This window comes from Stigmatopora nigra, chromosome 7 (assembly GCF_051989575.1).
Source record: "Stigmatopora nigra isolate UIUO_SnigA chromosome 7, RoL_Snig_1.1, whole genome shotgun sequence".
Lineage (NCBI taxonomy): Eukaryota > Metazoa > Chordata > Actinopteri > Syngnathiformes > Syngnathidae > Stigmatopora > Stigmatopora nigra.
In genome coordinates, this window is record NC_135514.1 from 6078884 (window position 1) to 6308029 (window position 229146).

Here is a 229146-nt window from a genome sequence, read left to right on the forward strand (position 1 = left end):
TTAAACAAGCACCGATAAGACTGTTGCTTTAACCAATCAGATTAATTGGTTTTCTTTCTACGACAACGCACTAGTAAACGGAAAAAACTAATATAAACTACCTTGGATTAATATATACAGACACACTCAAACATACGTGTAACTTTACACAAAACTGAATTCTAATTTTGTTTTAAGCTTTTTTTTTTTCACTTTCGTTCTTGCCGGGTTAGTTGTTTGCCACGCCTCCAAGTCTTCAAGTTCGCTACCGGTGGGCTGTTTGCTGCTGTACTACGTATTCCCTTCAAAACATTCCGAAAATGATGCACACAAATGTCCTCACAATAGGCTAACGCACGTCCACTTGCCATCGAGAAGTAGTCTTAAAGTATTAGCGATCGCTCCAATGCTCATTAGAACAACAGTTCTAACCTACCCCAGTGCTCGCAAGTTGCGATCATAAATATTAAAAACAGGGAATTTGTGAGCCAGTACACCGCTTATGTTCTTATGAGCAGCGAACGAGGAGTAAAATAATACTCCTCGTATTAGATTATAATAACAGGAAATGCAACAGCTGAGCTTACCCACGTTTTGATTGTGAGTAATGAAGTTTTATTCTGAGAAAGAGTGCAATTGCCTTTCGGCGTTATGTGCACGAGTATACTTCATTACCCAGAAAGCCCTCTTTTTGCCCGCGCATGCGTGTTGTGCGCTTCTTGATCGAAACTCGTCTGAATAAATCGTGCTCGTAGATATTGTTATACACGAAAGAGATGTGGCAAAATAGACAGTGCACTACAATGATAAATAGCCTCATGTCATGGCCTCCTGGCTTGGTCGCAACACAAAATTTTGATCGTATCTCAGGCGAATTATTTGATCGAGATATCCGTCGTAAGACAAGAATGTTTTATGACGAGCGGTCGTATGACGAGGTACAACTGTATTCATAAATAATATTTCAATTGTATGAGGTTATTATTGATGATTTTTTTGTGGCACAACTGTAGCTGCAGTAGAGGATTTATACCCATAAAATAGTTTTTGAGGGTTGAATTGATTCAGGCAGCTGAAGGTGTCGGTGGGAAATTCACAGACCGCCGCTGGAAGAACAAGATAGGTTTTACCAAAAGTGTAATTTTAAAAAATCCCGTAATTTTCTACCAATTATTTATTGCTGACCCCTACTTATAATATTTGTTTGCTCCCCTTCTTTGCTCCGAATTACTACGTAGTAGTATATAGTATACGTACTTGGGTGATCAGCATCAAAACCTCATGTTTGCACTCCAATTCAATTGGGGCAGTAATACGTGGTCAAATTGGCTTACTTGCCGCTATTTCACACCAACGAAGAAGTACAACCGAGACGGCTAAACTTCCGGGGTAGTCGAGGGGCAAGAGACGCTCTCTTTCTAAGAATGATGACAAATAAACAAAAGTGAGCTAATGTAATATGAGATCAAGCAGATGTTTCCGGGCGTCCGTCGCTTATAACCCGAAGCCATCACGACAGATAGCCAAATATTATGTAAGTTAACTCGCTCATTACGTTAGCAACTAGGCTAAAACGACACTTATTTCCTTCTATATTTCAAGCTCTTCTCATATCAACATCACACCCAGAAAGCTGCCGTAGTTGTGACAAAGTGACCATTCTATTAGGAAACTGGAAATGGCACAATGTCAATTTATTCAAACTCTGTTACACAGTCAAATGTAGCCTTATTTGTCTGTTTTCCATATCTCCCCCCACCAACACATGTGAATCAAATCATCGGGATGTGTATCAAGCTTCTGAACAGCTTGCTGATGAGAGTTCATCATTTGATGGTGTTATAGAGGAGCGAGATATGGAAAACAGACTGGATAGCGGCTCTCGAGGACCAGAGTTGGCCATCCCTGACGCAGTGAGTGCACAAATAAAACAACAAACAGACAAATAAATAATCCGTAAATAAAAATTAGTAGTCCAATTGAGATCAGCAGAGTGGAGCAGTCTTGTTCCATCTGAAATCCAGGATGAGTTCCATGGTTTTGAAGACATTCAGCGCCAAATAGTTGAGAGGGCACCAGTCGCTGAGTCAATGGACTCAACAACAAATAAACAAACACATTGATAATCAATACATAGTAATTATAAATAAAGAATCAATAAATAGTAATAACTATTTATGTGCCTTACACGTTTTAAGGTTCCAAAATTCATTGGACAAACTAAAATTATCATAAATCACATTTAACTTATTTTTCCACTTTTTTTTGTCCAGGACATGTAAATCTATTTACTTATCATTTTGTCTACCAACTTGAATTTGTATGACAGTTACCTTGGATGGACAATGCTCAACCATCATTTTAATTAAACAACTAAGTCATCAAACAAATTCCAGAAATTGCTATGTTTTTTCTTCTTTTCAGCATGTGGTAAGCAGAACAGGAGCAGAAAGGTGGTGTGCGACCAGCAGCAGTTTTTTTTTTTTTTTAGCATAGATGAAGCATGAATAGCCCAGTGCACAGATGCAGGGACACGGAGCAAAACCGTGGGCAAACATGGCCAGGAAGCAGTTACTTAATGGCAGAACATCGCATCCCGATCTCCAAGGACGTCATCACCTCAACATCTGCCTCTGCCATGTGGTTCATCAAGGACGCTTGTGGCATCATTTGTGCTATTATCACATGGCTGCTAGTTTTTTATGCTGAGTTTGTGGTGCTGTTTGTAATGCTGCTGCCCTCCAAAAACCTGACATACAGCATTGTCAACGGGTCTCTCTTCAACATTCTGGCCTTTCTGGCCCTTGCCTCACACATCCGAGCCATGTGCACAGATCCAGTAAGTGATTTGCTCAGATGCTTGATTTGTGTGCTTTAAAAATGTAATTTCCTCACACAGTGGCCCCAGCCACAAATAATTGTAGCTGACAAGCCTCAAGATCATTACCGGGTGAACCTCACAATGGTTTATTGATGCTTGCAGCATCAAACTCTCCCAGCTTCTTTATTCTTTTCATGTTTTAGTGTGTCTTTTTGCAAGTTGTTTGTCAATACCAGACCTTGAAATTAATTTCAGCCAGTTGCATTTATTAAAGATCGGTCTCCGCCATGTAACTATGGTTTATAACGACTTCCATGGTGCGCAAAAAATATACCGGAAGAAATAACAAAATCGACAGGACCACCCTGGATTCTTGTCAGAGCTGATTAGCCAAAACGTCGGAAGTGTAAGCGAGGTTCCAGAGTGTTTCAATTAACTAAACTCAGAAAGTTAACACCATGAGTCAGATTAGACGAACGAACATTGATGTCGGCCATCCTCATGTAGATCAAGGCCAGCTTTACCATGAAGGTTTACGCCAACCCTGATTTATGCTTATATGGGAGGAAGAGTAAGGGGTTGATGGTCCATCTTTTGCAACAGTTAAAAGGTTCGGCAGTTTAATTCAAAAGGTTTAGAAAGAAGATGACCTGAGGTCTGGCTGGTAAGACACAACTATCATTAAATAAAACATTGAATGCCTGTACAAAATAGTGATGGATGATATTACCTCACTTATGATTAAGAAAAGTTTTAGCCATCTTTCAAACTGATTAAAATATCCCTGTTTGGATATTGTTATCAAAGTTTTGTCACACACTTTTTGTAGACTGATCTTTAAAGTATCGGCAATGGTTCTTACAGGGTGCAGTACCGAAAGGCAATGCTACCAAGGAATACATTGAAAGTCTTCAGCTAAAACCAGGACAGGTGGTCTACAAATGCCCCAAGTGCTGTAGTATCAAGCCTGACCGAGCACATCATTGCAGGTAAGAGAAAATATTTTCATTGGGTCAATGAGTCCATGAGAGAATACAACTCAAATAGTATGATAGTTTATTTTGAAAAAGATGGAAATTATTTTAGTTTTCTACTCGGTGTTCAATTGATTTTAATTTAAAAAACAACAACAGATTTGTAGCTTCTTGAAATAATTATTAGTAGCAACTTTTTTCTGAAGACACTCCAGTATCTACCATGATTTTTATGAACTTGTAAACACGTCACTTGTCCTGTATGTGAATTGAGCACTGTTAAAAACGTATTCTCACATTTCTGTCTGACTTTCCAAGTGTTTGCAAACGCTGCATACGGAAGATGGACCACCACTGCCCCTGGGTCAACAACTGTGTTGGGGAGAACAATCAAAAGTACTTTGTGCTCTTTACGGTATGTTTTTAATGCTGTTTTGTAAGTTGCTGCTTTTCTTCAGAAAGGATTGATGTATGTGTATTCTAAGGTATATGAGAAATTTTGTGTCTCTTCAATCTTGTTTTCAGATGTACATTGCTCTTGTCTCTCTCCACACTCTATTCTTGGTGGTTTTCCATTTTCTCTACTGTTTTGAAGATGATTGGACAAGTAAGTATGTGTTTTCTCTCTTGTTAATATTTACACTAGTTGTGTTTTTACATTCATATGGATCATTACATTTGGATCCTAAAGTTAATGTAGAAACTTTTTAAAATGGTGATTCTGATTCTTGGAACAGCTTAAAAATGTTTACTGTTGTCCAAACTCATTGTGGCTGTAATTTAAAAATGCCTCAATTCATTGTTCAAAATAGTTTTTGGGCTCCTGAATTTTGAATTATCTCTATTTAATAAGTTCATGATTTCATCCATAACAATGTCTTCGGTTCTGTTAAAAATCAAATTGAAGTCACTTGCTAATTTAAAATAAAAAGAAGCTTACATTGTTGAAGGGGGAAACACTATATTTTTCTAACTAATAGCCACTATGTTGTTTCTGTCCATTTGTACTGTGTGGCTTTTATATTGGAAAACTTATGGATTTTTATTATATTATTATTATTTTTTTTTTTACAAACAAGATTCATTATATTTCTATTAAAAATAAAAAGAATTATATCTGCATTTCTCTCTTCAGCCTTGCACATCACAATGGTATTTTCACTTATGGTGTGTTTAAAGTCTCTTGGGTTTTTAGTTTAATACCCCCAGGAGAAGACCATTCATGCCATTACAAAAGAACAATTGAAGTCTAATCACAAATGATTAGACATTTTAAAGGAATCGATATTAAAATGTTATTATTAAGTTGCTTTCAGCTTCTACCCTAGCACAGACAAAGCTTGTCAGAAGCTTTGTCAGACTTCATCAAAAACTCTGAGGACTTTATAAATAAATATTAAAATTTTAAAAGGAGGAATATCTTCTGTTTGCCACAACAAGAAGATGCTAGGCCCAATTATCCCTTTTCAACCAGCATTTAGGACTTTATTGCACAGGAAGGCTCATCCAATGCTTGATCCCATAACAGAGCAACAGTTTAAGGCTAGCTGGATTGTTTTACTTTGTTATGATAAAAAGAGGATGTGTCCTACAACTAAGCTGCTATACAAGGCATGGCGCTGATAGCCTTTGACCCTGAGTAAAGTTTTTTAAAAGGACTTTGTCCGTTTCAAGCTTAGAAGGTAAGGCAAAGTTGTTGTTTTTTTGTCTTTGTAAATGTTGTGAACTGTTTTTATTTTCCTTCCTCTGGCTTTCGGGCTACCCCAATGGCTTCACTCACCTAAGAGGATGTCTTTATCCAAAAAGAGGACTTCCATCGTGTATTTAATAGTCCATACTTCTCATTAGCTTTAGTCTGGAAAATAATCGACACTTGGTCTGTTTATGGCAATGTCCGGCCAGAGATTGTAGTTCCGTTGTCAAGCCTACCAGAATGGCGGCAAGCTCGGAGTTCATATGCCTGATTTTACGGACGTCTACATTTTCACTATATAAGTCTAACATGTCAGCAAAATAATGCACCCAGACAATCAAGTGACCAGGGTCATAAAATGACATCTACAGAATCTTGAATTTAATTCATACAAAAGACGCACCAACTGATTAGGAGCCCGACCACTTTGGGGAAAATTTTAGACTTAAGTGCACTCTGTATGTGTGAAAATACGGTACAGTGTTATCGTTGTATTCCTGTTGTACTGATTAGTGTTTTCATAACATTGCTGACTGTGGATTGTTTTTAACATCTATCAGTATAGAAATGATCCCCTAAGAAATAGATCATCTTAGTGTGTAGTAGAACTTCATATTAGCCTCTTCTTTGTCCTTGTCCTTTTCCTCCTTTATGTCCTCATTACCCAGAGTGCAGTTCCTTCTCTCCACCAGCAACCGTCATCCTCCTCATACTCCTGTGCTTTGAGGGTCTCCTTTTCCTCATCTTTACCTCTGTGATGTTTGGTACCCAAGTCCATTCCATCTGTACTGATGAAACTGTAAGTAACCCTTTTAGTTATCGTAATCCTTCTTCCTTTGTTCCTCTGCTACATTTGGCCTGATGATAAGCATTTCTCTTTGCAGCTTGATATTTTACCCTTTTATCACAAAAACAAACCTCAACCCTAACACACTGATTATTTTTTCACTCATCAAAATCAACTTCAGGCATTCAGCCAAAATGAGCTTTGTGACATGATTTAACATTAAAATGTATGTAAGTTGTTGATGAATTAAAAAGGCCTGCAAAAGGCAAACTGCTCAGAAAATGTATACATCGAAATTCAGTGACAGTTTGATGTTTAGGGAAACAAAATTCAAGTATTTGCTCCGTTCTTGCTGGATACAAACACCTTGAAGCAAACAAGTCCAATATGGTGGCCATGGCACATTTGTTAGCTCAAGTTGGTATTTGATTCCAGGCTGACTGCTCATTATCGAAGTTAGCTTTTCTAGATGTTCCTGCAACAGTGGCACTTGGACATTCTTTGCAACTGTAAAGAAAATCATCACATTTGAATGAACTACATTGTGAAATTACTCACCAGACCATAGAGAATATGAACTGAAGTATCGTTATTTTTTGTTTTTAGGGCATAGAGCAGTTGAAAAAGGAAGAGAGAAGATGGGCTAAAAAAAATAAGTGGATGAACTTGAGGGCAGTTTTCGGACACCCTTTCTCCTTACTTTGGTTTAGCCCGTTCTCCACTCCTGACCATGGAAAGGCTGAGACATATCAATATGTGGTGTAAACAAAAGGGAAGATCAGGCCAATGTGACTCCGTTAAGCACTAGGGATTTCGGAAACCACCACATCTGCTCTCTGTGATTACTTCTTGCTTTTATTCAAACACTGTTAATTTATGAATGCTATTTGCAAACAGTAATGAATCCGTGAATTTCCAAGAAGTTATTTATTTTAAAAAGCATCCTGATTATTGTTCGTTACGTCAAAACCACAAATCAACGTTTTGGTACCTTGCACAGTTATGTAATTGATAAACAACAATTATTACGTAACATTTGCTCAGCAAATCTGCCATTTTTAGGTTAAAAGTGGATTCAATTAACTGTTATGCTGGAACAGAATTTTCCTAGTTCTTTGAACTGTGACAGTTGTGCTTTTCTCTTATGTTCAGAAAAGACGTCATACCTTCAGTTAGCAGAATCTGGAAGACAAAAGCTAATTTCTAAAAAGATTGACGCACATGCCAAGTCAGGCTCAATTTATCCACTAATCCCATGTATGTGCATGTTAGAAATACAACTGCTCTGCTTTTAAACTGCAGGAGGGAGGGAAATATGGCGGGAGACTTGACGGCAGCACGCTCGTAACATAATAAACTTTAATTTTAACTTAAATGAATTTAGATTACTGGACACACTTAAAAATCAGTTTTACTCTTACATTACACTGGCATCTGATCAGGATGCCCCCTCGGAGGTGTTCCGGGCACGTCCCACCGGGAGGAGGCCACGGGGCCGACCCGGGACATGCTGGGGAGAATGTGTCCCCCGGCTGGCCCGGGAATGCCTTGGGATACTCCCGGAAGAGCTGGATGTAGTGGCTTGGGAGAGGGAAGTTAGGGCTTCCCTGCTGAAGCTGCTTCCCCCGCGACCCGACTTTGGATAAGCGGAAGAAGATGAGATGAGGTGTTTTTCCTTGATGGATAAAAGGGGTCATTTCAGTCGCATTGGAACTCTGTGACGACAAATGTGGTCAAAAGACAGTTGTCAGGCTCTGATAAAAATCCATCAGAGTGTCAAGCAGGACAATTTCAAAATACAATAACCGATACAGGAATTCTATTTGTGTTTTGCTGCATTTTATATCCTGGATCTTGTTTCTATATATTGGAATGGCCATTTGGATTGGATTGGAACTTTGTTTAATCCCGTATTCGGGAAATTTCGTTGGTTGCAGTAGCAAGCACAGACCAAGCCACGCGACTGGGTAGAGTCGACATATTCCTTTGACTTTCCAGGAATGTTAAACTAAATGTTTCAAGTCCTCATCTGATTAGTAAAATGTCAAAAAATCAAAAGCTTCTTTTGTAGGTTCTAAAGTTATGGTATTATCTGGGTTTCATCATTCTAATATTGAACTTGTTGTTTAGTTGAATTTATATGAAACGGTAACAGTTTTGTGTAATTTAATCTTTTGTTTTTGGATATTTTCTTTAAACTTTTATTTTTAAATGCTTAAGCATTTGCCTTGATTGTTAAATGAAGCTCTGAAGCAGATATCTTTATATGTCAGAGGTAAGATGGTGTGTTTCACATGCGTACATCTTAAATAGCATGTTCTTAATACAACATTAAAACTGTCAGAGATGTCTTCATTTCTGTCATCATTGTTTCCTTTCTCTGTGCACAATGAACATTTCTGTGAATCTTGGGCATGTTTTGAAAAACGGAAGGGCATCTTAATTAATCCAATAATTCTTAATACAATACTCACAACAATGTTTGAAAGGTCATCCCTCCCATTGCTTAAATAAGCAATTATCAAACATTTTTATGCGCCACCAAGAAGCTAATAACTGTGCAGTTTTGTTTAAAAATACATTTATAATTTCTAACATATAAAGTCTGAGCTATTATATTGGAATTATGTCAATATGTGTAAGATTGAATATTGGTATTAATATAAACGGCCTGTAAGTGTGAGTATTATATTAATCATCAATATTTGGTAAATCTGCTTTTCATCCCCATAACCCTGAAGAGCATGATGTGTCACACACTTAAGTGTCATCTGTGTAATATTTAATAGTCTTTATAAATGTGTAAATGACAAACCTTTGGTGAGGCCCATAGCACTGTCTTCTGCAGGGCATCGAACGCTTGAAAGGAGAGACGAGTAAGTGGGAGAAGGTGCCATGCTGGGAAGCCATGAAGACGGCTTTCGGTGGACCATTTTCCCTGACTTGGTGCAGCCCCTTCTCAGAGATGACATGCAAGAAGACCCCCATGGAGCTTGTTGCCAATGTGCAGGGGGAAATTATTGAAGAGGACGTCATAGAGATCCCACACAACTAAAACTGTTTACGGACAGCTAGACGTGGAGGTACCAGCTTTTTATGTTGACACATTAATGAAAATCCAATTCAATATGTACTTACATTTGATACTTGGACTAAGTGTTTTGAAAAGGTTTTGGCACTCTTTTTGTTTAAAATGTTCTGGGGTATATTTATTATCTGAAAAAGACAGTTTCTACAATACAAATAGATTTAATTATGTACATTGAAGGATTTTCAAGGTGATTAGTAGTCATTTGTGATCTAGTAGCTTGGTTACCAAAAACTAAATATAGTTATAAGTATGTGTATATATGTTCAGTTGTGGTCAAAAGTTTACATACACTTGTGAAGAACATAATGTCACGGCTCTCTTGAGTTCCCAGTTATGTCTACAACTCTTATTTTTCTCTGATAGAGTGATTGGAAGATATTTCTATCACAAATAAACATTCAAGAAGTTTGGTTCTTTTATGAATTTATTATGGGTGAACAGTAAAAAGTGATAAAATCTGCTGGGTCAAAAATATACATACAGCAGCATGAATTAGCAATTTTGGTGACTTAGAAAGTTGTGTCAGTGTAATGAGCTTCATAGCATGACCTCGTAACTTCTTGTGAGTGATTGAGTGACTACAGCTGGTGACTTCTCTGAGGCCATTTAAATAGGGCTCATTGGATGCAAACACCCACAAATGCTACAATGGGAAAGTCAAAGGCGCTCAGCCTAGATCTGAAAATGCAAATCCTTGACTTGAACAAGTCAAGAAAGTCACTTGGAGCCATTTCAAAGCAGCTGCAGGTCCCAAGAGCAACATTGCATGGCACTGTTTTGTCACTGCCACGATCAGGAAGAAAACACACACTATCACCTCAGAGTTGTAGAAATAACTGGAAACTAGAGAGTCATGACATTATGTTCTTCACAAGTGGATGGAAACTTATGACCACAAGTGTACGTACATATGAACATATATATCTCCTCTCATTTTCTGAACCGATTTATCCTCATTAGGGGTGTGGGGGGTGCTGGAGCCAATCCCAGCTGTCTTCGGGCCAGAGTCGGGGACACCCTCAATCGGTGGCCAGCCAATCGCAGGGCACAAGGGGACGGACAACCATGCACACTCATGCCCATACCTAGAGGCAATTTAGAGTGGTTGATGTCCTGTGCCTGACCCTACCCTGCATGTTTTTTGGAATGTGGGAAGAAACCGGAGTACCCGGAGGAAACCCATGCAGCCCCGGGCAGAACTTGTAAATTCCGCACAGATGGACATGACCTGGATTTGAACCCAGGACCCCAGAGCTGTGAGGCCGACACTTCTAATTGTCCTGGTGATTTATTTTAAAATAATATTTTTAAACTCATTTTCTATTGTCAAGCAACTAATCCTCGAAATTCTATTTGCACTTTCATAGTCTATACTTGATACATTCCCAATTTATATGAATTGTTTGCTGTGTCATGCCAATAAACTGTTTAATTTTTTGCTTGATTTTATTTATTTTTGGGGTGGATTTGGTTGTTTTACTTGATTTTGGCTTATACTTAACGCTTTAAAGCCCAAAACACTTAAGAATTGCCAGAAAAATTAAAATCTTTAAAAGACGACAACCTTTGAAATATAATTTGTCATGATCTGTTGTATTTATATGATACATTCGTTTTTAGAGACGGAAAAAAATATAACAATGCTCAAAATGAATGTATCATAGTAATATGAAAACTAACCTTTGTCCATTGTCAAATGTTTAATAACCTTGGATTGTGTACTATATCTAATAGTTTGATTATATTTCCCCAACCAAAATACAGGTGTATATACTCCATCATCTTGGATTTTGAATGATGACAACATTTTAAAGTTAAAACACAATGGTGCCTTACCTTAAAAGGCTGTGTCGTGCAGATGCAGAGTAACTTTGGAGTTGAATCTTGATGCATTTGAGCCATTATTATTCCTCATGAAGGTCTGCTGTTAACGAGGTTAAAAATTAACATTACAACACTGTACGGGAAAAAGGCTGAGAATAGCAAACAACTAACTTTTTAGGAGAGACTGCTTGCTGCCCACGGTGAGCTTGGGGCTGAATTACTGCAGGGGAGAGGGAGAAGATGCTTCAACTGCAGCAGAGCTGACGGCTTGTTTGTGTGATTAAAGAGACAGCAATGGAGACAGTTTGAAAGAAAATAACAGGGCACATCTTTGAGAAAAGCTCTAGTATACTCACAATTCTGATGACATTGCGAAGCTGGACTTGCATGTAAAAGTCTTTGAAGACAAGGAAACATGGGATCATACATAGTCAGTTAAAATGAAAACCCTCTTTCCAAAGCGGTGCAAAACTGAAACAAAAGGCCACAAGGACATCAGAGCCTGTCTACTCAAACTGACACCAGAGGTTCGCAGCGTAGCCCTTGAATCAAATCTTGCAGCTCATTTTTACTGGTGACATTAAGCCCTCTTTGATAGTGATTTAGTTCACTTGAAAAGGTCAATGTTGGAGAGCTTCTTTTATTCCTGACATGTGCAAGAGTACTTAAGGGGAAGGCCTTCTCTACTGGCCTAAAACATATTTGAATTACAGACTGATGTTAATTGTATTTTGACTATGAATACTTAAATCATTCCAAATTGTCTATCTGCTAGCTTCCTTCTATTGCCTGGTTGTGCTGGTTCCATCTGTATGTTTTCATATTTAAGCATATAACCAATCACATTTCATCCATTATTTGGAGCCAGGGTCAGAAATCTCCTTGGTGTCAATCAGATTTCGAGTTAACGACACCAGTAAGTAAAATATGGCTATATTCCTAAATAATATTTTAATTGTATGAGGTTATTATTGATGATGTGTCACAGCTGTAGCTGCAGTTGAGGTTTTATAGCCATAAAATAGTTTTTGAGGGTTGGATTAATTCCGACAGCTGAAGGCGTCACTAGGAAATTCAGGGACGGCCACTGATAAAATTGTTGCAGAACATCATTCATTTATGTTCATTAGTACAATAAAGGCCACTCAAGGTCATCTAACATTACAGCAGGGCTCTGAGGCATCCCAGATTACAGAGTGATGAAGACACATTGGCGTTTTCCCTGTGAATATACGATTACTATTATGGGCATAATGATCCCAGATAATTAATCAACCAGATGCAACACTGGCACAGAGCAAAGGAGGCAGCATTTGTGGCCTGTCTGCCCTTTTCAGAAAACAGAAAAATGGGGGAGCTACCACAGGAGAATCACTATCAATTATTACCTGACCCGTGACTGCAAGATCAATGTTTAGTCCAAATCAAAATACACAAAAGAGTCACAAGGCCCGTTAAAATGCAGTGATGTTGTTTTGTTAGTACCAAGACTGATTTGATGTCTATTAATTTATAGGATTGGTTCATTTAATACATTCATAGTGTACTGATCGAGTAGAATAAATATTAGTATTTAAGGGATGATGCTACAAGGCTGAATGCCTTAAGCAGCATTGTGTTATTACTCCTTGTAGTGCTAATGACTTTTTTCTTCACAGAATATATCTGTCTTTTACTCTACCTCGAAGGGAAAAACAATATTCAAAGCTACCAGGCCCTTTGTAAAGAAAATAACTGCATTTCCCACTCCTATTAACCTGTTGGGTTCTATAACTGGCAATGAATCTTATACACCTTTGTGAAGAGTTTTTGTTGACTGAATTTTCTTGCAGAATGACATTAAATCAGCAACACAAGAGGATTTTCAAGCAGGATGAGTCAACCAATAGCATTTCAATCAGATTCTAGACTGAATATTTCAGAGGAAAATCATGTTTGCTTCCCCTAGTCATTCAGAAGTGGTAAAAAGAGCTCTCTCAAATGTCATCTCGAAGTAATCTAGGCTGTTTATTGTTTTTTTAACAGAAGCTTTAGTATACATGGTCTATTTTTTATGTGATAAAAAATAGCCTTACTATACACAGTCTTTTTTAAAAGGAAAAAAGGGTGAGTCGAGATAGATTACATTAGAGCAGTACGATCAAATGGGCACAAACATTGTTCCTTTGTATATGTTGTATATAAAGATTGGAGAACTACTATGCCATGTCATCTCGACCCTGAAAGAGACGGGTGGTACGAAAAAGAATGTGAATGCCTTACAAGAACTATTTTTTAGTGCGAATGCAGTGAAAGTGAGAAACTGAGGTTACGCGTTGCTTTAGTGGTTGGCTGTGTGCCACTAATATTCAAGCTTAGGACGATGTGGAGGTCTCACTGCATAGTAAGTCCTTGAATGGCTAACAATATCCAAACATTCCCGTATAATACAGAGGATGTTGTAAACAGCAAATAAAGCCGGGTATCAAAAGAAAGAGAAAAAAACTGCATTCAGTTGAAGTTGACTTGAAGTATTATTCACAACGGAACCTGCATTTTCATTTCTGGCAATTAATGCTCTGACTGCTTGACTTTTTTTCTTCATTTTCATTTCGCTGATGTAACAATATGAGAGCTGTAGGCCTTTGACATGTTTAAACAATGGGAATGAATGTTTTTAATGGCTTGGTAAGTGCCGTGTGAACTTGATCTACTGCATCAATTTTTTAAGTGAATCATTGTGAGTTTTAGAATAAAGCAGAAGAGGAAGGCCACGTTCAATTGAGTTGCTATTTCTTTGACAGAGGCACAAAAATCATTGTATTAAATAATAACTGAGGACAGAGCATCATGCACAAGGGAGCTGAATGCAATTTATGAAAAGAAATTACAATTGTAGAGTTTGACCATATCCATGATGCAACGCAAAGCTCGCTCACCACTACAAGCAAGTGTCTTGGGAGGGAGAAATTCTTGTTTGTGTTCTACCAACTTGCCACCAATTATTTCTCTCAAAATGTTTCTGAAGCAATATCCCTGAAGTTTTGTCTAATGGTATAGCATGAGAAAATTTAAGGGGGGGAAAAACATTAATTATATGAGTAAAAGCTTTACATACAGGTTTCCTTTCACGCTGTACTAAACAAAATGTTAGGGTAATACCTGGAAAGTTTGACATCAGAAATAGGTAAGTATTGAATGTCATTCAAACATTGTGGGTTTTTTATGCTCGTTTTAGGAAACTTCCAATAAGAGGACACTCTCAAACATTAATAAAGGGATTACATCCACTTTTACAGTGAGGTAGTATCACCAAAGACACAGTGAATGTTGAGAATATATGAAGCAATGTAGGTCAACACAGTCTTAGTGCTTCTCCGTGGAGAATTCTGACTGAAGGGAATATGGTGTTTTATAGCATCAAGACCACACAACTCACTACTATTCTTCGTCATCTTCTAAACATAGACGGGTTGGGAAGACAAAGCGCCTCTAAGGAGCGCGGCAAGCAACTCCCCATCCTCTACTTTCAATATGGGCGTGGTTACGCCCATATTGCCCACGGAGCGGAGTTAATTAAGTGCATGCGCAGTAACATTTCCTTTTGGAACGCATTTTTCACCACGCTTATGGTGGACGTGCACGCCAACGCCAACGAGGTAAGGACTCAAGCAATTCACTGGCCTAAATGCGTTTTTATCACGCGATCGGGAGATTTTTCAGCAATTAGTTAGCCCAAAACGCCAACAAATCTCTTAGTTTAATGCCAGGTTTAACACACCGTCGACACAGGTTTAACACACCGTCCACAATTGAACTACTATGAGCTTCTTTTCTCGACCGGCTTTGTGCATTCAGTCAACATTAGTGTTAGCGTCACGATTTGACTTAAAAAGCATGTTCTCCGTTTTCTCTCCATTGATGAGTCGTGTAGCAAGACTTTAAATTTAATCAAACAATGCAAGAAATCAACCGACAGTTTCCTGGGTAAGTGTTCACTCTAGAATGACGTCCAGGGGCACGACTTAGTTCCTTTTGTTTTGTATGTAATCGTTTTCATTCTGAATGCTAAACACCCGTTCCCGATTTGTAATTGTTCTGTTTTTACAAACGAATCACGTATACAAAATTTAAGCCAACTTTCTTCTAGCTCACTGGTGTCAAAGCAGCGGCCCGGGGGCCAAATCTGGCCCACCGTGTCATTTTTTGCGGCCCGAGCAAGTAAATCATGAGTGCTGACTTTCTGTTAGGATCAAATTTAAATGAAGATTATACATGTATGTTATATTACCTCATCTTCCCCTTTTTAAATCAATAATTGAATTTTTAATCATTTTTTACTTGTGTTTTTAAGTTTAAAAAAAGCATATTGTAAAATTTAAAAATTGTTTTCCACACTAATATTGAACATTTTCCCCCAAAATATTTTGTTTCCTTTTGAAATGAAAAACAAATTATTACAAATTTTCCCTCATGAGGAAAAAAAAGCTCAAACATTTGTTTTAGTTCTATAAAAAACGGAATATTTAGGGCTTTCGATGCATTTTTTTCAATCCAATTCAAATAGAAAAGATGTCTAAATATTTCAAAAATAGTACAGCTCACGTGAAATCAAGTTGACCTTATCGTGTCCCGCGAACCAACCAGAGTTTGACATCCTTGTCCTAGCTGTTAACCTCAGTCTGTATATTTAATCGCCTTGTCTGGAAAAGGGGAAATAGCACTTGCTAACTTATTTTCATTCTTTATCTTGATGGTTTATTAAAATTCTTGTAATATTTCTTTATGCTGTAATTGGTTGGCAACCCCCAAATGCCTTGGTAAAATCAAGTTTTCACTGTTTAGCATCAAGATAAAACTACTTCCCATTAAAAAAATTAAAAAAACTAAGCCTACCTGTTGAATCTCCAGGCTGTATATATGTTAACTTGTGCTTTTTTTGTGTGCAACTTTTCTCTGTTTAGCACCAAGATGCAGCTTTCTGTGTGCCTAGATAACTCTTGGGGTTACAGAAGGGGAGACTGGGACTGATCAAGGTAAAACTACAAAAAAGTTTAATCTCCAGTTTCTATATATTGTAACTTTTGCTATTTTTCCTTGCAGGTTGCCCACTTGAAGATGTCTCTCTTGCATCATATGGTGTCTCTGTATTTCTGAAAATCCAAATTCAATAAAAACCTTAATCACGATGACATTTCACTGGCCATTCATTTCCACAGCTTTTTGACTAGATCTTGAAGGTAAGAAGGTTGTCATTTAATTTTGGAGCAAGAACTCTTAAGTTTTTTTTTTCTTCTAATTATATTAGTGTTAATCCCCCCCAGTTTCTTTTCTTCTAAATTTTATTTTCCAGGTGTTTATCCCCACCCAGTTTTCTCAAAGATTTATTTTCTAAGTGTTCATCCCCCTGCTTTTTTCAAAGATGTATTTATCCCCCCCTTTTTTCAAATTTTATCTTCATCTTTCTAGGTGGCCCCCCCCACTTTTTTCAAATTTTATCTTCTAAGTGTTTATCCCCCCCTGCTTTTTGTCAAAAAAAATTCCTAAGTGTTTATCCCCCCCTGCTTTTTGTCAAAAAAAATTCCTAAGTGTTTATCCCCCCTGCTTTTTGTCAAAAAAAAAAAATTCTAAGTGCTTATCCCCCCTGCTTTTTGTCAAGTTTTTTTCCTAAGTGCTTATCCCCCCTGCTTTTTGTCAAAATTTTTTCCTAAGTGTTTATCCCCCCTGCTTTTTGTCAAAAATTTTTCCTAAGTGTTTATCCCCCCTGCTTTTTTGAAATTTTTTTTCTAAGTGTTTATCCCCCCTGCTTTTTTGAAATTTGTTTTCTAAGTGTTTATCCCCCCTGCTTTGTCAAAAAAAAATTAAGTGTTTATCCCCCCTGCTTTGTCAAAAAAAAAAAATTCTAAGTGTTTATCCCCCCTGCTTTTTTGAATTTTTTTCTAAGTGTTTAAGATGTTTACTTGTAAATAAATTTTTTTAAACTTTGATTGTGACTTGCATTTTTTGTTAAAGACAAAACACATGCATACATTTAAAAGCTTTTATTTTGAAAAACACAAGTAAAAACAAGTAATTCCTCCAGTCACCAGCAGGAAATCCAGGAAATAAAAGCTCCAGCTTTTATTTTGAAAAAGTTTGTAGATAGGTTCCCGCTGGTGTTACAGCATCGTAAAAAATTGAATCTTCTCCACCCCCTGGTGGAATTCAGGAAAACTGAAAAAAAGGGGGGGTTAGTACAGTTAGTTAAAAAAGCAATGAGAAGGGCTCACCTTTTATTTTGAAAAAGTTTGTAGATAGGTTCCCGCTGGTGTTACAGCATCGTAAAAAATCGAATCTTCTCCACCCCCTGGTGGAATTCTGGAAAACAAAAAAAAAGGGGGGTCAGTACCCAGAGTTAAATAAAAAAGAAATGAGAAGGGCTCACCTTTTATTTTGAAAAACTTCATAGATTGGTTGGTGCTCCAGCATCATAAAAATGGGTGTCTCTGAGCCTATCTGTTCATAGGCAGAAACCAGGTCCCCTTGTGGAATTCTGGAAAACAGAAAAAAGTGGGTCAGTACACAGAGTTCAATAAAAAAAACAATGAGAAAGGCTTACCTTTTATTTTGAAAAACTTGAATAAGATGAAGTAATTCCTCTTGTCACCAGGTGGAAATCTGGAAAATAAAAGCTTCAGCTTTTATTTTGAAAAGGTTCTCCTGAGGCTATCTGTTCATAAGCAGACCCCTGGTCCCCCTTGGGTGGAATTCTGAAAAATAAAAAAACATTCACAAAGTCTTACCTTTTATTTTGAAAAAAACTCATAGATATGCTCAGGCAGAGCAAATCTACAAGTTTTTTTCAAAATAAAAGGTAAGACCTTGGAATCGTTTTTCAGTATTCCTGCCTATGTCAAGATAGGCTCAGGCAGGAAACCTGGTCCCCCTTGGGTAGAATTCTGAAAAATGAAAAAAAACATTCACAAAGTCTTACCTTTTATTTTGAAAAAAACTCATATGCTCAGGCAGAACAAATCTACAAGTTTTTTTTATTTAACTCTATGTATTGACCCCCTTTTTTGTTTTTCAGGTTTCCTGCCTATGTCAAGATGGCAGAACCAATCTCGACATAGGTAGGAAACCAGCTCCCCCTTGGGTGGATTTTGGAAAACAAAAAAAGGGGGTCAATACACAAAGTTAAAGGAAAAAAAAACTTATTGGTTCTGCCCTGTCCCTGAGCCAATTCGTACCTAGGCAGGAAAACACAATAGATTAAAGTACAGACTAGCACCATATGTCAAAATTTGACAAAACTACCTCCTACATTTAGCTTTTTTCTTTAAAACAGTCTGCTGTAGAGACTGAAAATATATCAGGATCTTGATCATGTGGTGGGAAATTTGAAAACACTGGACAGGGGCCTACAAAGGTAAAATAAATCCTACTTCTTTCTTAAGTTTTCAGTCAATTATTTCAAATCCATTCCTTCTTAAAAAAATAAATATACAAAGAGCTTCTGTTTTTCTCATTATGTTTAAATGAGTCAGAAATGACACCTGCACTATAGTTAAATAAATCTGTTTTGAAATGAAAAATTTTGGGCGGAAATTTTATCATTTATTTATGTTCAGTTCCACTACATGGCAGATTTGTTTTTTAGTAAGTTCCAAATAATGCGAAAAGCCACATAGAAACTCACAAGCGGGAGCTACTCCTTCACTTGCCACTACAGTATTTTTTTTATTTACTTAAATAGGGATGAGCCTACTTTACAGTTTATCACAGCCATGTCTGGTCTACATTAACCGCGATAATCGAGGGATTACTTACACATCCACTAATGACATTTGTGTGGGTGACTTATCCACAGTTTTGTTTAAAAACAATTTGAATGTATCATGATGAAAATCGAGCCAATTGCGCAAAGCCCTGAACACTGAACGCTGGCGTTTAAATATTACATGAAGAGAGAGAAAATCGCAACTAGTTAAAAATGACTCACTTTGTTATGGCGTCGACAAGCTGCTCCTTTCTGGTCGTTTTGGCCGCAGTCTGGGCTCGTCGAGGATCTGAAAAACACAATAGAATGATTTCTTTTTAAACAAGGAGCGATCGGTAACGCAATGTAGCCAATTTGTTTGCAAACATTTTGCTGTCTGCATACACATGGGGCTACATCGCGTCAATAATCACTCTTGAGACGAGAGCTGGGGGTTAGAAATACCCAAATGACAACGTACCAAATGTGCAGCATCGTTCTGTGAGAAGTTTGGCAGGACTTCGTCGGCAAATCGTCACTTTTGAGCTGCACTGCAGTGCACGCACGCACGCCCGTCTTCCTTCCGGGCTCATCAGGGATTTCAGGGTTTGACGTCGGCTATTTGAACTCTGGCTTCCGCCACGCCTATTAAAAAAGGACACAAAAAATATATTTATTTTTTTCATAATAACGTGCATTAGTCAGTATATGTTTGTGTGGAGGGGCTGAAAATGCTTTTAGGTTGGACTTTAATACTTAAAAGAAAAATACATTGTTTTCATAATAACATGCATTGGTCAATGGGCGGGGCTGTAAATACGTGCTGATTTGGCTTTTATACTTGAAAAAATACATTGTATTCATCGTAACGTCTGTGGGGGAAGCTGTAAATACTTTTTGGTTGGGCTTTAATCCTTTAAAATACAGTAGTATTGCACATTATGAACATTGTGATGACATGCACTTTGGTGTTTGTTTTCTACTTCTAGACATTTAAATGATACTAAATGGGAACCGTAAATGAGAATTCAGTCCACCAAGAGACTTTAAAAAAAGATGATGCATTCAGATGTACACATCTGCTTCTTAAATATGTATGTTAACACTAGAATTGTGCAAGTCTTTAACTATTTAATGTGTACGACAAGCATCCTAATATTAAAGGGCCATCTCGCAGAGGACAAAAATGACAGTGAAGCTTCACGCTAGGTTCCTGTTTAAAATCTCATCCCAAATGCATTAAATTGGTTGCCATTGAAGGGGATTTATTTATAATCATTTTAAATCAGACTAAGGCAGGTGACAGGCTGCATAATATTTAAGTGTTGCATCAAGGGCAACCAGAACTACATTACTACACCTTGGTTGATTAAAAACACAAGGTCAGTGTTGTCCCCCAACTTTTATGTTCCCATAGAAAAGATTTTACCAGGGGGAAAAAAAAATTCACTGCACACTATACAAATATATCCAAAAAAGTATGTATATTGAAATTATGATGACCTATGTTAGACGTAAGGTTTTAGCAACTGATTCCAATTTCTTAACCTTGTCTTATCTCGTCTTACAACAGAGCGTGTTCAGCATCGGAGGAGACAGACCAGGCCAGAGCGAATGGATCCACAGATGGTTTATTCCTATCAAATTGATCTATACAGAGCTCCGGGTTTGCCTCCCTTCTTAGTCTGGACTTTCGCATCTCCGTTGGCCTTGGAGATCGGCACCGGCCGTCTCCTTGCCAGCTTGGACCCGGAGATTTACACCGTTTGCATCCCTTCTTAGTCTGGACTTTCTTGGAGCCTCATGTTAATCAACCCCACAAGGATTTTGGAAAAAGGGCCCGTTCTTTGTAAAGGCACAAGGAATTATTTGGGCTGAGGGCCTCTGTTCTTTGTCAAGACTTCATCTTAGGGGAACCTTGACAGTCTGTGTGATACTAACTTAAAACGAGTGCTCAATAATACAACAGTAACATACAAAATGAATCAGCTATACTAAAATGAATAAACTAAATATATCTTCATTTTCTAATCGTACTACAGCAATATAGAACTGATGCAGCTATAATAAAATGAATGAGTTAAAGACATCATGGTCTTCATTAGATTATATAGTTAAAATATGTCATATTCTTCACCTCAATTTTTTTTTACTTCAACTTGTGTAAAATCTGTGAATCTGAACACAAAGCTAACATAATAATGTTTGAATACACGGATTAACTTGATGCCTGCCCCCAATTATACTCATTTGTTTTTCTTTGAGTTGCTCTAACTGCAGAATGGTAGATACACACGCAGTACATCTTTCCAACGTTAGATGGCAGTAGACCCCTTTGTTATTTGTACTAATTGCAGTGATTTGATGGTAATGTGCTCAGTTCCATTCTACAGCCACAACATACATGACTAACAAACAGAAATCCAAGCTTTAAACCGTTTAGTCAAATATTGACAGTTTCTTCACATACATGTCTCACAGCATGAGGCTTATTCACAAGGAATGTTGCTCATTCTAAAAGGAAACTGTCTTGTTTCTACTTTAGATCCACAATTACAGTGAGCCAAACGGCCGAGGGGGCAGACAGTTAAACAGATTCCCACTCTGCGCCCTGCTGATTGGTGTGTCTGTCAACACAGGCTAGATTTGCTCTGTCTGCTCAAATCTGATGAGATTGCTTTCACCTATTCAAGAGATCTCAGTTGGAATTGAAGCGGCAGGCATAACAAACACAGTCCCATTTGTGCAAGCCATTGAAAGCCAGCCTGTGTTGACAAACCAATCAGCGTGGAGCCCAGTTTTTGTGTGGCATTCAACACACAGTTGACCGCCTCAATGCTATTCAAATATACAAGTAGAAGTGCCAGATGAGGCCAAGCCATGTGTCACCTTATGTGTGCGGCCTATCTTACACAACTCAAGGAATAACAGGAGGGTTTGAGGTGAATCTTGTCTACACAAAAGATAATGTCAAATGCCCGAGAGGGATTATATGGCAACAACTTCATCCTAGAGTCATCAAACATGAAAGCAGCAACGCAAAGATTGCAAAACCTTCAGGAGCGATATCTGTGAGGAGTAGGAAGTTTTTAGGGCGTTTATTCATTGAAAGTAGACTCATCTCCACACAATGCCTTAAAGGGCTTTTTATAAATGCCAGCAACATCGGCACTTATCCACAGGTCAAGACTTTACAAAAAAAAAAGGCTGCGGAAAGCAAAACATAATGACTCAGTATTGATTTCACAGTCTTTTTGTGGTTTTTGACGATTTAGAAATAACTCGGTTCGGTGGACTGAGACGTTGGTAGGCCGCATCACAATCAAAATCCTTTAAATTTCTTCCCCTTTCCTTTATTTTTTTCCCCAAATCTATTTATTATTTTTACAGCTGTTGCTTTTCATGCACTATTTATTAGTTGATCATTTGATTAGGTTCGAAACAAAGATTTTGATTGGCTCCCATTGACAGCAGTAGACGCCCAAAGACTTAAATCCATTTTAGCTGGCAGAGTGGGATTTTGCCATTTAAAATTCAGCTTTAATAGAGAAAACTGAGCTTTCCCAGTTAAAATTGAACTGACCTACTATATAGCTATCAATGGAAGCCACTACATTTATTCTACGATTTACTATTCATAATTAAATGGAAGGATTTTTGTCATATACAAATCCACATATTTACAAACAAGTCCCCCACATGCTCACGTTTAGATATTTGGATACAAAGAGGTACTGCTGCTGTTGTTGTTGTTGTTGGGGCAGGTAGGCCACCCAGGCGTCTATGGGTTACTCTCAGCCGCGCTAGAGCTGCCACTGGAACGCGGATTAGTTCATCTGGGGGGTAGCAGGAGGTGTGGGGCAGTCAAATATCTCCGGCAGGATGAAAAACGTAGGGTGCCACGTTCCTGGTTGGCAGCTCTAGGTGGTATTTGTTGGATTCGAAGGCCGCGTCAAGGTTCCAACTTTGTCTCCCCACTGCTGCTGCATGCTGTGTTAATAATAGTAATTACTAGTTCCTTGGCAAAAAATAAATCAAGTAAGATTACCAAAATTTACCCCTTTGGCGTTTTTTTTTATAATATACCATTGAAGTTAAAAGACATTCAAGTGTCTTTGTCTTTCCTTGGTATCACAATACGTGATAAGGTAGCTTACCTGTGTTACATTTGATTATTTTCTCCATTTTTTTCTTATTCTCTCCAGTTTATACTAAGATTAAAATGTGTATATGTGACATGACTTTGTTGTTACGACTTACTAGTAATATCTAGCAACATCTGATTTGGCTTAGAATGTTGAGAATATCAAATCCATCTGTTGTCTTGGCACATATTGGCAATTCATGCAGTTCATGCACATATTCCCATTAACAAATGCTACCATCACTAATCCTGCAAAGGGTTAAAATGATGCACAATGATTGACATGTAGGCAGATGGCTTCCTTATCTTACTGAAGACACATTGTGACATATATTTTGTCATACCAGTTATAATGTTCTAGGGCCTCCGGAAAGGACACCTCACCTGCTGTTATAGTGTTGCTGGAGAAAGAAAAAAATATCTGCATTTGTGTGCATGTGTGTGTGATTCTCACCATACACCAGTGATATCTGGTGCCTGGCTGTTGTGACCATGAGGGGATTCATCCTGTGAATCAGATCAGTGTTGCCTGAGACAGCACGAGTATAGAAAAACTAAAAATAAATACAATAATGTACATTATGTTGTATACCAACTTCTTTCTCTGTTGTAGCATTTAATGAAATAATAAAAGAACCTTTTTTTCCAGCAAAAAATAAAAAAATAAAATTATATATATATATATATATATATATATATATATATATATATATATATATATATATATATATATATATATATATATATATATATATATATATATATATATATATATATATATATATATATATATATATATATATATATATATATATATATATATATATATATATATATATATATATATATATATATATATATATATATATATATATATATATATATATATATATATATATATATATATATATATATATATATATATATATATATATATATATATATATATATATATATATATATATATATATATATATATATATATACATATATACATACATACATACATACATACATACATACATACACACACACACACACATATTCATTACATTACCTCGGTTACAGTTAAATGGAGTCAACGGGAAAATAAACAAATAGCTGTTATCAAAGGATGATTAAATACATTGCATCTGTAGCAGCAAGCATGTGTATTTATCTTTATTAGAGTTTAAGCTTCATTAAAAAAAGTCTACAATGAGCACTCAGTCGCTGAATTATAAATGGCTACATGAAACTCCTGGCTGCATATATTTAATTAGAAGGCTTTTTTTTTTTTTAAATGTGTCCTAATTTTGCTTCATATGATTGTGTTGGCAGAAATTAAATGGTCCTTACTGGCACTGCTACGGGTAAAATGTTTGTATTAATTATTTCACAACAGAAAATTAATAGGCTATGGAAATATGATTAAAAAATATTACTTATACTAACACTTAAGATGGTATTTTAAAAGAAAATACTTATAAATGTTGTTATTTAGGTATTATATATATATATATGTGTTTATATTAATGTGAGCTTCCTGACAGACAATTCAAAACAAAGCACAGTAATGCCTTTGAGTGTTCTAAGATGATAAGTAAAACAAGTTGACCTATTTTCATATCACCTCAAAATGCCTAAACGAAATTGTTCCAAGACCAAATGTACCATTTGAGCACTTCTTTTTTTCTTTTTTAACATATTTTTTTAAATACTGCATTTTTGTGATGTTCGTGGTATTTCAGAAAATAGATGCATAAAGTCACAAAGCATTGAGGGAATGTTACTTAAACACTACATCAGCGTGCGACAGGCTAGAATCAGGCTGCCAGGTTGGATATGGGAGTGAGTGCCTTGAAATCCCTTTGGGACAAAAAGAAAAGTTTGCCCATTTTCTTGGGAATTTCTGCAGAAGACATTGCTAAGAACATTGACATTTACATAATATGGGAGAAATATGGGAGAAATATGAGAGATTAACCAAGATTAACTCAAACTAATCTATCCCTGACATTAGCTAGTGGCCCATCTATTGGCACATTTCACAAATATATACATATATATGTATATATGTATATATGTATATATGTAAATGTAAATATATATATAATTTGGATTTAACTTATATATAAAATGCATTTATTGTGTGCCTGTTGGAATGAAATGTTGTTGATGCTATTGTATCGGTTTTAAAAAGTGAATGGATCTTGAAAGGAGAATTTAAAAATACAGGGTATAAAATAAATGCATTGTAAATTTTTGTGTGAGGAAATCAAGGGGATCGAGGAAGACCACTTGCAGTCAAGTGACAAATGGAAGTCTTGGACTGCCCAAAGGAGTCACATGGGCCCTGTCAAAAAATAGCCCCAAAAGATTTGATTTGGGGACTTTCCTTTCCTGACAGAATGTATTCAAACAGAGGAAATGGATTTCACATAAGCCCTGACAATAGAGAACAAGAAACGACAGTGGCATTTGACTGCTTGTATGGTCTGACAAGACGGAGCCCCTGCTGCAACCATTCAACGGTCAAATGTCAGCGTTCCTTCCCAACTTTAACACAAAACCCTAAAGAATGCCATCATGAGTGGTGATTTGTCATGAAATAAAATGTGACAGCCTGTCAGTAATATTCATTTTGAAAAGTCAGGCACCTGCGTGTTAACCTCGACGTTTCAGGGCTAGATTTTAGAAAAATTAACGTATTTTTGTACATTAAGTCACATTAGCACAACGAAAGGGAAAAAACATATATAAGTTGCACTGGAGTATAAATGGTGATGGGAAAATAGGAAACCAGAATCAAAATATGCATCAGTTAATGTAACATATGAACAGCTTTTTAGATAAGTATAGCCTAAAAAACAGCATAACAAGCTGTTGGCGGTCAGAGTTAAAAAAAAAAAAATAGACCTAAAATGCACTTGAGTATTCATGGGCCCAGACAAACTCTTACTATTACTTTTAGTCTGGAAAATACGGTACTTTGTGTGGGGTAGTTGGAGGCAATTTGAATGTCGCCCCCTTGGGGAGATTATTTCTAAAAGTGGGTCTGGGTTTGATTTTGCATTATTATATCCAAGAGTACCTTTCCAAGAAACCAAATCAGCCATGTATGATATGGTCAGATTCTATTTTGAACCCTTCATACTTCTTTTTGTTCCATTTGACTAAAACCTTCTTTGAAATCGGTAGGACCCCTTACAATGTGTCTGTTCCTTCTGTTTTCCATTACTGACGGTTGAAATCTTCTCTACTATGACTTGAAGGATTTGGATTACAGTGAGTTTGTGTTCTAGTGGATATGAATAGAAGGTTTTTTTGTGCCCATATATTACAGACAAAGGTTTCATGTGATGTGTTTGCAAAGCCTTTTTTTTTGCTGGCATTACATTCATTCATACATTATTTGTTTGTTGGGTGTTATATCGTGCAAAGTGTGAAATACAAGTCAGGTATTTTTAGTTTGGTTTGTGCTATAGAATGAGTCTTCTTGTAGCAACGATGGGGGGTGTATATATTCTGCAAGATGGAATTCAATAACATGGTTTCATAGCTAACAACTATCAAGTTCATGGGTTATGTATAATGTGCGGTATTGTCAAATATTGGCAAAGGCAGGCCTACGTGTGCAAGTTTGTGGTTGGCGGATTAGATGCTGTGCTGACAATTGACACTACTGGATCGTCATAAATTATTGCTTCGCCTGTGTACCGGACCAGACATTAGTACATGCGACAGCAATTTCAGTTTCCCTTTCTAGTTTCTTAAACCGATGATCCTGATTCCACTGGTGGGATTCCACATAAGCCTTTCATGATATGTTTTTGTCGACCAATAGCAGCATACTCAGCTTTTCCTTGTAGACTGTCATGTCAAGGATGTCAGTAAACCATCTCTTGTCAGCTGGTGGAATCATATCATTTATTTATTCATTTTCTGAACGACTTATTCTCACAAGGGTTGCGGGGGGTGGTGGAGCCTAGCCTAGATAACTACAGGCACCTGATGGGGGAAATTTTTGGGGATGTGGGATGAAACTGGAGTATCCAATTTCTGCACAGTGAGGACCGACCTGGGATTGAACCCTTGAGCCCAGAACTGTGAGGCCGATATGCGAACCACTCGGCTGCCCTGGTGGAATCAAATCATTCTTTTTTTTTTTTTGGAGATGTCATTGCGTCCTTTTTGAGTGGGTTCAATTTTTCCTGTTTCCAATTCAGTGAAGTAATACTAAAAAACATCCCCCTATTGTTTTATATAAAAAAGCAGCAAATCTGAAGAGGAGACAAGTGTGTACAAGTAGGTGAATCATATACCCAATCAGTGATGTGGTAAAATGAGACCTTATCCAGCGCTACTGAAAAAGCCTCCTAGGGACCTTTAGAATCTCAATGTTTTTATAAAAGATATTTATCCCTCCATCAAGGTCAATTTTAATAACATGTCTGTAAATGGGAGGTATTAACTCATTTTTATGATAAAAAGCGTTATGCAATGGGATGAACATTAGTGTGTTTACTTGAAGTAGGAAAAGTAACCATTCCTTTAAAGCTAAAGTGAGAGTAATGAAGAACATTATTATGCTTAGCGGATTATTTATCGGTTACGTAGTTACTTTATGGGCCCCTAAAAAAAGAACAAATCAGGACAAAATGGAGAATTGAGAAAATATTTCCTATTAATATAACATATTACGCTTTTTGTTGTTATTGTTGATAACTTTAGTATAAGAAACACCACCTAAAGTACGTACACTAATTGACCTGCAATTAATACAATAGATTTGACCTTCATCCCTCTGGAGAAAAACATTGCAAACATTTATTTTCTATTGGTGCCAAATCATCTGACAAGCCAAAACAGCCCAAGTTTTCTGCAGTTGTCTCTTGTGTCCTTGACTAAGAAACTACATGGTACTTGAAACACAAGGATGCAATGATTTTTCAAATCTTCCTCTCCTGCATCCCTTAACAGTTCCTCACACGCTGCTTATCTTAGATGTTTAACCACTGAGCTAAATAACCAAAAGTACTTAAAAGTCCAAAATATATTAAGTATATCAATAAAGCTGTGTGTGTGTGTGTGTGTGTGCACCAGTTTGCTGACAAATCCCTGCCATGCCGAACTAGGAGTTCTCTCGGGATGCCACGCAGAGGACAAGTTAAACCGCCCTCCTTCAGAAGGCGCTATACACTTGCGTCAGCAGACGACCTGTTAGTATTCCTCACAGGACAAATGCGCTCAATCATATACTTAGATAGCATCATCTATTCTATACACTTCTATACAACCCCCCCCCCCCCCCTCCCTTTCTGTTTTATGCGGAAAGGACTTCCCGCAGAGCATGCATGATAACAAATTCCAAATGTCAACAGTGTGATTTATAAGAAGGTCCTTAACTGAAAGCTTGTGTGTCAGCCCTGAACATTTTGCTGACGAGCTTAAATGTCACGTATTTAATTCCAGCTCATAACAGCCCCAGTTCTACTCCCAGTATGTTTCTATAAAATATCTATGGATCAATATTCTGATCAGCATTACATGAGCATAGATGACATCTCCCGTGGTGGAAAATGTATAGAAATAAAGTAATGGTTTTCCTTCATTGGTTGGAATATTTATCAGTATGATGTCGGAATGGAATTATTCTATGTGATTTCCAGTCAAACTTTGAATCGTTAATTGTCTTAAAGAATTTAACACATTGAAGTGTTTCTACATTTTGTTGCTGTTTCAATATTTATTGTTTGTCCTTATTTGAACTTCCCAAACAACTGCAATACAGAAGCTGGATGGATGGATGCCTGAAAACGTTCAAGCCCGGATACATATTGGCACCAGGTCCTTAAATGTAAATCTGCATTAGAACAATGTATGAACTAGTTTACTCTTCAAATTAAATGTTCAATTTTTGCTGAAAAAAAGGACAATGGAAGTCAGCAAAGGCCACAAACTCGTGGAGTTTTTGCAAACAGGGCTCAAAGTTTCTGATTGCTCTAGGTAAGAAAGAAAAAATAAGCCTTGAGCATGGCAGTGAAACATAAAACATTCTCAAATGGGCAAGCATTTGGAAAGAAAAAAACTCAAGACTATAAATTTGTGCTGAATAGCAATCTTTAAAATAAAAACCAAAACAATAATATTGTTTTAAGTCAATTTGCTTCGATGGATGACTAAATTATTTTTGCAATTTTTTTGGAAAGGTATACCAACTTAATACACAGGTGGTGCAAGCATTGTGCTTGCACAAAAATAAAGATGTGACCATTTTTCAGGTTAGATAGGGCGACACCGATAATAAAGCTCACTCACTGTATTCAACTTTGTTGTTGAAACTGAATGAAAAATGAGTTTTCACTCATTGAAGATCTCAACAAGTTAGGCTAGCATAAATAATTGCCAAATATGTATATTTGAAATGTGTATCTGAACACAGTGATTTAAAAATCTACTTTCCTTATGTTGGGTTTTTTAGATGTTTGAGTCATTTCAGAAAACGGAGAAAAATATCATCCTTGTTCGTTTAGTGTGTTCACCTTCACTCTCTAAAATTTCATTTGATGCATAGCTTGTGATGTCCAATTACTCGGTCAATGCTGATCAAAAGCAGCCGGCTTTGTTCTCTTGTGGACATCCTGTTTCTCTTAAGGGGAAATAGAAGGCATGTAAGGAGACTGCAGTGATTGAGGTTTAGAACGCTGATGAAATGGCGGAAATTGCAATGTTAACATTTTCTATTCATTATAGTAACTGCTTTCATATTCTTTTGAAAGCTTATTGTTCCTTACCAGCTTGATATGGTCCATATTGCCATTGCACGGAAAGTCAAATTTCTTTTGGTAAAGAAAATTTGTGATTGTGTGGTTGGCTGTTGAAATCACATTTTTTTATTATTTTTTTTGCATTGCACTGTGCATCTGGGAGCTCCAGCTAACCTACTCTAACAAGGCCCTGAACAAGCAGAAATGTTCCCCAATTAATAGCTAAGGACAAACCATTTGCGCCTGGGCTCTCTCTCTGAATATTTCCATTTACACAGTCATAAGGAAACTTTCCTAATAGGCCTTCCTGCAAACTTATAACTGTCAGTCATACAAAGAGTGGTTGGAGAATGACAGCAAATAGATCACTGCTTCTATGTATTAATCTTATTCCAGTATGCAATTGTCCATTCCATGGGTTAAACTGTCTTTTTATGTGATATACCAAGTTATGAAAATCATATATGACCATTTACACCTGATAGGATTTATAACCAACACATGATACAACATACATCGTTTTTGGTTGTTGTAATTAATATTAAATGGGAATACAGGCAAAATATTTGCTAAAGACTTTGCTAATACCTCCTCCTGCCTATGCAAAACTGTGAGTCAGCAAAGAGTGGGTGGAGAACAACAGCGAGGAAAGCAATGCTTCTACATGCAGTATTACTGTTATTAAAGTATACAGAAATCCAATTTGGTAAAATAATGTGATTGGATCTTTGTGTGATGTCCCAAGTTGAAGGAATTATTTTAGAAAATCAGGTACAACACTGTAGTGTTATATAAAAAGCCAGTCAAATATATATTGTATTAGTATAAATGGAATTCTGAACACAAAAGTAACGCATTAATCTTTTGTCTATGTTGTTGAGCAATTGTCTGTAGACAGATTTTAAGATAGAAATGACAAAGTTCAAAAAGGGTTGTTAAAGTTTGAAGATGGTGAATTGACTTTCATTTGTCCCAGACAAATCATCAGGAGTATCTGGGCATGTAGGGATTTTATGATCAAATGTCTTTTTGCCTATTATATATATTTATTTCTTATCTGGCTAGGAGTTTATCCGAGCTAACAAAAGGTGCAAGATAAGGTATACTCACAGAACTGAAAGCCTAGAACTGGCCAAGCAACAGCCTACACATACTACTAACAAAGTATGATGGCATTACTTAATTCAACACTTGTGTTTACAACATAAATAAAATATTTTTTTCAATCACATGGGCACATTATGCTCACTCTCAGGCCGTTTAATTTATGAACAATACTTAACGTGAAATGAAACCCGACTACAGACTACGCGGCCAAGATTAACGAGACTGCACACAATTCAATTTGTTTTACTCTCGACTGTTTTTTGACCACAGATTAACATCTTTCAGATCAGATCCATCACAGACCGTGTGATCCATTGGAGGCAATTTCCCAGTGATTTAAAAGTAGGTTAAATATTCATTTTTACTGAAGTGGTAATGGAGGAATTTACATTATTCATTGGCTTAAAGATTAAAAAGAGCATATTAAAACATATAACTCTCCCATGTTCTGCTCTGGGAGACTACTTCTTGGCATAGAGAATAACATCGCATTCAATCTTCCTGGACAGAACTTTTACGCGAGTTTCATTGCTATCCTGACGCAGAACAACATCAGTATGATCACAAATATCAAGCAGTATATGGGTAGAATTAGCAATATACTGTACTATTGATTTCGGTAGTGAGGCAATTAAGACACAAGGTGCAAATAACTTTGCTACCTGCCTTTGCGTCTAGGTGTGACTGTGTGTGTCAATAATTGCTATTTCCTTGGGGCTTTCATTCCTTGACATGTCATCCCATCCAATAAATAGAAGTCCAGCACCCTAAGGACATGACCAATCAGTATATGTCTGGAGAAAAAAAAGCTCATTAGTAAGAGACTGAAATATGCAGTGGGGATGCTTGTTAGTCAACTGTCAGTTGAGTACTACATAGAAAACCACAGGTCGGTGCTCTCTGAAAACCCATTAAAAATGAGTCCAATAAAATGAAGCTTTACCTTTTTGTGATTAAAAGTGATGTTATCAACAAAATATCTTGTTTCCTTTTGCATCTGTCATACCATATGTCAATATTTTTGTCTGCAAGTGTTTTTTTTGGGGGGAAGGAGTAGATTTCATGGAACACATACAGCAACTCGATGAAACAAAATGCCACAAGGTGTTTTATCATTGAAGTCAACCAGAAGTATACTGTCATAGTCATCCCATCATGCACCACTGCAAATTGATTTTCTCCCATAGACACGTGCACATTCCGCATGGTAACAGATAAGTGAGGAGGATAGTAGAAATTGGCATGCAGTGCTAACCTGTTCTTTCACTCTCAAATTGGACATGCTGAGCTCCACAGCATCGCTTCCTTCTCTTCCTCTGGAAAACACACCGTCTGCATTTTGTTTGCCAACAAAACAGGATAAAGTGGTTATATTTAGAAGGTATTATTAGTGCATTACACCATACAGCCAAGACAATAACAAAATCCTGATCTATAAATATTTTCCATAATATCATCACATTTTAGCTAAAATCTGCTTGATGAGGCTTCGACATAACAGACTTCATAGAAAAACCTTGCTGGCAAATATTTCAAATCCATACATAAATCCCAAGCTTAGACTTAAAGTACATACTTAGCCTGAGTAGAAAATCCGCCCAGCTCCTGCCATTCAACTGCCGACTATTTGATTTTTTTTTTTTAAGACTTATTCTTATTTGTGTTAAGAGGCGTATGTCATACTTCTTTGCTGATGATTTCTAAAGCTAGGAAGGCTGAGGCAGTGGACAGCAATTGAGATTTACTGTAAGGCCTTACTGAGTAGTCCAGAAAATCACTACATGCTCTGAATACATCCCCCCCAAAAAAGGGGAAGCCATTGCCGATGCAATTTCAAACATTGATCAATAATTGTAATCAGTTTCTTTAAGGGAAAAATCTTGCACACTTACAGAAAGTAAAATACGTCTAGCATCACCATTTTTAGAAGCTTAAACTTTCAATAGTTAATATTGCCCCTTGGGCACACTAAAAATATGCACCGTGGGTATGAAAATCATGTTACCATCCAGTGCTTTAATGGGTGGCAAATATGTGCTGAGCACCAGCGCTATTGTTAACAAGAATCATTGGTACATAATGTCGTTCCAGACAACTGTATGTGGAGGGTGCCTTGGATAGTGATAACATCAGTGCTGAACTGAGCAACGGTCAGCAAATGGAAAAGTCATAAAAGAAAAGAAAAACGGGCAACGGTAGCTGAAGAATAAAACACTTAGTTCTCTTGCAGTGCTTGCATTGCAATAAGTAGAACAAAGTGGAGAGTTGCATTGATCACAAAGACATGCCTGTAATGAGAAAAAGAAAGCATCAAGACTGGACTTCATTTTCTATTTTATATTTAAATTAACGGTTTATACATTGCTCTTAAAGAAAAAATATACAAAAGATTCTGTAATCTTACATGACATATACATGTGAATTTTACACAACATTTTCAATAACTTACAAATGTTTTATTTGAATAAAAATAGATCTCTTTACAAAATTTTGGCATATGTACATATTCATATATACCATTTCTCAAGAGTACGATAATGTTTGAAGGTTATCACTGATCGGAACTTATCTGCTTTTTTTTAACCAGATGCATCTTTTTAAATGACCATCCATTAGAAATATGCGCAAAATATATTACACATTGATAACACAAGACATCTCACCAAAGAATCCCATCTACTATCAAAACTGTATAAATGTACAAAGTGTAACAGCAATGATAGAGGTCCAAAGTTCAATAGTGGATCATCTCTGAGCTGGCATGCACAGGTGAGAAAAATGAAACTACGTATGACCACACGCACTCGCAAGCGGGCTTCCTTTCGGCGTTTTTTTTTAAATCTTCCTACACATAATACAGTGTATGATTTCTAATGCAGTCAGTGTTATGCCTCCTTTAACAACATATGCCCATACAGTATTCAAGGCACTGCTATGATGGATTGTAGAAGGAATCAGACAGGTGGAAAATCTAATATTGATGGCAGCTCATGTTTGTGCAATTATTCTTTGTTCATGTTTATTGTACATTTATTGGCAGCAGCAGATGACTCTGTGTCAGTGGGCATTAATGAATTAGTTCAAGGCCTTGCACTTGTCAAGCTTTTGAAATGATGTCTATGAAGATCGCAAAGTCACAGAAATAATTGAGCGCTTAATTGGTGAGGTAACGTGATGAGTGGGGCGGGAAATTTGAAAACAAAAAGGACTAAAATGTATGATGTGTTTGATAGAGGAAGGTTCAACAAATGTGGAGGGTTGTGTGAATTTTGTAGGGTACAATGTGTGTGCAGTAGAAGTCCCTGTCTGGAAAAAAACAAAGATTTCCCATTTACTTCCACCCCACCAAGACGTGGAAGTAAGAAAAATAAAAGATGAAATACCAATTCGACTTAAACCTTGAATGTTTTGACATTTTGCATCCTTGCCTTTCATCATGGATGAAATCCCATAACCTGGTTGTCATTGCTGCACTAATTATTAAACGTGACACTTAATAAACCCTGTAAAAATTATGCAAAGATTTTCTATTTTGAGAATATTGATCTGTGCCTATTTTCAAAAGGATTTCATTTACTTACAATAGGGTTATTGGTAACAAAATGGAACCAGATAGCTTATGGTCCACATAGAACATGAAAAGAAATGACTTTGGAATATTTAAGTATCGATATTATGGCCCCATATGACCATTGCACAAAAAAGACAGAACTCATACATGTATGTGAACACTCGCATCAAAAAAATCTGAGTTTAAACAAATTAATGGCACACAAGGGAGGTATTATAAAAAAAGTTCTGTGAAAACTGTACAGTAAAAGCTTTCCCATTGGAATTGGAAAGATAGGACTGCGCCTCAGTAATTAAACAGAATAATTTGTTGTTTGAGGATACTGTACAGTAAAAGCTTTCCCATTGGAACTGGAAAGATGGCACTGCACTTCAATAATTAAATCCAGGCCAAATAGTTTGTCAGTTGATACAGTGACCAATTAAATTGGTGCACTGGTCGTATAAACTTAGTACTAAGTTAACTCAATGTATTAGGAAAGAACAAGCTTCTTTTTTTGTTTGTTTGTTTTAAATCAATTAATCAATGCAGTGCTGAGTTTGCAAACTAAAGCAAGCAGTTGAAACTCACATGAAATTTGTCTCAATGTGAACATGAGAATCAAAATGAAACATTTCTCATTGGCATTGTGAGATAATAACCCGAAAGAGCATAGCACTATTGGACCAAATGCTATTAAAACAACACTCACAGAGTGCAGAAAGCCCCATTTCTTATTTGATTTAGTTTTTTTTTTTACTTCACCAACCAATAAGAAGGCAACGAGGCACCTTTTCATCCTCATTTCAATTTCTTACCTTTTGTGTTTACACTGCAAATGGCAAGGGATCTCAGTGTTGGTGACCGTGTGCTTTGTGTTTCTGAGCAGCTCTCTTGACTTTGTTTGGCATCGCCTGGAAAAGGTCTAAATATGTCAATATATATTCATTTTCAGCAAACAAAGTAGTAGTCTTTCTGCGGGAAGCTGCAGGCATCAAACCATGGTACAGATGGTGTTGAGATTGGGGTCAAAGCGGACGACTTTACCCTCGGCAGCTTTTGTATTGGTGTTGTACATGGGGTTCTCAAATGTGGCTTGTCCGTTGTTGTTTTCGTGAACAGAACATCCTGTGTACTGCGCTTTGTCCGTTTTTCTGTGGACAAAAGAAAGGCTTGCCAATTAGTTGAAAAGAGAGCATCCCAATTATCCTGCCTTCTTCCGAACCAATAAACATGTGTCCATTAGGTTTCCATGGAGAACTGAAGTACATTAGCCTCACTGGTAATTCTTGCTTAAAAGAGCAGTGCCCCATTCACTTCTAACTAACGTCATGACCGGAAAAGAAGGCTACATAAAACAAAAAATAGCATACGTGAATTTTTTTCCTCACTGCATACAGAGTCTAAAATATTCAAAAGTTTTCAATACTGCTCTGCGATCGGCTGGCCACCGATTCAGGGTGTCCCCCCCGCCTCGGGCCCGAAGTCAGCTGGGATAGGCTCCAGCACCCCCCAAGACCCTAATGAGGATAAAGCGGTTCAGAAAATGAGATGAAATGAGTTTTAAATATACTTAGCTCTTATGCGTTTAGCATGTCATTAAAATGGATGTGATTTATACCTCTGTTTGTAGACGTAAAAACCGAGACCGGCCAAGATGAGCGCAAAGAAAGGCACCAGGATTGCGACAGCAACAGAGCTTCTGTTGGTAGACGTGTTGGTCTCAGGGTCAGGAAGAGTGATATTCTCTCTTAAATTCAAACCTGAAAAAAAGACAAGCAAAAAACTTTGAAAAAAATGTTGCATGCTGCAAAGAAATATCATGGCAATAATAAAAAGAAAATATAATTCTGAAAACATAGTTGAGGCAGTCTCACGAGGGTCGCAGGGATGCTGGAGCTCATCCTAGTTAACTGTAGGCACGGGAAATCTTTGAATTGGTTGCCAGCCAATTGTAGAGCACAAGAAAACATAAAGATTCATGCACTCAACTTACTCATTCCTAGATTTGAACCCTACAGCTAAGAACTGTAAGGCGGGCGTGCTAAACACTTGCCCGCCATGCCACCGTTGTTCTTTTTCATTTGGTCAAAAATATTTCTGTTGTAATTAAACCTTATTAATGAAAATATGGGTCACATAACACAGAAATAGCAATGAAAGTGAAAAAAAAATACTTTCAGTCCGCTGGCAGTGACGATGGAGATGACGATGAACAGCATGCAGCTGATAAAGATGAAAACTGTAATGAGCGTACAGATAATGATCAGTGTGACTGTGATAATCGTCCAGAACACAATCATGAGATGATGAAAACAGCAAATGCACCGCATGAAGAAATGAAGGACAATGACATGGAGGAAGATAATGTCCTTTTAGCTCACTGATTAGGAAGGGAAAGACAGGATGGAAAGAGATTATGATATTTAAATGAATAATGAGGGATAAAATGTTTTTATACACTCATCAGACACTTCATTAAGTCCACCTGCACAGTCTAATTAGGTCCAATATGAGAGCCGTCTCCGCTCCCCACAAAACTGAATTTAAGTTTTGCTTTGTTTTAACTGACAACGTATGACAAATGCCTGTCATTGTGATTTTATTTAGTAGTGATTCAGAACTCCATTCAGCAGAGTTTCAGGTTTTTTATAACCTTACATTTAAAGAAACTACAATAGATGGTGATCACAATCTTAGTAAAAATCTAAGCAATATGCCATGGAGTCTTATACCATATTGTTTAATTATTCTGTCAATCAAGATTCAAGCTTTTATGACACACGGAAAATTAAAACTATCAACGTGCGAAAACACATTCATCAGACTAATGTACGAGAAGGGGAAGCCGACAGTTTTAATTCCTTTCTTAAGGTCAATGCAAACTCTGATTCCATCTCCCTATATTGTCACTATTTGTCAGATGAATGTTCATCCATTCATCTTCCTTGCCACTTCTCACGGGGGTTGCAAGGGTGCTGGAGCCTATCCGAGCTGCGTTACTATGAGGAGTAAGCAGGACACATCTTGAATCTGTTGCCAGTCAATCGCCAGACAGATTCAGATATTCCTTCGTACACACTCGCACACCAATTTGGTGCCTTCAATCAGCCTAACCCTTTCCTTTGGGGGACTTGAATGCCTAAGGGAAAACTCTCTTCAGGCACAGAAAGAACATGCAAACGGTTCTCAGAACTGAGAAGTGTATGTGCTAACCACTCATTCACCTTTCACGCTGAAGTGGATTTGCAAAAATGAAAAGCAGCTATTGTGGTATGTGTGAGACAGTAATTCTCCCACATATTTGTTTAAGCATACCAAGTCTCTGTAGTCCAAACTGTCCATAGTCTTTACCCTGTATAAAGCCTTGGTACACAAAGCTGCTGCCCTCAGGCTCAGCTGAGACCTAGAGAAGGGAAAAAAAAAACAGAACTTGTTTTAACTGCATGTGTAAAATTGGGATTTTTCTTGGCAGCTTAGACAATGTTACTTCTGCAGAACCCAACACATCAAACACTAAATGTCCTGTATTTAGTACAGTTAACACATCCTTTTATAAAGCATTCAAAGTAACACCTATTTTTGGAGTGCTTGGGGCCAAACTCCAGTCTATAAATACATGTAATGTTTGCTTTAACTTATTTTAAAGTAAAACTTCAGCAAAACTGTTAAGTAGAAATAAGGGACACATTTCCTTAGTGATGGATTGAGCTCAGTCAGTAAATTGTCAGTAGGGAGAGAAAGTAAATGTATGCAAATAATTAAAAAAAGACAATTGAGGAAAGGATTCACTACTTTGTGGTCATTGTTTCTACGCAAGCAGCTGTTCTTCTGTTTCTGTAAACAGGATTAGAAAAATATAGACATCGGCAAGTGTAAATCCGGCCACATTTGTCCAAAATAATAGTCTTGCTAGAACAAAAGAAATGAGGAGGAATGTAATAGTTATGAACATCCTCCTTGCCATTTTTCGCAAATAACTCCAAAATTCTGACAGCTGCATTCTCACAGTAGACATGATTTTCGAGGCAAAGAGAGGTAGATGGTACATTTCCAGCACACATAGTTAGGTGCCTTGCTCAAAGGTGCCTCAGGGCTGTGCTCTTCGTTCAGCCTCTTTGTCCATAATCCAGAGATGTATTTAATAGTCAGCATCCCTGGCTATTTTTAGAATAAACTGGTGAGCAATTCCCAGTTTGTGCTTAGACTTACAAATCCATCCATTGACCACGTCTCCTCCGTAATCCGACTCAAGGAGCTGTGGGCCAACACTCTCATGTGGTATAGCAGAAGTGTCAACCTCACCTCCTGGTGCTTGTACACCCCTGGCAAAGAAAAAAAACCCATGTGAGAAGATCAATGTAAATTAGAAATTGCATTTATACAATTTTACATGTAAGCTGTTGGCATCTTGTAATGAGCATGATAAATTCAGAGCCGCCAAGGCGAAGAAAAATTAGTAGCGAGGTAAATATGACACTCTACATATACCGTAAAATCAAACCACTTCAACCGTGAGCTCAAAAAGAAATTCATCCTAAGGGGTTCCTCGTGGCCACATGCCAAACGAATGGCCAATATAAAAGCTTTAATGCTACTGGCTAGAGAGACATTTGCATGCCTCTGTGAACAAGGCATGAAAAGGCAAGGAAAAATCAGAAAACAGTCGAGAAGAGGAGGAGATGGGTGAACACTTGAGTGAGCAGTTTGTCAGTCATTCCATGCGAACTAATACATCCGTCTTTAAAGTCAATAAGTAATTTCCACTCTCATGCATGAGCTCATTTGGTGATTGACTGATTGACACCAGGGACCCCCAAAATAAATGGAAGTGACACATAAATGTAGTGAGGGAAGGATAGAGGAGGACAGCAATAAAAGATGATTTATAGATGGCTCACCCGAGAGCAGAAACTCCATGTTACTGTCGTTTAAAGTTACATTCACTTTGCCCGTTGTGGTATTAAAGGTTGAGACTGTCATCGTCATTGGACGTTTCTGTCCCTTGTAATCATAGGAGCCTTTCCAAAGAAAATCTGGAGCAAAGACATCCTCGGGAACTTATGGAAAAGAGACAAATTCATTTTGACAGAAACCACCAAAGAAAACATCAACACTATTGACATTACAATGCATTTATCTGTGAAAATGTTTGCATTAACTTGTCCAATTTACTGTGTATTTATAATGAGAACAATGACAAATACTGATTTCATATATTCATCTTTCCTTGATCAGTTTGTTTAGTTTAATTTAACATAAATTCATTGAGAATACATTTTTACTTAAAATATAGAATATTGAAAAAACTTGATAACTTTGGTTAAGGGTCAGTAATCATTTTCTTAAAAAAAATAAAATAAAATCAGTGTGTAAACTTCATAAATTAAGACCAAAAATAAACATCCTTGAGATCCTGTGAACGTGAAAACACCTTGCACACAACTATGTTCAAACAGTAGGCCAAGAGCTTAAAAGGCTACTGGGTGGGCTACAGGCTGAATGCAGAGAGTGTAAATAAACACTCAATTTTCTCAAGTGTCTCTGTTATGCAGGACCACCCACAGCACACTGAGTGAAGCAGTGATGAATTGGACCACCCTGCGGCTGGTCCGCTGGCTTGTTAGTTAGGTAGCTTTTTGCTTTGCAAGCATAGCAAACCATTCATGGTTCTTAAAGTGTCTCTGTTGTGTGTTGTGCGCAACGAACTGAGCAAAGCTGTTGGCTCTTAGACCAGTGGTCTTTTTTTTTGTCAAATGCTCAGTGCACTGCGGGTGGGTCCACGCAACATAAGGCTGTTTTATTTTGTTTTGGACCAAATATTTCCAAGACCAAGACTTAGTTAAGAACAGAACTCACTGACACTAATACAAAAAATATAGCATTTTGTGAATTAATCTATTTAGCCCTGAAAATCTAAAATTAGTCTCAAAATTGACGCATATACACTATAGAATGTACCTCACAAATAATGCACGAGTAGTAATTTTAATCAGTGTCCTCACCAAGAAGAAAAACAAAACTGAGCAAGAACTTGAAAGCTTCCTTTAGCAAGTCTAAAAATATGGATACAAGCGTACTTTCCCCTCACCACTGCGTTATAGATGTAGAGTAGTCAGTAGGATTAAACACAAAGTCTATTTTGTTTGACAAGTAGGAATGCTCTGTTCCCTTTTTTGAGGAGTTGTGTACACTTTTCTTGCCACAAAAAGTTTACATTTGGCTCTTGGCACAAAAATATGTGATGTCATTTTCCTCAAAAGTTTATTTGCAAAGTATTTTCTGATTTCTTAGCTTACCAACCATTGGCATTCCTATTCATCAAATTGTCAGTATAGCATTCATAAAGATAGTTTTTTTTTTGTTGGCTCAAAAGTAGAATGACTGAAATGGTGTGTACACCACAAAATTGCATTAAGAATTCATGGGTTTTCTAACTGTGTTATTCCAAATACTAGGGATTGATTATCCCCTACCTACTATTTGGAATGCAAGTACAATATTTGAAAAAATATCTACTTATACTTTAATATCTAAATATGTAAAACGACGCCTACGTCTTAAAACATTCCCTAGATCGTGAGGTTTTATGAAGATGAGGTACTTAATGACCTTTAACTGTCAGTTTTGTCTAGTCCGGGGGTATCACCGCCTTAGAAATACCGTAATCCTATTTTCCTCCGGCCTTCAATGACTGAACATTCTTGGAAGGGACAGGGGTTTTAATACAGAGGCCATAGATACTGGGCTCGACATAGCACTCATGCTCATACAGTATTTATATTCATTCAAAAGCGACAAAAGCTCAGGTCTACTTTTAACCCAGCTTGTTCAAAAAGTTTTTTTTTTTCTCGATGTCACCATCCAGGATCTTAAAAATAAGCGGAAATTTGACTCTAGCTATTCCCTGGAACCTCTTAGATCCGCAATTGCGCTTCCATATTCATTTTGGACAAATAAGATGCTTCTTTGTATTGTAGTCAAAGCATTGATGGGCTTGGAATGCTATAATTAAGAAACATACATGTAAGCCAAAGATTGCAAAAAGACAGAAAATGAATGTATGTGGCTCACAGTCAAAAACATTCTGTCCATATTCAATCATTATTTACTTTTGTACACTATAAGAAATGCCATTCCATATCTGCTTTTCCCAGGAAAAACTAAAGTAAGTTCAATTCACACTTTTTCTAATTCGTGATTTTGGGGGAGATAAAATTGTGCAAATATTTGAAGTTAGAAATTACAAATGTATTTCTTTTTGTATCATCTCTAATGGTTTTATATGGTTAATTTAAAACCAATTAATTAGGAGTTACCGCTTAAAAAATATTATTAGAATGTTGTATCAACTACTCAATTTCAACGGTACTGAAATTGAATGAAATCTACAACCACCTTTAATAAGGCCACATGCAAACAGCTAAAGCATGAGTGAATATCCACCAATGTGAGTAAAGGCCAGTAGGTGAAAAGGTATGGAGGCTTAATACCCAAGTAGCAGGAAAACGTCTTTGCAAAGCTTATTGTTGCCTTTTCATTTCATTTGTAAAAAGTTCTTTTCATTTGTAAAATGCAGGTGTATAGCACTCCTACACTTGGAATTCTAATTAATTGCTTATATCCTCCCATAATTACTAAACCACTGTGTAGTGGATTCCTGAGTATAATCATTTTATGAGTTCCTATGAGAATTCAGCAGGATTAGTGATGTAGAGCAATTAGCAGAAAACGGTTTTGAAGAAAAGTAAAATATATATAAATAATTTATTAAAAACGTTGGCTGAGTGCTAATTTGAGATAAGTGCAACATCTGAAGATTAGCATTTTCATGGTTAATGGAGGAAGTATACTCCATATATTCTTATTTGCACATGCATAATGGAACTGATGCAGGGGCAGCGACACTCGCAGTGCTCCAAACTCATTTCAGTTTTGTTTGCCGCTAATGTATTATGGGCATAGAAATGATTTTCTTCTTTAAGAGACACTTGTGATTTTGATATTATGAAAATGAATCATACAAAATTCCTACATACGCCCACAATACAAAAGAGTGTGCACCAAAGATAAGCAAAAAATATGCCTGACATAATCCGAACGTTTACAATGGGGTTGTCGTTTTGTCTGCAGGACACAAAAATTAAACAGGGACTAAATATAAAGTTGTAGGAGAAAGACATTTAAAAAAAGTGGTATAATTTAGAACTTACTGTGTATTTTAGGTCTTGGTGTCCCTGGTATTAATTTGACAGTTTTTTCCTGTGATTTGGATCCAGCTGTAGAAGAACACAAATATATTACAAAGATGTAGTGATTCATTGCAACAAGGCATCACAGATTGAAAGGGGGAAGCACAAGTAAAGCTATTTACCCAAAACATTCCTCTTTTTGACTTGGCTCTGCTATGACACAATATTATTAATCAAGACTATTTACAGGGAATCCACATTTTGAATTTGTATACCCATAACTAAGGGTCTTTCACACCTGTGGCCTCACAGGGGGTGCTGAAGCCTATCCCAGCCAACTGTGGGCATCAGGCGTGTGACACCCAGAATTAGTGGCCAGTCAATCGCAAGGGACACTGACACCAACAAGTATTCACACTCACACTCGCACCTAGGGACCTTTTAGAGTGTTCAACCAGCCAAAGCTGCATGTTTTTTGGATGTGTGAGGAAACTGGAGTACCCGGAGAATGCCCACATGGACCAGGGAAGCAATTGCAAACTCCACAGAGGAAGGTCCAAAACTGGGATTGAACCCAACAGCTCGGAACTTTGAGGCCAATGTCAATTGAACACTAGATCTTTACAACTGTAAGGCCAATGCAGTAACCATTCGACCACCGGGCTGCCTTGTCTTAAACAATTGGAAATATTCAGAATATTTCTGGCAGTAACAATACTATCAGGAAAGTATGAGTAGTGAATGTATATACTTTCTCTGTTTCATGTTCTTCATTTGCTGTTGCACTCTACTACAGCTATTTACCTCTGCACACAGGCACCTTGCCAGTCCAGCTGCCATCAGAACGGCAGAGGCGATGCTCTGAACCTCCGGAAAGGAAGAATCCTGGCTGACAGGTGTACACGAGGGTGTAACCGTAGGAGGCCAGGTCTAGACCTGTCACATCAGAGTTGGCTGGACTGCGTGGCTGCTTGCACGAATGAGCTGGAGAGCAAGAAGAGGGCAATGAACACACACACACAAACCTTGTGATACATTAAAACAAATGGGGAAGCATACACACAATAAGTGGTGAATAATTAGGAGCTACGCAGTACTCAAAGAGAAGTAGTTGGGGGAAGCTAATGTAAAACTTGCAAGAAATGGAAGCACAAACATTTCTGTATTTAATCAAGCCCTTGAAGCTATTGATAAAATTGCATATTGATAAGTGAAAATGTTTCATTTCTTCCCGGATACCAATTTAGTCTTCCATAAGCACTGGTTAATAATGAACTCCAGACTACAGATTGAACTCGAATGCAGCTGAATTTTGACTTTATCAGTAGAATTTAGTTTTACTTTGTAATCTGTCTGGGGATGTAAGCATACCTGGAAATTCAGCCATTAACAAACAGATGCAAATGCTTGCAGTATATGTGTTACTAGAGTATCAACAGGAACTAGTGTGATACTTGAATAACATTGTCATTTTATTAATGGACAAAAATATTGTGAATTAAACCTCAGAGTCATGAAATATTTGGTAAAAATTGGTACATATCTTTGAAATCATGATAAAAATACTACAGTATATCTGCCAGCGGCCAAATGAGAAACAGCTGCAAGAGAGTCACATTGGCAAATTGGTGCTTGATGGTGCCCTAATGAGAATAAAGCTGTGGATGGCTGCAGAATTGAACACTCCTAGGAAGACCAATGACTATGAGGATGAAATGAAGAGTACCCTTTGACAATACTCACTGGGAATTAGTAGCAAAACTAAATCACCTAATATATTCTATAGATTGTTAGAAGCTACGAGCAATAAGGATTTAAAAACAATGCGCACAATATTGCTGATTTTAATCTGTCAAAACTTAAGTGGACCTTAGTCGAAGCAAACAGAGCATTTTTCTTTTACAACCTGTCCTTTTCAGCAATTTGAACACAGCGAATGGAAATCTGAGTGTCTCAACTCAAAATGCCCCTTCGCCTGTGGCCATAGCCAACCTGAGCATTGTCTGCATCCCATAACCTAAGGCAGTCAACACATCCCATCCGAGTCACCCCCAACCAGCTGGTGGGTACATGTCATAAAAAAGAAGTATTAGTCTTACATCAGGCATGCAGACATGCTAGGATGAAAGGTAGGATAGATGTAAATAATTCAGTAACTGCTCCCCACCTCTTGACTGTCTGAGTAAAGCATTACAATGACAAACGGTTGGGACCTGTCCAAGGTACTTAAAGAGTTCCTAGAACATCAACTGTGATGACACACTCACAAAACTCTAGTAAAAACTGTCATCTGGAGCCAAGTTCATCTTTGCAGCGGATACATTGTAACTTTCTGAAGTTAAAGACTTTTAAAGACAATTACTCTTTTTCTGTATGTACACACACACACCCACACACATACATACACACACACACACCTCTATCCCTCAAGAAAAATCATGATGAAGCTTGTTTTAAGTTTGTGAAACAGAATCTTGACTAGCCTGTAGAATACTGAGAGACCAATATTGAACTTTTCTGATATCGTACTGCACACCATGTTTGGAGGACAAATGATACTCCAGATCACTCAACAAATAGACGGAAGGGGGAAGCTTCGGGGCAGGGGATTGTTTCTCAGCTTGTGATATTGGCAAACTTCATGTAATTGAAGGAACCAGGAATAGAGAAATGTATCGGAAAATATCAACTTGTGTCCTTCTGCCAGGATAGAGATGAGACATGGCTGGACTTTTCAGATTTTCTATTAAGCAATGAATGAGTGTTTAAATTTATTGGACATAATTCAACATAATCATTATTTATGGACTCTAACATTATTGTTATTTCGTGTGAAGATTATTTGAGTTAATACCAATGTCTGTTAGAAATTTAATTTGAAATGAATCATTGGAAATAACTAATGAGAAAACAGTTGAGGCATTCAATACTTGTTTTACCCATTGGAGATTACTCACTCCAAACAACATGATCAGTTAATTGATGTTAGACTAGCCTTGACTCCTTTGCTTTAGTCAAAATTATTGATAAAACATTTTCCCTCTAGGCCAGTGTAACTATTGAATCCATTTAAATGACTCCATGGACAAAACGGTTTTAATCAAACAGAAAGGTAATCTAGCGGATTTATGATGGTGTGGGATCAATGTAATGGGGCAAAACCATTAAAAATGTTTTAAGTACATATGTTATCATTATTAAAACTGTCTGCTCATCTTTAAATAATCGGGAAGAAAAAAAAACCGGATGCGGCATCTACAGTTTAGGTTTATGAGCAAAAAGAAGGTCATGGATGGCAAGCAGAAATTCTGGCCTGCCAGATTACCTGCGATTTGGTCATGAAGTGTTCAACATGGCAAATTGACATTCGTTGGACTAGTCAGGCTACTACATGAGGCGTCGTGATTCCCCCCACCCACCACCTCCAAATATCTGCTTCAACAGTCTACAATGCTCCACGGTGAGTCTGTCGGACTAAAATAGGGCTGAAATGGTGTCGTCTGAGTCGAGTATTAGGGTCATCAATCTGACTTCCGTTTATGGCACCCAAGAGGAATACAGCAGCCCAGGTAACACAAACAACAAAAGGATCAACCACTTGGAATAATCCCTTCTAATATTAGTGTGGCTAATTGCCAAATATCATATTTTTACTAAAACCCAATAAATCAAGACACTAAAAAGAAAAGGTGAAATATTCTTGAACATTGTTTTACATAACGTAAGCTAAAGGTACTTTGACAATAGGGAAGGCCTTTGTTTAAATTGTATATATTTTGAATGCACCGTATGTACTGTGTACAGCTATAACAAATAGCTACATTGACCCTTTCTATACTACTCATCCTTTCTATTCTTCATTTAGGCTTGTAACAAAGACAGGATGAGGGCAGATGAAAATCAATATTTATTTTTCCAAGACACTACAGGTGATGGATGAGAGCCGGAAAGCTGCTCCTGCTGAACTTCTGCTGTAGCAGATAAAGACAAACCTGGCAAAGAAAGTGTAGCTTCTCAACACGGGAAGTGAGAAAATTGAAACGCCTTTCAAAAGGCTTTTGATTCTGAATGTGGATCGCTTGTCAGACAATTTCAGGAGGTACCAATACAATGGCACTATAACGTGTAAAAGGATTTAAGCATATGCCATTACAGCCATGAAGAAGGGTACAATACTAATGATCTGTAAAATATTATATATTGGTAGTATTCTCTGAAAATGTTAATATGCATATTATTAGGGCAAAGCCCCAAGGACTGCTTCTTGCCATTAAAGGCATTATCGCCAGTCTCATTTTTCAAAATCCAAGTCAACACTGCAGACCTAAAGACATAAGTTGTAGCTTATGAATGTTTACCCAAATGCGTGCACACATATTTAATTGTATAAATAGATCTTTTATTTACGAGCACTGTTATGACCAGCCTTCGACAGCGTTGGATGTGGCCATGGTTAGAATAAAGTTTGCAAATGCAACGCAGTCAGTACCAGACATGTTGACAGTTATTTCTTCCACAAGAATGATTTCTTTTCATGTTTTCTAGCACTCTGGAGCCACTGTGGCAACATGCTGCCACCAATAAATGAAGCAAAAATATGATAATGCAGCTCTGAACTCTTGAGCATGTGAAGTTGTACATCAAGAAGAATGGGGAATAATTCCACCAAGAAATGTATTGAATGCGGTTAAAAAAAGGTGATGTAGCACAGTAGGTAAAATGAGATTGGAAACATCAAATGGGAGAATGAATTGAAGAAAACTACTCATCAAGATAACCCCTAAATGCCAAACAGCTTTAATTGCATGTGCATAATCAAAAACTGAGTGTGGTAAAACCATTTTGATCACAAAGTCCCTGGCTAAACTGGATGCCTAAGCAATAAATGAATTACATCACATAATCGATAAGTGGTCGGCCTAGCTGAGCCTGTCAGGGTAGTGATCAGAATTCAGAAAATTGTTCAAGCAGAACCATTGCAATTGCATTTCTCACTCTGTGAGAAGGGCACAAGATTGAGGCTGTAATCTTCATGGCAACAAGTTAATGAGTGACAGTACTTAAATAAAATGGTAAAATGACTTGCACCAATGCAATTCATTTGCAGACCGAATGCTGCGGGATGACAATTTTCTAGAACGAAACAAAAAAAATCCCACATAAAGTTCCCTTTTTCCCCCCAATAGTCACTAGACGAATTTGAAACAAAGCAAGAAATTCATTCAGTTGGCAGTAGTGAGTAGCTGTTTGCGTTGCCACATGCCCTTGCACTACCCCTAGTAGTCATGGAAACAAAAGACGTACTACGACCCCAGCTTTAATCCAAAGTGATGGAACATTGTCAGGCCATTTTCGGACATGTTATAAAATGTGCAAACATTAGCTTTGAGGAGCATGAAGCACAAATACAATTACTTACGGATGCAGGTAGGCTGAGTGCCTGTCCAGGTGAGATCTGGTAAACACAGTCGAGTGGTAGAGCCCTGCAGTATGTGTCCTTGTTGACACTGGAAGTCCACTCTGCTGCCCACCTGGAAGCAAATACACAGAAAACTAAGTGATCTCCTGGAAACAAACAGAGAATACTAGATGATCACCTGGAAACAAACACACAGAAAACTAAATGATCCCAAACAGTTCGTTTTTTCTTTAATGACTATGTGTCGTGGGTCTCGCAGGTCGTTATACCACTTTGGAATGGCTTTTTTCATTTTTTGTTCTCAACAAAGCTAAGCTACTGGTGGTTTCAGTACAAGATCTGTGTCTTATCAGATTTTCTGCTGCACGCTGGAAAGAAAAGAAACCATTTTCACTTATCTTTAAAGTGACATTGAAAAGCAACAAGAATGAAATTGAATTGAAATGCACTGACTGAAAAGATGCCACGACGAGCGATAAGCCAATGGCAGGGTCATGATACTATTATATTCTTTGTGGGACTATGCACGATCATTATATTTTTAAATACACACAAAAGTGTAGCAAAGTAAAGCCAATTGCTTCTTTTAGATCACTGAATATTTTATCCAGAACATAAAGACAAACTAGATTGCAATAGAATAAATTCCCAAATTGAAAAAAAACAACATTTACTGAATTGAACAATATTTAAAACTCAAGAAGTACTTGCTGCAGAATGATTTTTAAAATTAGAATGTAGTCATTTACCTTGAAGCCAGTGGTATAATTCATGAACCCATGTCCAGGCACTCCTGGATTTTCACATGTGGTTCTTGTGGGCTCTGAAAAATTAAAAAAAAAACATTATTGTAAGGATAATGTAAATTGGCAAAGTCATGCTGTCAGCGACTTGTACAGAATCTTGAATGTAATGCATACAAAAGGCGCACCGACTGATTGGGCACCCCATCCACTGTGGGCAAAATTTAATTTAGACTTTGAAGTGCGCCCTATACAAGTATAAATATGTGCCACATTGTGTTTGTATGCAATCATTAACAAGGGGATCAATTGGCCAAGGTTGGTAGGAATGATAATATATAATATAATATCTAATCTACATGCTTGGAGCAGTGTTTAATACCTATACATCGGGGCTGAAATCCACTCCAGGTGCCGTCCTCCTGGCAATTGCGTGTTGTCGATCCGACCAGCACGAAGGGGGTGCTGCAGCTAAATGTCACCTCAGACTTAAAAATAAAGCTCCGCCCTTCACGGTGTCCTTTGGCAGGTACCCCAGGATCTCCACAGAACTTGGCTGCAAAGGCACACATAAGAAAGAAAAAAAACTGCTGAAATGATGATCTGAGGGCAAACGTCTAATGCAGTTGATGCATTTCCGTTGGCAAGTGTGGAGCAAAGTTTTGTTGTTTGTACTTGAACAGTCAAACCGGGTGACACTTGTTCATTCCTTCATCTTGGAGAAAAACTGTATTAAATTTGGAGGCATCGAATACCAAACTGAGCAGAGAAGGCAAAGAAAAATGGAATCAATTTGAAGCAGCCGTTTTAATAGATTGGCAGAAGCCGATGATAATTCTTCCAATTTTGTATTCTCTTATGTATATTTGATAAACTTGACAAACATGAGTTTGATTACTAGGGGGACATTAGTGTTTACATGTATACATCTCTCATTTCATTGTTTTTGTTTATAAATCTTTTAATCTATTTATAAAAAAACAGACACCACTATAGCAGTGTTAGAGAAAAAAAAAAGCCTAGAGCAAGAGTCACAGCAGTCAGGTGGATTGGTAGTGAAAATACTGTGTTATGAAGTCAATAATGAGGCAGGCAGCTGTGTCAGGCTTTACATGCTCTGCCGCAAGGAAGGATTGGAAAACAAGGTAAGTTCTTGCTGATGCTCATCCTCAAAGCCAAATTGCAACAGGGATGTCACGCAGCAAATACTTTGACAGATGCATTCTCAGAAATGAAATAGAGTTCAGTCATGAATAGCTACAGAAAATGGTAAAATCCCAGAAACCACTTGCTGATGTTATTATCTGAATTATTAGTATTATTTCTATTCTGCACTCCATTCTAAATACAACATTATACTGTATACATGGGGAAAAATATCCCCAGGTAAAATCAAGGAGCATATTTAGTATGCTTTTGTGTCAGTGTGCAAAGGGTGCGGTGGAAGGAGCATCAGAGTAGAAAAAAAACAAAGTGAGCATCTAGTGAAACTTATTTCCCCTAGCTTTCTTTGCCCACTGCCTCATTTAACCTCTTACCTTACTTGATGAAATATCAATGCCTCTGAAGTAATCAATATGCAGCGGCCAGATTCAAAGTTGACATTCTTCCAGACGTACAAAACCTCAGAAGCAGTTATTCTCCTGCTTTCTGTGTGTTAAGTTAGTACATCTAGCAGTGGACTTAAATTAAGATTTGCTACTTGCTTTTCTTAATTTTAAATGCAACTAATTGCATCATTTGAATGATTTCAGAATTTCAATGCAGCAAAAAGGGCAAGAGTAAATCTATAAAATTACATTATGCTTTTGTGTGTAGTTATCATACTATATAAATTAGATATATAGTTAAGTAGGTTTTTTGTATTAACTATGCAAAATAGTATATTTCAAGCTTACGATATGTCAGATAATTACAAAATCCCTACTTGTACTTGTGAGGTACAACATGTCACTGGTTCTTTGATGCAATGCATGCAATAGCGCTAGATATGAAAGTGATTGTTCTTCAAATACTGTACAGGTACAGGAACTGAGGCGGATTTAATTCTCAACAATGGCCTCGCAATTTATGAGGACCAGTACCAAAGACTGTTGTACATAATTCCGTGTTGACATTTTAATGCATAGATAATAGCTTTTCTAAACCCAAGATCAGCTCTTTTTTCTTAATTTCCATTTATTTGCCTTCGTAAAACTTTGTAATTTATCACCAAGCTGCGTCTTCTTTAGAATACTGCAGCAGGAGGCTGGCTTAACTACACCTTTACAAGAATCAGGTTCTTTACCGGAGCTGCTTATTGATCGTAATTGTAAGCAACGGGAGTTTTACGTAGAAAACAACAATGTGATCAGACACAATGAACAAAATTGTACTTTTATAGAACATAAAGGTTTGATGTGTATTGTTGTTTGTAATGGTTCTATGGTAATATAAAATGTGTGTTTTGTGTTTGCTTTTTTTGTTTTCCTTCTATATTGTACTATATATTTTTGGAACAACTCATTTGTTTTTCTTTGAGTGAAAACCTTTTGAGTTGAGGGAGAAGCTATGTTACACCATGATTATGGAGTAGATTGTAACATTGTCAACACTATCTACTTGAATATTTTATGTCAATAATGGTATCTTTGAGGGTATTTCTTCCCCAGTTCCTCATGTCTTCAGGATATTTCGAATGATTCTGGCGGATATTGTGATGTTTTATACATTAACATTACTTTCTATCGATTGTCACCTCTGTGGTTTTCATGTTGGTCACACCTCCAACTTATTATGCACAGGCACAATCCAAATCCAAATCTGAAATTCAATGATATTCCTTTTTCAAACCAGATACAAGAGAAACCACGAGACACCTGCCAGTCGCTGATTGCAATACTTTGTCTTACATAAACAGGCGCTATTCTCTGAGTTGTTCAAATGTGTGGATTTCCAAGCTTAAATATTTATCTCGTTGCTCCTAATTTCTTTTCAGCAATTAATAAATACATAGATGAAATTACCTTACTATTCTGATACTTTAAGAGAGTACATTACAAAGTAATTAGAACAAGAATTTTGACAAATTTCTCAATATCTTAAACAAGGCATGGGAGGGGCTGAGACATTAAATGTAGTGCAACCCTGCTGACCCAAGTAAAGAGAAAAAAAGATCCATTCAACCAGTCATCTATATTCGGTCCTGTTCAAGGTCATGAGGAGTTAAGTGGTGCACCCATAAAGTAACACATGTCTAACATTGTAGATTCAGGCACTGCTGATGTAGTAGTTCATTTGCCTGACTTTGGTGCGGACAGCATGGATCACTCAGTTGGTGTGATTGTGAGTGTGAATGGTTGCCCATCTCTGTGTGTTCCCGACGCCTGATGGATGGCTAGTTTAGGGGGTATTCCCCCTTGAGCCAGATGTCACCGGGGATAGGCTCCGGGACCCTAACCATGACAAGTAGAAGCGTAGTTGTAGATTATGGCTCTCAACTCGGTCTCAATCCCTACCAGAATGCGCTAATGTTGTACCAATAACACACTTTGTCTGCCAAAGGTGTGCTGTTAAATATAGTTAGCATTAAATGTGCAAAGTGATTGTACACATGCTTTTACGAGACATTATGGTTCTGAGACATGGTGCAAACCATTCGATTTTATAACCATTTTACAACCGCTCACCTTGAGTCAGCATTCTATAGTCTTGTTATTGTATGCACAATTAATTGCACTAAGTTGTGCAGTAAAGCAGCCATTACCTTATATATATATGATTGCATGACCTGAGCCTGAGTGCAGGGACTGAAATGCTACAGCCATAACAAAAATGACAAGGTACACTCAATATATTAAATTAAATTACTTCCAAAACATTTATGTATTATGTGTACACTTATCATGAGGAGAGGGGTGAGGGTGACAGGGCCTATGCTTGCTATAACTACGAACATGAAGCAGGGGACACCTTGAGCTGCCTGCCAGCAATTTGCTGGGCACAGGACACAAACAAATTATTCAAACTCGCATTCATTCACACCAGTAGACAATTTGGAGTGTTTCATCAACTGACAATAATTATACCCTTGATAACAGAACTACAATTTTGTTAGACCGTTACCTATTGTGCCACAAATTTTAAGAACATGAGACCCCAAAAATTCTGACAGTAATAAACAGAACTTGGATATTGTATGTACAAACTCTGTGATTTAAGATCTTTTTGATTAGGCTACAAAAGAATCTATCGTGTGAAATCTAACGTTCCAGTTTTTGCTCTGTCACTGAATAAGTTCCTGAATTAAAACAAACAGTTACCATTCAACTGCCTTATTGTGGTTATTGTCTTTAGTTGGACAATAATTTATTGCTCCTGCAAAGAGCCTCATGTTAAAACCTCATTAGTAATTCATGACTTGCACTGATTGCATTAAGTTGGAAAACCTCCAAAAGGGTAAACAGGAATGCAATACTGGAGTGTCACTTCAGACTAGACAAAAGAACCGAACCGTAAATTAAGTTATACAAGAAATATATTTTTTTGACTTTCCATTGAACCTTGAAATAATTTGGCAAATCAGTTTTAACTCCAAATACAGTGAATAGAAGTAGAAAAAAGATGCCATATTTATATATATATATTTTTTCCCCTTTTTTTAAAACTACCATATGCTTTTTCTGTGCTGCAACAATCCCATGCAACTCTTATACATATGGTAGGTTGAACGACATTGCAAGTACTCTAATGGCAACATTCTTATTGATAAAAAAAAAAAAACAAAGCTGACAATTGGCTGCCCAGGTATGTGAAGTGGGGTATTCTCTTAATAGAGGTGCATCAACACCATCTGTGTTTTCTCTAAGTATTCGGTTCTTCTGCTTGCCCTGTTTACAAAAAGTGGTGAGGCGTAACAACAGCGTAACATTTTTCTCCTCCAACCTCCCCTGGGGACCTCTACACACATCATGTGATAATGATTGGGTTATTACTCACGTAAGCACTGAGGCAGGTCTCCACTCCACGTCCCATTCCCTGCGCATGTAAGCACAGCGGGGAAGGACAGCTCGTAGCCCGACAGACAGCTGTAGCTCACGCTGGTGCCCCATTCCCACACAGAGCCCTCCAGAAGGCCATTTGGGATGGATGGAGGCGTTGAACATGTCACCACTGGAGGAAATCGAAAGGCACAGTCTTATTTACTTCTCAAAGTGTTTCTATTTAAAGACACAGACAATGTTTTCATCGGGTCCAAATTCAGTTCTAAGAAATTCCTGATTTGCATATTTAGCTTCTATGAGCGTGAATGCCTTTTATTCCAAGTCTTGTCTGTCCTTTTAAGAGCACTCTCTCAAAGATGGGGAAAAGTAACAAAGCATATCAAATAGGGAAAGGTTTCATCTCAAAAAGTCAAACTAGAACAGCAGTATGTTAATAGCTAAATGAAGTCAACAGGATGAGATAAGATTATTTCTTAACTCTGCACTGTGTGAATACTTTTTAGATGCTAATAATAAGTCATAAAAATAAAAATAACTATACAGCTTTTGGTACAAGTACAAAGGTCATTAAAGGGTTTTATGCATATGTGGTCAAATACTACTCTCAACAAAGATATTTTTATGGCTTTGATCTCATTAAAATTATACCAATGAATATAAAGAAACAATACACAGTTAGTTCATTCATTTCTTAAAAGAAGAGTACTTAAGCCAACACAGTGGATGTTGCAACATTTGGTGAATAGTACGTATACATTATTTTTATGGCCCTAAACTGTATGCCTTATAAATTTTTATATTCCTAGTGACAGTTTTTTTGCTGGGATTTCGAAGCACTTCTGTATCCTGGTTACATCTTACAATGCTACATATGTAAGGCACAGCAAGATTAAAGCAACATTTGTGTTGTATGAATCATAACATCATTAAAATGGATGTTTTAAATTGTGGCAATACCATAAACCAAACAATGAAGCGGGTTGAGGTTATTGAAACATTTCCTAAAGGGATCTAAGGGCCATTATCTCTCTTTCAATCACTCTTTAGAATGTGTACTTTGAGTTGAATATGTAATATTTTGCCTCAAGAAAATGGACTTCTTGGAAAGCTCCCCTGTCCAAACAAATACTTAAATTAGAAATAAGGGGCCACTATAGTCAGCATGTTGGTATATGTAGCCATAATTCCTCAGTGCCTCTCTCTCTCTCTCTCTCTCTCTCTCTCTCTCTCTCTCTCTCTTAGTCATATTCATATATAGAAAAGCATCCACACCAATTGTGTTTTTTACCTCATCATGTAATCTTTTGGATAAGTGCAACAAAAATAGAGTAAGTTTTTAACACAGCTCCATAGAATTGCAATGCAATATAATATTTCATATTTTGGTATATGTATACTCGTGATAGCAAAACACCAGTACTGCAATTGTACATGTCTGGCAATGGTACTCTGTATATTATTTGAATTAAATTACTATGTAAGTCTACCACAAGTTATGCATTCAAATCTTAATTGAGAGAAAAAAAGGAATGGTATTTTGTTTGTATTATATAGGACATGAAGATAGACATTTTTCCAGTTTCAGGATATTTTTAACATTTTAGCCTCAACAGAAACTACTAGCAGTAAATGTGGAATGCGCCGCTGGTGAGTTTTCAGGCATTCATGCCAAATGTGATTTAAATCTTTTATTTTAGTTTGACAGCGCATGAGAAACATTATATCTTTTAAATTCTTGATATAAAATCAACACAAGATAAAAGTTTACAGATGTTGCTGCAGTATTTTTTTGTGAAGCCATTTCCCTCATTTTTTTTGTAGTCAAAACAATTATACCTTCAATTGTTACTCTTTCATGCTAATGAGTAAGAAAACGCTCTTGAAATTGTGATTTGCAAGAGCTTGCTTCATCGAGGCAGAAGTACTTCAATTTGGATTGCCTCTCTAAAATGCCCAGCTGGAAGCTGTAAAGTCAAGCATTGATCCGGATGCGAAATATGTATGTCAATATCAACTGTGCTGCTTATGTAAAGGATTGTATGAGACAGACGGAAGGGATGTAGAAACACATGGTTGCTGGGAAAAAACAAACCAAGCGTGGATTAAGGATTCTAATTAAATTGACTTTTCAGCGTTGTGCAGAATGTCTTTTACACAGGCAGTCAAGGTGTCACTTCTGTATGAACGTTTTCCGATTTAAAAAAAAACAACACATTTTCAGTTCCTCTGGAATAAAAAATAACATTCTTCAACAGGGGAAAAGCACCAAATAAAATGTGGCAAACGGGTGTGAGGCCCATAGAATTCATTATTACCTCTGACAGATGCTGCTATCAATGATTTTACAAAAAACAAAACTCACATTGGCAATGGGTAACCAAGTAAACAATGCCATGATGGCACATACATTGTGATTATAGGTTCTAGTGACTATTTAAGTTACAATTAGGTGCAACAAATATGGGATTCAGACTACTGCCTACTATTCCCTAACAAAAACGTGCACAAGTAACATCTTTATCCATTTCAGTTTTCCATCCTTCTAATCTCATCTGGCCCATCCTAAAAAAAATCTGTCCCTGAACCAAACAGCATAGCATAAAGAAAACGACATGTTTTCAAATATTATGTCAAAGCAAAAGGCTGGCTCCCTCTAAACTTTGTGATAAATCAAACAAGAAATGACAGCTGCATAAAAAGACATAAGGCAGTAGTGCCTGGGGCGCAATTTCTTCACATTCAATAAGGAATCAAATCTCGTTTTTGTCCTCAGAAACCTTCTGAGATAGGCCAAGGGAATGGAGGAAGTGGGAGATGGCAAGGTAAAAAATGAGTGTGCGTCAATTCCTAATGACCCGTGAATGGGAGAAATGTCTAAATTAATATAAAGAACCCATTTAGTAATCAGAGTCCTCTCTTTAGTCACTCTTTTATTCATTTGCCTCTTGAGAGAAATAAGTGCTGCTGCAGAAGCGAAAGCAGTGGAGTGAGTCAGAGGGATCCTCTGGCTGGCTGACTAATGCATACAGGTCAGAAGGAGCTGACAGCGCTCTGGCAGGCGCCGCGGTCCAAGCAGACGCGAAGGTGTGTTCACTTCAGTGTCTGCCTGTGCTCGAGGGAGACAGCTGGGCAATTAAACGCTCCCATGTGGGTGAATGTGTGCGTGGTGTGCAAGCATCTGTGCAATGAAGAAGGCTAAACTCTTAGGCTGCGCTTCCATGGCGAAACGTTATTAACTTCCTGCTGCAAAATGCATGAGGAATAAGTTCAGTGCAGCTTAAAGTTGACGAAAAAAAAACAATTTAAAAAGAATCAAAGTTTTTTCGAGTGGATAATACAAACAAATTCAATCGGAGACGATATATTTTATAAAGTTGCATTGGTGGGCCAATGCTGGAGGGGAGCACTATCTCCCGGAAAGACCATCCTTTATTTGGTGTTGTTTAAGGGTGGGTAGAAATGAAAAATGGCATTGGGAGTGCATATACTAGAAAAGTAAAGCAACTTTTTTAAGTCCAAGGGAATTTGTTTTCATGAACACATTTTGTCAGAAAAATTACAGGACTAGTTGGTATATTTCCAATACTTTCTATTCAAAGTCTCTCCTAAAGTCTAAGACTTTTTCTTTTATATTTTCATGCGCTACTGGACTTTGCTCCTGGATTCTTGCAGCTCCATAGCCAGTCTTCCTGATATTTATTAAATTGCTCTAACAGAGTCATTTTCTTCTTAGTCAGTAACTGTTGCATGCTCACAGAATTGTTGATAGTGAGTGAACCACATATTGTCTTGTCCCATTTTGTTCCTCTCTGAACAGTAAACAGCTAAACACCGAAGGAATTCTTTGAGACATGCTAGTTGACAGTCTGGCCCACAATTACTTAATTAGCTTTGGCAAAACCACGACTGGATCCTATCAGAAATACAGCTGGGTTCAAAATGATACCCACTGCTATCATGCATAAAATTAAAAACTTTTTAGTTTATATTGTAAAAGCAACTATTCTTGTGTTGTCAGTGTTAGGTTTGTGAACATCCTGGAGAATATTTTATTATCGTTTTATGACATATAGTTAAGGTTTATTATATTCAGCCACCTGGGATCAATTTGAAAAATCTGAGAGCTTAAATATGCGGTTATTGCATCGCAAACATTTTCGTCACAGCAATTTTACACATTGCAACAGGGGCAAACTTTGTTTACAGCCTGTAAATTGTTAGCACCCAAAGAAGCAACAAATTGGGTTGGAATCACTATACACTTTCCCTAGACAGGATGGAAAATGTGCTTGCTTGGAAAAAGAAACATCTAAATTATTTTGGGGCTGTCTATTTCAACAGCTTTGGGACCAGGTGCCCAATCATCAGTGCAACCAACAGCTTTTACAAACCCGAAAACCAGACACATGAATAATTTACCACTATCATCCACTATTTCACGTAAGTGTCAATTTCCAAGATCCACAAGGAAGAAATAAAAAATAAAAAAACGTTTATCCTTAAACAAAAGCTCCTTGTTTCATAATTTTTCAAATGACTAAATGCAAACTTGACTATTTTTCATCTTTGAATTACCTATATTCCACGCAATGAAGATATACCAAAACTACCTCATTGAATAAAATGATGTTACATTTTCATTGGTAGTCAGAACAATCCTAAAAATAACCATAGTGTTTTTCTTTTAGAGTTCATAAGATTGTGAAAGTTTGCCTAAGGAATACGCCCACACACTTAATTCCTCTTCATGAGCACACTTAAAACTTTATAGTTTGATAAAGCCGGAATAAAAACTGACAATGGTAATATTATGTAGACAGAATAACGAACCTGAAAATGCCTGTGGCAAGGCCAAACATTAAAACATTTTAAAAACAATGACAGACACCCAGAATTGTTGGACAGCCAATCGCAAGCTTGCCTGTTTTGGGCATGTGGGAGGAAACTGGAGTGCCCAGAGAACCACCTGAGATCAAACCTATAACCCCGGAACCTTGACGCCAACGTGCTAACTACTGATGCACCATTGCATTTATCTTTCTATAATCTCAGGAGGCAAAAACAACATTTGCTTTGTTCTGTAAAACTGAGGCAGCAACTCGGGACACATTGCCACAATGAGTCTGCCATCTGCCCGGCAGACCTTTTTCTTTACGATTGAGGCTTCCATACTGTTTGCTAATTTTTTATGCAAATACTTACTACTTCTATGTTGCGACAACAGGCACACTAATCTGTGGATCATAAATCATGGTATGATATATTACTACTCATGGACCAACAGAAACTAGCACGCCTGGTAGATATGCATCCTAATACTTTGATGTGGATTGTAGCAATAAGCAGAGAGCAAGGTTTTTTTTTGTTTTTTGGATGTAACTTTTAGAGAGTAATTACGGTGATTCTGGTTGTAATAAAGGTGACTGTTTGGCCATCCATCATTAAGAGCCATAGGTACTTTAAGCTTTGGCTTTGTGCCACACAAATCCACATGGACCTCTTGATGAACTGTGTTATAGTCAACAATTGCAGTACAACCTTTATTTAGTACTGTAAATTTGGTATGCTTTGTTTTACTGAGAATCAGATTTGTTCCCAAGAAATGTAAGCTGTGCTAGTGATTATGCAAATACTTGTATTCTTCTGAGGGAAAAGAATCATATATATAAGGTATGTGCATAAATAGGCCTTGATTAGTGTGCAACTCTCTTTACAGACGCATGGCCTTGAGTTGCTTGCATGCCTACCCACTTAAGAGTAATACATGTGTGCCTACATACTTCAGAGTCACCTTGCTCACTAATGTCATAACAGCCCAGTATGTAAGTGCACACTTTATTTTTTAATTGTACGTGGCAAATGGACGCTTGCCATATTTGTAACAACACAATATACACATTATCAAGGTAAGCTGCACATTGCAGTCTCTCTCTCTCTTAAAAGATGGTATAATTGTTTTCCGTTTGGAATATTTCCCCCAATGAGTCTTATTTTCTCCCGTGCTTCATTTACTTTCCTGCGTAAAACACTCTCATATCATTACTCCCTTTATCCTGAACAATATTGCCTGCTTTGTTGCTCTTTAGTTCTCACTTGTTATGCTCAAATTCTTGCAATTACTACCTCCTCAGTCTGATATTACACAATACACTTTGAGTTTAGTTCTTTGTCTATTTTAGTAGCTGATCCTTAAAGTGTTGAACCCATGGATTGCAGGTATTTGCTCATCTTGAACCCCTTGTTAGTTTGTTCCTGAAAGTTTTAGTTGACTTGGTTTTCTCTTACTTCAAACTACTGTATATCATACATTTAACCGTGATGTAATGTTGAGTGAAACTTACCTTTGCATGTTGGAATAGTGCCGCACCACGTGCCATTTTTGGTGCAGGTCCTGGTGACATTGTGTTCCCCTCCAATAATGACAAAGCCCGGCTGGCACATAAAGGTTACATTGTGGCCCACAGTGGTATCATCCCCGAATCTAAGTCCATTTGCTGGGGTTCCGGGGTCGCCACAGGTTATGACTGTTATGGGGGATAAAAGATGGAAAAAATGAGCAATGTGAAATAAAAATAATAATTGAGATAATCATAACAGCCGATCATTGTTGGTAACAATTCCATTTGTCGGATGCCTTCTGAAACAAATAGCGTTTGGCATTCACTTATATTCTTTCAGTTGGACTTCACAGAGCAATCTGAAGTTGTAAAAACAAGCGAGGGCAACTTTTCCCCACCAATTTATCGTTAGTCTCCCAATCTCACTGTCTCTTTGTCCCACATAAAAGAATAATAGTCTCACATGCACTTTTATTTAGAAAGTTTGTGGGGTTCAACGATCCACTAGTGTGCCATAAAGAAGCTGTTATAGACACAGGTATACACACATATACACACGCACACACACACACGTATACATCCAGACAAACATCTGAGCTTCAGGATTGTGGTTTTGATGAAAGAATATACAGCATAAGATTTGATATAAATGGGAAATTTCAACACCTGCCTATGTAAAAGCTACTTGCGAGGATAATAAAACACAAGCACAGAACTGTGTTATCCATTGCAATGCCAAGGACCGACCTCATTCGATCTGAGGGTTATGAAAGATGCTAACATATGTTAAATTAGATTTAACAGCACCTATTTCACCTTTCAGCCTTCATCTGTACTCATTTATTAAAGCTCTTGTCTGGCTTTTTCACCCTGAGGTTTGATGCATATGGTTGTCCTTGTAGAAACCTCTGACACAATATTAATTAATGTTTGAAAAAAGAACTTTTCATAATAAATTATTTATCATAAGTTCCCCATCTATGTTGGATGAGATGTAATTCAATTTAATTCTGTCTGCCTTTGAACATCAGTACATCTTTCATACAGCAGTAAACATATATGCTTTTTAAATTAAAGAACAAGACACAGATATAATGGAAAAAAAATAGGCAAAATGTAAATTGAATTAAAAAAATGAACTCTGTATGGAGGATGTTTTGATCATGAAGGTTCTCCGACTTCTTGCTATTTATCAACTAGAATATTACAATGAAATCAAAGCCTTCCATATACACTTTGTTAAGATTGAAACCTACATTTTTTACTAAAAGAATAGATAATGTAAAATGAGTGAATGTTGTGTCAGTAGATAGAAAATTAATTAATGAAGTCAGCATCTAATCTCATCCTTTAACCTCAAACAGAAAATAAACCTAAATGACTGCAAAGAGACGAAAATCAACACAACTCTTAACTAGACAGGCTAGTGTAATAATTAGGCATTTACTATTTATTTTGAAAAACACTTCATGACATAACTTCACAGTTCACTGAGCTTGTCTCTTTTCTAGCACACTCCAGCTAATTCACTAATTCCTTAATATGCTATGCAAATTTAATTTGTCAGCCACCAACAGTTTAAAACAACATTTACTAACCAGAAGCTAAAACCTACCACTTTTTACAACTCCTCCTCAAAGCGAAAGTTGTAAACTGAATTAGAGTTGCGAGCGAGGTGATCTGAGCTGACTTTGGTAAAAGATGAGTTTTATCGTTTGGGCAGTTTCAGACAAACAAACATTTGTACTCACATCCATGTCTGTGAAAAATGCAGTTTCGAAATGTTCCACCTTAAAGGCATGCAAAGCGATTTGACACATCACTGGGAATTTGAACTAACAAAACTCTACATCCGAGCCACGTCACCCATACATTTAAAACCGAAAAATTCATTTTGAAAGGGGTAAAAGGGTCTCAAATAAAAAAGTGGTAGGAAAGCAAACAAACTGCGAACAGGGAGGACATTTGAACCCAGACGATTTAGACTGTGAGACAGGCTTAGTGCATTACTGCCAAATATAACCCAATGGGGAGGACTGAGAATCCCAGAAAATCTCATGTAGAAAGAATCTCTTGATGAATTGGCAGATTGTAATGGATATGTTGGTGAAGGAAACAAAAAATAAATTTGTAAGATTAGGGGAGATGCAGGGGTAAGAGTGAGGCGATGTGGAGAAGAAATACTGTGTGTGGAACACTTTAAATACAGTGAGGCAACATATTTAGTTATGGCCAGCGTGGCAAAGATTCGACGAAAGTTGCATTGTGTGCAGGGAAGCCTCCAATTTGTTATGTAATAGGGTTTCTGCGGATAGGAACAGAATGATTTATAAAACAAAAGGAGACGACGGGAAGCTGAACTGGAGATTGCGGAAATGAAAATGTTAGGGATTTCTCTAGGAGTGATTAGTCAGGGTGAGAATCATGGCAAAATGTTTTGGGAAAAGACATGTCCAGTGGTTGCATAAACAGGACATTGCAAGATGGATGGTGGGGAATAAGTGAAGAAGATCTTAACACACGCCAATATAATAAGTTTGTGGGGGTATTAGGGAAGTCTGTGTAACAGGAGAAGGGAGAAGATAGGAAGATAGCCATGAAGGAGAAAATATAAAGCTCTGTGAGAAGCTAGTAGCAAGTACCATATTGGATCATTTTACAAAGTTTTCATAAAAAAGTGTATAGTATATGTTGAGTATATGTTTATATATATGTATGCATATGTATGTATGTAAGCATATATGTATTGCCTATCTATTTATGTCTAAAATGCATTTCCTATACATGCATTCCTACCCTCTTGCTACTGTGACAACGAAATGTCCCGAATAGGGATGAATAAAGTTATCCAATCTAATCCAATCCAAAAAATAATGACTCCTTAAACAAGTCCAAGAAACAATTCCGGTACCTGAATTGCTGTTGTAACTGCAGTGACCACTGAACTAATATGTGAATGCTGGTAAGAATAATTCTTAGCAGTATGAGGATAAGTAGGAATTTCTGCATGCTTGAACACTAATAATCAATATAATTGGTTATACTACTTGTGTGAATTACTAACAAAAGACAAAATAAGGAAAGAATATTTTGGATTTCTGAAGGCATTCGCTGCAAAATGTATTTGATACTATTGTATTGTATTTGATGATATATTGAATTTGCCTTACTGGCATATTATTGCAAAGGCTCATTTGCAGAGATATAAACAAGAAAAAGCAGCTTGACAGTTCATGGAAGATTTAATAGATTTATGTGCTACTTTAAATCTTAGGTGCCCATTGTAATTCCCATCCACTTTTCAAAACTAATCTTGTAGAGACAGTATTATGACTGACTGAGGTAATTGTGCAGAACTGACAGTCAGAACTAGGACAATCAGTGTGTGTTTGTGTGTTTCTGTTTGCTGGAGCCATGCAACTGTCAGAAATGTATTCAAGGAACTCAGCTGTGTTTTGGCAAAGAAAGTATGATATATTGAGCAATTGTAAGCATGCATATAAAAAAATGAGTGACGAGGAGATGAGTTGATGCACGGTTCATTAACTTAACCCGAGCACATTTCAGCAGCCAGTCATGGGCATTTATATATTCTAAAACTATCAACAGCAGAATGGGGTTTTACATGTCACAGTTCCTTCTATGCTCAATATTGTGCTAAAGCTTTGGAAACATTTAATATGAATTAAACAACAGGAGGTGTGGAAAATACTCACTTGTGCAGTTTGGAGCAATTCCAGACCATGTGCCATTGGCCAGACATTGACGTGTGGGCAAGCCGGAGATGAAATAGGCTTCCATACAAGAATAAACAATGTAATGGGAGAAGGTTGTACCATCCACACGGGAAATACGGCCATGAGCAGGTGTTCCTGGGTTTCCACACTGCACAGCTGCATTAAACATGGAGCAAAAGACGCAGTGAGATCAGAGGTGAACAATCATAGTTGAATTCATAATTTCCCATATCTTGAATTCACAACCTGATGTTTGGGAACCTCCTGAGTGTCTGGGAAATAAATTGTGGTGGTCTCCAGGTGTTTGAGGAGCTTTGAGAAAAATCGCTTTTACATTACATCAATATCAACATTTATTTATGAGATGATTGATCTCTTGTTCGTACCCAGTGGAGTGTTCTTTTTAAAGTCTTATCTGTGCTCACTTAGAAAAAGTTGGAAAAGAGCAACTTGAGCTCATTGGCTTGTTGGCCCATTATGGCCATTTGCCTCAAATAAGCGGATGCAGGAAAGCCTTGTTTTTCTTTTAAGAGGCTGTGAACCAGGAAGGAACCTTTAATCCATCGTGTCACAGCTTTATTTGGGAATACTAATGAGCAGATCAGGAGCACTGCTGAGCATATACTCATCACTCCAAAGATCGGGCTTCACAGCACATGAGAAAAACATTTTTTTTTAAAACAAATATATTTTAATAGTTGTAGTGCTAAGCATTTTTTTTCTATTTTAAATATATTTTAAAACCCCATTGCATTGAAAAGTTGATCTTGGAACAAAAACGTTTGTGCATCCCTGATCTTAGTGCTATTTCATGGTCAGGCAAACATTTCAAATAATCTAAAGTCACTTAAACACTTGGAGATGACAGTCGTTAATAAAACTAAATTCTCACCAAATCATCAGCAAAAACCCAGTGAATACATGGATAATGACAGTGTAGTTCTGCCTAGATACCAAATTACCAAGATATAATGCCAAACCAGCCGAGAATCGAATTGGACTTTTTTCCAAAGTTCAACAGTTAAAACTAATAACAAAATCCATTCAACTTTCCAACTTAAGGTGCAGCTCGGACAGCCTTTTAAAGGAAAGATAAAAATCATGCTCAATCAACTAGTAGAATGCTGGTAACATATTAGCATTTTAAAACAGTGCCTGGGAGACATTGATTGCTTCCCCCTCCTTTAGATAAAGTCTAATTATAAAACTGATTTGCCTTCTCAATCAGCTAATTGCTTGGAAAATGTGAAATAGTGATTTATAGAGGAAACAAACATGTTGTGTCGTCTGTGGAGATTTGACAATTAGCACATATGCTCAAGCACACGCTCATGAATGTGCCAATACATCACTCACATGCCACCAGGTGCTAAAATGCTCATTAGAAACACACACACTTACACGCGTGAGGACAATTTTGGAATACAGCTAAGAGCCGGGTAGAGAGGAAACAAAAGACATGATACAAGAGGCAGCCAGACAATAAGATTAAGGAAGAAGGATATCTAAGAAAAAGTGGGCAAAAAGGCTGACTGGAGGAAATGAGCGATGGAGCGAGACAGAGAAAATAGAGAGATTGAATCAAAAACAGACATCTCGAAAGGAGTTCAGAGGGTCTGGTGCATTGGCCTGTCATATTAGAAATGACACTGGTGCTATGCCGAGTTGGACAACAGTAGGGGAGAGGAGAGAAAAGGACTTAAGAATGTGCCTCAATTTTCAGTCGAAGCCCTGGAGGTTACTTGGCAAGATCAAAAAGTGGGATTCTACCAACTAAAGTCTTCACAGCATGCAAGTCATGTACATTTTTGCCTGCAGGAAGCACATAAATTGCATAAAGTGCTAACTAGAGCTTGATATTTTGGGGAATTTTAGTAACTCCAGGCCCTTTTTTTATTTATTTTTTTTTTTTATAAATGCACACATCTTTTTATCCCACAAACTGTATTTACCATTTGGGGCCCTATTATATGCTTTGGCACAAATTGGGACATCAGTGAATGCTCTTTCCAGTGCAGCCCATGTTGGAAGTGTTTTGGAATTTGGTAGCCTGGCTTGCACTAACATAGGCATGTAGGCAGTTTCATTATGAAATATATGTGAACAGCATTAATTGAAACCTCCAAATTATTAAATTGATCAATTCATTTATCTCATAATTCATATTTCCATTTAAATATATATTTGTTTAAATCATTCCCCAGACCAGGGTACATTTGGTAGAGGAGGCGGCGGTGATAGGAGTGCTGATTTAACAGTTCAATTCTCCTTTGGCCAATTTCAAATCCTAACCAGATAATTAGTTCTCATTAAAAAGTGTGCATCATTTTGACCATCCCTGAACAAACCATTTTCAGCCCATCAGAAACTGGGCAACTAATGCACCACTGTTGGAAAGAATATAAAGAAACCAGCTTACTGGTGCGAGAGTTGGCAGTATTCACGAGCATTAAAAACATAAAAACATCCATTCACTTTAAACAGATTTGAAATGGCTGACATTTAGATGGTGTAAGAAAACAGGGCCCATAAGTGTAATGCACCATTCCCTGAGCGGGTGGAAATGTGTAAACTGTATAGCATTTTTCCTCCTAGGCTCTTTCACAAACAGCCTATTGCAAACATAACACGAGAGAGTTATTGTGAGAGTTCCCTTACCTTTGCAGAATGGCTGTCTGCCTGACCACGTCCCGTTGGGGAAGCATATCCTCTCTGCTGAGCCGTACAGCGTATGTCCCACTGCGCAGGTGAATCGCACCTTGCTTCGCACTTTGAAGTTCCCTGCTTCCCTGCTGGCGTGTGCAGGCGTGCCAGGATCCCCACAGGTGCCCACAGTGTTGCCTGCAGTGAAAGATAACCACACAGAGCGTCATAAAAGCGAAAATCACAAATTGATGTCTCTTCAAATGGGTAAACGCTCCCACAGATGGACTCTTTTGCTCTGTACCACTGTCAATACAGTGTTGCTGTCTGTTGAGCAGCACAGGAACAGAGAATGAAAAAGACTGTGAGATTATACATCTTGTGAGCTGTCCAGAAGGCTGCAATAAAACACAACACACTCCAATGAGCACTTGTCACCAAGCCAAAAACCTGTACTACTAATACATTTTAGTGCCTCAGTACTGGTGGCTCTTGGTCTATAAAGACGGCTGGACAGATATAAGTGGCAACCAAATGCGGTTGTAATGAATATGCATTATTTCCCCATCCCTCTTTGATCTCGAAAGCCTGGTTAAGGGTACAGTTACAAATGATCCCTCTCATCACTGTCAGGATGAAACATACAATATTGTTAGTAAAGGATAAGTGAAGTTGACAAGATGAAAGGAAATAATACAAACAGGTAAAATTAGCTACTGGACAATAAAAAATAATATAAAATAAAAAACGAGAAATTCAGGGGCTGTGTTTAAGATAGGCATATTCAAACTGCCGAATAACCCAAGGCCAAATTCAGCCAATTAAGAGGGAATTTTCTTGATTTCATAGCTTGTTTAAGAAAACTAGAAACTGGGAAGGTTTGCGAGAAAAATGTATATACAGAGGTCATTTACACTTTAAAACAACGAAGACCCAACGCACAATCCGGCAGCAACATCTCATTAGTTTCACCAGTGAAAGCTGAACATTTTGAAATACATAGTAGTATTAGGTGAAAAGTATGACCTCTAAGGTGTGTTTTGCAAAACACAATAAAAAAATGTTTTTACAATGCTAATTATATTTCCAGTTTTGTTTCTATTAGTGCTTTGTCCAATTGTTAAATGTAAAGGTCAAATGTATGTCTTTTTTCAGCCATATAAATGCTAATGTCATTGCTCTTCATTGTGCTGGAGAAAGAACATGAAACCTGAAGAATAGGTTGTTTTTTTTTCCTGAAATGAATTCAAGGGTTAAACTGTGTCATAGTAGTATGCTGTCTCTGAATGGCTTGTATAAAAGAAATAAGACTTGGTCTTTGAATGCACCATACCTTGGTACAAGGGCATATGACAGTCTAAAAAGGAATACAAACTATATGACCTGAATGACTAATTTATGATAGGTCAGTTATACAAATATCTTAAACAATTTTTATAAATAATGGTGGAAGTACGGCAACTCTGCTATTGGTCTTGTTTTAAACATGACTGAATAATGAAGCTAACAATAAGTACCGATTTTGCCGGTGCGGAGAAACATGGAATTAAAAATCATACAAAAGAGACAAGCAAATGCGGAATATCTGACTGAGCAGTGAAAAAAAAAACAGAGCAGATGAAGGGAGAAAAATGGATAAGATGTTCAAATACTATATGCACAATAAGATTTACTTGGCATACAGAGTGGGAATCAGAATGCCGAGTTCAGTGTGGCTCGGTACATGAGGGATGTGCTACTTATTGGCTTTGGAATTCTGTTCCATAAGGCTGTGCATCATTTCGTCTCGTGCCGACTGCTTGCTCTATGACTACAGAGCAGCAAGCAGCTGTGCTAATAGTCACCGTGTTGACAAAGTTTAACTACGCAAAGCCCATATCTTCTATGCACATCACGAAGCTCCAAAGCACGCAAGTGGATTTGTCACGTCAGCTCGAGATGATAAGCTTGTGTTTTGCTAGGGTGAGCTTCGATCATGAGCTAACATGTGTTTCCTTTATTCTGCAACAGAAAATGTCTGTACAGAGTGCTCTTGAGTTCTTTCTCCATTTCAGCGTACATTGCAAAGACAGGCATACGCCAAAGTGCGTGCCCCCAGTCAAGCAGCATGTGAGCCGTGCATAGTCATTTGCGTGTTTGTGTGTGACCTAAAGCATCTGCCAGGACTTAATGAGACTCCTTCATTTAGGTGAGGCAGACCGGCAACACATGCACTGTGACAGCTATAATCTTACTAATTGGGGAGGATTTACTTTGCATTCGACGTCTTGTCCATTCAACCTCTGTAAGGAAATTATAGGCCTGAAAATTAAGCCATGCAACAGATGAGTGCAAGAGGCGAATAGCTTCGCAAGCCATATTTAACCCCCTGTACAAGAAAAATGTGAGGAGTTCAACCAAGGATATCTGGATAGACAGACAGACAAAGAGACAGATCAATAGATATAGATCAATGGAGACGAGTAGAGGAACTGGGAAGTAAACGGAAATGCTGAGAAAACAGCTAATGTTGCTCCTGGTGATATGTGATGTAATGTTTTCATCTAGAATGGATAAAGCCATATATAATGCATTCCTGCAGTGCAAAGATTCTACAGTTTTGTAAAATTAAAGTGAAAAATATTGACAGCGAACTATTTTTTTGTGTTCAGGAATGATCAATGGGATACAATGCACAATATAAGCATTACAAGAGGGAAGGGATTAAACAGTTTGAACTAGGTTTATTGTTCCAGAAAATGCATTTTCCCCTCACCACTATGTCACTTTGAGTTTGTTACTATTCATCTTTTCCTATCAAGTGCTACTGTGGAATTCAGTTTTTGTTTTTCTTCATATGTCACATGTTTAGGATTGAGTTTTGCATTGATTCAATGGACATCTCTTTTCGTTAACTTGTAGCTACAATTTCTGCTTTTATGTTTAATGAAACCTGTAAATTGATCTGTTAGTTTGCTTTGGGCTCCAATTATATGTATTTTGTGGCTGCCCAACAAAATGTGAATTCTTTGTTGAACAGTTCACAATCAGCCTATTTAACATAAAATAGATCAGAAATGCTCACCATTTCCACACATTCATATAATTGTTAATGAGGACTATTAGTGAACATTTGTTAATTAAGAAAAAAATAAGTGGGAACTACACTGATATGCATTTTTGAAAATCTACATAATACAATGTAATGTTTAATGCAGAACTGCAATTGTTTTGGGGATGGGTTAAAAGGCAACTAATGACTCCTGCAGATAGGGATCAGAAAGTACAACAGATGTGAAAAAAAATAATCGATGTATAATCAGCATGCATTTAAAACCACCCCAAAAAAAATCTTAAATGAACCCTGTTAATGGAGAGGCATACACATTATTGTCCACCCAAAATGAGCAAATATATATAAAAACTAAAACAAAAAAGTGAGGTGTAAATCCTCAATGCTTTGACTAATTAAATGACAATAAAAATGTCAAAGTTGAAAAAAAAAGTGTTGCCTCACAAATTTGGTCCAAATGATGTTGACATTGAAAAACACTTTGTAAATAATATTTACCACAATACAAATATTTTCCTATGCTCAGTGAATGATTAATAATTAATTATGATAAAATCCTCCAGATATTAACTCAAGTAAAACTAGTATCCATGAAATCCAAAACAACCTTTTCCTCTTAGTAATAAAGTGGCTTTTAAAATATTAATTTAAAAAAAAGATACAATTATCTTACTTTCATGTGATTAAATATTAGAGGCGTCAAAGTTAATGTACTGAATCTAATGTGGTAATTTTTTGCTGCTGTTGTCCAAGCTGGCGACACGCCATAATGAAAGCAGGAAATGAAGCGAAAAGAAATTATACAAACTTGTACCACTTCCTAGGAGGTTAATTTGTCATGACAACAGGGTGCTAATCAAATAATAAAAATAACATACTGTATCATCTAATTGGCTTCTATGACTTAGGGATTAGGAAACATTTATAATTAGCACACAAAAACAAACAATCATGCACAGAAACAAATAAGAGATGATGACTAATTAAACATTTCTTGGTCTATTCGCCAAGATAATGACAAGTAGATTCATGCATTTCCTATTACCGGCATTACTCACTAACTTCTCCTATGTCAAGACACTGAGTCACAAAACAATAATGTCAAGGGTGGAATTCACACTGTCACATGAAGAAAAAACACTGGCAAGTGAGTTAGCGTGTACAAACATTAATCCTGGATTGGTGAGCAGAACAAAATAAGTAAGCATTTGAAGGAAGGAGAAACATTTTCAATGCTAAGAAGAGAAGAGTGATGGGGGAGGGTGGTTTCTGACAGTCTAATTTATTTATTTTATTTATATATATTTTATTTTATTTTTTTTAATGGTCTTCTATCAGATAGATTAGGAGATAATCTCCTTTTGTGTTATTATTTGGTGCAGGAATCAACATTTGCTTTTCCATGTTGGGGTCATCAAAGCAACACATGCGCAACCCGCTCCCAATTTTTGTTTTCTGCAAACACATCAAATAGTAAATAGTCTACGAGAGCTAAAGTGGGAAATGCGGTTACGTTTTAGGTCCATTGGGACCCTGTGGACAGCAATGAGCCAATTTTTTTTCACAATGGCGCTAAAAAAATCTGTAAAAAATATCAACAGGGGAATAGTTTGGGCTGATAAATGTGCTCAGTCAGCTGTTTGCAATTCTAGACCTTGATTTATCTGAACTTTACACTTTGCATCGTCCAAATGTTTTTTGGGGTAATAAATGGCTTACAACTTTGCGATAGGCCATTATACATTTTAACCTTTTTCAGTCACGACCCAAGCTAACGGCTTATGTTAGATAGTACTACATGTAAAACTTCGAGTTGGTGTACCAACCTAAAATGTTGAATGTTATTTACATTATGCTTTAGACTGGAGGGAATAATTATGTATTGGTCAAATTATTTTGTAGGTGTGCTTACTTAACAGTTTTCACGTGTAGTCTTTTTAAATTAATTATAACAGTGAACACAATTTACATAAAAATACCCAAAAGATAAAATACCAATGTTATACAATGTTGTGAATCACATTGAGTGAAACAACACTAGAATTATAGCTCCTACAAATAGTTGTGTTCTCATGAGCTCAACTTGGATTGTGGGAAAAAAAGTACACGGTGGAGGAATCGATTTTAAGGCCCAACTTCATTTAACCAGTAAACATTTAAATGGCTAAAAAATAAGGGAAGGGAGAGAGAGAGTTGTTGTCATATAAATACAAAGTTAAGCCAGTCGGCAACAACTCGAAATGGAGTAAATAAAAGAAAAAAACTGACTAATATTATTTTCACTCAAGGAGGGGCAAAAGGAGCAATTATCGGGAAAATAAAGAAAAGCCATGCTCATCCTTTCCAAACCAATGTGAAATGCAACGTAACAAAATCTTAGGTCGTACAGCACCGCCAACAACAAAAACCCGACAGTATCACCAGTCTCTCCAAGCATAAATATCCCTTCGAAAAATCATCTGCTCTAACAACTTCAACAAAAATGTACAACATGCTGGCTTCCTGGTGATAGTTGACATAACATTTTTGTCACTGTCATAGGAAGACATAAAGGGACACAAAGACTGTCCAGTCTTATTAATGTGTGCAAATATGCTTGTTTAGGCAGTACAATGAGATATGGAGATGTGTGTGTTTGTATGTGTACCTGAGCAGTGGGGTATTGGTCCACTCCAATGGCCATTAAGCTGACAGGTGAGTGATGAGTCTCCCATGAGCTGGCGCTCTCCAGAGCAGGAATATTGCACGGTGGAGCCAAAGGTGAACTTCTCTCCAATCATTACTCCGTGTGGAGGACTACCTGGGTGGCCACATTCCACCTCTGGATTACAGAAAGGTGGGTAATCAAAAATAGGAATATCAATGAAAGATCACATACAGGGAGGAATTGGTTTTACATGGCTCGCTAACCTTAATAAATAAGAATCAACAAAACTGCTTATGTTGGTATTTTACGGTTGTTAAATGCCTACCAGATTGTTACTGAATAAAAACTTTACTCTGTTCCTTTATCTGGTGCCACAAGTGTGCTCTGGGTTTAATAGGCACTGGTAAGATTGTTTTTGGGGGTGGGGGGCTTTCCAGATTTAACAAAAATAATTTTTAAAATGTTTATGTTTTGATAAAACTAAATAGGCCAACAAAAGTCTTTCTTCATTAAAAAAACATTTTTTAAAGCTACTCCACATGGTTATCGAGTTACACATTTGATGTCATTCATATTAAAATGCAGGGTAACATACATGATGTCGGATTTTCAGATAGTCTTTTTGCCATTATATATTGTAGTTATTCTTGGGTTTTGTGATTTATCCACAAATCCAAATAAATGGTTGCTTCCCAAGAAACCAATAATAATCTATCACCGTCAAGAAAAGTAGCTCCCGTGCCAAAAACCTCCTGCATTGTCATTTCATAAAATGATTGATGTATCTCCCAAGTGTAATTCCTGTAAACACTGTGTGCTGTGTATCTCAAAGTAACATTACAAACTCAAACTCATAACATTTCTTTTTAAATAAGTCTTCTCATTCTGTGAATAAATTCCTATATTTAACTCTTAAAAAAAGGTACCTATGCATTCTGGTAGAGGTTTGTCCCAGTGACCAGCTGGTTGGCAGGTGAGCACGGAGGAACCAAACAGGTAATACCCAGGATTGCAGTCGTAAAACACCACACTGCCAAATGTAAAGTTGCCGTGCTCAATCTTGCTTTCACGGATAGAATTGGCAGGAATACCAGGGTCTGTGCAGTTCACCACTGTATGGAACATTGAAAGAAAATGTTTTACATTATATTTATCTTTATTTTATTGAGGAAAATCAATGAACACCCAGACACCCTTTTTTTCTGCCTAATTATAATAGTCCCGCATAAAACCACAGTCTATCATTAAAATAAAAATGACATGACTCGAGACTGACAACTGGGTCTGAGCTATATTAAGCATAGACAAGTAATGGGCAAAGCAGACACTAGTTACTGAAAACAAAAGAACTGAACACTTCAATTGGCAAAAAAATTACAAGCGCACCTTTTCATAGAAACTAAATCTTCAAAACAATACTGCTGACAAAAAATGTTCAGATCCCCAAAAGACAACCAGGGTGAATTTAAGTTCAGCTCAACATCACATTGCATCAATAATGCAAATGCTTTGCATCATTGACTGAGCATGAGTAAATATTACTTCTTCAAGGCATATTTTGACAAAGTAAGGCCAAATGAATGTCAGGTAATTTTATGGTTCACCATGTTTTTCTTGATTGACTTATTTACACTCATAACTTTTATATTTTCTTACATCTGGCAGCCAAGTTGACTAAAATTTAAATAGTTTTGAGTGACGGTACAGAAAAAAAGCCGTTCTCAGCTCCATTTGGAAAAAAAGGAGGATGACATCATAGCGAGAACGGACGAGATAGAGAAAACAACTTAGTGTGTAATATAATTCATTGAATTCCCACATATACCAAAATAACTGCACTTGCACTTACATAGTTTTATGGAAATTGTCATGCACTACCACTTGATGAGAACAATATTCCAACTGAGCAAATTTAGGTGGTGAGTAGCCATTGCTTCTACTATTCAGTATCCAAAGAAAATACGCAACATTTTGTATTAATAATTTGTATGAACATACACAGTGTTCAACTGTATCAGTGGTTTACTTAAACAAGATCTTATTTATATGTGCTGATGCTCACCTCTGCATGTGGCAGGCTGCTGGCTCCACTGACGGTTAGCCTGACACTGGGCAGAGGAAGGACCCACTAGGTTGTAGCCTTTGTTGCAGGAGAATCGCACTAGATCGTTGTAATTGTAGCCGTCGCCGCTGGTGCGCCCATAAATGGGACTGCCGGGATGGCCACAAGTGACAGCTGACGTTGACAAATATCATCCAGACAGAGCAAAGTAAATGGAGGAATAAAGAGGGTAAGAAGACGTGGGGTGATGGAGACAATTGGCAGAAAAATTCTCTCATGTTTTTGTTTTACACTACAAATCTATTTTCAAGTCATACACATTGATTGTTGAAGGAATATTATTATATTATATTTATTTTTATTATTTGATGCTATGGAAAATTTGCATATAACAAAACAATGGACCTCACGGCCTCAAAAAATAAAGTCGTTTCAAGACTATCAAAATGAATGCAGATAATACTTACAGATACACACTGGTAGTTGTCCAGACCAGTTATGATCCTGCTGGCAGATCCGGACTGATGAGCCAATAAGCCTAAATCCAGAGTTGCATTGGTAAACCACAGTGTCTCGGTAACCAAAGTTCTCTCCGATCACCTGTCCATTCACTATTAGCTCAGGAATGCCACAATGACCAGCTGAAGCACAAAGATGAGAAGAAAAGAAAAATGTGTATAAAATGACTCAGACAGGACTGGGAGAAAAATAACAAATCCTGCATTATCTGTCACCTTCAAATAAAAAAAAATAAGGCACAGCTTAAATATACTGAAAGTAAAAGCATAGGATGAAAAGGAAATGCTATTGTCAAGGTCTCTAAGGATGCACACAGATGAAGGACATGTTCCTTTGCTTTAGAACTGTGCTCAATTAAATGATGTTGATTTGCCACTTGCTGTCCAGAACTAGAGCAAAGTGGACATATTGCTAAATCATTTGCAACCATCAGCCACAAGCATTTGGCAAGTGAACTAATAAACACTCATCCACTGGTTCCCCAGCTGTTTCTATCTCATTTTGGCTGACTATTAAGCCCCAGCTGCTTTTGGCCCAAAATTTAACTTTGGTTTTGAAGTTTGTCAGAACAATTGCCTGGAATAGACTACAAGACAAATTCTGTCACACATGATGGTGCTATGTAAGACTACTACTCCCCCAATTTGGTCTCAGTCAGAAGACTGGCCAACAAAGGACAACATTTGACCTTATCACTGCTTTACCCATAGTTGCTATAATCAAGCATACAAGGAATGCGAGACTAGAAAGTGTCAACGCTTGACAACAAAACAATGACTGCACATTTGCACTGTGGCAGTATTATGTGTTGGCAATAAAATAATATAAAACACCTTTGGTGTTGGTACCAGGTTTTCCTGAAATGGTGGTTGGGATAACCATTTTCCGACAAGAGGTTGATGCAATACTTCCTTAACTTTACTTACTAGCACTCAATCAACACAATCACGTGGCTAGCTACTGAGATACCAAAAAATGCCGTTAAGGGCTTTTATAAGTCCAACTGCTTTTAAAAAAAAAAGTTGTTCCACTCATCCGACTTTCTATTATAAGCATGAATAACTTTTCCAGTGGAAAAAAGATAGGCAAGGTTAATCAGGAATTGATTACGGTCAGATTAGAGTTTTTGGGTGAAAAGACAGGCCACACAGAAAATAAATAAATATTTGTGCACACTCTAGAAAATCATTTGTTATAGTAAATAAGGTCAGGGGCGAGTATCGTACCAAGGCACCGGGTCTCTGTACCACTCCAAAGTCCAGATAGGAGACACTCTCTAACAGTTGATCCAGTTAAAACATAACCAAGATTGCAGCTGAAAATGGCTGATGCGCCAAAGGTAGTCTGAGTCCCAATTTTCTTTCCATTAGGCGGAATGGGCAGGTCGCCACATGAAACAACTGTAAAAGATAAAATGGGAGAGAGAATGGACATGGGAGGATTAAATACCAAAATGATGCAAGCTTGTGTTTTACATAGACAACACTAGTGTTGACATGGCTTAATTTCACATGAAAACAATATGAATAAGGTTCTTGATAGGCCTGACCGATGTCTCGTTTGAATCCCAACAATGCGACATGTGTATGCAGAATACTTGCATCACAAGACGTGCGATGTTTTATTATTAAAAGTCATTGTTCGCGAGACACACACGTCCTTTTAATGAGAGAATTGGCTCTACCTTTCACTCTTTCTTTCACTCTCTCCCACTCTCTCCCGCTCTCTCCCTCTCTTTCTCTGGCTTTAACAACTTCTTATGGCTTCCTTGCATGACAAAAACAAGTAGACACTTCATGTGCTGAAATTACATGCTTTAGTTCGGCACCCATTAGTGGAACGGGACCTGTCTCAGCTGTCTCCCTCCCAACTTGGTGATAAAAACATCACCTTGAATAGGAATTCAATAATATAATAGTACAATCGGGAAATCTAGAAAAGGGCTTTTTTTTAATAATTCAGATAGTCTTTTGCAGTTTGGAAGATTACATACAAAGAGCCTATCGATACTATTACGTCTACATTATGTATGTTGGAATATGTCCCCTTCAAAACATTGCCATTTAACAAATTAAAAAAAACATTTAATTAGATGCTGCTTCACTGTAAAATACAAAGAATGGTGGAAGGGGTGAGGTCTGGTCTGTGCTTCTGTATTTTGAAATGGAGCCACAATTGGGTTATTTTGAGCTATTGTAATTTATGCAAACAGTAAGAGACAAAAGAAAAGGAAAATTGATGTTTCTTTCCATTTACAGATCCCAAGAGTACAAAGAATTTATAGTCATTTTACCAGCTGTCATTCAAGACCTGCCTATCTAGTATTCCAGGCAGAGTATAGTGATTGTATTTTACAACAACAACAACAAACAAACAAACAAAACCAGATTTTCTTTCTGATTTTCTTTAATGAAAAAAAAAGATATTGATGCAAGCCTTTGGCTCTGTTTTGAAGACCACAAAAGTGAGTCGCTGAATGGTTGATCCAGTAGAATAACACATTGATTCTCGAAGGCTAATAAAGAAAAAGATAAAAAAGAAACAGAACTCAAGCGAGACGCTTGAAGTAGGGAGGATAATAATTTAATATCCCATTCATTCATTTACACAAACATTCAGCATTCAGTGTGGGAGCCTTTCAATTGAATGGTTTTCGAAAGAAATTGTAAAGTTCTTTATCCCTTCTAATTATATTATGAAGTATATTTTCTGCAAAACAAGGAATAAATAAAAGGAAAAAGTTACTCACTTTTGCACCGAGGCCTTTCATTTCTCCAACTCCAAATCCCATTTGCCAGACACTGCATGTGAGCAGGACCAGCACGGTAGTATCCCGGGTTGCAGGTAAAGATAATCTTAGAGCCATATTCATAGGAAGACCCATTGACAATGCTCCATTTCCCATGGTCAAGCGTAAATGAGCTGAGACTCGGACACATCATGACTGTCCCAAACCAACCAAAACAGAAAAAAAGACATTTTCAATACTCATACCATTTATACAATTTCCTGTGTCCTTTCTAAAATTCAAATTTCATTGGTGAACATGATTTTGTGAGATACATATCCCAAAGAGATTTCAAAGATTAACCTTCTCCTCCCAAGTGAACTTGAAATCATTGTTACCCATTCTTGGAATCTCCCTCCCTGCCTCTTCCTCCAGCTGTGTTTATACTCACGGATGCATCCGGGTATCTTGTTATGGTTGCTCCAGGTACCGTCTGGCTGGCAGACTGTTGTTGTTAGCTCTTTGGAGGAAAGCCGGTAACCACTGTTGCAAAAGTAGGTCACCCGTGTGCCCACGGAATAATCAGCAGCAAGAACACCTCCATTGACTGGCGCACTGGGCACGCCACATGAAACAGCTGCAGGAAGGAAGCAAGGCGACATTCTTTGAAAGGTGTCTATTATGCAGACACTCAAATGAGATGGATTCTGCAGGGAGGAAACTGCCTGGAATGTATCTCGGTATATAGTATTGTATCTTTTTGGACTAAAGGTCGCACTTTGTTTCACAGTTTGGCTGCGCCTGCGACTAATACTCAAGTTCAAAATATAGTTCAAAATATAGTTCAAAATATAGTTCAAAATATAGTTCAAAATATAGTTAAAAAAAAACGGCTAATAAAATGGAGCAGTGGTTCTGCATACTGAGTGACGTCAAAAGGTAAATCTGCTAATATGGCCTACAGCCACAATTTTGCCCTTCACGACTCCGAAGAGAATCAATGAAGATCCATTTCACTTCTGCTTGCTCACAATTCAACACATACTGATTATAAGGCTGAAAAGTGTCCGTCATGCCAATTTGGGAATAGGGTTTGTAATTCCGCCAAATTAAATTCTGTTCCAAGATCAAAGGACATGAAATATTATGGGCTACTGAGTCTTCTAGACAAGAGAAAAAATGAATAAAAAAAGACGAGCAAATTAAAATTTGAGAAATATAATTACTTTGTTATATATATATATATGAATATATATACATACATACATACATACATACATATATATATATATATATATATATATATATATATATATATATATATATATATATATATATATATATATATATATATATATATATATATATATATATATATATATATATATATATAAAGTAATTCGATTTTTTTATTTTTTTTATTTTTTATTATTCATTAATTCAATGCGACTATAATTTGATCACTCACATCCAGAGGAAAGCAGATGGACAATATCGGCATGAATACATCTGCATCATTTGCTGCTGTTTGAGTTCATGTGTTTTGGACAAGCAGTGTGCAATTATTATGCTTTTGGAAAACATCCCAGGTGTGAAGTGTTTTTCACTGAAAAACAAAGTCTAACACATGCATGCTCAACAATGACTGTAGCAATGCTGTCACAGTACTGGACTGACACTAGTCTCAGCGATTCCACAAAAACGGTTCCATTCAAACTACGATACTGGTATCACAGCAGATAAGTAATCTGTACTATCTGGGGATTCAATTCACTTTCATCCATTATTCATTGCATATTTTCTTCAGTATTCATGTTCTGTCAAAAGATCAGTTGCTGGGAAAACTAATGTTTTTTCGCAGGGGGTAACTATCTAATTCATTGGGTGATGGTTGTACCCTATCTGCAGTGTTTATTGGAAGAGTTTGCTTCTCTACTTCAGCATGAAATCATGCAAATATAAACACAGGCATTTTCGTGTGAGCATCCAAGGATCCAATTAGTCTAGTCGACAAAAAAACAAAAAAAAACGGAGGTGGACTCTGCATACTAATGGGAAGTTAGGCAAAGTAATATAAAGAGGTGGTGAGTATCATAAAATGAGTGGATTGATTCCTGTTTCCTCTCTGGCTAACAGTCAAATAAACCCAAATGGCAATGCAATTTTTCAGTGCGAGTGTTGTAGAGAGTAAAAAAAAATGTGTGTGGAGTTGCCTGTGTTCGATAAGCTCACCTTGACAGGCAGGAACTGGCGTGTCCCAGGTGTAGTAGCCATAGGTGGTCTTCTTGCACACCGCTGTGCCCTTTCCGATAAGCTTGTACCCCCTGTCACAGGCCCATCGCACTGTGCTGTTAACATGACCCCCAGTTTGGCTGACCACAAAACCGTGCTGTGGAGAGTCAGGGGTACTGCAGTACATTGCTATAAAAGAAAATGGAAAAATCCAATGAGATTGTATTGGGGAAGAAAAAGGCAACGAAGGACGAATGAAAGTGAGAAAGTAAGAGGAGTAGGGGAAAAATAGAAAGACAAACAAGAAAACCAATCCTAAATATTACTTTGCTTTAAAATAGACTTAAACCTGCATTTTAATACTGGTTTGTGCAACAGTTTAGGGAAATAAAGTCAATGATGAGTTTAAAAAAAAAAAATCTAAACAAATTTACCATACTGGCTTGACTTTTATTGTAACACCCAAGTATTAAATATAATGGAGCACACATGAAAAATGAATCTTTTGTGATGCATCTCAAATGAATGATTCCCACATTGCCGTGCACCACCTGCGTTATTAAACTGAGAATTACAAATTTAAAGCGTTTTGAAATGGAGTACAAAACAACATGCAAGCCTGCCCCAGACAATCTTATTTTTCTTCATTGTTTAAAATGTAACAATAATGGCTAGGGTTCACATTACTTTCTCTGAAATGACTATTTGAATAATAACTAGTAACATACTACTAGTAAGTTATATCTCCAAACCACAAGGCAATGTGACAAATGATATCAGACATCATTGTCATTAAATGTGTGGAATATTGCAATATTCAAACTCCAATCCGAGTGAAGTTGGAACACATGCCAACACAATACAAATACGCAATGATTTGGATATGTTTTTGACTTTTGCTCAACACACATAAAAAATAAAATAATAAAAATATGTAATATGCAACCTGATTAAATAGTGTTATGACTATATTGCAAAAAATGACTAATTTTAATGCCAACAATGTACTCCAAAGGATCTGGAATAGTGGTACAATTACCACTGTAGTACATGCGTTTTTCTATTAATAACACTCAATAAGTGCATTTGTTGAAGCTTGTATTATAAGATTCGACCCACTTCTCCCTGATGTATGCTCTACAATTAAATTTTCAAGACATTATGCTGCTAAAAAAATGCGGTTTAAACCCAATGAAAATAAATATAGGGAGTTTTCATTTGATTTCTTACAGTTTGGAGACATACTACACTATGCATGACCTGGATCTAAAATAAAGAGAAAATAATCATAAATTGGATACATACTTTGATACTCACCCACATATCTGATGTGGAAGCCACGTCGGTTGGTACCATGGTCAGACGACCAACGTAGCAGTAGCTGATGGCCAGTGGTGGTAAGATTGAATGGTGTCTCAATGTCACCACTCAGAGATGCAAGGCTCTGGCTATATATGTTCGGACCTGGACAAACAGACCGGAACAGGCACAAAGATATGTTCTGAGATTCTGTATCTGGGTGAAATTGAAATCCAGTACACAGAAAAAAGAATAGTTTTAAAAATTTGGACTGCAAACTCACCATCAAATATTTCCAAAATATCAAACTCCTTTTCTGTCTGAAAGAGTTCAAAGTTCAGTGAAATGTTGTAACCCTTTTCCACATTTATTAACCAGGAGCACATCTGGAGGTTGGGGTAGTTTTCCGGGTAACCAGGGCTCAAGATTACCCCTGTTGAGTCAAAACGGACTTCGTGTGCAGGACATTGAACTGAAAAACAGATAAGATTTAGAAGCAAAAAAATGTTCTTTAAGTTCTTGTTTACTAGAGGCCATTATGTAACAGAAAAACAAAAAAATTCAATAGTCATAGGTACTTGACTGAACAAGTTTACCCAAACTGTATTAATTCTGCACAGTAAAATTCAAACAAACCACAAAAGTAAATACAACATTTTTTTAATAACTAGGATATCAAATGAAACATTTTTGACTTCAATGTTTCTATAAACAACAATGATTTAATCAGGAAAGCCTAACTTAGAACTTCAAAAAATGAGTTTCTGAATCTGTTTTTATGAGCAACACAGTGAACCATGTTTAACATGGCAACCTTTCTGTTGACAGATTGAATTTGGTAGGTATGAGTTGATGTGCATTGATGATGGCAGGCTTGCGTTCATGGTGAATACATATCGGATGTGTTTGTACACAATTTGTAGTGTTAGGTTGGTATGTGTCTCCCGGAATTATCCTAAAACTCAAGACATGTTTGAGGGTAAAGTAAGGTAGCAATACATGCACTATTTAGTGTCAATCTGTAAGCATAAAATGACACTAATTTGAAGTGTTAACTGAAAACAAAAGTTAGAACACAGGAGAATGATATGTTTGTTCCTGCCCTATCAGCAAGAACCCTAAAGGCAATAGGGCCTTTACAACATTTCTACAGGATTCTTGTGGATGTGAATAGCAGGTCAACTCATAAAGTTCAACTTTACATGTCCCAACGAAAGCAATTAGTTTTGTCTAAGAGGTTGCATGGGGCCAGAACATATCCAATAAAACGAAAAGTAATGAATTCTTGATGACAGTAATGAGATGATCCATGAAAATGTCAAGGAACAAACACCTTTTAAAATAGGCTTTACTATTCTAATATGAGTCTCAAGAAAGGTAAGTGGACCCACATCACAATTCAGAATATGTACTGCTATCTATTACTTTTGCATAGTAGATAGTGCATGTATTTAATTGGAACTTTTTCTTGTCAGAAAAAACAATGTTTTATCATAGCCGACGAACTTAGCTGTTCAATTTGGGTGAATTTGGATTGGAGGACCTTGAAGAAATTTCCATATGCATCACTCACATAGGTTAATAAGAGGATCACCTTTGTATTGTCCCATAGACTAAAATCGAAGCACCTAATTAGGCTTATGGACCTTGCCTTTCTTCAGTCTTAAAAATCCTTGAGCAGGTAGCCACGGATTGCTGTTTAATTCATAATGAAGTACCGCCTTGCCAACCTCAAGTTTCTAATTATTTCATTGCAATGTGATTACCATTGTGATGGGGTAGATCTGGTAGAATAGAATGTCGTAGCAACCTTCTATTATCTTCTTGTTGTTTTAAAGACACAGCTATTCTGTTTTGAACAAACACGGTGTCATGAACTTGTATTGTGTCTTGAAATAGATGGCGGGAAGAAGACAATAATTCCTCCAAACATGACATGCGATCACATAATTTGTCAACACATTTGCTCACACTGCTAGACGTAATGTCCGGATCTTTATCGTCAATTCCACTATTTCGCTGTTGCTGTTTATATTATGAATTACGTGACATACAGTGTAGGGATTGTCTCCAAGATCTCAAATGCATGCTTGCTGCCGCAGGTGTCACAATGTTGTGGAAAAATAAATAAGACTGAGAATGCTTGCTCTTTCCCCCTTTTATTTATTACAATAAATAAATAAATAAATATTTAATGTTTTTCATTTTTAATTAAAACCTAAAAGTTTTTTAGAGGCTCAAAAGAAGATTTTTCTTAACATATTTTTTATATTTAATAAACCCACTAGCAGCCCATAACAAAAATATGTTTGTCAGCCCTAATATAGAAGCATTTGGGCAAAGAAATCTGACTTGAATAAAAATTGTGAAACCAGCAAAAAGGATCACACATGCAGCAACTTATACGTATGAGTGATAAAGCAACATTAAAATCAAATGGAAAATAAAATTGTCACATTCTAAAAAGGGCCTTTATGTATTGCCTTTGCCATGTTTACAGTCGACCCTAGAGAGCATGAGGAGGAGTTGGTGAAGGAGGTATACGCCTGTTTAGAATCATAATAATCTTCTCCTTATTCCAAACTGCAACACAGCCTGGTGATGGATCATTTTGATAATTTAATTTTATACCACCTATTAAACATTTTTTAACAGTAACTGGCCTTTTCATCACTTGAAAAGATGAGGCAGAATGGTAATGATGGCAAAATAGACTGAAATCTCCTCTAGTAGCTAATCAGACAATTCAATCAGATTCATATTGCCCAATTGATTGACATATCTTTCTCACAGTTGAGAAGCCTTGGGTTAAAATTACAGTTATGAATCATTTAAACAAGGCTGATCTGATAAGTACATCTAATGTGCTTAGAAATTGAAGGTTTTGAGCATCAGCAAATTCCTTCATTCATTTTCTGAGTCGCCATTCCTCGCCAAAGGTCGTGGAGATTGCTGGAGCCTATCCCAGCTAACTACGGGCACCAGGTGGGTGGCACCAGGAATTGGTGGCCAATTTTTGGCAGTCCAAGAAGTCCAAATCTCAAACATGAAATGAAGTTCCCTTAATGAACATTTTAGTTCAAATGTCAAATCATAAAACTTTTTACAGTGTACATACATTCATATACCAGTGAGTAATTGAGATGTGAATGAAATTGAAGGATCAAATCCGTAAACTTGTCAAGACTGGGAATTCTGGTTGACAAAAAAAGGGATCGTCTGCCTCAGTGTGCCTTACAACTGGCGACCCGTCAAAACTGTAGTTCGCATTTCGCCCAAAGTCAGCTGGGATAAGCTCCAGCACCCCCTGACAAAGATGAGCAGTGTCCAAAATGAAAAAATAAAATAATTATAACAATACTATAATAAATCAAGCCAAAACAGTACATCCCTGAAAAATAATAGTGTCTTTCCATTATTTATTCTATGTAATTCCATACTATTTGATAAAAGCTGCTAATCCTGAATGTTTGACTATAGGGGAAAAGCAAGTTTATGATCCTGGGTCACTGATGTCTATATCTATGTCAATGAATTAATAGAGCTGCTGATGCCACACCTTGCTAAAAGAGACCCTAGAGGTTGTCTGTTAAATGATGCATCAGCAGAGGTGCTGCAGACTGCACTCAACCTTGGCAGGCAGGTGTCAAGAGTGTGAACACACAGACACTCATGAATACGCACACGCACGCAACAGAACTGTGAACTGTACAACCAGGCACATTGAAATTTGTATCTATGTGCAGAAATTTGACTCAACATTATACTAATGAAATCAATAATGACCAGTGATAACATACAATTAAGATCGTATACTTAATAAAAGTACCGACCTTGACAGACTGGCGGGGGTTTATCCATCTGTAGGCGCTCTCCAAGTCGACAGGTTAGAATGTCACTGCCTACCAAGGTGAAGCCCGGCAGGCATGTGTACCGAATGATGTCCCCTGTGAGGTCATTTAAAGCGAGAAATGTAGACGCACAAAGCACGTAGAGGTTAGAATTGTGCATGGGGGGCTTGTAATAAAAACAACATTCACGCCTCACACACACTATGACGCACATGCCTTCCTCACTATAGTGATCACAAACACATTTTACATGTAATGAAGATTGACATCCATTCCTCAGGCACGTCATACAAAATGACAAGCAGTTTTGATTTCCACGTCACTACTCTCACAACGGTTCAAAAAAAAAAAGTGACGGATGACTTGCTAGCAAAAATGTTGTTGACACAAAACTTCAGAAATGCAGAAAAAACAAGGACGACATCCCACAATAAGACAAACCTATTTCAAAGAGGTCATCATCAGTTAAAACTGTAGCGTTGGCAACAGGAGGCGGTGGTTGACAGGTTCGCAGTTGGTATGCTGCAGAGGAAATGAATGTCATCATAAGTGAATCTTGATAACAACATAAATTGCTATCTTTCACTCTCTATGACCATCAAAATCCAATCTCTAATTTAGTTGAGATACGGGACATTTTCGTTTTAATTGAGTGATGTTCAAAATGGGTGCTTTATTAGCTGCCAAAAATATGCATCAAGGCATTTGAAAATGAAGTAGGCCAAATAATAAAAATGTATCTCTCTAACTTCATTAAGCCGGGGCATTTTTAGAGTGCCAAAGTTTTGACTTATTACTTATTTACTTCATCTTTATAGAGTGTCTAAACTCCGATATGAAAGAGAAAACTACCATAATAATTCAGCACAAAGAAGCCACTGGTACTGAAGTCGCTGTGAAACTTGATGAGGATTTGATTTGCAGTGGTGGAAATGCCTTCTTGCACCGAAGTACCGCTGAATTGACCAATCTGAGGTGAGGTCTGATCTGGTCCATCCCTACAAAGTAAGCAGGAATGTGATTAGATTAGATTAGATAACTTTATTCATCCCATATTTGGGAAATTTCATTGTCACAGTAGCAAAAAGGTGAGAATACAGACACAGGAAAGTGGGTATGGGTATGGTATGGAAAAGTGTCTCTTGATCGGGCATGATGAGGAGGATAAGTGTGGGTTACATTACCATTTTAAAGGGAAAAGGATCCAATAAGAAAGAAGACGTGTGGGATTAATTTGCGAAGGTTTTGAGCAAAAAACATAAAAAATGTTTGCTCAAACACTTGAATATGGAACTGCTAGCAAAACATACCTGTGATCTTTCTGCCAAACCAGGGATATTTCTAAACAGCATCCAACATTCTCAGTGAAGTATATGCATGTAGATTATTTTAGCATGATTCATTAATCTTGAGAGATATGATAGTGTACAGATTTTGCAAATCTTAGTCTTTGTAGATACTATAAAAGATGTACACCAGCAATTGGTGTGACTGACTTAAAGAATTTGATGTCGCCGTAAATGGGCCAGTGACAATTTTCAATCATTCATCTGGGAAATGAAAGGATTCTAACCAGAAGGTTCCGGATTCCTCAAAACAGTGCAATAGATTCAATTTAACTTGACAAAAGGTAAATGTATCCAAACAAAACAAAAAATATTATTTCAGTGGAAGACTATCAAACTCTTAATGTTTCAGAAACTGAGATTATAGGGCAGTACTAGACACTTCAATAGTTGGACACAATCCTTAGTGTGGTTCAGTTTCCATAAAAAGCAAGTTTGTGAATGTTGTCGGGCTGTCTGGTATAACGTGTCTTCTGGACAGCATCTAGGTTTGACATTTGGTGTTGACGCCAAATTACAGGATTTTTTTTTCTTTTCGGTCCACTGACTGACAGTTGAAGGGAGTGTGAAAATGACTTGTGGCACAGTTCTGAAATGTCAGCTGAGTGTCACAATGAAGGCGATTCAAAGATACAAGCAGGTGAGATGAGGTGCTTGTGGTGGTTGGGGGTCAAAGTGGAGGAAGACATTTGAGCAAATTTCAGAGTGCTTTTTCTGCAGCATCAGTGCTTCTTCTCAGGGTGACAGTTGAGATAGCACAGACTTCAACTGTAATTGCTAGACTGTTTCTGAAATACTTCTCTTTTGTAGATAGTGTACATCTAGACCTGGGGGTTCATGGCTATAACAAGAATACTGTTAAACATTTATGATCCGCTCGTGGACCACATGATCCCCAGGTAGAGTTTGAGGAAATTAAAAGGGGCCAGTACAGATATAGATGATTTGCAATAAAGGAAGATACTTACAGACACTAATCATGTGTGATAAAATGGAAAATACTGGTGCGTTTTGAAAAATACAAACTTGGAAAATTAACTTTTTAATAAAGCCTAAAAAAAAAAAGTACTTCTGGAACAGATGCCAGATTGGATTTTTTTTTCTCTTAAAAGCTTTGACTTCTCATCAGAGCAGGCTACATGAGTTCATGAGCACAGATCAGTTAGGTTAACACTGGCAGGGCTTTTTGGTGAGCCAAAGCTAAAAAAAGAAGGAAAAAAATCATTTCAGCACTGGACAGCAACCCACACAATTTTCTATTGTACAATGCTCCTATGAGAAAATCCTTTCAGCTATCATTTAAAAATTTAATGGAAGAAAACTGACATTCCACAGACAAAACCAAATCATTTTTTTAGCTACTTATCCATTCTGTCGCTCAGAAAAATACAAGGGTGGCTACTTTTTTCAAAGGACAAATGTGAAATGTATCGTTGTATGATATATTAAGACTATTTCTTTGCAAGACAATTGCATTTCATTACATTACGTTCACATTGCTGTCATGCTCACCTGATTGATGTATTTTAAATGCATTTCAGCATGTGTGTGTGTGTGTGTGTGTGTATGTGTGTGTGTGTGTGTGCGTGCGCTCTTAAAATCTCATGTAATAAAAAGTCAAACTGCATTTCAGTTTCAGAGTAATCAGCAAAATGGCAGACAACCATAAGGGAAAAGAAATGAAATGTGGCCGTTAGGGGAGATTGTTTTTTTTAAATAGACATAAATAAATAAATATAGTTATTCATTTGAAACTGTGCTTTCTAAGTCTTTCCTCGTCCCATACATTGACTTTTAAACTTATGAAAGGTTGGAAGCATATCTGTTGTCTATCTAACATGTAGGCATTTCATGGTTGTCTAAAGCTCACTAAACCACAGAGAGACAAAAAGGAAGGTCAAGACAAAGAATGACAGCTACTAGAGGGATGGCCTTTTTTTGTTCTTGGTCTGTCTGCCAAGATCAAAACTAACTTGGATCTTTTTTGTATCTCAACTCATTCACTTGAATATTAAAAAAAAATCCAAACTTGAGAATTTCGTAAATAGAGGTATGACTGTATTTTATCCAATAACCATCATGTTAGAACCGCTAAGAATTTGGTTGAAGACAATCATCTGATATCTTCAGAGCAGTGTTTTATCTACGTACTGTTTTTATCTACATGTAGCACCACCAATTTTGTTGTGTGCAGCTGTGTACGATGACAATAAAGGCTTTTGATTTGATTTGATTGATTTGATTTTAATCCAGTGAACAAATACAATTTAAAACAAAAAATAATTTGACCTCTTGGCATTTGACTTGGGAATATTTATACATGTTCAACCAATCATGTTTGTAACATTATATGTCAAAGGTCATCTAGTGCAGAATTTATCATTCAAAAAGGTTAATTCATATGCCATGCTTAAAACACAAAACTTTTTTGTTAATTTTTATTAGTTACTAGTTCAATGGTTTTAATAGTTTTCATATTGTATATTCTTTTGTTGCTGTTTTTAGTCATAATAAAAATAATTCCATAAGTAGAAAGTGAGGAAAGAAGCATGGAAGTGAAGGAAATGATAAGGACGAAAAACAAGAAAGAATACTTACCACACAGAGATGTAGTCATAGATAGGCTCAGTATTTATGGTAGAAAATTGGATGTAGATGCCATAACCAGGAGGTACTCTGACAGTCCACAAGCAATCCTGGAAGTGGGGGTATTCAGCTGGATGTCCGGGAGAGTAAATTGTGCCATTCATTGATGTTATGTTACCACCACAGAGAGCTGGAATTACAAAAAGCAAATTTCATTTTTTGTAGTCTATTTGCCATCAAAATTGTTCAAGTAAATATAGCACCAAGATATTGAGCTATCAAAGAGGAAATAAAAAATAATAATAATTCAGTAGACAGAAAACAACTTCAGGGTATGGATGCCGCTGTTTGCCATGAGTGAGATGACACAGAGTGATTTTGACACTATTTTCTGTCAAAGTTCTATTGAGAGAACTTGTTAAATTTTTAAATTGAACTTGGAGTAGAAGCCAAAGAACTGCCCTGAAGACATGTTTCTTTCCCTATTAAATTATTTTCTTGGCGAATTGATTCATCAAAAGCCAAAAAGTACAATTGGAATTTAGTTGTTACTTTTAGACAAAACTCACTAAAAAGAGACATTTCTCAGTTTGCACGGTACATTGGGATAACAAGATGTGTGGAAATGTCAGAGGAACCACTACAGATACAAAAGTAGTAGTGAGCCTCACCTGTAGATGCTAGACTAATTCCACACACTAGGGAAGTTCTGACTATCATGTTTTGTGGGTTGATTTTAAGTCTACCATTATGCATAAGTATCTTAAACATAGAACAATGGTATGACTTTTTAATAGGTTCTGTGTAAGGGAGTAATGTGAGGCTATACAACGCAAGAAAAAAAACTGTTTACCCCAACCCCTTTAAAACTCCCAACTATGTTGTAAACCTTCAAAGCACTTGTGTATTTCATGGGATCACTTAAGAAGATTAGGGTAAGTCATAATATATCAACCCTGAGCAACATATGAGGATTCACCTTGAAAATTTACTAGAGATGGGCTTGATTGGCCTTGCAATAAAAGACTTGCAAATGACTCATAAATCATTATAATGGACTGTATCCGTTTATAGTGCAATAAACTTGCTATGTGGGTGGTAAAAGTGTATAAGATGCCCTCGTGTGCACAGGAGAAAAAAAGACTAGAGACAATTTGTAGTTGCAGTTGGTAAAGACAACCAAAGGGTGTTTATGGACATGCTTGCCACTCACCTTCACAGCGAGGTATGGGGTAATTCCAATTTCTGCTGACTCCATGCAGACAAGTAAGTGAAGGCTCTCCAAGCAATGTATAACCAGGGAGGCACTCAAAAGTTATGGTCATCCCCACACTGTAGTCTTGGCCAATTACGATACCATTACGAAATGGTCGTGGATCTGGGCACCTTTGGAGCTCATAAGCTGTAAGAGATCATGTTGAAATTCAGTCATGGAAGGAAATGAGGACCTAAATTGAATTCAGTCTTATTTAACATCATTTTCAGTTATTCATTGTCAAGCATAGAAAGTAGAAGACTAAACTACAAAACAATGATTGACAATTTTATTGAGCTCAAAATAAAATTAAGGAATACATTTTGACTATATTTTGGCAAACAAAATTTCAGTTAGACAAAATTATTAGTCCCCCAAAAATATTTTTAAGATTAATTTACATAGGAACAATGAGAACATGCATATTAATCATTGTGTAATCATATGCTTTAAGTCAAATATTTGGTTTGAAATGTCATCTGTGTTTGAAACGCTCTATGAATTTTCTTCACCAAGCTGCACACTACATTTCTGCCACATGCCTAATTATGGAATCTCATTCTGCGCCCATGACAATGTAAACCGGTAGTAAAAGAAGTCATAATGATTATTACAACTATTACATTTATTAATTAGCAGACCCTCAGTCAACTGTTCAATGTACTATTATGTGTTGCTTAATGTTCTGTTTAACGTAGCTTTTTATTTTTACAACAATGAAATCATTCTGCCCTTTTTTTTTATTTCCTTGACGTTACCTTGATAGACAATGTTGAATCCAGGCTTGTTTTGGGAGTAGTCAGTGTGAAAAAAGACTGTAGTCTCGTGGGTGGTGCTGAACAGAGAGTTGGGTACCAGAGAGCCACTGAACCGATCAATGACAGTTCCAGTTTCTAAGCTTCCACTGCGCACTTCAAGGTAGTCATGAACTGGCTCTGTGGAGAAGTTCAAAAACTGCAGATGGATTCCTGAAATAGTACAAACAAGAGTTAATGAGGGGAAATAAACAAAGAAAATTGAATCAAGTCACAAATTGCAACTGCAAAGCAATATCCACAAAAATCAATGTGAATGGTAACATTTTACATCTGTCTAGGGGTTCAACAAATCTCTTATCAATGAAAAATATTGATGAGAAGCATCAACTGAATCTTCTAACCCCATTGGATTCGCAAACTGTTCCCACAATCTTAAATTAAGAAAGCAATGGTTAAGGATATACATTGAGTGGGCAACTCCATTTCACTTAAACTGAAGTAAATAGACCAGTAAAATGTCTTCAATTCCAAGTTCTTAAAAGGTAACCCTTAAGAACTTAGTGTATATGTCCAAACTTAGGACTTATATGTATGATATTAAGATCTTAAATAAAGGTATAAGCTTCATATCTGACACAGGCGGTCACAATAGGCAAGAGACATTTCTAGAGAGGTGAGCGTGGAGACAGATAATGTACGTATATCAATATATCAGACCGAAGCCAATAGGAAGGCGAACTCTCCAGCTACAGTCCAGACTGCTTTGGTAATTCCCTGGAAAGCCTGGGCTGAGGATGACACCACTGAAATCTGTCATGGAGCCGCCACACTGAGCTGAGGAAGAACAACCAAAGGGAGAGAACATGTCACGTCTTTGCAGAACAGTTTCACCAAGGGAGGGGTGTATTCCTGCCACGCAACGATTGTCGACAATGCCCCGAAGACAAACAAAAACATTGTTTCGTGCTGGATTGGAATAACAATGACAAAAAGGTTTGAATGGGCATGAGAGAAGCACAGCTTGTTAAGCAGTGTTTGTCCCCCACATGCACACATCTCATGTGTTTATTTTTTTCTTCACCCACCATCCTCCTATACACACAGGTGAGGAGTGATTGCATCCCTAGGAGGAATCAATGTAAAGTTGGAAGTACAGTAAATCATCCCTCTTTCCCTTTCCCAATACCAGAACAGGCTCATTTATATGTTAAATGGCTAGAAACATTGGGGCATTTGGAGACCAGGTCTTAAGGGACTATTAGCAAAGAGCAGAAATGCAGTACATAAGAAAAGATTATCGTGGGACTTGACAAATATGTGGGTAGTGGATGCCTGCTTGACCTCTTTGTTTGAAAATCAAGAGCAGACAAGAGGTACTTAAATGATGACTTGCACTTTGTGTAGGCATACAGCCCAGCCCTTTCAAGTGAGTTTATCGGCAACACAGTATAGCGTTGGATTCAATGTGAACAGATCAAGCAAACGAGCGCACACACAAGCCAACGAAGGATCCGTGTGTCAACTAATGCAAGGATTTATGTCTTCAGTGGACTATAAACACCACAGGGGAAGACCGTTTACATGGTGTGTGCAGTATTTGCGTGCGTTTGTGTGTTCATGCGTGTAAGTGAACAATGGTAATTGAAGGGAATTATGACAACGAGATATCGGAAGAATGAATAAAGTGGTCCTCTCAAGTCTATAAATGTGTAAATGACATCTGAGGAAATATATGGAAACATTGTGGATGCTCATCATTGCTATCAGAAATCAAACAATACAATATGATTGGGAAACAGCCTTATTGATTTGCAGGAGAAAAGAGAATTCATAATATTCAACCTGCATGCCCACACAGCCAAAATATCTTTCCCGAGCTTGAGTGCATTGTGATGTTATTGCTTTCCCTAACACAATTACAAGTCTTCTGGGAGGTAGTACTTCGATTGTAGTGGACAAATATAAAATATGGACGAGAAACAGTAAACATGGTGTTTGGTGCAATCTTTGCTGCCGTGAAAATCAAGTGGGCAAAATACATTACCTAGACATAAAGGCACAGGGTAATTCCACCTTCTGACAGGACCAGGCATGCATGTAATATATGCATTACCCTGTTTAAGGGAAAAACAAACCAAAAAAACAACATGTAAGATAAAGGAAACATCTCATACACAAATGCAGTAAGCGTTTTTAAATGTAGTTATTTTTGAATGACAAATATTTTGGGTTTTCTTCTTTTTACATATAGCATATAGGAACCTCACAGTCTTTCTCCATCTGTAGCTCCTCTAGCTTTCATTTTTCCACAGCGTAAAAATCTTGAGATTGAAGTCTCAGCCAGTCGCTCACAACATTTTTTACTTCATCGTCACTTTCAAACTTCATGTCTCTCGAGAAAACTTTAAAGGGATCCAACAGGCAAAAGTCTGAAGGGGCAAGCTCTGGGCTGTAAAGAAAATGAGGGCGCAGTTTCCAGCCCAGCTTGTTGATGGTCTGCACCGTATGGGTTACTGTGTGAGGCCATGCGTTGTCATGATGTAAGATTACTCCTCCTGACTGATGACCCCTGCGTTTTGCTTTATGTGTATCTTGACCTACTTCAGTAGTTCACAGTAGTTGGCACAAAGTTTGAAAGTAACAATGAAGTCAAAAGTGTTGTGAAAATCTAGCGGAGACATCAATCCTAGTATTTTTATGCTGCGGGAATACAGATCACAGAAGGAAACAGTGTTTGCCAATGCTGTGAAACTACGCTGGAAAAAAGTAAGTGTCTATCTGTATTTGAAGTCCTTATACTAAAGAATTCACCATATTTTTGAATGGCCTTCGCAGAATGAAATGAAAATGATCGTGTGTGGAAATTATTTATAACAACTGAGTGTAGTACAACTATAATTTCTTGAACCTGCCCTTATCCTTTACTTAGCTCTTAATACAGGTCAGCTATTGTCATTGATGCTGTTCTCAAAAGCAACTAAAACTGAAATGAAGTGCAAGCATTGATCAGGTTTGTTTTCCTTAGATGTTCTATTTCAAGTGATCAGGAAAAGTTTTTTTTTCATATGCATTTTATCATTAAAAATGTGGAAATATGAAACTGATCAATTTTCAGTATCGCCATGTTCTCAAGCACAGATAGATGCATACACACAATCAAAAGGATTTGGCACATATAGTATGCATACATGTATTTGATTATGCATTGACCTCTAGTCTGTGTGTGGCCTTTCTATACTCAGCCTAATGATGTTGCTCGCTATCTGGTTGGTTGACCGAAGGGAAAACAAAAAGACCAGCAAAATACCCTGACAAGAAGCTGCAGAAAAAATGCTGCAGGATTAGCAAGGTCATTCAATGCATTGCCCATGGCCTTAGAAGGTTATAGAGCTAACTAGTCAACCGTCTCCCATCTAATAATCACGTGACGGTTTGAATTTTAAATGATTCGCAAGCCTTCACACAAAATAGCCTGCAGTTGAATATTCACAATTAAAAATTCACACTGGCATACAAGAGCATTTTCAGAAACATCTGTATTGTGTACAGACAGTATCCATATTTGATTCAACCCTTTTTACGATCCCTGTTCTCTGCTAAATCTTCCCTCCCAAGTGACACCCTCTCCTTCGCCACACACACAGGGAAAATATTTGTAGTATTGTGGACTTAAAGCAGAATAGCTCCAGGTTATTTCATGAAATCGTCACTCTATACAGATAGATACAATACCCTTATCATAGACAGCTGAGTTGAACTGCTTTACTGGCACAGAATATTTTCACCTACCTGGAGCGAGAAGCCTTGATCACACTGGAAGGAAATCATGTCGCCAACAGTGTAACGGTCTCCCACTTTGTAGCCATTCGTGGGGGGCTGCGGTTCGGGGCACGAATCCAAACCTATTGCTTAGAAAAGAGTCACAACACACGCGTGTAGACAGCAATTATTCTTCTGCATGGTTTAGTACACAACACCTGCTTAGCACACTTGGAAAATATTAGGTTTAGAAATCCAATTCCTGGCAAGGAATTCAATTTTAAAAAACTAATGTTTTAATGTGTAACTACACAGTGCTTTACCTAAATGTTTTTTTAATTACATAATTTAGTGTAATCGTCGCCCTCATCATATTGTTGAAAAAAGTTGGTCAACTAGTGGATCTAATTGCAACAATTTTCCAACTGTGGTGTAAAGCTATCAGAGTGAAATTATAAAACAATCTCGGAAGGATTACTTGGCACACGTATGGAGCTCCACTGGAATAAAGTGATTACATAATTACTTGCCAGAAGAGCCCTGCTACTCAGCGTAAATGGATTAAAAGTGATGGGGGATCCCAAGTTCACACAAATGCAGCCTGTTTTACATTTCATGTTTCAGAGAAAATAAGAGGGTATATGTTTGATTCGGGAAATAAATGACATTAAATTTGACGTTTGCTCTATTAAATACAAAAACAAAAAAATTGTACACCAAGAACACAAAACTCATAATACTGTTATGAGCATACAGCAACAGTTTGGCACTACAGTAATGTGTACATCCTTTAATAACTTTCACACTTGGCACCCTGCATGTGCGGTTTGTAAAGTGAACTTCTGTGGCAATGTAGCTACAACACCTGCCCATCCGTAAAAAAAAAAAAAAAACTCCACATAAACCAGCAGTATACTAAAATATAAGCTCACGTTCAATTTAGTTTTCCAAAAGTTGTCTTTAAAACACTATGGAGATGAGGTGATTACTGTAATTATAGGAGCTATTGTGACCTCTTCAGAGAATGTTTATTCGCAGGAGTGGTGTCCCTAACGAGGATACACAAGCATCCACTGGTAGCTTGAGAGACTATGTAGAAGGCTAAAGTTTTGGGAGATGGTCAACCCGCACTTGTGTCCAAGGTTATATATGTAGTACTCTGGCAATGGCATTTGGCCTACAAAAATATTAATTAAAACATTTTTTAAACTAAATAAGGTAATGAATTTAGTATAGACATATACATACATAGGTACATATGTATGTATATCTATGTATGTATATATATATATATATATATATATATATATATATATATATATATATATATATATATATATATATATATATATATATATATATATATATATATATATATATATATATATATATATATATATATATATATATATATATATATATATATATATATATATATATATATATATATATATATATATATATATATATATATATATATATATATATATATGCATATATATATAAACATATGCATATTAAAGGCCGCGCAAGTTTGACCTCAAAAGACATGAACATTTAACAACCTCGGTGCCAAAAGGAAGAAGAGTTTCTAGACAATTTGGGATTAAATGATGAAATATTTAGAAGCTGTATTAATAATGAAACAAAGGCAACCCAAAAAATACCTGTTTTCTACTCTCTAACTCTCTCTACTCTCTAACAACAACTAAGCATTCAAACGCATATAAATTGGGTTTGCAAAAAGTGTGAAAAGTGGGCTTAGTAAACTTTCCACATTCGAGAGCCAGAGGCCATGTAGTAACCCTAAAGTTACAGATGTACAGCATTACATTTTGGCCCAATCCAATCCGTGAAGTGAAACCTCTAAGAATGGTGAGGTGGACATGTTAACCACTCCACTGTGCCGCTGGGAAAGAGTTTATTTGGGAACAAAACAGCATGCTTTAGGAAGCACAAAATTGTGTTGCCAATGATGGTGGCCAAAGTGAGGTGGGATGGGCTTCAGCACCCCAGGCCACCCTTGTGTGGATAGCAGTAGTGAAAATGAATGAAAGAATGATGGGAAAAATGAAACAGGTAACAGGTGAGCAGTAACAGAATCACTGGGTTCTGTTCATAGACCCAATTGAAGCAATGAATTGCACATTTTGTTTATAAGTGGCATCTGCACATTAAGCAGATAAGAACATTAAACAGTTTGCTGTGAGGGGTTTTGGACACCATTACATATAAATACTGTGTTGGTTTTGATCAAATGTGGCATGACAAAACTCAAAAAGAATAAATGAGATCAAATGAAAGCATTTTCATAGCGGCAATGCTTATAAGGAAAAAAAAGTCATATTTTTAATTGTAAAGTTTAAAAATTGTATTAAAAAATAAAGGACTGTGTGAAATAGTACTAAAAAAACTCAGGGATTTGTGTGGGCTTTTGTGAGTGTGAAAATGATTTGGTAATGTATCATCATGTCAGAGTCACAAGTCCTGCTTCTTGTGGAAAGGGCTGACAATACGCGCCAGCCTTAGAAGCAAAACTGCTGTGTATACTTTGTGCAAAGAGAAGGTCTGAGTAAGCAACAAAGCCATTGAAATTTAATGAGCAAATGCAAGAAAATATGTGCGCTACCTCATATAATGAATTCAACTTTTTAGCATAGCTTGACTATTCTTGTATTTTTTATTTTCAAACCACTACTACTACCATCAATTTTACAACTACTATTACTACTACTGCATCTCCTACTTTTATTTTGAATGCTTGTACCAGTAATAACTCAAAGTGCCAATTATCAGTCAAAACTGGCGACATTCTGTATTTGTGCTGAGTGGCCAGTAGCTGGTGAGCTGTAAGTAATGCAGTACAGTATTATAAATGGGTCTGTCTCTAATGTTACATAGCATCATCTCATAAATCATTTTTAACTAAAATGTGGATAGGGACAAACACTGCAGGATGAATCAAGCTGAAAAAATACTCTTGTTTTTTCCTACATCATATACTCTGTAGAGAAACAAACATCCCATATGGAGTATTTGATGTTTTGTTAGTGAAGGTTGTTCTGTTGCCCCTTTGGTTCGGTGAGCCATCTGTGGATCCCAGCTTGCTCTGTTTTATAGACATTTCTGTCATTGTTTCTATAGGTGGGTTTTACAGGGGGTGCCGGCCAGAAAGCATTGACAGTAAACCAGAGTGTTCTGTATAGTGAATGGTCTACCGACACCAGTTTGCCGAGGGCTTGTTGAAGAGTCATCTAAATGTACTATATGCCTACAAAAGTCTCCTGTTCCATACATTTCCGGTCAAACTTTCATGGATGTGGAAAAATTAGACACTGCGGTCCCAGCCAGCCAAAAAAGAGAGGGCAAAAATGAAGGTGACATTAGGGAAAAGAAAAGAACACAGGCACCAGATCTGCAGCTTGTCGGGGCACTGGGACTAAACCGTGGAGTATGACAGTTCTATATTGAAACGTCCAAGATAGAAAAGAAAGAAAGAACTCTCTACAGCCTTTCATTTCGCCTCACAGCCTAAAACTGATAAGTCCACAGCCTTCCGCCTGATTTCGACATCCTGGCTGGGAACCCATACATTACCTCTAGATAAAAAGTGCTTCGGTATAACTGACATGGCATTCATTCTAAAATGGCAGCGAATATAACCTGCCCGTTCCTGTGCTTAAACATTATTTTCTTTATTATAGTTCAACCATTTTTAACCATGAGATCATGTACAAAATTCATGAATAATTATATATTGATGATTCTTACAGAATTAACCTAAAAAATAATACATAGAATTATGTACTAAAAGGAAAAATAAAAAGAAACTATTTACAAAGGTGTTTTATACTGCTATACAGTATAAATAGCCACAATTTGCTTGGATCGTTTTTTGACATACTCTTGATGAGTTTCATTTTAGAGTAATATTATTTTCAGGGTTTAATGTTGGAATTTCCTTTTAATTTCAATCTTTTGTGCTGCATTAAACAAGGTGTGGCTGCTATTTTGGCCTGTACTGTGTTTCAAAGCGTTCAGACTCCTGAATATGTCTGGGGTGTAGTACAAATATCTAACTAACTGTGTGTCTTGGGTCATCCAATAACAACAGTAGTGATAATAATAATATCAAAGTGAAAGCAGCAGATGGAAGCATTTCATAAATCATGCAGAGAGTAAAATAATTTTAGAAAGATTATTCAAGGCCCCTTGCAAATAAAGTCTGCTGCCAAAATAGTGTATGACTTTAGATGTCGTGCTGGCATTCCCGCAGTGTGACATGTAGCACAACAGAGTCTATGTCAAGCATGGCACTGTCTTCTTTGCTGCTGTCCCTCCCTACACACTCATTTGGCACTATGATTCCACGTTTGCTGCCAACTTCAGAGTGAAACCTTTGATGTGAACATGTGAGCTTTTTCCTTTTTCCACAAACGTGAGATAACCATTGCGTGAAATAAAGTACCTGGATTGAGAATATAATTGTCTAAGTGGTGGCTAATGATAGTGGAGGCGGTGAGTGCAAAATAAGAAATAACCAGGGACCATTTCAAATGTTTTACATAAGTGGAGGGCATTGTGGAATTGAAGCACAGTGTGACTGTGGAGAAGTGAAATTATTGTTAGCAGTGAGAACAAGATTCCAGGCAGCTAGCCAGACGGCACGGAAATATACTGTGACAAGATTGATTTTATGTATTTGAGGCAATTGATTGTTTGTTACACTTGTGTCTTGTTCTATTTTGTTATGGTTAAGATCTAATTATTTTCTGTCCATCTTAAATCATGCTCCTTTTAAACAAACACAATATAATGTTGCTTGTGGTATGTAGTGTTTTTATTTTTTTCCATTGGAAAGTTGTGAGTGTGCCCCAAGACATGTCTTTACCATTCATAGCGCATACATTTTTTTTCCACAGAATAATCTATTTTATTACAGGTGAGTATTTGTGGTAGCTGTCGTCATGCTTTGACTTGACCCAAGTCTAAGAAATAAGCGGGTGGAGTTGTAAAGATGAACCAAGTTAGGTCAGTTCTGGGAAGAATTTGATCAGTTAAAATCCTCTATAAGTGGTGCTATGTGCTGTGCTTTGATACAATTTTACTGCTTCAGCAACTTAACGCCATATAATCTGACAATTCGGTGGCCCTATTGAGGCAGGGAGGTGTGTAAGCAGAAGAAAAGGCTTCAACCTACTCATGGATTAATATCTGTAAGGTCTCTCTAAATCAAACGTTATTCATTTGACTTGCAGAACCAAACTACAATTCTTGCATGAAAACAAACTAAATTGCATAACTGGAAATTAGTGAATCACCAACAGTTGAAAATTTAAGTAGTACAGCACAAGGACTTTGAACATTAGTTTACATCAGTAATCCGGCATGAAATAAATCAAGAGCACTATTCATCTAAAATTAAAGGTTTGGAATTCAGACCTAGACAAAAAGTAGTGATTGACAAAGGACATTTTTGAAGTCTATAATTTGGTACATTCTCAGCAAATTGGAATAGTACTGCAAGCAGAAATGTGTTTTCAGACCACAGTTCCATAATAAAATAAAGGATCTGAAAGCTGTAACCTGAAAATTTACCAATGAGAGGAGGTAGTTCATCACATAAAGAAAAATGCCTACACTTGCCACCTCAAATCTTCGAAAGCTTAGCCAAGAGTTTAATTTACACAGTGCCTACTGACGTTTATTGAGCTGAATAATGTGAACCCTCTGTGCGGAACCAATGCCGCCCTTCCAGATGTGCTCTGATGCATACACTGAATGAAGCCATGTTTACTTTAGACTGCCAAATTCTACCCCTACTCCCCAGGCAATTACGAGCCAATTGTTTTATCAGTAGTAGATGCAATATTTCTTCACCAGTGCACCAATATAAATTTAGACTGGTCAATGAATGTAACATGTTGTCTAACATCACCATATAGATACCCATCCCCAACATTGGTAACTTAACCACACTCTATTAAGGCACTATTATCCTAAGATAATTCTGACACCATTGTGAACAGACATGCAACGACTATAGCACCATTGTGTCAGAAGCAAAATAGTATTAGACAATGGATTTTGGACTGCTTAATTAGAGTCAGAAGAGCAGATGAACTAACTGCTTCCGCTTGCGGGTTTCAGGGTACAATTTTAGATTTATATGAACTTAAAAATAAATAATAAATAAATAAATCCCCACAATAAAACCCTGTGATGTAGTGAAGCTGCGAAAGTTGAAGCGCGAAATGGCGAGGTATTACTGTATAGCAGTAGACAAACAATACAACAGACTACACACAGATAAGCCATTTCTCCTCATACCTGTGAACTCCAAATGGAAGCCAGCAGAGGACACACTGATGTCAGATTGAAAGGTCAGGTAGAGGTTGTTTGAAGTGCTGTTCAGTAGTTGGGGAATTGTCGTGCCTGTAGAATAGAGGTTGAAGTACATAATCACAAGATCTGTATTGTCTTTCAATATTTAATATTTCCACCAACACTATTGCACCATTGCAACTCGAACAATTTCAAATGATTAATATGTCCATTTCAATGACATCAGCACCAAGAGTGGACGTTTGTCAGTAGAAAAATGTGTGGAAAATGTGTTTCATAATAGGCACATTTAAAAGTTGTTCCCGTGCGGTTGGATGAACATGTACTTTCAGGGCAAAATGTGACAATTTCTGTTTAACTTTGTCCCTCTCTCTCTGTAATATTCTTATGTCCTCTGTTTCTCTCTGGGGCCTCGTTGCATGCAGTCACGACCACATTCAGGAAATTAAGGCAGGAATGGGGCATACTAAACCTTATTTTGCAAATATGACAGGTCATCGTCAAATTCTAAGCCGGCCTCAATGCTGGATGTTGCGAGTTAGCAACATCTGCAAATATACGGTTTTAACTGGGTTCGAAAATGGGTGGTATGATTCTGCCTTCCCACACCATGAAACGAGATTAATCCCCTAAGTATTGTAATTTTGTTTCCCATATACATGTGATATATCCTTAGTTCAAATCCTTCACAATTATGAATAATTACTAAATTACATTTATACTGCTTGATGAAATTCTTTGATAATTTCTAAATTTCATTTTGCATTTACAATTCTGACAGGTTTACTTCAGACTGTGGTCTATGATCTGTTGATATAATGTGAGGATAGAGCACCAAAGGCATTAGTTGGAGCTCTGGGCTTTGCACACAGGGGAGGATTTTGTAGGGGTGATGTGTATAATCTATATCTAGTCTTACACCATGCTCTAATACAGCATATCAAATGTCATTTGATCCATCACCGCATTTGTGCTGCTCCCATGAACTTGTGATCTCTGACTTGCCATTCCAGATGCCATATGACATTCACTTGAATTAGTTTTACCTGAGTAGCTTCCAAGTCTCGGAGCATTTCCATCAACTCCGTCAAAAAAATCCAGTGAATCCCAATTGTGTTCTGTTGCAAAGGTCACAACTTGAATCTAATAAAAAGGCAAAACGTACACAGGTTTGCGATACACTCAATAGAAACATGAATTCTACACAAAGTCTAGTTAATTGAAACATGAATATGAAATAGGGCAATGGTAGTTTACTTGGATGCCAGCTCCCTCTGGAACAACTATTTTCCAGGCACAGTTCAGATAGTTTGCATATGGATCTGGGTATCCAGGAGAAAGTATAGTGCCTTTGCGGCCCGTCAGCACACCTCCACAGGGAACTGAAAATATTGATACAGAAAGTGATAGACTCATTTGAGGGAGGAGGGAAATTAATTATAAATATGACTACAAATTGTGTCAAAAGCACGGCTCTAGGGCCACAATAGCTTGTGAATGGGTCTGATCCATTATTTGGCCGCCTTAGTTAATTCTTAAATAAAAGTTTTAGATTGTAAATTCAAGATACAAACTACTCTAAGGGCTTGTATTTGACTGTCTATTTGTAGAAGGTTAAAACATTGCATGTTTCAGGGGCAAGGCAAGCTGACTTCAGATAAAACACTGCTGTGTCACCTTTACCCTGTGAAAATGATTACCTCCTGTGGCTGAACACAGGAGATTGCAAAAACAAGTCAACAGTTTTAGTTCAAACACTTTTGTAATATACAGCACTTTCTTGGTGAAAGTTCGGACTTGTTTCTATGGAGTGATAATAATACCGAGGTAGTCAAATTGTGGCTATGTACAGTATTCATCTCTCCATTCTGCTTATCCTCACAAGGGTCACAAGGGTGCTGGAGCCTATCCCGGGCAACGATGGGCGACGAGGACAAGGAGAGGAACAACCATTGACACTCACACTCATACCTAGGGACAATTTATTGTGTTCAACCAGCCTACCAGGCATTTTTTTGGGAAGTGGGAGGACAACGGCGACCCCAAACAATATGCACGTGGACACGGGGAGGATCTTGGAAATGTGAGGCGGATCACCGTACCCAATGAAAAAAGATGATCAGTTTCAGTATTTATATGAAATGAATATTGTACTTGTGTATATGTGTTGTGGCTGTTATTTATAGCTTATTAGAGCACATATCTACTCGTTTCAAATGAAAGAGTTTGACACATCTGCTAAAAACCAACACTTATTGACTTAATGATCATCCGTAAAATGTATCCATTTAATACCAGATGATAAAGACTCAACAGACAATAAACTAGCTAGAGCTGAGGAAATCTGTCTTTCATTTTGGAGAGTTTGAGAGTAGAATTTTACACCCGTTCCCACATAATTTAATACCAAGAAGGGTTTATATGGCACCACAAAACTGTGTCTTGCAGCATGCATAAACAGTTCAGCTTTAAGTGAAATGTTATCCCCTGCTGGGAGCATAAATCAACGCTGAATATGTCTTCACAGCACAGTGTTTCTCCTAGTGCGTCAAATAAAATAATTACGAACCGTTTTAAATATTCTACTGGTTTTCATGATCATGCTTTTTACTATTAAGTCATTATGCTTGCTGGATTGTCAAATTTGGCCCAATAAGACCAATTACATAAGTGCCTCCAGTATCTATTAGGTATTACAAGATGAGACAACTATTAATTGTAGATAAAATTAACACTCAGCCATTTTTTTCTTCGGCGTCTGAACATACTTAAATGTGTTACATATTATTTTCCATTACCCCCAATAGCTATAGGTTGAATATATGTAAGGATACATATATGGTATGTATTTTGGGTCTGTACCTAGAGTACTGTTTAGGAACAGGTAAAATGTATGTTTCAAGATTTCGAAAACGCATCTAACCTGAGTCCAAAATCTTACCAGGAAACTGCAGATGTATCCCAAAGAAAGACTTGCAATTTCACTTTGATTTAACTGCTCCTTTGAGGCCCCTGAGCTGTCACTTCACATAATTTGTAACGCAAGATTAGAAATCATGAGACTCATAAAAGTATGAGAGCTCCCTACCCATCTCAATCTGTGACAAACTCATAATTCAGAGTTACTGCACGTAGACTAGCATAGAGGCTTCATATGATGAAACATTGTTTGAACTGTCTTAGGTGTTTTCAAAGTGAATTTTAATTATTTCAATCAAAAAAGGATATTTAGATTCGTCTGCTGCGAATTAATGAATGATTTAAGTTCCCTTTGGTTTATTTATTATTGCAAAAATAGAAAATGTATGCCACCTTCTATAACTACATTGTAGAATGAGTGTGGCTGGATATGTAAGCAATCAAAGTACGTAATACCTAAATTATCATACATTGTATATTTCTGAGAATGCAAATTCCTACACTTATTTTAGTTGCACTATCTCAAGGCTCTAAATTTTCATCATTAAAAGGACAATTTCCCCTTCATAATCTCAGAGGCAATGTAACAATTCAATAAAAATACTTAAATGTGAAAAAGGAATAATGTATGGAAAAAGAAACATGAGGAATGTTGCCTTCATTTTTGGATAAATGTGCATACAAACATTTTTTAAATAGCCTTCACTATTCAAATTAGAGCAACAAAACAAAATGTTAAGATGCACCAGTTGGGACTGCTAAATTGTTTACGCAAGTGTCACTGTGAATTCCATGGTGCTGGCTTGCTGAAAATGAATCAGAGCATGCTGCACATTTATGCATGTCTTAGCACCCACAATATAAATGATTTATTATTTGTTTATGCTCTGCTACCTAAGCATTTAAGATGAGCCAAGAATTTAAAAAAACTAAAGTTTTATTTAGTAAAAATATCCTTGTTAATTTCAAGTAACTGAGAACTGAGATAAGCAGTTAGTACTTAGAATGATTCCGAATTAATTCCCGAGTAGTGTAGTAAATGCAATAGTTTAAAGAGTCTGGTGAAGATATTTTGCAATGCTTTAAAAGTTAAAATGTGGACTGTAGAATTTCTTAAGTGTTTCGCTACAATAGAATAGTCTAATGTTCACAATAAAATCAACAGTACAAAAATGGAAGTGTTCAATCCCTGGTGGTTCCAACCTTTCCGAGTGGAGTTTGTACGATCTCTTTGCGCCTCCACGGATTTTCTCCAGGTACTCTGGTTTCCTCCCACATCCCAAAAACATGCATCGTTGGCTGCTCGAACATTCTAAATTGTCCTTAGGTGTGAGAGGGAATGGTTTGTTGTCTCATTGTACCCTGCAATTGGCCAGAAACCAATTCAAGATGTCCCCCGCCTTCTATCCAAAGTTGGCTGAGATAAGCAGAATGGAAAATGAATGACTAAACAATGGAAGTGTGTGTGCTTTTCAAACCAGCACATTTTTTTTTGTTGTTGTTTTTGTTCAAAAAAACAAACAATTTTCAAGCGATGAATTAAGTATTAAATGACAACAACACATTAAACTACTATAATGTCAATTCACTAGACTAGTGTTTCCTAACCTTTTTTGAGCTGCGCCACACTTTTTGCATTGAAAAAATGTCAATCTCCCTCAAAGTTTTATAAGCAGGAATGACATACATCTCCAAAATGATTCTAAAATCAAATTTTCAACACTGACCAAATGTCACCAAAAGTTAACGTCTGCGGACCCTGAACAGCTCCCGGTTCAATTGATGCAAAAATAAGTAATGCAATGTTTTTACAAGCATAATTTTAAATTCTGGGTTTCATCACATGTATCACAACAATCAGTATAAAAAAAAAATTAAAATGTTTTTGAGCAGTTCCAAAGTTCTAGACTATGCGATATTGTCCCATGAGATATATAACCTGTGATATTCTCATAATGATAATGATCCAAATGTGAAACAATTTATTGAAAGTTTGACCTTCAGCTAATTATGGAAACATTAAGAATGGATCTGCTTATTGCACTGCTTCTCTTATGTAGCTGTGAAATCTGAAAATCCCTGGCTCAAGGTCTACCTCGCTCAATTAGGAAATTTCATAGGCTGACACGCAGTGACTTTTCATCCACGTGTTCACCATTAAGTTTCAGTGTCCTTGTCAAACAGAGTGTAAGTCCTGCTGAATATCCTATGTTTTGTTAAAACAAAGGATATGCTGAGACAGCTTGTATATGCATGGTATGACTAGGTCATGCCAAAAAGTGAAGATTCCTTTGTGAGTTTTGGTAAAGATAAGAAAATAATAATAATAAAAAATGAAATCATGAATATTAAAATTAAGCAATCCTTAGATAAAATAAACATTCACATACACAAGTTATAGATAGATTGCCAATCAAATTATGCTATAAAAGCCACAAGTCACTTTATTATATTAATCTACATATACTGTATAAATTAGTAAAAAATACTCAAATTAGGTTAAGGGTGACCTCACTTTTCATTTTTTAAATGTACTTGTGCTTTAAAATATAACCCATACTATTTCCAGCCCCAAAAAAACAATCAATGTTTTGATACAGGTGAAAGGCCTTTTATATGCTGTGTGACTGTGGAGACAAAATACAGAGTGGAAGAAGAGCCGACTTACCAACACATGTGGGCACAGTGCCGTTCCACTGGGCCAGTGCATTGGGCACAGCCTCACACTTGATGGCACTGGCGCCATGTAGCGTATACCCTGGATTGCATTCAAAGAGGACAACCATACTCGTGCCAAAGTCGTTCCCTAAACGCTTCCCAAAACGTGGCTCCGGGACCGAGCTACACTGAGAGGCGCTTGTCCTGGGGACGGCTAGGAAGGAGATGAAAGCAGGAGTAGACAAATATAGCAATTGGAGAGGAGGGGGTAGGCATGATTGACACAGAGACAATGGGGGATGAGTCAGAAAGACAAAGAAGGCAGAGGGGAATGGTTAGAACATCACGAGATGCCACGCGTGTTATGCATTATTGTTTTCTGGTGTGCCTGGATAAGTAATTTGATAGCATGGGATTTATCTTATGTTTTCTGCCCATTCAGAAAAGGTGCCAAGTTAAAGTAAACTTTACAAAAAAATATATCTAGCAATATTATTTATTGCACTGTGAGGGTCAAGTAGGACACATTAACATTTTAAAAACAGTTATTGAGAAGAAGCCATACCTTGGTAAACAAAATGAAATCCTTTTGCTGTGTCGGTTCCATTTGCGGTAAACTTAAGTGTTACCTTGTTTCCTGAGCTCAAAGGGAGTGTTTCCCCTGTAATTAGGAAGCATATAAGACATTGCAAAAACTATGAAGCAGTGAAATATACAACTGCTCAAGAACACCATATGGCATTGTGTATTTGTACCTGAATGGGATCCATAGATCGATGAGAGAAGTGAAGCATCCGTGGAAGAACCATCATAGATATCCACATTATCACTGGGCAATGTATGAAACACCACAAACTGGCCAAATAACACTGAAAGCAAAGGGAATGAAGAATATATTCAATTAAAAAATACACTGAAAATGTGTTGTCCAACCTCTGCACGGGAAACATTGATTTACTATATGTCACATGGAATTATTTGAATTGCATGCCAAAGAAAACTAAGCGTATAGTCATAAAGGTAGTGAGTGCTCTGGCTACCTTTGAATACATGCTCTGACATTCGTCCAAGATATATGCCCACTAGGGGTTGAAAAACCTTCTCCTCCAAAGCCCCGTAACGTACGTACAGAAAAATCAAAGGAGGCATGGGTTAAGCCTGACATTCTAACATTTTATTAAATCAAACCAACAAAAAGGAACCCATGAAGCAAATATTCTCTTGATAATTCATGGCCAAGTCGTTCAGACCGATGATTTTAGTAAGATCACAAATTCAAAAAATGTTGCTGCGTCTCGATTTTCATAAAGAATTCATCTTTGCTTTTCATCTTAGTGCATCAGCTAACCTTTTTTATACCACAAACGTTACCAGACTTGCGCCATTCACGGAAATAGAGAACATGACTCAAAAGTAGACCAGTTAGTTAGTACATACAGTAGACAGAGAGCAGAAAATGAAGAAACGTGATTTATTTTCTTCTGGCTTGAATTGTCATCATTTATCAGGATGTTATTAATAGGTGCCGTATTTAACACTTTTTAAGTTATTATGAATTAATAGAAGGCAGTCGTTATCTAGGGCACACCCACACAACCTTTTCAACCCCGAAAGTTTTCATGCTGTGCAACCCAAATATTTTTAGACAATTAACAGTAGGCTGTAGGGGGAAAATGTGCTAAAGGGGGCTTTAGAAGTAGTTGCAACACCTCTGATATATGTCACTAAAACTACATATGAACAACCACAGGTACTCCAAAGTTAAATCAAACACAAATATCCACATGGACGGATGATATATACCGGACATAGTACATTAACCTAGAGCAGCTCAACTCAACCCTATTTCTATATCTGATAGGAGTGGGAGTGCCGAGGGCTTGGCCAGAATCTGAATAGAAGATAGATTTACCCAGAGGGATGGCTCAGCGCAGAGGCATTAGCATACGGTACAATCTTGAACACACTCCCTACCATTCACAGCTACTACACACTCTCAGAAGAGCAATGTCGCTCATATCTACAGCTAATCTAAAGCCAGCCATGCGTGTCTCCAATCTGCTCCTCTGCCGTAATCACGTCCACATATTAAGTCAATAAATCATTGTAAATTTGTTGCCTAATTTATGCAGGGCTGTGACAAATCTTTTGTCCTCTGGGCCTCGTCATGGTTATAGAGTGCAATGCAGTTGGAAAATGAAAAACATTTCCACGCTTGCATCTTCACTTGGATTTATCCCAAAGCAGTTAAGTCTCTCCAATTGCATTTACACACCTAGCTGGGTGTCAAATCTTGATATTTATGCATCGCTGAAACTCTCACCGATATCCCATCAGAGTTTGGATTTGGCAATCATGTGGAATTTTAGGTTGACCTTATTCTTATAATCAATCTGTCTTGAGAGTAATCATTTTTAAAAATAGGAAGAAAAAAATTGATTGCAACTCAATTAGTGTTTGTTTCTGAAAACATTCTGGACCACGTAGGAGTGAGGAATGTTTCACTTATATTATTAAAGAAAGACAGAAGCTAGTGCAGAAATGCAAAACTGCCAATTATATAATGACATAAGGAAAATAATCTATCACTCCTTGCTCTCACAAAGGTCATGGGGGTGCTGGAGTCTATCCAGCCAACTGTCTATCCAAACTGCGGGCAGTAGGCGGGGACACTCAGAATTGGTTGTCGGGCAATCGCAGGGCAAACTGAGACAAACAATACTAATACCTAGGAATAAACTTTAATTGTTATACTATATTAGAAAGTGTTATCATTAAAACCATATTTAAAAATACTTATTCCGACTCATAACAACATTTATTGGACATAGTATTAGATTCAGGTATGTAGTATAAATGTAATGTATGTTCTATAGGTTCCACATATATATTAGTAGTTTGTGAAGTGTTTCTTATTGTAAGCATGTTTCATAAGCATGAACAAAATATATTATACATGAAGGGCAAAAGTAGAACAAAATGGGTGCTGTGGAAATGTGTGCATTCTGCATCTGATTTTCTAAGCAATTCATTATGCATTCATTTCTTGGACTGCACCTGGTTTCTTTCAACACTCAGTCTGTGAAAAGCTACTATTTCATATTCCCTAAAAAAATGTAACTCAAGAAATGACAAAATGTTTTTAATTTAAAATATTCCAATATGTTGTGGATTTACCTGTCGTTTCATGTCATCATTCATGTCTCTAAGTGACTGCCTAAATATAGGAATGGTGCATAGGTGGGGTTTATCCCTAAAATAAATGCTGGTGCAAGAATACTGAATATTATAATTACTATATGCCTTCATGTTCATGTGATAAACACCAATGCATCTGCTGAGAAAACACAATTCATGTGTAGAGTACACATCCCTGAAAATTACATCATCTTCAAATCTTTAAGCAGCTCTGTCAGGTTTGCATCTCATAGTATTAGATATGGTGGAAAGTTAAAGAGCAACCTTTCACATACAATGCTACAAAAAAAGTAAACAATAGTTTAAAAAGTAGAAGAAATTACTTTAGTTCTACCTTTAGTGCAATTCAACAGAGAGCCATTGAGGTGAAATAAAGACCAGGAAGGAAAAGGAAATCAACGTTTAAGATTGATTCTATTTCAGTGCTATAAACATTCACTGCACTTTCAGATTTTATTTTAATTACTCTATTACAATACCAATTAAGGGGGAAAAAAGAGGGATGTCCTTACAAACAACAAAAGCGTATATTGCAGATGGGCTGATCAAAGTACGACAGGAAAGAGAAATGTCATCGTGTTATAAAAGCTCTTTCCATTTCTATTCTTGTTCTCACATCCATTTGATCGTCTTCCTAAAGAGCAGGGGAAAATCATCCCCTAGATCACACGTGTTTTCTGAATTTTCATTCGCTTTAGGGCATTGTTGATGGATTAACTGAAAGCTTGTGTATACCACTGAGGCGGAAAATTACGTAAATGCTAATCATACAGCTTGTGAACAGCCTGTAAGAGTGAACATCTCAGCCCAAGTAAATTTGAAAGACGAAGAATGTGTTTTGTTCTGCCCTAGAAAGTAAACTTCTATATAGCTCCTGAAGCGCAGCCAATTTGAACTGATGTGACCTGTTCATAAAGTTTAAATCGGATAAAAAGTGTCCATCAAAGAATTTACTGTGCAATTTTTATTTTCAGCAAAGCATAATGTGGCTTGTGCTTAAATATACCACTTTTTGTAATACATTTATTTTAATAAATTACGATAAACGATTGGCTGACCACCAATTAAGGGTGTCACTGGCCCGCAGTCAGCTAAGATAGGCTCCAGCACCCCCCGCAACCCTAATTATGATGAAACGGTTCAGAAAATGAGATGAGATGAGAACTTAAGAGGCACGAAGAAACTGAACTTAAAAGGTTCCTGCACACAAGAATGTCAAGGGAATTAAGCACACAATTCTAGAGGTAGGTGCTGGTAAATGGTTAAAATGACTTGCTGTAAAGAGATGACATCTTGAGAATACTAATATTCATTTGGTATTTGTCAACCTAAGCTGCAAATTATTCAAAAAAATGCAGAATAAAAGAATGTGCAATCAATAAGGTTGACTCACACACCTAAGGTATAACAAGCATTGATTCGTCCCATGATTCAGTGGGGTTGAGTTAGTTTTTTCCCCCAACGACACAGGTCTTACATTAAAGAGGCTGGAAAAGCTTGTAAGAATCAATCAAAATGCAGCTTTAATATTTTTCATGGCAAACTATGGTACCGAATACCTGATGCAATAGTGGTATGCATCTCAAAACAGAAGGGAAAAAAGGCAGCTTTAATATTTCTCATGGCAAACTATGATACCGCATATCTGATGCAATAGTGGTATGTATCTCAAAACAGAGAAAATGATGTGGCAGCACAAGTAAGGCATTAAATAGCAAGACAGAAACGAAGCTAAATGTTTTTTTTTTTTTTTTTAAAGAAGAGGCAGCACATGTTAGCCCTTCTTGCAATGAAGTTCAGAAAGATGCACCTGTCATCTTTTCTGTATGGCATCATAAGCCTTCCGTGATTATGGACTCTGACATGAAACAGAGGCTCATTTGCCAAAACCAAAGCAAGCAGAGAGGCATATAATTTTAATGGCCCATTATCACAGCAAACTTCCATCAGTATATTTGACAGAGGGTTAGTGGCTTCACCTTGGCACACACTGCACAATCCCCATTTGGCTTCAGTTTTGAGCAAAGTTCACCCCTCCTTCCACTGCGAAGATAACTGCCAACTACTGTCTTTTTTTTCCCCACTATATATATTAAAAAGTCCTTAATGTTTGCAACTGTACATACATATATCCGCCCCATATATATTTATACATGAACAAAATGGAGATGTGCTAAAGGGAATTTCATACAATGATTTACCAATATGGATCCATATATAAGGCGCATTAGATTATAAGGCCAACTCCTCACTTTTGGGAAAATGTAAGTCTTTTAGTTGCGCCTTATAGTGCAGAAAATATGTATACATACTATAATACTAATCATATCACACATACTTCTACTCTACTTTAGGATTTTCACACTTCATGTGCTATTATGATTATGACCTTGACAGAACATACGTAAGCCAACACTGATAAGAAACAATTATGCTTGGTCTAATCAGTCAATTTTACGCATCAATTATGATGCGTCAGCAATCTTTGTTGAAGATGTTGACTATAATCACATGATGTCCAAAAAAAATGTACCACTGAAGAAGCTCAGTAGTTGAATGCAATCTTATTTTTTTGGTGTTAATCATAATCATTGTTTAAGGGGACTTTTTAGTCAATCATTCTTTAACAAAACTTTTTGGGTGTTATTCACATTCATTGTGTCATGCAACTTTTTTCCCCCGTATAGATTTAGCCGCAGTATTATTACAAGCTACAGGAATAGTGATACCCCCAAAAAATGGAATAGTTCAGATGGCAGTGCAAAGACGTATATAATTAGGTTGAACATTCGTTCAAACAGCCATTGTCAGTGTGGGTGTGTGAATGTGTGCATCTGTATGCTTGGGCGTGAGTCATGACTCTTGTACTGTATGCCTCTCTACTAAAGTGACTGATGTGAATGTAATTGCAAGCATCCTTGATCACATAAAGGGCATTGGGAAGTTTGCAGTTTTCAGAAGAAGTGAATTTGCTTTTGTGTTGTAGTATATGTAGGAAGGGATACATATGTATGTATTCCCCTTTGTATGAATAATAACAAAAAAAAAAAACGGATGGAAAAAAATATTTCCTATAATTAAGTCCTAAAATGTCTCATATATATTGCTCTAAGTGCCTGGCACAGCTGAATGCATGGATTTCATATAAGATCACACAAGAGTCATACTTGAGATGAAAGCTTTTATGATAGTTCTCAGAAGTGCTTTTTTTTTCTATTTCAGTTTGCTTCATTATAAGCCACTGACTCATTATGCCTCACCATCTTGCTTATTATCATTGCGGCTGTCTCTCTCCTGCAGTTACACAATTTGCCTCACACAAGCTCACTCAGTCTTTCTGTGCCAATCTAGTTGCAGCTCATGTTTATTAGTAAAATCTGTCAGTTCTTAGTGACATCACAGGGCAATTAATTATGCATATGCTACTATATAAATTTTGTACATATACTTAAAGATGAATACAAGTTCGTTTATGTTCTGGGACTGCCTAGATTTGAACCCAGGACCCAGAACTGTGAGCCTGACACGCTCTAATGCCCCTTATCAGCAAATAAATACATTTTTAAAGTATATATTTAACAACTTTGATAACTCATTTTAAAAATTCACGTCCCTAATATTAGTTCAATCTCCGAATATTGGATTTAGCCATATTATATTAATACAATTTGGTCATGGCGAGTTTCTCAAAATCTTCCCAAACACAGCTTTTCAAATAAATTGGTGAAAAGTCTTACATTTTTATTAGCGCAATCGGTACAATTTGAAGATTTAAGAAAAAAAACTGCCCAGAAACAACTCCCTAAGCGACAAATAAAATGAAACGTGCTTCTTTGGGCTTTTGGATGAATCTTTTACATGACGAAGAGTTTGTCTTTATTTGTTGTTGTTTGGTGGCAACATTGGTGATGTGCAAACATCATACATTATTGGATGTATGCTAGCACAAAAGATGAAACACTGAAAGCTGAACTAGTGAATTTCTTTTGACCAGTGAACGTGTATGCACGTATGTTTACAAGCAGTGCCCTAGGCAAAGATTGAGTGCCATGAATAATTCAGCATTTCAAAAAAGAAGGAGCAGTATTGTTTGAAATGTGACTGCACGTATTATTTCAGACATTAATTAAAAATTAAAGGGCAAAACAGATGCACATTGTACCTTAATGGCTTTGGAATGGTGGAAAGCACCAAACAGCCATGAGTGCTGAGTATCAAAGAATGATGGCGCACTTGTGACTTTCCTAACCTGATTCTGTGTTTTTAATTACAGTCTGGGTTTCCTCCGTCATAATTAGGCTGAAGAGGTGGGACAGATTGCATGAATATCTTTAAAAACTAAAAGAAGAGCATAATTATTTGGGGAATAAGAAGGAAATGACTTTCGAAGTTCAAACTCAGTTGCCGGCATGATTTTTAAAGCCTCTCTTTTTCATGCAACCTTTATTTTATCACGTGTATGACTTTTTTTTAGCTATGTGAAGGCCCATTTTGAAAAGAAGGCACACAACTGAAATATACCGACTGTACAAATGGGTTATAGACATTGAGTAAGTACTTTCCAAACTCAACTTATTTGAAAATGTTTTAAAAGGCTTACCAAAGTCCCCTGGAACAAAGATGTCATACACACAGCTCTGGCCTCTGGTGTAATTATGTGGATAGTTGGGGGAAAGCACAGTGCCCTCTGAACCAGTAAAGTGACCACCACAGGGAGCTTTGGTGACAGGAATGGAACAAAGAGCGATACAGTTAACAAATGTAAAAAATCAACTTCCAATACCTGGGGAAATAAAGTGATATTGTGCTATCAGCAAGTGCACACGTAAGCATTTATATCACAAAATGAGATGAGAAGTCACCATTGGATTTTTTTACTTGCTGACATATATACAGCATAGTATTGGGATGCCAAAATAATTTGTCATTTGAGAGACACGTCTGGGACTTTTTCAAAAGCCACTGTGTGCTCTAAATAGACAAGGAGGGCTGATTTATGTTTACATGTTTAAAACCCAAAGGGGAATAAAGGCAGCCTGGAAAGTGTTTTCAGTCCCCAAATACATCAAAATGTCATCCATCAACAAGCAGGAAATAATGCTTACAAATATGTATGCGGCATGGCTGCAAGACTCAATATGAAAATGGTCAAAAATGCCTTTACTTAAAAAAAATGGGGGGCTCTACTAAAGCTAAGACTAAAGTATTGAAACCAATTCTTGGAGATTGGTGATGGTATTGTCTGGAAAAAATATATAAATCAGTGTCTACTTGTCTCCAAGGATGAAATTCAAAAACCTTACAAGGACATAGTGATTGAACAGGTCTTTGAGTCAAGACCTACTAAACACAGACAGATCCCTTTTAAAACACTTGCAGTGTGAGGTGTTTTACACTTGCAAGAGCCTTACAGCTCTATAGATCATAGAACAGAGTGCGAGTATGTCAGTAAAATTCGGTAACCTGTTTGTGATGGAGTGACAAACACACATTGCTGGAACAGACAAGACAGACCTAAACAAAACACATCTGGACTTTGGAAACACATGAACATATGTTGGGCAGTAAATTTTAATCGATATGGTCAATTTACATTCTGCATACAAACAAAGATGACATCCTTGTGATGCAATTGTTTGGCATTGGGTTCAATTGACCGCGGTAACATTATTTGTCAGTGTGCTGAATAGTGACTATAGTACACGTGTTCCCCCTTAATTCACAACATAAAAAGTGTGTGTGGGGTTATCCCATCCCTGCATGTAACTGCACATTTATTTTTCAATTTATTGGAAAATTATTTAATTACTTGCCAAATTATGCAGATGGACATCTAAAAGCCGTACATTGATTGGGCAGCTGAGGCCATTAGACTTCAACTTGGAAATGTCAGTTAAAATTTAGCTTCAAGGTGAAACTACTAAATTGAATGTCGGTTATAGTTATAAACAGAGCATGGTTCAGAGAATGAAAAAGTCATGAATAGCTTGTTCGTGCCTTCCATGCAGAGCAAAATCCCTTCCTATGCAGTGCAGAAGATGAAGGAATTTTAATATAAATAAAAAATAAATAAATATATTATATATATTCAATCTATTTTACACACCTACAACATTTTGTTCCAGCTCAAGTACGATTTAGTTATAATTTCAAAATGATCAATTGCGTCTGTTGTGTAATCTATTCCAAACAAATGAAAACACTGAACACTAACCCTGTAGCTTTTTCTCTCACCTTGACAACTTGGCTTGCTTCGGTCCCATTCTGGTCTCTTACTGTTGCCCATGACGCATGTCAGCGTAGAATAGCCTTGCAGTAAGTATCCAGACTCACAATTAAATGTAACCATTGATCCAAGTTTATAGTCAGTGCCCATTTTTGTGCCATTCATCACATTCCCTGGATCAAAACAGGCCTCGCGCAGTTTGGCTGCCAATTGAAAAAGCAAATATTTAGAGGGGGAAGATGGCTACACTTTAAAGAAGGTATAAACATGCAAAAAATAAAAATATTGGTTAGCATCACAAGGGACTATTTCATTAAACTAAACTGTGATGGAAGCATACATCAAAACTTGTAAATGCGGATGATAAAAGAGAACTGCAATCAGGAAGCAATATCCAACTCACAACCTCAAAGGGGCACTGAATCTCATGCATCTTTATGCATGCAACTAAATACGACTAAATAGAGCATGTACAAAGAAATCCAACATTTTTGCTGTACCTTTGTACTCTAAATGAAAGCCAGTGTAGCTCACGGAGCCATCACTACGAAATGCCAAGTACATGAAGTTAGAAGAACTTTCAATCTTTTCAGGAAGTTTACTATCCTGGAAACTGCCAATCAGATGAGTGCTGCTGTCTGGTCCATCATAGATGTACAAGAAATCATAGTTGGGCTCAATACTGAAGCTGCAAGAAAATCAGACAAAATCAGATAAAATGTGTCAGATTTGAAAAGTTGGAATGCCAATAGCACACATGAAATGAAATACATGAGAAAAATATTTCTTGCTGTCTTAGGGGCAATATTTTTAAAAATGAAATGCAAAAAGAATGACTCCTAGGTGGTGAAAGATTAAATTGTTGCGACAACGTGATGGCAGGAAATCCTCCCAGATGGCAGTGGAAATGTAGAGTAAAAAGATCATCCTATAATGTTGCTTTGCATTTTAAATATCTTCTCTTACAGTGAGACAGATATCATACTTTAGGGGAAAAGTGAAAATAGCTAAGAAATTGCTTTTCAGTTGAATGGGCAACTACTACCCAAAATGAGACATTTACTCTTTCAACTGACAATCCAAGGTCAAGCGTGCCAAAGTTGATGTTTATTTGTATAGACGAAAAAGAATAGAAATAAAACATTTCATTACCACATTGAGCCCTTCATAAAAAATGACTGAACAGCAGAGAGTAGGACTACCCTCAGGCATATCCTGCCAGACTTGCAGCTAGATGCCTAAAATGTAATTAATAATGTAAAGCTTCTCAGTATCATGCAGCACCGTAAATGAGTTTCACTCATCTCGCACCTCTTCCTGCAATATAGAGTGCCTAAAATATTATTTCAGAAAAGTGACTGCAATCTCTACTTACTAAAATGCTGTTTATTCTCCATCTACCAGCAGACTTAGACTCAAACCTATGTGCATGACTCCAGAGACAGGGCTAACTCTGCCCAGTGATACAACTGGTTCCGTCACAGAGAACATGCAATTGTAAGAGGCAACTTGTGCTATGGTGCATTCACTGTGAACTGCATTTGGTCTCGGGTTAGAAAACACACTGCGCCGTTTGATTAAGTTCTGCTATGTGAGATGCTGAGCCATGTATGAATATAAAAAGAAATAACAACAAGCTATCTATTTCGCCCTTTCTCCCCAGGTACTAAAAAGACCATGATTTTAAAGGCGTCTAGACCAAAATCATCCTTGATAACTGCTAATTAAATCCTGAACTTTAATATGTAAAGCAGCTCTGAATTAATCCATGTTTTAGGTTCTATGCTTTCATTTGGGAATGAGTTGTTTTTGGTAATTAAGTGGAAAGAAGTTTAGATGAATATACCTGATAAATGCCAATGAGATGACATAGTCCGAGTGTACAGCAATAAGCCAATCACAGTCTTTACTGTGAGGATAGGGATGTGGGAAGTTGGGTGAAAGGATAAATCCTGAAGATCCAGTCACATTTCCACCACATGGAGCTTTAACATAAGAACAAAAAAAAACAATAACCAACAATGGCATAAAAAGAACTGTTCTTTTAATATTGCAGTAAATATGTTCCAAACACAGTTATATATTGTTTGCAGGACAAGCATTTGGCTTGGAAAATATTCTTCCTTGAGTAATAACACAAGTGTTCTTGCATTTATGTACAAATACATGAGTAAAATAAAAAAAGCGCGAGGGAGCCCAAAGACCTGTAGCTCTCACAGAAGACTAGTTGGCTGGGATTCAAGAACATTTATTTCTTTAGACCTACTTAGTGTAATTATTTCTAATTGCATTGTCGAGTACCAGTACTTAACAGCTAAGCCCTAGTAAGACAATGGGTAGAGGTGTGTAGTGTCCTAAAATGAATGTGTCCACCTAAGAGCTAATTACAGTTCCGAGATAGAATAATATATTTGTCTAAGGTATGAGCACATGATAGATGCCGTGCTAACCTGCTAAAATCGAAATCTCCCTTTGCTGTTTTCACATTGATCCTTTTTCACTTCTGCCTCCCCCTCTCTTACTTTTATACCACATATCACTCCATCAATTTCACTCATCCGTTTTCTCTCTGACTCAAGCAATTGCACCCCTCCCGTGTTTCTCACCAATGCAGCTTGGAGGGCTGGGTTGCCAGTAGTATCTATTTTCCACTTGGATGCAGGTGATTTTGCTCTCCCCCTGCAATTCATATCCCGGATCACAAGAGAAGGTCACAGAGTCACTGGGCTCCCGGCCTTCCCCATTGCGACTGCCATTCATGGGAATACCTGGATCCCTGCAGGCAGTGGCAAGGGAACCTATGGGAGGTGAAAACACACACAATAATTTCTGTATCACACAGATTGTGAATATTGTTTCATAATTATTACTTTTTCCATTTAGTGTATAAGAACTGTATCAGATTATTATAATGTGCTAATGAACTTTAACACTGTATGTAGAGTAGGTTGGAGAAAATGATCTTTCAGCCTCGGTTTGCTGCTCCTTCCTATCATGTCGATTCAGGAGATGGGATGGTAAAGAGTGAACCAACAGGATGGAATGTTGGATTGGAACACATTTGTAAGGTGTGAAGAATGGAGTTGGGAAGGACTTTAAAAATGAGAATTGACTGTGGAGGATGAGTTAAAGAGTAGCTAAAATGGTCAAGTGTTAATGGAACTACTGTATTGATCAGGAGTTCAGGAGCATGGGAAAGCGATGACCAGGTCAGTGTTTTATTTTCTTCTAAGCATTTAAAAGTATAGTCAATAGGCAGGTTTTAATATAGATGTGTGAAGAAGTAGCAAATGTGTGGTTGCTGGTTAAGGAAATATGTGGGCGCTTCCAATTGAAAAGAAAAGATAAAATAAATAAAATACTCCATGCGCCTTAAATGTGTTGCCCCAGGACAAATAACAAAATAACAATACTTGATGTTATGAATGTTGCAAAGTATTAAGATGCATTGCGGGGATCAATGCTTGCTTTCAAACAATAGAGCAAAACCTAAATTACAATAAAAAATCAACTATATGAAACCAATAAAATGTGATTTTATTGTAAATGTAATGTCTGAGTGTTTATGTGGGCTTTTAAAGTGAAATAAAGAGAGAAAAGTGTATGCTACTTCGAAAAATAAGAGACAATAGTCTAGGATTTGTCTCTTTGCATGATATCACACAGCAATTGAGCTCTCTAAGAAAGTCATTCCAGGCACCATTATGACACATTGTATTTCTAACAATTCTAACTTCACATTACGTAATATCAGACGCATCGCAATTCTGACAAAGCCAACATCATAATAAGTGATTGGTTGAGACAGATTGTGTTCGAGTCTGAAGTAAATACTCACTTGAGAAGTCAATAGCAAATCCAGACTTTGTTATATAAAAGTCAGTTTCAAACTGAATGGTGACCACATTGAGAGTTGAGTGAATTCCCTCAGGCAGCAGGGAGCCGCTAACCTCCTTCAGAGACATTTCATTTTCAGGAGGTCCATCCCATACCTTCAGAATATCATGGGATGCCTCAGTGTCAAAAGCAAGAAACTGGAGGCTAAAAGAAGCAGGAAAATGATACTGTTATAGTTGCTCTAGTTATTTCTACTATGGAAAGAACATTTTTCATGACTAAATAATAAGATTGGTATCAGTTATATCTGGTTGGACTATTATTATCAGTGCCTTTAGAAGGCAAAGAGTACCGCATCGAAAGAAAAAAACAACTTGCACAAATCCTAACCGGAGAAACTGATGTTGAATTGGACTTGGCAAGAAAAGAATCGGGTCAAATGAGAAATCAATGTTTAGAACATTCATACACTTTTGGGCTTTCCTGTTCTGATTTGGTGCAATTGTTCTATATCTGCTTGATTTAAAAATGGAACAACAGATCCTTTGAATCAGCAGTTTCCCCCTGACATATCAGGAAAGGTTTTGTTTAAATAATGCAAGAATCCATGTATGTTTATTCACCAAACCCACTAATGTAGTCTAAGTTTGATCAAATATTCAGAATTTTCAGTTGATCCACCAGTTTATACATAACGGTATGTGTAATTTCTTATAGTCACACAGCTGCATTGCTTCTTTAGTTATATTAGCATATAAAGACTTTGAAATTCCAACATTTCTGCAAAATTATGATTAATGGTGATTTCTGCAAAATTACCATTAAGGTGATTGTTTTCCCACAACAAAAGTGAGAGTTAACCATTTCAAATATTACACGAAATATGACGTATGCTCAATTACTGCATTGGCAAGAGAAGTTACCTGACAATGTTTCCAGAATTGACCTCAATGGTCCAAGTGCACCTCAGGTTGTTGTCATAGGGAAAGGGATAACCAGGTGAGAGGATGCGCCCTGAAGATTTCCCTTTGAAACTGCCACCACACTCCGCTGAATACACGTATAACCAACAAAATAAATGGAATGAGATATGTTTCCTTATATTGAAGGACAACTGTGCTTAACACAACCGAACCTGTTATATTTTCATGCTTCAAGGTGAATAGGAGCAGTAGGTACACAGAACTAGCCCTTTATGTATACACAACCTTTTATTGGGCTGTCATTGTTATCATTATCATTAAGAAAGTACATATATTGATCAAGAGAATGCCAGGCTGGGTTTGCAATATACAAAAGAAGAGTCAGTAAGCTTACCAATACATGATGGTAGGTTGCTATCCCAGGCTCTTCTCTCTCCTGTCATGCATTTGAGTATGCCACTTCCATGCAGAGTGTAACCTTGGTCACAACCATAGGATATCGCACTCCCAGGAAAGTGACCCCGATCACTGACTTTGAACCCAAATTGTGGCACGCCTGGTTCATCACAATGGGATAGCTCAAAGCCTGGAGGACATGATAGGAAGATTGATAATTTCTTATTTGGTCAAAATGCATATTTACAGAAAGTCCACATAGTTCTACTTTGGAGCACCATTCTTTGTCAATGTTAATGGACACTGATTGTTGTTTGACAATTAATTAGCCATTATTATAAATTGTAGTAAATAATCCCCACAGGACAAATCTGAATTAAAAGGGATTATTTAATAGTATACCAATATGCACTTAAAAAGGCTAAACTTGAAGGTCACCAATTCACCCAGCCATTCATTCATCCTTCCAACATCCATCTTCTTGACAGCGCATTTACATTTACGCTTGCTTACTAAAATGTAGAAACTTAGATGGATCTTAACCCTGGTAAGACCAACAAACACACACTGAAATCATACTTAAGGAGCCTTCAACTACGCAAACATGGATGCTTTTGGATTGTGGAAGGAAGGAAGTCAAGCAATTTAAATTCAACACGGAGCTAAGTTCATACTTTTGAGTATAAAATGTGACAAAGAAACTTTAAACACTGTGAGCCATGTTTATAGACATCATAGAAAGTGTTGAATAGAGCCAAAGCCAAAAGCCAACCCACATAATGTCGCAGCAAGTCTTTGAACTTGACTCAGGCCTCGATATGCATTGCCTATCTTGAGGTACTAAACTTAAGTGTTCAGCCACGTGGCAACAGCGGCCTCATATAAACCCAGCACTGATTTATACCCTCGCCTCGCCATGAGGTCTTTGCCCATGCCAGATGTTATGGTAGAATTACAAGCGTCATGCCGAGTATAAATCTTGAGCACTTATGGCTCATATTCAGAAAATGTCGCCTGAACTTTTGGTCTAAGAGTCAGCAAAATATGTACCCAGATTTCATACTGAGAGGAAGATATAAACTTGCCATGTTACCACCTTTTTCATAGATCACTCAACCCTCTCTGAGAGGAATAGGACCATTTATATTGCTTGAAAAGACTGGACTTGAAAAGGTAGAGGTTAACATTTTCACTTTGCTATTGAACTCTATGACAGTCTAAATATCTGACTTAAAACATGTAAAAATAAATAAATGGATAAAGAAATATTCCTTTAGGAACCTTCTGTAAAATCAGCACAAAAATCAAGACAACTAATCACAGTAACAAAATAATCTTTTCGTTAATTTACTGGACTGCCATATCAGGTCTTGGAATTACAATACATATAACAATGAAATGGCCATGCCAAATTAGTAATTAGCAAAAGCAACATATACCATTTGTTACCAAACCACAATTTGCTTCGGCCCATTAAATTAGGAACAAGTCACTATAGGACTACCCGCATGTTATACTATTCACAACACTACTCCCACCAAAAAGTATTGTTCTAAAGAAAATGGAATGAGTTTAATTTCCCTAATAATGAGCAAAAGATAATAAATTCTTAATTGGCTGTTCAAAAGAACTTTTCTCTGAAAACTGATTAACTGCCATAGGGTCAATTAAAAAGGGACAATCAAGTTATTTTGATGATAAAATTTCTAAATACATAAAATATTTTTAGACAAAGCAGTTGAAAATGTGCACAGGTTGAGGAAAAATATCACATCTAAATCTCAGAATTATAGCAAGTAGCACTTTTCATTGTTTTTTAGCCCACCCCTACTGTTCTCATTTACTTCATTGTCAAGCTGTCCCACCATATTACAGCCCCTCACACCCCTAAATACTACTAATAACATGGAAAATATATTAATTAATGAATTTGTGCTATATACACAAGAACTTACTATAGTATTTGAGGTGAAAACCAGCTGCTGTGCTATCCTGGTCCGAGTAAAATTCCAGCCACATGTAGTTTGATGTACTGGTCAAAGACAGACCTTGCATGGTTGTACCGGTGTATGTGCTGAGGATTGGAGCTGCACCATCTTTACCATCATACACCTGCCCAGAAATAAACAGCAACTCAACTGTGGATGCAATATAGCTTAAAATAGATTAACCACTGAAAATTGGAATGGTTATATAAAAAAAGAAAAGACGGCAATTTGGAGAACAGCAAATACTGTGGTTCGTGTAGCACTTTTTTTCTGACTGTGATGTAACAAATAGATTGGATTAATGGGCCCAACTTCTTTTATCTGATACAACTAATCAGTGAAGTTGACTTAACTAGATTTTATAATTTATAACATCGACTGAACCATATCAATTAGATGTTTCATGCATTGAATCATGTTTTGAAACAGTTTATGTAATATTTCTGCTTATGTGAATGACTTCATTTTATGATTTTTATTTTTCATTTTGCAGGAATTCATGTGTTTCCCCGCAGTAATCTTGAAGAAAATAAAAAGAACTATTTTTATGTAGCCTTAAAAATTAATAAATACATTTTAAGCGAATAAAAAAAGTATTATCATCGACACCAGTGCATGAAGAGTGACAAAGAGAGTGGGATGACATGCGCTACTGGTTACACCATTAGACATATGCACTACAAAGACCGAGCTCCAGCTGAGATAGAGGGTTATTTGCGTTAGCTATTTGATCCATCTAGTAATGCTACGATTTCTAAGACGTATTTCTGTCAGGTACCTTTCACTTCGCAAAAAAAAATAAAAAAGTATTCTCCCCGTTTGTCATAAAATAAAAAAAAAATCTGCTTCATTCCATTTGAAAATGATAAGCTGATTCAGTAAGGTTCCTGGTTTATGCTTTTGTAGTTAGATAGAAGCATTATGAGCGTTTTTACCTTGAGGATGTCACCTTGTGCAAGTTGAAAAGAGTTGGCTGTGATGTTGATGCCTTTTCCTCTTTGAACGTGAATGCTGTATACACATTCGTGGCTGTTATCATAGGGCAATGGATAGTTTGGCGACAAAAGCACACCCTCATTTTTGGACACAGTTGATCCACATTCGGCTAGAGAAAAAAACATGCATAATTTCATTAAAAATAAGTCATAAGCTTATGAAATAATACTGTCATGAGTAATTAAAGAGTGTGCTAAAGGTCACAATTTCTTTGGGCTTTTATGTAACAACACATTAATTCATGATGTATTCTTTAGGTAAATAGGATATCCCAAAAATTATTTTCAAAACGGGTTTCACTGTGGTGCAGTGTAGTTGTATACCCCTGTTACAATATTTAACAATGATTACTCATCGCAGACATGTTTAAATGTATAAGTACATTGAACTTGGAGCAGTTAACTGGTGAGCCAGAATTCAGATTTTGAAATCGTATTTCACGCAAAATAATTCAGAGCGTGTTGAGACAGCAAATGACAAACTGTCGGTGTGAAGAAATGTTAGCACAGTATTTTGAGAGTCAGCTATCAGTGCGTGCTTGGGTGTCCATGTGATGGGTGGGTGTGTTTGTGTGTGGGAGTTGGGGTCCTTCGTGGACTCTCGCATTTAGAACCATCATAGTATTTTTTTTATAAATAACCAAAAGAGTGACCATGAAGTCTATGAACATCTGGAAATTCAGCAAGATGCTGCACACAAACAGGAAGAAAAGACAGAATGAAAGCAACGTACCCACACACCTTGGCAGAGGGGCACTCCACATACGGCGGCCACCTCCCAGGCACACTATCTCCTTTGCCCCCTGCAGCCGATAGCCAGTGTTGCAATGGAACAACAGGGTGTCACCAATACCAAACTTTGAGCCCGCATGCCAGCCAAATTGGGGTTTTCCAGGATCCTGACAGGGCTCAAGGTCATACTCTGGAAACCATGAAATAAATCAATTCGCAACATTGTAATTCCTCACAATATCCGTCACAGTTTATACTTGCCCACTTTGTAAGTTATAAATTACAGTCATATATAAATATATATACTACATGCCTGATCTTCTTCAAGGAAATAAAAAAGTGCACTTCCATTACTTACGTCTCTAACATTATTTCATTTGTATGAAAAACAGAAAGAGTGCTTTAGATTCAATTTATTGCTGAATGCGATTTGCGTAACGTCGCCACTTGTTTTGATGCTGCTTTATAGTCCCTCACATTCTAAACAGGGTGAAAACTATGCTGGTTTATTGATTTTATTCCAACAGATTAAAACGTACCACTCGTGGGATGTTGCCTGACAATGTGCCATATTTTCAAAGGTCGTAAAAGGTTATGCGTGATTTCTAATAAGGGAATCTATACATGCTAATTGGAGAGCATGTAAGGACAAATGCATGCACACAGGCAGAAAGACCACAAAGCCATTCTCACACAGAACATTTCATGCATATTAATACCCGCATAAGTTATTCTTCATTTCAGTGCACAGCAGGAAAACATTTTGCCAAAATGGCTGAGAAACATACCCCCCTCCCCTTTGCCCTTCTTCTTCTCTATATCCTGTTGTTTCCTTTTCCTCCACATTCTCTCCCTCATTCCTCCTCACTCTGGTCATCACCATCTGCCTCCTTTTCCTGCCTCTCCGTTTCACTCATGCACCTCCATATCTCTGTACTTACCCACTTCTTGGTCTCAGCAAGGGGAGGGTGGCATTAATACTTATCTCCCCACTACATCCCTTAAGCTCTTCAGTCCTAAGGATAGTGACCCACATGGTATCAATTGATGATCATTCTCATCACAGCAGGACAGTGCCCACCTGTGTAACCTTGTCCTCTCTTAATTAAACCACTATGATTGACGTCGCCTGAAGCACCGTGTATTTAAATATCAGTAAGGCCTCACGTTACTTTTTACTAGACATGCGTTAGAGGGACTTAGCAGTTGGATTCTATTATTGATCTGACCATCTTTTAACTTTTATACCAGCCTTAACTGCACCAATGTTTAACACAATGCACTTGTGTCTTGCGCCTTTCCTTTTTAAAATGCCAACCAAATGATTCTCCATCTATCTCTACTTCATGCAGACAGAAGACTTATGTGCTACTTTACCTGAGAAGGAGATGTTGAATCCCTGAAGAGATATGGAGAAGTCCGAAATGAAGCGGAGCTGTGCTTTGAAGTTGCCATACAGGCCAGCGTTAAGCGCAGCCAGCTTCTCCGTACCAGTCAGTCGAGCCAGTGGCTGAGCGAAGCTGCCATTTTCAGTTATAAGCAGATAGTCATGGTGATCCTCCAGGTGGAAGGAGTGGAAAGTGAATCGCACGCCTTGAAGAAGGAAAGAAGTCCTGTTAGTGATCTCAAAATGTCAATCAAATCATAGATAGATAATAGATAGAGTATATGTTTTAACTCAGAAATTTTCACTGATAAATTTATTTTCCAGCCATTATCTTAATGCAATGGAACAATGTGTAATGGCATGAATAAAACCTGAATTCTTTATTACATAGTAAACACCTTCATAAAAGATCTTTACGTTCTTTACTGGTCTGTCTAGTATTTTTATCCCAGGGGATTGCCACAAATGGAATCTTATCATTTGACAAGAAACTACTTAATACCCAAGCGGGGGTGCTGGAGCCTATCCCAGCTAATTATTGGCACAAGGCACCCTGAATTGGTGACCAATTGGTTTTTGGGATGGAGGAAAACTCATGTCAAATTGATTTATGAGATGTGTTTATATGTTCAAATTGTTCTATGTGTCATGGTAGATAGAAACTATTCTATGTTGTCTGAAAATATTTTTTGTGATATAATCGTTAGTATATTTATATCTGAGGCTCTTTTGTACTAATTACAAACACATAAAATACAAAGATTTTAATGGCGCTGCTGATAAAAAATAAAAAGAAAGGTCGATCAAGTTGTCAATATAATAGTTTCAGCACTGAAATACATACTTCCTAAATTCCCTGATTTAGCAGTTTAAACAAAAGGCCCATTATGTGTTTTATGAAAGAGAAGTGTGCCCTTGAATGGCAAGTGTGTGTATGTGCACATAACGTAGACGTGCACGCAGGAGAATCAATATATGTGTGGTTTACAACAAACCTTTTCCGTGGCTGACTTCCACAGTCCATGTACAGTTCAGAGAGTTTGGATACAACTCAGGGTAACCAGGCGAGAGGATGACACCAACAGGCCCTTTGATATCTCCGCCGCAAGATGCTGAAAGGAAAGGAAAGATAATGAATGATAAATGCTGATGGGGAAAAAGAAACCTGTAAATGAAGCAATAAATCCCTCACGTGAAGAAGAAAGGAGCAATTTGCATGAATAATGTATTTGAGACACATCACATCCTATCATACTATTTTATGAGCACCTGTAATTCTGCCAGCACAATATTTTTTTCTCTACCTTGTTTCAAAGCAACTCTCTCTCTCTCTCTCTACCTAGACAATAAATCATTCATTGATCGCGCAGCCCGCCATATAGTCACCTTTCATAAATTATTTTAAAACTAAAATCTGGTTAGAAAACAGCATTTACTGACAATTAACTGACACAAGTAGACTTGGAGAATTAAATCAGGTTCATTGCAGTCATTACTTTAAAGAGATTCTGAATTATTTCCACCCAAATGGGATTAGCACAATGCGGCATTCTATTTAAATCAGTTTGAAAAGATTAACAAGTCGAAAAGACCCCGTAGTGTTTTACTATGAAGGAATAGAATAAGACATATGTCACCTTGCTGACATGATTCTCATGTAATATGATTATATAATTTAATACCACCAACGCCACTAATTTGGTAAAAGTGATAAGATAATTCTCTAAACTCATCGGCTGCTATGAATCTAGAAGATCATGCTACCTCTCTCTGAAAATTATAATTGGTAGAACTGGATATTGTTCCAATTAGTAGCTTTTTATGCAGAGAACTAATGCAGTCTATCTGTAAGTTCAAATCACATAAAAGTTTTTGTTATTGTTTAGAGTAAAACATGAACACAGCCGATCCCGTGATTTGTTGTTGTTTTTTTTGGTTTCTCACTTCATTCTGGAGTTTAGTGTGCACTTGTACCTATATTTTCTTTGATCCAAATATCTTGAAGATGACGTCACTATCAAATGTCTATGAGCCTCTTTAAATTTTAGAAGTATACGTCTCTTGTGAATGTACGTATATTCAAAGTTATGAATGTCAGACGATGTTTTGGAAGATCACTGTAATGCCTAAGGCCTCACAGCTGTGAGCACACATACAGCCCCTCTTTTCCTCACTCATTCCCCCTTGGGCCCTCCAGTAAACACACCACATCAAGGCCTGAATCCTTATCCACCAACAAAATTATATCAAATAATTTATTAATGAGCCAAAATTACATAAAGTCATTAAAAGTGAATGAGTACACTTGGCAAGGTGTTTATTTAGAGGGTCCATAAACAGAAGGCTGCAGCCTTTGGCACCAGTCTATCTTAAAGCTAAGCAGGAAAAGGCTCTTGGTTATAAAGGCAAGGCAAAGGCTTTTGCTAACTCAGCACTATTTCATCGCCAATATATTACACAAAGCCAACTCTTGCACTTTGTTTTGTTATACTTTATGTTCTACCGACAAATGAGTCATCCATGGCGTCAATATCAGTCAAATTGTAGGAGAAAATCACCACAATCTCTTTTCTATTTCTAAAATGTTCAAATACACAGGTTTCAGAGAGATTATGTAGGACAACACAGCTACAGGGAACCGATGAAGCTGTTCCTTTGAAGTTGGGATAAATCGCTTTTTTTTCCTCATTTACATGATTCACAAGAACCCCCATCCAAGTTTTTCGCAGGAAGACATGGTCAATCTATTGAGGAAAAGCAGCTTGACAAGCAAACAAGTTTAGAGCCTTTGCCAAAAGCGAAGATGTACAAGGTCCTATTTACGAAAATTTCAAATAGCAGCTAAATGATATGTTTACTCTTACAGGCTTGGGCCCGATGTTGCTGGGCATGTTCTGCATTTTTTATTGATATTTTCATCTTTTACTGACAGAGATAAGTATATTCAAAAGAAAGATATAAACATGTTGTAAACTCAATTCGAAGATTTTCTTCGAAATACAGGAGAATCTCTTTAAATATGGGCACAAGCTGAGAATAAATGAGTGCTCAATATAGGCGGTAATTCTTTTGGTCTGATTTTTTTTTTAGTTTCTCGTTTTAGGTGAGGTATAAAAATCCAGTTCTTTCTGTCAAGACTTGAAGCCCAGTGATGTCAAAGCTTTCTGGTCCACCCCCAACACTGTCACTAGATTTTCCATTTCAGCAAGGAACAATACTGCAATCCCTTTGAATTTTTTTTCAAATTTTGTGGATCCCACAGAACAACATGGCGACGTTATTAGGCGATAAAAAGACTATCAAGAGCCGTACAAATGGAGAGCTATTTTACAGGATCTATCCTCACTTATTAGAACTGAACGTATGCTCCATTTGTGTGATACGCTGCTGTCATAAGCTATGACCCGCTTAAAAAAAATGGTTACTGGGACAGTATCACTCTTCTCTCTCGCGATTACACCATCTCGGATATGCTGCATCATCATGACTCAGCTCCCGCCAGTCATAACATTTTAATTCCAATGGGTGTAAGTGGACATTTGTTCCTTTCTAGAAATATTTAGTCATCAATTCATTGTTATTTTTTTCTTATATCATTGCCACTAATGCGTATAGATCACGTTAACTGGAAAAAATAAAATATTCAACTATTCTTCTGAAGAAAAGGAATCAGAAACATTGCTTCACCTTCAGAATTGTATACTGGCTGGGCCTACTGAATCCAAGGATAAACAGGTCGAAGGTTTTAAAAAGAATAGTGTAATTATATATTATAATTCATTTATTTAATGCATCAATTTGTCAGAGTTTTAAATAACAGTCTTTACTTTCGCCCAATCCAACAATTTATTCATTTTTACAGTGAGGTTACAGCAGCTTTAACCTCTGGATAGCTGTAATAGTTTTCATGAAGGGTGAAATGAAAATTCAAGGTTCTCGGCTATTTTGCCTTTTGTTTAACGTGGGCCAACACACATCACCTGCGTGAGGAGAATAGAAGTCGAAAGCTAAATTAGACCCTTTGGAAATCCAATAGCCCACCCCTCATTTAACTCCTGAGAAGACATACCATCACAAGTGGGGAGAGGGTTGCTCCAGAAGTGATTTTTTTCACAAACCAGTGGTTCTTCTAGGCTTAGTCTGTATCCCGGATCACATTGGAAGGATATTGATGAGCCGATGGATAGGTCACTGCTTAGCCGCACGCCATTGACTGGGATACCAGGATCCATACAAGAGTATGTGTCCACTGTGACAACTATAAAAAAAAAGTGTTTGTTAATTATGCTGTCACAGAATAGTAGTAGTTGTTTGAGTGAATTACAGCATGATCGTTAAAAACTAAAGAACCTAGCCTGAATCATGCAAGGAATATATAACACATACCATAAGACCTAAATTCCAATGAAAGAAACAAATGTGATTTGAGTGGTATTGCTTTGTAGCACCATAATCACAAAAGAGTGATTCACCCACAAATAACAAAAACATAATAAGACAAAGATACTTGTGGTCTGGTTTAAGTGAATAGTGCCTTCATGACATACTGTTTGTGAATCACCAATGGTATATTGCAAGCAATATTGAATTTGAGCATCCTTGTCCAGACATTGTTATTTCATTCAAGTACACTGGTACCATTACTTACAAAATTGTGTTTCACATTTGGTTTGCAACTTTTTTCGTAAGGAGAAACGCATATTATTTGGAAAAAGTTTAATTCATTCCAACTTTTAAGAAAATAAAATCCTAACAATTTAAAATGAAATGTGTGAAACTAAAAAGATGAAAATATTTGAGCATTATTTATGAAGCTAATAAAATTAATAAGATGAGAAAATACATTTTCAAAGTCATTCGTCATCAAGCTTGGCGCAAGCAAGACTTTTGTTTCCCTTCGTACCATAACTCTCGTGGGTGAAAATGATAATTGGCAAAGAATAAATATGCATTGAGCACACTATGAAAAATGTAAAAAAAATGTCAGAACTCTGTGTCGAACGAGGTAGAAGGCACACAAATCAAGAACTCACTGCCGCAGCGGTTACGCCATGGTGCTAGAAAAAGATGACGTGCCCCGAGGAGGCTTTTGGTCAGATGGTTGTGCACATACTCTGGTGGTGGTCGCCTAGAGCGCGCCCTTTTCTGATCGGTCTTCATGGAGACACAGCCTTTCAGAGCCAATGAGAGGCCAGCACAGATGGCGAATGGGAGAGTAACTCTATCATGTCATTTTCAAAACAGAATACAGAACACTATGCTTAGCGGATATTAGAATTTTCTAATTTCACATTTTGTAACTCTGAATTTCTATCTGGAAACAAAATTTTCCAGCTGAAGCCTTTTGTATTTAGTATTTTTTTAAACAAGTAGACAATTTTGATTCAAAAAATGAAAACAGATTGGACTTATACATTTTTTCCTGGCAACTCAAAAGACCATGGAACAGGTCACATTAAGCAAAGTGAAAAGACACTTGAATCTGAACAAGAACTACAGGTATTAAATAAATGAATGACAGGTATAGATGATTGTCTGAAAAATTAGACTTGCATTTGCTCACTGATCAGTGCACAAAATATGGTATCTGATTATATTTACCTTCATAAAAGATTTTGAAGCCACTGTTGGATCTACTATTGTCTGTTGTGAACAGCAAATATAGGAAGTTGCTGGTACTAAAAAGAAACTGAGGAACCTGGGTTCCATTGAATGAACCAATCAATGGTGAAAGCAGGTTTGGGCCATCATGTACTTCCAGAAAGTCATAGCTGAGTTCAGTTTGAAACCTTAAAGAAAAATGAAGATTAGACGGTAAGTGTATAGACCGAAAGAGAAATTTGCACTCTCAACGACATGCAATTTCCATATTTGATTTTTTTTAATATGAAACACTATCATTCTTCAATTAAATTTAACCACCAGAAATTATAATACAAATGGAATTGTTGTGAAAACCAATTGTTACACTCCAACGCATGCTTAAACAGGTGTGATACTGTATTAAGTGAACATACCTGTCAAAGCTGATTTTGATGGAATGACCTGATTCAGCTTCTATGACCCACTCACAACTAAGTGAGTCTTTATAATAGCCAGGCCATCCTGGAGACAGAATGACCCCAGATTGGCCGGAGTAGTGACCACCACAGGGAGCTGTTTGGATTTAAAAATGAAATTATTGAAAGGAATTTAGTTTTTATGTGTGCGTGTGGAAGTGGAAACACAGAAACATTGTTTTATTCTTCTTGTGTACCTTCGCATTTAGGGATGAGGCCGCTCCACATCACCTTCCCTTCCTCTAAATGGCATGTGATGGTGTCGGCACCCTGCGTCTTGATAAAGCCCTCTTCACAGACCACAGAAATGGAGCTGCCCAGTTGGAAACTGTCCCCGAAGCGTCTGGCATTCAGCGGTATGCCAGGGTCAGGGCACTCATTACGCCCAAAAGCTTGTAATGAGGAGAGAGATAGCACAATCTGATGACAAGCACTCTTGTTTTCATGAAAAATGGCTTCTTTAAGGGGTGTGAAGATAAGGTAAATAAATGTAGCTGTCTTAAAGACAGCAAGAAACCTGAAACAGCATGTTCGCTGTTCACCTAATGTTGATAATGGGCTTTGCCAAGAAAGAAGACACTTTTTACTACCTACAGTGTTAATAAGGCATAAAAACTAAGCACAGCATGCTGCTTTATGCTAGTTTTTCCTCAATCCTTATATCGTAAAGAGTACTCAGAGGGGTATTTTCTAAAAATTGTCTCATTTCTTTTTTTCAGTGTGACATTCTGAGACAACCCATATATTCGGCTGACTACTACAACTTCTAATTTCATGGAAAGCATTTGATCATACCAAAGGCACACATCGATTTGCATTTTAATACGACTATACTTTTATAATTACCCCACCTGGAAGTAATAAAAGAAAGTAAGTGTATACGTAATCATGTATGAACATTACTGTTTTGAACAAACGGTGCAAATGGCTACTCACTGCTATAGGTGATGTTGAAACCCCGCCCTGACATGGAGTGATCAGCTTGAAACTCTAGCTGCAGGATGTTACTATTGGACGTCAGGTGGGAGGGCACTTCGGCCCCAGAGAAACGTCCTAAAATAGCGGATCCTGACTGATCACCATCTTTGACAGTGAGGAAGTCATAGGGTGGTTCAAGGTCAAAGTCATTAAATGCCAGGTGTATTCTGGAGCCAGGCTCTGAGATGATCAACCATACACAGTTGAGGTTGTTGCCATAGCCTTCTGGATAGTCAGGAGATAGCACAGTCCCCAATGGAGCCGTGAAGTTGGAAAAACAAGGAACTGAATGACAAAGGCAAGAAATAGATTAATAACTCATACAAATATAATGTATCCCAAGCGAGGCAATTTGTTTTAACAGCAGCAACATGACTGTCCATTCTCTCCCACCAAGATGAAAACTGAACTTTGTATGAGCTATATGACTAGTTGGAGGAGAAAGTACTGGGCCCATGAGTCCTGATGCATTGGAAAAACATGAAGCCTAGTTTTCAAAAAATGTCGTATCAAAACTTCATGCACAGAGGATTATAAACTGCTGAGTAGAGTATGGTAAAAAAAAATATTTCTCCCCCTTTGTTTACCGTAGCACCACTTTGCCCTTTGACATTCTGTGAGTTGCTGTTTACAAGCAAAGTATTTTGCAGCATTAATTAATCTTTCAAAAGCTTTGTGTCATTGTAAACTTTCAAAGCACATCATTATTTCATTTGTCCTCATCAAATGGAATGCACTTAAAACTTACACCCGTGACCCTTGTGAGACTAGTCAGTACGGAAAATAAATGAATGAATAAAACTTACATATGCAGATGGGAATATTTGCCGACCACTGATTGTTGTTCTGGCAGGTAATCATCCTCTCCCCAATGAGCTCAAATCCAAACTGGCACTCAAATCGTAGAACATTTCCATTTAAAAAGCCACTTCCCTCTTGGTAGCCATAGAGTGGTGTACCAGGGTCACCACAACTCTCTTTATCAATTTCTGTGTGTAAGGGTAGAGCAGGCGGATGCAGAAATGGAATTAGACGAGATAAGCAATAAAGAACAGAGTAAAGCCAAGTACAGTAGCTCGAAGTATTGTATGTCCAATATCTCCTTTTTACAATATCAGTAAATCCAGGTAAGCCCCGTGGGTGTCAAATAGCCAAAAAGAGTGACAGAGGGGAATGTCGGACTGCTTTACTAATGGAGTCTCCCATTGATCACAGCTATGCATCAAGACAGTGGTGTCAACACTAAACCCATTGTACCTTTATAGTTGATCTTGAAGCCAATGGAGCCTACACTTTCGTCAGATTGCAGATGAAGCCACATCTGATGGGACATGCTGACAATCAGGTCAGGTACAAAGCTCCCAGTTAGCCTTTAGGGGGGAAAAGAGGCTATTAAAACAATTGTTGAAACATATTTCACAATTAGACGGTATAAAATGCAGAAATCCAAAAATAGTGTAATCCGATAAGCAAGTTTACTAAATGGTGTACAAAAATATTAAAGATAAGTAGATAAATACGCCATTTGTTCAAGAGTATTTGCAATACAAGAGAAACTTCACTACTTACACTTGTATTATTGTTTTCGAATCCCCTACTTCTGCTCCATCTCCAATTGTAAGTGAATCATACCCTATCTCCAGGTCAAATTCTTCAAAGTTGATTTGGATAACCTGCAAAAAGGACATACTGTAAGTATTTTTTCAGTCTTTAAAAACCCACACATACATAAAATATTTTCAGAAGCTGATACATATTTGTACAGAGTGATTTTACCCATTGTCAATATCCTCATTATGCATCATTAAGCTAAACGTAGAAATAGGATCTATAATGGTAGACTAATGATTCAAACATTACATTTTTCTCAAATTAGAACACAGTGCTAAATTGACAATGTTTTGAATTTTCTGATACACCCGTTTTAGCAAACACAAGATATTCCTTGACATATGATTCATACCGGTGAGGTGATTTTCATTGCAAAGTAGCAGCAAGCTTGCACCTCCCCAACAACCAGTTTAATTCTAATTGGCAATTGGATTTAAATGTCCCCAAGTTATAATCCCAAGAGAGCGTCTACAGTCCCTATAGGAGGTGATTGAAGGAAGGATGAATTAAACTGGTCAATTTAAGTGAGCAAACATAACCACCAAGTGGGTATCTCGCCAACGCACACCATTGAAACTAATAATACACAGCGGGGCATATAACACACAAATACATGATGAATTAGAGGAGCACAATGCATTTTTAAAACTAATCATAAAAGCACTACACTCAAAATGATTAACATGTTTTATTCACTACCAAAGACCAAATATATATAAATTCATTCCAGACTTTGTTGCATCCATATATTGCCTACAGAACAAAAGCTTCTAAAACCAGCTTTACTGTGCCTAAGAGAGGCTTGACAAGAAAAAGCTAATGACTGTAAATAACATATTTAATCTTAAAATGCTTTGAAACTAAAATCTTCTCACTTCTCTGCGGCACAGAAGAAGCTCTCCTCCTGTAACATTCTTTGACAATAGCAGCAATATCCCTTGGAAATGGAATGACATCAAATCTTTTGCGTTCTATTCACATAACCCTTTAACAAACAGTGCATGCCTGCAGACCAGAAAAAAAACATAACTCTCTGTAGCACACACACACCCACACAATATGCACACAAACAACCACGCAATATATACACACACACCGCTTCAAAAAAAGACAAATATCCTTCAATGCACGACAGAACATGGCATTCAAAATCGCTTCACATTACTTTCGAGCAAAAATGAATTACTTCATGGCAAAAATAATTTGGTCCATAATGAGTATTTGTCTATCAAAATGCATAATTAACTTTCCACCTCCCTTGTTGTTGGTGATTTTCTCAATAATCAAACATACATATGCTCCACTGTGGAGAGCATTTCAATCATCTAAAAGCTTCATTATCACAGCACAAATTCATATAAGAGTCATTATCTCAATTCAATCTCTTTACATTGGTTTGAAATGAAAGCATGTTGTAATAAAAATAAATGTTGCATCTGTTGATGACAGACATACGACTCAATTCTCCAGCTATCGGAACGAAACATTCTTTACTGTATCCATTTATAACACAATGCAAGCATTAGCATAATTACCATAATAACACTAATGGATCAACTTTCCTCTGCCAAGACATGAGCTTAGTTTACTTAGGGGAAGCATGGTGGCACATTGGTTCAGTGCTTGCCAGTCCTAGCGAGTTTTGAATGGCCATTAGTCCTCTCGTGCTTATAAACGATAATGAAGCAAAATGACAAATCCTTGCTCACATGAAAAACTAGACAGAATACCAATTGTGAGACTGATCTGAAGTAGGAGAACAGCAATGATGATTAGGAAAACAGCTTTGGCCTCTTCACTTTGGGGACAAGCGAGTCTCGTTCAATCATTATTCATCTCAATTTGTGTTACCTCCGACAACTGGGCAGAATTGTTTCACTGCCAATAGCCATGAACAAAATGACACTCCAAACAAAGCAATGCACTACAGCTATGTATATAAATTGACAGTTGAGAGTGAAGGCAAACAATAAACATATTCATCGTAACCTTTTACCACCTCGAGGCATCCTGGGAAAACAGATGCACACAGAAATGAATTTCGTTAAGGAGTATTTTTAGGGAACGATGCTGAGTTTTTACTTAACATAGGACCCAAGATTATCAACACAGTTCCAAAAAACATTGGATTCAACTGCAAACAAAGTGAAACACAGTGATTTGTCAATATCCTGACAAGGTATAACTAATAAATGATTGAGAAGTGTGTATCTGCTATAAAAGTACAGTGTGTACAAATACCACATGGACAATGCTATCTATAATAGATCATTCAGTTTTGGGTTTGAATGGTTCTAGGCCCCCAACCTTCGTGGCCATATCTTGACTCAAGTTTGGAGCACACTAAGATTGTTATTTATTCATGATTCATAAATCTATGTATTAGTAATTCGTCCAAAAGACAGACTGTTCATACCAGGGGAAAAATATCATATGTTGTCCAAAATATATGGTAGTTTAAAAGAATAATTATCCACAATGCAACCCCAATTTGCAAACAGTTAATTCTGTTAACTCTTTTGGGGGTGCTTTTGTGTTTTTATAAAAAGGCCTGCCTGCTGTGTCATTGTTGTCGTTTCATTAAATGCAATAAAAACAAGCCATGCACATTAAACGATGCCTAAAAAAACGGTTAATACATATTATGTCTTGGTTTTACCTTGTTTGGATCACTGGCAGTGATGATCCACACACACTGGGAGTTACTCTCATACTGGATAGGGAAGTTAGGTGATGTAAATGTTCCTGAAGGTCCCAGTAGGTTTGACCCACAAGTTTTTACTGTGACAAAATAAAAAGAGAACCGTAGAAAATGTTAAGAAAGTTATGAGTGAATTGAGAAATGTTTTTTTTCTTACTATTCAACAAGAATATTAAGAAAGAAAAAGAAAACATTAACAAAATGATAATAAAGTAAGATAATAATATTTCTTACTAGGCAGGGCGACAAGAAAATAATCTAATGTGTACCCAAAGTGGGTTGATTAGTGACAGAACTATTAATAACTTTGAGAGGTACTCAACATCAATGTAAAATTTGAAACGTAACAGTAGTTGCTAAGTTTCAGATCATAATTAATGGTAATTGTCCTTTGTTCCTATATGTATAGAGCTTGTATTCATCAGCAGTGCATCAATCAAAGCAATGTATTCATTCTTAAGATGCCTCTCTCACCCTTGCAGACGGGCCTGTGGTCACTCCAAGCTGCAAAGACTTCGGCAACACGCTGGCAGGTAATCGTTTTGGAACCCTGCAGCACATGGTCTTCATCGCAGATGAATTGAACAGTTGCTCCAATGCTAAGAAGATAAACATCATTAACGCCTTAAAAAAAAAAATCAATTCCCCAAAAACTGACTCCTGATAAAATGTCAAATTCATTATTTATTTCCATGCTAGGGATTCTAACTGAAAATCAATCATTATATCTTTGTAGATAAATAGGGTACCATTTCATTATTAGCATTTTCTGATTAATTAAAGGATGTCGCCAAGCCACCATCTGTTTTGCATGTGTAAAAAAAAAATCACCATTACTCACATGACGGTATAAAAACAATATTTATGGCTTGAGCAGAGCAAGGGAAGAGAAAGGTAGTAGTAGTACATTGTGTTCTTAAGCATAGAGAAGAAGAGAAGAGAGAGGTAGCGGTACATTGTGTTCTTGACCACAGAGCGCAAGTATATCAATGGTTCCATCATTTGTAAACTAGAATGTTTAAAGCCTTCTTTAAAAAAAAAGTATTTTAAGTGTCTCAGAGTTGAGGGAATTATAATGTTTCAGAATTGAAGAGAAATGTATGAATAGTACATCATGGAGGTAGGAAACAGCTCCAGCCCTTGATCTACATGTACCAGTATGCTTTTAAATTTATAAAGCATATAGAGTCCTGATTAAAATATTAGTGATGGTGGGGGTTATCATACAAATGTAAATACAGAGATGAACCAGTCAGACCACCTCGGTACATATATAGAGTACTTCCAAATGTTGATGCCAAAATGTTTGTTGAAATAATAACTGGTGAGCTTATATCATCTTGTTAATGACTCAGTGTGATGAGCAAAATTGTAGTCCTTGACAAACTCAAACCCATGTCTGCATACGAGTTTTAAAACATTTTATATATTTTTTGATTTGAGTAGTTTCAAAGTTATAGATAATGGCATTGTACTTGGTTTAAAAAAAATGGAACACACTGATCCGATCACATTTGAACAATTAATCTGTCAAAGTTTGAAAAAATCTTAAACTCAAGGAGTCCCCTGTTACCTTAAATCGGAGCCAATCATTTTGCCATTTTCTGGTTCTCCTGGGTCAGGACAGTAATTCGACAACTGCTTGACTCCTCCTTCATTCACTGAAAACCAGCAAAAGGGTAGACATTTAAATTGGCTTTCTTCTCCCATACACATCATCACAAGTAGTGATAGAACGGTAATATTAGTATTTCTTTTCTGTGTGAGGCTAAGGAGCCTTTAAAAAATTGGCTCCATCCTTCAGATTCACATTTTCAAAAGGTCATGTATTTGTCAGCAATGTGAAAAGACATTTCACGGTAGAGCGTCAAAGGTAAATAAGACTCTCTTGCCTTTTCTATACAAAGTAACAGGATAACATGAACTTTTAAAAATTAATCACCAAGAGCGACCATAACATGAAACTTGCTAGGTTTGGTAGCGTTACTTGACTGTTATCAAGTTAATTATTAAATGTTTTATCTGTGGGCTTCTATACAATCCAAAATCAAGCATTGTTACTGTATTTTTTCCATTGAAAATATTACTGTCTCTCTTATTGAGGTCTTAGTGTGATGTTAAATATATTGTGTAATGTTGTGTAGTCATATGTATTAAATGTGTTGGAAAAACTTATCGTTTTCTAAATGTATGATAATCAAGATACTAGATTTGCAACATTGGCAAATGGAACACCTGGAGGTGGTGAGATAAGTGAGTCAAAATGAAAATGAAAAGGAACTGAAGGAATCAGTGTAAAATCAAGTCAATTATGTGGCAAAACTAAAAAAAATAGGGAAAAAAACAGCAAACAGCTAGAACCAGAGTTAAAATAAATACTTACTTAAAGACAGTTTGTTAGTGTTGTCCTTCTCTGGTAATAATTTTACTCCCCTTGATTTCAGATCTCCAGAGCTTTTCACTAGTCAAAAATAACACAGACAACTTATATGATGATATAAGTTAGAGTCTTAGATGTAAGCATGTGCATTATACTAGTATGTATTTCCTTAGATACGCATGTCTAATGGTTAAATAAATATAAATATCTGAGTCAATTAAGTACACGATTATGCCAAATTTCTCTTATCACGTTTTACACTGTAACTCAATTTAAAACTAAAAGAATGATCTTGGCATCTAATACCGATTGATGGGCTTTTATGTAGATCAAAGGGACAAATTACATATAAATATAAAATCCAAGCTGTGCCCCAGGACTATATTGCAACAATTAATCAAATGCAGTAGAGACATGATTGCATATAAAAGCCAGGTGATGCAATCTTCTGTCATCATGTTGACGAATATGAACAATAACCTTCAGCAGTGAATATAATGTCTGAAGCAAAATATGGCTTCCGGAATGCAAAAACAGTGCATGCATGTGTACTACTGTGTAGGTCAGTTACCTGGGACAGTACCTTGACTGTGTTATAATTTAAATGTAGTTGCAAAAACTATTTTTTCCCCAAATTTATTTCTTTTAATCATTAAACTTCTGGGCTTAAAGCCCATGCTTGCTTTAAAGCTGATGTTAAAATACAGTCCAAAAATATATGAATGCAGTGCAGGACAAGTTCCTGAGCTTAACAAAAGAATGTTAAATTACAAAGGCCCCTTGATGTCAACACTAGAAATAAATAGCAAATGCGACAGAAGGGCTATTAATAAAACTGCTTAACATCTTGCTAAGAAAGATCAAAAACACTCTTTGGTAAATATTTTTTTCTTAAATTATGCTAGGCCATCGTTTTCGTGTAGAGCTTCTCATTTTAGTGCTGTGCGAATTGAGCAATTGTTTCTCACCTTGATACTGCGCCCTAAAGCCTTTGTGGCGATGGTTACTCTCAGTCACAAAATGCAGCCGCAGCCAGTTTTTGTTGCTGATGATGGGTGCAGGGATATTCATCCCGGTGAGCCTAAAGATATACACAATGGGAAAAGATTCAGGTTAATGACATATTGTGTAATTTAAAAACCAAAAGAGTGCATAGACAAATTGGCATGGGTACCAAAACCTGGTATCATTTTTAGTAATGTTTCCACAGCAACCGGTGGTAACAGAACAAATAAAATTAACATTTCAGTACTTTATCCCGGTGCCTGAGCATACATGTCATCTGATTGTTTGCCTATGGAGTGGTGTATTGTCCTCTGGTGAAGTTTTTGTGTAGCTCATCCCAGTTCTGTAGAACTGTATATAATTAACATAATGTGATGAGTTTAGTGTATGCAAGAAAACAATAAAGATCATTAAATTATTTGAAATTACTCATAGTAAAGTGTTTATCAACACCAGTGGATTACAAAAAAATAATAAAGACATTATATTACATGAAATCAAGTTGGACTTATTTTAAACATCCAAATGTTCAGAGATAAACAATGCAACGTAAATTATTTTAATGTAATCCATTAGAGCAATTCTAATACCCATGTTGTAAAATTTCTGCAGGTTCAAATAGTATTTAGTCCAATTTCTACAGTCATTACAAGGTTGATTGCATTGATGAATGTTTGCATGTGTTTTCAGGGGTAAAAAAAACTATATTCTTTTTATGGACTGATGAGACAAAGAATAACTCCCAACAAAGTAATTAAAATCATAAAATATGTATAAGGAAAACATCTCATGATCCCAAAAATAAAAAAATAAAAAGAATGCAGCCTCATCTTTGAAGCACGCTAGAGAGATAATGTCTTAGCTTGGTCTTGCATACTAATTCAGTTTACATCACTCCAGTTAACAAAAAAAAAAAAGCAAATGGTAGTAGAAGCATAAATCCATTCCATTACTATTTCACTTACGATCTCCAAAATCCTACAATTGGCTGGAAACCATATGACATTGGTCAGCCAGTTTAAGCAACAGCTCACAGCTGACCCAGGGTGCCAAAAGAATGGGGCATTAAAAATAAAATGCCAGCCAACTTCTTTTAAAATGCAATCAATTTAGAGCGCATGTATCATTTACGAAAATATAAACGAAAAATCCTTCTGCCAGATATTAGTACCACTGAGTTTGGCAGGGTAAAAAAAGTAAAAGGTCTTGAACTGGCAAACCAACCAAAACCCTATTAAAGATACTTTTTATAGAAGAGTCCACTGGATAGAGAAATCCCATAGAAATGAAATGAAAGTTTGGTCAATGCCTGGAAAAGCATCACAAAAATCCATGCGAGCTTGCTGATGACCATTTCTTGATGCTTATTTGTTCCATTACTATAGCTCAGCTAACAACGGATCTTTTGGAACAAATGCAATCTATGTTGCCTATCAGAGACTGCATGCAAGTAACTGGAAATCATTGTCAGTGTTCTCTTTTCTACTCTACCATACCTGTCAACTGGTACGTTCTCGCCGTAATTGGTACAACTGAAAGCCCATTTTTATATTGGTACGCTGTACACATGAAAATGGTACGCTAAACGGTGATTTTGAGAAAAAAAAATAAATTAAGGCACTTTCTAGCCATTTTTCACCATCCGCCATTGTTTCTTCCCGGAAACGCATGTCTGCCAAGTGATATATGTACCGGCGCCTCTGATTGGCTAAAAAAAAAAGATCATGATAAACATTTCGTTTTGTAACACTTTCACCATGTGATTTCCGTTTCCTGTTCCCTTGTTTATGTTTACTTTCATTTGATCAGCTGTTTCTGGCATTTTCTACTTGTTGTTCGTGATTTTTTACAAAAAAGTAAAGTGGTAAGATTTTCCATGTATTTATACATATATGTAAGGGCGAAAACAAAATTTGGTAAGATCACAAATGGTTCGAGGTTGACAGGTATGCTCTACCTTCCTGGTTCTGACGGCGTTCTAGATAAATCATTTTATTTAGCGTGCTGGCTTCAGCATCACGAATGTTCTGGTAGAGATTTAATACTGCCAGGGGGCTTTTCATTTTTTCTGGCGAACCATCTCCGAATTTGTTCTGTCTCGCCATCCCTGCACTGTCTATCAACAAACACACACAACTATTCACAAATACACAAATGCTGGTTGTTTAATAGGGGCTTGGGACTGTTGGAGCACGGTGCAGTGTCTAAAAACAACAAGATAACTTCTTGGTTCATTTAATGTGTATGCACAGACACGGTCACTGTCATTGTGTGAGCAAGTCAGATGTTTGTTTATCCATAGTCTGTAATTTATTTGGCATTTACTGCTGAATGACCTCTGGACTAAACATTTAAAAGAAAAGCCGAAGAAGATGGGAAAGAGACTGCTCTTTCCACTTTATGGTCTCCAGCAAAATGACAAACAAATCACTCATCAGGCCAGTTCATTTAATAACTATGTTTTAGCACTAATACACAACTTCCAGTGAATTAATAATGTGAATATTTTCATAAATCAATACCCCATATCGTTCTTTGTTTTCACCTAGTTAGCAACCATGTGTCCTTTTCATAGCAAATACACCTCTCTGATAATTTGTAAAACCTGAAAAAGCAACGTCTAAAAGTAACTGTTCAGAAAAATTTGTGATTGTATTCAAACAAACTTTATAGTTCAAAATGTCCAGTGTTTAACCCCACACTGCCCGTACCAAAGTCGGGCAGAATAACTCGGTGCTGTTGTTTTTTTTTCTGTTCTATTATTTGCAGTTGTGGAATATTCATTCATTTACTACACTGTGATGTGTTGAGTCAGAGCTACTTAAATGCCATTAAAGAAAAGAAAAAATACAAATAAAATAATGTGGTGCTCAAAGCAGGCAAATTGCAACCATTTACCAGGACTTGAAGAAGAGGAAAGTATTGCTTCCTCTGTGAGAAATACTCAGTGAATTGGATGCATTAAATGGTCAGTTTCTAAAAACAATGCATTACAGTACATTGCTCAAAATTTCAAAAGAGAAACTATTGGCTGAAAAAAAGAAGAAAAGGCTTCCTCACTAAACAACGTGTGCCACTCGCCACTGTAGCTGTCATGAAAAGAAATAAATTACTTGGGATATAAAAGGGCCCAGTTTCCTGAAAAAGATAAGAAAAAGTGTGTGTATTTCCTTTAGGGCATATTGAGTGACTGAAGATGAAAAGTTCAATTGGGGAAAAAAAGGCTATTTGCTGCCATTCCATCACTGACTCGTGCAGTCTGGCTGTTGATTTTGTTCCTATACAAACATAAAATATAGCTTTGCTTTTATAATTTCTGGGCATAAATATATAGTGCTTTTTGATTGGTTTAACCAATGATGGATTACAGTTCAAAAACGTTATTTGCCATGTCATCTTAACTATATTAAACACTAACAGGAAAATGTAGGGCCTAAAAAAGGTGGCTGTGTAAATAAAATGGATAAATAAGTAAATAAATTTGATTAAATGATGGCTGGACGGGAGCATAGTGAGCTGAATAAATTACAAATCTACATAGGCCTTTAGGGCAAAAGTGTCAAATGATAAAAAAAGATGGCTAATCAAACTCATAATAATCAATGGGGAAAATCCTACACTGGAGTCAGGAGCAAAATTCGATGTATAACAGTAACAATAATTAATATTGATAAGAATATTGGGTAAAGGCAAAAAAAGATTTTACTTTTTGTCTGCAAATATACACTTTTGTCCACAATCACAGTATCAATTAAATGTATCACTGAGAAGCAATCCACAGCTTGTTCTCTTTGCCCTTTGTGATCAGAGCTCTGCAATCATATTAAAAGGTCACAAGAAAAACAAAGAGGTCTTTTTTTGGCCCTGACACACACATGTCAGAGTCAGGAGAAACTGATTTTTTTCCTGTTTTACCTTGACTGAAACATAGCCTCTCGCCAACCTTGTGAAGACCATAAAATCAATAAACTAGTTTGTCTTTAATCAGGGAATGTGAAATTTGCATCCAGTCCTCCTTTCAAGAAATCGACGACTATCAATTTTATAAATGGATAATTCTTCCGTTTTTGAGTATGGGTATGAGCAAAACGAAAAATGAAGACAATACTAAATAAAACATACTTGAGAACAAAATCAAATTAGCTTTTGAAGGGTTTATGGGGTGCGTACAATACAAGAGTGTTGTTTCATTCAATTTTCTCACCACTAATCCTCATAATGAATGCAAGTGTGCTGGAACCTAACCAAGGCAACTATGGGTAGTAGATGGGGCAACATAAATTAATCCTTAATGGGTTTCCAGCCAATCACTGGGAATATAGCCTAGGATGAATGTAGAAGAATTTGTTCCCACTCAATTTCAAGAAAATGTTCTTACCTGCAATTGATTAGATGTTGTGTTAATAATGAAATGGGTTAACAGATCTGGTAATTGAATGATTTTTGAATTAAGTCAAATGTAATCAATAGTCTAATCATGTTGTAAAATGGCAGAATTGGTTTTGGAATATTTTGTTGTCTCTTTCCTTAAAATTCATGCTCGTTTGTCTTTAAAAAAAATAACAACAAAAAATCCTAGCTGGTGTGCAGGCCAACTTTTAGGTTTCCAGGCTGTTGATGACCAGCAAGTGTGTGTGCAAAGATATCTGAACGTCTATTTAGCTGATGGCCAGTCAGAGAGAAATAAAAAGTGGGAGTAAGGACAATTAATTTTATGGGCAGAGGACAATTGCTCAGTGTGATTACTTGGTTGTCTTTTTTTTGTGCCTAACAATTTGAACTTATTCCTACAAATTGGTTCAATTTTAAAGATACTAATCGTACTATTTTCCTGTGATTTGTATTCTGAAACGCAGTTATAGTAGGCAAAACACACCCTGAAATTCAAACATAATGTCTCCAAAGGCTTCAAAAGAAAAAGTGGCCTCTAATGCCGAATAAAATGTATAGTTAAAGAAAAAAAATGGTTAAAATTGTGAATGTAAACATTGGTAAGGGAAAACTGAGAAACATTAAAAACGAAAGTAAAAATTGCTCTTAAGAGTTAGACTCTTATTCCTTAAGATAAATAAACATATGCACAAATAATAAAATTCATCACATTTTCACATCAGAAAATTGGCACACATTATTGAAGTGACACTGTCCAAATGTTGGGTTTGGTAACTAAAAGTGACCAATTATGCTGAATCCCATCACAATACAAGCCTTGAATCAATCCCAATTTGTTTACCCTTTATTATCCTTTTTTTCTCCAGACATGGTGGACTGTCCCTTATAGTCCCACTATCATGGATTTTACTCACTACTTAAATGAAAGGGATCATGTCATGTAAATAATCCAAAGACTTTAACATGTTTGGTTAATCCTTGTAATTTGCATTACATTTTTTGGAATTAAAACTAATCTTTTTTAGTGTGGTGTCAAATGTGGTATTAACATATTATCATCCTAATCCTGATCCAGCTGTTAAATACATATCTGTGATGTACTCAGAGTTAAATAAAAGTCAAATCCCTACTCACCAGATTGTTGGTGATTCTGATCCTTCTACTTCAAGGTAATCAGACTTCTCTTCCATTTGGAATTCTGTAAACACCAACGAAATGGTATCTCCTGGGTCAGCTAGGATGGTCCATTTACACTCTCCACTACTGCCTAGTCCTCCAGCACCAGGAGAGCCCCCACTGGGGAAATCAAAGCTGGATATAAAGCCACTGGAGCCCCTCAGGGTTCCGCCACATGTGTCTTCCGCTATAAGGTTTCAAAGAGAAAAGAAAAACGAGGGTTAAAAAAAATGTACATGTCATCAAGGTTTAATTTAAAAAATATATAATGTGTCTCGGCTTTGAGATACAAAATGTTAAAATAGCAGGAAACCTTGTGTGAATTCTGGCAATGACAATATTTTTAATTTAAAATCTTCAGCTTCTATCAATGGAAGTCAGATGTATCTTTAATGGGAATGAACCGAGACAGATTTTCCAGTTAATGTGGATTTATCTTTAATTGTTCGCAATGGCAGCAAACAAGTAAATTTTCTTTGCGGTCAGGTTGGTCCACCTGTGTGGAGTTTGCATGTTCACCCCGCACCTGCTTGGGTTTCCTCCGGGTACTCCGGTTTCCTCCCACATTCCAAAAACATGGCTGATTGGAAACTCTAAATTGTCCCTAGGTATGAATTTGAGCATAAATGGTTGCCCGTCACCAAGTGAGCTGGCCACCGATTCAGGGTCTTCACCACCACTGGCCCGGAATCAGCTGGGATAGGCCCCAGCATCCCCCGTGACCCTAATGAGGATAAAGCGGTTTAGAAAATGAGATGAGATAAAACAGTTGGATTGAATAGTCACTATTGTTCTGTCATCTGTGGTCAAATCATTTTTCTGCAGCAGATTATGTGAAAGGGCAGAAAATTTCCACTTTTATGGAACGTTTTATTAGCGCCATTTGGAGTAGACTCCCACGTTGCAGGAAACAAGCAAATGGTGATTAAGAGGCCTTTAAAATTCCGTGTAATTGTACATTTTTTTCCAATTTGAAGAAAACGGCACATCGGTTGAATTTTAATGCATTCTTATATAGTAGCGGCTGACTTTCACTCTGCATATCTTTTCACAATTTACTCATTTCTTTTTCCTCTCTTTTCCATGTTCCTCATATCCTCTATATTTTTCAGAACCTCCTGCTCTATCCCTTTATCAGTTATTATTCTCTTAAGAATTCTAATGATGACAGGGGTTTCCCAGTTTTCATCAAATTCAACTCTTAACTGTCATGCTGTGGCGGCAGGAGTCTTTGAAGGATCAATAGTGGATGTCAAAGTACCCAGCCTTGAATCATTTTGTATACTTTGTTCCATAGCTGGACAAGGAACGAGGAATATGATGGAGAGAGATAGACAAAAAAAATGGCTGGTGCAAGAGTTGTAGTTAGCTATATCCCTGCAGAATCATAGCATTTGATCAAAGTCTCTATAACGAGGTTAGAGATGGTGAATGAGACAAGCTGCTTTGACATTCACTCCATGACTCCAATAGAACCTCCGCCAAAGGCACTTTCATTTATTCATTGTAGTTGGCCTTTCAAAAAAAACAATAAAAGAAATCATGGCACAGAGCTATAAGTCAGAAGTATATAATACACCTCGAATATTTCTGAAAGTGATTTCAAAATTCAACCAGAAATTAACATTGGCATTTATCCTAGGGCCAAGTGATATTAAAATAATTGGTGTGCAGCAGTCACATTTAGTATACAACCTGTTAATGACACCTAGCAGGAGGAAATTCTCTTAACATGACCTATACATTTAAGCAAGGTCTCAACTTTTTCTTTTGAACAATTTATTCAATTATCTTTTTTAAAAACTTGATTTATCTCTCCATAATCACAATTATTCTAACTAAATAGAAATCTATTCTACTCTAATCAAGTGTAGTATTCAACCAGATAAAAATATTCTGCAACAAAAGAATAAGAAAATAATTAGATTATATTATTCATTAATTTTCTTAGTGAAAGGAGGTAGTGTCTTATCTTAATTGCACAACAGTAGAAAAAATACTTTTTAAAATCATCATCATTTTATATTCTCTTTTCTTATTAAGTAATCTTAAGTAGTTACTTTCATAGTTGAATAAAAAGGAAATACATTTATTAAAGTATTCACAAAAGTTTGAAGTTTCAAATTTGAAAAATAAGATGTAATAATTAACTAATTGTTTTTTATCATGATAATTTTTTTTTCATATCACCCAGGCCTACAAAAGATAAGAATAAATTCCCCAAAGACACACACATTGCCAACAATTAAAAATTTGGAAATCAAGACACGTTTTATGAAAAGTTGAATGAATCAGTCAGTCTATCATCAAATGAACTGTAAAGCAAAAAAGAATCTCTCTACCACCACAATTACCAGTACTGAGAAAGGAAGACTCATGAATAAAATGTATCTGGAGTTGAAGATTAGTCAAATTGGGCAAGGGTATTAGATCCTTGGAAGTAATTGCCTGACTAGCGTAGCAAGGCAGGTTTCTTAGAGTTTCTGTGAGAGTAAGCCACGCTTCTGTTAATCATGAGCCAGTAGCCCTTTCCAGCAGCACAAAAATCTTTCAAAGAGTTGTAAATGGGTTCTTCACTACAATACTGCCTTGCAGGTTTTGTATATTCATATTTAGATACCCTAAAGTATTCACAAGGTTGCTAGGCACTATATAGGAGTACTGAAGGAAGTGCAAATATCCTACAAAGTTCAGCAAGAATAAAATTGCCGCTGAAGGACGTGACATGTATTCATGAGAAAACCATTAGAGCATAATGTGGTTTTAAATAAAAAAAAAAAAGGAAATGTCTCATAAAAAAATCTGTGTAGTGGAGAGTAAAAGATGATGAGGATTAGAACTGCTTTAGCTGAGCTCATTTGCATCTCCGCCATCAGTAATCTAATGCTACTTGAGGACGGATTAAACCTGTCTTCAATTGACTTTGATAAGATATATAACACTTGTCTTCCTACACAGACTTATTCACCCCGATAGTAGAGAGGAATTGGGGATTAATATTTTATAACACCAAAGGTGTTTTTTCTTTTGTAATAATCCCTATGTCTAAATTAAATCCTCCTTTACCAGACCGTTAGACCTTTAAATGTTGGAAAGACTGGAAAAGTGATTTGTGAAATGAAAATAACTAAGAATCTACATCTACATCTACACATACATCATACATATATGTATATGTATACATATACACACACCTACACACACAAAAGCCAACTCAACTATTTATGAAATCATTGTGAGACTTTGTAACATATGTACATGGAAATAAACTTTAAAAATTAGTGAGTGGAAAAAATTAACAGTGTAAAACGACAAAAAAAATACTCCAATATGATGTTTTAATCTGCTGATATGAGCTTCACCGAAATTAACATTGTATCAATAGACTACATTGTTACAGACACACTGTGCGCCACACAGCCCCAATTTTCTGTCCCACTGCCAAGTTTAATGAATGTCCACAGACAATTTAGATGAAGGAAATGGAATGGTCCAAAGGGTTGCAGCATTTCATTATTAGAATAATTAATTTCCCGTTACATAGCTGCTCCCTTTAGAGTTTCTGTAGCCTGTTGTATAACAAGCTTTCTTTCTACAACCCTTCTAGACCGCTTCAATATTACTTCGCTCAAGGATGTATCTTTACTTTCTTGTTGAAATGGAATTCAGTAGTGATAGATTACTATGTATCTGTCAGGTCTGCCGTTCGACATCCTCAAAAATATGCATAAGGAAAGAGGTAAGACAACCTTCTGGATTTTCACTTTCAAGGCGGACGGATGTTGAGGTGCGCTTGTGGTAAAGAAAACGATTTATTGTGTCCTTGTTTTCATTCATTCATTTTCTGAACCGCTTATTCTCCAAAGGGGCATGGGGTGCTGTAGCCTTTCCCAGCCAACTATGTTCAACAGGCAGGGGCAACCTGAATTGGTGGCCAGCTAATCAGGGCAGTGTCTTGTTCATGTATAAAAATAATAATAATAATCTACTTCATTAGCAGTGGAAATTGTTCAACTCTAGTATTATGGATTCTTTTAATCTATCAGAAAAAAAATATTATATATATGGAAATACCAAGTCGAAAAAAATAAATACAAATTGAGATCTGGCAATATGAAAAAAAGGGATTTTTTTAGCTACCCTTGTAGGCAAAATGAACAATTATCAAAAGCAAGTGGTCACCCACTGTAGAGATAACTGACAGACGTATGCAGAAAAAAATCTTCAGCTAATTGCCCTTTTCTTTTTTGGAGTGCATCTCGTGCACTAAAACTGAGCGTGAAGACAAGGTGTCTGCAACAAGACAGTCACATGAATTGTTTTGAGCAGTTTTTGTGCTGCACCATTACTTATAAAAAATAATAATAATAACATTCATATACAGACAATGGATCGGTAATGGACTCTGACAATGGGTTTAGCCTTTGAAACAAGTGGATCAACTGTCTCATGGTTATGAATAATCAATTACAGACAAGTCCGGGAAGCAAACAGCAGAGCATGTCATAGATATTGCAGTTGACCAAAAATAGAATGGGTGAAATGTTCCCAGCAGCTGGTACCCACAAACTCACTCGAGTTGTGGAAAAGCAGCCACAGCTCCGGGAAGATTGAAAGGCTGATAGTTAATATTTCAGCTGTACATGTTCCAAGGCCAAATGAATAATGTGTCAAATCTTAGGAAGGCCTTTTCTCTCTGCTATGTAAATAAGTCCAAGATGCCATTCATCTGAAGGATTTGGGTGTGCAATATATCTATAAACATAATGAAAATGGTACTTGGACGATTCGCCGAAAAACGTTTCGCCGACTGACGGTATAATACATCTCCTCCAAAACATGATTTGGTCAACCATTTTTCAATGATCACATCACAGTTCAAAAGGACGGGACAGGACAGGGCGGTCTTACTTACCTCTGCAGATTGGCACAGGGAAGTCCCACACTGACACACCAGCTGCATTAGTGACACAGGTGAGCAGTGAGTGCCCATCTAGGACATAACCAGAGATACACCTGTAACGGATCTTTGCCCCCACAGTGAACTGGGTCCCATTCAATAGGCCTTTAGGTGGAATACCCGGATTTCCACATGAGCTGCTTCGGAGCTCTAAAAATAAGGAACAAAGGAAAAAGAGAGAAAAAAAGTTCAAAGAGAGCTCAAAACTAGTCATCTTTCATAAATGGATATTTCATCCATCTATTTTCAACAATGCTTATCATTGTCCGGCTTGATTTTGCAGATTTTTCAACACTGGAATTTTGAGGAGAAAGCCATTTTACATGTACAAAATGAAGAATATAATGTACATATACAAAAATATACAAATGATAATTTGAATAGTAGGTATCTTTAACTGGTCTGAATAAGTAACGTATTAGATTATTTGTCACAAAACAAAAGTGTTTATAGAAGTCATGTGGATGTGCCATTACTTTTCATGTTGACCAACCACATCCAATTTCATCCCACTTAAAGATAGAGGTCACTGCTTATTTGCAAACAGCTATTTCTTCTGTTGGAATTCACTTGTTTGGTCTTCATTGTCAGATTGGCAAGTGAAGTGTTATCCGCAACAAGAAACAAGACATATTGGCAATTTTGCAGTTTATTCAGGAACCTAGTAGAATGTGGAACAACAACAACAACTCCAATCCGTGCTTACACAACTACTGCAGGGATGGCTTTACACTGCTCAGTGCATCATCAGTTCAGGAGTCATTGCAAGTCAGCCAACGTGCTTGTGTTCCCACAAATTGTTCAATTGGGTTGACTGCCAGCAGGCAGGCTGCAGAATCTAACCTCAGCATCTTTCTGCATTGAGGTACCTTTAATAATTGCAATCCTTGTTTTTTTTCTGGTAATGAAAATATTACCACACACCCCCACATAGCCTCCACCAAAAGATGTACCTATATTCATTATTAAAAGGCACAGACTTCAGAAACTAAGAAAACTGGGACTTTGAACTATAAACAGAGTTTTCCTGGATAAACACATCAAAAATGCTTACAGCAAAATACCCTAGGCACAAAGCCACACATATATAAACTCTGTATGCCATCTTCAAAACTGTAAAGACATTGTAGAGGTTACAAAATAATCAAAATCATCATTTGACAGAGAGGGAGAAAATCAGCAGGGAAGAGTGGAAGAAAATTATTTGTGTGCATTAAATTATTTATTAAATGGGCCTAATATTTCACTACTCATTAAAGAGAACATATTTTGAAAATATTTGAGATTATCTATACAAGGCATACAAGGTCAAAAAGAGGATAATTCATATTTCAACAGGTCCCCACTTTGTTCAGCTCGGCTTCATCATATATTCCTCGGTTAATTCATTAGTTTAACTAATTCTCTTTGCCATCTGCCAAGCAATCCTGGATACACCTCTGGAGTGACACAACAAATTGAAGATTTCAGAGGGATGAATGCTAATATAATATGCTTAATATGAGATTAACTTAGTTAATTAAAATCTGTGATATTTTGAAGCCACCTAGGAATTCAAGTAGAAGAAGAGCAATCATATTACAGACAACCCGGTGTACTGTACAGCTTCAAAATCAGTCCTTGTTCCCTTGTTTCTGTCTACTCATGGGGCCACTGCTTATGCAGGGAGCCCTGATTTAACTTTTAACAGCCACTTCATCCAATTTTCAGTCATTCAGTCTTCACAGCATGTCTTCCTCCTTATGGGACATACCCAGAATATTTCACCTCTCATCCTAACCAGATGCCTGAGACAATTCATCTGGCTCCATCTATGAGCATGGAATCTATTCAAACCCCCTTTCGAATGACCGTGTTTCTCCTCCTAGGGCTCGAACACCTATGATGTTGGGATCATGGCCTGTGATCAAAAGTCACATTGGAAACTTCTAATGTCGACTTCAACCTTTCGTTTCTTTTTTTTAATTTTTAATTATTGATGCAAACACACAAAGGGCACATTCCCATCCACTATGCAGAGTTCTGTCAGGGACTTGTAAGCACCAAGATAAACTACATATAACAAGTGACAACGAGTGAACCTCTACACCACGCGGCGGCTGGTCCTAACATTATCTTCCAAGTTCGCTGCCTTCAGTCCCTCCCTACCTTACCCCTTGCCCATCTTTGAGGTACTGAAATGATAAGCCATATTGTCTTTCTGGGATGCACGTCCCAGGTGTAGGCCATTAAGCTCTCCAGACCTGACTCTAGAGATTGACTCCAGTGACCAAGATTAAAAACATAAGATAGATTAGTACTCATCATATAGAGTTCAGAGACATGCTGTGTCTGTTCCCTCACCTAGGGTGCATTTACCCTGAGCTCTGGACAACTTACAATAGGTTCTTGATCATTGGCAAACACACAATATGGTGGTCATTCTCATTTGGTTTATGTAATGTTCAAATGCTTTGATCAGTTGAAGACAGGTATAATGTTCTTACCTTCATAGGATGCTTTGAATCCATGAGCACTTACTGCAAAGTCACTAGTAAGCCTTAGTGAAAATATTGAGCCTGAACTGGTAACAGGTGTAGGGATGTTAAATCCTGTTAACCTACGGACAAAAGACAAAGACTCAATTACATGTTCAATGATCAAAAACAAAATTATGGGGGAATAAAGTCTGTATTTTCAACAATGGCACAAAAGCAATCAAATAATTTGCACATAAAGAAAAAGCTATGCATTTCCAGTATGTGATGTGAAAAGTAACCAATGATTTAGAATTTGGCTAGGTCTGTGTGTCTAAGGTTTGCTTTCTGTATGCAGTGCTATAATTGCTTCAAATAAAAAGGTGAACACCTAACACCACAAGTCAGTACCCATTATGTATCTAATTAAATACAGCATTCGATGATATGCGTGCAATTTGTCCACCTGCGATATAATGGTCATTAGACAATTCAAACGCATGCAAGAACCCATCCTATTGCAGACTGGTGTGAAGAGGCCGGCCACTGTATTGTAACAGACTGCTTCATTACTGCATTTCAAATTAGGTGCAGGTCCAAACAAATCCATTTGGTTTCACGACATCGTAAACAAGATGTGTAGCAGGCCATTCCTCAGCATCACTTGCTGACGTTATATCGACCTTCCACTACTCTAAGTCAGCGTGTGTAGCATGAGCAGAACTTGAGCATAAAACAAAATGTATCCTTTGCTATTGTTATCCCTTTCAGTAATGTGGTTTTCTCTTGCTTTGTAGGTGCAACCAAAACTTTACTAGAATTGCAGCTGGAACTATAGCTACCATTTCACCCAAAAATGGATGTAATGGAAGTAAAGTGTTTTTTGATAAAAGTACTTTTACATGGTTAGGTTTTCAAGTTTGTGTAGCAATGCCAAAATATCATTTGATTAGATTGCTTGGTATGTCAGTCCTCTAGCTGATGAATTTGTTTTCCTGATTCGTCCATTATGTAAGTCATTTATTCACCCAGGAAATGGCATCAGTTAAAAAGCTATCTTACATAAAGCACTATCAACACATATCCCACTTTCAAAAATAAACATGCAGGATATACTCCAATCCAATTAGTGAGAGGCATTTCAACAGGAACTAATATATGAGGAAAAAAAAATAAAAAGCTGGGTGGACAGAACAAACAGTGATTGCAGTCTGCACGTCTCGTATCACCCACCCGGATAAGTGTTTATGTGTAATGCACTAAAACATGAGACTAAAAAGCACTGACCTGCAATGTAATAACATTGACAAATTATTTAGTTTGAATTATTTAGTACATTAATCCCAAAAATATACAAAGTTATTATAATGTGTTGCAGGGGAAATTACCATGACAACACAAAAAATAAGGTTATGATGTGCTTCTGGCAGCAAACTATGCAGAAAGAGTGCGGGAAACAGATGCTGAGTTACAGTATTGTGTGGACTGCCATGATGAATTGGCCTTGATGAGCTAGAGACTTTGCACTTAAAGTCTCTTTACAGCTGTCAAACGTTTATTGATGGCCAAAAGAACCGACAGACAGAAACAGAAGGGAGGAAAAAAAGCTTAGCCCCGACAATCCAGTACATTTTTTCCTAGATTGCAATGTTGTCTGCCATCAAACATCTAGAGAATAAGAATTTTATCATGCTAATGCAGCTAAATACATCTATGTTTTTCAAAATGTAGCGAGATAATCGATAAAAATCCAGACAGATGAAAAATTTAATTTCCCATTTATGATGCAGTAGTCCTTCAATTTCTCATGGAAGAAAACTACATTAGTTAGAGATTGATTCCTAAAAAAATAATTTAACAAGATATATTTTATTTTATTTTTTTGTGGTAAAGGTAGATCTTCTAAACCTCTTTCCAGACAAACGTAATCTGGATTTATACAAAATGCATGCGCGCTCATCAAAATATATCAATCAAATGTTTCCCCACCCACTCTTGCAAACTGCGGTAAAAGTAAAATAGTGAACACCAGACTCACCATTTTAAATAGTTTAGCTTCAGTCAAAGAAAAGGTTGTAATTTGTGTTCCTTCATTGAGATGTTTCTGTTATTTAAAACCATTATTGTGCTAAAAAAATGCCAAAGTTGTTAACATTCCAATTTTGAAAACACTTATTGAAAAAAAAATGTTTTTCATGTATTTGTTCACTGATAAAAATCAAATCAATGATAAACACAGTACTGTAAGAAAAATGCAGCAAAAATATCTCCACATGGATTAAATTGTCACACATCAAGGAGAGCCGTTAACTTTGTCTTAATGCTAGTAATTTTTGAGAGAGTTTCACATTATGCATATCAACCGCTGGTAAGATGGTAGTTGTTAAATATTTCAATAAGAGAGACATAAAGCAGGAAACTGCTCTACCTCAGTCAGACAATCACAGAAGAAACCCGATTCTGATGACATATTAATGACGATGGAATCTTTACTCCTTTGCATAGTTTGAACAATTCTGTATATTTATGTTCTAATACTTGGGCAGCATATTGAACATACTGATGTATGCTTTTTGAAGCTGTATTATAATGTGGCAATGCCATTTACAGTGTTTTACATTGTCTTCCTATTTAAAATAATGCAGTTTTCCCTTTATGGAACTGTGTGCCTGTGTCAATCACGCTGTCTTTTTTTTTTAATCATGTCCTGTTTAGCTGATTCGAAATGCAGAAAGGTAATACTTTTCACTTTTTTTGCATACATGCAACATACATTTGGATGCATATTTAATACAAAATTGATATCTTTGATCATTTTAATGGGTTTATGATGTAGTATTGAAGACAGTAGAACAAATTATGATAAAGTATGCTTCTACTCATTAAAACATTCAAGTTATGAAACCATTTCTGGTATGAATTAAATTTGTAAGTAGATGTAGCACTGTCCTTCTTTAACAAAAGTATCAGGCTTTACAAAATAATTTAAAATCTATGGTGATACATAGGTTGCTATAATACTTTGTCAAGTCTAAAGTGACAGCCAAATGGCTGTGTCTGGAAAGAATCCCACATGATTGCCTGGACAGCAGTGGTGCTTCCTTCCAACTGACCACACTACATCAGCCCTAAAGGTAGTTGTCACACATTCCTACCATCCGATTAGTGAGGCTTGGTAGCAGCATGACACCAAGAAGGATTAAATGGAAAAAAGCAACAATGATAGTATTATAAATCCCTTTTTTTCATGCATCTTCCCTTGTTGCTATTGTTCTTTTGGCCACTCAAACTCTCTCAGTTTATTTGCTTCTCCTAGAAAGAGGTTGCTCTAATTTACTCTTCCTATTTGTATATTTATTTACTTTTTTTATCAAGGAATATACTCAAACAAACTGCCCTGATTGCAGATACTGGCAATGTGAGACTACAATACCCTTAACCTGCTTTTTTCAAGAGGGAAGCTAAATTAGGTAGATCAAATGTCTTTAATTTACAGTAAGCACCGATTAAATTGAAGCATTTCTGTTTAGTTTATTGTCAAGTGTCGGTAGCTAAATAAGACTCATAAATCATGTGAATAATGGCTTTACCACTAGTCAATTCTTCAGAGGAAAAAAAAACAGCACGACATGATTTAAAGACTCGTCCTTCCACTTTCCAATGGCCGCATGGCATTTTACTTTCAAAATCACTTAAATAAATGTCGGCACAGCCAAATTACTGCTATTGTTCAGACTATAAAAGTAATTTTCCATACTCTATAGAGACTATAGTGTTTAGTTTTTCATGATTGTTCTGGTTTAAAAAGAAAATTAGGTAGGAGAATCCAATTAATTGGGAGTTGTACTTTTGAATTACAGGTTGAAAGTTTAAGTCCAGCTGTGTATGTAAAAGCGAAACAACAACAAAACAGGTCCCTTCATTTCCCACTCCCTGTGAATAATATGGCAAGGAAAGGCAGCCAACTACCAGAGAAAATTGTAATTCCTATCGATTTTAGGGGCACAACAAACTGTCATACACCCACTACAAATGGTGTGTTCTGTCATAGCAGAGGCAAAAATGACAGCTACACATCCAGTAGATCACCTCAGTAAGCTTTGGTGTTTGCAATCATCACTCATGTCTTTTTCCTTTTACCTCAAAAACTCAACAGACCGCAAACTCCAAATTAACATTCTTGACCATTAAGGAAGTACAAACATAACATCACAGGCCAAAGAGTAACATTAAATGAGGGAGAAACCAAACTAATCAATATCAATGTGGAGTTTACTTCATTTTTCAAGTTAAAAATCAATTGTGGCATGTTTGTTCTCTCTCACTTTCTATTTACAATTGGCCAGAATGTGCAAAGGCGTAGCAGAAAGATCCGTGTTCACATTCAATTCATGAGTTGACATGTATGGATTTACAGCATGAAAAGTATTTGAAAGAAATACTTCATAGAACATGACATTTACAAAAGACACAAAACACTATTTTGTGTCTTCTTTTATAGAAAATAAAACTGAATTCTCATATATTGAACCACAACGATAAATTGTTATTACTACAGGCTCAAGGTCTGTTAAGTTGCCACTCAAGTAGTACTTGTTGTTCTCCTGGTGGACACTAACTTTAGTTTATAAGTCCTATTCCTCTGATATTTCTCAACTGATTTTCTTTCTGTATTGATCCTCGGGCAGTATTTTTATTTATTTTGGTCACTGCTGCTCCCTTAATTGCAGACTTATTAGTGCCTGTGTTTCCTGTGTTTTTGGATACTAGCCTGTGCGCACAACCTTCAGCCTGTTGTGTGCTGTAGCACACTTGTGCCTGTTGCCCTAGGTGAGAAATAAATTTAAAAAATTCGTTGAGAGCAACAAGTCAATGTTGCCGACATTTGTTTTGCCTCAATTAAAACAAAACGTCAATTCATCCATTACTTCAAATTATTTATTCAAATTCAACACAACAGGGTCACAGGGTGCTGGAGTCGATCCCATTAAAAAACTGATCGAAATTAATGTTATCTCGGATTATTTGTTTTAGTGTTATCAGTGTGAGCTGCATAAATGGTCACTTATTGTTTAGCAATATATCTTTGCTTTCCATTTCTTTATCTTTCTATATTCTGCCAGGACATGTATACAAGGGCTATATTAATAACAAAATAAAATAGTCTGTCCGTTTCTATTTTCTTTGTGTCGCATTTCAACCTAGGTTAACTTTTTTTTCATTGTTTAATGATTCTGTACATAAGAAACCAATACATTTGTGGACAAGGAAGACTGAACAATAGCAACAGCCATTGTGGAGTATCCATGCAGAGCAAATGCTTGGAAGAGTAGTTTCTAGACGTGTGGGGAAAAAAACGACTGCCAGACAAACATATTTGGCATTAATATTTCCACGATGCGGTCAAGCCCTAATAAATAGACACACAATCATTTTCTCAACTGTTAGGAATTGCAAATCATCCTCACTTCCAGGCAACATTTCTACCTTACAGGTAGACAAATCATTTGTGAGCACATAAATACAATTAAATTAAATATGACCATACACAAATAAAGATCGATGGGGTGCCGATTGAGCTGCTAATTGTGTATGGTACAATCATCCGCCTTTGTTGCTGGCAGCGTGCGTTCAGTTCACACCGAGTGATGGGATGAATCTCAATGTAAATTGTTGTTTCCTTTCTATGTGACTGCTCCTGACTGGGAACTGAGTCAGGGTGTAGTCTGAATGAATAAAGCAGATGGAGGGTTTTTTTTCCTTTTGCTTTTGACAAACAAACAATGGGTACGGAAAGTATTCAGACACCTTGAAACCATTCACTTTCTGGGGCATTGTGACCATTGGCTAAATAAATAAAAAAATAGATTTTTATTTGAAAAACCACAAATGTACACATTTTTAATAATATTCAACATTGCTTTGGTTATTGTAGTATTTAAATGTTTTTTTATTATCTAGATTTTGCTATACGTGACTGAAATAAAAACCCTATTTGTTCATAGACAAAAGTAAAATAAGGTTTGGCATGAAAAGGCAAAACGGCAGGGAGCTGTAAATTGTAGGGTGAGGAGGTGAGCTTTTATGTTGGCCTTGAATGCCCCCGCAAAATGTTGACACAAGACCAAATAATTCTTTGCTTCACTACACAAACAATCAAAATGTTTTTCTTCCATTCCAAGTAACTTGATTTTGACAAAACCAAAGTGTTCCGATCAAGTAAAGACAAAATAATATGTAAAAGAATATCAAATGATCTCCATTCTTATTGTTTTGTATGTAGATTGCCAAGATAATATTGCTAGATTGCACAATAATAGGATTTCAGTGGAATTTCACTTTCTTTCTCTACCATTTCCATACATATTGATAGGTATTCAACATACTTAACTGCTGAGCTTTGTTAGCAGTCTAAAAAAATCGATTGTGATTGTTGATTGAGGTTGACTCCCTGAAAAGTGAATCTTGGAGGAACACCCCTGCAATGAAGTTTCTCAACAGGTTGTTTGATATATATAGGTGGTAGTAGTAGGTTCAAGCCACGGTTTATATCTTATCAGTGGTGCAGCAAAGTGTAATTGGAACAGATACTTTACTTCAGGGTCTCCACAATGGTGCTCAATGTGGAGTTTTTTTTGTTTGTTTGTTTTTTTCCCACAAGCGATTCAATAAAGACAGTTTAACCAATGACGTTTTGTTAAAACAAGCAACACCTGAATGCATAACAACTGTTTTTACTTAATGATTTCAAATATTGCCAGGACTTACCTTGTTCTGAAGTTTGTTGGATGTGGGTGTCCATCATACAAAGATAAAAAGTCATATTCTTCCTCCACAGCAAAAGACTGAAAAACTATATGAATCCTGTTGCCATCTCCTGCAACAATCACCCAGGTACAGTTTGCTCCATTGGGGTAACCATATGGAAAGCCAGGGCTTTCTATTGTCCCGTTTCTCCCCTTTAAAGTGCCTCCACAAGTATGGATAAAACCTGCAAAGAAAGGAAGAACACATTCAATTGATATAGTCAAACTGCATGGCTGAATAGTTACTGAATAAACAAAGAGTCAGTCACAGTAAGATATTGGAAATGTACCTATTTGTATCATGAATGATATACAGAGCTAAAATTCGGTTCTATTTCGTCACTTATTTATAATTATATCTTATTGCTCATAATTATTTGCTATAGTTAAGACAGTTTTGTTTACATTATTACACTGGCTGACCTTTACTGCTGAGGAAGTCTTTATCGCATATTTTTCTACATGAGTCCGAGTCATCGGATCTTGAGATCTGCCGATAAGGATCTCAATCCGATAAATTAGTAATGTATTAGAAATAATCTTTGGGTTTAAAATTCTAGCTGGATAATTACAGTATAAACGTTCTGAATACATTTTTACAAATTCAAAATAAACAGGTATGGCAATTTATAATATGTACAATTGCAATAGCTGGTTGCCAAGTGGAAAGCCCAGCCAAAAAGTAGCAACTATAACATTAAATTGATAACATCAAAAGTATCGATTCATTAACCCTGAGAGAAAGCTGTCACGTCCCGTCCCAGGAGCACGAGTGCACTCTAGTGTTGACACATGGACAGAAAAGATAGATTTTAACCATCAAATTAAAACAATTAAATCTCGGTTTGCGTTATTGGTGCCAAATAAGAACTGTTAAACTGGTCTCCAATCTGCACTTTGAGTAGTATGTTGACAGCAGCGGTATATGTGCAAAGACATTTTTTTTAAGGTGCTTGAAAGATGGCTGATGATTGATCACACCATTGCAGTCATTGGGGCTCAGACTAGTAGAATGTATTCTTTCTGGGCACATGAGATAAAGGACTGCATTGCGTGCTGTTTTGTATGAATTAAAATTGCTTATACTTTATTGTAACATGTGCCTAAACAATTGCAACTCATGTATTGGACATCCCTGATATACGGGATTGAATACTGCACTGATATCCAATACGACCAAACTATTGTTACTGTTGCCGAGTAAAAGTTCATCCTTGTAGAATTTAGTACTGTAATAACAGCTAATTTGTACTACTACGAACCATGTTTTTTTCCAATCCAAAAGATTCCTTCAAAGTAAAGAATGAAAAGTCAGAAAAATTTGACTTTGTGGCCACTACTTTCAGAGGCTTGGAAATTTTCAGAACTAAATTCAACAATACCCCATTTGCAGCAAATCAATATGCACTGACTTGGAAATAGTTTTTTAAAAGTAACTCAACACAACTTTTCATAAAGCATGTTCAGCAGATGAATACCAAGTATGAGACATCAATATCAAATCAAGACATATAAAAGAAACAAATCGAGAAAGATAAAAACGCTAAGACAATATAACACAAGGTACATTGAGCAAAAACAAATAGGTAAATGAAAAAAGAAACAAATAAAACAGACAATAAAATATGAGGCTAGTCCCATACTGTGCTGAATACTAAGGAATAAACTAGAATTTAAGACAGGTTTTAAAAGTTGACAGTGACTGATCTGCTGAACTGAAGCACCAAGCAAGAGGGGTTGAGAGAGTAGAGTCCAAATGAATTCTAAAAATCAAGGACAACTAGTAGAGGGGGATAAAATGGGAGTTGCATGCTCAGATTTACAAGCTCCAATTAAAAAACAAGCAGCTGCATTTTGGACCATCTTGAGACGTGCAAGGGAGGCCAAAATTAAGTGTGTTACTGTAATCCAGCACGGATGTGAGTAAAGCATGGATTACTGCCCCAAAGTTCTTATTGGAGAGAAACTTTGATTTTTGTCAGTTGCATAAAATAAAAAATAAAAACTCTGGACTTTGGTTTTGCACCATTTTCCAGTCCAGTTGAAAATCCATGTCCAATTTAAACCCCAATTTCGAAAATGTTTGGTTAAAATAAATGTATCAATAGGGCCAGGTCTAGTGTTCAAGATGAGGTAATTTGACCAGGAATTATTCAAATTTAAAAAGTTGGTAGCCATCTCGTTTTTTCTGGTTTTGAGGAACGAACCCTTGACTCAGAACAGTGAGGCTAATGCACTGACCACTTGTCCACTGGGCCATTATATCAAATATTGATTGTGGTACTAGGTATTGGATCATTTGTGCTGATTAAAAGGCTATTCTGACCAAAATTGTACCATCCATTTTTCTCGGCCAAACTTACTCTAATCACCTGAAACACAATAGCAGATAGTCTCAATCTATCAAGACACAATTTGATCCCGCAATTTAGTCCATCTTGTTGCTGCTCGGCTGATCACCTCGTAATTCGTAACAGCATTTCCAGAAAGCTAAATTAGTTTTCCCCATGCTGTCCTTTTCTCCACAATGGACTAAAATCGGGCTTCCTTTGGAAATAACTGTGGCGGTTATAAGGAAACCAATGGTACTCTAAGAGTGAGGAAGTTACATGGACACTCTGGTAGGTTGTTATATTGATCAATAGATCGTTTTGCCTAATTTCTTGTTCATTCTCTCCTTAGGTCATAAAGTCAGAGTGACACTGCCTGATTCAAGGGCCTTCAATGCTGCTGCACATCTTAAGCACTTTCTTTTATGGACAGTGACAAATGAATTGAAACAAGCTAAATAAATGACACTATCGTTTTGGTAAATTAAGGTATAGTGCCATAAACATGAAGTGAATTTAAGGGATGTTCTTAGATCATAACCAAGTTTAAAATAATTTTAACAAATTAGGCAGTGCCAGTAGTATAACTTTGCATATAATTTACCATTCAAAATAGTGTTGAAACCCAGATTTCTAAGATGAGTAAATTGATCCTCCTTCTAACTATCAAAACACTGTCATTTGTTATGTTTTTGATCTGCTCTCTCACATTTGTTCCTTGCCTGGCTACATCCCTCTCAACAATACATTTTCTCTTTTTCTGAGCTCTGTTTGCATCTATTCTTCGTTTCTCTCTTTTTTTCCCAGCTGCACCATCTTTCATGAATCAAAATCAATGAATTGTCACACAACACACAGGCTTGTAATATATTAAGCACTGCCAGCTGCAGGAACACATGAGCTATGAAAAGAACATATTATGCACGCATGTTATTACCTAAAAGGACAAACAGTACATGTGCATGAAACAGGTTGTACCTTAAATGCATTCATTGCTTAAACCCAAACCATATCTACTCAGAGCTCCACTGTCAGGGCTCAGTTGTCTTCCGACCCCCTTCCTTTGTTTGCTTTGCTGTCTGCTAAGAGGAGCTTTCTGCAATCTGCATGTGCGTGCTACATCCAACATACAGTTTGATGAAAAAACAAATTAACTACATGCTGCGAATGCACAGTGCGGAAAAGGTGATTCAGTTGTATGAATCAGTATCATGTACACATAATCCAGATTCACACACGGGAGTCTCAGCAGGTAGCCTGACTGCCTAAATAGTCACAGCTGTTGCACAGATACTTCTCAGTTCCACATTCAGTTTTTAGAAATTACTGTTTGTTTAGATACAAATAGAAAATATAATAATATTATTACCATACTTGGTGATTGTAATATGTTGACTGAACACTCCAAATTATCCATAGGTGTGAATGGTGAATTTTTACATTGTGACTGGTGGGCTGTTAGTTTATGGTGTCCCCTGCCTATGACTCGTATTTGTCTGGGCTCTAGCACCCCATGTCACCTCTGTCAGGATAAGCGAATGAAAAATCAATGAATGACTTACAAGGTCTATTCCTTTACTGTGGGTGTAATCTACAACTGCATTGTTTGAAATTTTTGCCCACATAACATGCTGTCTGAATATGTGTCAGTAGGAAAATTAGCAATAGTGTAATTCCTTTTGAATGACCTTATATTTTACAGGTGATCACACTGCATCCTGGGAGAAGGCATTCATTTGTGTGTATTGTTGCCCTTGCACCTTGTAGAGCCGCTCACTAATGCATAAAGCAAAACAGAGCCTCCGATTAGTTTCTCTCTGACTAGAATACAAATTTGGAGTTGATAATGACTCTCAGCATTTCATGTTGAAGAGGATGGATAGTCCAAACAGCTTGGTAACAAATGCCTTACCCATTTTAGGGAAATTAAAAAAAAAATTCAATGCAATCGTCACTGGTTCATTATTTCAGCAAACGTAACAGCATTTAAGTTTATAAGTTGTGTGTTAAAGTGTGGGTGTACGCATGTATAATCAGCTGCAAAAGATTTGCCTCCTCATCCTACCCCAATGGAAAATGTCTTTCCATGCCTTACTCATTTTAATGGCTTATTAATCAAATTTCTCATCTTTTATTCTCTTTCTCGGTTGGAACGAATTAAAGCTTTTGCATGTAAAATGTGGCTCTACTTCCAGTCTAAGTTCCAAAACCACTTCTGGGGAGGAAAACTTGTAAATATATGTTCCATTGTACACTAATCAGAAAAAAAGGCAATGACACGGGACAGTAAGAGGGTTGGCTCAACAAATTCACAAGTTTCTGTCAAAATTGAGTATATTTAAAATCAAATCAATTTAGAAAAATAAAATTATGATCAAATTCACATGTATTTAGATATTTCTTAAATTTTGAAACATTTTTTACACTGCTGAAGCTGAAATTTTCGATTTAAGCTGCTTTAACTATATTAGTGAGATGAATCTAGAGCATTATTACAAAAGATTATGTTTCTGTAATATAAAAGAATTGATACCTCTAGAAATATTAAATGTATTTGATGGAAGCTTTCAACCACAGTGAAAGACGTACCGCAAATAGAAATACTTGAGGAGGAACTTGGGATTCCAAGCCAAGGACATTTTAAAGCTAGGGCATTTTGAATTTCAACTCAAGAGCCAGTAACTGAAGCATCAACCCTCCACGGACATCATTACAGCCAATGTGTCAATGTTGGAGTCAAAAGGGGCAAATGATGGAAGAGAGACAAAAGATGAAATACAGATATTTGGTCTGTACAGTTTGGGTATTTTTTCAGGACTCACAGCATGTTAGTATCAAACCATTTCATTGCAAAATTCATGAAGAAAAACAATCTATCAATAAATTCTTTCATTGCTGCAATTGGTTGGCAACCACTTCAGAGCATACACTTTCTCCTGCCGATAGTCAGTAGGCATAGGCTCCAGAAGTTGAATAAAACGGAAGATATTCTTTTATTATTTGTTCAAATTAAACTGTACTAAACATCGCTGTGAATCAATCTGTTCTCATTTTATAAGTCTGAAGTAGTTTGGATTCGATCCTTCATTGAAATTCGTGACCGAAACATAAAGTAGGGAAAAAAAAGAAGAATTATTTATGAAGCCATTAAAATGAATAAGACATGTAAAGGCATTTTCCATTGAGATGGAAGGGCAAGTGCATAGCAAGGAAACCTTGGTGCTGGGTGAGGGCGGAAGCAAGCGTTTGGCAAGGGAAATGTCATTCAACTGGGTGATCGCACGATTTGTGAAATACTGAGAGGTACGTTTCCCAACCAGAATGTTTTTGTATATACAGGCATTCAGAAGTATTTGCCATACTAAACTGATAGGTAGGTTTTTGTAGGACACTTTAGTGTACCACTGGCAACAGCAGATTGATTGCACATTTTTGTTATGATGCATAATGAATGCTGTTTTGTTATACCAAGGCATTGAACATTAACGGCATGTGACCGACCCCCACTATAGTTTGTAAAGTAAAGTTAATACTAGCAGGACCAAGGGAGGATAAGTTAGCATAAAATATCACACATTTGAAAAAAAAATTAAATTAGTCTGTAAGGAATAGAGGTTTGCTTTAAGTACCACAAAGGCCACTGTTTGATCCATAGTGTTTTGCCCTCACCCTCATACATCACAGCGTGTCTCTTCAAAGACGGTTGGAGCCCACCATCCAACAGCGTACTGAACCATGCACTTTCAAGCTCCTCAACTTGACATATTTTTCCACACGTTTTATCCTTACAATTGCAACATTATATATAATAAAATACAAGGTGCTCATGCTTAAACATGGTTTACATTGTTTGCAGCATTTTGCACCTGGCCATACATGAAAGGAAACCAACACACGCCATTATCCATCAGTTAGGCTTAGATAGCACATGGAGGAAAGATAAAGGAAGCAAAAAAATGTCAATAAATTATATCCTTTGCTGCAACACTCACCTCTAACAAATACCCTCAACCAACTCAATCCTTTACAAAAGAAAAAAAAAAGACTTTTGTCATACTGCTTATCTTGACAAAGGGTCGTAAAAATGAGAAATAATGTACCGGAAAGTCAGTGGCCCAAACTTTCCGGCTGATACCTGACTGGCCAATACCTGACAAAGAAAATAAAAGTGGTTTTGGTCTCAAATTATTATTAGTTTTTGATCAAAATGATACAATTGAAATCAAAAAGATGATTTATACGAGCTCAGTAGAATACACTGCACTTGCTACTAGGAGGTTGACAAGTGTGTGGTAGTATTAGAATTTCCCACTGATTGTGGACCCGACCCGTGACATGCACTGAACACCAAAAGATCTTCTCTTTTACTCCCTTTGAGCAGCTAAAAATGAGACAATCTGGTTTTCTTTCCAGCATTGGAAATTGTATTTGGCTCTTGCTCTTATGTGTGGGCAACCACAACCTACTTCTTGTATCAAATAAATATTTTGTTCTAATTCAAACCATTAATTATCCATATTACAAAAACATTTTAAAAACATTTGAATAATAGCTCACTTCACTATATATGTATATATAGAAGAAAAAAATATATATAAATTTATTGGATTTTAATGCCTGTTTTCTCATGTTTTTTTGGTTTCATAAATTTTGTTTAATCCCTAAGAAATGGCGCTTATGTATATGTAAACATCACTAGGTAGTTAGGCACACCTGCAAATGGTAGTGTTTCTATTCAACCAAAAAACCTTCATTTTTGATTGATAATGAATAATAAGTAATTTAAAAATGGGATGGCTTGTATTGAGATTAGTTGGCAACCAGGGTATAACCTAGTCTACTGCTCATAGCTAGCTGGGATAGTCTCAATGAACCTAATACTGATGAGCAACACAGAAGATGAATGAAGTCCCATTCAGGCTGGCACTGAATTATCATGATTTCAGGGTCAATGCCATTGATAGAAGTCCTAATTAGCTGGCCTAGGAGGGCTATTCTGCGAACTAAGGGTTGAGGGTTTGTTGCACGACAGTATGTCGATACTTCCCAAAAAACCCAAAACAGGGATTTTCCCCATTCCTGATGTGTTATTTGGCCACATGCTCAAATGCGCATCAGACTATGTGTGTGACCAGTTCCGAGTGGTGATCTTTGCGCTGTCAAGGGAGGAATTAAAGAAGAGGCAACAAAGGCAAGCGAGCAAGCTGCAGCGACTCTGAGGGCAGTACTGTCGGCTACCATATTGCCAAAAAAACGGATGAATTTCAATCGAGGGGTAATGTCAGCCTGGACTTAACCGAGCTGTCACAGACGAACTCTCTGTGGCTTGTAAGGGCACATGCATGCTTGCGTCATGAGGGCTGCTAAGTTGAGTGACAACTAAAGTTTGACCTCGAATAACATGCATATTCCTGCTGGTGGAATCATTGCTCAAATGTGTATTAGTACTTTTGAGCCCTACTTTAGATACCTGGCGGGTATAGTATTCATTCAAACGTGGGATTCTCATTAACACTTTTCTTCTGTGTCCAATTTACAACCATGCGTTATATTTTTTTTTGGGGAGGGGGGGGGGGTGGCTAGGTGTCTTTCAATTCTATTTATTTATTCATTCATTTATTTATTCATTGTTTCATTCATTTATTCATTCCTTTGTTTATTCATTTATTCATTTATTTATTCATTTTTTACACCCTTTTTTAAAAATTAGAGCAAGAATAGTCTTTCTGTTTTTAAAGTGAGTTCAGGACGGTAGAACTAAACAGACAGATCTAGACCAAAGTATATTACAAATATGTTTTGAATCAGTTGGTAAATAAAAATTCCACTCTATAATTAATGTTTATAAATGATTAAAGAATGCAGTGATTGATGTTCACGGACTGGAGTATTGTAAACAGTGAAAGAACTTCAATAAACACGACAAATTCTGAATCAAAAATATAAATTTAAATAAATCAGAGGTCATGTTTCCCTTTGAAGCCTATGAACGACCACGACATTCTTTCTAATTCAGAAAAGATTGTTTAGAAATTAAAATATATTTCTCCAATTGATGGTGAGCTGCACTTTGTGCCTAAGATCAAATGGGGAGAAATGAGAAATAATTCCCTCATAAGCATAACCAGCAATGCATGCAAACATTGGCCATGACCGAGCCCTGAAATGTATGCCCCCATCACACAGTTTGTCATTGTGGCTTGGCTACACCTTCACTAATTATACAAATAAATGTGTATAACCACAGTTGTGCATTATGCGTGGCTGCATGCTTAATGAAAAAGAAACTAAGCAACTGAACCTGAAAGAATGCTCTTTAAAGAATGACTATAACCTCCACAGTGTGCCACTCAAATGCAAAAACTAGCATTGGAATATTGGATTCAGTAGTTTTAAATTGCCCACCACTGGGATGAAAAATGCTCCAATCAAATACAGTGACACACTTATACCAGCTGGCATGTGCACAAATATCCACTCCATTGCACAAGGAAATAGCAAGTGGCCAAGGATAATAATCTTTGAAAGCCTAGGTACTCGTTTAGCTGCTTTCTTGCCATGTTCAATTTGCGGTGTAAAAAAATAAAAATACCCACAAAAGTACTCCTGTGCCATTTTGCACCTTGCAGCTGATGCCAGGCCACTGTGGAAGCTACACTTTTACACACAAAACACCGTGCCAACATCTCATCCAATATTACCCCAACCCTTTTCCCCCCAATGTTACAAAACAATAACATCACAATTTCTTTTTTTTCCCCCAAAAAGGGAAAACGGCCGCAGAGCAACGACATCATTTTTTTTCAAGTAGCTAAAACAACATCCCTTATTTATTTTTTGAGTAAATTCCTGCTAATGCCTGCTTCATATTTGTCATGTTGGGACTCCTCCAGGGGGAGGAGTAGTTTCACATTTTTGATGAAATCATAAGCCACCTTATGGAGATCATATTCAGTGCCAAATCTACATCACCCATCAACCTCTTCTATATTCATTCATTTTCTCTATCACATAACAAGTCCTTTTGCAACTGTCTGCATGACATGACCCCAAAGGAAATCTAAATTTAGCTCCAACCTTTCTGTGTAGAGTTTGCATGATATCCATGTGTCTGCATGGGCTCTCTCCCATTATAATCCAGTTTTCTTGCACATCGACCAAAACATGCATTGTAGGCTGGTTTAACACTAAATTATCCCTCGGTATGAGTGTGAGTGTAAATGGTTGTCTGTCTCCTTGTCCCCTTGGATTGGAGGCAACCATTCCAGGGTTCATAGGCTCCAACACCCCCCGCAAACCTTGTGAGGATAAGCGGTAGGGAAAGAGAATTAATAAATATAATGCATTTTTTCAAGGATCTTTTAGAACCTTGATCTACAGGGTCTAATTCCCTTAATGTTTTCAAGGGCATAAGATGGGTTGAACTAAAAATTGTAGCAATATGCAAAAGACAAAGAGTTGTGTAAGAAAAATCCCATTACATTTGTAGTTTTCTGTACAAAAGTCTAGCACTGCAGCTCTGACCTTGAGATGCTAATACTTTCAGTGCCATTAGATGCTTCCTGTTGGAGTGTAACTACAGATCTAAACTGCTGATGCAGCTATTTGAAGACATTGAGGCGGGCAAGGCTGTGTCATATAGCTAAAATAGTTCAAAGTCAAAATTAGACAGAGTGAGGGAAGAAAAAAGAGCTGAATGAATATCCACAAAAACTCATTAATAAAAAGAAAAAAGAAATTCATCAAGACTAAAAAGGTCACTGCATAAATCATTGGTTACCAATAAATTAAAATACACATCAGTAAATGTCATAAAAGTTACACATTAGACACCTACACAGACATATTGAAATTATTTTTGAATGGAGATTTTACCTTAACGTATTTTATATGATAAATGATACATTATGTTAACCTACTAAAACCCAGACTCTTGCAAGGCATGCATTTTTACAAGCAAAAATGTTATGTCCACACATGTAGAGGCCAGGTCATAGGGGTTTAAGACAGGTAAAATAAACTGTAGAATTTATCAAACTGACCTTAAAATGTAGTTTAACAAAAACCTGCAATCCGTGCCTACGCTCCATCTTTAAACTTAAAGTAGTGCCAAGGGTCTGAGTTAAGGATAAAACTATCAAATATTTTGAAAATGATAATTCTCTTAATCATACTACTAATTAAAAGAATAATCTCAAAAGGATTTTGTTGAAATTACATTTTTTTTATGGAATCATTTTTTCCAAAAGGACTGTTCATTAATGAAATATTGTTTTCATTTGATACTAGTTATTTACTGATTAAATGCAACCAAATGAATGGCAAACAACCTCACTTGAGACGGAGTTATAAATATACTAACGTTTTTTAGCTATTTCTTGGAAATGATAAACATTCGAAGGCTTATAAATTCGATAAACACTTCTGAGACATTTTCAGGTTCGAAATCATTAAATATGAATTGCAGGTTATTCATACTAAGGCTACACATGTTTCATAATCTAGCAAGTTATGTTTTTTTCATCAATTGAGGATGATTCAGGTAATGGCTTGATCGATAGCTTGTCAGAAAAAAAGAAGATGAAAACGTTGATCATAGTTGTCCAAAGCAAAAACAGATGTTTGTAAATGTCTTACATTGATTCTTTACAAATATAATTCATCTGGTTAGATTAAAGTCATAAATTTGAGGATTTGGGAAATTTAAAAATTATCCAATTGTTCTAAATGACTAATAATTTATAGAAATAGTGGCAGATTCATTGTATGAGCAATTAGTTGTCATTTAATCTATTAGTTTTGGCAGTCCTAATCTGCATTAGATTATCATCACAACCACTTTGATTTCAGGAGATTTCAGGTAGACCGAGCCGCAAAAGAGCAGAAGGAGAATGGGAATTTACAAAGTTTTCTTATTTGACTATCAATGAATCAATGTTATGTCAATTATTTTTATTTTCAACAATATTTTTCAGAACTTGAGATTTCCTATTTTTTTTTACTCATCCTTTTCCAGTGCCACTGAACAGAATAAAGCTTTTGAGGCCTGCTTTACATTCCACATAATAGCCAAGATACAACAAATTCAGAGAGAATTAAAAATGTTTCTCCTGGGTGGAGCCAAGTTTTGCACTCTATTTTGCCTGAGCTTGTTAAGGAGGCACTGCTTCATGCATAAGATAAGTTTAAATGAGAGCAAGCGCTGGTTGAAGTGTGTTATCTGCAAAGTTGTTTTTTTTGTTGTTGTTGTTTTGGGGTTTTTTTTCAGCGCATTTTCAAATGAATTCGTTCTGCAAACAGCAGGTTTTGAAATTGGTCTCCAGCCTTGACGCAACATGCGAGTGTTTTGGCGTCAAATGAGTGAATGTTTTATTGGAGTAGAATAAAAGGAATATTTTTGGAGCAAGGAAAGCATCACAAAAGCTTGCCTCCCAACTGAAATACACCTTGGATGCGCTCACGCAACCCCACTGAAGTAGAATGTCAAGTGAGTGAATATTTTATTTTTGTATAATTGAAAAAGAGCCAAGCTTTGTGTCATTGAACAATTGTGTGCCATTTCCAGGACATCCAGAACGGAAAGATAGTCTGTAGCCCAATCGCACCATGAAACCTACCCAGTTCAATAAAAACCAGCCCAATTTTAAGCTTCTAATTAAAGATTTTCTTTATTAAAGCCTATTTTCATACTGACTATGAGCACCAGGCAGGGGACATCCTGATTTGGTGGCCAGCCAATCGCAGAGCACAAGGAGACGGACAATCATGCATGCTCACACTCATGCCTTGAGGCAATTTTAAGTGTCTGATGAATTTTAATCGTACGTTTTTTTAATTAGTTTGTTGAATATCAGGATAGGCGGTAGAGAATGATTGAATGAACAACTATACGTATGAACCAGACATTACTGCAGTCCACAGCTCACATTTTATGTGGTGCTGAAAGGACAGTTCCATAGTTTCAAAACGTCATTTGAGTCAATGTGCTGTTACAAGAAGGCGACAAAACTAAACTTCAAAGTGTAGACCTACAAGTGTGATTGTTCAAATTCTCATTTTGATCAAAAGTAGCCCAGATTTTAATCACTCCACCCAAAGCAATTGTCTCCCTACATTGATCCTTTGAAAATAGCTCAATTGACCCCACCCAATCCGGCGACACAGTCTCTCTCTGCAATGTGATGTATCTACCAAACACATTGCCAAAGCCCACGAGCAACACAACCACTTTACTGAAAGCCAATCAGAAAAAAAGGATATGAAATATCTATTATACAAATTGAATTTCAGTCAGCTGCATTTTAATAAGCATTCTACTCTTGCAGAAACTCATGACCCAAGCAAAGAGAACTAAATAGTTTGGAAAATAAGATTCTACACAATTCTGAACAGAACTAAAATTGTCTAGAAAACTTTGTTACCCTAGGTTATAAAATATAATGTAAAATAAATAGGATAAAACTTTAGCATCTCTTAAAGCAAGAACGAAAAACTCCTGGTGACACCACACATGAAATAGAATTCTTAATGACTAACTAATGAATTCCTCTTAGAACCTCCTTCAGTGATCTTGCTAGAGATTAGGTAAGTAAAAGAAACAGATTTTAAAAAATAAAATATGCAATTAATTCCTTGTCTTTTAAATGATCTATTGTAATCGTGCCTCATACAAGGTGAGCTACCTGCCAATCTTGTATACACCATTTTGTATCAAAACCATTAACTACAACAAGAGATCTGTACAAAGTGTCCACAATAAAATGTTTCAAAAAAGCTAAATACTACAGAGACAATTTTCAATTCATTGTAAATCATTGAAATGGTCCAAATCTAAGTGCTAATTCCCTCATTTCATTTGCGTTGCATGCACTTCAAGGAATGGCATTGCATTACATATAACCCAGTCAAGGTTTGTAACAAATGGATGCATATGTTGTTATCAGCAGAAATAAACACTTATCTCCACTGTAAAATGGACAGTCCATCTAGAATCTCTGGCCTTGACTCTAGAAGGCACGTCCGTGTAATCTATTACAATTCATCTCCACCAAGGATGAGCCATTTTCTTACCCAGGACAAGTTTTTGACAGCCTCTTGTTTAAAGAGAACTGCTTACATTATCACTGATACTGAAGAAAATCGGATTAAATCAAAGCCAACAATGAACTGAAAATCTGAAAGATTTGCAAAACTTAAACTAGGGAGATGTCAATTCTAACCAATGGATCAACAATTTTAGCACATTATGTAATGATGGCATTAATTTTCTTTCCTATTTCAATGGAACTGTAAGGATTCTTTAAAACACCGCCTACTTAAGACATATTTTTAATTCTTAGGAGATCAAAGATTCCAGTGGGATGATTCCCAACATCCAGTTAGCCCATAATTACACAGACAAAATGTAATCCTGATCAGACCCCGCATCCTTTGCAATCTGTTTACATAATCACATTGCAACAAAGTTGTCAATGAATAAAATGGAAATGTGACCACACCGCAATTGGAGGCTGTGTAGTGAATACTTAAAATAAAAATGAATCTTATAACATTGTGCGACCACAGCAATCTAAAATATAGTTTTCAGTGTATAGTGCTGGAAAAAACATATCTATGCTTTTTCTTCAACCTCTCAACAATTGATGTCCAGGCTCAGTGTACTCAAGAGAATCTAAATGGAAACGATTGAAAAGCGAGCACATTACATCATATTCAATCTCAACTATTTTTTAGCAACACGATGAGAACTAGGTCTTTAAAAGCTCCACTGAACTGCCCTTGGTGAAAGAAAAGGGGCGGGGGGGAAATTCAACTGGATGTCTGCGCCACGAAATCAGGTCATGAACCTTATGTAGTTTAGTACCGTATGAAGTGCTGTTTTTATGGCATACTGGCTCATTAAACGATAATCAACATTTACAATTGACCCTTGTTTCAAAGTGTTTTGGTGTTTAACTTATTAGTTCAACTAACCTATTGCCTGTTATTTTCATAACAGTCATGAAATATGAGGTTGATGGCTTGAAATTCCCAAGCTTTGTGGTGCAAGGAGCCATACAATGTAAAATTTGGATTATGAGCGATTACACCCCCCAAACCCTGTATGAAACCTGTGTTTTGTAATCCATTGCTGCTAATTTATGGAATGTGCCATGGTATAATGTGGATGGACACCAGTGGGTTATAGTCCTATGTGTTTTGTGTACTTAAGTTTTTTTAATATGTATAGTATTTGCTAAATTCAGTGCATTTTATCTGTTAGAAATTATTTAAAAAGTTATTTCAAACTTCGTAACAAGGCATTTGTTAGACAGAAAATCTATCATAAAATGTGAGTATGCAGTATTTTTAAGATACTATTCTTCCACTGTCTTAGTTTCTAGTTGTCTTAATTTGGCAGAATCGGTCATTTGTTTTTGACATCACATGGCTTCACGCCAAGCCAAGCGTGTACGAAAAGTACAATGCGGACAACTGACTGATTGGAGAAAATCCGCAAGGCATGGTTTTGTCATTTCTTGGTCACTACTGCGACAGTGTCAAGCCTCTGTGTCAATGACAATCTTTCTCTTCACTACGACTTGATTACAGACAGCAAAGTCATGCCATAGTCAATTAACAAGATGTAAATCTGATTTACAATGGGCCCTGGCTGCTTAGAGCATCCTGAAATGAGAACTGTGAGCTGTTGTGTCAGTTAAATGGCAGTTTTATGTGTTGTCACCATGACAACAAGTTACATTGCGGAGTGTTCTGTGTAGTGGAAAATCAAGTAGACCCAGAAGAAAGAATATCTGGTTATCTACTGCCAATTTGATGATCATCAACAGATTGGTTGATACATGCATTAGGATGGCTCATGCTGTCAACTTGAAATAAATTGAATTCCCCAAGTTTTCCCTTTGCAAAAGTGTGTTTCTGTTAATCAATTGTATTTTGTCCCCACAGGTCGATACCCTCTGATGACAGGTGAGAAATGCAGCCAAACAACCAAGTATCATTAACTTTGACTCCAAGTGACTCACTTTGCCATAATTCCATTATTCATAATTGGTGGAGTGACAAGAATGAATTAGTTAGCTCACTGGAGCGGAACAACTGTGCATCACTCACAGGAAATAGATAACAATACAACAAAAGGGAAAAACTTTCATTCTAAAACACTCTGGAAAGGAGATCAGAACATGAGTCATAAGTCATACCTAGTTTACATTCAATTATGTATACAACATGATAACCGGCCAGCATCAAGAGAAAACCACTGTTCAATCAGCTTTTCCCTCCTGACTTCCTCCACTTTACCACCCAAGCTTCATCATCGCCCTTTACCTAACTCCCACCCTTCTCAGTTCCTGGCTGCCTGACTCCTTAATGAGTAACAGAACGAGGAGGATTGGCAGTGGCCCCGAGGTTTGACATTGCCACATTGTGGGTGGTGATAAAACAGCACTGTGGCCGACTCTGCTCATACTTGGGTGGCGCTTCTACTCTACATGCAGCACATTCCACCCACCCCCAACAGACAGACATGAGAATTACTCAGAGAGCAAACAATCTGCATGGAAATTGAAATCCGTGGGGACACACATACAAACTCTAAACAGATAAACATTGCACACTCGCATAAGGTGTTAAAATACATATTTGGGGAGAGGATGCAGGAAAAACTGAAATGGCATTTAAGGCTTTAACCATTTAACCTTGCAATTATGTTCAATATTAAAGAATATTTCAGACATTGTGCTCATCCAAAACAGCGTATTAACCATTGTCATTAATTGGCATGTTTATTTCAACTAACCGTTTATATGGGGAATTTAACTCATTGGTTGCAATTGACAGCAATAGACGTCCAATCTATTTTAACAGTCAAAGTGGAGCCTAGCACCTTCAATGGAGCATTTGCAGCCAGTCCTCCCAGTGCAAATGAATTGGACGTTGATTGTGTTCAATGGCAGGTCATGATTTAAATGTGATTTTTTATTCAAAATCTATTTTTGAATTATCACTTAGCTTTTACTTATAGACAGACATTCATTAAAATATCAAATGTTTTAGAACCTACAATAAAGTTAAAGGGCAGTTTTTAATTTCAGGCATATCATTAAAAAGAAACAAAAAGGTGGACAGAAAGTCTTAAAATGTTTCCCAACAATTTGACATTGGTGTCAGGGTGAAAACATAAGTGCAATTTTAAGGAAGAGCTTTAGTCACTTTAGTCAATCATTCCTCAAATAGGCAATTCCAAAACCATGACAAGATGAATACTAACTAGACCACCTTGCACCTGTATACTGTAACTGGTCCTAAACCAGGCAATAAACCGCTTCCACGTGACTATTTACCAGAAGCCCCCTCAGAATAACACCTGCTAAGGGAGCCAATGTAGAAACCCCCTTCAAAAAATATCCAACATCTAAACCTTGACATAGAAACAGTGAATTTGCGCGACTTAAGCCAAATTAAAAAAAAAAAAAGCGCAGGTCATTGCGCCTGAACAAATTAGTACTTCGCCCTCTAATCAAAGCAGCTCACGTAGGCTATTAGGAGACGCTGCTGGAAGAATATTTATTCCGAGCTCGCTCAAAGACTGCATTGAGCGAGCAAAACCGCTGAAATGCGTCTCTTCAACTCCATCGGCTGAGCAAAGACGTGCTAAATTTTTTTTCTTCCTTTTTTGGGGTCGGGGACGCGCAAACACTACATGCGCATGATGGCGAGTTCCTGCAACGCGCCTTACCTTTGACACAGGTGAACATGAGAGAAAAAAAGAGATTCCAAAAAATAATCCCCGTCCTAATCCCCATCGTGGTGGTGCTGGCTTGAGCTCGGCCACATTTAACGCAAACGTCCCTCACTTCCACAGATCCCTCGTAGCATTCTTCCCGGTAAATCCGCGTCATTGTCAGAAGTCGGACGATATAATCCCTAACCTATTTTCTTCTTTTTATCTCTGTTTTTTTTTTTGTTTTCTTTTCCTCTTCCGGGGAGATTCCCTCTTCTCGGGAGATAAGGCACCCCGTGCTGTAGGTACGCCGAAGGCAGAAAAAGTGAGCGAGAGTCCAATTTAGGAGAGAACCCAAGCAACCTGGACGAGGGCTCGAGCATTTCTGCCGAGAGGGGCGACAAGTGTGCGCGTCTCCGGCTTTGCTTTTGCGCGACCCCCGGTGCTGCACATGGTTGCCTCCATGGACGCACACGCGCACGTCCCGTTCAGACTATATGAACGGTGCCGTTATTGATCTGCAATAGTGATGTCTGCCTAGAGCAAGAGAGGAGGAGGCGAGAAAGAGCGAGAGGGGGAGAGAGAGGGAGAGAGAGAGGAGAGAGGTGGGAGGCAGGGGGGACGTCCTATAGAACTACAGTGTGATGTGTGCCGCGCAACAAATCATGAAGTGGACGTGGGTGGCAAAAGGAGGAGGAGGAGGAGAGGGGGAGGGGGATGAGGAGAGGATGAGGATGAGGAGGAGGATGAGGAGTTTGAGCACGAGGAGGATGAGGATGCAGACGAGGATGCAGATGAGGAGGAGGATGCAAGTCTTCATCCAGTGTGAAGGGAACCGTTAATGAGGTGTGCGTGTCGGGATAGAAATAAGGTGGCGATTCCTAGGGCATCGTCCCGTCTGGAATATCAAGGAACCTCTCGCACTTCATTTTAAACTTAATTTGAAAGAGAGAGGGGCTTGGGTCCAGAATGTAGTCAGAATTAGCGTTTGGGACATTTGCATTGCAAAGATGAGAGAAGCGTGCCCAAAACCAAAACCTCGAGCGGGTTGCAGTGGGGTTCTTCTGCCATCTAGCTTTCAAATGATTGGGAAGCAGAGTAGGAATGCAGCATCCAGTGTATTGATTAACCCTTTATAGGGAAAGTGACTATTTCGGGTAATTAAAAAACTAAGTAAAATGATTTTATATTACTTTATCCCATAAAGACCTGGAATCGACATACGTGGACATCACAGGTTGCATACAATATCACAAATGTGGCATAAGTAAAATGGGATTTGGATTCATTCATTATATTTTTTCATAAATAAATACGTTTTCGAAATGTATATATTATTAAAAATATAATTCATGAATTTAAAATGACTAAAAAGTGAAATATTTGGCCCTTCTAACTGACATTTAGGTCCATTTTAAAAGAAAGATCATTGCCTTTAACTCATTGCCTGGAATTGCCAATGACAGACCTCCAAATCGTTAAAATTTGGGAGGACTTGCCGTGATTGCTAATATTTCAGCGCCATTTATGTGCCAGACATCCATTTCCTTTTTACTGGGTGCCTGCTAGAGATCATTTTTTTTCCAGACTCTCCCAGACTAAATAGATTGGACGCCTGGCCCTGTCAATGGAAGCCATTTCAGTGCCCTGAAATGGGTTCAGCCCTCATACTGACTGAGTCATTTCAGATATTGTACAGTACAATAATCTCACAAGATTATGCCACACAGCATTTTCACATGTTTACACTGAGGAATAATGAAAATTAATGTATAATTTACAGACATGGTCTCTATTAAAAGGGATTTCAAATGTGGACATGGGTTAATTTGTACCTTCCGCCATCTGATGAAATAATTTTAAATAACTCATCCTGGTGCGGATAACCCACATAGATAGTACAGTATATCAGATAAGTGGATAACTGTGCTCATCCATTCAATGAATGGTCTGACATTTTAAAAAAAATCTCTATTAATGATGACATGTATGAAATTACCTCTGTAGAGATCAATATCTCCCAGTGCAGCATTAGAAGGCATGAAGTCAGCTGGGTCAGTTCATGAGGACACCTGTGAACAATTCACAAACAACCTAAATTTAACTCGGTACACAGCAAAATTAGACACATATACATTACAAATAAAGCTTGATTAAAAATCAGACAGGCCTAAACATAAACATTTATTGCATATCTGAGATAAAATTGCTGGAATACAAGTTCTGCTGATAAAATGGCAAGCTGTGGGAATGAATTATGGAATTATCTTCTTCAATGTCCCCAATGTACTGTAAAAACTCAATTAAGAAAAAGAAAACACAAAATACTTACTATATATATTTATATTTGTGTATATTTTGCAATGGCCAGGTTTTGTAAACTCTTATCCTGCATCAAATACTTGTGGCTGGAAATAGTTTGATGAAGTCTAAATTGCATGTATATGGGAAATATGGTGATTACACATCTTTAGGTAGATATTTAGAAAATCTAATGAAAATCTGGAGGCTAAATATGTCTCAATATTATAACTTTAATTATAGTCCTAGGGTATTTATTTGAAATTTTGCGATGCAAATAACTGCAGTGTTTCATTAGCTGTGTATTTTGTGTATTTTGTGAGCTACTTCCTATTGTGATATCTTGTAAAAATATTTAATTCATTACAAAAATGTGCAAACTGTAATGCACTTGAATTACCATCTCACTGCTATAAAATGATGTTAAATAGGAGAGTATTTTTCCCATTTGTTGAGTGTTACGCTGGAGGTTGTAACCTCAGGCAAAGTGACTCTCATTTTGCAATATGAACATTCCCTTTTTAATGTATTACGTTTAACATCATTCAAATCAAATGAAGGTTCCCATATATTATGCTATTTGCGATCAATGTCCAAATATTTACGAAAATCTAATGAACTCATGGTAGACTATTACTAAATATTACAGTTGTGATAAGATTTGAGGTTTTTCACAGTGTTTAGTGGCAAAACTGACTATTTTTTATAAACTTTACAACTAAGCGTAGTCATTTTTTGTTTTTACATTTGGGAGAACAGCAAATATTAAACACATTCACCTCATTCTAACTGAATTGCTGAGAGTGATGTGTGCGTGTGTTTGTTTTTCTTCTCAGTGGGCCTGTTCATCTCCATGGTTTATGCAGCAGAGGAAAACTATTGTGTATCTGCAGTGTGAAGTGGAAGGTCCCTTATTCCCCCTCGGCATCAGGATTCTTAGTGTGTCTCCGGGCCTGCTGGAGGCTACTGAGAATGTATTGAGACAGCGGGCAGCTTGTCTTTACCACTGTAATCGACAGGTGGGCCCAGGAGAGCGGGTTTGGGTCATATTGATGCCTGCCGCCCGTCTTCACTGGATACTTGATGAGCAATCACAGTGGCTCATGCCCTTTCCTCCTGTTCATTTGATGTAGTGCAACTACAGTTTGTGTGTTTAAGGGTGTGTATGTTGAACTTGACAGATGTACTCAATTGGGCATGTGACCCGCTCAGGAGGGGCTGCCAATAACTTTTGCAGAAGAATTTAATGAAAATGTTAAAAGTTAATATTTTGCCACTCAAGTGAGATTAAATGGAAAGGAATAGCTAACATATGACGCAAAACCTGCAATGGACTAGCAACTAGTTCGGAGTGCCGCCCGCTGACTGCTCACAGTTGGCTAGGAAAGCCTCTAGCACCCCGCAATTACTGCGAGTGAGGATAAGCGGTCTGGAAAATGAATGAGTGATGCAATACATAACACCGGTACTTCACTGTACTTAGTGGAAGGTTTAGGCAGAAGCCATAGACATATTCCCTTTGTTGAAATAGAATGTTTTACAGTTGTTTACTGAACTCCTCTGTCAAGCTGGGAAACTCAAGGTTCATGTCAAAGGATGTTTCCGGATTATTGTAGTGGTACATTGTAAAGCCCAGTAAAGAAGTTTGCAAACATGTCTGCTCTCCCGAAAGGGCAAGCAAGATAATTTCAATGAAAAATTCTTTCAAGACGCAAATCACTAAAAACCTGTTTTCTGCAAACTCCCCTGTCAAGGTTCATGTCAAACAATGTTTCCATATTATTATGCTGGTTCATTGTAAACACGAGCAAAGGAGTTTACAAACAAGTCTGCTCTCCTGAAAGGGCAATCAAGATAATTTTAATGAAAAAATGGGTTTGAGACACAATCACTCAAAACTTTTTCTGAAAAAATATTCAATATAAAGCTGTTTTATGTACTTTTTAAGTCTATATAATCTATTGTGGTTTAGAAATACATAGAAATAGTAGTGAAATTGGGAAAAATGAATGTGAAAGTACAATTATTTTAGGTATAAAACCCTAAATATGGACCTAACAAATTATTTCTATTTCAAAATTTGTTGCAGCAGGAGTTGCTGAATTTTGTCTTTGCAGAAGCTTTCATGAAGCTTGTAAAAACTGCACCTGTGACCCTATGATGAGCTTAATGAACCCAAAATTAAATACCTAGGCTTCAATCTCCCCTAGTTTTACCCCACTTGTATTGTGTTGTTTTTCTCAACTTTACAGCAGTTATTTTTAAAAAGTCAAATAAAAAAACAGCACAAACACTGCGGGCATGAGTATGCATAACAAAAAAAATGCACAATAGATTTTCTTGAAACATTACAGAGCGCTCAAACCCCTTCAGGGAAAAAAAAGCTAAATAAAAATTGCCTTTTGGCAGTAAATAGCATGAAATACCAGCCCAGTTATTTTCATAGATTTAAGTGGGAATACGTAGGGACATTCACACGATTTTCATTGACGCTTGATTATACATATTTCTGACTGTAGGCAATGGTATTACTGCACAGTAAACTATAACTCTTAGTTTTATCTGCAAGAAAGTCTCTGATTTTATCTCAGTAAACATTTTCTCTTGGTATTTTCCCAATGACAAAGTAAAAGCAGTCCATGCCATCAGCGTTAAAATAATAATCAAAAAGTTTTTCCTTCCCTTTCTCTCATATTTCGGCATTTTATCACATAAAGAACAGACAATAAGTTAATATTCAAGTAATTCGCTGAGCTTGTTAAATGTTCATACACATGTTTGATGTACTGTACCCAAGTGAATGGGAATAAAGAACAAAAGCAGCGAGCCAAAGCAGCCATCAATATAATATATTCTTGAGTTTGTACGTTAGGTATGTGTCCACCGAGGGCACAAGATTAGCTGCTGCTATGAAAACTGCATTGACTGGTGTCCCCTTCTGGGACTGACGCTGTTGTGGATGTGAATCCAGGCAATATTTATTTGGTGATTATAGTCGTAGCCACGTAAGAGATGAGTGGCAATGCCTGGGAACATTTTCATGTTACGAATGGAAAGTTATCCTGGCTATTTTGGAGCCCTGTGAATGTGCATTCAAGTGATTCATATGTATGAAGTATTTGTATTCTATGCAAGAGTGCCTGCACGTGTAAAAGAAAAAAATAATAATGCTGGGGTGTATTTAGCTGCTGGGGTGTGTTTACTTGCACATTGCCTGTGTTCCCTGCCAGGGGGGCTGCATAATGCTGTGCACATCAGATGATATGATTTGAAATCTTCACAGCTGAGTGAGATTTTATTTGTGAATGTGTCTTTTTATGTGCGGAGGCAACATGCAGCTGGTCGAGGGCTGATAAAGTAAGTGCTAGGGTCAGATTAGCTCACTGGACTACCCCAGAGGAATGTGTCTGGTTCTGGTTCCTCACACACTAATGTTAATCTTCTGATGTGTTCTATTGCTGCTATGCGTGATATTGTTATTTACAGAACCTCAGGATGCTGGAAAGTTGTCTGCAGGTGAATGTGTTAAAGTGGTGGTGGGTGTAAAAGATGGAGATCTTCTACATAGTTTGAGAAAGATGTTGAAAAGCAGAGAGCTAAGTACTGCATAGTACTATATATATATTCCATTTTAACATTAAATATTCCACAATATCAATCTTATAATGAATCCCTGTGCATGGGGGTGCTGGAGTCAATCCCAGCTGACTTCAAGCACAGGGTAGCATACAATCTGAACTGTTTACTAACCAATCACAGAATATTTCAGAACATGCAAACTACATACAGGAAGACCGACTTGGATTTGAACCGAGGACCCCAGAACTGTAGGTCATCACACTAAACACTCACTAACGGGCCGCCTTACAGAATATTTGTTAGTATATAAATAAAAATAGCATGACTATTTACTGTCTCAAATCAATGTACTGCATATAATTTCATTGTAGGTTTACATGTTTACAGTAGGAGCATGAAATAAATCTCACTGTATCAGTTTGTTGTTCTCGCTAGCCATCTAGCTCATGTAATTCGACTTAATCAACAGTTGCTGAGTTGCTGTGTAAAGCTCGTTCACAAATTTATAGCCGTAATTAAATGAAGCTGAAATTTAATCAAATAAAGACGTTCTATGAGCGGAGGTTCCCTCTTCGGGGTTTTAGATGATGCTACAGCAGATGCGTGATTTCATCAGGGATGAACATTGCTGCTGATGGAGCAGGTTATGATTACATTTGTACTTATAATTTATTTTTAAGGCAAAGAATCACAAGCAGAAATACTAGCCAGAAATCCTATGGACGGATTTTTGAAACTCTATTCGAACATAGAAGTTCTGTCTCTGAATCTTAACAGGTGGTAGGTAGTTCAACATGTAGTTGTGAGATAGCCAAGAGAATAAAAAATGCTGTTCTGTGATTCTTTTTTCCAAAATCATGATATATAATCACTAATATTTTCCATTATAAAGAGTGTGGAACCAATGCGTAAATCTAGGTCATTTCAAATGACTTGACTGTGTGTTATATCAGTACTATTATGCACTTTTAAACTGCAGGCAATATGTGCAATAAAAAAAAAACACAGTTCAGAGACCCACTGAATCCTTAGATTTAAAGCCATACATTTACATTTTAATAATCTACTCTTTAAGCATTTTTCATTCTAGACTGCGAAATATAAAATAAAGCAAAGCAGCTAATTTTTCAAACACTTTTGGATGATCTCACAAATTGTATTTCTTTGATCTCAGGAGAGACGTAATCACGAAATGATCATAATGATGATTGTAATGGAGGAAAAACAAAAAAAACATCAGTAGGTAGGAGGGGATGTGCAGTCGTTAAGATTGTGTTCAGAGATTGTCTTCATTCCTCATCTTATTAAACTGCAAGCGTCAAGACAACTATGGTGCAATACTATACAACAAGTGTCAACATTGATTGTGGGAGTGTGAGGGGAATTTCATTATAAACCAATTTAATACTGGCTGCTCTGAAAGGAGGATTTTTATTTTGCCTTTCCCTAATTAGAAATACATAGCAGTAATCAAGAGCAGTTATCTCACTCCCACTGTGATTACCTTTTACAAGGCCAATATGACTTAATGTTCCAGGAATACCTCAGTGATGTGAACTTATATACTTTTCATGTTTGTTTGCTGAGATACAAATGAAAAATAGGACCAGTATCTAACAATAACATGAGGGGGGAAAAAACTGTTTTTTTTATGTAAACTATTGTTCCAGCCCAATTAATTTGGCCACATTTGTCATATCTGAAATATTTCAATGTGGTTGATGCAACCTGTTTCATTACCTTTTGTTTTTGTTGAATTCCAACACCACTTATCCTGGTCAGGGTGGTGAGATATTTTGTTTTAAGTCTTAAATCAAATAAATCATGCAAGTTTCTGCTAGACAGGAACATTGGTAATCTAAAACATTGTGAGACCCTGTACATGCTGTACTGAGTCAAGTCTAAGGGAAATATAAATGGGACAATATATTTTCCATATCGTTTTTCTGAACATGGCACCATTTCTCCTCCTACTCAAATCAAATAGCCACTTCATTTTAACATCTCACAGCTTCTTCTTGATTAAGAAATCACAAATTGCATGCAGAATAACACATGCACAGAAAATCCAACATCAACTTGAAATTAGTTTGGTGGTTTACTATTAATTTGTATCAGTTTAATTTAAAAAAATAATAGATTGCAATAATAACAGGACAAAGCATTGGCCTATAACTGATGTTTGAATGATCCTCTTGATTGCAGTTTTGCATTCAAAGGACCTGTTTGCAAAGATTTGTTCAAGGAAAACTTAACATGTGGTAACAGATTCAAAAGGAGGTCTTGGTGCTGCTAAGAGAGCGCAAATGGTCATGTTGGAATAATGTATGATTAGCGTTAGAGCCTAGTGGCAACCTCAGAAAAAGGGTGAAGCTTGAGTGGGTTTTACAAATGGCCTTGCCTTTACATGTCTAATTACTTTGACACTGTGATATATAATGCAAGAGTGGTCGCATGAAATCTTAAATGAGCAGGGCTGTGGCATGTTTTATTTATTTATTTATCTTAACCATTCAGTCAGGTTTAAGTTAGTAATCGTGGAAGATAGATATAGTGACCTGGTTCAATTCATGTTTTCATATTATTATCTATTTATATATAAATCAATAGAAAATACAACATGAGATCTAGAGACTTATCTTTTTGATGGTATGTGGGAGAAGTCAATAGGAGAAACCGTTGCTCCCAAATTTAGTTTTGGTCTTATAAAAACATTATTTTAAATATATTTGGAGGATTTATAATGATGGTAAAAAATAAATTTGAATGTTATTTGATTATCCAACAAGTTTGACAGTGTAATGACATCCTTTACTCACATTGACTGTTAATGAAAATATCCAATATACTACTTCGATAAATGAAATCCTTTTACATCATTAAACCAATAGATTTTGAATATAGAATGTATTCATGAATGTAAAAACAATCTTATTGAATAATATAACTAAAGTAAAAATACTTGACCAATGCTAGATTGCTATCACATGAAATTCTCTTGAGAATATTTAGATGAGTAGAAATCCTGAAAAGCTTTAGGGTGGGTTGGCGGTATGTAGTATTTAAAATTATAGGGTTGACCTAAACATCCCCCCGTACACACACACAGACACAGACACACACACACACACACACACACACACACACACACACGTACACTAAAATAGTGTTCTTTTGCCTTCCCGTCTCCTCCAGAGCTCTTCGACAGACGCTGGTTTATTGAATGGAGGTCTAGGTTGGGAACATATTCCATCATTTCAAAATGAAACAAGTCTCATTTTTCTCTTTCCGTCTCTTGTCGCCCTTCCTCTCTCCTTTTCAGCCACACTCAGTCTCTATTTGTTTGTTCATATGTTTTCAATGACTTTGTTCTTTTTGTTTCCGCCTATACATACTTGACTTACTTTTCCTCAATTTTATTCATTCCCCATGTATTCATTCACCCGTAGGAAAACGAGATGACCCGCTGTCTCCTAATTACCTTAGCACTCTTCTATTCTTCTACCACTATTCTATTAAAATCTTCAATATAATCACCAGGATGGAAATTGGATCTAATAGCTTGGAGTATAATTACTACCACTGCTCTAATTTTACTGAAATTTTCAGACTATAAACACTCATTTGAAGAGAACTAGGACACCGTGTTTTGGATCGTTTGTCAACCAGAAAATTTATCCAGAAGACATCTTGTTGTACCTCCAGACTAATGACCTTATGGTTTGTAGGTTACGGCATCAGATAAAACTTCCCTGAAGGTTCTATTTTAGTTTTGTTCGCCACCATTTTGTTAGAATTTACCCAAATACCAAACAAACACATTTTACACCTGTAACTTCCTGTCTTAATAACTACATGCTAACTAAACCAATGTATATTGTTTACATATTGTTGACATTTAAAATGTAATTTTATTGTTACCATTTTTAGCAAGTGATTTTAAATGAAAATACATACATACAGTACATAACTGCATAACTGTAAGACTGACTTGAGTGCTGTTGAATGTCAATGTGTTGGTAGTCTTAAGGGATTAAGTGATTATATGAGGAAAATGAAACGTCAAAATCATGAGATTTCAGTAAGGCAAACGCTTCATTTTTTTTTTGAAATGGCATGGGTCACATGAAGGCTAAATTCCTCTCTTATTGTTATGTTCATCTCAAATAAAGCCGTGCAGCTCTAATACATGCAGAATCTAGGTAACGTAATACGAGGACAAGCAGGAGCGCCCCTGAGGAATATGTCATCAGGGTGGCAGCATATGTTGTTACAAAACCTTTCAGCATTAATGGTGCCATCACAGATGTGCAAGTTACATACAATGCCATAGGCACTTACACCTCCTCCCCATACCATTACAGATGCTCATTTTTCCAACTTCACACTGGTAACAATCTGGATGGTGCTTTTCCTCTTTAGCCCAGAGGGCAGCACCTCACGAAACAATGTGAACTCATCAAAAGACAACCATTTGTTTTCTTACTTCTTCTCCTGAAACCTAGCTAATATACAGTTGGAATCAGGAGTTCAGACACACTGCAAAATAAAAAACATGTTTCCCATGGCCTGGCATTTGACAAGAGAAAACAGTTTGAGACCTAACAATGTCAACAAAGTATACAATAACTGTACTGAGAAATGCTGTTGGTTTCCTCTGAAATCCTTAAAATGGTATGTAACCATAGCAACCATCATGAGTAATCTCATAGCAGCAACTGAGGAAATAGGCATGACGCTATATATGTATGAAGGTTGGAAATCAGCGGCAAGAGAGAAGGATTGGAGTTGTAGAAGATAATCACACACCAACGCACTCACACTCTACCAAAATATACAATCAAATAATTTCAACAAATATGAAATAGAATTTTAAAATGTGCAAATCCATGAATGTCCCTTGCGCTCATACCATTGATGTTTCGGGAATATTAACTTCATGTGAGTTTTTTCATAATTAAAAAAAATAGTTCTTGCCAAAAAAATAGGGCAAGCAGAATTATTAATGTCTGAGTAGAACTATCATTCGGTCAATTATAGTTTTGTAGCTGTTATTTTCCGACCATTACAAAGCAGACCACCAACTGCCCGCTATAATTGAAGGGACATGGTCGAGCACCTGTGCTGTGTGTCCTACATGTTAGCATTATAATTGTAAGGGCTTTTTGTCTGAATGGTTTACCACAGTGGGTTACAGTTCCAGGGCCAGAAATAATCTTATTTTAGACCTCATTATGCCATATAACAGCATGTACTTCAACATTTTCTGATTTTTCATTTCTCCTCAGTCCTTAATGCACAGACAGGCATCTCAAAGAAGGTCTTACAGCACAATATTATATAGAAATTGACTTGCACTCAAAGATAAGAATGGGGCAAGTCTAGCATTAAGCCTTTTTCTCCTTAACTTTGATGTCTCAAGAGTTTTTAGTTGGATTTCATAACAAAACAATGGAAAAACCTGACTTTCAACATCATCATGTTCATAGTTCTTTTTGTAGTACCACTTAGCATTTAGATACCTCGTTCCGGGTCAAACAAATTTAGATCTGGATGCAATCGGAAACTATTATTTTTATTCTATTTCCAACAGTTCATTCATTGTTATTGTACATGTGTTATAAGGTCACATGGTTGTAATCTTGTTTTAGCATGGGGGCTAGTGCCAAAGACTAAAACATATAGTTTTAGTAATAGACAAATTTCTTATGGTTTACTACGACAATATTAAAAGGTTTCTCCTATTACATCAGAAATGTCAAATTTAGAATGCTATGCGTGTGCACTCTTAACAACAAATAGCAAAACAATAATGCTTTGACAGTGGCAACAAAATTTACTTTTGATTCTTTGTGAGACACTAGTCATTTATTTTATTTATTTTTATTTTCTGTCTCTTGGTATTTATGTTTTCCCCTTGTGTGTCAGACTCCCTCACAAACAAAATGTCATAGATCAAGAGCTATGTACCACATAAATAATTTTCAATTATTTCAATGATTGAAGTTAAAAAAGTAGTTAAAAGATATTTTAAATCAATTAGAAATGAAGGAGGAAAAGAACTAAAGCAGCAGATAGAGTTTGAAGGCAGAGGAAGGTCATAAAAGAAGGCCTGGGGAAAAGAAGCAACTGCAGAATTTTAACTCTCTCGCACCATTATTGCTGCACCTTGACCTCTACTGGTCCTTGGTGGAAATCTCAAAAGACCTGACAGACACTGCTCAAGGCTGTAGTAATTCACTTAGGCGCTGGGAGATGAAGTGGTAAAGTCAATGGCAAATTCATCTCACTGTATTTTTATATTATTTGCAGTCACAGTGGAGTAAATGGAAAAAAAAACTTGTGTCCACAGTTGACAAAGAAAAATTGACAGCATAGCATAGAATCCAAAGCCAGTTCTCTGGAAGCACTGTCAGACAAGCAGGGGTATAGTTAGGGGGTGGAAATGACAGCACTGCAACCCCCAATGTCCCTATCAGACCCCCTACGCTTTTAATCCATGACTGTGAAGCTCACGGAACTGCACTATGAAGTTGAAACTTGCCGTAAGTGTAAAACATTGCAAATGTTCTTGTTCATACAATGAGTTCTGCACCAAGCATAAGTTTTACTAATTACCGATCAATCTCAATTTTTATGATACCGCGTGCCTAATATTTCAATCAATCTTGTTTTGTTCTAAAATATTCATCATTAGCTGTGAAGCAAGAGTATTTTTAAACTGCTCATGCAATATTTAGTTCCTTTCCCAACTAAAACAAAAATACACTAACTTAATTTACCCAATATTGAAAGCAGCAGTGATTTAGGTTTTAGGAAAATCACAAGGTTTGAGAAAATGAATACATTGATTTTCTGAAAATTTGTTATATCTTATGAGATTTCTAACCCCCAAAACTTAGGTAGTCCAACTGTGTCGTTACGTCCTTACTCTGTTGTCTGACCCACTATAAATTTCTTATTTCAAATCGTTGCAACATAAACACAACAAGTATGCAACTCATTTTCCATGGAGCCAAATGCACTTTGCCTATCCTCCTGTTACAGCATCAGCTTTTAAGAACAGTGACCCAGAACAATAAATTGTCTATATTTAGGGACAATTTCAATTGTTACGGATTTGTGTGAATGAATCTAAAGTTCATTTTTGAATAGTCCTTGACAATACTTGATCATTTACTCTGTAAAATCTGTAATGGTGGGACTTTAATGCTTGAACAGTTTGAACATGAGCCAAATATGTCACCTGAGTAAATAGGTAATATCTAATTGAATCTCTGTGACCAGTAGTTCGGAAAATGGATGTTTGAATTCTCTCACAAAAGAGAGAGAGTAATGAGGCCATCTAGTGCTCCCTAAAACAATTACCACAAGGTAACTAGTCAATGGAAAGTCAAGTGATATTGCAGTTTACACAATATAGCAAATAGTGGCATATGTTTTAATTGTCATTGTGTTGGGCTTGGAAAGTAAGAAACTACCCTACCAGTGCGCATGTATGCTCATATTTACTACCTTTAATGTCTGTGAATAAATAGCAGTGGACTAATTTGGATCTGAAGGAGTCGATCTCTAGTTGATCTCGCAAAAGCATAAGTGCCATTGTACAAAGAGAATCTATTAAGTAATTAGCAGCTGTCAATAGCTACTAAACTCTCCATGACTTGAGTGTTAGTGTCAAAAGAGGGAACAGCAACCGTTATATTATCAGCCCCACATTGGCCATTGGGATGAGCATATTCAATGTTTTTCCACTATGCTTCAGATTAAATTCTTTAACATCACCGAACAAAGCAGTGATTTGATTTTCTTTTTTTTTCAGCCTTGTTTTGATACATTTGTTGCTCTTGCTTTGTCGGATATCAAAGCTGACTGGTGAGTTAACAATGGTTGGAAGAGCCAATTTAAAAAAATACAATAACCAAGGGAAAACCATTCTACATTGCTTTAATGTCTTTAATTTTAACATGCATAAACTAAACATGGGATGTCTAATGTTGTTATCTTCCTTGATCACTATTAAAAATAATAATAATACAAGATAGCGGAATCCCATGACAATGTTCACTTAGCTGGTGTCAAATGCTGGCAAAGCACATAGTTAGGTAGACTAGAAAACCAGGCTTCTCACCCAGCAGGTGTAAACAGAAAACATGGCAGTTGCCTTTCATTTACTACTTCACGCTGTGTGTGTGATAGTGGGTTCTGAGGCACTTTTGTTTGGCAGTCATGAAGAAATGCTATGTTTCAAACTTACACTGTTTCTTCTCTTATCCTGCCACAATAATTCAATTTTTGGCACCATCACAGCAGTGAAGTTGCTCCAAGCTCATAACAAAAGCAATCCAGTTATCACCACGTAATATTTTGACCAGCCACCTTTTCTCGTGTAATAAAAACAAATGAGTTCCAAATCCAGATAGAGATTGATGAACTTTATGCAACTCTGAAATATAATATTGTTATATAACCTGATAATGCAAGCCAAGTGTATGCACTAAAATCTAATAATTCTTAATAATGTTTGGTATTTTGGAGTCATTTGGCAAAGCAATTAGATTTTTCAACAAAATGTTTTTAAAGTGCTTCATTTACACGTTAGTGAGATTCAAGATTCCAATAAGAACTGAGTGGTCAGGCTAAGGGAAGACGTGGAAAATGGTGGTAGTGAATCGCTCTTCAACTGTATATGCCACTTTAGGCTATAGATGATGAACTCTACCATTATTTTAGACGAGGGCATACAGAGGGAGAACACAAGTACATTAAGGAGAACACTTCTGGGGAAATTAGGCAGCTTGTGTTATTATTGGTTTGATCATTCATCCAGTCAGCCACATGTAAAAATGAATATGAACAGAATTGTACAGAACAGGCTGCCAGAAGACAGATGTGTGATGGTCTACTGCTCCATTGATGCTCTTAAAATGACAATGAAAGGAAGTGTAGATGCTCATGTGGGAGTGTTTTGCTATCATGATAACCTCAGCGTGCGTTCTTGTTAAGTATAATTGGAGTGAAGTGGACAGAGGAGGGTTGTAAAAAAGGTTACGACAATCTAATGTGTCATTTACATGAGAGGTTGAGAGTAAACTGGCTATCACTGAGGTGAATGTTGAGGTTTCATATTCATAAATCAAAATCCCTCTTTGTGATCAGCATCAAGTCAAAGACATCTGCATTAAGATGCAGCAGTTTTACAAACTCATACAAGAAAATATTTTTCTCATGACCCTTAGAGACATATTTGAAGAAATCAATGGCCCCTTCCACACAAAATACGTAATGGAAATGGGCTCACCTTGTGCAAAAAGAGTGTACTTAAATAAAAGTTGATAATTTGCAAAGTGTAGATCAAAACCCAGATCCTGAAATAATAATTCCTTCTTTTATTATTATTTTTTTATGTTTACAGACTACCACAAAAATGACTCAAACTATGAAGGAACATTTCCAAATGCAGTAAAACTCCATAAAGCAAGTGCAGGTTAAATAGTATTTTCATAAGAGCACACAATGGAACAAGTGTAATAACAATCATGATAATAATAATCTTACAATTAGCATCAACGTAAATGTCAACCAAGAGAGGAAAAAAAAATGTGGTTTGCCATGAGTCCAAAGCAATATTTGAAATGTTTACAAAATTAAATCTGGAGTATGACAACACATTACTGAGGAAAATACTGTCGCAGCTAAAGGAGAGAAAAGCTGTGTAGTGTAGTATATTTTATTTTGTGACAAATTGGGTTGTTGTCGACAATGCAGCGACCTTTTGTGAGATAATGTAAGGACCGTGCTCTGTTTGTGCTCAGCTTGCATGTGAACAATGTGGGAGGGAGGTCAGCATAAGATTTAAAAGCAAGATGTATGTAAAAATCAATTCTCTGTTTTATAGAGAGCCACTGGAGATCACTTAATTGGAGTTTAAATGGTTTAGTTAGTTAATAGTCAGTCTGTAGAATATTGAATGAGCTGCTGAGATAGCCCCATCATAAATAACATTTATTTTTTTGCCATTTGCAATCAGAAAAGAGGGCATTTATTTTTAGCCTCTTTAAAAATTCCCTTTCCTGCCGTCTTTTTGATTCTTTCTAATCGGAGAATTATGGTTTCTTTTGCAATTTCTAAATAAAATCCAAGAGTATCAAGTTGGTTTGATGGGAAAATGATTTTTTTTCATTTGATATTATGTCAATGAAAACAGAATATGACCAATGATGAATTATTGAGGCTATTCAGAAAGAAGGAAAAATAACAGAATATGTTCATCAACATAACAGCTAATTGATATTTCTATAAATTTGAAAATGTCTTTTTTTGTCATTGCAAAGAAACACAATACATTTTTGTGGAGGGAAAATGTTCTTGCAGAAAACAAGCTGGCAAATCAAATGCTGTCACTCACCAAGCTCATTACCCTCCCTGATAAAGCTGCAATTAGTTCCCTTAAGAAGTATATCATCAACTCCTGTCTCAGGATTGACTGACAGCCATCCAATTTACACCATTACCAGCAATATATACTTGAATAGGTACACACAATTACCTACTTCCATCTATTGGGTCATACTTGCATACATCTACAACTCCCAATAGCGTAACAACTATATTAAAAAAATACAACAATTATATGGTTCTTTAGAGTTTAACATATTCTTTAAAAGCTACTCTTCAGACAATTGTAATAGTTCTTGTACATCGAACCCAAGCTGAACAAGCATTGGTGAAAAGATGTCAGAGTGTCTGGGGGGCTTGCTTACTGAAGCATGGACCCATCTGTGAGACAGCACCATTCATGACAACCCAACTCCATCTTCCAAATAAGGAGCAATCAACCCCTCTCTCAGTCCTGCCCGATTGCCTGTGGACACTCATCAAATTGTCAATGGCCTGTGTGGCTCCCACATGATTACAGGTATGACCTCTGTCATCTCTGTCCATTCCTACTGGTATTGGGCAGCTATCGACCTGCCAAATGTACGTCAGAGTGGTATGATTCAGCAGTCCTCTCGAGTTCAAAAACACCAAGTAGAGAGTCGATGAATACCATTGTTTCCCAATCTCTATTGAGTCCCGGCACCAAATATACATTGAAACGATTTACGGTAGCACAATAAACAAAAAAATATGTAGGAAAGGGTATTTAAGTTAAAGTAGGATATCACCATTTAGTCACATTAACTCGGGGAAATATGCACCCTGTTTAATTGACCACAAAGTGGATGTACTCATAGAAAGCCATGCCTTTTTATGTTCTACAAATGGCAACAGATGGATGCGCAGGTTTTTATTTACAGCCAACAAACGGAAAATGATTGGAATGTTCATGCCATTAAAAGTCTCCCCCTCCATCCACACCATTTTAATTATAACAGGTCAAAAAGCCTCTGTGTCACAGTACAAGTTTGAAGTCTATGCGGTCAGTTGATTGATTGCAAATCAAGTGTGTGTGATTTTTAAATTGTTGTGATGTCAAAGAAGAAAATGCATTTCATAATGCATATGAATAGTCAACTCAAGAAAAATAGACAAGAAGATGTCTGCACAGCTAATAAAACTTTTCACCACCTGCCAACTTTGGTAGGAGTTGAATGCTTGGCTCCAATTCATTTTTGGAGAAGTTCCAATGTATATCAAAACAAGAATTCTGCCATGTTTGGATACTTAGTGTGGAGGGTTACTTCTGGAATGTAAGTATTCATACACTGTGAAATTACACCACAGGGTTTAAGTGAGAAAAATAAACTGCTATCACCAAGCAGTACAAATACAGTCATTTCTCTGCGCCTATATTGTGTTTTGCAACAATAATTAAGTATTCATAATAAACAATGTTGTCGTTTTGCAGTCCATTAATTTTCCTTCAATATAACATGGTACTGTGTACCCTCAAAATCACATGCAGGCTCAACATAAGAGATGATGAAAATTGTTAAAAAAGAAATCTGGAATATTACTTTTCAACTTTGATCAACTGTAAACACATTTCTGAGCATCAAATCATTTCAAGTGACATAGGTGAGAAGAAAACCTGAAGTGGCTGTCCAGGTATTTTCTCATCCACTTATTAGGATTGTTTACAGTCAAGGAGAGTTGAAGCCTATTCAAAGTGACTTTGAGCAAAAGGCAGACTACACACCGGATTTGTCACCACTCAATCAGAGGGCACATAATGAGACAGACAACCTTTGACACTGACGTTTCCATCACTGAGTGGCAAGTGAAGCCGTGGTACAGGACTGACAAAAGGTTCCATTTGGGATTTCAACAAAAATGTGTCCAGAGGTTTTACTACTAATTACAATTTTAAAAAGGGGGAACCACCACCCCGGTCTGCCAATCCAAAGGCACTGTCCCCGATGTTACAGAGGCGTCTCAACCATGAAAACCCCACAACATCCAGACCCTTTAGAACAGGGGTGACCAACTCCAGTTGTTTTTCCATGCATTATGCCACCAAAATATGAACCTGATTAATTCACATTTGAGCCAAAAAAGAAAAAAAATCACTTCACATTTACAAAAACCAAATGAAGCGTGAAGGTTAATTTTGGCCAGTTGGCCCTATCAACGGGTGATCCTTGTTTTTTTTCCAGGAAGTTGGCAACCCTAGTCCCAACATAACACCTCTACACTCACTTCAGATTTTATCAAATTTGATGTGGTTCAAGGCAATGCATTCAGACCAACTCGTTTACACCATGTGTAGCCAACACAAGTCCTCCGGAATCTACTCAACTATAGCAGGTCACCGAGTTGCTTGGGGAGGACTGCTGCACTTAATAGTACACTTTTGAGCGCAATGTTTGCTGTGTAATTTAATTGGTTCTCCTGACATATATCATCAATAATTACCATCCACAAAATACAAATATGCAGCAACCCCCAAGAGGAGGATAAGCCAAAACTCCACTATTTGCGTGTGTATTTTTTTATGGTAACTCCAATTGAACCTTACAGCCAAGGCACAGTGAGGTGAAAAGCTGTTGTAAACCTTTAGACTTTAAATATTCATCTGACATCAAGTCAACTCCTGCCTACACCTGTGCCTCGCGTGTGTATATGTGAGGGGGAGGAGGGGCATGCTGTTGAAATCTGGATGAGATAATGCAGAAAGGGTCAGCACTGTGAATTTTAATTGAATGGTAGTCCTGTGACATAGGAGATTGAGAACAATAATGTATGGTTTTAATTGTGGGGGATAATGAATACCTTCTTATAGGTGGAATGGTGGTAGAAGGGTTTGAGATCAATGGATTCAATCTCGGCGGTTTCTCAACATCCTGTGGGGAGCTCGTCTCCCTGTACCTTCTTGGGTTTTCTCAAGGGTAAACTGACCATTTAACTACTAAGAATTAAATGGTATACTTCCTGCAATTGTCTGTGCGTCCTTCATACACTAGAGGTCAAGTTAGAGGGTTTTGTTTATGCATTTTAATCATGTTCAAGTGAATTAAAAAAAAGTTTGCATCTGAAAAAGGTTTTGTAGGCGTGCAACCAAAAGGTCTGCCAAACAGCATGACATTTTACATTTTAACCGAGTGCAGATAGTGAAACCGTTCCCTGGCAGGAAATTGCCTGAGCATTAAAGACCGCAACGCGAGCCCTCAAATCTTTCAAGCAGTCGTTAGAATTACCAAAAAAAAACAACTTGTATCCAAAACAATGAACACTATGTCAACTCTGGGATTTAGAGCAACAGCTCCTAGGAAATTATGTAAATACATTCAAGAGGAATGGGGTGAATGACAGTGTGAACGTGTCTTTTGATGATCAAAGACTTACACAGACAGAGATCGTCACGTCCCTGTGGGCCAAGAAAGTTCACCATTCCTGATCATGCATTTGCAATTATTCTAAAAGGTTGTTCAGATAAGAGTCCTTTTAACAAGCATTTAATGGTAAAAATATGTTAATTAAGGGACACATTGACATACCACGGAAATGTTCTTGTATCGTTTTCTTGTGTGCATGTGGTTAAATACCTGGTCTAAAAAAAATGGTACTGATCCAATCTGACTTTGGCTGACATGCAGGAGACTTCGTAGCCATGCAAAAAAAGCAGTACAAATAATGGAACAGAATAAAAACAGGTTTATATTTTTCAATTGTAATGACTGTATAATATTTCTGAGAGGTTGTTTATTAAATTAATTTAAGAATAAACCTTTACCACAAGTTTCAGCCATGTGCAATAATTCCTGTTTTATTGTTTAGCTTTACTCCATGGTTCATAGATAATGGATGCTTGTTTGCGGTTTGGCATTTCAGAAGGTAACCTATTCTCCACAAGTCACAATAAATTTAGCTATTTGTGAAAAAAAAGTCATCTCATTTTCTTTGCAAAACAGACTATAGCAGGGGTGTGTGAACTATTCCACAAAAGGCCACAGTGAGTACAGGTTTTCATTCCATCCCATTAAGAGGGTACACTTTCACCAATCTAGTGTCCTGACTGCACCTCAATAGACTGCAGTCAGGCGCTTCTTATTTCGGCAGAAACGTTATTGGTTAAACTGTCTGTGCTAGATCGTTTGGAACAAAAACCTGTACCCACAGCCACCTTCGAGGAGCAGTTTACCCATTCCTGGTCTACGGTATGTATGCTATATATTGTGTAACGACAGAAATATAGTTTCAGATTTTTCACCATTTAGTTGAATGAGAAAGATTCTTAAGCAGTTACTGTCGGCATAACTACACCTATAAAAAAATAAAATAAGACAAGTTCCCGCAACATGTGATCGAGGTCAAGGCTGCATCTAAAGTATTTGCTTTCACTTCGAGTAGTGTAAATAAACTAGAACTAAACACTGCATCAAACCTACTTGAAGCGATAACAACTGTGGAAGATTGCTTAACCTATGTACAATAAGCAGGTCATGTTGGCAGTGCTTCTACAAATCCATTTCAGGTCAGTGAACGATGAAGCGCTATCTGCTACGGCCTTTTCATTTTTAAACCTGCACTTTAGTATGTATGATTATAGCTGTATTAACTATGTAAACAGTATATATATTTGTAGGAATTTGAAATGCCATTAAATTGTTTTGGGGTCACAGATTGTATTATCAATTGTTTAAACTATGAATATAAGCATGGCTCAATGGACAATGGCCCCATGCAGTACTACTATTTATTATTTCATTAGAATTATTATTTTAGAGCCCCAAAAAAATACCCCAGCACAATTGTTTGAAGGTTTGAACATCATCATAAAAATGGTCCAATTGGCTAAGGACACTAGATAATAGTAAAATCCTATTTAAAATCACAGGGTGTTTTAGTCCAGACAAGAGTACTGAGCTGCAAGTGTGAACACAGTCTAAATGTCAACTAGGCCCAGCGGTCAGAGACTCGAGCACATGTAGGGGAGGGGTTAGGTGCTTGATGCCCAAGGTGCCCTTTTGTCATTGGTGTGTGTGTGTGAGAGAGAGAGAAATCCTGCATGTAGCATTTCAACAGTAAAATTTAACAATGTAACCATAATATACTCATCTCCTCTCATCTAATTTTCTGAACCACTCTATCCTCACTAGGGTTGTGGGGGTTCCTGGAGCCTATCCTAGCTGACCTTGGCCCAGAAGCGAGGGACACCCTGAATCGGTGGCCAGGCAATTCCGTTTTTACAAAACTTGTAACACACACGTGTTGGACTTGCTTTTGCTGCAATTACAAAGTCACGATAAACTTGGACACCTATTCAATACTACATAGAGATGCTTCAGCTTCTTAGTAAAGTTCATGTTGAGCAGTGTAAGGCTGGCTCGTGTCTTTCATTTTTTCTGCATGCTCCCCTCGAAGATCAGAGTTTGGACACCCGTGGTCTAATCCAGGAGTAGACGACCCGCAGCTCAGGAGCCACATGCGGCTCTTTGATCCCTCAGCTTTTGCAATAAAAGATTATTTTATAAAATAAAAAGTTATGACGCACTAAAGATATCTAACAAAGGAATTCACCTTCCCTTTTATAAGCGGAAAAAAAAAAAATAGGTCTGCACGACGTATATTGTGCCTTCGTTAGCCGAACACTCACGCAGGCCATGAATCCACCAATTCATAGCTATCTATATGTTACAGTGCTACTCAGAAATGTGTACCTAAAAGTCTGTGCATCATTCATAGAAACTTTTTTTGTCAATCTAGTATGTCACTTGGAAAAGAAACGACCATAGCCCACCTTTTTGCACACTAATAAAACTGTGCTGCAAGACAAAATGAACACATATGATCTATTTATTTAGGTCTTACCAATTGTGAATTATGAATTTTATAAAAACACAGAAAAAAACAGTCAAGTAATCTCAAAGTATACAATAGCCAAGCGTACAGTATGCTGAATATACATATATATAATAAGAATAAATCATATAATAGTTCAGCCACTTATTTAGGAGTTTAATATTTTGCACTAGGGTCTATAATTGCCTAAGCTGCATTATAGTGATATGCAAGGTTGAGAATTTATTTTCCCTTTATAGGTTTACTAATCTCATAGTATGCTTACCTTAATTTCCTAATTCATTAAGTACTAGGGCCTGCTGTCTTATTAATTTTTGTTTGGGTGGTGGAAGTGCATTTTTCATTGGCAATTTTTTTTAGTCTTACTTAGGTGTTTATGAATGCATATGACGACTAAACTAGATAAATACTTAAATAAGAAAAGTATTTAATTGAGAAGGTGAGTTAAATGTAACAGTTAAGTGTAATAAACAATAACAGTGTCACCATGTCCTCTCAGCCATGTCTAAAATGTATTTTCCTGTATCTGCATTCTCACCCTCTTGCTACTGTGACAATGAAATTTCCTGAATACGGGATGAATAGAGTTATCCAATCCAATGTAAATGAATGTACATATGAGTTGACTGCATCTGCCCTTCGAACGGGATTTAACAGCTATGTCAGAGATTGATACAATGAACACAGTGAACAGCAGTATAAATTTAAAAAAAAAAATAGATGAGCTAATTTCACAATGGGATTCCTCCCAATGAAGTTTTCCATGAAACAACTATCAACAGTAGCTACTTGTAGTTGCTGTGCCAAACTTAATAACCATGCTGGTCTAAGTAAGTGAAGTTTGTGAGAAGCCTTAGAATCAGTTTAGTATCATGTAAATGACAAAGTATAGCATCTCCACAAGTGAATTATATTAAATCCTCATTAGATAGTGTATGTAAAACGGCACTGTAGTTAGTCATTGAGAGGGTGAAGCTGTGACATGGAATTAATGTAAAAATAATACCACCTTTCTTTCAATAATTTGCCCTTTCAAGGTCATTGCTCAACAAAGTACTTCTCTAGCACAAAGCCAGAATACATTATTTTAGTGACAATATTGACATTGGTTGGTGGTGCATTAGAGCTCAAAGGCATCCCATTATCACTGATGACACAGAGAGAAAAGAGTGGTCAGCAGAAGGGTTGCCTACGACAGCCCGCATTTGGAAAACTATGTGAACTCGTTTAAAAATACAAACAAGGCCTGGCTCTAATAATACTATCAAAATTCAAGACTTTACTTCTTCACAATATTAGCTGTAATTTGAACTAGTGTGCTACAAAAGGCTAAAGGTTGTGCTGAAAAGTCTGCATTCCCTCAATGGGCAAACAAAGCTACAGAGAAATGAGTCCAAAATTAATTGATCAGCCCTAATACCTTTTACCATCAGTGACAGATCTAAAGACAGCACAAGAAACCACAAATCCAAAAACAAAGCAAGACTAGTTCAAACAATGATGATTCATGAGAAGGAGAGCAAACTGTATGTCAACATGTGATGAGGACTTGACAAGGGGAAAGAAAACAGAGGGTTTAAGACAGCAGACTAATTACACAAGAAGCCACAAGAAAAGCTGATTGTCTGCCACAAATAAACATCAGAGTAAATTAAAGGAGAAAAAAAAGAAATCACTGCTAGATCTCCCAAATCAATGTATTGGCCATCTGTCACCATCAATAAAACAAAAACAAAAAAAATCCTTCACTTTCAGTTCAAATGAATTGGACATCAAAGATTGGTCACTGCCAATGACAGCAAATGAGTCATTAATTTGGGCAATGCAATCATATTACAATGATATATTGTCAGAAGACATTTTAATTATAATAATATACATACTCATGAAGACAAGCAAACGAGAAATCAAGTGTGAGTATGATGACACGCTTCCCAATATTGCTTTATGAGTGTGTTCAGGAAATCTCTCTAACGAGGCATTAACACACGTTTGGATTTCCAAGTAATCAAACGTTTGTCTCTTGTTATAATTGAGTAAGCTTCAGGGGCATATTAGTTGCCATCACATTTGCCTCACACACCTCAATTAAGGTATAAAATAACAGAAGGAAGAGAAAGAAGGACTCTTCTCGGAGGGGAAAAAAAAATTGTCGGTTGCGTTTGGCTCACAAAATCTTGACTTTGCTGAAAAATCCTTGCTCCCTATAAAAGATTCATGAAGAGGAGGAACATAGACAACAGATGTTTGGGTGTGATATAAGAAAAAAAATGCTCTCTCACTCTCAAAGCACTCTGAAGTTTCATCATCTGTCGTAGTGTCACAATGTCCTGATCCAAATAATCTCCTCCATCTCTCTCCATCAGTCCATGCTGCCGTCCCTTCATGATATTAAACTTTTCCTCTCCCTTCAGATTGCAAGTTGTGCACGAGTTCTTCTCCGACTGCATCACTTCATCACTCAGCACAATGTGCTTCCCCTCTCTATTTTTATCCCACTCATATACTGATTTTGTGCACTATCCATTTGTCAAAAATATCCTTTGTATTTTACATCAAGCCTTGCTTCTTTATTTCCTTTTTTTCCCTCTCATACCAAGTTGTTTCATGACCACTAATCATGAGCAGTTGTAAGCACCACCTCAGTTGTCCCCATTAAATGTTTCCAACCAGACAACAGTGGAATTGGGATCTGATTGTTTAGAATCAGTGGGGAAGTTAACCACCACGAGAGCTTTCTCTCTTGATCATGAAGGACAAGGCTGCCATTATAGAGTGGAGTGGGCTGTATTTACAAGGATTTGATCAAACACAATCCGATTACATTGTCCACAACACTCTTCGGATGGTTGGAAAAGTCAACATTCCACTTTGTTGCAAGAACAACATGTATAAGGAACGGTACTCAGTCACAAGCCTGATAAAGCATAGTATCTCGTATATAGCAGTCTTCGGATGGTTGAGGAAGTAAACATTGCACTTTTGTGCAAAACCTTATATAAGGAGCAGGAACAATACCCAGTCACGATCCTGATAAAGCCTAGTACACACCCTATATAGCGTAAGTCAGCAGACCATTTGCTCTGTTTAAATGTGAATGGACTGGTAGCAATGACAGATCTCAATTACCCAGGGTATCTGTTTTCCCCAGGGCCTATTACAGTCGTTAGCCTTGTCTTTGAACCGGGGCAGCTAAATGGTGCGCTAGCCAATTCTTATTCAACCCAAGAGAAAGGAAACTTCAGTTGTGTGCAGAGGCAATTTCCGTCACCGGAGACAAGCCTGGTGTCAGTGTGCCTGAGGCAGCTGGCTTGTCTGGCCCAGTGTGGCTGCAGAAATGTGATGACTTTTACTATGGTGGATTGGGGCTGAGTCATAATGGGCAGCGTGGTGGAAGGATTACAGGGGAACACAGGGCTTAGCCACATCTTTCCGGGGCATAATGAAATGTATCCACCCCCCAGTCTAATTAACAGTGACTGTGAAACCTCTCCTCAAGGATTCTGATACTGCTTGAGGGAATTATGTCTCAATTCCAATAAGGCAAACTAAATGTATGTACACTTTACCTTGCATTTGACTTCAAGGACAAGAGCAGGACTTTAAAGCTGCTTTAAAGCCTTTTTGGTCTCAAAGTTTAGGTCTGACTTTCTTGTGATGTTCAGTGGCCAAATCCAGTTCCGGATTTGAATCTTTAATCTTCAAAAATATGCAAATTAGGATGATTGAAGAGTTCAAATTGTGGCTGGTCCATCAAAACAGCCTGGCCACCTGAGTTTATAGAACTGTATGTAAAGAACTGGTCATAGCTGTCAGCTGGATACAGAGAGCTCACTAATGACTATTAGAAGGATAAGTGGTACAATATGGATGATGGGTGGAAAATTCAGTCTGTATAAATGCTGTTCATAAAATATCAACTTTTAGAGCAAGAAATTAAGCACCTTTTCTTAGCCAAAAGATTTGTATTCATATAAAACTAAGTAGGAATTAGAATCTTGGGGGGTAAAAGATACAATCAAAAGAAAAAAAACAACAAAAGAATCTGACGACACCACGCAGCTATTGGAACGCATGTACCCGGGGAAAGCAGGTATTAAAAGCATCTATTCAACCATTCAGTTGGAGTGGCACATGGTGCCGTTTGTCAGAAGCACAAGAAGTGTATACAAGATAAAGACAATGAAACAAGGGTCACGTCCAAGGCACTTATGCAAAAAAAAAATCTTACCAATTTTTAGTCACAAATTATGGGTACGCATTATACACTTGCATGTTATACTCGAATAAATACGGTATATTTGTCATGAGCCCCCACTATTTGGTAATATTCCACTACACCCTGCCTGCTGCCACTCTGCCTATCTAACTCATCTGCTCATTGCTCCAAATCACGACCACCTGCACCTTGCTCCCAGCGGCTCTGGCAGCATGCATTTATGCACCAGCCTCCAAATATTCAGAGCTAGTTTGTCTGCAAATCAGTCTGTTACTGTTCATTTGCAGTCCTTGACTGATCTTCGCCCTTGACCCAACCTGTTAGTCCAGCTACTACAGCTCTCTCTCTCTCATGAACATTGTGTCAGTGCCAGTGAATCCCAGATCCAGCCTGTGTGTACTGTAGCTCGGTCTCCTCCGCCTTTGACAGACCCCAATTCAGCCCACGCAACAGTCGGTCTAGTTCCCAGCTAAATCTTCCGTTGTTTGTTGAATACTGACAATGTCATAAGAAAAAAAAAACTTTGATTTTTCTTATAAAATGTTCGAATTTCTTCAGTGGGCTGAATAGTAAGTGTGAATATTCATCAAAACTATTTAAATAATTATTAAAAACTCAGATGAATATATACAATTAAGTGTTTCACTATTTTTATATTTCACTTAATTACTGTTGAATCTTCTTTGTCATTCTTATTTATTTGGATGTGTCCACATTGCCCCGGCTTTTTGTTCTTTTGAAAGGAAATTCTTTGTTTTGATCAGAGGATTCGTTTCAAACTCAGCAGCAGGTTGAGGGCTTATCAAAAAGAATAAGCTCATGTTGATGATTTGACCCTATATTTGCTAGTTAGGCGGTTTAATTATTTTTACTGTATCATCAGAGCTCCACTTTGGTCTTCCCCTACCTCTCTAATAGCCTTCCTGTTAGTGGATTCATTGTTAACGTATACTGGGAAAAATAAGTGGAATGAGATCTGTAATCAACTTTCAATACATAAAAAAATATTAAAAAATTAATCAAATTAAAATAAATTATGAATCACAGTATGCCTCTTAGTCTCCACTCCAACTTAATTTACTATATTGTCCAATAATTGCATGTGGTTTGTGAAGAGTGGCGTAGTATACTATACTAATGCGTATGATCATTTTTTAAAAAGGACAAAATACTGACTATTTTGCTGCAGACAGAGAAACACGCTGTCTTATCTTTCAGAATTGAATTCAGACTTGAACTGTTCAAATACACACAATAGTGCTAAAAGAGAAAAGATCCTGAACCGTTACAGTATAGACCCTAGCAAGTGCTGCTCTTTTTTTTAGACAGTCAGCCAAGTGCCTTAGTGCGCCTCTAGGTAAGCCTTTTTCTCCCTTTGAAAGCCTTTTTACGTGTTCTGTTTTTTCCTTTATTCATTTATATTTGCCAGGGTTGTAACATCAGTTTTCACTTTTTGCCAGTCAAACAATGTATCAATTTTTGCTTTGAGATTTAACTTTCTTTCAAGTAAATGGCACAAATTATAAAAAGAACATCAAAACTCTCATAACAAGAATTTTAACGCCCTCGTGAATATAGGGTCGAGGCAGCTGCTGGGAGTTCCTCTCCTCTTTGCTGCCCTCAGACTGTAACCCCCTCACTGGCACTTTAAACTACTTAATCCAGAGTAATGACATGTCATGGACCTTAAATATGATGGAATAGGAAGGAATTTTAAAATTAATTCTGTTGTTGTAGGGGAATAACTTGGATAAAATACTATACATCAGTTTAGTATTGTAACATTACCAAGCAAAATGTCAGTCCGGCTTGATTTGTAACTGTTGAATGCTTTAAACTCTGGTGGGAAAACATGGCTACTCAGCCACGTATTTGGCAGAAGACTCAGACAGTATAAGGCAAGAGTGTGAGCGGCAACCTAAACTTCTGAATAATTTTACAGATCACAGCAGCATGCATGGTGAATATTAACAAGTGCCTGCACATCTAAGAAATAGTCAAGCATTTGAACACAACCCCCTGAAACCACACAAACATGCTGTGTTCAAAGTCTTTGTGATGGGCAAATATTGGTGGAAGTCTAAATGGCTAGAGGACAACAGTTTGAACTGTAGTGCAAGGTGGGAGACAGAGTGAGTCTAATGCAATGGGACGTGCTAAATGCAAGCTTAAGCACCGGCAGGACATGTTGCACGAGGGCTTCAAAGCGGCGGGTGAGGGCTGCTTGAGCGGTAGGATTGCTAATTTGGAGTGACATTGTGTGAACTACAGTCACTAAACTATACATCCTTATGGAGGCAATTGATTCACTACTCTAAATGTTCTTCAAAATTGGCAGAAATATGGTTTGTAAAATAATGCAGGCCTTGCAGCAGGACTATGCACACGATTACATAGGGAGAAATTACAGCATGTTTTGTACCATATGTAAGATTATTAAAATATTGGTTTTTGTGTCCATTTGAATTGAGTTCTTCACATTTTCATATGTATATTTATGTGACAATGTTTGGACCATACATGTTGATAGGTCTTTACCACACAAGTGGGCTGGAATCAAATACAGCAACTTAATAAGGTTTTAAGCAGCTTTCTAGTTTATCATGTAAATTGTTACTTAAAATTGTGCAATATGTTGCAATTTGACCTTACAATAAAAGAGCCCAAACTGTGCTGATATTGCACCTGTTTGTGGGCCAATTTGTCTTTTAATTGCACGGGTCATGTGGGATATTAGTTTAAGTGTTTTTCTCCACTATTAGAGCCAGCATCATTGTTCAGTTGTGTGGCCACTTTCTTACACAAGCTTTCCTTCAGAAGAATAATTGAGTTTAAGAAATAAATAAATAAAAAGAAGTGGCAAAGAATGTCTCCCTAGTGGTATGTGAAGGGGTCTCTGCGCAAGTACAGTTCAGTTGTATTTAACTTTCTTCGGTCTGGGTTCAATTACGACTCAATGGTAATGTGATTGTGAGTGCAAGTGGTTGCCTGTCTCTGTTGTTTGCCCCATATTTGACTGGGTGACCAGTTTGGGTACCCAGCACCCCACGACCAAGACAAGGATGAGAAGCGATGAAATTGGATAGGCTACAATTAAACACATTTGATTTGTAAAAACTGCTTGTTTAAAATTCACTATGTAATAAAAAAAAAATACATTTACATTATATAATCATAGATCACAATCTTGAGAGTCGGCTCCCATAGAGGTCACCTTGGTGATTCTACAGCGTGCTTTGCACCTGTTCGGCTAGATGCATAGCGAGCTTGTTGTCGAGGTAGAATGATGAAACCAAATAAAGTAGGTGTGGGCATAATTATGACAACTCACCAGACTAAAAATACAAACAGAATACCAAACCTTGCCTTTACACAACCAGTATAATCCAGTCTCTAGCTGCAACCTGATGGCAGGAAGACTCAAGGACCCCACCTGTTCACATGCAATCCGCAGAGGCACAATCCCATTACAGCGCATAACATTGGAGTTTTCAGAGCACCGGAACAGACAGCCATAGCAAGCCATGCTGTTATTCAAGGGAATGGAGCAGCCACTTGATTTTCAAAGGTGCTCCTTTTGCACACGCTGAGCTACCAACTTTCCTTAGAATATCATGCCAACACCACAGTCTCAGAAAAGCCAAACCCCCCACCTTCCAGCCATTTTGCTGCCTTCAATTGCTCTTGCTCCTCCTCTATATCCCTTGTCCCATCTTGTCTCACCTCACCACAGTCCTGACATTTTCTTTTGGACAACAATAAACCTTGTTTAGTAGTCAGCTCAGCAACACTCTCGTAAAGCTGCCAATTCACCCTTCTAGATTGCTGTATTTGCCACAAAGTATCCAAAACCTTTTGTGATTATGTTCCCCACATCTCATGAGAAGATGGTATCAGATACACATCTTGAAATACTGTTTTGTTACCAACATGTTACTCATTTGAAAGCATCACGTTTTGTTTAAGTGGATGGACAGAACACAGGGCGTTATTTATTCTTCTTCGAGTCAGATCATGGGCATGTCTTGAGCTCAACAACTCATCAATACAAGATTGCTCCGAGTGTTTCTTCCAAGTGGTAAATTGCTGCTTGATGTCAACAGGAGTCTGCGGTAATACAAGACTAATTAGTTTTTTTCTCTCCAGTTGATTGTAAATCAGTGCTGACAAGTGTTAGTTTATCTGTTACGTAAAAAAAGGAAGTTTATTAGCGACTTAAAAACTCACAATTGCATGGTGAAGAAAGTAGCGCGCACACTGCCAAATATAGTACCAAAGCCTTCTCCTATGGTATATTTCAAACAGGTAAAGCTCTTGAGTAGTCTTATTTTTCTAGTCTGAACAATAACCTATGTTTGAGTGGTGTAACATCAAACAATGCAAGTGTGACAGCCCTTTCAAGGTCTCAAAAAAACAAGACGTGTTAACAGGTTGAATAAATCTCCATAAACCCTCAAAACAGTCATTTATCACACTCAATAAATAACAGCTCAAATGAATAAGTGATGGAAGGGGACTGACGATTCAAATCTTACTGCTGCCTAAAATATTTAACATGAAAGGCAGTTGTTTATATGAACCGTCAGGTTAAGGTCTCCAGCTGCCCCAGTAACTATCTGCTTGTTATGCACCCCAAGACTGAACAAAGGCACGAGCCAGAATGCACAAACTGCACCAAGCAGGCCATCTGTGTGGACTGGCATCATTGATTTAGACGGCTGTAATGGCATAGCTTTTGCTTGAAGGAGTACAAAGTCAACAACGAACAATAAACTAGTAATTAGTCAGCCTTGCTGTGGAGACAGTTGGTGCCCGTTAATACAATCTGTAAGAGGCTGGAACTTCAATCAATCCAAATATTTCTCGGTACAATATGTGAACACAACAGTTAACCGCTAGCAATGCAAAGCAAGTCATAACAGATGCTTGGTTTTGATTTGATACATATAAGTGTAAAAACATTCCACTGGCCATGTAGACTTCGTCTTGTAATGTCCTTCAATTCTGAATTCGTCCACACCAACAATTCATACTCTGCACAAAACGTTCCGTCAAAGAAACGATTTTGCTGTCACACGAGATTCTAACCAAGTGCTTAGGTGCACCCTTGACTGGGTGCCAATCAATTACATTCCATTTTTCTTACCTTGCCCCCTGTGATCTCAATTTGTTCCTTAAAGTTTTGGGCCGAAATTAACTGCTAGATAATTAAAAGCAGTCTAAAATATTAGATTAGTTTTGACCTGAACACTTTGATATAACACATTCTACGATGCCACGCTTGGTTACATTGCCGCTGGCCGGGACATGTAATGGTGGAAAGCGTATCACAATTGCTCTTTCCAAAGGTCAGGGACAGAGATTACATTTGTAGAACAACCAGTAACAAATGTTTCCAAGGATTATTTATTGTTTGTTCATATTCAGCAAATGTAGAAGGAGCCTTCTTCAACTGTGGGACAATTATTTAGCCAACAATCATCTTGTTGGCTGACTGTGTACATTCATAATGACCAATTTACAACGTCTCAGTCTATTTGACAGCACTTAAGCCCCACTGTGTGAATATGACATGCTGATATACTGTAGATTTACTCAGTGACAGAACAAATGTTAACGGGGACCAGATGCGATGACTATCAATGAATTCCTTGAATGGACTGTCAAGGCAATTCTCTCTCAGGGGGAGTTCTAACATGGATATTTTAACACTTAAAAGCCCACTTTCACGGATTGATTTGTTTTCACTGAGGAAATGGTGATCAACATTTAAAAAATAGAAGAAAAACAAATTTCTACTAATTCAGAGAATAAGCTGTTATCACATCTGACAATAGAAGAAAAACACATTTCTACTAATTCAGAGAATAAGCTGTTATCACATCTGACATTGTACAAAGGTCTGTTTGTTAGGCATATACAATTAAATATTCAGTCCTTATGGCTATTGAAAGCAACTTGCAGCAAAACCACTTTCAGCGTAAGAGTGCGAGAGGCTTTTTTTCCTAGAAAATGACTATTGTAGATGTGTACAAATATGATATTTTTGAAAAACATCTTTAGTTTGACAGTTTTCTACACATTCTGTAAGGGTTTGAAATGTAAAATTGAATTATTTACATCACATCCATAATTTAGATTCCTGGTGTCACTCTCTGTGTAGGACAGTGCACTATTTATAAAGAGAAGTGCTGGGTGGGTTCTCGGGGCTTGATAAAGTGACAGATTGACAGGCATGAACAGACACACCTGAGAGTTCAGTGAAGGATGTGTAGGGATGGCAAAGCAGAGGGGTGGCTAGAGCAAGAAAATAGATGACAGCTCGTGTGGATTATGGTGTGAAAAAAGGAAAAGATAGAACAAAAGAGATGACACAAAAATGAAATGGCAGTGATGATTGCACTGTCTTTGGAGGCTGGACTTGACGCAGATAGAATGGAAACAAGGCAAACAGCCACGAAAAAGAAGAAAGGAAAAGCCAACGTGAAATATGTTTTAGAAGACCACTTTGAGTACCCCTTTAGTTTAACACTTTACATTATGCACATCCCAAAGGAGCAAAGTTTTTTTTTCACTTGAAACAACACAATACGCTTCAATGTAATGCAGTATCTCCTCATTTCCAAGTAGTGAGGCAAAAAGTAAGATGGAACAGAAGGATACATACAGGATATTTTTTTCACTTTGACTCAGTTTTCATTTCATAGTTTAACGTGAATGGATCTACGCAATCCAGCCAAAGAGGCCTTGTTTCCGTTACCATGGCAATCCTTACAGCTTCGCAGCGAGTGTGATGTTGTCTACCTATTAGTTTTACCACACAGGATGAAACAAGTCTAGTGGGCAACAATTGGAAAGAACTCGAGAAACTAAGTCTTGTTATCTAGTAAAGTTGATAAATCAAGAAATATTGAAGTGTGATTTTCAAGCATCCAAGTGCCCCTAAATACTTATTTGAGCATGACGTTACTATGCTGTCAATAACACTTTTATAAGCAAGTCACTGACAATAACCAGACCATAGATGGCCATGTAAAACCCAATTAAAATGGTCATGATGCACCTTAAAAAAATAAAAAAATAAAAGCTAACCCTGGATTAAACATTTGTGACCCAAATATCTAGTCATGAAGGTGGTTATCTATTTTGAAAGGTGTATTCAATTTCTGTTCCGAGCCTGCAATCATTCGCCAGGAGTCTTTCCAGTCCAAGAAGTACAATGCTTGTTGCTGCGTAATATAAGTTAGAGCCAAGATTCCGATGAAAGGGTTATTTTCTGGCATGCAAACATAGCTCCCACTGTCAGTGTTATATTTCCATCTCCGTTTCCATTTCCTGTGACTATAGAGCTTGAACAGTGTGTTCCTCGTGTTGTCACACTGCTCTCCCCTTTACAGAATAAAGCAGACGTTGATGATACTATTGTGTGCCCCCTCTGATTCTCTGCACAAGATTACTACCCTTTCTACCCTTTCTGCCCTTACTTAAGCTCATAGTTTGAAGACAGTGTAAGGACTTGTTTCCACTATATGCAGCAAAAGAAACAAAACTAAACAAAATAGACCTTAAACCAAGGCCCAATATTAAATTTTTGTCCATTATGACAGTGGCGATAAACATCATTACTGAGAGTGACTTACACCATTACACACAAAACACACTTGAGCGATTTAATGTACTATTTTTGTGAGATGTACTACAGGAGAATGTCATAAAATCCAAGCAATGGTGGGTATCGTAAAACAACTTGATAGCTTAACTCCAAATTATCATTAGGCGAATAGGTGCCTTCTGCTGGAAATTACATGAATAACATATTTCAAGTAGGAACATCAGCATCATAAAACGCTGCAGGGGGGTAACCTTTTTTTCTATCTATACACACACGCGAAAAATATTTAAATACCAATAAGTATTTGCAAGTGCAATATAAAAGAAGAAACATTTTTCTAACGAAATATGGGAAAAGGACTTGATATCCAACAATGAGCTAGCTAAAAAAAAATAGACCTCAAACAGTGGCTCAGACGAAAGGATAACATTTTGTGAAACATCAAAAACCATTTATACAAACCAGTGTCAAGCAGGGGAAAGTACCTGCAAAGCTTAGTTAAGATTCATTTTTTGCACAATTCTATTGACGGACAGTTAAAAATGAAACAGAACTATGGTGGAGGTGTATTGTTAAATAGTACTTACTGTATGTTATGTGGACTGTCTTGAGAAGAGTACCAATGCCACACAAAAGCACTGATTTACGGAAGGATCCAAATGACTTCAAAATAGGTTTAACACACGAACATCTTTCCACCCACGACACTCTGAGCTCTGATTGCCGTCCTGCAAATTTGTGGAAAATGATAAACATTTCTCAGTAAAAAAGCAAAGATTTGATTAACTCCAAACATTTTTAATGCATCCCAAAATAATTGTTCATTTAGATGCCATCTAATTCTGTCAAGCAAGACTACTGATAATGAAAAAAAACAATCAAATGCTTATCATTGTATCCAACCAATCCATCAATTTAAAAAAAATAACCGCCTGGGTTAACCTTCTGACCTTTGACTGTGGACATATGGAAGTTTAACCATCTATAAAGAGATTTTCCCAACTGGTGCAGTAATTTTGGCCCGGGGCCACAAAAAAAGAAAGCTAGCCAAAAAGATTTGTGCCTCAACAGATGGAAGATGCACTTAATAAACCTCGATTTAATTAGAACATTCCCATTATTTTGACAAGCTTAGAGTGGGATTTCTTTCCACCATTTCTAATGGCTTTGGGCATTTGGGTAACGATCAAAAGGGCACCATTGCAACGCTGCTGGAGATACTGTTGGCATAACATTGCAAAATGTTTTTGATAGAAGAGGGAGAAATGTTTTTAATCTTGGTCATTCGTGATATCTACAGGGCTGACAGTGAGAGCGCTGGATAAGTGCGAGTGAGTGTCATCAGTGCACAGCCTGATTCCCGTTCTTAGGATACGCCGTGTTAGGGGGGCTCAGCTGCACCTCTGCTTGCCTCTCATCTTTTCCATCTGTGTCTGGGACCGCATAGTCACACAGGTCCTCTCTAGTTTTCCACCCTGACCTCTTCACAAGAGTCCAACTGGAAATACACTAGACGTATTTCATTACTTGAGGAGGTCGCTATTATTTGCGACTCATGTCGATGCCGTGCAAGAGTAAAACGTGACCTGAAATGTGGGATCTTGCAGGATAGGAAACAAGTCTGTTAGAAATATTGATCGCTCATCACCAGAGCTGCAAGACCAAACCAGCTCAGCAGGATTTAAAGTGGAACTATGGCAGGCTATCATTAAAGATTTTTAGCTTTGGATGATAACACAAGGAAGGTATTGAGGTGTTGGTTAGAGTCAGAGGATTAGAGTACTCATATTGTACAATTGTGCCTCAAATGTTGTCTGGTTCGTTTCAGAAAAGAAGGATTTAAAAGTGATTTGCTCACTTGTCAAAGGCTCAGCACTGTCACTTCAGCTGGTGGCTCGATTAGGAAGGTATTGTACTAAAATATTTCTACACTTTCATCGTATTTGCCACCAGTTCCAAGGCATCCTCAACCACGAATGACTAATGTTAAGGTAAACTTATCCCAAATATCATAGCTTTCATGTTTTTTATGTCAGAATGTAAATACAAATTCTGGAGTACCAGCACAGGTGGCCAAATTTTGTAAATAAATCCAATTTAAAATCCACTCACCCACAGCCAATCAGAGTGAATAGGCCACATTAAAACTTTTCTAATCTGAGCCAGTCAAGCATGAAGGACCACCTTACTGTGTACATCGACTAGGAAAAGGCAAAAATAAAATTGAATGAAAAAAAATCTTATGGGGATTTGTTTAAAATTGTCTGATGAACTTGATATGACATTAAAAAAAAATCTAAAGGAATAATAATAATTATTATGATAAGGAAAAAAATGCAACCCTAATGAGGATAAAAGCTGTTCAGAAAATAAGATGATAATAATAATATTAATAATACAATAATCTAATAATGGAAGGGAACTCCAATGGTGTTAAATCTCAAACTCTAAATACAATGTTTTGTAGAGTATTAGATGAGCCGAATGAATTATATTTCTTGATAACATATTCTAATTGTCGTGTGGGGCATCTTGGGTGTTGACAGAAGCATCCTTCAAGGTTGCACCGTCAGCACAAGATCGTATAACTGTTCTATAAGAAATCGATATGAATTTATAGTATTTCCATGGGGATTCAGGAGATGTACACATTCCTGACCATCACACATACACACAGGGATATGATGCAACATGTTATTAAGGACATAGCTTTACTACTAAGAGACAATTTGACACTGACAACAGCTAGATTTTGTGTGACCACTCTACTGAAAAATGCCATTAGACCAGTAATGTCACCCTACTTTCAAGTTGAAACCCCCTTTCAACCTATTATTACGGCCGATTTAACTGTTGCTCAAAAGGATGTCACAAAGAGGACAAGATTTAAAAGGTTACTAGTATTCTAGAAAATTGCTGTTCTCAGAGTTTTGCATTCAAGGACATTAAACCTCAAAAGCCAATGATCACGCAGTCGTCTAATGTTATGGTGTCTTTAAAGCTCCTTATAATTACTTACTAATTCATTCAATTTCCGTAGCACTTATCCTCACTATGGTCGTAGTACTGCTGGAGTGTATGCCCAGCCAATTATGGGCAGTAGAGGGAGGGGGACACGTGGAATTGAATTGCACATTAAGGCAAACAACCCTAAAGCTCACATGCAATTTTGAAATGTTCAATCAGTCTATCAAGTATGTTTTTTGGGATGTGGTAGGAAACCGGATCACCCAGAGAAAAGCCACAGAGGCATGGGGAAAACGTGCTAAATTCCCACAGGAAGGTTGGAACCCACCGGCCATTGAAACATGTAAAGTTCAAACAATAAGGTTGGAACCCACCGGGCATTGAACCTGAATCTCAGAATTATGAGACAAATGTGCTGACGACTTACTTAACCTTTATAAAAAAAAATTAATAGATTAAAAAAAATTCTACCATATGCACACACTGCTATCAAGATTATTTGAATGTGTGGATTTGAAACTCTTTAAGATCACAGAAAACTATAAAGGATTGTTGAAAAAAATATAAGCAAGCTGTGTGGTGGGTGGGCAGTCATTGCATTTCTGTCAATACAATCATCATTAATTATATATAAAAATAGTGAAAAGTTGTTGAACCAGTTGATTATTAGTCTCTATATGATGACTTTTTCTAAAATAGCTGACATGAACAACAGATATAAAAAGCATTGGTAGGAATATAATACTGTCAATTGTTAAAACAGAGTTTTTAGCGCACGGTCTCTGGATATAAACAGAGGTTATATTTATGACATAAGAAAATAATTTGTCGCAGACAATGGCGTTTTAGCTGATAAAAATAGATCTCTGGTAATTAATGTACTTATGACCCATAAAACACAAATTCTTCTTGTTTTTATTGCCACAACAGTGCATCCGAGACTCCATTTAGAAGCTGGACAACAATGTGACAACAAAGCGGATTTGTGAGCTCTGCAGAATAAAAATAAATAAGTAAATAAAACAACCCTTATTATCCAGCTGGCCCAGAAACTATTTTATAATGAGTCAAACCTCGGAGCAACGAAGAGGTATGATGTCACAAATGATGACATATCAAAATAAATGAATGAATATTTAAAGTTTTCTCTCGTATCTTATCAATAATAAAAACAGTTTTATATGCATGCAACTTTAAGTACATCTGATCAGTTTTCACAATACAAGTACAACCCATTCCACAACCAATCCCTTCACATTACTGTACTCATATCATGTACCATAAATTAATAACAAAAAATTCAATAAATAAACTGTGGATCTGGTCACAGTTCAAATGCAATGACTTTGGTGACAGGATAAAGCAGAAGTAGCATCTTACCTGCAGCAAAAAAAAGAAACATTTTCGTGGAAGCTCCTCTCAGATCTGGATTAGATAGTTTACCAAGTTGTATATCTTGTAGAAAAGTAATGTCTCTAGTCGTGAAAAAATGGTAAAATCTAATTGTGAACAAAATCAGTCAGCAAGGAAAAAGATGTTAGACCAAAGTCAACAACTAAGAAAGCATTGTTTGGAAGATTTGTCTTCCTAATCGCTTCTTAGTTCCACCTGCTGTTTTTTTTTTTTCTCTTTGCACAACATCAGGTGAAATTGGTGTGCAATCAATCCTGCTTCCTGCTATGTGCTTCCTGGTTAGAAGCATGGCTGTCCCAGAAGTGGGTTGGAATGGGAATTACATTTTTGCATTTAAGAATTTCCTTGATTATCACAGCATAAATATTCTTTTTATCCTGCATGCAACCCCTAACATTTGCTCTAACTTTTACTGCATGCAGTTTGCAACAGCACAAAAGCCCACCTATATTAGACTATTGAAAGTTTGTCATCTCCATGTGGAGTGTGATTCAAGAACCATTTTTTTTTTTTATTAAACTCATGGCACATATGAAAGGTCTTCGTGCAATTGAAGGGTTAATTTTTTCTTCTTGAGCTCACTTAATCACTAATAACACACACATATATATACATATTTATATTATTATGCGTATATGTGTGTGTGTATATATATATATATATATATATATATATATATATATATATATATATATATATATATATATATATATATATATATATATATATATATATATATATATATATATATATATATATATATATATATATATGTGTATATGTGTGTGTATATATATATATATATATATATATATATATATATATATATGTGTATATGTGTGTGTATATATATATATATATATATATATATATATATATACATATACATATACATATATATATATAGATATATAGTTCTTATCACTGTACCCATTTCATATTTGTGTACAGTGAGTAAGCTCTTTTAGGCTGTCATAAGAGCTGCTTGTTCATTTTGGCAGCAGTGACTGAGTGTGCATATTAACACTGTTTTCTGTATACAATGAAAAATAGATGAAATACCCAGCTCGCTACTGTTTATCAAACAAAGTGTCGTCGCAACAGGGATGCATTTGAATCGACGGTTATGAAACCATTCAAGCGCTGTCATTGTGTTTTCTCATGGGTGTATAGGGATAGAGTTGGGTAGGATAGAGGCGCATCATTCTACTGAAAGTAATGAAGGAATGTGTGTTAATGTCCTTTCACTGAAGCCTTATACTTACCATTTGGTCCTAAAGGGACTTCTTTCAGGCATCTCAACGAGGCCTCTAATTTCTATTCCGAGACGTCATCGTTTTTCTTTTTGTCTGCTTTTTATCAGCGGCACACAGTCTCGGTTGCCGAAGGCAAAGTCTGCCAATGGCATCAGGTCTGCTTCATGTTGATCGAAGCATTTTAATGCATCATTTGTGCCAGTTATGAACGCAATAATGTGTGCAAATGAGGTCATTTGAGCCCGACTGCCAGTGCAAGGTAATTCTAGATGTGCTCTCGATAGTTAGTATACGCGTTAAGTAAATTCCAGACAGCAGGACTTGATATAGGTTGTTTTGGTGAAATTTCCCTGCTGTGTAATGATGGTTCCCACCTTTCTTCCTTTTTAGTGAGCAATATGCATGTTTATCACAACTGCCATCATAACTCTGAGTAATTACTTGGCACTTCAATTTTATGACCTCTAGTAAAAGCTCAAATGGGATTATATCTGCTTATTGAGCTGGTGCATCTCAGTAGCTTCAGGGTGGAGCAGTACTAACCATGGGTGAACATTCACACTAGGATTCAATAGTAATGTGTTTACTCTGCTTATATTGACTTGTTATTTTATTTCAAAGAAACAAAGAGCTAGCAACTGAGCCAAGACCTTTGGCAATGCTGATATAAAAGACAAAAAATACTAATAAAAACGAATCAAATATTGATTTATAATATATTATCTACATCTCACATTAAAAAGAACATTTTAAATATCAGAATATGTATGGTGAACCGTGACCTTCATCTCTTTGAGATTAAACGCATAATGCGTGATAAATCAGATACCAGATCGGCCGTTTAAAAATGAAATAATCAAGTAACTGAGGCAACATTTAGCAACGACAAGAAAGTATCACATTAAGTTGTGCATTCGCGGGTCATAATGAATGGCGTAGAATCTAAGGGAAAATAAATATCTCCTGTTTTCTTCAGCAAGTCCTGTTATTTCATATAATATCAAAGGGAAAATGATGGTTGTCAGAGCCAAATGTTGTTCAATTCAGGAATGTTTACCAGCAAACACGTCCACAAATACTGCCCCACAGAAATCCAATTAAATTTTTCACACTATTACTAACGACGGCTCGGTGGGCAACTGGTTATTGCAATCTGTTTGCAAGGTTACGTTGACAAGCCTGTATTTGTCCGTCCTATTCCTGACTTTCCACTTACTGTCAATGTGGATGCAATGCTCTCTTCTCTGCAAATGTAAATGTTTTTAGTCAAAGAGGACTGCCCATGATGGATTTTAAATTAGTTATTAAATTAATTCAATGCAAGGTCAAAGGTGTATGAACTGTGCATACATAGTTTAAAGCACCATTTTATCATTCTGAACCGACATTCATTTTCCATAGCACTCATCCTTACAAAAGTCACGGGTGAACTGTATCCTTTATCAGTCGGATTTTGGTAAAAGGCACAGTACACCTGAGACTGCATATAAAATACAAAGTAACCTTTTACATTCAAGGAAAAATTAGAAGTGATGTCCTTTTTAATAAAAAAAAAAATGTGGGAGGAAAACCAGAGGTAAAATATGCAGCCTCCTCACAAGAAGACTAAAGCCCAGACTTAAACCCCCAACCTCAGACTTATAAAGCTGATGTACTTTAGCGTTAAAACTTTGTGTAGGATGTTCTTTTTTTAGGATAAGGAACACTATATTTAGTTACTTAAATTGATGCAACTCTTCTTACTTCATAGGAGTTAGAACAGAGAGATGTCGATCAGTCCATCAGCAAAGGAGAGCAATTCTAATAATACAAATTTTATGAATTTGTAGAAAGGACGGTGGGCGAGTGATTAGCACGTCCGCCTCACAGTTGTGAGATTGTCTCGGGTACGAGTGTGGGCGTGAATGCTCGTTCGTGTCCTTGTGCTCTGAGATAAACTGGCAACAAATACGGGGTAGATTGAGATTGGGGTCCTTTTTATAACTAAAAATTTCACTGAGCACAGGGTGGTCAGAATTGTTTCCATTGTGCATTTCATCACCTTTATAATCTACTATCTCCATGGTCACCTTTTGTAACCACTTGGTACCCACAAAGAGGAAAAAAACGACGGTTTTGCACAGAGCTTTAGACAAGATAAAGCCACTCTTGTTTGTACTCATTCCCAAAGTTCAAAGTAATCAGCAGTCAAGCTGAAAAACGTGAATGAATCTATAATCAAGATCTCGTTAGGAAACCATTCTTTCTGCTTTTTATGCTTTTAACCACGCTTTGGAACAACAATTTGATTTATTCATTATATCAGAAACTGGAGCGAGTCAAATATGTATGGCTACAACTATTGTTAGATTTAAAATGGCTATTAAAAAAAGGGATTTTGAAAAACGCAATGAAAGACTATTGACATCAAATTGACCTCAAAGATGACTAGAGTTGATTTCTGCGGTCAACATCTAAGTGTCAATACACATTTTTCTAGCATCAGCCGTGATGAATTTTAAACCAGACTAAAACATTCCTGGCAAAAATCCAGACAAACAACATTTCTGCCTCAAACACAGAGCTTCCACTCTCAAAATGTTCTCAGCAAATCTCATGTATTTAGAAGCAAATCATCAAAATGGGTTTTACAGTCTCTAAGTGAGTGAACAAATTTTGAATCTCTGCCTCAACCTAAATTATTCACGATTACATCCTTCTTGTCATCCTCTGTAAAATAATTTTAAGAGAAACAGAAATGTTTTATTCACGTATGGCTAATCTTTTATTACAGTTGTTGCAGAGAAAGATATTAAAGTATAGTTGCTAGCAGGAATATAAGCGCTTGACGACTCTCGAGAGGTTAGGCTGTACTGAAAGTAAATTAATCAATGAATCGCCAAAGAAGATTGTTTCAGAAAGAAGTATATTTCATCCCTGTGGGTGTGTGGATGAGGAGGTTCTTTCTGTCAGACCCCTGTTTAAGAACAGATCTTAATGAGAAGTCACTTTTTTTCTGACTACAGTACTGCAACACTTGTGAAAGAAAAGCTATATTAGTGTTTTTCAGTTCAGTTCTGCAGTATTCTTAACTTCTAGGCTCCGTACTTAGTTAAGATAGATGGACAATTACTGTGCAGCAGCACAAAATTGCTCACAATATAGAGCCATGGCTAAAGTGGTAAATGTGGTTGTTAGAAATAAATGGCAGTGTGACACGGAGCTGGCGACCGTAGTAAGCCCATGTGGGTCAAAAGTGGCTGTATGCCTGATGAGTAGTACTACTGTGCCAATCGCCAAGCTGTCCCGAACCAAAACAATTGCCAGAAACCTTAAACCAATCAATCAATGGCAGAAATGTAATCAGTTTTACTCAAAGTACTCGATAAACATTCAAACATGAAACATTTAAGCAGGACTGCAATCGTTATGTTGACTTTTGCACAGCAGACACTAGGAAGGAGAATAAATCAAAGTCAAAACTCGAGCTGATTACGCTAAAACTTTTATGTTAAAGCCAATTTTTTGATGCTGAAATAGTCAAAGCATCATCCAAAAAAAGGAAGCAAATCTCAAATTATTCAATCATAAACATAATTGTCAAATTTTTGCACTGCTGCATTTAATATGTACTTAGTAAACATTTAAGTGGGCTTTTAAAAGCAAACATTTTTTAACCGAATGAGTTACAAGGCCAAATAAAGAGTACAAATTGTACAAAAGGTTTCCCTGAACCTTTTTCAGATGTCTGCCAGTCAAAGAATGACCAATTCCAGCCGTGAAAATTGTTTCAGACTGTATTCAAGATGAGCCTAGGGGATACTTTCTACAAAATGCTGACATTTGAAGAAAATTTACTCCTGTTTGGCCTTGGGTTCTGCGGTTGCTGAATTTGAGCGTGACTACCTGTTTTCTCTAAATCGTCTGCCTGCAGGTCATTGAGAGCCCACAAGACTATTATGACTGCTGTAAGATGCTTCGTACTTTAACGGCAGCAATAATAGTCCACCAGCAGCAGCATCGACAAGCAGTGCAGCATCACCTCGCAGCTGTCTTGAGACAAATTGAATTATTATCAACATTGCCAATAGCTTTCTTGGATTGACAGGCACATGCATTTGGGCAATTTCATAATGTTCATATATTAGTGGCCTGTAATGCCACAGTTTATCGTGTTATTACTGTCAATTAATGTTAATTGTGATTAATATAATAACTTCAAATAAATTGAAATTGTTACCTTTAGGTAGTAATTAAAAAACGTTTTAAATGATCACTTATTGTAATATAGTAGTTTAGATGAAACTCCAAAAAAATGACTCTGCAAAACCTTTACAGATTGAATGCTGTTAAATCATACATGAAAATCCTAGACAAAATAATTACAATTCAAATATATAGTGTAGTCCACACTGAAACACACTGTGATTCAATAATTTCTTCCTTTGCACATAAATCCAAGACCATCTTGATCATAAGGGTGTAGATAGGCAGTGTGCAGCAAAAAAGCGTGATTGAGTGCGTGTGATTGTTTCAGGAGTTTGATTGATAGCGTGCTTGTCATGCACTATGTTGTGTGGTTCAGGTCACAGGTGGACGCAGCAAATCATTGTGCCAAAATAATGTGATTGAATGTCAGTGAGCTTGCTGCTTCCTTCAAAGGAAATATATGGACATCAAATTGCAAGCTTGTGGCCCAAACATCATCATTTTGTATCTTCAAAACGAGATTGGAAAAGCAAAGGAAGGCAAACTAAAACAAATCTTGGAATAAATAAATAAATAAATAAATAAATAAATAAATAAATAAATAAATAAATAAATAAAAAGGCTAGATTTGATGCAGGCTACTAAGCTGTCTTGTCGAGTGAAAAATAAGGCTTTCACACTGGTAAAAGGACAGTGACAGCCGCGGTGTGCCTCTTTGTCAGTTTATACCTGTGCTAACACTGTGAAGCATATTTGGGAACAGTTCAGTTGGCAAAAATTGCATTTTTTCAACATCAATGCACTCAAAATGTAGGAAACCAACTGTGCGATTTGTTTTTGCTTCTGATGGAAGGAAGTACTGTTGTAGATTCTTTTCTGAATAAAAGCTCATAACATAGAATGTATGAGCAGTAAGAAAAAGGATCATTCAGGCTGAAAGTGTTTTATATTTGAACTGGGAGGCGCAACAAAAACGAGCAAACGCTTACCAAGTGTTTACATGAAAATGGTATACATTCAAGTCTTGTGAGGATTTGTAGTCATGAAAGACATTTTACTCAAGGAGAGCTTTCGTATGGTCTTTTAAGGTGTTATTATGTGAATGGTTTCCATGGGGAACCAAGTGCCTGAACATACAGCCTTCAAGTCTTTATCAAATAAGTTGAACAATTTTTGATACCGAGCATCCACAAGGCAAAAGGTACTCAACACTAACGAGGCCCAAGAGAATATCCACTATGTTAAAAACTGTCAAAACTTTTCAAATTTTCAAGGCTTTTTTTTCACTTACTTCTTAGGGGGAAAAAAATTCTCCTTACTAGATCGTAAGATTTAGCTGTTGGTTTTAAATCGTCAAATGCACATGAATCACTCTTACAGAATTACTTTTACCTTCAAAGCCCTTTTGGTGTCCGCCCCTTTCTGGCTTTGTTCCAAGAGTCACGACAAACCCATAGAAAGGTCTTTTCAGGTTTACTTCCCTCACCACGGGAACACTGTCACAAAACATAAAGCCTGCTTATGTTCATGTGTTCAAAAACAGGCTCAGGGATATATTTTTTTTAAAGATTAGCATATAAAAGCTAGACTCTCCATTAATTTTGTTAATTTGCTTCTCAGAACATGAAGAATGTTTGAAGATAAGTACTAATAACGTGCACAAACTTACTAGAAGTACTGAGTGCTGATTCTCTGAAAAATAGCCAGAAACCCATTATTTTGTCTAGATTTTTTCCAGGATTTTATTTTTTGGGAGGTTTAAACTTGAATTATATGACATCACCTAAATTTCTTGCTTTTTGCCCCACTCGTTGTACAAGCTTTAAGTTTGCTGTCTGCCTGTTCCTGGTTGTTTTTCTGAAGAACTAATACCACAATGCTTTTAATAAGCAACAATTACTGTAAATTGACATTTTACTAAAATAAAGAAAAACAATGATTCATAAGTAATGTGTTGATTTCATTCTAATTTTGTATTTTATATTGAAGATGCAAATTTGTAGTTTAAAAGAGGCAATAAGACTTGTTTGCCAAGGTGTGCCATCAATATTCATCAATGTGTAACACCCTAGACTGGTCGCCAGTCAGCTATCAGGCATAATACATGACAATCAATTTAAAATAAATGAAGAACCATGACTGTTAGTCTAAACTTAATTGATAATACTGTTTGATAAATATGCGTGTATTTTATCGGGAGTGTTATGCCCGGAGTGAGTATGCTGTGTGCGACTCGTTTATACCTCTCATGTGGCTCAGTTTTTTAAAAAGCAAAACATGAATATTTCATTAAATTGTATTAGAGGCACATACAACATTTAACAATGGAAACAGCATTCTTTTCATAAGCAAGTCAGGCTCAAATGTGGATGATATAGAATATTGTACATAAATAAATCACAAGACTTTCCCTTTTCAAGTCACATTTGTTTGGCCTGCAATCTGCCAAAGAAATCTTCTATTTATGTTGTTTATTCCTAAGAGTGGACTTGTTCCTTTCCACAAGAGTCCATGTATTAAAAAAAAAGTTGGAGACCGAACAATTAATTGAATAATGAATAAATTATTTAGTTTGTTCAGAACTCATTTTGATAAGAGATTGAGGGGGGGTTTTGGTGACGTTTAATCTAAAAACTGAATTCCGAGTGGATTAAAACAAAGGATATTGTCGCTAACCGTGACGGAGACTATAAAATAAATGTGTGTGACATTGCCCTGGACCCAAAATTTAGGTGGATTACCTAAATGAGGCTTTGGTGTGATTGCAACTAAAATTCACATTGGACCTATATATATTGAGTGGAGATGAATGAAGAGGGAATCTGAATATTGTTGTTTAGCAACCACCTCAAAATTGTCAAATGCACATGAATCAGTCTAAGGACACGAGCCGGAGAGACCAAGGCAAGGAGGGTGTAACAGATCATCAAACAGGAAACTGCTCTCAGCATTTAACTGCAAGATCCTTGTCTGAGAGATAAGATAAGCTTTAATTGTGGCTCTGTCTATTGCAGGTCATAAAGCTCTCATCAATCACTGGACCTGGGGCAAGGCAAGCATCTCCAAAATTCAAGGAACAGATGAGAGTTGATCATGAATGAGAATAAATTACCCCATTTGGCATTTCTTTCATTTAGAAGAAGATATTAAGATGAGACTAAATAAATAAGAATGGAGATCGGTTATGATTGATAATCCCAGTTGCAGATTTGAATAGAGAGTTGTAAGCCTATAAAAACTACATAAACAAGGAAGTGGTAGTCACAGAGTGTCCATAAAACATAAATAGATTTGCTCCCAAAAAAGAAAAACACCATACGTGGGAAGCAGGTTCTAGCTTTTCAGGACTGGAAAGCAGGGCCCCATATGTGGTGTATTGTTGTTTGATCTCAACTCTGGATATTGTGAGTCAGTGGGCCGAATACTACTTTGAAGCCCTCCTCAACCACACCAACATGTTTTTCATTTAGAAGCAGATTCGAGGGACTCTTTACAACCTCTCCCATCTCTGGAGATGTAAGACTAAGAGCTGGATGGTATCCACAGAGTTTTTAAAGGCTTTATATTATGTTGGGTCGTCTTGCTTGACAGGCACAGGACTTAGTAACATTGTGTGGATATTACAGACAGTACCTTTGGTTTGGCAGACCAGGGTGGACATTTAAAGAAGTGGGATAGCTGCTTCTACCACAATATACGGGGAGCAAGCGCCTAAAAGTTTCTGTGAAGGTCTATTTAAGGGTATTGGAGGATTTCAAATTTAGGATTGGTGGTGAGGTTTTGTTTGCCCTAGGGATCGAATGGCTCTACCTCCTTAAATCAGGGGATCACTTAGTTATTTATTGCATGATGTTGTAATAATTATGACTTTACTGTATTTTATTTGACACTCATATGATAGGCTTTTAATTAAAGCAGGAGTAAATTAAATTTTCAATGATTATTTAGGACAGGGTTAGGGTGAGGGTCCCAACAAGTGATCAAGGGGTGCTGTGGATGCATGTTTTTGTTCAAACTGATCCAGCACAGGCAGTGAAGTTTCTGCTGAAACAAGCAGCAACCTGACTGCAATCAACTGATTACATTTGCAAGACATCAGATTGGTGAAAAGATGCCCTCTTCATCTTGATGAAAACCTGTTTCCTTTATGGAATAGTTTGACTACTTCTGATTTAGAGCCGTATACATAATCATGATTTGACATTCTAGATTATATATGTTATATTTTACATCTGGTTCACAGGTCTCCTAATAGATTAATGATGAGAAAGCCATTCATCGAGGAAGGGTCTTTGCCTTTCTCTGTTTTACTGCTAAGCTAAGCAAGCCATTTCCTCTCTTTGCTTCCGTATTGAGTTTAAAGGTATGAGTGCCGTATACACACTTTTTAATCTCGGCCATCTCTGAGAGCAACCTGTTAAAACAAAGACACGCCGCAATAAATCGTCCTGACAACATGGGTATGAGTTAGAGAATTGATGAGCCCTTGTCAGTTTGTTTACACAAAGCAGATTCATAAATAACCAATGGGCTCCCTATATTCCTGCCAGAAAATAACCTTGAAACCCAACAGCTGTAAGTAAAGAAATGGACCAACCAAAACATTTTTACATTTGTTGCTACTTGCATAATCAAGACATCAATAAAAAAATGATTAATGACACTGCATTTAACAAGGAAGACTGAATATGACGATCAACAGAGTAGAAGGAACAGATTACGAGCAACATGTGATTGATCTGCGGGAGGAGGACATCCGGTACATTTGTCTTGCCCCTTTTGAGATGGGGAGCAGACATTAATGATGGAGTGGGATCACAACAATACACTGTAGCCTTACCTAAAGCCCACGGATGCATGTGACAGACAAAGTGTCACGCCTGGAAAACCTTCCTGAATGGCTTCTCTTGCCGCTGTTGTGAGGATTAAACCTGCCTCATAACGGCCTGTGGGATTTGTGCGTCTGCAGTGTGACAGCCATCGAACTGGGTGGCAGCCAAAGATGAATTGCAACGAGAACACGACCCTCGATCTATACGCTTGCCAATCACAGAGCAGATCTGTTGACCTCGGAGGAGGAAAGGAGAGATAAGGCAGACGTAAGGAACCTCAAGTGGAGTGTTTTCAAAGGATGACTGCAGTAACTTCCCGGGCTTGTTTGGATTCGTGTACATAATAATCCCATAAATTCCCCACGCATTGCTTTCTGTAAGAAAAAAAAGACCTCACTTTTCTTCCCTTTTGAGAATCCATAACACTATCTTTACAACGACTTTACATCCTGAAGATAAGTATTCCACACAGAATCTAGTTGCCATGGCAATATAAATGGCGAAATGTGAGAGCGAAGAAAGAGAAACACGTTTAGAGCTGACAGGGAAATAACTGGTTTCATTATATTCAGCCATTTGAATCCCTCTATCACCGTTGGCAAGGTAGTGGCAGGCACACTGAAAGATCTGCTGTTTGCATTGGAGCCCTAATAAATGACTACTGGGGTCAGAGCCAGGCAGGCCACGCTCAATGATTAAATGAGACCAAACTTATATCCCTCTGACATCTTTCAGGCTCCTCCTCGGGAATTTGACAAATCCCATAATCCTAATTAAGGATTTCTCCCTTTTGCAGCAAAGGCAAGAGAAAAAGGCGCCACTTGCTTCAAATGCTCAGTTCAAACAAGCAGTTTATGGGTAATCTTTACAAATGCAGAATAAGACGTGACATCACAGAAAGTATTGTCTCACTAGGTTGAGCATCTGAATATGTTATTCTCATTTTCACTGACTCACAGTCATGTCACGGGCAATTTAGCAGGTTAGCGTGGGAGAGGGAATCGCAAACCACAGCTGCTGCGGCTTTTTCGCCCTACCTTTTAACAAGTGCAGCTCCACAAACCTTCACTTGTGTATCCGCACAAAAGGCTGACACATTCACACCTATAAAAAGATAAGCGTTTTCTACACTAATTCTAAATATTGTGTTATATGTTGGATGTCCTGTCATAGAGTTGGCATGTGTGCACTGGATCACAAAAGTTGATATCTTTATCTATTTTGTATTGGTTAGTCGGCATGTTCATCAAAAACGTTACCATTATGGCAAAATAAATAAATACGGTATGGTTTCGGTGCTTCCATTATGTTTGTTGTATATGATTTCAGCATTTACTGTATATAAGCTTCTATATAAAAGCTCAACTTTCCAAGATTTTCAGAATCACTAATGCTGGTTGAGAGAACTTAAACTATATTTACAAGTACTTTAATGACAATAACTAAATACAGACAAATGACACACTTTGAACCACAAGAACATAAGCAGCCCTCTTCCTGTTTTGAAGCCTCCGTTATGGGTATTTAGTCACAAGACTGATTGCGATTAAATAATCATGACTGCAGTGATAATCCATCATCAATAAGTAGCATAACAATTCATCTGTCTAATACTCCATTAATTCTTAATGAAGTATCATAAGTGAGCAACAAATGTCACATTCCTTTCAACCTGTGTTGCCGGCATCACTTGAGTAGCTTCACTTCCCTTTTATATTATTAATTTACATTAATAGTAGAGAGTTGGTATTTCTACAGCTGTGGGTAATAATGATGAAATGGTAAATGTAATTATCGTCTGCAATAAGGAATAGCTGTAGATGTAATGCGACTTCATTACACCGTTTATTTATTATTAATGAGAGTCCAATCCCAGAAGGGACCTGTGTGTGCCTCTTGTTCAAGGCTTGTGATGAACTTGCAAAAGGTCAATCGTCTTTTGCTTCCTCGAGTTGTCGGAGGTTTATGCCGTGATTTATGTGGCAGGGGTCTAATTCACCACTTGGACTCAAAAGCACCTCCCCTAGCATCCTTGAGTCCTGTCATGACAACATGATTCAGTCCGTGCTGCTGTTTAACTCCCATCAAAACCAGCATCAAGTCCAGCACGAGCTTGACCTCTGCCAACATGTTTGCACCCCGCAAGCTGCACACAGCGCTCCGCTGAAAGCATTTGAGCAGCTTTTATAATTCCCTGCACATCCCTGGATCAGTGACAAGGGAGGCTGCGCCCCAGTCAGCCCTCAAGGGCAACATAGCCCTACAGAGCAGCCTCAGAATTGCAAACAAAGAGCAGTCAAGTTAAACAGAAGGTAGGTCTCCAATGACAATCAATACCTGCAACGAAGAGATGGCTGCTGTCATAAGAGGCATCAATCAAAAGCACAGGTGTGCCTGTCAAATTAGCAGATCCTTTAATTACCAACTTGCAACTGAGCTAAATGAATATTTCCCAACCAAGCAGCATGACAAGAAAACCGTGTGATGATTTTCCAAAGAATTTATTTGCGTCTCAAGTGTGGCAGCTCCCATAAACATTTATCACTTTGGTCGACTTGTAATTATCGCTAATGAGTCCGCTGATGGCAAGCAGGAGCGGTACAAGTTATTGCTCGACGAGGTGATGACAAGTCTGAGATCAGAGGCTGCATTCGATGGCTGTGTCGCACCACGGGTCGGGAAATGGCAACAGAGAGCGGGGTGTAATTATTATGCAATGAACCACACCGGCAACTTCTTTATTAAATGGAGCCGGTAAAGCCATCAC

The 229146-nt window shown here is 37.0% G+C and overlaps 2 protein-coding genes and 1 long non-coding RNA gene across 5 annotated transcripts; 2 read left to right on the forward strand and 1 right to left on the reverse strand.

Annotated features, from left to right (window-relative positions):
- Positions 1-1326: 1326 nt before the first annotated feature.
- LOC144199554 (palmitoyltransferase ZDHHC3-like) lies at positions 1327-10757 on the forward strand. Of its 2 annotated transcripts, none has more exons than XM_077721279.1 (7): positions 1327-1513; positions 2404-2818; positions 3665-3789; positions 4093-4189; positions 4300-4381; positions 6136-6266; positions 9103-10757. In XM_077721279.1, the coding sequence occupies exons 2-7, from the start codon at positions 2483-2485 to the stop codon at positions 9307-9309; spliced, it is 978 nt and encodes a 325-aa protein (XP_077577405.1). In that variant the 5' UTR covers positions 1327-1513; positions 2404-2482; the 3' UTR covers positions 9310-10757. The 2 variants fall into 2 exon arrangements, with proteins under 2 accessions (XP_077577405.1, XP_077577406.1); XM_077721280.1 differs by lacking the exon at positions 9103-10757 and adding an exon at positions 6861-8609 and having other exon boundaries at positions 1328-1513.
- A 3919-nt stretch (positions 10758-14676) lies between these two features.
- On the forward strand, positions 14677-16557 carry LOC144199629 (uncharacterized). Its single transcript, XR_013326951.1, has 4 exons — positions 14677-14807; positions 16113-16184; positions 16252-16388; positions 16502-16557. It is a non-coding gene; the product is annotated as an uncharacterized LOC144199629 (long non-coding RNA).
- Positions 16558-17174: 617 nt separating this feature from the next.
- On the reverse strand, positions 17175-178280 carry LOC144198896 (CUB and sushi domain-containing protein 3-like). Of its 2 annotated transcripts, XM_077720109.1 has the most exons (78): positions 177783-178280; positions 160675-160897; positions 153937-154049; positions 151406-151600; positions 146449-146677; positions 140886-140998; positions 139921-139998; positions 139111-139198; positions 138012-138136; positions 137496-137617; positions 134795-134898; positions 134483-134595; positions 134032-134214; positions 133184-133510; positions 132445-132639; positions 132206-132344; positions 131790-131977; positions 130258-130446; positions 127184-127300; positions 126179-126394; positions 124803-124991; positions 124010-124179; positions 123042-123198; positions 121085-121276; positions 120691-120817; positions 119769-119971; positions 118537-118728; positions 117777-117915; positions 116431-116618; positions 115939-116133; positions 114305-114421; positions 107262-107375; positions 107072-107167; positions 106517-106720; positions 102187-102311; positions 101976-102072; positions 100915-101019; positions 94615-94733; positions 92870-92939; positions 91543-91659; positions 90826-91035; positions 90026-90214; positions 88825-89002; positions 85733-85878; positions 85322-85402; positions 84863-84976; positions 81313-81501; positions 81048-81194; positions 79731-79919; positions 77950-78135; positions 77520-77714; positions 75997-76170; positions 74719-74892; positions 74252-74425; positions 73116-73301; positions 72190-72363; positions 66506-66688; positions 63827-64003; positions 60114-60296; positions 53768-53941; positions 49173-49346; positions 48797-48870; positions 48048-48159; positions 43433-43612; positions 42650-42715; positions 39338-39496; positions 38649-38761; positions 37755-37842; positions 36058-36199; positions 35255-35590; positions 32142-32218; positions 19368-19531; positions 19130-19196; positions 18009-18086; positions 17747-17805; positions 17573-17680; positions 17418-17505; positions 17175-17361 (listed from the first exon to the last, which is right to left on the reverse strand). In XM_077720109.1, exons 1-70 carry the CDS (start codon positions 177943-177945, stop codon positions 35431-35433), a joined length of 10827 nt encoding a protein of 3608 aa, XP_077576235.1. In that variant the 5' UTR covers positions 177946-178280; the 3' UTR covers positions 17175-17361; positions 17418-17505; positions 17573-17680; positions 17747-17805; positions 18009-18086; positions 19130-19196; positions 19368-19531; positions 32142-32218; positions 35255-35430. The 2 variants fall into 2 exon arrangements, with proteins under 2 accessions (XP_077576235.1, XP_077576233.1); XM_077720107.1 differs by lacking the exons at positions 17175-17361; positions 17418-17505; positions 17573-17680; ... (3 more) ...; positions 19368-19531; positions 32142-32218 and having other exon boundaries at positions 33209-35590; positions 81036-81194.
- Positions 178281-229146: the final 50866 nt, after the last annotated feature.

Bases quoted from the DNA above. Each gene is read 5' to 3' on its own strand.
- LOC144198896 (XM_077720107.1), bottom strand. From the start codon at position 177,945: ATGACGCGGATTTACCGGGAAGAATGCTACGAGGGATCTGTGGAAGTG. The intron at 114,422-115,938 runs GTGAGAGAAAAA...CTGTCACCAAAG, and splicing joins AAGCAAGCCAAGTTGTCAAG to CTCCCTGTGGTGGTCACTTT. The intron at 74,893-75,996 runs GTACGATACTCG...TTTGTGCTTCAG, and splicing joins TACAGAGACCCGGTGCCTTG to CTGGTCATTGTGGCATTCCT.
- LOC144199554 (XM_077721279.1), top strand. From the start codon at position 2,483: ATGAATAGCCCAGTGCACAGATGCAGGGACACGGAGCAAAACCGTGGG. The intron at 2,819-3,664 runs GTAAGTGATTTG...TGGTTCTTACAG, and splicing joins GAGCCATGTGCACAGATCCA to GGTGCAGTACCGAAAGGCAA. The intron at 4,382-6,135 runs GTAAGTATGTGT...CTCATTACCCAG, and splicing joins TTTTGAAGATGATTGGACAA to AGTGCAGTTCCTTCTCTCCA.